Source organism: Elgaria multicarinata, chromosome 6 (assembly GCF_023053635.1).
Source record: "Elgaria multicarinata webbii isolate HBS135686 ecotype San Diego chromosome 6, rElgMul1.1.pri, whole genome shotgun sequence".
In the NCBI taxonomy this organism is placed as follows: domain Eukaryota; kingdom Metazoa; phylum Chordata; class Lepidosauria; order Squamata; family Anguidae; genus Elgaria; species Elgaria multicarinata.
This window is the reverse complement of record NC_086176.1, coordinates 61,115,331-61,396,049: the sequence shown is the minus strand read 5'-3', so window position 1 is coordinate 61,396,049 and position 280,719 is coordinate 61,115,331. Positions and strand designations below refer to the sequence as shown.

The 280,719-nt window shown below is 40.2% G+C and overlaps 3 protein-coding genes across 4 annotated transcripts; 2 read left to right on the top strand and 1 right to left on the bottom strand.

Annotated features, from left to right (window-relative positions):
- The first annotated feature begins 100,790 nt into the window (after window positions 1–100,790).
- SNX2 (sorting nexin 2) lies at window positions 100,791–131,829 on the top strand. 2 transcript variants are annotated; one of them, XM_063129485.1, is made up of 15 exons: window positions 100,791–100,958; window positions 105,805–105,922; window positions 109,415–109,578; window positions 112,305–112,371; window positions 114,361–114,404; window positions 114,495–114,636; window positions 116,154–116,232; window positions 122,391–122,466; window positions 124,127–124,240; window positions 124,471–124,564; window positions 126,305–126,510; window positions 127,219–127,362; window positions 130,325–130,405; window positions 130,536–130,607; window positions 131,670–131,829. In XM_063129485.1, exons 1-15 carry the CDS (start codon window positions 100,851–100,853, stop codon window positions 131,718–131,720), a joined length of 1,560 nt encoding a protein of 519 aa, XP_062985555.1. In that variant the 5' UTR covers window positions 100,791–100,850; the 3' UTR covers window positions 131,721–131,829. The 2 variants fall into 2 exon arrangements, with proteins under 2 accessions (XP_062985555.1, XP_062985556.1); XM_063129486.1 differs by lacking the exon at window positions 105,805–105,922 and having other exon boundaries at window positions 100,875–100,958.
- A 4,456-nt stretch (window positions 131,830–136,285) lies between these two features.
- SNX24 (sorting nexin 24) lies at window positions 136,286–218,495 on the top strand. Its single transcript, XM_063129484.1, has 7 exons — window positions 136,286–136,640; window positions 176,969–177,052; window positions 179,793–179,897; window positions 210,248–210,342; window positions 211,471–211,503; window positions 213,173–213,237; window positions 217,675–218,495. The coding sequence occupies exons 1-7, from the start codon at window positions 136,581–136,583 to the stop codon at window positions 217,743–217,745; spliced, it is 513 nt and encodes a 170-aa protein (XP_062985554.1). The 5' UTR covers window positions 136,286–136,580; the 3' UTR covers window positions 217,746–218,495.
- Window positions 218,496–219,211: 716 nt separating this feature from the next.
- Window positions 219,212–233,466, bottom strand: PPIC (peptidylprolyl isomerase C). Its single transcript, XM_063128597.1, has 5 exons — window positions 233,340–233,466; window positions 228,231–228,344; window positions 226,883–226,976; window positions 223,787–223,971; window positions 219,212–220,042 (listed from the first exon to the last, which is right to left on the bottom strand). The coding sequence occupies exons 1-5, from the start codon at window positions 233,460–233,462 to the stop codon at window positions 219,908–219,910; spliced, it is 651 nt and encodes a 216-aa protein (XP_062984667.1). The 5' UTR covers window positions 233,463–233,466; the 3' UTR covers window positions 219,212–219,907.
- Between the last annotated feature and the right edge of the window lie 47,253 nt (window positions 233,467–280,719).

Genomic DNA, 280,719 nt, shown 5'->3' with positions numbered 1-280,719 from the left:
TGAATGTTAAAAAATGTTTACCCTTCAACAACTACTCTACTGTAACAACATTCTATAAAGATGACAGCTCTGAAATTCAAAAGCTTTGCCTCTGGATAAGACAGAAGAAATGTGAAAGGCAGACTGAGTATGGAGAATATTTTGTTTATTTTCTTTCCCAGAAAAATAGCTAGAAAATCCAAGTGACAAAAGGAAACACCATCACTGAGGTCAGCCTGTCACCTCCTTCAACTTGGCACCCAAGGTGAGCACCCAGCCCACTCACACAGTCCTGAGGCCAGTCCTATGTGAGAGGCTCAGGGGTCCCTAACAGTTTAGCCTGTTTCAGTCCCTCATCTTTCTTGCGGAGTGTTTCTTGTGAAGCCTGTAGGAGCCAAGGTAGCCCATGCCCTCTGTGAATTTCCAAGAAACTGAACAAACAGAAGTGTTCCTTTTCCTCAGAAACAAGGTAAATATATCCACTTTGACTTTATTTCTCTCTCTTTCACCTGATGTTGTGCTGCCCATCCTGATGCCATTGAAACCTGAAATTTCCCCGTTGTGCTTAGGCCTCAAAAGGACGGCTTTGCTATTTCTGTAGCATTGTCCTTGCTCCTTGTTTGGCAACTCATAACTCCTGGCCTCAGTCTTTTCTTGTATTCTCACTCACTGCTTTGAGAAATTGTCTGTCAGTCCATCCCTTCCGGTTTGTGCAGAGCCACACACAAGCATGAACTTTGTGCACAGGAGGGGATCTCCAGAGGAACGCTGTGACAGCTTCCCTCCCTGCTGTCCCTTTGCAAGCACACACAGGTGGTCGCAATGTACAGGTTATTCTTGCTTCATGTGGGAGAAGTCTGGGTATATGCAAGAAGGCTAGGGAGGAGCAAGCCCATGGATACCATACATGAGGTGTAGAGGGCTTCCTGTTATTGATAACTAACAAACAGACCTGGCTTTGCACAGGTTGGAATAGCCCTTAGCTTGATACAGAGAAGTCATTGAGAAAACTCACACACTTGTTAGAGTTGGGCACATTGTGCCTGCCACGTTTGAGTGAAGTTGTGCCCACTGGCCTCCCTAGCATCCCTATTGGCCTGCTAATTAAACCTGCCTTGAAAGTGTGTGAACTGCACAGCTATGTGGTGGTTAGGAAAATCTGCCCCTAGTGGTGAAGATGTTACTACCAGCTTCAACCCCATGAGCATATTAAATTTAATTAAAAGTAAGGAATGCATTATAATAATAATAATAATAATAATAATTATAATAATAATAATAATAATAAATAAATACCCTCAAGATCCCCTTTCAGGTGTCTAGGTTTCACAGTCCTGGCACCATGGCATTGATGGATGGATGTGCAGACACACCTCCTTTTTTATTAGTATAGATGGCAGCTTTGCACATGTAGAAGGGAAAGATTCATGTTGAATATTTCCTCTCACCCACCCAGGAAATACTGATCCAAGAAGGAGACCAAACGTGCGTTGTCACCTTTCCTGTGTGATGTGATGTAAGGAAAGCGAGCTTCAACTCTATCTAGAAGACTGTGGCAGGGAGAGACACATCCTGCTTTGGTCAAAAGATTTGCATCAGACAAAAGCGGTATGCTTTGTCAAGCGCAGGTAGAGTGGAATTGCATATTCTATATGCTGTGTCTTTAGAGAACATCTGTTGTCAGTTTGGTTCCAATTCATAGCAAAATGTATTTGCATTTCATCCCTAAGAGAAAACGAACTCCAGCATATGGTAAATCCAAATACTACAGCTTGGGAAGTTCTACAGCAGAGGAAATTGCTAAACTGGATGTGACACATGTACAATATAATAAGATTGTCAGGCATCATAATTAATGAGATCTTGTAGTCAGTTCCCACAGAATATGAAGCCAAAGGGATCTCCATCATTAGCATGACAGGAAAATGCATTGATATTCTGACTGATCCTCGCTGCCATACATACACTTTTTATGGGCTACTCAGTTGCAACAGGCGTTGTAGGCAGCCATTGATGATTGGCAGAAAGGCCATCCTGCCTTTCTATTGGCAACCTCTCTGTTTCTATGGCAAGGTATTTTATGATCCACTAGAGCAGTAGTAAGCAAACTGGTCTCTGGCTAGGCCTCCTCATTCTGTCAGGAATTGGGATAGGCAAATCTGTCAATGTCAGTTTCTCTCAATTTCTCATTTTTTCAATATTACATTCGGTTTGTCTCAAAATACGAGATTATTTTTTTAAGGTTTGTGTGAAAATCCATAAGCATTTTTGTGGAATTTTCTTCTAATACTTGTTTGTTTGTTTACATAACATAGATGTATTGGGCAAGCACTTTGCCTAATATGCTTTTAATGTTATTTCCCTCACTATCTGAATTTATGTACACATTTGTTGATTAAAAAATTCCCTTGCAAAATTTGGAGTAGTGCAAATTTTGAAGGATTGCTGAGTTTGTTTGCATAGTAGTTTGAAAGAGCAAAATTAGGTAAAATTACGCATTAAAATGGGAAGTGAAGACATATCCACACACACACACACACACACTTCCCTAGTCAGAATACACAGAAAAGACATGCCATTTTGGGGTTTCCTCTTCTCCCTGTTAGTTTCCCCCTCTTGTTTATTGGGGGGGGGTGTATTTTAATTAATCTCTGGGTTTTCCAAAGCCTGCTGATACCCTCCTCTGCCTAGCTAGAGTTAGTGAGAAACTGGGATACAGCCATATGGTGGTAGAATCCTTAGCCTGTTTGTGGGAGTCTACGTCCACCATGTTCTACTTGTATATTTTTAAGTAAAACAAATATTTAAATGATTCCAAGAGTCTCCAGGCCTCTTTTTTCCAATGGAAACTAAGCCTATAAGCAGCACTGGCCCCAGAGCTTCTCACTTCTTGGAGAGCTGGAGCACGTGTCCTTCATAATACGTTGATACCTTCCATTGATGATTCAGGGTGCTTCAGACAGAGCGCTCCTAGCACTACCACTCAGAAAGCAGTGTGCAGCTCTTCCATCTCTTTTGCCTTAACAGATTCTCTACAGTAAGAAAAAAGATGAAAGAAGCAGTGGGAAAACATGGGAGGGTTATGAGTGGAAAATGCTGCTGTCTAGACTCCCATAAAACTCTGTGAATCAGGCAGGATGATGCCATGATAAAAGCCTCATCTGGAAGCACCCTCAGTCTGAGCTAGAACTCAATGTCAAACTATATGATATATTAAAGAGGAAGAATGACACTCCAAAGGTATCTTGTTATTGTTATTACTTGAAAGTAAGCATGGGGCCTCCCATTCTGGATTGGGACTGCAGCACATGGAAATTAGAAGTTTAATCCTTCCCTTTCCCACCATGACCCCAGAAGGAATCCCCATCCCCCCTGCCCAGCAATTAGCTTTGGGGGGGCACTCCCACTGGCGTCCATAGGAGTCTTTCCTACAGCTAATTGACATATGGTGAGTGATTTTGAGGAGATTGCGGTGGGCAATACAAGGATTAAACATTCCCTGTGCTGCAGTCCAAATCTAGATCAGAAGGGGCCCATATTTGCTTTTAAGGTGTTTAAAAAAAAACAACTATGGAGCTGCACATTGTGTATGAATGGATTGCATACTTTAATCTTGAGTCTCACACATTGAAACTGCAAAGTTCTGATTCTCCAGAAATACATACAATGCAGAGCCCTTGTCTCAGGGCTTCTTCACACGAGCAAAATAAGGCACACTCGTGACTGGGCACTCACACAAGTTGGTGGGTCCTTTTGACAATGTCAGCAACTTCCTGCACATCTCCCTCGCCTTCCCCTGGTAATTCCATTAAAAACAACAACACTGTGATAGCCCAGTACTGCTGAGATATCTAGGGATTTCCAACTGTGTTCAGGGGAATTTGCACTATAAAGCAACCACTAGAGAGCGGTGTCCCATTCAATACTATGAGAATGGAGAGAAGGGGAAGTTTTTGATTACAGACCACGTGGTCTGTCCCTCTCCAACTGTGTAATGCAGCCCCATTACGATTGTGCAAGAGAAGCAGGAAGCAAAGCCCCAGTAAGGAAACAAGATTTCCACTTGTTTCCACTGAGAAGCCCTCAGTTTCCAGCCTTGCAGCTGAATTGCCCATACAGGAGGCCATTCACACTTCCAGTTGGAGATGACAGCATAATCGGATCTCTGCTGCAACTCTCCCGAGTTTCAGAAACTTTAACACTTTTTTGTCAATGGTTCTGACCACTCATGCACACTTTTCAGGGTGACATGAACCCACCTCCCATTCCCTTCTGACACTCCAACCAAACTGGGGATAGGTAGGCTTTCAAAGGACCTGGCATCAGGTTGCCCACTGTATGGCACAAGAAAGCAGAGATGACTTCTCTTAAAATGAGTATCTAATTGTTTCCAAGCTATATATCTATTCCATCGCAGAGATGTGTGTCTACAAAGAGGCTTCGTTGTTGTTTTTTTCAGTTCCAGCCTTTTCTCTCTTTTTTAATAATGAGAGGTTTAGAAAACCTCTACTCTGGCAGAATATTTATAGGCCCAAACTTAGGTATGCTTAACATATGTGGTCTCTGTTTTGAACAGTTTTACGAACTATTATCAGGCTACATCTGATATGAGAAAAGCAGAAGGACGAGTGCAGCTGATCAAACCCAGAGGCTATCTCTTGGGCCTCGCCAATTATTGTTTTATTGGGCAAAAAAATGTGCAGTTTTTTATGCTGTGTGAGATCCAAATGCCTTTCAACCAGCTAGCATATCTGTTGCATGGAAATCACATTTTCTGAACTAAACTATATTGCCACAGGGAAAATGTTGTTAAATTCTGTGAATCAATCACACCAGTTGACAACATTTCTTCAAGGAAACACAATCCTACTTCTATCACCAGTGATGCACATTCTGCCCTTCCCCAAGTGTCTGGGGGAAAATGCTGAATGGTATGACATGTTTGTTAATTAAATGGCAGATAAAAATATGCCAATTTCAGCACTTGCTAGTAATTTATTATTTGTGTGTTTGTTTTTGTATTTCGGGTGATATATTTTCTCTTTCTTTATTGATGCATAAGTGGCCACTCAGTGGCTGCATTCGGACAATACGATAGTCAACTCCACGGTTGATCATTGAGGGGTTATTCCCCACACAAAATGTTATAATCAACCATGGTGCAGATTAAGGCCAGTGTCGAGTTGACTATTAGTCAATGGTGTGTTTGATTGACACATCTGCCACCCTTTCTCCCCCCTCAGTCCTCCCACTAGTATCCCATCAACCATTGCCGAGTTTTGCCAGCTGGACTAGAGCGGCAGCTATAGCTTTGGTCACTTGCCAGGGAACTCTGTAATCACCGAAAACAACTGTCTGTGATGAAATAGTCAACGGTGTCCAACACATGACAAATAAGCAATTCTGTACAGTGTTGGTTATTTGCATTGGTTATTTTGCCCGAATAACCAACCATGGTGTGAAAAAGTCCCGACAGACAACACAATAACCAGCCATTGATTGATCATTTAACCCACCATTGGTTATCCTGTCGTCCGAACCCAGTCAGTGTCTAGGCATGGTTGTTATGAAAAGCTGCAGCTGGAGGTACCATTCCAAGACAAACCTGAATTGATGAAACAAGTGTTTCTTGAAGAAGTTACTACAGTTGTGCTCAGATTGTGTATATATGAACTAGATAAAGAGATTGGTGTTTGTTGTGACTACAGTACTTAGTAGTAAAAGGGATTCTTCAAATAACTTGGTAAGAAGAGGAAATTGTGTATGGATAAGAGCACCTTTGGGTTGTGGTGTTTCATGAGGATGTGGGAAAAGGCACTCCACTGTTAACAGAATATAATTCCATGACACAAAATAGGCCCTGCCCCTATTTTATGGCATCATAGTTTGGTTGTAGACCAGTAAAAATGCTCATCACTCACTCTCCACACAGCAAAGGTTTATGAACCATTTGTTTTACATGACTCTCTATAAATTCTTTCCCTCTACAGTAATACTTATTTCCTTGCCAACAACATGATATATCAAGGCTTTCTTTTCTTTTCTGACAACAACCTGAGGCTGTACAGAAAGGCTTTGTGTTACAGAATCAGTTTAAACCTAAAAGCAAATTAAATAAATGTTATTACGTTTGAGAAATTTGGTAGGTGCCACAGCTTCATAAATGAATTGTCAGTAATATACAGCAAAACCAAAACAGATGCTTTCTTGGCTAATAAACAGTAGCAGCTGCGACTGCAGGGAAGAGATGAGGAGAATGTACTTCCTCTTTCCTCTGCGATTTTCCCTCATTCCCTCTCCTTTCCTTCACAATTATGTCCTGTGCTGCCCCTGGACTGATATATATCATCAAAGACTTCATGTGGCTCCACTGGGAAGGAATGAGAAGTGTGTTATATAAAAACTTCTTTAAGCTACCTTCTCAGAAGGAAAAAGATACAAGGCATGTGTAAATTCCTATACATAACCTGGGAGTACATTATGGTTTATACCAGTGTTGAATGTTCTAGATTAGTTTGTTTGTTTATAAAGTACCTTACATACAAATTTAAAATACCTCCTTGCCAAAACATGTTATCGATCACATCTAACAGTGAGAGGACCAATTGTTGTGTTGCGTTAGATCCACTGAAATAAACAGCAAATAGCCTTTTCTTTTAATCATATTATCACCCTCTCTAATAGCTAACTCAGGTAGTGAGTGTCAATGAAATGGAGCCAAAATGGGACCACTGAGAAACAAGAGGAAAGTAGTGTGGTATAGTGGCTAAAATGTTTGACTGGGAGTCAGGAGATCCAGGTTCTAGTCCTCACTCGGCCATGGAAACCCACTGGGTGACTTCGGGCCAGTCACAGACTCTCAACCCAGCCTACCTCACAGGGTTGTTGTTGTTGTGAGGCTAAAATGGAGAGGAGGAGGAGGATTATGTACACCACCTTGGGTTCCTTGGAGGAAAAAAGGTGCGATATAAATGCAATAATAAATAAAATAAAGGTAAGGGAAAGTACAAAACTTTTTTTAGTTCCCAAAAGGGTGTAAAACTACCCCACAAACAGCCCAATGAGGACAGAGCATGCTTAGCAGGAATCACAGGACGTTATTTGCTTTATTAATTTATCAAGAAGGCTTCTATCCTGCCATTCATATTAAAACAGAACACAAAGCATTAAAAACACAATAAACAATAAGAATAATTAAAACAAAAACAAAAAAGACAGCTCAGCAGATAATAAAAAACATCCGAGTTTACCTTTAAGAAAAACAAGGCTACTTAAAAAACCCACCTAAACAGAATTATTTTCACCAAATGGCGTAAACCACTCCCATGCTTGTTAGGGCCTACTGGGAGCTGTAGGATCTTTCTCCTTTTTAAATATGCATTGGATTGCACCCAGAATTATTTAATTATTTATATCCCACCTTTTCTACTATAAATAGGGCACAAGGCAACTAACAATGCTAAAATACTTTGGGCACTATGCAAGTGGGCACGACGCTCCTGCCGATTCTGTTCCAGAAGTGGTACCCACCACTTGCGCAACGGAAATTTAGACCTTTCGGGAGCAATCAGAAATTAGTGGAAATGCTTGTTTCTAACGGGGCAGGTTGGCGAAGCTTGCATAAAGGAGCTCTGACAACCTGTCCCGATCCAGAAACAAGCATCTTCTAGGAAGCATTAAATCTCTCTTGTGCAAGCAGTGTGTCCCGCTTGAGCAATGGAATCAATGGGAGGGTACCATTTGCAGAACTGAATCAGAGGGGGCATAGCGCTCTGTTGGATACTGCCCAATATAAAATACAAAAATACAATTAAAAGGTAAAAGCAAATACATTAAAACATGTCCAGAAAAACAAATAAACAGCACCCACCAATTAAAATGAACTTCAGCAACAAATCAGCTTAAAAGCCAAAAACCTGTCTGAATAAAAATGTCTTTGCCTCCTGCTGGAAGGACAACAAAGATGGCATTAATGTGGTTTCTCTTGGCAGAGTGTTCTAGAGTGAGTCAAGAGAGACATGATGGAAGTGTACAAAACTATCCATAGTGTGGAGAAATTTGATAGGGAGATATTTCTCTCTCTCTCTCTCTCTCTCTCTCTCTCTCTCTCTCTCTCTCTCTCTCTCTCTCTCTCATATAGTACGAGAACCCGGGGTCATCCCATAAAACTGGCTGGTGGGAGATTCAAGACACATAAAAGGAAATATTTCTTCACACAACACATAGTTAAACTACTGAATTTACTTCCACAGGATGTAGTGATGGCCACCAATTTGGGTGTCTTTAAAAGGGGATTAGACAAATTCATGGAGGATTAGGCTATCAGTGAGTCCGAGTTCTGATGCTACCTCCACTGTCAGAGGCAGTAAGTCTATGTGTACCAGTTACTGAGGAACACAGTCAAGGGGGTGCTATGCCACTGATGTCCTACTTGTAGATTTCCCAGTGACAGCTGGTTGGCCACGGTGTGAACAGAATGCTGGATTAGATGGACCCTGGTCTAATCCAGCATGGCTCTTCTTATGTTCTTATGCTCCTTGCTGACCTCCATGGGGTTGCAGGCTGGGCTGAAAGACAAAAAGCACAAGGAAAATATTTAATTGTACACATTTTACTGAACAATTGGGCTTGGAGAAAGACATGACTTCACCCTCTCACCCGCATGCATTACAGGTCCAGAGAACCCTGGTGGGTTGGGTCCATTTTACTCATTGTTCTCAGGAGATTACTTTAATGATTAGGGAAGGTAACTTTAAAATCTCCATACAGAATCAAGCATATGGTATATTTATTGGCAAATGCAAAGCCCCTCAGGAGTGAGCTCTGTCGTAACAAATGATGAATTATGTGGCTTCATAAGCACACATGTCATCAAATGCACCATTGACCTTTTTACATTTTCAGGGGGATTTTCTGCTTTGTGCAGTTTCTCTGGCTTGGAAGTGAAGCAGTTTAACAACGTTGCCCTGGAGGAAACAGGTAATCAATAATTTCAGTTTTTGTTTCTGTAAAAGGTAAATGAGGCCCTTATATTTCTCAAGCAAGTAAGCAAGCTGGTGTTTAGTGAGGCTTTAATAAGAGGCTAATAAAGCACACAAATACTTCCTCACTACTGGGAGGGGGGAGAATAAGGATCACTAGGGCATGATGCCAAAGAAGAAATTGTTTGTAATTAAAACGTGTGCTTGTCTTGCGAGTATCAAAAATTCAGGGAAATGCCAGACTCCCCTGAGCAAATCCCTTGTGAGTTGTAACAAAAAAGACATGCCCACAATGTGTCTCTGAGGTTTGTATCTAGTTTAATAAGCCATTGAGAGGGATGGGAATAAGAGCCTGCATCAAGATTTCCCTACAGACTAAAATGGTTTCCATGGCAATCGTACTGCCTGATCATACTTTAATTGTAGTGGGGTAGATACAAATTCACTTTGCACCAATGGGGCTCCTTCAGTGGTCACTAAATAATGGCAGACCTGGGAAAGAGCCACCAAGCTCTTCTCCGTGAGCCCCTGCCAAAGGAAGTGAGGCAGGTGGCTACCAGGAGAAGGGCCTTCTCTGCTGTGGCACCCTGGCTGTAGAATGAGTTCCCTAAGGAGGTTTGTCTGGCACCTACACTATAGCCTTTCAGACACCAGGTGAAGACCTTTTTATTCTGTCAGCATTTTAACAGTCTATAAATTTAATTTTAACTTTGCTGTTTAAATTTTTTATTTTAAATTTGTATTTCTGCACTGCTGCTGATTTTATCCTGGTTGTGCTTTTATACTGTATTTTATATCAAGTTTTTATACTGTTTGTTTTATACTTTGAATGGTTTTCATTTTTGTGAACCGCCCAGGGAGCTTTGGCTATTGGACGTTATAAAAATGCAATAAATAAATAAATAGATGTTCACCATAAATGTTCACCATTCTTTGTAATTGCCAACATTTCCTTGGCCTGGACCAGTCTTCTCTAGCCTGGTGCCTTCCAGATGTGTTGGGTTTCAAGTCCTGTCACTTTGGCCAATGGCCACACTGGCTAAGTATGGTGAGAGTTGTAATTGAACAACACTGGAGGGCACCAGAAGGCAGGTATGGACAATCACGATGTAGCATTTCATTCATACAACAACCTAATAGCCCCTCAGTATATACTAAGGGGCTGTCAGTAGCCCTACCTAAGAAACATAGGGGGACTCCCAGTACAGTGATTATAGTGACCATATGGAACCGAGGACAGGGCTCCTGTATCTTTAACAGTTGTATAGAAAAGAGAACTTCAGCAGGTGTCATTTGTATGCATGCAGCACCTGGTGAAATTCCCTCTTCATCACAACAGTTAAAGCTGCAGGAGCCCTGCCCTCTTTTGTATCAGGTCAAGAGCAGGTCCCTGCAGCTTTAACTGTTGTGATGAAGAGGGAATTTCACCAGGTGCTGAAGGCATACAAATGACCCCTGCTAAAATTCCATTTTCAGTACAACTGTTAAAGATACAGGAGCCCTGTTGTCCTTTTCATATGGTCACCCTAGTTTGGACGGAACCATGGCATATAACTTTTGTATGTAGATAGATGGGGAAAGACATGCTGATTATTCTCTGTTAGCAAACACTGGAGGAGAATATCCTCAGATTGTAATGAAACAAGATCAGCTAACCTTTAATATCAGCAATATTAGGACCTGCTTCATAAACTCTTGAGTTACATTAATGAATCAATGGGGACATTTCTACATGCAGTGACAAGTACGCACACCCCAGGAAATAATGTGTATTAAGCACACACACACATACACACACACATCAATACGTTCAATAACCCAAATTTCCACAATCCTTCAAAGAAAAAAATCATTGAAGGTATGGATCTCCCTCCCTTTCTGTTGTCGTTCTACCAGCAGGTTTTTATTCAGACAGGACTTTGGCATGTAAACTGATTGGTTATTGAAAGGAGGTTTATTCGGCTGAGTTCTGTTGATTTCTTTTATTGTTGTGTATTTGCATTTTAATTTATATGTTTTTATGTTATGTTTTAATTAAAGGTTTTGTTTTTTAATCTGGATTTTATTATTAGCTACCTGGAGGGCCATTTTTAAGAGGAAAGCCAGGATATTTAATAAATAAATAAATGTTGACGTCCAATGCAAACACACCTATATATTTGCAGTGCCACATGCCGCAATCGGTGAGAGAGAACTGTCCTCCTGTTTTTACTTCAGACGCCACCAAGTCTGTCGAGTGTAGCTCCACCTATTTCTCCTCAGAACTCCTTTACCCACAGCCACGGATGCCCTTTCTGGAACAGAATGCCAGTCAGCCCAGTCTTAGCAGGAGGGATTACTTTTAAATTAGCAGGTGCTGTTTACCACAGTGGCAGCAGCCAATATATTCAAAAACCTCTTAACAGAAGGTACCACCCCTGGTGGGAAAGAAGAGGTGGGGGAGCACCATTTCTCTCTAAACAGATGGTTGTCACTTTCAAAATTGGTGTTATGTCCTCTGCCAGTCATCCTCAAATTCATTTGTGTGGAGAGCCCTCTGCATGCCAAAACAGAGATAACCTGGCCTGCCTGTGCCAGAATACATGCCTGTCCCCACCACCCGTTCAATTTGGTGTTCAGAATTGGCTTCATTTGACTCAACAGTGGGGGGTGGGGGCACTCTGACCAAAGTGTCTTTAAATCAAGAGAGCAAATCTTATTGCTACAGACGTCTGGGTGTGGTTCAGAAATTGCAACCTGTGTCTGAAAGGCATTCTCTTAATTTTCTATTTCTTTTGATTTCCCCAGGGATATGATAAATGATTCCACTGTTGTTTGCATTTTAGTTAACTAAATCATAGCAGATTTTCTTTACTATAGTAATCCTCCATTTGGAAGACCTTTTGAGTTCTGCAGCTGAGCACTAGACGAGGCAGCCCACTTGCTGAATAGAGAAGGCTGAACAAAAATTTACAACCATGGTCCACAAACTGTGTTTTCCCATCTCTCCTTAGATGCAATCAAGGTGTTGGCTCTAATGCATGTTATTTAACACCTGGCTACCTTAGGGACTGTTTTCTTGGTCTCCAACCTTTGACTGGAATCAGCTAATTGGCTGGAGTGTTGCAATCAGTCTATGCAATACCACAGCAATGAGCAACTATAACATTAGCTTAATAATACTAGGAGAGTGTAACATCCTGTTTTCACTGCAAAGGAAATTCAAGAATAATAGCTCTGACTGGAATTTAGCCATTAAATTACCGGGGGGGGGGGGGGCAGGGACGGAATCAGTATTGTAAAAAAAGCCAAATGTTTCTTCACACCAAACAGTTTTATGTTGCTTTATGGCATCTAAAATTTGGTAACTCCCACATCACAATAAATCACAAAATTTATTTGGAAATAAAAGGCATTCACAAAAACAAACATTCAATATGGATTAGTTATTTCTTCATACAAACTAAGCACTCTGCTGTCCTTGTAAGCGGATAATCTCTATAATTCTGAAGAATAATTAAAAGGTGGAATCATAATTACAACAATTAATTGTTTTATTTAAAATAAAAGATATTATAATAGAATACTCACAAACATATACATCTGAAGGTGGATAAAATCCATCCCCTCAGAATGGTGTTACTAGCCTGTTGTGTGGACCAGAGTAGCATATTTTTGAATTTGAAGCTATGTTAAAATCCCTTCTCAGCAATGTTATTGTAAGGCAGCCTTCATTGCGCTACTCACGTTCATTTCTCCATCGGTTGCAGCCTTCCTCAACCTGGGGCGCTCCAGATGTGTTGGACTACAACTCCCAGAATGCCCCAGCCAGCTGGCTGGGGCATTCTGGGAGATGCAGTCCAACACATCTGGAGCGCCCCAGGTTGAGGAAGGCTGTGTTAAAGGGAAACCCAAAAAGTCTTCTCACTCAGAGTTAACTATGAACAAGATAAAGTTTGCAAAGCACTGTTTATAGTTTAAAAGAAATGCATAAATAGCAAATTATGATTAGCAAAAGTGCCTCAATGATTAATTAATCTTGCAAATGTTATCAAAAATAAATCTTGAATAAAACTTATCTATGCAGCATGAACAAAAGATAATTTGTTGTGAAGTATATGATGAACCATTATTTGTTATGTAACTTTTATCATATACCTGTTAAGAGGCCATTTGTATTCATTTGTTACCAATTCTTATTACCATATCTAAGCAACAGTTTTGGTTACCAGTTTTGGATCACCTTCCATTATTATTTTTCATAAAAGGTTTACACAACTATTTTTTTAAAAAAAAGCGAGGTGTAATGCAGCATGCCTAAATTAAAATATATTAGGGTGCAATCCTATGCACGCTGGCTGGGGAATGCTAGCAATTGTAGGACTTTTTTCTGTCTAAGCATGGATTGCGCCCTTAATCTAGTGAAACTAGTTACAAGAACCAAACAAAACAGAAGAGCATCAGCATAAATAAATCAGCAGTCACAAGCCCTTTGAACAAAAGCATCTTGAACAAAAAATACAACAAGAAGTTCAGGATAATTACCACTCCAACCTGCCCTTCTGCCAGTGTGGGTCATCCACCAGGGTAATCAAGGCAGCTGCAGTCCAAAATCTGGGTTTAAAACCAAATTAAAATGGTTTTATATAATCCACTCTAGGCCTTTAGAGCACATCAAAAAACTATACAGAAAACCTTCAGAAACTGGGCCTACCAAAATACATCCACACCAACATCCAGAAAGCAATCATACTTAAAACATGCTCAACTGTCAGGAAATTCCTGAATCTGTAAAAGACAGCATGACTTGGCAATGCCCGTCATGTCCATCTAGAAAAATAACCATGAGCGAAAAAGAGATGATGATGATGATAATAATCCTGAATTACATCCTCTGCAGCTGCTACTGACAGACATTGTTCCACTTACCAATAAGGAAAGGAAAGGGTGGGGATGGGAGCTGGGCGGGACATATGTGGCATTTTCCAAGCACCTCTGATTAAATTGTGAAGGGAACCAATTTGAACCTGACTTTCTTTTTAAAGCAAGGTTCACTTCCAGGTTAGTCTACAAAGAAGCATGGTTCATTTGTTACCCATTTCTAATGTATATAGCAACCTTCCTTTGACCCTCTAGGTCAGCGGTTCTCAACCTGTGGGTCGGGACCCCTTTGGGGGTCGAATGACCCTTTCACAGGGGTTGCCTAAGACCATCGGAAAACACATATTTCCAATGGTCTTAGGAAACTGTATTGACTGAACTATGTCATGTATCATCTTTTGTATTATTAAAGCTATTGTTATGTATTATTTTCATTAGCAAACCATCCCATGACAATGGATCGTGTGGAGAAGAACGAAAATAATTTTATGGTTGGGGGTCACCACAACATGAGGAACTGTATTAAAGGGTCGCGGCATTAGGAAGGTTGAGAACCACTGCTCTAGGTCTTTTGACTACAACTTCCAGCATTCCTGACCGTTGGCCATGCTGGCTGAGGCTGATGGGAGTTGAAGTCCAAAACATCTGGAGGGTGCCAGGTTGGGGAAGACTGATTTGTAGTATTGACACCATTCTACAGCAGCCATTTTTATGGAAGTACATATATCTTAAGATGAAAACTACAGGATAACAGTGGCAAGCAAATAAAAGAAACAGTGGTTGCAGCTGGTTTGGAGAAACTTAGCAGGCAGGAGCAGAAGGAAGCTCCAAAATGTAACATCTTTGGAACCAGGATTTGGACTCAGGGCTCAAAAATGGCCAAACCTGGGCTCTTTAAGGCCTTTCTTAGAGCGCCCAGCACAGCTGGAATCTCAGTTCTACAGCCCCCTTTTTAATGAAAACCAGAGTTGACTGCTGATAATGGGAACTCTGCATTGTAGAAATCATTCACACAGTCCCTTCCCACATAAGCAATCCATGAAGCAAAGTACGCCTTGTTGACTCATGCAGACATTTTTGAAAACCAGAATAATGTAAGTTGAGAAAAAGAAGAAAAAGAAGGAAAAGAAAAGTCTTACAGCTCAGTCTGCCAAGAGAATTTTTGGACCCTGAGGACATTCGTAAGCCCCAGACTCCGTTCTCTTTACTCTGTGCAGTCATGACTAATATTTCTAATTGTTTGGAACTGCCAAGGGTTGGTTGCCAAAGAGAATATATAATTTATATAGAAAAGCTGCTCATATTTATATGCTGGCAAAAATAACACTCATTGTCTGAAAAAGAGGAATCAAAATGCCAAAAAAAGCAAAATTTAGCAAACAAGGTTTTCTGTATTTGATACAACTTCAGCATTCCCATACATGAATATTAAATACATAAATGACAAATATTATTACAGAGATAATTGCTCCTTCATGCTCCTGGAAAAACCGGACACAATCTCCCATAAGATTTTCTGACACAAATTCCATTGAAACGAATGGGAATCTGTATTCCTACAGGGAATTGTGCCCATTCAAATATTTAGTTTTATTTTTGGTGCCAGACTGACTGGTCTGTAGTTCCCAGGTTCCTCCTTTTTGCCCTTTTTGAAGATAGGGACAACGTTAACCATCCTCCAGTCGTCGGGCACCTCACCCATCTTCCATGATTTTGCAAAGATAATAGACAAAGATTCTGAGAGTCTATTATCTTTACAAAATCATGGAAGACAGGTAAGGTGCCGGACGACTGGAGGAGGGCTAACGTTGTCCCTGTAACGGAAACCACACTCAGCCAAACCGGCTGTCCACTGGATTTTGCACAGATCTTGGAATAAAGCACACAGCTCTCAAACAAAGGGTTAGGCCCAATCCTTTATTGAAATTGGAAAGGTAAGAGGCAAGCATTACATCAGATTAGCTACTAAAATTGATACAGAAATAATACCCTGAACCCCAATACCAGCAATACTAATACAATGTTACAGAATATACTTCCCCAGCCAGGTGTCCTTCAGCTCAGGCGCCAGGCCCCATATTTGGTAGACTTTTTATGGCCACTCAGCTGTTCTATTCCCCCCTCCCTCCGGATGGGCCATTTTTCCCTTCACAGATGCAAATTGCCCCAAGGCCACTTCTCTCGCCTTGACGGAACCAGGAGATGGCCTCACGCCCACGGCCAGGTGGAGAGATAAGCGGTACTTCTGCAATTCTATAACAGACAATAGACAATGAATAAAAATTCTTAAAAACAGCCATTCTTTGTACACTTAACCCTTTCCTTACAGTCCCTATCTTCAAAAGGGCAAAAAGGAGGAACCTGGGAACTACAGACCAGTCAGTCTGACATCCATCCCTGGGAAAATTCTGGAGCAGATTATAAAGAAGTCAATCTGTAAACACCTTGAAATCAATGTGGTGATCATTAGAAGCCAACATGGATTTGTCAAGAACAAGTCCTGTCAAACTAATTTGATCTCATTTTTTGATAGGGTAACCTATCAAAAAAAATTCTACATAAGGAATTTATTGCGCACTCATCATTCCCTACTCACAAATGCTGTATTTAGTTGTAAAAGCAAAAGAAACAACTTTTTCACTTGTGTATTTGTGCTATTCTGGTGTACCACATTGCCACCTAGGGGTTATGTAGCAGAAAAACAGGAAAGGAAACGGTCTTTGTATGGTGCTTGGATCTCAATTCTGTGATAAAACCAGAAGTAGATATAGTCAATTAACAGCCTTGTGCAGAAAATCTCTTTGAGTATCCTATTATTCTTTTTAAAATGCTATATACATTGTTGTTGTTGTTGTTGTTGTTGTTGTTAGTAACAACAACTGCAGCAACATGTAGATCCAACTTTCATGCCTCTCCAGAGCCACACATGCAGGTGAGAAATTCAGTCCCATCCCCCCATCCCAAAAATGCACATGTAAAAGATATGGGGGTTAAAGCCAATGTTGCAGGACTCAGGAGCAGACTTCTGGTCACTCAGTGGGTCATCCACTTGCTCTCATCCCTCATGCAGTCTCCAGTACACCCATCAAATCTGCTCCAGGGATCCCCCAACAGGAGCAGATTTGGATGGTTTGCAGGGGAGGGGGAGGCCTGTTCCGCCACTGGTTCCCTTTCTGCTGACATCCAGCTACTGTTGAAATCCAGACACAGACACTACATAAATGCAGGAATCTTTCCAAATTGTGTTTATATCCTGTGGGAACGTGCTGGTTTCCTAACATACACTGTCCTCTTTGAGTGGGGGCCACAGTCCAAAGGCCGCACCAAGGCCACAGTCCAGGGGACCCCCAAATCATCACCTAGAGAACAGCAGGTGATAGAAATAACGGCAAACAGACCCAGCTGCCACACCGAGGCCGGCATGGGTATGCTAGGGCCCAGCAAATCTGGCCCGATTTGCCATATCATCCTTTCTTGCTTGTTTTTAAAAATGTTTTAGAGCAAGAGGGCAGCCGGCCGGGCACATATGTCGTTAGAGATGCTCATTTTATTATTTTCACTTGAAACATATATTATCCTCTTCTACCACAAAATAGTTATTTTTATTCCTAAGTAAATGACAAGGCAGCAGAAGGCAAGTTCCAAGCTGTACCTGTAGTCATGATGGCGCTATGATTTAAGTGTTAAAGTATGAAACTCCACATGCAAAGCATTTTTGTTTTATATCAGGGTTGGCAAACAATTTTTCTGTCTCTCTAACATATTAGGAATGGTGAAGCAGTTATAAACATGAAATGGTGGTGGGGATGACAGGGAGAGAAGAAATGTTAATTGTTTGCTTCAAAGCTCAAGTAATACACATGATCACTTAAAGCCCCCCCCCCCCCCCGAGACCATTAAGTAAGTCTTGGGTTGGAAATGACCAAGCAGCAGCACTGGTCTTATCTCAGATGATGGGGCACCTTGCAGAAGACCCTTAAAAAAGATCTTGCTGTACAGGCAGGCTTGTGTTGGAGGAGGCAACCTTCAGGGCAAATTAGATTCTTCCCCTAGCTAGTGAGGGAATTGCAATTTGGAGTACTCTGTAGAAAATCGTTGCATGAGTATTACAGGGATCTTTTGGTTCCCGGTATCACTGATTATGAGAGATACAGCTCCTCTCCTATGCCTGCAACATGTTGTGACCCTAACAACAGCACTCTACCCATAAAGACAGAACAACATAAGTATGTGAGTGACAGGTGGGCTAAAACAGTCATTGAAGGGGGGTCTTCAGACTTCAGACTTCAGTCAGCCTTGATGCCAAGTTAAAACTGACATGGGGCTTCCCCAGACTTTATTTATTTATTTAAAATATTTCTTGGCCGCCTTTCTGGGCAGGAGCCCTCCCAAAGTGACATACAGCAATAAAATACATTAAAAAAACTGATGCAATGTTAAAAATGATAAAAAGAAAAACCAGTAAATACAGGATAAAAACAGTAGCAATAGCAGCAAACATTCTAAGCTCAACAAACACCAGTGAAAAAAAAAGAAAACGCTAGACCACTGCAGCCACAACGCAGTCCAACTGAACTCAAGACCAGAATAAAATAGTACGTTTTCAGGGCCTTCTTAAAAGCTTGGAGCGATGGGCCCCAGGCAGACTTTGTCTGAATTCTAATTGGTTTCTATCTTCTAACGTTCTGCTTTTACAGGCAGAACAGTTCCTGTCTCGTATACCAGAGTGCATATCAACTAGTCGTCTGTGCAAATGGCCGCTCAAAAATCTCCACCATTTCACCGAATTCCTCCAAGGGGGAAGAGAAATTCTGCAACAGTTTCTGAGGGATGACGCTAGCCATTAGCCCTGGCTCTTTCTTTTTTCCTAAAGGTTTCCTAAGGGTTTTCCCTGCCAGTGCAAGTTGTAGCAGTAACAACTGTGGGTGCCTCCGGATGAGGCTTTTCTTTTGAATTCACCCTGCCTCAGACACAGAATTTTACAGGGAGAGTGGTCCACAGGGTATTGTCTTCCTTTGTTACCTTCCCATGTTTTCTCACCACTTCTTCATACCAGGAAAAAAAAACTGTTAAGGAGTAAAAGTTGGAAAAAGTGCACAGTGCCTTTTGACAGAAAGCACTAGGAACTCTATGGCTGGGTTCGGACAACACGATAAGCAACGGTTGATTAATTATGCAACTGTCAGTTGCGTTGCTTATCGTGCCGTGTGGCGGGCAACACACAATGTGCACACAACCGAGAGTACACTATTCTGCCATGTTAAGCAACGAAGCAAAACAATGGGCTGCTCAGTTGTTTATCCGAATGCCCATTGATTAACGTGTCGAGTGGCAGGCTCCGTTGACTGATTTCACGCATCAAGTGCACTATTTCGGAAGCCCATGGAGTGCACTATTTCGGAAGCCCCTCTGGCAAGAGTGGCCGAAACCGCAGCGGCTGCTCTGCTGCAGACACCGAAACTCCATTCCGAAGTCTGCCTAGCAACTCATGACACTTGCCTTCCCGTCTCCGCTCTTAGCACGCTCCCGCAAAGAGCCGCATCCTGAAAGAAGCATTGCTCTATGGCTTCACCTGCATGGACACCGGTGAGCCCAACCACTCCAAAACAGAAACATTCACCTCACAAATGCCTCACAGCAACACCAGTCACTATGTGCGTAGGCTGGCAGCAGAGCGGGTGGAGATGAGGAGGGCCAGTGGGCCAGGCAGGCTTGCAGGATGGTGCCAGGGCAAGCGGGTGAGCGGGTATGCAGAGATGAAGGGCCATGGGAGGTCCGGGGGTGCTGGGTACCTGGGGACTACTGGGCGAAGTGGCTGGGGGAGGCATGAACAGGGCAAGGGACATATTTCATCTCTATAGGCAGTTCATAACTTTGGGCACTTGGCTGAAGTTTGCTGCTGTAATGGAAGATGGCGAGGATGGCCTACAGCTACCAAGGAGCCAATGGGGCATGAGAGGCGTGGTTTGCTGTTCTGCCGATGCCAGCAGCCATGGATTTTGGGCCGTGGTGGCTACTGGGATACTACTGGAAGGCCTGAGGGAGGAAGTAGGGCAGAGGTGTGGGAGGGTGGCCTGTCAGTCAATAGCATTGACTATTAACGTATTTGACAGGACACTGAGCCATGCAACGAGGGCGGGGCAACATGTCATGTGGGGAGTACCCCGCCATTAACGCACGGTGAGTGCGCTATTTTACCCCACATTGACTATTATGCCGTCCGAACCCAGCCTCTGTCTGGAAGAACCCCACATTGGCAGCCCAGCCACCATTTTAAGTCCTCCATAGTGCCCCAGACCTATCGTTGTTCTGGTGTATTTTGTGTCTCTGTGTTAGTCTTACAACTCTAGTTTACCGCTACCAAAAAAAAAAGAAGAAGAAGGGTGGATAATAACCAGAGAAATTTCTGCAAAGGGGCCTCTTTTCCTAAAGGTATGTGAGTGAGAAAAAGAAAAATCTCAGGAATTTTCTGAAAATGTCTTCTGAGAAAAAATCAAAATATCTTTGAATAAATTTCAGCTATAATAGCAGCAGGAAGCAGGAAGCTAAAAGTGGTTAATACAGCTATATGCCTATGCTGCTCCCTGAAAACAGGAAGTTTACCACGCCATCCTATTCATTGTGGTCAGTAACAGTGTACCATAACTTGCTGGACTAGCTTGCAGAGGTTAACATACAGTAGAGGTGTGCTTGGGCCTGACTAGATAAACCCCAGGATGCAAATCCTATGCATGTTTCGAGGGGGGGGGGGGAACAGTCTTACAACTGGCTGGGGGATGCTGAGAGTTGTTGGTCTTTTTTCTGTCTAAGCATGCATAGGACTGCGTCTTAAATAAATCAAGTTAATCCAAGTTTTCGTTAATTAATTCATGCAGCTAGTTGAAGTTTCAGGTGAAGGATTACAAAACAAGGATCCTCCAAATTCCTCGATATTGGAAACAATGAAAAGTCGTTGTATGAATTTCCCCTAGCAACACCAGTAGAGGGAGCTGTTGTCATGCTTTCAGAAGACATTTTGGTTATTTTGTTTCCCTGCTTGAAGTAGAATTAGGACATGAGAATCTATATATTTTTTCAGTGACAAACACTGCTTAATAATGCTTTAAGCCCAACAATTTAAGCCATCATAAAAGTATGATGACAATTTAGAGTTCTATTTATCTATCTCGGTTGTCCGTAATTTTAGATTGAGACTTACCATTCTGTATGAGAAATAATATGCAAAAAGGGAGAGTGCATAAACATGGCATTATAGCAGAGGAAATAGAGGAAAAAACACAAACGAACAGATTCAAAATATTTCTACTGGCCTCAGTGGGCCATCATGATTTATGAGAACCATTTGAATGAAATATTTGGGGGGGGGGAATATTTTGGAAAGTTTCAGTCTGTATCTATTTAATAACAAAAACATTAATATTATATTTAAAAAATGTACCTGATAAGAAACACTTGGAACGCTGTGGTAAAGTTTCTGATATTAAACATTTTGAGGATGTGGTTCAACCTGTGAGAATAAAGCATATATATATATATATATATATATATATATATATATATATAACATAGATGTTTTATTTTCTGATTCAGATGAATTAGAAGCAATAACAAACACAAGAGTTATTTATACCTATAATTACCTTGGGTTAAAACTAGTTGTAAGAACGTTTTGAGATGCAAAAAAACCTGTGTGGTTCAGAGCTTCGTGGAATGTTCTCCGCAGTCAATACTTAAACAAAAGTTGGAATTCTAGCTGGATGTGGTGGAATCATCATGTTTGGCTTATTATCTTTCAAAAGAGTTTGATTTAAGAAAAATCACTGGTGCAGTGGAATTCATAGTAAATGTAAACCGAAAGCTTCACTCTAATCCTTTAGTAATCCTTACTTATCTATGGTTGAGAAACAAAGATACTAGTAGGGTAGAACAGAGCTGTTCTAATTAAGCATAATTCCTTCATGTATAAAAACAAATATATTTCAAAGGGTGATCATGGTGAAAATACATTTTAATCTTCAACTTCCTTTGTCAATAGTTAAGCAATAGAATAAAAATATACATCTTCCTACTTTACATACAGTGTTCTTTGCTGTTTGAATTTAACGGATATTTTGAGATCACGGAACTGGTAAACTTTTCTAGTTCAAATAATTTTATTTTATATTTTGTATCAAAAGTCCCCAAAGCAGCAAAAGTTTCTGTACAGCTCTCCACAGGATCAATTTCCTTGGAATACTTTTTCTGCTTTTGTAATAAGCTACTTATTACCAATGTACACAATGAGCAGGCATTATAAAGTTACAGATTTGAGAACACCCAAGCAGGCAGAGTTAGATAACAGCAGTACTTCCAAAACAACAGGAATATTCCTGAAACTCCAAAAATGTTTTACAACCAGTAACCTTCTAGGCCCGAGACCAAACTGTTCTTTTCAGCTCTGTTCCCCCCTACCGCCCCAGGTGACTCAGCAAAAACTGGCCTATGTGGGTGGGAAAAGTCTGTGTCTTCCCCGCCTTCATTTTTACTGTAGAGTAGGCACAGGACCCGAATCTGGATTGGGACCTTAGTGTGCAGGAGGGTTCAGTGTCTTTTGCGGCTCCCTCCCTCCCTCCCTGTAGACAGTGTGGGTTCACCAGTTGCCCCTAGGGGGGGCCAAGTAGAATTTTTTTGCTCTCAATCATTTGTTTTGGGAGTTTTTTTGCCTACTTCTCACTGTAAAACAGCAGGGGAGTATTAACTAGGCTAATTGGTTGAATTTGGTCAGATTTTGACTGGGGACAGGCGTGCGGGCATCGGGAGCAAGGATAAGGTTGGTGAACATTCTTAGGCACCATTGTGGTGATTGGTAAATACCTGAGGCCCTCAGCTGGGAGTCCTGTGGCACCAGATGACGGGATAAGTGTTACCTCTTAAACCAACCTTACTCACTCACTCAAAGTTTTGCAACGTGAGGGGGAGTGACATCGGAAGGCCTACGTACCCCAAAAGGGGAATCCTGACAGGTGGCGATAGGGATATGAATGGATAACTTGATCCCAATTATGGCCAAGACGTTGGCCAAGATAGGATGCCCACCTAGGCCTCCATCTTCATTTGCAGGTATTCATAAATAAATGTGGCCCTATTTTAAATCCAATTTCTTGTCTCGTCTCGTTATTTCACCTTCCATCCGCAAAAAGGTTGGGGTAAGGAGGCATAGCTGGTAGATAAGAATTTAAAGTAATGTCTGTTTTGTCCTTCAGTGCAGGGTTTGAGTATGTTCAATTAGTTCAAGCACACATTCCCCTAATGCTGGAATTAAGTAGATTACTTTTTTAAAAAAATCTCATTGTAGATGAGCACAAGCTGCAACAGAGATGTTTGGGTAAAATACTATTGAGCTTTTATCTGAAAAACAGCAACTCCCCTCTAGTAAATGTCATGCTAGCTCTGAAAGGCATGGCTATTTGAACATGTCTCACACATACAGAGGCAAGTGAACACATGTGCATGTGAATATGCATGCTCTCTGCAAACCTTCTTTCTTTGCAAAATTGTCAGCTTTTTTACCACCACTGCCATGGTGGCAAATTCTGAGGGAATTGTGTCAGTAGAATTTTTGATGGGCATGGGGTGCTGTATCCAGGGGAATTTATTTATTTATTTATTTATTTATTACATTTATATACCGCCCCATAGCCAAAGCTCTCTGGGCATGGGGGGGGGCACTGCAGCCCCTGAAACCTGGACGTTGCTTACCCCCTTCTTATATCAAGTCAGAATATTGTTCCGTTTTGCTCAGTATTGTCTCTACCCTGATTAGCAGTGCCAATCCAGGATTTCAGATGGGATTGAATCTGGGACCTTTTGTGTACAAAATATACAAAGTATAACTCTGCCGCAGAGCAATGATTTTCTCCAACGATAATCAAGAAAAAAATAGTGTCATCTTAAGCTTTTGTTGCACAACATAATAATGAAACTGTAATTTCTAGTTTAGCTTATGCAAATTATATATTAATTTAACTTGCTGATTGCCAAATTACAACATTTTATCCAAATACTCTCAGAGAAGTGGAAGAATTTTCAAAATATTTGTGTTACTGGAGGTTTAATTGAATGCTATTAGCATGAGATCATGGCTCTTTTTTTAAATATTCAACTAATCAAGATCTGATAATGAAAGTTATGTTCATGGAGCTGTTTGCATAATCTGTTAATTTACATTTTTTAAAAAGTTCTAAAGCTAAGTGGATTCATTTCAATCTATAACCTCATTGTTCTCTTGTCTTGTGGTTGAAATATAGTATTGCTGGAGATGTAATGCACAGTTGTTCTACTTTTTTGCATAAAATTCCTCTTCTCTACTGCTATCAATAGCCTTAGAAGATTTCTGGTTTCAGTACAACAGCTGCTTGTCCTTTGAGTACAGCTCCAAGCACTACTTCTCAGTGGGTGAAATCCAACAGTGTCTGTCCACCAGCAGAATGGACACCATTGGCTGAATGGATTCCCCTCCATCTAAGCCCCCTGCTCCGGAGAGTGGAGTTCCTTCTGCAGCAGATTTGGGGACATGAAGGGGAAAGCCAACTAGGCGAGCAGAAGTCCTCTTACACAACATCGGAGGTTGTCTAAAACCTGGACTTCCCAAATTTACTTTATGTCTGCTCTAACCAGTAGACCACTAAACCAATCGTGAAACAATTCTGAAAGTTTCTGCTGCTCTGAACAGTGAAAAAAAGGAAGCTTTAGAGCTGAGCTTGAAAGAGCTGGTATAAGTGCACAAGGCCTTAAGAAATGTTTACTTTTTCTTTTAGATGGCAATGGTGTAGGTCATACCACAAACTGCTTTTAAAACCCAACCACTTAGTTTTGTGCCATATGGCTGGGAGGCTGCTGTTGGAGAAACACAAATCCAAAGATCCCTTGAGGTGCACAGAACTGGTTACTTGTTTCTTTCAATCCAGGCCATCTTAGTTATCCCGTAATGATAAAAGGCATCATATGAAATATTTCCATATTTTATTTATTTATTTATTTATTTATTTATTTATTTATTTATTTTATTACATTTTATTATATATAAATTATTCTAGAGGAAACTTTTTCCCAAAACACCTGGATTGATTACACTTGGTTTGCATCTGGGATACACAACCTTTTCAGCCCTGAAGGCCACATGTGATACTGGGTCAGGGGGTCTTAGGCACACATGCGCACACATATTCATGCATGCATGAACACACTCATCCCAGTGATGCTCTTTCCTCTCTGCTAGTGGCAGTGGGAAACAAGCGATCTATATGAGGTTCTCTTAGAAGAGAGTGGAGTGTACAGGTGAGGGGGGGGATTTGCTAGTGTCAGAGGCACCTGTGTGTGGCTGCAGTAAAGGACTTTAATTGTGCACCCTGAATTTACATGTGTTATGGTATAATCCAAAGACTGTCCACTTTTGCCGGTGCCATGTCATACAGAATTTACGATGAATATACCAAGGCATATTTGAATGGCTAAATCAGAAGGATTACCATGTCATCAACTAAGGCAGCGCTTGTGAAGATATTGTGCTATATTCATGAGAACTCTAACTGACTGTGATTCTGGTTACTGGACACTGTGGAAGTGGTTCAGAGAAAAGTTAAGGGTCAAAGTAAAAACAACAACAACCCTGCTTAAAGCTGGACTTAACAGTAAGAAGCATGTTTAATATAACTAATTTATAGATGAATGTGGTGCCAAGCTCAAATACGTTAACAAGGTAAGGCTGTAGGGTCTATAGGTACAATAATGTATTGCTTTCATTAAAAAGCAATCTGCATGGACCATATCCACTAACACTGGGAACTCTGCAGCTGTCACCTTTATCAGGGGAACAAGAGCATGCCACTACATTTTAATCACTGGAGTTTGTCAGGAACGAAAAACAGCCAGCTTCCCACAAATCAACAGACATGTATCCTGATAAGGAGAGTGAATTGGAAAAGGACAGCTATACCCCTTGCAGTACACCACCTATTCTGGCGTGATCAAAGCACTGTAATTGTAGCCGATAAATCTACTGAATTAGGCCCCAGGACAAAACCACTCATCTTTCTAGAGACAGACACATGCTTAAGAGAGTCATCCGTCACATGATAATCACCTTATATACATTTTTTTTATTTATTTCCCCAATAGTTTCTTAAAACAAACAAGGGAGGAAGGAGGATGTGTATGTGGAACCTACCGTTCCATTTGATTTTCTGATACCAGAAGAGATTTCATTGCCTATCAGGGTTTTGTGAAACACAAATGGATCTAGGGATGGAAGCATGTTTAACTCAGGTATTTACTGTTGTATTTCCCTTCACCATTTCAGTTCTAAAAGTCCAGAAATCAATGAATTTGTTGAGCTGTGATCCTACAGGCCATCAGCTGGCCTCTGATGAGCTGGAGGACATTGTAGAAGTGCTCCTCCACCAGTTTAGAGAAGCTTTGCTGCTGGGGCAGCACTTATGTCCTCGACAGAGCCCTCAGAATGCCAGTGGAAAGCTCTGCCGGTATAGATGGCTGGTCAATGGAAGGGGGAAAGGGTTGTTCCAAGGGGGCGGATGCACGGGTGGATTGGGGGTCTTGGATTCCCAGGATTCAAAGCCTCCCTCATTCTCCTGACAAATCTCTGAGAGAGAAAAGCTATGCCCACCCTGGAACTGCCATAGTGATTTAACCTCCCATTGGGGTCAAAGGGAAGGGGGGAAATTAAACATGAAATGGGGGGGGGGTGAGATGGGAAGGAAAAACATATCTACCCAATAGGATTGCTCTGCTTATTAGATTCCTCATCCACCACGTCACATGACACATCTAAAAAAAGGGGAGGGGGCTCAATAAAAGCAACAAAATAAAACAAACACTAAAATGTAAAATACGCTACATGAAAATAAAGGGACACCCAATATGTTTTAAGTCTGGCTTTTAAAAGGCTGGTAAAATGAAAAGGAATTGCAATGCTTTTAGAAAGGAGACGTTTCACAAATTTCCCAAGAAAGTAAGACACTAAGAATGTCTTTGAGCTTCTCTACATGGAGGCTATTAATCCACTGAACCTACTTTTCATTTCATCACAGAATTAAGATCTGAGCACTATGGGAAGAGTGTTCTGTAAACCGCTCAGAGAGCCCTGGCTATGGGGGCGGTATATAAGTGTAATAAATAAATAAATAAATTTCCTTTCCTGCTTTTCCACTACATAATTTCTAGGACTTTCCCCCCTACATTTAATGTACGCTCAGCATTCCCTACTAACATTTGTTTGGGTGTCTTTAATTACTTATTTCCTCTTCTTAATTTATTTCTTTTCTCTTTTTTATTGTACAGTTATGCTATTTCACAATAAAGCTCCCAGGAAACAAAAGACTTAATAACTCATCAGTAATACTATCCTTTGCTGAACAGGAACAGTCAGAGGCAGTAGGTACAAGAAAGAAGTTTCCGTTTAATTTGCATAAGACCTTTACTAATAAAACAGGACTTTGCCTATTAAAATGGGGGCTGTTAGAGAATAAAGTACTATATTATGTGCCAATAACATTTCAATTCTTCTTCCAACTAATTGCACAGGCTGACACGGGCTATTGGGGTTGTGTTGTTGTTGTTTTTCTTTCACTGAAATTCTATATATGTCATTATACAGCCACTAGATGGTGCTGTGGTATAGAGAAATTATGGAAGTTCATGCAGCCATTAAAGTGGATGATAGTGCTCCTAGAGAAAATGCTGCACTTTCCCCAATCTTCAGAAAGATGGAGATAAAGGTCATAAAGCACGGGAGAGGCCCTAGAGCTTGAGAACGTCATGTAAAAGAACTGCAAACCTCTGTAAGTAACCAATCATGAGTGCACAATAAAAGTCCCATGTAGAGAAGCCTTAGCATATCAACAGCAAGTAAATCAATCTGTTCCTTTTTCTTACACTAGTGGTAAACCTATCTCTAAATGGCAAGAAAATTAAGAGGCTTGTTGTAGATACTGTGAGACATGTGTGGAAAGGTCATCAAATGAAAAAGATGGGGACAGAACTGAAACACTTGCACAGGATATTGTGAGATTTCAGAAGTAAATCAAAGCAGCATGAATAACAGTGAGACATTCCCAAATTTGGAAGGCAACTTGCTAATACGTGATGGATGTCCTTTTTCTTCACTCCCTGCACCCCTTGCTAATTTTCATTACATCATTCTCATTTGAATTAATCTTTATTCACCAACGAGTATTCAAAGACATCTATTGCTGCTCCATAAGTACTCACACTGGATTCCTTCCTTCCCTGGCTAACTAAAATTCAGTGGGTAGGTTTGATCTTGGCTCCACATGGACTATGGGCCCTGAGATATGAAGGGAGAAGCCAAACAATGATTTGCAGCTATTCAGTTCTCATATTGATAACGTCCCCTCACAAACTGTAGAACGCTATGAAATATTTTGGGGAATGCCACCCATGGTTCACAAAATACAAATTGCCCCAAGGATCCTTAAGAGACACTCGACACCGTATCGAACATGTGCACAGCTTTATCCAACGTGAGGAAAATGTTTCAGCTGCTAGCTGTTATACAGGTTTGAACACTAAACATTTTGTTTAAATAAGCTCAGTATCATTGTTTGCATATGAACACCCTGCCAGGAGAAAATTTTAAGAAAACAGCATATTTGTATTCATTGTTGTTTTTCAGTTTAACAAATACTATGGGAATAAGAAACTAACCATTCTGTCACAAAAATGAAAGAACATCAGTATAAGAGACTGTAAACCAATTAAATAATACTGTCACCAGGCAGCCATAAGTAGATAACATCTGGGTGAAATGATATTTATATTGATGCTTCCAAAATCTAGTAATCAAATGAAAAATTAATTTAAATGTTAGTTAAACTTATAGTAATGGAAATTTCACAGCAGTTCAAAGGCACACATTACCCATGATATTTTCGAAGTGCAATTTGCCACTAGAGTAAGTATGCTACAGAGCATGACTGCGGAGAAATTGGGGACCCTCCTGCGTAATTGTCTGAGAGCACCTTTGTCAGTATCCAATTTATGTGTTTCAGAGCGCGTTCTGACATTACTCAGATGATGTGGATGCTGCTGTAATGTAGCACCTTACCACACTACAAGGGCAATGGTCAGGAGCCCCAGAGCGAGTGGGAGAAACACACAACGTAGCTCACACTGACATTCCAAAAACTGGAACAATGCTATTGTGGAAAGGAAGACTCCACCTATGTGGTCCAGGAGTTGCGTCATTATCCCGGCAGCATGGGGAGGGACTGCTCTGAAATGGCTTTCATGTTCCATCACAATGTGCCTTCAGGCTCCTTATTAACAGAACTCGGAACACAATCATTGCTCCCCTTATCACACCATGGAACATCAGTGGCTAACAGACAGCATACCTCTGTAAAGGGATTGGGAAGGTGTCCTGGGGCTGCCTTGACAACGGCGCATTGGCGCTGTGAGCCCCCCAAACCCCGTGGTTTCGCTCCTGCGGGGTTGTGCCATATAAACCCCATGCCAAGGAGCAAGCACTCGGCTTATATGGATCATAGTGGGGGAACCGCCACCGCTGCCCATCCCTCGCTGTCTTTCCCCCCTTACCTCGTGGAGATTGAGGCCAAGGCAAGGGAGAACTTTCCACCCAGTAAAAGGGAGACTCTTCTCCCCACCTGGAGGCATTGCAGGGGCGTTCCACTGGGCATTCAGCTCGCTGGCCCACCCCTCCCTCCTGCGCAGGCAGATGGTGACCAATCTGGGGACACCATCCGCCCAGCCGCAACCCCAACTTTTTTGCTATGGAGCTTCAGAGGGAAGCCCCAGGATGGCTGTGTGGTGGCTTCTGCATCATATAATTGACACAGTGCAGCCACCTCGGGGTTTTCGGTGCATATAGACAGCCCCTTAATGTCATTTCAGGCTTCTTTGGCATTCCTTACAGCCAAGACATGGCAATTGTTCCCTTAGATGGGTGGTTGTGGTCCTATTCCTGCTTGCGATGAAATTGTAATTGAAAAGAAAGAGACTGATACTGAGTTACAACTTTTATTTTCATTATTATTACGGGCATAATAAATAAAGAAGGATGGTGAAGGCCACTAAAGCTATTCCTCCAGCATGTCTGGGCTGGGCTGGCCATTTAGGTTGCATTTAGCCATCCAGATGGTCAACTTAAACGTAAGCCTCCTCTTTTGGTGTAGCCCTTTACTAGGTCATATTTTGTTGCAGCATGGTTCCCATTCCCCAGCAGTTGCACCAAAATCTGCTGAATGGTCCACAGCAAACCATGATGATTCTAGTTATGGCGTTTTGACTGTCTATGGGCCTCAATTCCTCCTCTCCCCCTTTTGTTCCTTACCCACAAAAGTTGTGACAATTATATACATCATACATATTATACATACATCTCTTCGGTAATACCCCATGGAAGGCAAAACATGCTAAGCCCCTGCCCATCTAGGGATAAGGGAAAAAGCCTACCCAGTCCTCCAACTGGGCAACCAGCACATGATGCCTGAATGAGGGTGGTCTGGGTCGTGCCGCCTGCTTAGCCAGTGTAAGGGCAGTTCATATGGGCAGGTCATATGGGCGAGACCCTATATAGGCAAAGGCTGTTCGTGAGTGAGGATAGAAAGGAAAAGAAGCATTCCTTTTTTGTTTTTAAATAATTCCAAGGCTGCTACATGCTTTTCTACATGAGGCTGTTAATCGCTGTATCTGTTTTTGGTTTCATTGCAGAATTGAGATCTGAGCTCTACAGCAAGAGCTTTTCTTTTCCCGCTTTAGGTGGCACTGTGCTGTAGCAGAATAGCGCAAATGCACAAATAGTCCTTTCACTTTCAGAAATAATGCCCCATTGTCACTATTCTAAAAATAGGAAAGTACTCTTAAAAAGCAGAACAAAACTGAGGAGGATGACAACAACATCTAAAGAGCCCACAAACAACTGTGAGTGCACAATAAATGCCTCATGTTGAAAAGCTTTATATCTCAAGAAGTACTAGAAAATCTTGCAAAATCTTTGGCTCCATAACTACCAGACTTCAAGAGCTACATTAAAACCATTTTTCCTCTAATCAGTACCTGTTCATTCTCTTTCTTACCTTCTAACCTGAGATGTTTTATTCCTCTTTGTTTTACCTTATATATTCCTGCCCCACATCATGTTCTCAAGATACATTAATCCCATGTCTTGTGAGAATCGGCTGCCAAAACTCACGATGGCCAGGATTACTCGCCTTGGAGTGCCCTGCCCTGCCATACCACCAGCTAGGACCACAGCACATAAAGCCAATACCACTCTTCCTGCCACAACCCCCCTCCCACAGGTATGTGTGGTCGAGGGGGAGGGTTTCAGCCTACTTGCCACATGCAATCAAATTAAAATGATTGACAGTGCAATCCTAGGTTTGTCTGCTCAGAAGTAAGTGCCATTATTATAGTATAGAATTGCTGCCTTAATGTTGAACATTCAGTGAATGTTTTCAAAGCCCTTTTAATGGATTTGGTAAGCTTAAAAACACCCAAAAAAACCTAAAGGCCAAATATTTTCTCTCTCTTTTTGAACATACTCTGAAATGATGCTCGTTGCACAGAAAATTATCCCAATGTTAGGGTTAATTTATTTTTATGTATTCTAGAGTCAATTACATTCATCTCCTCTGCATTTCAACAGCTATTGTGAGGCTATTATAGTATCATTTATGAAAAGCTCATGGAACATTTCCACTTGGCTATCATTCTCTCTTGAAATAAAAATCCTTGTAATCCATCTTCCGGAAAACTACTTAAACAAAATCACCAATAGTTTGTCAGCACAGCTAAGGAAGCCACATTGTTGTTTGGTTTTCTTCTGCTTTCCAAGAAAGGATCTGAGTATTTCATGTTGATTGCTTGATTGGCTGCAGTGGGACTCTTTAAAAATACTAAAAAAAAATCAGGAATCCAGTAGAAATCAAACATAAGCTGCTATCAATCATGCGCTTGGGGTATTAGCTGAGGTTTTTACTCAGGAAGATGTCATTAAAAGTTGCAGAAATTAATTGGTGCCATTGAACATAATGGCCTTTCCTGACACTGTTCTTCAAATGTAAAGAAAAATTATGGATAAAGCAAATTCCTCGTGGGATTTTTATGGATGTCTGCTTTGTTCTCTTATTGTTTATTGTAAATGTTATTACTGTGATCTATTGCTCCATCATGCTTTGTCTATACCGGTTATGCCGTTTTGCTCCTCCTAACAACTGAGGGTTTCCGTCACCGGCCAAAATAGCATTTATTTTTAATTTCCTTGTCCTATATATTCCTGAAGCAATCTCCAGGCATGAATTTGATGTGGTTAAAATTTCATACCCTAAGACAATATTCTTTTGATGGATTAAACACCTTGCACATTTTTAAGCAATTCTGAACACAAGCCACTGAGACCCGCTGTGGTCCCAACTTCTGTTGCTTTGAGTGGCGCTTGAGCATCAAACCCACACGCCCCACGGGAAGGGTGGCACAGTAACCATGCTCAAATAATAGCACCATCGGTCTCTTTTTAAAGTTTATGTTCAGATTGATTTTACTCAGAAAAGTCACACCTTTCAATAAGACTAACAGTAGCTATAGATGCCTACTCACAGTTCATCCCATTGCATTCAATAGGACTTACTCTCGTATAAGTGTGACTTAGGCCTCAGATAGACCTAGTGGTCTAGCAGGACGGAGGGGTGAAGGTCCTGCAATATTTTAATCATGAGATCTTCCTCTCTGTCCACATCAGCGCATAACAACCTCAGAGGGAGAGGATGTTGCGCCCACCATTTTTTAAAAAAAGAGACAGGTGTGCAGGAGCATCATGCGCAAAATGTAAGTCCATTTTTTTTAAAAAAAAATCCCCGCTCCTCCCACCCCACCCCTGAGGGGTGCAGAGCTCCTGAGGAGCTCTGTGCCCTGTGCACGGGTCCCAGCTCCTCACGAGGAACTGCAAGGAGCCGGGACAAACCGCGATGCCCGGCCACATTTTCCGTAGTCTCTGGCTCAGCCTGAGACTGTGTAAAAACTGGGCCTAAAGTGAAGGGTGAGATCCCGGAGCAAAGGAAGGATCATCCTTCCCTGATCCCGGGGATCGCCCCGGGATAAAGCCCCATCTAGCTAAGGCGAGGATTGCACTCTAAGGGTGCAACCTGTACCTTTTTACCTGAGAGTAAGCCCTATTGAATGCAATGGAACTTACTTCTTAGACTCATAAAGGAATATACCATTAGACTGTAATCATATGTATACATATTTATGAGCATGTCCTATTGACATTGACGGGTCTTCTGAGTTGACATGTATAGAAGTGTGATGTTAGTGACTAACTATTTGTTACATGCAAGTCAGTGTAGCAGGGATCCAGCGCTATTTGTTTTTTGAAAATCATCTTCAGGGATGGGGATTTTAGAGCTGGGAAGTAACTATGAGGAAGCACATAACCTTTTCCCTACCCTCTATTTCTCTTCTTAAAAAATCTCTTCCCGTGGCTTTCCCCCTCCTTCCCACCTTCTGTAAATATAAATTTGCAATCTTGTGTATTGTGGGGATGGAGTAAGTGGGGGAGTAAATTGGAGCAGAGAAATGGTATGTAGGTAAAGGGTTAGGCATGCCCTCCTGAAGCTGCTTCTCCACTCTAAGAGTATTTCTACACCAGGGAAAATCCCGCAACTTTACCACAGCTTTCTGCTTGTGTTTTTGTCCACGATCGTGGTGTGCTGTTTACACACATTTCCCTTTCCCCCCTTTAATCAGGAGTTCTATATTTTTCATTTATACAGCCACAATGTAGCGCTGTATTCCGCCTCTTATAGCGTGATTCCTTGGCGAAACAGAAAGGGGGGGTGTCTTTTTGTTACTAGTTTTTCCCTCCGTTTCAAATTAAGCCACGTAAATCATTCCAAAGTATCGGAGAGGCACTGAAGGTTTGCAGCATCATGTAATTGATCTAGAAACTTCTGTGAATGGCCAGTCACAAGTGTGCTATAAATAGCTCATTTAGAGAAGCTCTCGATTCCTTTCTCCTGAAGCTGCTTTTCTTTTTAAAACATACAAACCAAAACCAGCACCAGGCCCTGTTTTTACATGCATTTGTGTATAAGATGCAGTTAGCCCCTTTCACCCAGGCCGTGCCCGGTCCTGGTTTTTGAGGGCCTTAGGGCAAAACACCCTCAGTGGGCCCACCTCCTCAGTGAGTCTACTTTCTCACCTCCACTGTCACCACTGTTGGTATTGCTCTTCATCCACTTTCTCATCCTTGCTCGCTTGACATGCCGAAAGCCAGTGAGCAAGCAGACAGTGGAATCTACTGCACCTCCTTCTCACCACCACCATAGTCTGGGCTAGAGAGAGAGAAAGATAAACAAGCAGATCGTAATGGTGTGGGCCTTCAGCAGTTGCCCAACCATATGCCTCTCCTTGATACCAGCCCTGCACCCCGGCAAGTGAGCAGCATTTGTGCAGCTCCCTCGCCTTCAGCCTTGCCGTATATCGCTAAGGAGATTATTAGTCTGAGACGGTGGTGTTCTGTTGTATTCACTCTGTTGATGAATAATAATAAGGTGCACAATATGCAGAAATTAAATTACTTTTTTGAATTAATACCTCTTCTAAAAGAAATGTTTTTAAAATTCCATATACAATGTACGAGCGTCATAACTACACTCATAATGGAATTACAGAAATTAGATTTCCATCTAAAGGATGGTTCTGTTTGCAGTTTTTATTAATGCAGTCTTGTTAGCCTGGTAATCCTTTTACATTTCTTTGCATCCTGCTTACTGGGTCATGAGAAATCCACTTAAAGGCATTTGGGAGCATAAGTCTTTCCTTGAAAAATTGCAGTGAATTAAACTTTAAAGCATACTTTTCTTCATTAAGCCTCTTCTGGCTGGGATGTGTACAATTTATTGGAGCTTTTACATTAAACTGCTCAAGATGTTTTCTGAAAAAAGCAATAAATTGGGAATGATGTTCTCTTTACAGTGAAGGGTTTCTTTAAAAAAAAACACGCCAATTTATTACCATAATATGGTTACTCTGATGTTAGGAGCTTTATTTATTTATTTTGGCCTTATTGTTTCATATGAATATGTGTGTGGGGAGCAATCAGGGCCTTTATGATATAAAACAATGCATAGCACTTCTGTTTTAATTTGCTTCTCCTGTGCCAGACGTTCAATGGATACAAAACTAGAGGTTTGCAATTCTGCATTCCACCACTACATCATTTCAACTTATTAGCATCCAATAAAAAAAAATACCCAACAACACCTAGCTACAAAATGCTGTGGCTGGATAATTTGATTTTATTATTTGCATTGGTTTTCCTTTGGAAAAAAATGTAATCACTTGACTTGACAAGCTTCAGAGGACTGGAAATAAGCACAAAGCTTTCTGCATTATGATTAGACTTTTGTGAAGCTACAGTCTCTAAGGGCTTCTCTACATTTAAGCAAAAATCCTGCACCCTTACTGGGGCTTCGTCCTCCGGAGTCTTTGTGGGATTACGATCAGCAAAATAAATGCACTCTCCCCACCCCATTTCCCCCCATTTCCTTTGTGAGCAAGTTCCATATGTTTCATTCAGTAGATGGCGATTTATATTTATTACTGCATTTTCAGTGATGTATAAAATGATGGAATAAAGCTTTAAAATGTTACGAAAAATGATGGGTGACAATGTCGTGAAAAGGACCTGCGAACTTCCATGAATGGAATCATAAGCACACGATAAATGACTCATGTAGAAACTGCCAAATAATTGTATTTTAATGGACACAGATGTAGTCTTTTTTTAAAAAAATGCTATAGCATTTGTACAGCCCAGTCTTATGTATGTTTATTCAGAAACAAGTCCCACATAGTTGAATTTAGTTCACTCACAGATGTGCGATCAGAATAAGCACCAAAGTCAATTCAATAGTCTGGTCCAGTTTAGCATTCTGTCTCCAATAGTGGTCAGCTAATTGTTGTAGGTAAGTAAGGGGGATGGTGTTATCCATTGATGACCGTGTTCACGCAACATGAGGGTGGATAATAAACCACAGTGGCTTGTTAATCACCTCTGTGCATGTGGGTTTGTGCGGGCTGATTTACCTCATTATGCTCACCAGGCATGGATTGTCATGACATCTGAACCTGGCAAGGGTGAATGGCTGGAGTGGTTAACAAACCACCCAGAAACCCTACAACAGCCATGGGTTCTGGTGGTTTGTTAACCACTGCTGTGGTCTGCCCCCTTCCCTGTCCAGCCCATGGTGACCAATCCAGGGGCGCCATGGCCTGTGACAAGCCTCCGCTGCCAAAGAAGTCAGGGTAAGTGCCCGAGTTCTTTTCAGCACAGTTTCAAAGGTTTGCCCCTGGATGGCTTTGCAATGGCGGCTGCATCATATAGATGACGTGCCACTACTGCAAGGCAACTCTGGGGCAAACCCTTTGTGTAGATGTGCTCCAGGAGTACACACAAGCTGTGGACCTGTGTCTTCAGGGGCAGAGTAACCCCATCCAGCACAAGCTGAATCCCTATTCCCTGATCTGCCTTTTGACTGACCAGGAGCACCTCTGACTTGTCTGGACTAAGCTTCAATTTGTTTGCCCTCATCAAGTCCATTACTGCCGATGACACCAGTTTAGCACCAAAACAGCTTCCTTGAAATCAGGTGAAAAGGAGAAGTAGAGTTGGGTGTCATCAGAGTACTGGTGACACTACACCCCAGAACTCTGGACAACCTCCCCAAATACCTTCATGTATATCATAGAATAGTAGAGTTGGAAGGGGCCTATAAGGCCATAGAATCCAACCCCCTGCTCAATGCAGGAATCCACCTTAAAGCATTCCTGACAAATGGCTGTCCAGCTGCCTCTTAAATGCCTCTAGTGTGGGAGAGCCCACAACCTCCCTAGGCAATTGGTTCAATTGTCGTACTTATCTAACAGTCAGGAAGTTTTTCCTGATGTCTAGCCGGAATCTGGCTTCCTGTAACTTGAGCCCATCATTCCGTGTCCTGCACTCTGGGAGGATCAAGACAAGATCCTGACCCTCCTCTGTGTGACAACCTTTTAAGCATTTGAAGAGTGCTATCATGTCTCCCCTCAGCCTTAACAATGTTTAATATCATAATGAATCTGCCCATATCTTTTATAGAAGAGTTGTAATTTAAATTGTCTGTATTCAGGGACTGGTATAAGAAGGGAGGCAACACAATGGTATTTTTGTTTCCATGTGAATGAATTTACATATAAGCACACTAGATAGATGCATGCATGCACCAGCCCTTCCCCTGAGATTTAGGGCCATGCCCTATTACAATAAACATATTATTGTTGTTGTTAAGGCAGTTGGCCTTTTATCAAACTTGAGTCCTGGCAAAGAAACAGATCATGCCCACGAGAATGTGCAGAGTACATTTCCTTTCCCTTTGGGGCCATATACACCTGTGATTAAAGGGAAAGACTTGAAGGACAGAATATAATTTCCAGATATCTCACTGATCCTTGGCATATCTCTTTCTTAGACCCTAACTGTGCTTCAACTTGATCTCATTTTGCTTATGCGTTAGTGCATGTAAAAATAGAAGTGAGCCAAATTAATGTATGAGAAAGCACAGAGAGAGCTGGCTTGCCATCCATATCCTTAGAGAGACAGCACATAGAATGAGAACTCTAGAGGATACCAGAAGAAAGATGTCTTGTTCCTTCCACATTCTGTTGCTGTCTTTAATTTGTATAATTTTAATCATACACCGAATGATAGAAACAACATGATAAGATTCTGAAACATTTGGAAAGGTCAGGCACAAAGTCATTCCTTCCGAGAGGTCTTGCGGCCGTTTGTGCCTTTTGATGTTTGCGCCATCATGCAGACCTGATAAGTAGATGAATGACCATGATAGATGTGCATAATGAGAAAGTGATAAGAATTCAGGCATCTGGCATGAGTTATGTGTCTGTCGTCCAAGAGCAGGGATGCTTTCACTTTTATCTTCACTCTCTAATTTCTTAATTACAAAGAAAGCATATTTTCTGCCCTTTTGCATATGTATTTCACAAATAGCTCATCCAAGAAATGACCCTATACTACTGTGACAATTTTGTTTGTTGTATATCAAACACGTCTCTCTTTTCCTGTCATCTCATTTTTTTAAAAAGAAAAAAAGCCCCATAGAAATAAAATGGTCATTGGATGGAGAAAGTTTCCAGGAAGCGGGAGGGCAGGAGGAGAGTTTCACCAACAAATCTTCTAGACAAATGAATAAACAAACAAGCTATTTGTTAATGTACCTTCTATTAATGGTGATACTTTTGAATCACAGATTTAATACAGAAAACACCAGGACATAATTTAACAAAACAACGCAAGAGATATTTTGCATGTGGAAGAAAGTGTGCCTGTTTTTCCAATCAATATTGAGCTGAATTTAGTAAAAGTAATGTATGTAAGTTCTCATTTCGCTGATTTGGCTGGGAATAAGATACCCTTTTTCCTTCACTGCAACGTCATGTGCAACTACCTAGTTTTATGCAGTATGAATAGACCAAGGCCGTCACTAGACCTAAGGTTTATCCCAGGATTGTCCTGGGGTCAAACCTGTTCATCTAAGTGCCACACAGGGCATCCAGCGCTCAGGCAGGGACGAACCCGGGATGATCCTGGGATAAACCTTAGGTCTAGCTACGGCCCAAACTCTTCAAAGTCAATATCAGATTTACAGCATCCAAAACTAAGGTGTTATGAGCCTTTGTAGGTTAATGATATACACAAAAGCCAGCAGACCTCAGTGAACAAACTGGCCTGATTCTAGGGCAGAATCTACACTACTGCCTTAAAGCACTTTATAACAGTTTTGACAACTGTTGGGGCTCAGGACCACTCCGTATGCAGTTGTCAAAACTGTTATAAAGCGCTTTAAAGCAATAGTGTAGATCTGGCTTAGGTTTTCTTAGGGATAAGCTTATCATAAATATGTGCATCTAGAAAATGCATGCTTTTCATTGAAATCAATGGACCTTAAATATACAGTTTTTTCGGCTGCCATCCTAAACACCCTTGCTAGGGAGTAAGTCTTATTGAAAGAAATGGGACTTACTTGTGTGTATACCTGCATAGGATTGTGCTTGTGTGGCTTCAGTCCTGTGCACTTTTCTGGGGGTAGTTTCCACTGAACACAGGGCACTTCCATGACCATGAATTTAGAAGTAAGTTCCACTGTGTGCAATGGCTGGAGCTTAATTCCAGAAAAGTGTGCATAGGCTTGCATCCCTACACATGTTTCTCCCTGAAATGTTTTCTCTGTTCTGTTGATTTTAAAGTCCTTTGCCCCATATTGCAGTTGTACTATCTAACCTATATAGATTTTATTGAACTTCTATTAGAATCACATGAAAGTCCCACTGAAGAGGACAGAGGTTGCACACCAGTAGTATCTTGCATACACGACCATCTGATGGATTTAATTTGTTGTATTTAGCTGCCAGAATGTATTTAGCTTTACCAGAATGAACACAGAGTTTGTATTTTGCAAGTGATATGACTGTATATTTCCCCTTGACCAAGAGGCAGTAAGTCACTGAAGCCAACTTTCTTTATGAGACAGGGTTTGCTGCTTTTCTGGAATATAAAATAGTTTTATCATGTTATCAGGATAATTTAGTGAGAAATTCACTAACATAAAATTCTGTACTTAAATAGGAGGAAAAATATTTTGAACCTTTTTTCCATTTAGATTTGCTCGGTCCTTTTCAAGCTCTGATTTGTTTACTAGAGGCATTACAATTTAGTGAGACAAATTAGGCTAAACTTTTTATCTCTGGTGGTTTGCACATGCACTGATTGAACTAGTATTTCTTCTAAAGATTGCCTAGGAAGATAAATGAACAAGAGGAGCAATTAGAGTAAGGAAAAACTAAAGATTGGCTGACATGATTTAAGTTTACTGCAAAGGCAGTTTGTCATTTTGTCTCTATAATCTCTATCAGAATTGACTAAAACCGTAAACATAAATCATTATACTAATTTATTTCTCCACGCTATGGACTGGGAGACAAAGATTTCATTTTTTTCCCCTACAGGCTTTGGGGATTAGAGCATTCACTTTGAACTTTTTTAATACATAAAAACACAAAACCCAATGAGCCATTGATTGGTATTTTCAGCTACTTCAGATCTGACTTTGGTGGAAAGCCAACAAATACTCCTAGTACTCTTTCTGATCTAGATATTAGATACAAAAAAAATGCATAAATTTAATTTTAAAAAATCTGAGTGGTACTGTCCCAGTAATTAAATTAACATCCCGTAGGATGTTAATGGTTATGTAGAACCATTTAGCAATGAGTCTCTCATACAAAAACCTCTGGGACTGCTGAGTTTTTATGGTGAAGAACCCAGCAGAATACATAAGGACATTAAATCATAAATCTCCATATGAACCCAAAGAAGAATTTCTTGCTTGTGCATGAGCCATGCAAGCTGCACCACATTAGTAAAAAGCATTTGCAGAAGCTGCAGCAGGAAAAAGATTGCCAAAAAGCCTCCCTTCACAATTAAAAGAAATCCTGGCATTGCTACAGCTCATTATTTCCTGAACTTTGTACAATGCACACATCATCTGGGCCAGATCTACACTACTGCTTTAAAGCGCTATAAAACTGTTATAAAGTGCTTTAAAGCAATAGTGTAGATCCGGCCCTGGTCACTCTTGCTCAGCCCGTATTTATCACAGTATGCCACAAACAACGTAGGATTCAGGACAAGGAGCACCAAAGTTACATTAGTCTTACTTATATTTAGAGATATTAGTAACAGATATTACTAATTGAGCTTAATTAATTACCATAATACAATAGTAAATGTAGAAGACAATTGTTGCGTTTTCCCCTTGAATAAATAAACCACATTATTATGAAGATTATTCTTAAACTATGCAACTGGTACCAATCATTAAGATTTTACACTGAGAAAAGTAGGTGAAGTTGCATGATGGTGCATTTATTTCTACCATCAATAAAACCTTAGGAAGAAATTTCCAAAGATACAGAGCTTCTCTACAACCAAACCTGTTATCTTAACCAGGGCTTTCTGCTTCCATTTTCATTCTGGGATTGCAATCGGCTCAATTACATGAGCGGCCATGTGGTCGGATTGAATACTTCCTAGCTCTGCATCCTCCATTCAGTTCAATAAAATAGTGGCATCTATTGGTGGAATTATAGCTCAACACCACCTTTACACGGCACAGGACAGTTTGTTTGTTTTTAAAGCTGATGATGTTTTCTGACAGTGGGATAACAGGGGGGATAGTGCAGGAGACGTCATGTAATTGACCCACAAACTTCCGTGGGTGACCAGTGATGTGCGAGCTATAAGTTGCTCATTTAGAGAAGCCCTCAGATGTCCTACTGGTTTCTATGGGCAGTATTCAATGGGGTCAGTGCCCAAGCGGCCCCTCCCACCAATTCCATTCCACAAGTGGGAGTGACTGCTTGCGCAAGGGAGATTTTACGCTTCCTATAAACTGCCCTGGATTGAACGGAAATGTTCATTTCTAGATTGGGACAGGTCAGTGAAGCTCCACTGACCTGCTCCCATTCCAGAAACAAGTTCCTCCCAGAAGCACTAATTAGAATTGGATTGGGGGAAAAGGATGTTCAGTGTTGAACTTCCTCCTTTGCTAGAAAATATACCAAGAAAGAATGAAGCTAGAGTAGAAAAAATCATACAGCTGTAGGGCTATATTTTTCCCCATAATCAACTTCTTAGCACAGGATTTTACCCTCAGCAACTCTAATGTATATTCTGGAGTGCTGGTGAACACTGATGTTCCTGGAGAACTTTATAACACATCTATTGATGAAGCCCAGGACACCAAACTGACTATATTTTCTGATCATCCCCAGAACCTTGCTTTAAGTTGTCTCATTACTGACAGGATGTTACCTGGGACAGCTTTCTAAACAGTGGCACTGAGGCTCTGGAATTCCTTCTTGGGCAGGAGGAGGTTTGTTCCATAGGCTTTCTATATTAATTGTTCAGCAGCAGGAAAGGATGTGTTCTTCCAGAGGGTTTGAGATTCCTTTGTGTTTGAAGTCTCTTAAAAAGGCAGGACTCAAAAATTCTATTTTTAAACAAAATTGCATCCACTGCATTCTGAGGATTGGATGTGAACCTGCTGTTGATCCTATCTTTTTATAGATCCATATAATATGCATTTACATCAGCATGTGCCAGTGGTGTGATTAGGTAATTTTAGACTCTGGACTTAATGGTCTTATGGGGGTCATTAATATGCATAACTTCACTTACTTCGAAATATGGTAGGCTGGCGCTGCTGAGTTTGGGACTCTTGCTGCTCATTCAGTTGAGTGGAGCCCTGAACCTCTGCCCCAAAGTCCTATGCTGGGCTTCTCTAAGTGAGTGGTTTATAGCACGCTCGTGACTGGTCACTCATATAAGTTTGCAGGTTGATTTTATGACATTGTCAACAAACAGGACATCTCCCATGGTTTCCCCCAGTTGTTCCGTTTTTAAAAGATCAGAGATAAGCTGAAATAAATCCTTCATGCCACGAAATTAGCAGTGTGTAAAGCTGGCGCTGCGGTATGAACCTGCCGAGGAAGGACTTTCCTTGCTATCAGAGGGGAAAGAGGGTAAAATGCCTCCCTGCAACAATGGGAGACAAATCTGTTCCCCCACCCCACCAAGAACACCCCTTTAAGTTCAATGGAGCTTATTCCCCAATAAGTGTACTGCAGGGATGAAGAGGCTTCTATAAAACCACAAGAACAACACCCTTCGTTATGCTAGATTATACTTGTGCTAGGTTTAAATCCAGTGTGAAACTTTTTAATTATTATTTTCTTCCTTCTGTTGGTTTATGCTAGTAGTTCCCCATGTGTCTACTCAGAAGTAAGTCCCATTGTGTTCATTCGGACTTACTGCCAAGTAAGTGTGTCAAGGGTTGCAGACTTACAGCAGATGAAAACAAGACTCCTCCCCGGCCTGCTCCTTTGCACACATGCCAGGAAGGGAGGGAGGGAGGCGCTCTCTTGATTCAACTGTGTCTGCCCATTTAAAGAAGTCTCAGCAAACAGCATAAACGTGTTGCCCTTCTCCTCCCATGTAATGCAGCCCATATCAATCGCGACAAAGAACCAGGGGGCACAACATCCCCGGGTAAACAGCACGATTTCCCTTAATGTAGAGACACTCCCTGACAGTGCCACTTGGGATATATTCTATTAGAAAAAAGAAATATCACTACTTGTGCCCTTTCCAAAATAATATAATGGCTTGTGCTATTTTCTAAATCATAGAAGACTGTCAGATTATCCTCATACAAATGCAATTCTGCTATTCTGTATTGCTGGTGTGTGTGTGTGTGTGTGTGTGTGTGTGTTTGCTTACACATTCTGTTCTTGTATTTTGCTTTATTTCTTCTGTTGCGATGTTTTAACCTGACGTGTTTTCCCTCCTCGCACTATGCTAAATGTGTCTTTCAATTGTCTTTCCTCCCCTCCTTTCCTGGTTAAAGCCTGCCGCAGAAATGTTTTGTACCTGCAGTTCCTCACTTGAATTGGAAGAACAATTAATAGAAGAATGTGGGAATAAGAAAGCACTGGTGCCCATAAGTGCTAATGACTTCTAGAGTATTTGAAATAGTCCTAAGGTCAAGATAAGCATTAGCAGGGTAATGGACTGAGATTAGCTCCATTTCTGGCTCAGCCCCAGTGCAGAAATTGCTGCTTTCGACTTAAAGTATTGCACTGTTTGTTCTACAGAGGGCTGGAGAAGGGCAATCTATGTGGAAGGCGAAAAATCCCATCTCATTTATAGGATCAAAGTAGGTGGAGAAAGGGCTGGAAGACAGCCAAGAGCTCTGGTTTTCTCTCCAGGCAGAAAAACACACTGAAATTCAAGGGGAAGGACATGAGCCTTGCTTCTGAACAAGTGAGCTTCTCTCGGGGCTCTAGGGGGCAGTAGCCCACAACAGGACGAAGGTCCCCAAAGGTTTCCGATGATGAAAAATAATCTACTGATTCTTTCCAATAGTGCTTTCCACATAGCCTGTGGTTTAAATTTTAGACTCATGTGTACACATGAAGAGGGACTTTGGAATCCCTGTACACATCCTCCGAGTCCTGGGAAAGGTTCTCTGCAAATAATTAAAAAGAAAGGGTAAGAATCAGAACTAGGCCAAAGTGAAATCTGTCCTGAATGCAGATGGATTGGTAATCCAAAGGTAATTATTATTTAAGGTTATTTTTTTTAATTTGAAGTAGTGGAAGAGAAGGTAAGGGGGAATCAAATCAAAATTAAAAACCCTAAGGAAGAAAGGTTAAAGAGGAGAAACAAATTCATGAGCAGGACAAATATAGGGTTTTAAGAACAAAGAAGATTTCTTTGTGGAGTCCAGAGGGCAGAACCCAAGTCTAAACAAAAATAAGGTGGTCAGGCAGAGGAATCCTGAAGAGGCTCTATGGGGAGATCCATGGCAGAACCACAGACGCATCCCAAGCCATAGTTGAACTCAAGCAGCCAGGCCAAAAAATTGAGGCAGGGGGACAAATTTCAATCTGATGTCTTTCAACCCACTGGTATAGGTTGGGGCCCTGATTCTGGGGCCAAAATGAGGAATGGGGGCTTTGGATCCAGTAGATCCATCCAAAGTTGTCCCCACTCTATCTCCAGAATACCACATTTTGAGGCCTTCTGAGGCTACCACTGGCAGGAACACTATCGCATACATCACTGGGTTTTGAGGCAGATGAAGACTCACACACTCTGCAAGCAGAGTTCCTATCTGCCAGTTTAAGGGATCTCCATAGCATCCTCCCATCAGTGAATTTGGGAATTAGGATTGGACTGGAAGGGGGGAAATAGGTTGAAATCTGAAAAAAGTAAGATGATGCAACCTGTACTTCAGTGAACATCTCATTTTGAATTACGTTTGAATTAGTTGTATGTATTTTATGGTGTTTTTATTTGTGTTGTACCCTGCCTCGATCCAGAGGAAGAGGCGGGTAACAAATAAATAAATATATTATTATTGTTGTTGTTGTTGTTATTATTATTATTATTTTGTCATATCTTTTTCTGAATATTCTTTGTAGTTTTTTTTATTGTGAATATTAACAAAATAGAACAGAAAATACATTGTGTATATAGAATTAGCGTCAATTTCCATCATGTGTGCCGTTCATTAAAAAAAAAAAAAAAAGAGGAGAGAGTTATGCAAAGGTTTCAAGAAAAGCAGACCAGATATCTGTGTATTTATCCACTTGCAAGTTGCGTCTATATAACACCCATTCAAAAGTTGATAATGTTATTAAAGCCTTAGCTAGACCTAAGGTTTATCCCGGGATTGTCCTGGGGTCATCCCTGTTCATGTAAATGACACACAGGGGATCCTGGGAGCAGGCAGGGACAACCCCGGGATGGTCCCAGGATAAATCTTAGGTCTAGCTAAGGCTTCAGTCCTCAATCCATTGCATTATGGGAGGACTGGATTTGTTGAAACATTTGTAGTGTTGAAACTTTAAGCCTAAACAGAGCTCTTGTAAATTTGATTTATCAATGTTGTTGATCATGTGATTCTTTTCATCAGAGAGATAATGTATGTGAAAAATGCTAGTGAAATTAATATGAATCTTTAATCTCTGTCCAGTCTCTCCCCCAACACCCCACGCCATGGTGAAGTATTACAGAACAAACTATCCAGACTTTAAGAGGAAGTAAACAACTTGCATGTGGCCCATTCAGTGGGCCATTTTTGATCACGCTCTTTCTCCCGCACACAGCAGGAGATAGCAGCAACTTCCATCTTTAAAAATAAGTCGGACTTACTGGGGTGTTTTTTTGTGGCACGAAAAAGGCTAGAAGTGGCAGGAGGCACGCAGGAGGCAGACAACATCATGAGAGGGACCCGCAAAATTCTGAAAGTGCCCAGTAACGAGCGTGCAACAAAACGCTCATCTGATAGAGCTCTTTGTCAATGAACCTCCTCCGACCCCATGTAATTCAAGTCAGTAATTATTACAGCGATAATAGTTTCTTCTGTTAATGCAGATATCAATCCATTATTATCATCAAAGTTTTCTAATAACTATTTTCTGTCTAAGGGCTCAAGACAGGGCTTATAATGTGCTTTGATTTCGGTTGTTAATGGTTGTTAACAGCATGACACAGGGGTAGTTCACACAACGTCGCCATGGCCCTGTGTTCCCCTCCCCCATTTCCCCCCATCTTCTCCTGTTTTTGCTATCCATGTGATGATGTGCACTATAATGTTTTCTGTGGATGTGTTTGCCCACCACATCTTTTGGGTTCTGGGGCTACAGATGTCTTCCCACCTGAGGCATTTCTGTTTCCAGTTTGCAATGCAGCAGAATCTCCCTTCATGCAATGATGTCTGATGATCACAGCGGGAATATTTTGTGGACAATCGGCCTTCAGGGGCATCCCATCGGCTGTAAGAAGCTCATCTCCTGGAAGCCATCCATCATCTAAAAAGTAAAGAAGAAATTCAGCATTGAAACATCGGGATATCAGAGTTGCGCATGCGCTATTATTAAAATATATTTATTTATTTATTATATTTTTATACCGCCCAATAGCCAAAGCTCTCAGGGCTGTTCACAAAAATTTAAATCATGAAAAGCATAAAAAAACCAACAATTTAAAAACATGAATACGAAATACAATATAAAAAGCACAACAAGGATTAAAACCACACAGCAAAAATTGATATAGGTTAAAATATAGAATTAAAACAACAAAGTTTAAATTTAAGTTAAATTAAGTGTTAAAATGCTGAGAAAATAAAAAGGTCTTCAGCTGGCGATGAAAGGAGTACACTGTAGGCGCCAAGCATACCTCTCTGGGGAGCTCATTCCACAGCCGGGGTGCCACAGCAGAGAAAGCCCTCCTCCTAGTAGCCACCTGCCTCACTTCCTTTGGCAGGGGCTCACGGAGAAGGACCCCTGTGGATGATCTTAAGCTCCAGGCAGGCACATATGGGAGGAGGCGTTCCTTCAAATAACCTGGCCCCAAGCCATTTAAGGCTTTGAATGTTCGTACCAGCACTTTGAATCGGGCCCGGACCTGGACTGGCAGTCAATGAAGTTGAAGAAGGACTGGCGTGATACGGTCTCGCCGGCCAGTCCCTGTTAATAGGCGGGCTGCCCTGTTTTGTACCAGCTGAAGTTTCCGGACTGTTTTCAAAGGCAGCCCCACATATAACGCATTGCAGTAATCCAAACGAGGGGTTATCAGAGCATGGATAACTGTAGCTAGGCTATCTCTGTCCAGATAAGGGTGCAGCTGGTATATCAGCCTAAGCTGATAAAAGGTGCTCTTTGCCACTGAGTTCACCTGTGCCTCAAGTGACAGTTCTGGATCCAAGAGCACCCCCAAACTACGGACCCAATCCTTTAGGGAGAGTGCAACCCCGTCCAGGACAGGGCAAACATCACCTCGCCAGACAGATGAACCACCCTTATTTACAGCCCTTACTTACAACAGTGCCCTTAAACCAACACAAAAGAAACTGTGCAGCTCTGTACATCACAGGCACAACCATGAAAGCTAGGAAAGTAGGGCACACACACCTGCACCACCCAAAAGGGATGGTGAACAACCACCACCACTTGCTCTTTCTATGAGCAGTAGGAAACATCAGAAGGAAGGATGTGTGCAAGCCCTGCACCGGGAGTAGGAGCAGCCCCCAATCTTGAAATGGCACAATTTCACCAGGAAAGGAACAGGAGAGTGAATCAGTCGCCTCAGACAGCTGATTTGGGGTGACATATAAGGGGAGCAAATTGTTTCATTACTTAATTTTTCCTTTTAGGGAGAAAGAGAGGCACGTCTGGCATTTTCTGCCTCAAATGCCAAATAATTTGACCGGCCTGGCATACTATGCATCTCTACTAGAGCTGAGCCGAGGGTGCGGGCATTTGCTGCTCCACCTCTGGCAACAAATTCTATTGAGTTGGCCCTGCTAGTATGTGTCATAAGTCATGGTCTACATCCATACACTATATTCATACACAGTATATGTATATATTATATAAAGTGTTAATCTTATGTTGTATGTAGCAGTCCTCTGATTGGTTAGCTAGCAGTGAGGAGAAATGTGTGTGTGTGTGCGCGCGCACCTTTTTAGTTTATTAATATTCATTGAAGCAGTAACAGGTTACATAAGTCTAGCCTCTAGCCTCCCACCCATCCTTGCCCATCACAACTCACAAAACTGACACAGACATTTCCCATACATTTGAAAAGGAAAAGAACCCAAGAACCCATCTCAGGAGAATGGCTTTCCCCCCCTCTCGACTCCCACCCCAGACCATAGGTTCCTACCAAGCCATCCAGGCCTGTCCTTCACAATAGGGCTTTATTTTGAAAAATAAGTGTCCTGTCCCCCTCCCACCCATGTGGCTAGACAGAAGAAAAGTTGGCGAAAAAGTGGAGCAGCCATGTGTATGTATGTGTGTTGGGAAATGAAGGATACTGTGGTAATTAAAAACAGGTTTCTGGGCTGAGTAGGGTGGCGTTGTCTCCTCTGTTTCAAAAGCTGCCAGGGGACCACCCCCTAATTGGAAGGCATCCTCTATTTATTCAATTTATTTATTTATTTATTTATTTATTTATTTATTTATTTATTACATCTCTTTTCCGCCCAATAGCCAATGATCTCTGGGCAGATCACAACAATCACAGTCTTGGGGCTATAATGCCGATGGATGGACAGACACACATCCTCTTTTACTATTATATAGTTACAAGAAGCTGCCTGTGAGGAATTACCCTGTGAACAGGAAACTCTTAAGCCCTAAACAGTTTGTATTGAAACTGGTTTTAGCTGCATATATTCTTTTAAATTTTGTATATGTAAATTTTATGCTGTATTTCATGCGGTATTTCTATATTGTATTTCATTACTTTATGAATTATTGTGAACCACCCAGAGAGCTTCGGCTATTAGGCAGTATAGAAATGAAAATCATCATCATCAACTCAGGTTTGTGGTGGTTAGTAGTGAGGCTGTCAGGTTCAAGAGAGGACAACAATTCTTAGCCTTTCATTTGTAAAGAGATGTGTAGAAGATCAGCTTCTCTTACCTGTACACTAGTACAATAGGTATTAGTGAATTTCAACTTCCTACAGAGCTGTTAACAGCACAGGAGCCCTGTCTTCAAATAAATTTGTTCACCCTGTGTAGTGGTGAGGGCAAGGCCTTCTTCTGCATATGGAATGATCTCCCTGATGAGGCTCGCCTGGCACCAACGCTGCTATCTTTCCGGCGCCAGGTTAAGACTTTCCTCTTTGCCCAGGCATATGGCGGCACATCTTAATCACCCACATGTTTAGTTTTTTTGGGGTTTTCACGGTTTTTAATGCTTTACGTGTGTATGTTCTGTGTTTTAGAATTTTAAATTTTGTATACTTATTTTTATCTTAATTTTAGAATTTCTGTAAACCGCCCAGAGAGCCCCGGCTATGGGAGCGGTATATAAGTGCAATAAATAAATAAATAAATACATGTCAGTCTTACTTAGCATGCCCTGAGCATGGACTGATGATGGCATTGATAACAGATTTTAGGCACAGCCCCTGATTCAACTACAGCCACACAGATGCATACCCTGCTCCAGCCCAGTGCCATTAAAATTATCTGCTCCGAACACAACACAAGTCTGCAGTAATTCACATTTGTTTTTTATTTATCTGCTTTCTGCCTGAAAGCTTCAGCAAGACCCAATGATGTATAACTATGAGCTGCATGAGTATATTTTATTCAGATATGTCGTTCAACAAGAGGAGAAAAGACGTGACAGATAACCCAAAAAAACGGGGGGGGGAGTACTATTGCTAACAAGAGCTTCTTCTAACTTTCAAAACGCGCCGTGGCAGGCATCTCTTCACTTTCTGGGCAAATGGCACATGGTACCGTGAGACATTAGGTTTTTAAAACTGAAGTTAAACTGATAAATTAGACCTCATTTATTGAACAGCAGTTACAGCCAATTGCCGAGGGAGTCGTTTGACACCTTTGAAGACCCTGCTAACTTAATTGGTGATAGTTTGGGGGCTGAAGGAAACATTTAAGCCCGTAGCAGCAGGAGACCGTGCAGCATGAAAATGGAGAAGACCAGCGTTCTCGCTGACAAGGGGAGTCATATATAGATTTTTGTGTCCATTGTTTTCGCTTATTTGTGTGTGTGCTTTACTCAGTCAATCAAATATAATTGACACCACTGGGTTCTGTTGTTTTGTGGATGACAGGAGCTAATGCAAGGGGAAAAAGCTGGAACTAAACTTCCCCCTGAAAGGCTGTGAAAAGGTTTTTCCACCGGGCCTGTGACATTTTTTGCTCAATTGTATTAATTGATGTAGTGACAAGGCAGTTGGAAAGATGATGGATACTGATCACTACACTCTCCCTCTCCCCCTCGCACCGTTTTTTGTTAAGGCCCAGAGATGATAGCTCAGCATTAACATAAATTCTAGATATGCACAAGTACAAATAATGCAACCAAGGGAGAACCAAACGCCCAAACAAACAAGCACAGCCAAATCCCCAAGCACACTTACTGGAAGTAAGCCCCATTGAATTCATTGAGACGTATCAGTAAACATGTTCAAGACACTGCTGAAAGAGTATGAGTAACACATCTGTGGTGACTACGACCAAAAAACAATCTCCTCCCCAAGTTTGACTTTGCCCCCAACATTATCCACACATTGTTCTTCTGTAGTATTTGCATCAATATTTAGTCGCGGGAGCGAGGGGGAAGACGAGTCAAAGGATCAGATTCAGTCCAGTTAGACATGTCTGCTTGCTGTTTAAAAAAAACAAAGTGATGAGAATTATTTGTTTTTTCTGCCTCCTGTTAAAAGGGCAGTTTAGCAGAGAAAAGAGGTAGAACAGAATGAGTGTTTACCCGTCCCACATTCACACAAGGCTAAAAAAGGAGACCGCACCCTTCTTTATTGAAGAAATGGCAAAATGGTTTACTTTCAATATTTGTTTGCATATATTGATATGCAAACAGATATGCGTCCCGGCGGCGGCGGCTCCTCCCGCAAAACACTTTTCTCCCTCGGTGTGTTTGCATTTGCGTTTGCGTGCGCGCGGCGGATGAGTTCAGCGCCTGCCTCTCGCTTTCCCCCGCGGTGTCATCTCCCCGAGACTCTCTTCGGTGTGTGCCCGCACACGCGCACGCAAATGCAAATACAAAGACACCGAGGGAGAAAAGTGTTTTGCAGGAGGAGCCGCCGCCACCGGGACGCGCCAGAAGAGCCGCCGGGTGGGAGGGGGGATTATTCGAATGGAAGAACACGCGAGGGGGAAGCGGCCAGAGCAGCGTCTTTGAATGGGGTAGAGATTCTTCTGCAGGCGGCGCTGCATAGCTCACGGTACACACAGTAAAGAAAGGGGCGCTTCTTTTAGGTATGTCTTTAAAAAAGGCACACGGAAGCGCCTTCGCAACGATGTGTAGATCTGGCCCCTGTCTTCCGAAACCATGGGGACTAACTGCCTCTGGAGCAATTCTGTGATTCACATGACAAACTAAAGTGAATTAAACAATTCTGGTCCCTACAGGCATGTGCTGTGCAGGTGATATCATTTACTGAAAAAGCTGGTGAACAGCCATTTTCCTTGGGCAGTGTTTTTAAAAAGAAAGAAAAATTGCGTCCTATTCGGAAAGAATTCCCAGGACAATCCTGAAATGTGTGAATTTAGAGAAAATAGTAAATTCACTGAAAGAAAATGGATGCATACGTGGACATTTTAAAAATATTGTATTCCATTCAAACACACATGAGTGGAGTTCTGCTCATGCAACAGGACGTCCCCTTCCTTTCTTCCCTCCTGCACCAGCCAACATCCCCTTGTCTTCTCCTGAGAGACCACAAATCCTCTGGGGCAGATTTGAGGGGCACAGGGGGAGTTACAGGGGGGAGGGGGAATACATTCCACCAGCACTATTTCTGCTGCTGGATGGACACAGCTGGATACAACCCAGTGCTGTAGTTAAGTTTAAATATTACAATTTTCTATTCAGTTAATTGGCAGTACCCACAGCCTTCTGAGAGATATTGGTGTGTGACTCGCAGCTGACCAGAACCCCAGCTATACTTTTTTAAAAAATGTCATGATCCTTTAACAAGTGAAACAAGTTAAAATTAGTCTCTACACAGTTTAGGGCTTTTAGAATGAACGTTTGTTATGCTTGCCTTTATAAGGGTAACAGAGAGTGTAATATGGAAAATCATGCTTTCATGGTTGATTAGGTTTATATTAAGAATTAGATTAGTATGTCTGTTATTTTATGGGGCCTTTATTAGATAATCCCAGTTATCCCACAGCAGTGCAATAACTTTAAAACATTTCACTCAATGCATTAATAGAACTAATCCTGTGTCATTTATACTCTCCACACACATAGAATTTGCTATCTCATTTGTGGTTGTAGAATTATGATATGTTCTGCAGATGCAGCTCCATTGGAACCTTTTACGAATAATTCAGAGCAAAGTAAAAAAAACAGAAAAAGATAATTACCTAATAAGATCTTATTTGATAATAAGGGTGTGCACAGGAAAAAAACACTTTGGAACTTGGTTTGGTGCTTTGGATATTGGGTTGTTTCATTTTAGTGCCCGGTTGCTTCGCTCCAAATTCAAAGTCTCACTTTGGAAAGTCTGGAAATGTGCATTTTTGGTCTCTCCTTGGGGTGTGTGGCTATGAGGACTGTCATGATGAGCGCCTGCACTTTAATTTTTTCCACTGCTCTACATTCAGATGTACTCTATAAATATCACATGTTCCCTACATACATATCACATGTCTCCATACATACTCATTGCTAAATGGAAACTAACTCAACCTACTGAACAAAGCACCCTTCAAGGCTATGTGGTGCTAGCGGAGCTGGTTTCATATATATTATAGACACCAATGGTCATGTGATCCACTACAACAGCTCTTGACACTTTCTCTGCTCAGATCAAGCTTGATTGTGATTACATCTTAGTGCAAGACTGACAGCACACTCTCTGGTTCTCCTGGGGCCAGTGGTTTTACTTTGCTCAGTAATAGATGGGGAAAACGAGTTCTGAAGCCCAAGCCTGATGCTGTGGTTATCTAGACTTAGGAACACACACGCGCACGCACACACACACACACACACACACACACACACTTTTTTAACCACTGTATTGAACTGAAGGGTTGCTCCATGCCAGGCTTTGGTCACTGTCCTAAGGGAGTGGAATAAATAGGCCCAGGAAAGGCAGCGGCAGCAGCCAGGCGGAGGGTGGTGGTGGTGGGGGGAGCTTTGCAGATTGAGCGGCTTGCGCAGGGCCCCAGCGGATTCCTTCTTACACCAGAGCATCATTTATGTCTATGTTCTTCCATCTACCTTGTTTGCAGTAAATAGCTGCCCATTATGTCAGGTCAGGCAAGCAACTGTGGCGTCACAGCTCAGCAGCCGTGATCAGCTTGCCAAGCGTGGAGGTGAGGGCCTCCGGAGAGCAGCCGTGTGTCAAGCGCTTGTCTGTCAAAGTTCTAAGCGACAGTTTATCTTGAGGGTTTAAAACATCCCTTGCCAAGTTTCCCCTCCCCTCCTCTCCTTGTTGACAATCTACTTGAAGCAAGACAGATGTTGGGCCAGTTTTCTTTACATTTGCTCTAATTCCACAAGGTGCAATACACAAAATACAATTCTGCCCATCTTTAAAGGCTGAAATAAAGACTAAGATATCTTTTTCTTTCTTTTCTTTTTTGTCCTTGACACTACATAGCCTCTCTCTCTCTCCCTTTTCCACTTCCACCCCATCTTGAGTCTGTTGCTGTGAGCTTACCATATTTACATACCATTCTTATTTTCAGCCAGGGCTCAGCCTGACTGGGACTGATTTTCAGAAAAGTGATAATGAAGAAAGATAACCTCTGATCATGTGCAGAGTTACTTTCTCACCACTGAATATTAACAACCAACTTCATACATCTGCAATTAGAAGGAACAGAGATCAATGTTTCATTGAAGCACAATACTGAATTTAGACATGTTTGGGGGTTATATCTCTTCTTTTAGAAATTATACATCACTTCTAATGCAATACTGAAGGCAAAGAGTTATGTCTAATGTAAAGTATTTCAAGTATTTGCTAGAACATTCTGGGTCACTCTAAAACTAGTTTCAGATATTAGCACCTTGTGTTTAAAGTTAAGTGCTGCAGCATACAACCAAGAGTTCAAAAATGTAAAATTATGATGGAAAATGGTAGCCTTTGTGTCAACAATGTCACCTTATTCTCATAACTGTCATGTCCTCGATTCCTTTGGGCTGGATCCAGACTTAGTCATAATTACAGAAGACCTATTGAAATAAATGGGGTTTAAGTTAGTCATAAGTAACTTAAGTCCTATTGATTTCATAGAATCATAGAAGCATAGAATAGCAGAGTTGGAAGGGGCCTACAAGGCCATCGAGTCCAACCCCCTGCTCAATGCAGGAATCCACCCTAAAGCATCCCTGACAGATGGTTGTCCAGTTTCAGTTAGGTTTGCTCTACCTATAACTAAGTTTGGATCCAACCTGTTATCCCTTATCATGATTTTTGTGAAAACATCTCTCTCCCAACCTTCAAATATAAATAAAAGCATCTCAAAGATCCGGCAGAGAGGAGAAAAGGGTAGAGAAGAGGGTAAAAAAAAAATACTACCTTGCTATGCACAATATTATGTGATCTCCATTTTCAAATTCACAGGTTGCAGAACAACTATGATTGCCTTTGGTATTTTGCTGCTGTCCTAGTTGTTATATGCCAGAATGGATACTTATTAGACCTTCCTTCAGGATTCCGATTTTCTCTCCATTTTGGAAACAGAGTTATAACAAGAAGGGAGCACTTCACTCTTTCTCTCTCTCTCTCTCTTTCAAAAAACAGCTCTAAGAAAGAAAAAGAGAATTTATCATAATGAAGTCTTTTCACTACCTTTTTAAGGGACACTAAAAGATGAATGTGAATAAATGACTGAGCTGTCTTAGAGTTATTTAAAGAAATTTTCATTCCAGTGATTAGGAAATGCCATTATATCTAAAATGATTGGCTGTAAAAATCATTCCCCGCTCCAGCAAAATGTGTTGACCTAATGGATATTCTTCAAAGGTAAGTCAAAGTGTTATGTGATGTTCTCTTATTGATTGTTGATTCTAGGTTTACCTCTGGGAACAAAAATAGGAAAGAAATGTTCTGAAAGGGGGGGGGGAAGAGTGACCTTTTCTACAGAGGCATTTTAAACCTGTGTGATGCTTGTGTAGCAAACCAACTAAGAATATAAGAAAGAGGAAAAGATAAGGTAACCTATAACGGGTTTTTGGGTTTTTTTTAAAAGAACAGTACAGAATTAGAGCTATTCTGCTTGATAGTAATATTATATCTATATTTTCCTCATGCAATAGAATCCATAATTTTAAGTTACTTGTATACCCAATTATCATTTTCAGGACCAGCAGCAGTGGGTATATTAATGTGCAGAAAACATCTTGTAATGGCAGGAAGATGAACAAAGAAACATCCTCTACTCTGTCATGTGTGATGACAGGGCTATCTATTGATTTTTCTTTTGTTTTATTTGTTTGGTTTGGTTTAGAAGTCTAAGTTTCAATCAAAATTATGATGGCCATCTGTATTATATGTCCCTTTCTACACCGAAGGATTATCCCAGGAAAATGGAGGGATCGTCCCTGCCTGCTCCTGGGATCCCCTGTGTGTCATTTGCATGCACAGGGATGATCCCGGGATGATCCCTGGAAAAAAGGCAGGTGTAGAAACAGCCTCTGTATGCTGTGCCACTGTTCTTTTCCCATAATTCAACTAGAACTGGGCCAATCTACATGGAAACACATTCAGAAGTGTTTTCTGGTTTTATCCGGATTTCCATGAAATCAGCTCTGGTTCAAAGCAAGAAAAGCAGAGTTATATGCTACCTGAAAACCCACTTTTACAGATCAAACTTCACTTTAATCCACCTTACTTTGGGGTTGGGTGGATGGAGTCCTGCCAGTTGAACTGAACTTCATCAACCACATAGATGCTGCTCAGAGAATGAGAGAGGCTTGTTCCCTGCCCCTGTCCATGTTTCCCTGCTTATGGGCATTTACTGGAAACGCTGAATTAAGCCCCTGTAGCTCTCCCCTCTCATTCACCATTGGGATATTGTGAAAGATTGAAGGAGTGCTACTGCACTATTGTAAATGTGGAAAAGAGGCTAGATATTGTGAATAAGAGAGCATACTTGTGAATGAGAAGCAGTGCTAAGTGGGGAAGGAAGACTGTGTCCAAAAGATAATTGAGAAAAGGCGGGAATAGGGGTAAGGATGGCCCCACCCATTGACCCAGGACCAAGAAATACCCCTAGGCACACCCAGGATTTAATTCAGGAGGATGGAGCACACTACAGCAGAACCACCTGCCTGATTGTGGGATTTTGGTTGCGCCCAATAAAGGTATTCCCCAACTGTAAATTTTACACCTTCCCCCCTCATGGCTATCTTGATTTTTTTATGAATAAAGAAGGTTCTCAAACTTATTCTGCCTCCTTCTGCTTCTTAGTTTTAAGGAAGCAGGTTGGAAAGCCATCTCCCACAGTGTGTGCTCTACACACCACAACATCTAGCTCTATATTCTCATTCCCTGCAAAGAAAGGGATGATGATGCAGGGCTGAAAGGGAAACTCAAATTAATGGCTGTGATCTAAACTAGTTTGCAAGACCAAGAGAAGGTTTCTTTAAAGTTATTTTCTCTCTCTGAATGGTGTACTCCCCGCTCGGCGCTCCATGTATCATATTATTCATTACTTTTCAAACTCCATACATTTTCAGAAGAGGCTTGCCATACCTTCTGTTCAAGAACCTAATCCAACCTAATTGTAAATGGAATTTAGACATTTTCTACACAAAGCATTTATTGTGTGCACATCATTTCCTAGTCATGGTTGTTTATGGGTTCCATAATCTTCCAATTTCACTTCTGTTTTTAAACAGCACTTTCAATTAGTTTTTTTTAAAAAAAAAAAAAACAGGAGAAATGCGGTATTAATTCAAGTAAGCAAAATAAATACTATTTCCACTTATGTATTTGTGCTGTTCCGCTATACCATAGTTCCACCTGGAGGTTGTAGCAGAAAATGAAATGCTTTTCATGCAGTCCTCAGATCTCAATTCTGCAATAAAACTGAGAGTAGATACAGCTTGTATAGCAAAGCTCTTACTATGGACATATGAATCATGTATAGGGAATATATTATGGCCTATTCACCAATAATTATTAAAACAATCTTTATATAACTTAAAATAATTAAAAAGTCTTTAATTAGTCCTTAAAGACTAACACCAGATGTATCTGATGAAGTGGACAATGTCCATGAAAATGTGTCCCAAAATAAATTTGTGACTTTACTGCTTTTGCTGCAATAGGCTAACAAAGCTACTCCTTTGGATTTATCTAGTCCCCTGAATTGAAAAATATCCCCCACTCCAAATCAGAAGTGCTGGACAAAGCAGGGTTTGTTTTTTCACAGAGGAATGAATGGCATCCGTATTCAAAACATGAACAAAATAAACATTGTTATGCAATGCTATCCACCAATCATTCTGGAACTTTAAGGAGGACCCACTGCAGTCTGCAAATGAAACATCAAGGATGACGTCTCACCTAACCACTTCTCATTAGATAATTTGTTCCTTTCCATAAGGCACAACACCATGTACAAACAGGATTTAATTGTAACATCAAGGAGAATTAAACAATTTATTCTTATATGCAGTATATTACGACCACCAAGGGCAATATCAGGGTAAGAATGGATCTATGTAAGGTTGCAACCTTTATAAGAAAATTTCAATTATAGTAATTATATTCTCTTTGGAATGGAACTTCTAAATCCAGCAACTTTATCCTAGGACTTGACATAACTGCATGAGCTACAAAGAGGCAAGGGCAAATTGATGATCAAAACAATTTCTTGGACATCTGAGAGATCTCCATTAGGGTATCTTTTAATGGTGGCCTCTAGGTTGTTCAGTGCAATCACATTACACATTGTGCCTTTGTATGTAAAAAGCATGCCATTTAAAGTTTAAATTACAGTGGTTGGATCCAGATTTATTAATACTTAGAATAGACTTATTGAAATTAATTGCATTTAATTAAACATAACTAATTTAAGCCCAATTGATATCAATGGGACTACTCTACAAAAGGGAGAGGGGCTTTTTGGTGATGGCCCCCCGACTGTGGAATGATCTCCCTGATGAGGCTCGCCTGGCGCCAACGCTGTTACCTTTCAGGCGCCAGGTCAAGACTTTTCTCTTCTCCCAGGCATTTAACAGCATTTAACAACGCTAAGTTTGTTTTCTAACGGACCCCAGAACTGTTTTCGAAATGGATACTGTTGTTTTTGTACTGTTGTTTTTGTTTCTGATGGTTTTTAATTTTTGTATACTTTTTAATGTTTACTGTTTTAACTTTTGTGAACCGCCCAGAGAGCTTCGGCTGTGGGGCGGCATATAAATGTAATAAATAAATAAATAAATAAAATATAAATAAATACTCTAAGTGTGACAAAGTCTAGATCCAAGCCCAGGAATAGCATGCTCATCAAGTTGCAGCTTAGCAAATGTTATAAAAGGAGAACTCAAATCTATAATAAAACAGCAATACTGGGAAAGACAATGAAACATGTAGTCTACTTCTAAAAAGATAAGCACAGTTTAGTGCTGCCTTAAGGGTTTTTTATTTATTTTTTATTTATTTTTTTAAAAAAGATGTAACTAATGTTTTGTATCCATCTCCTGCCTGATAACATCTCTGCTATGTAGGTTCCTGATTGAACAGGATCAGGGCATTTTTCAGAGTCACATTTTACTTTGCCTTACAGCAAAACGTTGATAAAATCACGTTTGGCTAGATTACAAGAGATCACAATTTTTAAAAGTCGGGGTACATATTAATACTATAAATCTAGCACCTGCAATATCAAATTACAGTCTGGATAAAATCTTGTTTTTTTTTTATTTTGTTGCAAAAATTGTGGGATGATTTTTAGAAGTTTGTTCTTCCATACTGTAGACACAGCTACTATACTGAATAAAATAAACAGAAAACAAATGGTCTTTTCTATAAACATTTGTCATGATGGACTGTCTTAACCTCAAAATGACTCATTTTGTTTTATGATGAGCAGTCATCTCTTGTCCTGATATTTTCAGGGAGCTCAAAGAAATGCATATTTAGGAACACTGATGCCTTTTGTCATGAAATTGTGTTGTTGTTGTTGTTTTAAAAAGCTTAGGTTCATAATTAAAACTAATTATTTATACATTTATACCTGCAAAAACAGCTCATTGTTATGGAGCTGGGGCTCAGAGGTAGAGCACGAGCTGCTTTGCATGCAGAAGGACCCAGGTTCAATCCCCGGCATCTTCTGGTAGAGCTGGAAAAATTCCTGCCTGAAACCCACCGAGCCACTGCCAGTCAGGGTCGACAATACTGGGCTGGATGGATCAGTGGTCTGACTCAGTGTAAGGCAGCTTCCTAGAATCCTATTTCCACATCCAAATGCACATCCCATTGATGGTAATCTTTCTGAGTTTCATTATTTCCAATGGAATGTGCGCGTACACGTGCTTTTAAAGTGCCCATTCCCTTGAAAGCAATGCAGTGCCCACAGACTGCCATCAACTGGATGTGCACTCAGGTACTTTTAAACCTAGGCCAATTCCTGAGTCAGGCTTGGTTTCTGAGAACATTTACCTCAAGGAATGCACATGTCAAGGCTTATTCCCCTCTCCCCATGGTGGCCCTTGAAGCTGTCTTGAAGGAAGCACACATACAGAGAGCTTCAAGGTTCGCCTACTCCACAGGACAGACAGGAAAGGAGCCTGCCATGCCTGAGTATTCAGGACACAGGTGCTACCTCTCACAAAGTCACAGGAAACATAGGAAGCTGCCTGTGTTAAGTCAAACCACTGGTTCATCTTGCACTTACTATCAGCAGCTCTCCAGAGTTTCAGGCAGGAGTCTTTCCTGACCTCCCTAGCGATGCCAGGGATTGAATTTGGGAACTCTGACATGCAGAGCAAATGCATTTTAGCTACAGCTCTTCCCTTGCATACAACTTCATAACACAGTCCCCCACAGCTTAAACAATCCTATGGAGAAAGGGGAATTGGGATTAAAGGATGCATGTTTAAGGCTGCAGAACTTCTGTATCTAATTCCCCCTCCCACTTGAAAATTGCTGCTTTCACTTCAATCTAATTCATGGCCCCCACAGGCACTAAGCTTGTATCTGCATTGTTCACTGGTGGCTTGAGGGTAGCACGCATGACATTTTTTTAAAAAAACTATGATTATCGTATAGAACTCAGGCCCAACTACCTTGGATGCAGGAAACCTAAATGCTGGCCTGTCTTTTCTCCTGTTTTCCAATCCAGTGTTGACATGCACAGAGGTGAGGTAGGCCAGCCTACAATAAATAGAGGGCGGGGGGTACTATTAACAGAATTGTTATTATGTGGTTCTTGAAGATGAGAAATAATGTCTTTACTGAGTCACATCTTTCTGACACTAAGTTCTTCACAGCAGAAATTGTGGGTGCTTTCATAGCCTCCACATTGACCCAAAAGTGATCTATGGATCTTCCCAGGGATGTAATCATGTGTGGGAGGCATCATGTGTGAATTTATCCCTGTACAGCTATAGAAGCTGCTTTCTGGAGGTAATTCCCATGATTAAGGGGAGGTTGGACTGCAACTCCCATAATTCCCAGCCAGTAGCTATGATAGTTGGGAAACAGATTTGGGGGGCACCAGGTCAGGGAAGACTGCTTTAGTCAGTGTACAAAAATTCAGGTTTCAAAAATGTAACAATAACTATTAAACTTTCATAAAACATCAAAGAATAAAAATCCCAATAGCAAAAGTGATGAGAAGAGATTTTAAAAAATCAAAACTTCAGACTGCAGCAAATTAAATTGGCTGAAAAATGCCTCACTGGGATCATTGGAATCGCCTCCAGGAAGTTATGACAGTATTTGTAGAGGACTCGGTTTGCACATGAATATACGCACAAGGACAAATGAGACATGTCATATGGTGTCACTTTTGATGCACATGATATGAGTCGGTTGGACTTATACTGTTCTGAATGTTATAGTTTGCACACCAGGTTGCACACCAGATGGTTGTACAACGGGTTGCACAAGCAAAATGCACAACTGCGCTTGCACAAATATAACTTTAGTTGGGTTCTGCTGTGAATAGTACACTGCATAGTTTGAACTAAGAAGATGTGATTCTGAGCTGGCTCATATGCACCAAAATCCTTAGTGTGGAGTGGATATGACCTGGCATTGCAATCCAAAAGGGGATGGACACCAGTTTAAATGGCTTTAAAAGGAGATTAGGTAAATTCTTAGAAGATAAGCCTTAAGAGACAATATACCAGTTACTGCGGAAGAACAGCAGGAGAGGGCTATTGACTTCATGAGCTGCTTGTGTGCTTCCTAAAGGCATCTGGTTAGTCACTGTTTGAAGCTGGGAACTTTGGTGTCATCCCATAAACTCAAATAGTGCTAGCAGAGCTCCACTGAATCTTTCCATTGCACAAGCAGTTGTCTCTTACACTTGCAAGTAGTTGCACAACCGGTTGTACAACTGATTGCACAAGTCAAATGCACAACCAGCTGCACAATGGGTTGCACAAGAGTTATGTGCAAGTTGTTGCGAATCGGATCGCACAAGCATATGTGCTTGCCTAAGTGTAACTTTAGCGGGATCCTTCTCTTGCACACTACTTCCTGCTAATGCAATGTCAATTGCACTAATGGAATGACAGAGTTTGATACTGGCCTTGGTCTAGATGGACCTTTAGCCTTATCCAGTAAGTCTCTTCTTCTGTTCCCAGCAATGATTCACATGACTGTGACACCAAACATTTTACCGGACTCAATCATGTAAATCACCACCAGGAAACATCTCCTGTCAGCACTGTTGCACCAGCTCATGCCCTGCTTTCTTCATCCATAGGACCAAATTCATATGAGACAACCCTCATGAGGAGACCTTCTGCAGCATGAGATGCTCTTCAGGGCACATTGAAAGATGCATTATCTGAGGTAGGAATTAATGCAGGGAGTGATATACTTGTCTGTGTATATGTAAGGATCACATAACCCAAAAATCTATTTGCATACACCCTACAAAGAACTGTTTGACGCTTGTAAGTATATACTATATGTATTACAGCACATTTTATTATGTGATTATTCACAGTGTATATTTAATGTGAAGCTCTTTTGGTTTGGGTTTGAAACTTCCATTTCTTTAAACAAATATTAACAATGATGATGCCACAAAGAGTAAACATCCTGATTATTAAGAGAAAGGAAGTCTTGTCCTCCCAGGACCAGCATACACTCAGTATTGATTCAAGTAAAGGGGCCCTTTGGGGAAATAAGAACATTAAAGCCTCAACTAATTACACAGTTTTGCATATTTTATTATTTGTGGGACTCTCTGGCTTATAAACTGAGGATTATACTGATACACAAATTGTTGTAGAAAGCTGATGTAAAATATACATGTAAAACTTCTAATAGGATATCTGACTTGAAAATATATTTTAAAATATGTCTGGAAATTGCAGTGTAAAAGGGTTCTATCTGGCTAACAACCTAGACCAGTGTAATAGCAAAACACTTGTCAAGTCTGGATGTTAAAGGGGTTCTGTTCTTAAACCTCATCCATGCCTGTATTTCTTTATTTTGGATGTAAAATTCAGCCATTTTTGATACACAAAGCCCAATTCACTTTCTGGCTTCATCTGCTGCCTATCAAGGGTATAAAACAACATGAGTGGAAAGTGAACTTAACTAGCCACCTAGAGACTCCATGGCTTCCCTGAAAGCTGCAGACAATCATGATATAAAACTATTTCTTTTTGATGAGAACAATCCTTCACTTTGCAACACTTCATAACACAAACAATCATAACTGACTGCACAAAGCCACCAAAAAGAAATCAGGCCCAGAGAAAAGCTATCTCAGGAGGACACATGTGATAATAGCTGTTACAATCCCTCCCATATCAATGACTACATGAACCACATGAACCAATATATGGCAATCTTTAAAGTGTTTATGATGCCAACCATAGCATAGCTGACTGTGCCTATTTCCCTATTTCCTCATTCCACAATCCAGGCTAGTATGCAAGAGGATCCAGAATAGTACCTGGATCTGGGCACACAGGTAAACAAGTACTGTCAGCAGTGATTTGCTGGTGATTTATAAGCTTAAAGTTAATTGTATGTTTGTCTTGTGAACTATGCAACCTCTGCGACTGGAAGCCCACATCTTTAAACTGAAAGCAAGTACCACTGAAATCAATGGGATTTGTTTCTATATTAGGGTGACCATATGAAAAGGAGGACAGGGCTCCTGTATCTTTAACAGTTGTATTGAAAACAAAATTTCCTCTTCATCACAACAGTTAAAGCTGCAGGTGCCCTGCCCTCTTTTAAATCTGGTCACTCTAGTATAGCTCCTGCACCTTTAACTGTTGTGATGAAGAGGGAATTTCACCAGGTTCTCCATATATACAAATGACACCTGCTGAAATTTCCTTTTCTGTGCAACTGTTAAAGATACAGGAGCCCTGTCCTCCTTTTCATATGGTCACCCTATTCTATATTTAAAATATTACACTTCAGATGCAGACATGCACCACTAATTTCCAACATGCTCTCCACATTAGGGAAGCCAGGCTGTTTTTACCCATTTCATTTCAATAGAGACAAATATTAGCCAGCTTAAAAATCAAACCCACGTTAGCATTCCTAATGTATGAACATAACTTTTCCCACACCTTTTATTCCTGTGCTGGCAAATGCACTCACTGTACCATGCCAGCTCAGCTCACTTCTCTATAATGCATTTAATTAATAAAACTGATGACTACACATTTTGAAACCAAAATGAATTATTAGAAAACCTTCCCTATTTGTCTCTCAGAAAGATATAACTTCTTCCAGGCTTTAAGGAAAACAATAATTCTTGCACTGTCTTTTTTTTTTTTTTTTTTTTTGGTGACTGTAATTCATGGGCTGCTTGGAAAGATTAACACACTGCATGGATGAAACAGCTTTTTCTTTTTGTCTTGATTCCTGTTCTAAGGCTGTTTTAACTACGAATACAGTTAATGTGTGCAGTGGCAGCCGCTGAGCAGAAAAAGGGTGATCTAGTACTTAGAGAAGGATGCTGTGACAGAAAATGGGCAGTTATGGATCATGCATTGTAAAACATCCTGAATGGAGCGTTTGCCTCCACACGTTTGCCACGGTCTACGTGGCCACAGCAATCACAGACCACCAATCTCTACAAATTTACATTGCTTATTCAGTGCATTAGTAATTCTAGGATTATAGCATGGATGTAGTTAGCATGGTTCAAAATACACAGCTGCAATACTTTGTGGGTTATGCACTTCAGTCCCAAGCTCAGCAGTCTGGTGTCAGCGAACTTGTGATAGGGCGTCTGGACCATGCCAGCCCATTCCATGCACTTGCCATAGTGTCAGTATTGGACATACATAGGATCTATCATCTATCGATCCTGTTCAATTTATTTAATTAAAAAAAATTCTAGGCCGCCTTTCTGGGCAGGAGCCCTCCCAAGCAACATACAATAAAATTCATTTAATAAAAACCAATGTGGTAATAAAATAGCAAACATTCCAAAAACAGAACCAATCAAAGCACCAGCATAAGACAAAACCTACAACACAATTGCAGCTACAACCTAGATTGAAAACATAATCAGGGAAAGGCCAGAATAAACAAGTGAGTCTTCAGGGCCTTCCTTAAAAGCCTGCACTGATGGGGCCTGGCAGATACCCCATGACAACATATTCCAGAGGTGTGAGGCCACCGCAAAAGAGTGCAAGCACCCATTTAACTGCCCTCAAAGGTGGGCAAGTACATATGCTTAGTAAATGCATGTGTTAAGTTCCTATATACAGTATGTCCAATACACCCACACCCACTGCTATTTAAGAGTAAGGATCAGACTTTATTGGAAATACCTGTGTGAGAAGTTAAAGTAGGGTGACCAACTGTCAGGATTTCCCCAGATTTGTCCTGGTTTTTGTCCTTTCCATGGTGTCGGGGGATTTTCTATAATTTTCAATAATGTCCTGGAATGACACACCTTCCCCTTTAAGGCTGCCATAAGCATGGCAGGAGGGAATGACATGCTTTCTTGAGGCACATCATTCCCCCACCCCGAGCTCCAATTGAGGTCTTAAAGGGGAAAGTGGGTCATTCGTGGACATTATAGAAAAGGCCCCAATTAGAGTGGATGGTGGTGGTGCAGAATGAAATCCTTTCCCCTCCTCCACTCCAATCGGGTTCTTTAAGGTGGCAGGGGAATAACGTACTTTCTGCAGGACTCAGAAAGCTGCTTTCACCCTAGTTAAAGGAAACATGTGGAAAGTGTGGGCTGGATCCAGGATCTGCCTTTCATAATAGGAAGTCTCTGTCTGTGGAATGTCCATTCACCTGTTTTTGGAGGGTGCTCCCTCACCACAGATACCACAGCTCCTCCCGTTTGGTAAATTCACCTCACATTTTCAGGGCATCACAGGGGCTGCCATAGGGAAGAGGGGCAGACAAGTCCATTTCCACCAGCACAGATAATCCATCTTAAATCTGAATCCAACCCTGGCTAGATAAAGACAGGTGTGGGGTGTATGCTCCTGATGCCTTACTCTGCATTGACTTTACCCACTTTGTCAAATTCCTACATGGGTGCAATAATGTCTGCTTCTTGGAACTAATTAAAATGGGATGTGGCAATAGCCGAAAGCATAAACATATTCAAAATAGGACTTGCGTGCTACATGCAATGTACTGACACCAAAATGACTCAAATGTGACCATGCCTGAGAACAATTGTTAACTGTGTTTTGCAAAAAGTGGTCTTCAGTAGGAGCTGAAAACAGTCCCTAGGAACCAACATGCTCCATCAGTGTCTTTGGCCAGTATAAACTTTCTCTCAAAGCTGCAGTCCTGCACACTGTCAGATAGATGATACTGTCTGGGCAAAAAGCGCCAATGGTCCTGCTCCTGTGCAGCTGCTCTGACATTCGTATTAATCTCAGCAGAGTAATGAAAAATGTTCAAGGTTCATTCTGTATTCATGGTGGGCAGCTGTACAATTTGTTTCACAACCAAAAGTTGACAGAACAAATCCAAAACAACTCTGTATACATGTTTACATGAGAAGCTATTGGCATCGACAGAGCATTTGAAGGTGTGCTGGAAGTCCCTTATGCTTTTTGTAACATTTTCAAATTCATTGCTGTCTTCAGGATGACAGGAAATTCAGGTCTGCCTCCCTCCTGGGAGATCTTTATTCACAGACAAGTCAAAAACCCTTGACAAAAGGCAACCAAGGGAACTTGTTGACCTTTTAGCTGCCTGTCTAACATCAGTGCAAGTATTGCTCTCTGATAAAATGAGAAATTCAATTTAAGGGGAAATTTAGCAGGCATTTGAGTAGGCTTTCATATTATTTTGCTTCTCGGCCTGTCTTTCAAAACAGAAAATAAATGTAAATAAATAGGACTGTATGTCTTCCATTCCTAGCCTTGAAAAGCCAAGTGAGCAGAGCTACTCTTAGTGGTAATTCCTCTCCTATAATTTCCCACACCATCTACTATTACAGCCTATTGTTGGCTAACATTTTGTCAAAATAAAGGATCAAATGTTGCATGTTCTCATTTGACTAAAGTTATTTATTCAGTTTGTGTTAGTGGCTTCAGCGGGTTATTACAGCATTAGTTGAACATGAAGAAAATGTTCTGGTTAAAGTGTGCTAATTTCAGGGCACTATTTCAGGCATTTTCATTTTCAAACTTTCTAGATACAAGAAACCATTTCTGCATCAACAACTGGATGTCTGCCATGAAAACCCTGTGCACTGCAGATATTTCTGAGGCATATTCTAAGCCACATGCTCAGTTCATGTTGAGTGTTGTTCTCTACATGAGCTGGAAGTGCACCCTAGCTTAGACCATCTACACCAAGCAGGATATTGCAGTATGAAAGCAGTATATAAAAGGCAGGAGCCACACTACTGCTTTATAGTGGTATTGAAGTGCACTGACAACTGTTGGGACCCATTGACACAGACCATATACCACTTTCATACCACTATATTCTGCTTGGTGTGGTTGCTGCCTTTTATATACCACTTTCATACTGCAATATCCTGCTTGGTGTAGATGAGGTCCATGTTCAATACTAAACCCCAGTATTCATTCTTTCTTTCTTTCTTTCTTTCTAATGAAGCTGCAATTCCTTCCTAACAGAGAAGACCCCCAAAAGGCTTAACACATCCAGAAGAGTTAACACATCCGGATAGTGGGTGCGTTAACCATTGCTATGACTTCATTCATTGGCTAAAAACACTGAAAGGTGGGAGTTTCTCACAAAATGAATGGACCATATAATGGCTGCACATTTTGCCTCTTCTCAAGTTCTTCAAGGGCTAGAGACTTCCTTTAAAAGGGTGCGGGACCTGGGAATCTGGAGATAATGGCTGATCTGAGGGGAAGGGAAAACTGACCCCCTTGTCCTTTCTTGCAGACCCCCATCTGCCTACCAAATCTTCCGCAAACATGCATACTTGAGAGATGATATATTTCTACTGTGAAGGTGCAGCTATCCAGCATGAATGCTAATAAATACCTATATTTTAAATGTACAATATTGCCAAGTTTACATTGTAGAGGTTTTATGCCAAATGACATCAGCTACTTACAATCTCCTCCTTCATTTTCCATGTGAAAGGTTAGCATTATTTTCTCTGGGAATTTCCCTGGCAAACTTAAAATAACTTTATCTGTTTGGATAAAAGGGGAAGCTCCTATGGTAAATGGAAATGATTGCAGCTATCAGCATTACATTTGTTGATATATTTCTCTTATAATGGAGAAAGCCAGCTCTCATTAAAACAGGTGCATTTTATAATATTTCTCTGGCTATAGAATGATTCATTGGGTGACTGAGATAGCAAAAGAAAATCAACACAAATACTTTTTAGGGAGGGGAAATGTAGTAAAATAGAGTCAGACTTGGAAAGAAACATTGGATAGAAGCCATATCAGTCAGTTAAGGTAAATCCCTTTCACTGTTTTGTACAAAGGAAATCTTCTGAAGATCTTTTTTCCCATTCATGAAAGTTAGCAATACATTCAAAGATACTAGAAAAAAATTAATTTAAAATATATGGATTAGACTTACTTCACAACCATGTTGTAGCATCTCCATTTCAGAAACCAGAAAGAGCTCTGCAATGTTTTCAAGCGATAAAATTATGCAATACAATAGGATTATAAATATGTTTCCTGAAAATGACAGAGATGAATGTGAATGGCTTGCATGGGTTTATTTTCACTGAACCAAACCCTGAATAAGGAAAAGGTGTTTTTTGTTTGGTTTTAGAGCAAGCTATTCCTAAAACGCGTTAAACTAGTCGCTTGATGTCACATAGTCATACATATGGAATGACTAAAGGAGAATGAGAGAATCAAGGAAAGAGACAGCATAATTCATTGACCCAAATTGAGTCCATATTTATTTAAGTACATAATTATATCTTGTTTTTAAGCCAAGCCTTCACAGAGCAGTTAACAGTGATTTAATGCATACAAATATCACTTAAAACAGTAGCATCATGAAACAACAATTTCATAAAAACAAACTAAATTACAAAAAACTAAAAGTCTTTTTACACAACACTTTTATTGTGTGCTCATGATTGCTCACTCATGGTAGCTTACAGGTCCTTTACATGATGTCATCACCCTCCAGGGTATCTCCCGCTGTCTGCAACTATTATCATGTGTTTTTTTTCCTAAGAAGGAAAGTCTGCTATTATTTAGAAAACACATTCTAAATAATAGTAATTGTGCAATTTTTCTGTACCACATCACCATCTATTGGTTGCATAATGAAACATATAGGGCTTCTCCACACAGGGTTTTTATCCTGTAATCGAGAGTGATTACTAATGAAAATTTGTAACACCTAACACAGCACTGTGATAAATAATGGATTGGAATGGGGAAAGTTTTCAAAACTCATTTAAAATAAAATAAAAGGGGGTACCTGTATTTCCTTAGAAAGGGAATTCCAAAGATGTGGGCCCACAACTGAAAAGGTTCTGTGTCTAGTGTCTGCTAATAGTAACGCTGAAGGGCACTTTCCAGTACATATTTAGCGGTGGTGCATTCCCTTTCTTCCTGCAATTAATACTGAGCTGAACCTCCATTTCTGCCAGTCCCATGGCTTAATGAAGCCATAACAAAGCCTGACACAAGATGTAGTATTGGCTCAGAAATTTTCACTGCCCTATTAAAATTGCCTTACCAGATCAAAGCAATTTAGTCCTGCGTTCTTTTTCCAACAACAGCCAGCCAGATGCCTTGGGAAGTACAGGTAGGGTGCTAATAGCTATCTCTGATTGTCCCCTGGTAATCGGAAGTACTGTTTTACTCTGTACAGCACCATGTACATTGATGGTGCTATATAAATAAATATTAATAATAATAACATGGAGGTTCACTCCATAATTTACAGCAGCCTTCCCCAACCTGACGCCCTCTACGTGTTTTGGACACTTCAACGCCCATAAGCCCTAGCTAGCATGGCCATTGGCCAGGAATTATGGGGTTTGTAGCCCCAAACATCTGGAAGGCTTACGGCCATTCTTCCTGAATTTGTTTTAGCCCCTTTAAAGTAAAGTGTACATGGCCATCACAACACCTTGAGCTGATAGATTCTATAAATTCTATATAACGTGGCAGTGAATTCTATCTATTTATTATGTAAGTGTTCCGAGAGTGGTAGAAATTCCTGTGAACAAATGCCTTAGGAACCTTAAGCGCTGTGAAAGTAAAATCAAAATTATGCAGCCAGAATATAATGTATAATCATGCAAAAATATATATCTTAATTTACATGACTATAGTTGCTTATATTCCATTATTTTTTGTGGGTGGAATGGTGGAGTATTCTTGAGCTGCCATACATGTGAAGCTGTGTTCAAGATTTGTAATCTGCCTCTACCATGGTAGGTAATTGTGCTAAGACAAAGGTTAAGTCCCTTACAGCTTATCCTTTTGCTATCTACATGGCTCAGTAATTACATTTGTTGCAGTGAATGTCCAAAATGTAGTGACGTTTGACAATCTTCCCAGATGAATTTCACAAATGCTTGAAAATTCAGAGATACTCTACTGAATGTTGACAGTTATCTAAACGAGATTGTCAGAATTCACTAGTGTAAGTCCAAAAATGTGTGTGTGTGTTCCTGAATTTATCTGTGTTTTCAGGGCTGAAGCTCAGTGGTAGAGCATATGCTTTGTATGCAGAAGATTCCAGGTTCAATCAATGGCATCTCCAAGAAGGAATGGAAAAGACTCGTGAGGTGTCTGAAAACATGAAGATGTGCTACCAGTCATTGTAGACAATGCTGAGCTAGATGAGTAGACAACACTGATTCAATATAAGGTAGCTTCCTATGTTTTGACATACACACAACATTGGATTTGAAAGATTAACCATAGAATTTAATGTACCAGAAATGTGACTGCAGAGAAGATTGCTTTGTTTAAGTGAACTGCAGAGAGCTTGAAAGTAGCTAGGGGTGTGTGTGTGTGTGTGTGTGTGTGTGTGTGTGTGATGCAACACACATATTATCTCTCTCTCTTTTTTTTTCTCCTTTGCATGAAAACCTCTCTCTTTGAGATGAAATCATTGGAAAGTTCCCTGAGCTGAAGTGAGCATCCTCAGGAGACCATGCCAGAGACCTAGACTGCAGCACGCTATTGATCAGAGAGATGAACAAGCTCTGGTAACAAATCCTACAGAAAGCTCACCACTTTTTCTGAAGACCTTTTCAAACCCCACTCTAATCACTGGGTAGAAAGCAGTAAATTAAAGCAGCAGGTTCAAGCTTTGGAAGGCTTTAACAGGCAGGGTGCAGCAGGAAAACACACAGGAGGTTGAGTTATTGTATTTTGTAACCTTCCACGTTTGCCTGCAAGCCATAAATTATGGAGGTGAACGTAAATAAGAATTAAATATCAGAAGTGTCTTTCTTCTTCTGTCCTTTTGATTATACCACTATTTTATTTATGACTCCCTTAAGAAAACCGAACTTCCATTATGTGCTATTTTCTTCTGTAAATTGTTAAAAGAATCACAAAAATGAAATACTTCACAGCAGGTTTTTCCTCTATTGCTGCTTGCTGGTGAAACTGGCTCTCCCTCCCCTTTTGGGAAGCTTGTAGATTTTGTTTTCCTATGATAGAGAGGACAATATTTTATTCTAGTTTACTGTACTGTCAAAAGCATGTTACATCCTCTTAAACATCAAAAGTCAAAGCAAAGAACTCTAAGCAGCTGAGGCATTTGACCATTGCCAGGACATAATACAATGTTCTTGTTCATCTAGGAAGTAAAAAAGAATGTATTCAGTATCTTGGTACATAGAATGTTACATATTATACTAGATTCTGGGGTGAAACTGGCTGCTTTCAAGTGATAGAAGGAACTGGAACATTAAAGTTCACAGTGTGCATAATGTTGATATGCCTGGATTTTATTGTGTTGAGACTGGTATAAGGGTTCACCAAGACAAACCCTTAAGATGGAGTGTGCTGTTTCAGTGCTTTGATTGCCACTCTCCTCTGAACCCCTTCCCAATGTAGGGGAGTAAAGTCCAAGCCTTTCAGACCCCTACAACAGCTCCTAAGGAACTAAAAAGACTATGTACCAGACACACCACAGGGGGTTACATAATGCAGAAGGTTATATAAATGCTAAATGATGCTGATGATGACATAGGCAAAGAAAACTATCTCTTGGAATCGTGAAAATTCTTCCACTGATTCTGTCCATTTTTAGAGCTTATGGAGTGTAGATTTTTAGTTTTTACCACTGTTCTGGCCTTTTGTTTTTGTCTACCAAGCCTTTTCTACTGGCTGGTTCTCAACACAAAGGCCAGGGATGCCCCACCCCTCTACCCCATTTTAAAAGAACCATCAGTACTGAGTATCATCCTGTAACTTGCCCATCACATCCATACAAATTACCCATTGCAATGCTTTACAAGGAAAAAAACTGATACATTTTTCTACCTGCAGTGAAGAGTGAAGAGCAGTGAAGAGACTATTTCTGACATCAGCACATTCTATTAAAGAATACACATACAGTGGTGAGAAAGATTTTGTGAACCCTAATGATAATTACAGAAATTCCATAGTTTTACCATGATAGCCTTCATGAATCAAAACCAGTCCTTTCTAAATATCCAAAGCGTTTATGTTTACCAATTCTGTGTCTTGTGAAATAAAACAATGTGTAAATTAAGCAGGATATGTGCAAAAGTAAGTGAACCCTTGGTTTCATCAGCCCAATAGGAGAATAATTAGAATTAGATGTTTAAGTAATTAAATAGATCTTCAGGGGTGAGTTTGGGAGGCTGCACCCCATAAAAGAATCAGAAACTTTGTGAGTTTGGTCTTCACCATATGATTGGGTGGAAGCACATCATGCCATGCCTCCAAGGCCCTCAGAAAAGCAGTTATTGCTGCTCATCAGTCTAGAAAGGGTTACAAAACCTTTTCTAATGGTCATCCTATCTAAATCTCTCCAAGAACAAACTGGTGCATCATCCAGGAAATCAAAAAGAACCCCAAAGTAATATCCAAGGATCTGCAGGCCACTCTTGCTTTGGCTAATGTGAGTGTTCATGACTCAATGATCAGAAAAAGACTGAACAAAATTGGTGATCATGGGAGGATAGCCTGGAGGAAACCACTGCTCTCTAAAAAGAACATCGCTGCCCAGCTGAAGTTTGGTAAAGATCACACAAATGATCCCAAAGATTTCTGGAACGGTGTTTTCTGGACAAATAAAAGGTAGAACTTTTTGGCCTCAATGAGAAACACTATATTTGGAGAAAAACAAACACTGAGTTCGAACAGAAGAATCTCATCCCAGATGTCAAGCTTGGTGGTGGGAATGTGATGGTTTAGGTCTGCTTTGCTTTTTCAGGATCTGGACAGCTTGCCATAATTGAAACAACTATGAACTTTGCAATATATCAGAAGATTCTAGAAGAGAATGCCAGGTCATCCATCCATGAGCTGAAGTGGATGGGTCATGCAACAAGACAATGATCCTAAACATACAAGGAGATCTACAAAAGAATGGCTGTGACAGAAGAAATTCTGTGTTTTAGAATGGCCTAGTCAAAGTCTAGACCTATACCCCATCGAAATGCTGTGGCAGGACTTGAAGTAAGCTGTTCATGCAAGGAAGCCCTCAAAAGTCAATGAGTTGAAGCAGTTCTGTAAGGACAAATGGGCCAAATCCCTCAAAACTGATGTGAGAGACTGACCAACAGTTACTGGAAATGCCTGCTTGTAGTCATTGCTGCTCACAGGAGTGCCACCAGGTACTGAATCTAAAGGTTCACATACATTTTCACACATGGATATCAAAAGTTGAATCAATTGTGGATAAATAAATGTTGGGAAAAAACATAATGTTTGTGTGTCATTTGTTTAATCAGGAAATCTGTTGTTCTTTATCTAGAATTATAGAGTTAGACTAAGATCTAATAACATGTTAGGTTGGAAATACGTGACAGTCCTAAGGAGTCCACAAACTATAACAGGTGCTTTGGAAAAAGAAGGAGGAGGAGGAGGAGGAGGACAGACCTGTAGAGGTCTAGTATTTATTTGCGGTTTTGTAGTAAGCTGTTGACATTTGTTTTTCCACTGCAAAATGATTTGCATTTTTATGCATTTGTACAAGCAACTGCTTTTGTTGTCAAAGCTGTAAGTACAGAGCAAGTGGAGATCAGAGCAAAATTTCTGTTTTCTGGGCATACTATTGAAATAATATTTTATCTTGGCTTCTAAATCAAACAGGGCAGGTTGATGTACTTTTTCAAGAGTGAATTGTGATCAGAGAGTGAGTGTTAAGTAATTCCCATGTTTTCATTTTTGCCATCACTTTCAGTTCGGTATTAAATATGACTTGTTCAGATGTCACATATTGATACAGAGTATATGTGTCAGCATTTGGACAGAAACTAATTGGATTCATATCTCTGATATGTTTTCAAATTGCTGGGTCACATCTGGGTCTCCTGCTATAAATTCTTCAACACTGGTCCAAGTAAAAGGAATGTGACAGATTTAATACCTAGAATAAGTTATTAACTGCAAGAATGCATAAAACAGCATACTGTTGAAAACTGAGAAGTCCATGTTGCCTCTTTCTTTAATTTTAGGAGGATTTTTTTTTAAAAGATATTAGTTATTGGATCATCGTATGGTGGGTTTAAAGCCAACTAAAGTATGATGAATTAGATTATCATCATCATGATCTCACAAAAGTTTGTTCTGGACTATTTGAAAATAAAGCTAAAATGGAAGATACTCAAACTGTGTTTAGAGGAAATTAAGTCTAGGGGTAGTCCACCCATATAATTTGTAGGACAAATGAAAGAAAAATTGATTGGAGATTTAAAGTTCTAGAAATATTTGGACTTAATTGCAGAAAAGGGCAATTAAGATGATCAAGGGGCTGGAGCAATTCCCCTATGAGGGAAGGTTACAACAGCTGGGATAGTTTAGCTTGGGGGAAAAGGCACATAAGGGGAGATATGGTAGAGGTGTAGAAAATTATGTGTGGTGTGCAGAATTTGGATGGGGAGGCATTCTCTCTCTCTCTCTCTCTCTCTCTCTCTCTCTCTCTCTCTCTCTCAATACTAGAACCTGGGATCATTCCATGAAGCTGATTGGTCAGAATTATACGGTGTATAAGAGGACAGACAAAAGGAAGTGCTTCTTCACACAGCACATCGTCAAACTATGAAATTTGCTTCCACAAGATGGTCACCAGTGTGGACTGCTTTAAAAGGGTAGTAGACAAATTTCTGGGGAGAAGGCTATCAATGGCTGCTAGTCCTGATGGCTCTATGCTTCCTCCAGTATCAGAGGCAATAAGCCTATGTGCACCATGGGTGGGAGGGTGCTGTTGCACTCATGTCCTGTATGTGGGTTTCCGATTGACAGCTGGTTGGCCTTTGTGTGACTAGCATATTGGACTAGATGGACCCTTGGTCTGATGCAGCATGTCTCTTCTTATGATCCGATGTTCTGATGATTTCAGCTTCCACCATCCCGCAGACAGCATGGACTTTACATGTACACCATTGACTTCAACTGAACTAAATCAGCTGAAATTTGTTCTGATTGGCAGAAGTGAGCTGATTTACTATGTTCTATATAGGTCAGGGGTGGGGAGCCTCTGGCTCAGGGGCCAAATCTGTCCCTCCAGGGTTGCTCTGGTGCCCCCTGCCCCCTTTCACCCAACCACTAATTGTTTGGGAATTTACCAGCTTTGGGGCAATCCCCCCCCTTTCTAAAAGGTTGAAATATAAGGCTTAGTTACTTAGCAGTAAGAGCTTTAAGGTAAAGTATGCTGGGGCATGTGTGTATTCTTGGTCCCATCCCTTTTGCCTTTGGGTCCACACATCCCTTTGCCTTCAGTCCAATCCACTACTGGAATGTTGTCCCTGACAGCTTCTCCAAAATGGAATGTGGCCATCTGGCTGAAAGAGGTTTGGTGCTAACTGCATTGGTTGTCTTGGTTTATGTTCTATGCATAAAATACGCCACGTTATTAACCAATACAATCTATGGTGCTGGATGATCTCCATAAAGCCTTCAGTGATCCAGGCTCCAGAGGTGCCATTTACAGACACCAGGAGAACATCACCCACCTAGTGTTTCAGATATGGTTATTCTTCATATGAACTTAAATGTCTGGCCATCTCAGTATGTTAGGCAACCGAGAGACTATTGTTTAAAAAACAATGAACTATGCACACTTACATGGGAGCAAGTTCCTCAGTTGGACTTGCCATTAAACTCAATGGGGCTTACTTCAGTTTAGACATGCACAGATTTCACTATAAGTAGGCCATTGTACTAAGTAGGTATGTCATAAGCACAAATCTGGTTACTCCAGAAACAGGTGATTCTGTGACCTATGGTATCATTTACAATGTTAAGAGCTGTCTGGACACAATTAGTCAGCTAAACCTTATTTAAGAGGGCTTTTAATCTGATATGCTGTGTGCTGAATTTTCCTTTTAGGAAGTTTGTTTCTAAATCTGTATTCTCTACTTGATTGATAGAAGCCTTTGGGAATGTTGTTTTACTCCCAGCATTGCTGAAGATAAAGCAAAGTGAAACTTTTTGAAATAAATACGTTGTGCTGCCTTTACCCCATATCTCTGGACTACTGGTAGCACATGCTAACATTCAGGCTGCAAGCTTTGTAGCCCTGGACTCGTATTTCCATCTCTGTACTCATAAACCTTTGTAATAATGATATTTTTTCATTATTTCATCTTTTTTTTAAGACAGGAAACTATTTAAGTCATTAAAATGAGAGGAAACCAGTAATTAATGCTCCCCTCCATGGAAAGATGAACCGGCACTGGAGCAATTAAGAAAGGCTATGCAAGGGGTAAATCAGAGGCCATTCAGCACTAATTCCTGCCCCCCGCCAACTCTTAGGAAGAAATACAAGGGGTTGAATTTGCAAAGAAATGTCCATTAAAAGCACTGTGAAAAGCTTTTGCCTGTCCAGCCTGAAGAAGCTGGTGCTGCAATTGCGTTTTGTCACTCAAATCAGGAAGATGTCTTCACAGCACTGGGTTGGCACCATGTCCCTCGAAAGCCCCATGCTTTCCCTTCCCTGGGGTGGCAATGGGTAATCCTGATGCTGAGGAGGGAACGCAGGGTTTCTGGTGGCCATCCAGAGACCAGAGTGAACATGCGAGCCATTCACAGTTTCCATTGCCATGTTTCTGAAGGGGAAGTCAAGCATTTCAAATGTGTCCAAATTCATATTTTTAGCCAGATTGGTAAGTAGGAAGGTGCCACCTGATGTCCTGTTTCACATGAGACCAGGAGAGTGCAAAGAAAATGTATTTTCTTTGCACTCCTGCATACCTGTATACCTCCTGTATTTTGCATTCTTTGTCACCACATGAAAACATGCCTGAGCCACACAAAGTAATTAAACCACAGCTGGCTTCAAACAAGAGGATAAAAGTTAGATAGGATGGGATCACTTAAACACTTTACACTTTGGCTAGATCATGCTGACTGGGTTTGGTCCATATTTAGCCATACTAAGTGTAAACCTATTGAAAACAGAGGGAGATTAACTTTATTGATTTCAGTGGGCCTACTCTAATTATGACAATCTGGATCCAACCTATTCTCTTTTATACAGAATACTTAGTTTAGAATTTGCAGATTGTCTTTATTTTTTTTTAAAAAAAATGTAGGAAATGAAGTATTATTAATTAAAAACAACAACACAGAAAGAAATGGTCCACTTATTTTCTGATTATATGGTAAATATAAATTAAATTCACTAGGCACAAAAAGCCTAAATTTTAATCGACACAATAACAGTGCTCTGAAACAGATTGAATCTTGGCTTCTTTTCATATCCATTTGATGTATTGGGGGTGATTTTCATGATGTCATTCTGAAAGCTAAATAAACTGTTTGTGTAGAAGGTTAACAAGCTGTGGTGGCAAGCAGTCTGTGTGGGATTACAGCAGAGCTAATTTGATCAATTACTTTTCTTACCAGAAGTCTCTAGATGAGACAGAAGCCAGGGTATAAGCTCTGGCAGATGAAGAATCAGCAGAGTCAACACATACCATGAAGGTAATGAACGTTCTTTCAAACTTCATTTTTCACCCAAAGAGGAGAAGACAAGCTATCCAAGTCACTGTTGCTCCGAAGAGCCAAAATGATAACTATAAAAAAGGAAATAAAAGAAGAGCTTATCGTTGAAAAGCAGGAGAAAATCATCAAGCCCTTTCCCCATCTTCATACTATTCTGAAGTTTCATTATGGTTTGGCCTGGAGCACAAGCATTTTTTTTCTGGTATCAAATCTAAAAGTTCCAGATTTCTTTCTTTGTAATTTATAAGGAAAAACTGCAATTTCACACACACACACACACACTGTCTCTAAACACAAATAATGCTTCCTTTGAGCTCTCTTTGATACCCTTTTTATATCCAAACATTTGACGGATTCATTCAGAAAATTAAGTCAGTCAGAAAGGATCCAAAATCTGCCTTCCATAGTTAAAAGAGCTCCCACTCATGGAAGATGCCTCTGTCCACTTTTCAGGGATTCCTTCCCCTTGCACTACAGCTCTTCCCATTCAGTAACTTTACACATGGTCCAGCAGGGCCCCCACTCCTCTGTGCAGCATTTTCAGGGGGCTGGATGAGCTGCCATGAGGAGGACGTGGCAGGCAAATACACTTCAGCCAGCCCCCGGGGCACGTGCCTACACCTGGATCTAACACATTATGTATCTTTGGCTTGATATGACTGCTGCATAAAAGGTTTTAATAGGCTGGAAATCAGACTGGGGCCAGATCTACACGTCGTTGCGAAGGCGCTTCCGTGCGCCTTTTTTAAAGACGTAACCTAAAAGAAGCGCCTCTTTCTTTCCTGTGTGTATTGTGAGCTAAGCAGCGCCGCCTGCAGAAGAATCTCTACCCCATTCAAAGACGCTGCTCTGGCCGCTTCCCCCTCGCGTGTTCTTCCATTCGAATAATCCCCCCTCCCACCCGGCGGCTCTTCTGGCGCATCCCGGCGGCGGCGGCTCCTCCTGCAAAACACTTTTCTCCCTCGGTGTCTTTGTATTTGCGTTTGCGTGCGCATGTGCGAGCACACACCGAGGGAGAAAAGTGTTTTGCAGGAGGAGCCGCTGCCGCCGGGATGCGCCAGAAGAGCCGCCGGGTGGGAGGGGGGATTATTCGAATGGAAGAACACCCGAGGGGGAAGCGGCCAGAGCAGCGTCTTTGAATGGGATAGAGATTCTTCCGCAAGCGGTGCTGCCTAGCTCACAGTACACACAGTAAAGAAAGAGGCGCTTCTTTTAGGCTACGTCTTTAAAAAAGGCGCACGGAAGCGCCTTCACCACGACGTGTAGAACTGGCCTCAGAGTAACAATTTTCATTAAAATGCCCTATCTGTATTGATTAAGATGCCTTAATGGTTGGGAGAGCCTGGTTCATAACATATGAAATTAATATGACAAACTATACCATTTAAAATGACTTCACCTTTGTTTTTCTTCTTCTACATGCAGTTCATAAAACCTAGATTGATGAGCCCAGAGGACAGTTTCTGAGCCTTTGCACCTACCTGGCGCACCTACCTATGTCTGTCTCGTACAATGTCTTCATCAACCAGGTGCTCCCACCACTTATTACCCTCTCCATTTCTTGCTCTTTATTCTGCAACAGAGCTGTTATCAATACGCTATCTTATATATACAACTAGCTGATATACCTGGTGTTGCTCGGGTCTCCTAAGACATGTGTCTGCAAGGTAATCATCTTAAAGTGGTAGGCAAGTGGTCGGGCAGTGCTAGCCCTGTGAGTTAACTTTTAAATGAATTAACTTGCCCAAGGCATGCTGGGAGTTCTAGGCATAAGCTGAGGCTAGAATGGAGTGGTGGGTGGGGTTAGTGGCAGTTGGAGAAAGTCAGGTAGAAGACTGTGAGAGGTCAGGAAAAGGGGAGTGGAGTTGGGATTGAGAGGTAGTGACCTGGAGGACATCTACACAGCGTTCTGAAGGCGCCCCGAAGCCCCTTGAGGGTGCCCCAAAAACGCTCATGTAGTACGTACCTTAATCGTCCCCAGAAGAGGAGGAGGCGGAGGCATGCTTCGGCAGCGCAGACTGTGGGCGGGCTACTCCAGGCTCCGTTTCCCTTTAGCCAGCAGGCCCTGCGAGAGCTCCCAGCAGCGGGGCTGGGTCGTGGGAGGGAAAAGAGCGGACGGGCGAGGAAAGGGGCGGCGGCGGCCCCTGCGCGGTCCCGGGGGCGTTGGAGGCGTCCTCCCCTTTCCTCGCCCGTCCGCCACTCTACATGCCAGTACTATACTTTCCAACATGCCTTCGTGGCCTGCAGGTGCCCACATCCTCTAAGAGGTGCTTCCCTTCTCTAGTTGACAATGCTGCTCCTTGATAAAGGGTCGAAGAGGAGGCACTGCAAATGGACGCAGCCCATTTATGTGGGTTGTTTCCTTTTATGTGGAATTGGATTGACTACTTGAGACCAACATTAGGAGTCTGTGTAGTGAAAGGCACACGGTGGCCACCCATCTGTGCACTCACAATGGCTTCCAAAGGCTGGTAAGTCTGGCCTCCCACCCAAAGCATGCTGGCAGTTATAGGCGTTCACCTATGTTTTTTTTTTTAATTAAATTCTTTTAAAATACTTAAAACCCAAAATTTTGTATTTTGCAATATATATTTTTGGTACATTGTACAGCCAGACCTATCAGCATGTCAAATTTCAAGTTTCTAACTCATCTGGAAATGGGTGAACATTTCCAGACATACGTCCCACACAAATACTTTTAGCTTTATAGGTAGAGAAGATTCAAAGTTGGGAGTTAGTTCGTCATCCCTTTTTGACTTCCTTTCCATTGACTGATTCTCATGAAACACACTTTACTAGAAAGATCTTGACATGCAGATTCCACAAATAACTGGTTTTCATTATAATTCAAAGTCAGGAAATTATTTATATCCATAAAGCTTTTTTAAAAAAAAAAGAAAAGAAAAGAAAAGAAAGAGGCTATCTTCTATATCAATGTGCTATAAAGTTTTACCTTGAATATCAAAAAAAGACAAGTATAATTAAACAAACAAAATTAATTGCAAATGGGAACCAAATGAAATATGTACACACAAAAAAGTCTCTGTACGACTTTATAAACACAGGTGCAGGCGAAAGTACAATGATACGCTAGTAACATATGGCCTGTAAGCAAATCATGAAGCGTTTAAGAGACACCTACAGTTAAAAATAACCTAGTCAAGCTTTAGTTATTGCTCCAAATGGAAGTCTCCAGTTGCTGAACAAAATAACATTTAAAAGTCTCTGTACACCTTCATTGGATTTGATTTTTCTCCAAAAACTGTGTTTATGGGGAACCAACTGATTCCTTATATTCTTTACTTGGTCTTACTTTTCAACCACTGGTTATCTTACTGTCTATGCCAACAGTGTTTCTGCCCTTACCTACTTAGTCATTTTGTAGGGCTAGGAGTAGGAATGTTATATGGTTGCTAAGCAACCTGACCTAGAACAAGCACATTTTCCATGCTCCACAGCTCATATAATGTCTATATTTGTCCCAAGCCTTCACTCTCAAGAGGGCATGGGCAAAACACCAGGTATTCCATGAGCTGTGGGGCACAGAAGATGTGCAGTGTAGAATGGTACAATGGTAGGAAAGAGATAGATGGTGTTTGTCATGGTCCTTGAAGATAAGAGAGGCATGGATAGCAACTCATCTCTCATAGTTTCTCTGGATCCCTTTCTGTCCAGGACTTCACGTTGGCAATAAAGAACTGAAGAGTTTCAGCACCTGAAACTGAAAGAGTTTCATGGGCCCTGCATTTTGACCTCTCTCACACAAGCACATATACTCACTCACCTTTGTGTGCCTCAAGAATGCAGCAGGCTTGCGGTTTGGCCAGTACATGAACCTTAGCCTGCTTCCTGACTCTGAGGGCAGGGAGCAGCAATTCACACAGAGTTCCAAAGCAAACACCTAGACTGTTAAGCAAAGTGAGGTAGAACCTTACCTGCTGAGCCTTATGCTGTGCTCCCAGGTTCTCTTTTAATCAAGTATGTGGTCAACAAGATGATGTTAGTTCCCCTAAGAAAGGCACTCTAACCACAGCACTTGCTACTTACTACTTCTTCTGGATGATACATTTCCTTGGATTTGGACTGTCTGGGATGCACTAGGAGCTTGGAGCAGGTAGTGATACCATCACCTCACCCTGGATCCAGCAAAATGGTAGTCTTCCCTTGACATCTGAGATAATAGTTCTAATTCTCGAAGTTCAGGTCAATCCCATGCCCAAAATCTTCAGCTAGAGATTTATGCTGCCATTCGTATGTCAAAGCAATACAAAAGTGATCTTGTGGTAGAAGAATTTAAACTTCTGCAAAAGCAGGCTTTAGTTGTGTGCAGTTTTAGCATTTTGCCAATACAGCTGCCATTACAGCAAACCATTTTTGAAGGGAGAGTTTTGTTCTAGGCAGTAAAATCCTTCAGTTCACCAACCACATTGATTGGTGTTGTGTAGGTTCTAACCTGCATCTCAGCAGGAGAGGTGGTCTGGTTAGCCACCGTATTACTCTTGTCTGCTTCGTTCACATCACTTTCTGCTTGGGCAATGCAAAATCTGGCTCAAGTAAATGTCTTTTCATCCCCTTCAGCTTTCAACTGCTCAGATCCTAGCAAGTATGCTACCATGTGCTCTAGCATATCTCACAGTAGGTGGCCATCAGGTATGCAGCAGAGCTTATTAAGTTACTGCTGAGTGTATCTCCGATTGCCAGAACAAGGAACAGCTCAGCATGGGCATCAGTCCCTCAGTAACGAGCCATATCAAGGTTGTCTTAGGCTTTTATGCACTGAATTCTAACCTAAAGCTACTCACCATATTCAGGCAGGAAAAATCCTTCTGCTAATGCTCTCCCATGGTCCATAATTTGGATCCTACAGCTTTCATCAAGTGTTTTAATCGTATCAGCACCATCCAGTTGCATGGAAGAAGGGTGATAATGGTGTCAGCTTTTCCTTGACAGAAAAGAGAAAATTCAATAAATACAGATACCATTCTTAGAATTCGCCAGGTGGTGCTACTGGAGATTGTTTCCTGGTGGGTTTTTTCTGAATATATAAGAACTGAAGAAATGCTTACTGTCAGTGGTAGTTCATGAATTAACCCCCTGAGAAAGTATCACAGTGGTGGATTCCCTACCATTGCAGGTAGTTCCATGCCCACAACAGAAATTGAGCTACCTGCTTAGAGCTCTTTCAGATGGGGAGTGGCGGGGGCGATCACATTTCCTTACTGGTGCTTTTGCTTCTGCTTCTCTTCCATGATAGGGAAGAGAAGAATCACACAGGGGAGAAAGGGGAAGAAAGCAGCGACCACATGACCCATTCAGTGTAGTGGCACAGCACCCTCTAGTGGGTGTTTTATAGCGAAACTTCTCCTGCACACGGCAGGAAATAGTGACAAATGTAGCTCAAAAGAGTCGCATTTTCGAAGAATATTTTACAACAAAAATGGTGGAAGGAGTGGGATGTGCGGGAGGAACATGACATAGTCAAAATGACCCATGAAGATCCGTGAGTGGCCAGTCGCGAGTGTGCAATAAAACACTTGTTTGAAGAAACTCTTAGATAATTCTCATAGAACAGATTCATTCTTGCTTGTGCCATTTATGTGTGCACTTGGGGAGTGTACAACGTCATCATAGACCCACGTTTGAACATGGACCCGTACTTCTGAGATACTCCTGTGGGAACTACCAGCAAGTTTTAATTGATCCGCTGTTCAGAGGGTCCTAACAATGGCAACCCAACTATGCAATGCTTAAGTAGCAGCTGTTGCTTGGGGATGTTGCACGATCAGGGAAGACAACAAATCAAAGTGAGGAACCCAGCTATGGGGATTGTAATCCTGGATTGAAGGAAGCACTAGAGAGTGTAGCATGGGTCTCCTGAACCCTGATACTTTTTGAGGGGTGAGAGAATCAGCAGTAGCAAAGAGCAGGTTGATCTATTCCTCCCTGGAAGGAGTACACCTCTCAAATTCCATGACTACTTGTATGTAATTTAACTAGCATGTCGCAACAACTACTTTCATGCAATTGGTACCTGGGTCATAAACTTAAGTTGGAGAATGATGGCCATGGTCCACTTCTATAGAGAATGGTCCTCTATTTGAAGGGCTCCCAGAGGTCCTCTATTTGAAGACCTCCTCTATTTAAAGGGCAGTCCCGGTCAAGTCCAGTGTAAAGTTAAAGAAGGATAACAAGGGAAGGACCAGGGGACTTGAAGTTGCCCATCATCAACTGTTAATACCTGGACAGCAACCTGAGCAGGCAGGCATGCAGGTCACCTGGTCATAGTCCTCCCTGTGATGGTGGGATACACTGTATTTCTTTTTAAATTATAAGAATTATTTCTACATTTGAACACATGAATATAAAATTAGCATATGCTAATCTGTGGGGGGTTTGGGGGTTTTTTTGGGATGCGTTTCCTCTTTCTGAGCAATTTATAAGTGGTCATCCTAGGTTGGAGTAACATTTTAATGAGCAGAAACGTCTTTAGAACTTAATACACTTGCTACCGAAACACTAAGAGCTTCTCTACATTAAGGGAAATCCTGTTTTTAACCCGCCGCTGCTGTGCTTCCTGTTTCCTTGGCGTGATTGATATTAATTGGATTACGTGGGAGGAGAAGGTTTGTTGGGGGATTGTATTGTAGGATATGACATGTTCTGGTGGCTCCAGAATACTTCAGCAATGTTTTGGGGGCTACTGTGCCTCATTGGTGTAGGTCACTTCTCTGCACATGTGGCATCTACACCTCCCATCAGTGTAAGGAGAGCTTATTTCTTTTCTATTGTCTTGCTACAAAATTTGGGATGTGAGATCTATTCAGGGAATATAGTCTAGGTAGTAAGCCAGCATCAGTCATTTTTAATGAGATAAGCTCAGTAAGAAGTGAACAAATATAAAATCTGTCTTCTATGCCTGCCATCCATAAAAGAAAAAAGTCAACGTGGAGTTTCCAAGGGGACTAGAATAAATTAAAAAAAGGATACCTTTAGAGATAATGAGAACAGAAAGCTCTTGACACTGCCTTTCGAAAGAAAAAGCAAAGGGCTTTTCAACACAAGGCTGGTAATCTGCTGTATCTACATTGTTTCATCACAGAATGGAGATACACACACTACACAGACAGCCTTTCCTTTCCTGCTTTTCCACTACATAGCCTCTATGTGGCACTGTGCTATAGCACACTACCACAATTACACAAGTAGAAAATATGATTCCTTCCACTTTCAGAAGTGCTCTAAAAAACAACGACAGGGAAAGTGGTCTTAAACAATAGAAGCAAAACTGGAGGGTCATGACATTGTCTAAAGAACCCATAAACAACCATAAGGAATGACGAGTGCACAATAAATGCCTCATGCAGGGCCGGCGCTGCCATAGAAACCAGTCAGGCGGCCGCCTAGAGTGCCAAGGTAAGAGGGCACTGAACACCGCACCCGGAAGTCACCCCCCCCCCACTCCCAGAGTTGGTCTGGCCAAGCAAGGGCAGCTTCCGGGTGTGCCGTTCCGAAGCCGCCCTTCCACCCCCCCAGCATCCCAGGCTTGGCTTCGGCTGGGAGCCTGCCCAGCCGAAGCTAAGCCGGGACGCGGGGTGAGGGGGGGGGCGGGCGGACAGATCCACATTCTGACTTCCAGCGCACGCCGGAAGTCAGAACGTGGAGTAGTCTGTTCCCCCCCCCCCGCGTCCCAGCTTGGCTTCGGCTGGGCCCGCCCAGCCAAAGCCAAGCCGGGATGCAGGGGGGGGTGAACGTGGAGCCGTCCATTCGCGCCCCCCCCCCAGCAGCTCAGCTTGGCTTTGGCTGGGTGGTCCCAGCAGAAGCCAAGCTGGGACGCTGGGGGAGGGGTGCAAATGGACGGCTCCACGTTCTGACTTCCGGCATGCGCCGGACATCAGAACGTGGAGCCGTCTGACCATCCCCTCCCCCAACTTCCTGGCTTGGCTTTGGCTGGGCCCGTCCAGCCAAGCCGGGATGCTGGGGGGGGGGGGGGCGCGAATGGACGGCTCCACGTTCTGGCATCCGGTCACGCCAGACATCAGAACGTGGAGCCACCCACCTGACCTACCGCAGTGTCCCGCCCAGCTGAAGCCAAGCCGGGAGGACTTAGGGCGAAGAAAGGTAACACAGCCTCCATCCCCGCCTGTCTCCGCCTACCTGTGGTGGTGGTGGTACGCTGGGGGGTGGGAGGGTGAAAGCAGCTCACCTTGCCTAGGGCACAAAAAAGCCTGGCACTGGCACTGGCCTCATGTAGAAAAGCTCACAGTCGTCATCATGTTATAAAATCCGAATCAAAGCAAGGATGTGATTTTCCCGTGTTGTTGTACATCCTCCAGTATTCTCAGCAGGCCTTCTTGAAATAAACGGATACTGCTCAGTGCTTGCTAGTTTGCATTCAGTATGGCTCATTAATTTTTCGGCCTGTTTTTCCTTCCCAGAAAGGAGGGCAATGTGAATTCCTCACACAAATTAAATGTTGGAAATAGCTGCTGCTCACTTAATTACTTTGCTGTCACAAGATACATTCCAGACGTGGACACTTTCAACCAGGTTTATGCTGTTCTCAGTAGGGACCAGGGCATGTAAAATGACTCTTCTGACAGGACGATGCCTTACCATGGCTCAAAGCCATTGCACCAACGTTAAGGAGAGAAAGGGTGTGTGGGTGGAAGCAGCAAACCTGCATGTCAAAATGTACTCCCTAAATGCTAACTGCTTACAATAATCGCACATCATTTATTGCATATGAAAGCAAACTGATACGGGCAGGGTGCAATGACCTGGCAATTTATTTCACTTTGCCATGACTCTGAGCAGCTAGGTCAGAGAGTTAAACTCCCATTCACTTTCAGACTCAAATCGACTTATTTTCCTTCTTACCCTAAGGATCTTATAAATACTAATTAGGGGAAATTCCTCTATTGAAGAAAGGGCTCTATACTGTATAGGTAGAGAATTACCAGTAGCTAAATCCTGTCGTTTCTTCCTGTATAATATTGCCAGGATTCGACCATTTTTGTCTGTCTCTTCTGCCAAGACTCTCGTTCACGCACTGGTTATCTCTCGGTTGGACTACTGCAACCTTCTTCTCTCTGGCCTTCCTTCGTCTCACATCAGTCCGCTGGTCTCTGTCCACCACTCTGCCGCTAAGATCATCTTCTTGGCCCGCCGCTCTGACCATGTCACTCCACTTCTGAAATCTCTTCATTGGCTTCCAATTCACTCCAGAATCCAATATAAACTTCTCCTGCTGACCTTCAAAGCTCTTCACAGTCTAGCTCCTGCCTATCTCTCCTCTCTCATCTCACACTATCGCCCCGCTCGTACTCTCCGCTCCTCTGATGCCATGCTTCTCGCCTGCCCAAGGGCCTCCACTTCCCTTACTCGGCTTCGTCCTTTTTCTTCTGCTGCCCCTTACGCCTGGAACGCTCTTCCAGAACACTTGAGAACTACAAACTCAATCACAGCTTTTAAAACTCAGCTAAAAACTTTTCTTTTCCCTATAGCCTTCAAATATTGAGTTTGTTCTGACTCTATACTGTTAGCTTCTCCCTACCCGGTGCCTGTTTACACTTCCCTGTGCCTGTTTGCATTCTCCTTCCCTCTTTATTGTTTACTACAACTTATTAGATTGTAAGCCTATGCGGCAGGGTCTTGCTATTTACTGTGTTATCTGTACAGCACCATGTACATTGATGGTGCTATATAAATAAATAAATAAATAAATAAATAATAATAATAATAATAATAATAATAATAATAAGTCATTGTTTGAATCTGGACTGGACCAAAGAAGTCTTTATTACTCTGTTTTATTATATGCTGATCAAATCATACATAGGGTTGGCAATCTGGTCACTTAGTGCTTGGTGGACCACACTCAGAAGTCCAAACAATCTCCTTTGGGAATGCTCAAAGCCTACAGCAGGGCAGGCAACCTGGTGCCTTCCAGATGTTTTGGATTACAAATCCTAAAATCCCTGCTGGTTGGGGCTTATGGGAGTTGCAATACAAAGCATTTGGAAGGCACCTGGTTGCTTACCTCTTGCGTACAGACATGAGTGAAATAACTGTTAACTTTTGGCTCTTGCAAAATGCTTACTAATAAGTTATAACCAATACAGCAAAACCTAGTTGAAACAGCAAATATGAACTACAGATTCTCTGGTGTTCCCCTACTTGGTTTTTAAAGCCTGTGTAGTGAGATGCAATCAGCAAAGACCTTCAAGATAGAGCTATAACCTGGCCAAATATTTTCATATTTACAATGCCAATTGGATCAGATTTAAGAATTTGATGTTAAATCTTGCAAACTGCTGATCGTGATTTAAAACCTCCCAGATGTAATAGATGTATTTTCTTATCTCACTTCTTTCCCACCCAATAGGTAAAATTGAAAAATGGTCCTATCCCCACCACTTGTTAACATGTAATCAAATACTTGAATAATGTTGTTGAGAACATGGAGGAAAGTAAAGCAGTGTTGCTGATTCTAATAATCCCTCCTAGCTTTTTCTATAAGATATAGATGAAAGCTCCTAAAGAGCTCCTTGTGGATTAAGAAGAATTGGGAGACCCATCTGCTTTAAGACATAACCAGATAAGAAATATAAGCACAAGAAAACACAGATACGCTAGTGCCATGTCTTTCTATATTTTCTACACAATATCTGTGCAGACCCCTTCTACAAAAAGGTTCCAGGCCCCTTTTCTTTTGAATGTTGGATGTGTGGTCATCAGTGGTCAGACATCATTAAAGATAATGTCTGACTACAGTTCTGAATGTAGTGATATATAGCTAGGGTTACTGTGACCTGCTTTGCATGTAACGCTAAACTATGGTTTATTTAATACATGGATTGTTGAATTCTGCCTTGGTGTGATGTGCAAACCAAGCCGCGCTAACAAATCATTGTTTGTTAACCACGAACAAGTCAGAAAGGGAACTTATGGTTTCTTTTTGGGTTGTGAACTTTCATTGGCTGTTGTTAAGTGTGAACCCAGAACTGTGGGCTGTTCATGGATTGTTTTGCCAGGCTGCAGAGGCAGCAGGCAAGAGCAATTAATAAACCCTAGCTGCTCTACATGCCAGTACTGTATCACCACAAACACATTTGAAATACAGGAAGGGAGCAGGTAAAGAAGGGAGGAAACAAACAACCCCAGGGATTGAGAAAACAAATCATGGTTTGTTCAATCACCTGCCAAATAAAGCCTGAGTAGGGCAATGAACTACAGGTTAACCATGGGTCAAATAAATTATGGGTTAGCGTTATGCACAAACCATGTCAGTATCTACAGATGTCCATATTGTGTCCATATTGTGAGTACTGTGAGAGCAGACTCGCAACATAGATGGTTCCTCCCCCCCCACCCGCCCGGATTGAACTCAGTGGCATATGCACTTGCACAGTATTACTTGGCAAATCCTTGTGTTAGTCATAGAGCAATGCCCCACCCCACGCCAGGCTGTGCATAGGGTTGATGTAATAGGCCTTGTGTGACTCATGAAGCTACTTACAAAACAAACTTTTAAGCAGAAAAACACAGGAAGGGGGCTTGGTGGGGAAATTAAAGCTGGCAGCCTTGTTGAATTGAAGTGGAGTGAGGGTGGGATGGAGTGGCAGCATTGGATCCAGAAACTGTACATGTGTCATTACAAGAGAGAAGGCATTAGAGGTCACCCTCTAAATCTACACTGTCTCTTATCTGCTCACAGCACAAATGCATTTAAGCATGTGCAACTGAATGCAGGATTGCAGCCCTAGTGCCTAAGTAGAAGTCATACTGTAAATAGGCATTGAAAAAGACTTTTCCACTAGGGCTGTGAACCGCTTCTCTTCAATTCGGAGAAGCAATAGTGAATCGGGGGGCTTCGCCTCTATTATAGGCGGAGGAGAAGCGAGTCGGGGGCTAGTGAAGCATAGCAAAGAGAAGCGACCACAAGTGAGTCAATCTGCTTTCGCGAAGCGCTCCGCCCGCCATTTTGGATATTTTCCCCCATAGGATTGCATTGCGGAAAAGATTAGTGTATAACTTTTTTGTTTTGAAACCCACATCCCTGAAACTTGCTGTGCTTAGAGAGTGGTGGTTGGGGGTCATTTGTGGAGATGTTCAGACTTTGTCGTCCTGCTGTTTGCTTGCTATTAATTTGTTTAGAATCGCTTAAAGCAGGAGGGGGTAAGGTGTTTTTTAAGCGATGACAGACAGATTCAACTCCCAAATGTGATCACCTGATGAAGCATCCTCCAATCCCAATGTTGGGGGGAGGGGAATAAGCAAACTGGGATACTTAGTAACTTGGGATACTGGGTAACTTTTCATTCTTTGTCTGAACGGACTTTTTCCAGTGTTTTTGAAGCAGTAGCCCCACCAAACGCACAAACACAGCCTTAAATCATATACTAAGTAAATAAATAACAGATAGGAAACACAGCACTGCTACCCACCCTAACCTTGGTGAACAACTGGATAGATGTGGTGCAAGGGGATGATGTCCATAGGGCATGTGGATGTGCCTAGTGCACACTCCTGCCCTGGAGGGTCATCAGAACCCTCCAAAGGTTAGCCAGTGAAGCTACTACTGCCTCTCATGAGTTGAAGTCTGCGGTAGCTTCTGAAAGACTGGTACCTAGACAGGAGCAGTCAAATTGACACAGTTCACCCTCCCCCTGGGCACGTCCACTTTCCTCTTACTGGTAAAAGACAGACATAGCCTTTTTTTTAAAAAAAATCTTCTTGTTGTTGTGATTCAGCAACACTGCTGCAGTGCTTAATAATCACTGCTGCTGTTATGTATTTATTTATTAAATTTATATACCACCCCATAGCCAAAGCTCTCCTGGCTTTCCCTCTTCAGTGAAGTCAGGCAGGCTTTCATTGTAGATCAACTTCTTATTGATTATTATTATTATTATTATTATTATTATTATTATTATTGGTAGTACTGCTATTATTAACATTATTATTGTTGTTGTTTACTAATGGCTGTGTGATCACAGTGCCGTCAATCAACACTGAAGCAAGGAAGACAAAGCTTACTCTATCCTCCTAGCCTCCTATTAGTCATGGGATGCAAAAGGCATCTCTCTGTGCTGTTCCCACCTGACAGGGCTGGTTTGCATACTGGCTTTGATGGCCTGGAAAGTGGAAACAATCCTTGGCTCACTTACTTGTGCCCCCAGAAATGTGTGCTGCATGCCCGCCTTCCCGCCTCTGCCTGGGTGTTGTCGTTGTGGGGTATTGGATCTGCTGCCTGGGACTTACTTTCCCATAGATCTATGGCACAGTGTGTGTGTGTGTGTGTGTGTGTGTGTGTGTGTAGCACCTCTCTGCCCGCCTCTCTGTCCTCCTGGTGTCAGGGAGATTTAAATGGGCTGTGTGGGTCAACTCCACAAGCCGCTTGCATGCTTGCTCCCACAGCTTCAGGCCAGAGCATAGCCACTGCCTGCTGCTGCCTCTCCTCTTCTGTGCCCACCTCACAGGGATGGTTTGTGTGTGTTTTGCTTTGACTCAGGGCATTAGTCCTTTCTGCGCTCACCCTGTTTAGACTTCTTGAAGTTCCAAGTAAACTTTTGAAGTTTGGAAGAAGATTCATAAGGTTTATCTACTCCCCAATTCATGGCATGTTGGGATTTCCTTTGAAATGGCCATCAATAAGAAAAGCACATTTAGCTGTCTGCAGCTTTAAAAATCCCTGAGATATTTGGATTTCTGAAAATGGGGTGGGGGATTTTCAAAATTTTCCCCAAAATCAGTGGAGGCTCAGATTGACTTCCAACTGAGCATGAAGGTGGATACATGGATAAGCTCTCGTGGTGCTGATTTTGAGGTTTCTAACATGAAAACTGACAGAGTTCTAGCATGGGACTTTATTTGGGGAGAATTAAAAGGGGGGGAAATCGCCAAAAATCAGGGCATGCTCAGATTTGCTTGAAACTTGCCATGAATGTGGATCTAGATGGCATCTGTGAGGGTGCCCACTTTCAAGTTTGTACCTGTAAAAATGTCAGAGTAAATCCCATGTCTGAAAATGGGGTGTAGGATTTTCAAAAATTCCCCAAAAATCAGTGGAGACTCGGATTTCCTTCCAACTGAGCATGAATGTGGATACATGGATAAGCTCTCATGGTGCTGATTTTGAGGTTTCTAACATTAACAGAAAAAAAGTTATAGGCATTTGGATTTCAATGCAAATCCATGGGGGGAAAACAGAGCTCCGATTCGGATCTGGAGCTCCACAGCGAAGCAGACCGGACCACTGGCATCTCGTTGCGGAGCAGACCCGATCCAAAAGTTGTGAATCTGGAAGAAAAGCGGATCGGGGGGTCCGTGCACAGCCCTATTTTTCACCATTAAAAGGATAAGCAAATAATCTTGAAATGTGCAAATGTACTGTAAAAGTTGGTAAAAATCGCTGTTTGTAAATCCTGAAAAAAACTACTGTTTCTGATCTTTGCAAGAAAACTGTGTTCACAGCTTGACAAGAAAAAAAACCCAGAATTTTAGTTTACATTTTAAGACTGACATAACTGTTCAAATAAGGACTGCAGTATTGCTTTTATTGGAAGCTTCTTTTTTATTGTTCCCCATGGCCCCATAGCTATTTTCTTCAGATATAAATAATGTTAAAGACATGAAGGAAAAACAGATTCAGATTCCATGGTTCCATTCAGTAGCAACATATGCCAAGCACAACAAATACATTTCACAGCAAGTTTTTAATACTAATCCCCAACCTCAGGAAAATATGAAGTAAGAAAACAAACAGCAAATAGACGATTATGCCTTTCTGATACATATTTTACATAAGTCTGTGAAAAACGGTTCAATTTGTTCTGAGTAGCCCTGGTATTTATGCTTGCCCTGGGTTTAAATGGACTCACCTCTTACATTTGCAGCAGCTGAAAAAACAGTTTCCTAACTTGCAACTAAAGGGACAGTTCAAAGTTGAAGACAAATGTCATCAAAGTAACAACTGCTAATAAAAGATTGTCATGAATAACATTAGAATATAGCCAATTTTGATGAAATTTCAATTTAAGGACAGTCTTTCATTTGGAGAATTGATAGCAACGATCTCAGAAATAGTAGTGATCAGTTTCTGCATCCCTGAACTTTTTCATACATTTGTCAGAGCCAAAGCATACATTAACCAGTTTATGCCTTATTTTCACATTTACTGTAAAGTAGATGCAGGCCCCCCTGGCCTGGATCTTACCCCCACACACACAAATCCTGTGCTAGAGTCCTGATCCAGACCAGAGTCCCTGTGTCCAGTGGTGTAGTGATAAATGCAGGTACTCCACAGCCTAACATTCTCCACAGCCAAGCCCCAAGACCAAGGCTGCAGGCAGCTGTGTTGATCTATATATCAACAAACTGATTCTTGCAGTTTCCATCTCCACTAGGAGGAGTGTCTTTCGTGAAGCTCAGGGGCCTTAATTGTCCATTCAAGTCCAAGCCATCGCAAATTACTTTGCATTACAACAGGGAACAATATATTGTACTCTATGGCCTGCAGCGACTTCAAAGGAAAAATGAAGGGGTGGGAGAAGATGTAGCTACTAGGCACATTTGAAACAATGTCTGTTTTAGCCCTTACTTCAATGTTTTGCTCTGCAACGAAAACGTTTTTAAAGACCCAATACTTTAAAAAACACAAAAACAACGCCACTTGCCTACCCATGTTTTGGTGTTATTCAAAGACAGGAATGGGTACTGCTAGCACAAAAAGCCTCCACTTTAAACCATGAGCAGCTGCAGGTTTTCATTAGGTTCAGTCTTGCTACACTATTCAGACACCAATTCCTACCTTCATCAATCCTTCAGGCCTGGTTGTGGCAGGTCACTTCACCCTGCTGCATAGTAGGACTGTCTTTGGATTGAAGGGATGAGGAACTACATTTCTCTCTCCCTCCCTCCTTCACCTTACCCTTGATGCAACAGAGTATGACTACTCATGTGGTAACAACTTTAGAAGTAATAGAAGGACACCATTCTTGAAGGTAGAATAATGAAATGAGAAGGGAGGCCTGTACATCAATTCTATTCTATAATCCAGATGTCAGCAGAAGGGAAATCTTCAGAAGATTTGGACTTCAACTCCCAGAAGCCCCTGCCAGCATGGCTAATGAGCAGTAATGCTGAGAGTTGAAATTGAAAATACCTGTCAATTTACTTTCTACCCATCCCTCTCTAATCCTCATTAGAGAAGTACAAATACAGAGGCCACCAGTCTGGGGGCCTTATTTATGTACTTCAATACCTCTACAGGCCAGAATCGGCAAGTGACTTTTCCCCATCATTGAACCTTCATGCAGTGAAAAGTTTCACCCGATGGTTTTGGCTTGATACATAATGGTTAAAGAAGTAGGGCCTGTTCCATAAAACAGTGAAATATCCCTGTTTTTGAGGCAATTTGAGCCATAGCAGCTTTGACTGCTAGAGGAATACCAATGCTATAAAACACACCAATTCCACTGTTTCGGAGGAGTTTTTCCCATGAAAAAGGCTGAACTTGTGACCAATAAATGTCATCTTTATTAGTTGGACTGCTGCACATGTATCGCTAAGGGGCATAAGGACTGCAGCCACTGCAGATTCTGCCTTCTTGAAGCAATACAGGAGCGCTTCTTCCACATATATTTACTTTGGCATTCCACCCTTTAAGGCAACCTAAAAATAATGTAAACTAAATAATAAATAGTTTGTAGATGGAGGAATGCCATTAGTGATAAACCAGAACTCTCTCTTCACCCACTCTGAAGGAACAAATGCAATGGCTAGGCTACCCAGTATTTGAGAATTCTTTTATGCTTTTTCACATCCTGGCTAGAACATTGTTCACAAAGCTAGTCTAGGTAGCAAAACACCAGTTACCACTGTAGCCACTAGATGCCACTACAGAGCCTATTGTCAAGTGATCCAGACGTGTATAATCACTCATTTTGGAAGACATAAGATCAAGATGTCTCTGAACAGGATTCTTTAGGGCTCTCAGAGAGTTCTGGTACTTACACACATGTTTACTTAGAACAAAACTTCATGAATTAATACATCTGGGCAAGCTGGAGTAAATTCGATGATGTTATTGATGAGCCATGATTTCCCGATTGGATTCTCAAACTTTTTTTTAACCCTTCAGTATCCCTTGCTGAGAGTTGGCCTGCTGGTTCTCTCCTCCTTTCCTTATCCTAGGTCTCTTCTTTTGCTTACTCTGTCTTCCTTAGCCTCTTTACGTGTTGCCCCATACAAATTTGGTGTTCAGAGACGAGATTTGTGGAGACCTGTAAGTTTGGACCAGCCCTTTGGTTGTTGTGTGTCTTGCTGATCATTCTCTGTATATCTTGTCTGCTCTTACATTCTGTTCCTGAAGTTGGTGTCTTATCTGCCTTTGTATCCTGGCAGGAAGTCTAGAGTAAGGAAATGTTTCCTTTCTGGTCCTGCCTTCCTGCTCCTGCATATCTTGTTCCAGACTTGCCTGGCTTCATTAACAGCCTTGAGAAAAGTGCCATAGCTCAGTGGAAGAGCATAATGCTTTGTAGCCAGACGGTCCCAGAATCTATCCTTTATACCTCCACAGGCATAAGGCACCAACATTAGGAGAAATCTCTGCCCCATACTCTACAGAGCTGCTGCCATTCAGTTTGAACTTATATGGACCAATGATGTGAGACACATAAGGGAGCTTCATGTGTTACAACTGTATCTGCATATTTGGTATTACCGTATTTCTTCGATTCTAAGACGTCATCGATTGTAAGACGTACACTAATTTCAGTACCACCAACAGAAAAAAAAGCTTTGATTCTAAGAAATAATAAACACACCCACGATTTTAAGATGCACACCATTTTCAGAGATGTTTATATGGGGGAAAAGTGCATCTTAGAATCAAAGAAAAACGGTATTGATCTTAGTCCTCAGAAACTCTTGAGGTACAGTTTACGTAGCTTTTATAGAATTCAGATTTTGCTCCTGAGAAAACTCCTATGATTTTAAGACTCCTATAATTTTATTTTTTCATTTCACCATGTTTTTTTTTATCTCATTTTCTTGGATCACCACTGGAAGTTAACAATGGGTTGGATCTTATTGGCTACTCTCTGGCAGGAATAAACAAAGCAAAAAGAGTGGTAATTAGATCAGTGTGCTGGATACTACAGAAGTGAAGTAGATAACAGTGAAATTACTCCTGGAACAGAAATATTAATTTTTAAAAGTGTGTCTACAAACACATCCTTAAGGCATCTTCCCTATGGTTGTATGAAGCTGCTAGAAGTCACCAGGAGGTTTAGGCTGTGATACTATCGGTATGCTGACGGCAGAACTCTCTACCTCTCAACTTTAATCTAATTCTGGATGGGGTTGCACTCCCATGAAGTAACAGGAATGCAGCTTGGGAGGTGCTCTTGAACTCATTACAGCCTGGAGGACCAGAGATAGCAGTGATCAGGAGCACCTTCTATCAAGTCAGGCTTGCACACTAGCTGTGGCTCTATCTGTAACAGCTGGATCTGACCATGGTTACCAATGCTCATTATCTCCAAGCTGGACTAGTGCAATGAGCTTGGTGTGCATCTGAAGACAGCTAAGGAACTTCAACTAGTGCAAATGTAGCCACCCACATGCTAATTGGGGCCAGCAAGTCTGAACATGTGACACCACTTTGCACCAGTGCATTTCCACGGTTAATTCAAAGTGCTGGTATAAACCCTTAAGGCCCTAAATAGTTTGGGGCCAGATTACCTTAAAGACTGGCTGCACCCATATAAGCATGCCCATAATCTAATATCCATATCAGATTTCCTGCCTGCATACCCATTGATGAAATTGATTAGATTTGCACACACAAAAGACTGCAACTGGGTTTGGACAATACGATAACCAATGGTAGGTTAAATAGTTAATGGCGGGTTATTGTGTCATCTGTTGGGACTTTTTCACACCATGGTTGCTTATTTGGCCAAAACAACCAACACTGCAAAGAGTTGATTATTTGAACAACTGTTGGTTATCATGTTGCGTGTTGGGCACCATTGACTATTTTAGGGCAAACAGTTGGCGACTACAGTCCCCTGGCAAGAGCGACCAAAAAGGTGGCTGTCTCTCTTGTCAAAAATTTGCAATGGCTGATGGGATGCCAGCAGAAGGACTGAGGGCAGGGATGTGTCAGTCAAACCCAACATTGACTAATAGTCAACTTGACGCTCGCCTTAATCCACATCACAATTGATTGTAATCATGTCATGTGGGGAGTACCCCCTCGATAATCAACCATGGAGTTGACTATTAACCCACCATTGTGGGTTAATGCAGCCAAGGCCTTCTTGGAGCTAGAACAGAAAAAATCCCAAGAAACATCAGAAGTACATTCTGGAAGTCTTCCCTTGTTATCCCACTGTATCAGTAAAGAACTGACACACATTAGAAAATTAAGGCCCAGTTGCCATCAGAAACAAGGTAACGCCCTCAGAAAGTACCTGAATTATGCTTTATTGTCCTTTTGGCACTAGGAACATATTTTTCTGAGCTTTTAAGATAAGAATGTTAATCCTATTTATTGGTACTTTTGTGACATCATGGATTTTAGTTTATTATATTCTTTGTATTTACATTTTAGTTGCTTTATTATTTTAGCCTGGGAATATCACTGAAGAACAGAATATATATATAAAAATCACATAACAGACAGATCTTTTGTATCTCCATGGTCTTCACATCATGACAAATACAACGCTTTCCAATGGAGTCAGTTCATACATTCAGGTGCCAATCTTTCAATGTACATCAATCAAGTGATGAACGTGCATATGTGAATGATGCCTGTCTTCTAGAATTTCCCCAAAGGTTGCCCGTCCATTCTCAGCAGTTAACAGCTTCACCATCTTTTCAACTGAAGGTCTCGGTCTATGTACAATCTGACGCAATACATTTAAAAACCACAGAATTGTGAAGGGACAAATATCATCAATTTAGAAACCAGCACACAACTGGTAAGTCCCTACTTAGGTGGACCGTTTTTATTATCTGTAGTAATTTAATTCAGCATTTTAACAAGCAAAGGAGTAGTAAAAACAAATGTGTGATTCATTGACATACTGTCAAAAGATAGCTTCTAACAATTCACCTCTCTCTCATAAAGCATGTGCTACAATTGATTAAGAAATTACTATAGCCCTTCACACCCCCAGTGGGACCAACGTGAGGCCTGGTATGCTTTCTCTGAAATGAGCAAGCTCGGAAAGTTGAAATATTAGCAGGAAAAGAAACACTTCACCAGTCCTAAAAGTGCCACACTAGTTCTGCACCAATGCTAGCTAGAGTTTCTACTGTCAGTCAGAATCCTATGGACTATTTCAGCAAGAGACCGTGGTACTAGGCAGTCATTTTTTTTTTAAAAAAAAAATGTAATTCCCAACTTTTCTGGTCAACATGTTGTATCAGTGTGGGGAGTAGTAGTGCTTGTTGTGCTTAATGTTCCCTGTCCAGACCTCATCACGTCCCCTCTTTATTGGCATCTTCCTCATGCATAGCTTTGCACAGGACAGTTGTACATTGTCCAGAGGAGTAACATCATGAGTGTTCTGCAATATCACTGCAAAGACTCTTGCTCCAGATCATGTCCACTACTTGCCTTTTATGCTCAGGCCGTTAGCTGTAGCTATGCATCCACAAGAAAATTGAACCTAATTATTCACTGCAAAACAATTATTTCTGTGTTACTGACCACAGATTGTGCCACATCCACTGAGGCTAAATCTATTTCTGTGAGAGAAGACAGAAGATTTCAATCAGAGAAGTAGTGATTACATAAAGCTACAATCCTAAACTTACTTGCAGCTAAACCATGTTGAAACCAATGGGATGAACAAAGTAATCCTATACTCCTATATCCCAGGAAGAGATATTCCTGGCCAATGCAATGTCCAGAAACCAAACAATCCTATGATGATGTCTGGGGGACATAGTATTGCTCCCGTAATGACATAACTACACATGATGGGGGGGGGGGAAATATGCTTAAAATGGCCACTTTTATATTGAAGGAACAGCAATCAATCAGCAGCTGTTGCTTGTAGTACAAAGCAATCAAAAAAATAAAAAGCAGTTGGTCTTTCCTTCTCTCAATCCTGTAGTAAAGGTTGGGAAAGAAGGCATCTCCGGCCAGAATACTGTTCGGAAGTAGATGTTCCTAGTTCCAGTCAATTGCTCACTTTCTCTGGGCACCACACAGGGAACATTGACCTGGGTAGTCATGGAAGGAGTAGCTACTTCTCACCTGCAGTTTTCCTTTTGGTGGAACTGTTGTAGGGATTGGGCCTAGCGAGCCCACCCCATCCCATCATGCTACCCAGTGAGAGAGGGGGAGTGAGTAGGCAGAGTTACTGGCTGTTCCTCCAAGCAGCAGCTAGAACTAGGAAAAGCCACTACCTCAGGAGTAGGCAACCTTTTGGGCCCATACGAACATTTGAAAATTTGAGAAATTGTCCTGGGCCCAACCATAAAGTAGCTGCCATGTGTGAGCATGGGTAGTCACAAAGAACAAGTAACCTGCCCAGAGGCATTCAGGAGAAATTAAGATGGCAGTAGCTAGAGGCTTCTTCTTTGTTCTGAAAATATAAAATATTTTAAAATAACAATTGGGAGAAGTAGTGTCTCATTGGCACCAAGGAGCATGTGTGCAGGCTAGTGCCTGTGGGCAGCACATGGCCTACTGGTGCTACCTTATCTTGCTTGCATGTTTCTGGATTTTCCTCTGTGGAAGCAGCACAAGCTAGAAGAGGCAGTACAGAGAAGAAGGTTCCAGGGCAGGGAAGACCCCCTGCCTCTGCACAAGATCGCCTTTCCTTCTCCTGACAGCAAAGACTGAGCAAGTGATGACTGGCTGCTTCTGTCGCTCATTGTTTGGGCATCCTCTCTCTTTGGGCAGTACAGCAGGAACTACAGGCCCCAACAGAGCCATCCAGAGAAAGAAAGCAAGTCAGAAGGCAGAAGACGGTCTTTCTTGCTCATGGATCCCAATCCAAACAGCGCTGCCCAGAGGGAGAGCTCAGGTCAAGGAGTGGGAAGTGGCTACTCCTTTTATGTCTACCACCTATTCTGCGCCACTCAGATCAGAGCTAGGCAACTTGTGGCCCTTGAGATGTTTTGGCTTACAGTTTTTATCAGCCCCAACCAGCATCACTAATGGCGAAGGATCGTGTGAGTTGTGGTCCTCTAGATGTTTTGGCTAACAAGAGACAGCAAAAGAGTGGGCAGAGGTGGCTGCCTGGGATTTCTTGCTAGGCAGCTTCCCCAACTAACCCCCACGAAGGGAGGGTAGAGGGGGCTTTTGGCAGGGATCCCTCTCCCTCGCCACTTTTCCAGCCTCTGCTACAGGATGGAGGAAAAGGGGGAAGTATTGCCAGCCCTATTGCTGTTTGACAGGCTCTCCCCACCAGCAACTGCTGCTGGTTGGCTACTCTTCCTTCAAAATAAGAGGGCCTCGCTTTTTTTCAAAAGGTTTCACCAGCGTCCTTGACCTTATTTATTTATTCTTGCTGCGACCCTATGTTCACTTACCTGGGAGAAAGCCCCATTTAACTCAATGGGACTTAACCTCTCAGCAGGCGCGCATAGAGTTACACAGTGCTTGTAACTTCTGTACCGCCTTTCCGAAGCCGACAAGGCGGTTTACAAAAAGCTTACAAGGGAAAAAACCGCAATCGAATAAATAAAACAAAATAACATAGCAAAATTTGCAATCAACAGGATGTCGTGAAGCTCCAAGGTGATTTCTTTCCTCGCTCGCTTGCAAACAGGGAGGCGGGAGGCAAAAAGCTGCCTCCGACGGCTCGCCGCCCTGTGCTCGCTGAACCACCAATCCCAACCCCGTTCCCTCCACCCACCTGTCAATAACCCCTCGCCGGCTCCACCCACCTAGCCTCGTGGAGGAGGAGGGTCCCGCACATAGGGCTACGGTTGCCGTCACGTGAGAGGAAAAGGGGGCGGGGCCGAGAACGAGTCACCTGACTTGCAGCAGCTGCCGGAAATCTCGCGCCTCAAAGAAGAGGGGGGGAAAAGATGGCGGCGGAAAGGGAACCCCCTCCTCTTGGGGACGGCAGGCAGACCGATTTCGAGGAGCTGGAGGACGGCGAGGACCTTTTCACCAGCACCGTCTCTACCCTGGAGGTAAGGAAGCGCCTGCAGCCGCTTCCCCAGCTTCTTCCCTGACTGTCATGGGCGCCCCATCCTTTCATTCCCTCCTCGCCCGGCAGACCGACTGAGGTTGGCATTGCTGTCACTCTCCGGTCCATGGTCTGTTTTCTTAATTCGCCCGTCTTCCTCGCGCGCGCACGCCTCCTCCTCCTGCGGGGTGACACCTCCGTGCTCTTTGCATAGGTGTTTTCCTCCCGCCCCGCCGCTCCCCTGGGCTTCAGCCCGCTCCCCTAGCGAAATAACCCAGCCTGACAGTTCCACCAACCCGCCCCCTACCTGTCGCTCCTTGCCCCTTACCCTAAAGCGCCAGGAGGCTTCATCACTGCCCCATTGGGCTAGGCTAGTTCCTTCTCCACTGCCCCTTATGTTTTTGTATTTCATTTATGGATGCTTCCTGTTTTTTGTTGAGTGGACACGTCAGCTCTTTGGGGGCAAGCATTCTCTGCTCCAATAGCCACTCAAATGTGCCTGTTCCCCCAGACCCACTCTCAATATTTCCTCAATTCTTTCTCCCTTAAACTTTATCTTTCACTGGTTCCTAATTTAGCAATACAGTATCTTAGGGGGGTATTTGAGGGCTTTGCAGAGTATGGCAGTGAGAAAGTCCCATGGAACTCAATGGGGCTTAACTTCATAATAGATATGTATCGCATTCTGTTGCAAGATTATGTTGGAAAAGATACCTGAGGGCAGGTAGGGTGCAGTATATACTTGTTGGTCAGTGGCCTTGTTTGTTTAGTTTATATGCATCTGTCTGTCCTAAAAGCAAATATTGCATTTGATTTGATAAGTAGTTTATTAAATCTGTAGGCAATTATTCTTGAGAAATAAGAGTTGGTTGAAACCTTTATGCAAAACTTCATAGGTACAATGCAGTTCTCTAATGTATGTAAAATACTCGTAAAACAAAGTGCTTGTTTCAATTTGTTAACAGTTTAAATGGTGGCCTTTCCATCCCTGTTGACTGTCCTGGCTCTGTTTACAGTGTGTGATGGGTAAAAATCATTGTACAGGGAGCCATCTGTCACAAAAATGAAGAATTGCTGTTTTCTTGGAGGATGCTTCCTGCTCCTGAACTTTGAACTAAGGAGGCCAGAGTGTTGAGTTTATTTCCAGTTTATTGTGTTGTGTCAGTGATGATATATACCATGTTTTTGTAAACAGCCAATAGAATGCCTTCAGAGAGCTACTGAAGCTTTTGAGAATATTATGAAGGAAATATTCTTCAAGAAGCATTTATTTATTTGAACTGTTTCCCCTGTCCCGTCAATTGCTCAAGGATTCCTACAATACCCTAATATAAAACAAAATAACATCATAAACATTAATATAAACATTAATGTAAACAGAAGCTAAACTAGAAACCTTTTTGATAGTGTGTTAGAGCTAATTATCCGGGTGTTTGAATTTCCTCATCAGTGAAAGTTTAGACTTGGGAACCTACTCTTGAGCTGTGTGAAACCGAAGTAGATTTTTATTGGAACAAAACTACAAATTGAGAGTGAAACAACAGTAGAAATTGTGACTAATGCTTATCTCTGCACTGGAATGAAATCAATGCATTCACAGTGCTTATAAAAGGGTCTGACTTGGAGGCTGTTAAGGTTAAAGTACCATTGATATATAGGAGATTCAATATCTGGCAGTCTTTGATTTTGTAACTAAATTGTGCCCTAAATAATCGTTGGTGGGAGAGTTGAAGCTTTAGCTGGTAAGGTATGTCACTGGCTAGTGAGTACAGTGATTCAGAGCATGAGAGATGAGCATGGGTCTCCCAGTTCAAATCTTAGCTATGTTGTGAACTCACTGCCATCATCTCTCAGCCTCACATCTCTAGGCCTCAGAGCTGCTGCCTGCCAGAGTAAACAGTGTTCTGCTGTGGTCTAATTTGTGGGCCTGCTTTACTGGGCTTTGATAAAGGATTAATGAGATAATGGATGTGAAATGTTTGAATAACTACAAGATTATAAGTAGTGTACTTTTTTTAAATAAAGCTACCTTGGTAAGATTGAGCAGGTCCTTTGAGTTGCTATAGGGAGTTGATCAGGAGTGGCTATAATCTGCACTGCTTACACAATGCTGTGAAAAATCATGGTTTGAAGTAACATGGGATATCGTAGAGGGCTTTTTCATATTTAGAAGTACCCTAGAATTGCACTGAGAGTGCCTTATCTCCAGACATGTTTTTTGATCTGCCTACTATAATGACTAAGCAGCATGCAAACTTTTTCTACCAAAAGTCTCTCATAGGGGCAATTCATTCATTACCCTAATCGTGTGATTTCCTCCAGGAGACTGAATTGCATGGATGCCCAAATGCATGTTTAGCTGCTTATCTGAAGAGCGTCCCATGTACTTGGACCAACAGTAGCCACCCCAGGGAAGCTACCTGATGTGTGGTTTTCATGACGTGGTTCCTTTTATCTTATGTAATTTGGCAGGTCTTTCATGCAAATAGCTAATTGACAGAGTTTGGCTTCCCACTATAAACATCTTCTTAACTCATCTTTTGCCTTGGTGTCTTCAGTACAGAAAAGTACATGCACCTTCCCTGTATATACGCTTCTTTTTCTGATTATGTGTGCCAACATTTGGGTGCTCTAGAGGCTGCTGCTTATGGGATGGCAATGTGCCTTATTTGCTCCTTGTGCAGCTGGATAGGGTTCTTACATGGAGGTGAGGAATGGGGACTCCTTTTAACTTGCCAAGTGTGCAAAAATGTCCTCTATTCACTAGGTAAACAAGCATACTGCTTCACCCAATAGCGAAGGTCTGATGTGTGGGCTCTGTATTGTTCATTCACTGTGCTGGGTTTCTTGAAGTCTGAGGTAGGAATGGCACCTCTTACACATTGTGAATGGAGAGATTGTTTCCTTCTCAGTAGCCAAACGTGGTGTTAACCAAATAAAATTGATGGGCAGTAGATTCTGGACAGACAAGAATATGTAAGACAGTACATACTGTTGGAGTTCATACCCACAAAATATAGTTCATGTTCATTTGGATATATGACTCTGAAAGAGGATTAGCCATTGATAGACCTTGATGTATTTGTCTACTTCCACCAGCTTACGTAGCCTAACTGCCATCTTAGGCTCCATCAGCAGCTAGACACTCCACATGGAACTGAATAAAGATCCTTCCCCTGTCCTCCCTTGACCTATTTATAGTGAATATTATTGGCTAGCTGCGTTGATGTTTTTGTGTGAAAAGAAATATGAATTTACAAGTGATAACTATAAATGGAGCCTCTGTTCAGAAGCGGTAGGCCAGTTGCTGTGCCCTGCTTGTTGTGAGCTTCCTGGAGGCCTTTGGTCTTATCTTGTAGGACTTTATTATCATGTTCATAAAATATATTCATCAAATTTAAAATGATAGAACACAAAATAGTTAAGCTGTCCTTAAGCCAGCCTAGTGGCATCTGTAAATGTACCAGCTGCTCTAGAGAAACAATTAGGTGAACGGCCCATAAGGGTTTACCTATTGGCAACCCAATGCTAAAAGTATTCCGCTGAGTTCAGCTGAGTTTTCTTCTATGGCATGTTTAGGTATTTTGCCTTTGTGAAATGTGTGAATGACATAAAACGTGGATTGGTTGCAGTGTCAAAACTTTGGGTTGGAAGATTGGAAACTTGCAAGGGTTTTGTAATTGATAATAGTGAAACAATTTACAACCAGATCAGACCAGATGTACTCAGAAGTTCCACTGGGTTCAATGGCACTTACTCCAACTGATCTTACCACCACAGTCCAAGCCCTGGTTCTTTCCAGACTGGACTATTGCAACCTGTTGTATACAGGGCTTCCCTTGAAGCAAATCCAACACCTACAGGTTGTACAAAATGCAGCAGCATTGGTGCTTCAAGAGCTCCATTGGCTGCTGGTGGCTGCTAGGGTGCGCTACAAAGTCTTGTTGACCATGTATAAAGCCCTGCATTGCTTGGGTCCTGGATACCTGAGCACTCACCTTTCTCCTGTGTCTCACCATTGGCAAACTCGCCCTCAGGAGCAGGGTGCCCTGATGGTCCCCTGCTACAAATTGGAATGTGGGGGGGCCAGGGCTTTTTCAGTGGCTGGCCTCTGGTTATGGAATAATGTGCCACTGGAGATTAGACAGGCTCCCACTCTCAATTGCTTCAAACGCCTTTGTAAGGCGTTTTTATTTTCACAACAGTTTGGGGAGGGGGGTGGTTTAAATTGGGGTTGAGGGGTTTTAATGGTTTGAGGGTGAGGGTTTTAATGGAATTGTCTTAATGTGGGTTGAGGGTTTTAATGGAATTGTTTTATATGTTATTGTAAAGCACCTCGATGCCAGAAATGGTGAGGCGGCACTATAAAAATGCTTTAAATAAATAAAATAAATAAATAAGATTATAATTTTTAAAAACTTTGATACTAGTATATGCGTATTCCAAAGTTAGGGCATTTTGCCACCCAGCAGTCATGGCTGCCTTGCATTATAGTAGCTTTAAAAATAATTATAATTTCAGTAACGTTTGAATTCAATTTAAATTTATTAAATGTTTCTTAAAATTAATATTAGATTAAGTTCTAGTCTCTTATTTAACTGGGTACACATAAATGAAGAAGATTGGGATATCATGCAGTGAAAACAGTTGCTCAACCCCAAACAAAGGTTGATGATTAATGTTTCCTTAGTATGTTGTTATCTTACAACTGCTAGGAAATGGAAATTGCTGACATGGCTGCTTATATATGCTGTTTTTCGTGTTTTATGCTTGCGAATGATAATATGAAACAATCACAGTAAATTTAAGTAATGATACTCTGCTTCCCAACTGTTTGCTCTTTTCAACAGTCAAGCCCTTCCTCTCCAGAACCAGCCAGTCTTCCTGCTGAAGACATCAGTACACATTCTAATGGTCCTAAGCCTGCAGAAATTATACTAGATGATGACAGGGAAGACCTTTTCGCTGGTAACTTTCTTCCCCCTACTTTTCAGTTAGCTTTTACTGGAACTATTTTAATGTGGATGCTTGTTCTAATGTACAATTTCTAGAGAATTGAGTTGCTTTGTCATAGGAAAAGAGAAATAATTGAATGATTATTATTTTTTAAAGAAAATGGTTTTAAAATAAGACATGGGCTTGTGAATGTTGCCTTCAAGAAAAGGGTAGTATTGTAATGCTTAAAATCAGATTGATCTTGAGAGATACTATAGTGTTATGATTGACAGCTAATAAGCACATCAAAGCTTTATAACTCTTCTCCTCAATAGTAAATGTAAATTTATGTAGATCCCTAGTTAAGACACAACAAGAAGTTATGGTTTATTAGAAGAAAGGACCTGCATGAGCCTTAGGCTTGTGCATATGCACTGTCCCAGTACTCCTTCTCCAGATTGAACATTTCGGCTTTTACTTTTGAACTAACCACAGTTGCCTGTTATGTTTAAAGTTGGGGAAACCGTGGTTTGATCCTGGTCTTACCACAGTTCCCTGCGTTCAGATGTAAAAGTTCAAAAGTAGCAGCTGAAGCTTTTGATCTCCTCTTGTGGGCAAAGGAGAAGTGTGGGGAGTGCTGGAGCCAGATGTTCATGAAGGCTGTTCTATAATAACATATGACTTGTTAAAAATGTCTGAACTAGACCATAATCTTAGTGTAAAAATAATTTATGCTTTTCTTATACTTTATACTTACACTTTAATCTGAAGTTTTTGAACCTATTTTATAATGTAAAACAGGATTAAGTAAACTGTACAGTAATTAAAATTATGTAGCATGAAAAATATGGCTAAATAAATTGACTTCATTTCTACCTACGTACAGCATAAATGACATTTCAGGGGAAGGTTGCCCACTTGAGTGGCATTCCTTTAGCCCTCCTTAAAGCCAGAAGGCATGGAAAGAGACCAGCCCTGCTGCTTCACTCCTATATTTTAGCCTCCGTTCTGTGTATTAGACTGATAGAGGGAGAAAATGCAGCCAAATCTCTAAGAGCCCTGCAGTATGAGTACTCTAGCAACTATGCCAGTATTAAATGTTATGCTGTGTTCCTGCCTCTTTGGATTTACTTCTGTCTTACGGGTAGTTGCTATTAAGGCAGAAGACATTTAGGGCTATATACAATCTGTTGTAAATGTGCATAGCCACACATACAACTTGAGTATATTTTATTCAGTTGCTTGCTGTGGAAATTTGTCACTTATTCCTGGCAGGGTGAACTGCAACCCTGACATAATGGATTCACAGTGAGCATTTGGTAAGTCTAAATTAGTCTTTACTGACAAACTAATTAATTATTTCAAAAAAAAACTTGCATATCTTTTGGAAAAACCCACATATTTAGATGCAAGGAAAGTTGATGTTTGTGTTTAAGAATTTCAAATAGGGTTTTTCCAGCCCTCCTTATTTGACTGCTATACTATACTAAACTAATTTAATTAAATTTTAGTAATTCCACTTTGTACAGGATTGGTAATTCTGGTACATTAAAAGGCCAAAGAACTGAAATAACATGAATTCTGAGTAACAATTGGAATTATGTTTCATTTAAATGATGTGTAAACCTGTTAAATGTCCATTTGCTTTACAATTTAGTTTTAATTTTTTCTCTTCCAACTTCCCGTATCAGTTGCTTAAGGTATTTATTTCAAAACTTAAACAAGATTATAATCAAAACCAACCTAACAGCACAGTGTTGTTCTTAATGGGGAAAAGTAAAATGTTAAATATAGCTTTAATGTATTGGTTCAAAAGATACTTTATAATGCACTGATTCTAGCAACATGTAGTATATATCCACTCTAAATCCTTTGTAGCTTTGAGGTTTCCTCTTTAAGATACTATTGTATATTCTGTTGACAACTATATGTGTCAGATTGGTTATTTTTGTCTAGCTCGTAGGATATATGTGTAGTCTAAATGAAGTGACAGAACATAAGTGGCTGGGATACAGGTTGGGAATAGTATGGTTTTAGAACCGATTACCAAGTATTCTTTTCCCCCACTTCCTCCTTTTTCTTGCCAAATTGGAAGGACAGGTCCAGGAAAGCAGGGGATATTCTGTTCTAATACTAGTAAGGTTTGAAATTGTGTCTGAATCAACTGGAGTTGTTAAGAGAGATTTTTTTAAAGAATAAATGCAGCTTTTAAACTGCCTAACTGGGTTTGGACAATAATGGCAGGGAAGAAGCCATTGTGGCTTCTCCACCCTACTGTATGCATGCAACCGCCATTTGCATTATTCACCATGATGCTGGGTGGCATGTCATCCAAACCCAGTGTGGGGAATAGTGGCTTTCTACTCCCCCTACAACTTATGATGTGCAGTAGAGGTTGCAGGTGGGTATGAAGCCACTGCCCAAGTACCAAGTTCAGATGACGTGTGTTTGCTTGTTCTCTTCATCCCATATTTATTGTTTTCCTCCATAAGGCACATGAGATATAGTAACCCTGTTCACGTTTATTGTTTTACTCTGTACAGCACCATGTACATTGATGGTGCTATATAAATAATAATAATAATGATTAAACAACCTACTAGTTGATAATCATGGATTGCTTAGAAATGGTTTGGCTCCCAACTGCTCGCTCACTTCCAGCATGCTAAACAATCCAGGGACCATCCCATTCCTCGATTGTTCTCCATGACATCTGAACCCAGAAGTCTAGGATGTTGAGAGAGAACCCAGTTTTAACCCAAGAACAAACCATGGACTAAAGCACTGGGTTGTTTCACTCTCAACAATCCAAAGTTCCAGGTTTGGATGTCACAGAGAACAATCCAGGAACGGGCTGTCCCTGGGTTGTTTGGTGTGCTGGAAGCTGGCAAGGAGTCAGTGGACAGCTCACTTGTTCACTCCTAAACAACACATGGTTTATTAACCATGGGTCGTTTAATCATGTGAACCTGGTCAGTGTGGAATCACTTGGCTTAACATTGGGCACAGCCTGAACTTTCTGCATGGTATAGGAAATTATTTAGTATGTCATTTGCTGACTTCTCCTTGTTTCAGAAACTGCTAGCTAATAGATTACAATAAGTATTGAAAACAACAACTTTGCTATGGTTAGTATAATTCCTTGATATTAGTGATATCCAAATTTAACAGTAGTGGAAAGTCCATGAAAGTTTATGGCATAATATGGCATAATATTTAACCAGAAGATTTTGTTTTTGCTGCAGCAGACTAAGATGGCTACCTTTCTGAAATTGTAACCTTTTCTTGTTACTAATGGGGGGGAAAACACTGTCATATTTGATATTATCAGAATCTGACTTGATTTGAATTCTAGGCTCTATAGATTAGTATATCTATTGTTGTCATAGAGCATATAAGAAAGGGAGACAAACAATTAATAGGACATTTGAGTCTCTCTTAGCTTCTGCAATAGTAGCAAAATTTTCGGGGGAGTGTTCTTGCAAATTGCATGACTACTTCTCATTCTTCTTTTTTTCTGTTCAGAAGCCACAGAGGAAGTTTCTCTGGACAGTCCAGAAAGGGAGCCAATACTTTCTTCAGAATCTACTCCGGCTGTCACTCCTGTTACACCAACTACACTAATAGCACCCAGAATGGAGTCAAAAATTGTAGTTGCCCCTGTGGATTTTGATAGATCCACAGAAGAGGTATTGAATAACTTAACAAGACACATTTTATTAAGCTATGATGTTATAATTTATAATTGAACTAAATTATTACCTTTAAATAAAGTAAAAAATATACAGTTATGGATTATTAAGTTTACTGTAGTTTAACAATAAGATAAATGTTCTGGGAATTATGCAGATATGTAATTAGCTTGCTATTGCTTTGGAAACAGCTATTTTCTCCTTATAACAAATTAAGTTTATCCATGATGGGTCTGTATGCACAACTCCCATAACTGAAACTGACTGAAATTGTTAACTTCTGTAACAACAACTCTCTTTTTTAAAAAATTGATCATATGTAATCAGCTCTGGGAGCCTTTTCAAGCTAAAGAGTGGGATAAAATAAACTATTTTTTTTTGTCGATTAAAGAAAACTTCAGAAAATGTCAAAGTGATTCTCTTACATCTAGCCACTTAACATGCTACTTAACAGGCTCACTTAATAAGCATGAGCCTTGTGTCTGCATGCTCCATCCTTATGGTGCACTTTCCATCTTAGTGCACGTCAATTAACTCAGAAAGATTTAAGTAATCAAGTGTCCCCTTACATCTGAATTGGGAAACTATTGTTACCATGATGCTAGTAACCATAACTTCCTGATTCAGATGAAACAGGAATCTGTAGTTACTTGGAGTTAATTGGAGTATTCTAAAAAGGGAAGGTGTGATGTGAAGATTTCAGCTCTTTAAGTCAGAAAATGAACATCTGAACCAGTTTTTTTGTACAAATATATTTTTGTTCTACCAAAGAAAGGTTATGAAAACTGCAAACTCATCTGCTTGAGCTGGCCAGATTTTGACTGAACTACAGTGATGAAATCCCTTTCAACTTAAATGCTTCTCCTTCCCCATATATCTTACAACCATGATGTGGCTGGTTTTCTTCCCAAAACATGAACTGACATAACAAATATTGGATAGAATAATTTCAGTTTTCAATTTAATGAACTAGCCCAGGGTCTCCAGCATGGTGCACACAGGTGTCATGGCAGTTAAAATACCAGGCTGATTCCTCCATTCACCTGCACAAGGTGGGGGGAAGGGTTCATTGCTGAAAAACTGCTCGAAAGGACGGCAAGAGGGAAAGAAAGATGGATGGGGTGTGAAGTAGATGGAAAGAGAGAGGTGTCACAGAAACTGAAAGACAAAAACAAAGAGGTGTCAGAAAGAGAGAAGGAAAGAAGGTACATACAGAGAGAGGGGGGAGCAGAGAGAAGGAAGGAAGGAAAGAAAGAAAGGCCAGAGAGAGAGGAAAAGAAAAAGGAGAGAGAGAAGAGAGGACCTAGGAACAGAGGGTGGGAAGGAAGGAAAGAAAGGAGACAAAGAGAAAGGAGAGATTGAAAGAAGGTAAGAAAGAAGAATCAGAGTCAGAAGGAAGGAAGAGGAGAGAAAGAAAAGAAAGAGGAAGTGTGGGTAATAGAGAAAAGACCCAGAGAGAGAGAAGCCAGAGTGAGTAACAAAAACTGGGTGCACGTTCAGGATACATACAAACACCGAAAAGGAGTGTGTTCCCACTCCCCTACAGCAATTAATTTGTGGTAGTGCACTTTTTCAAAATGCCAAATGTGTCCATGGACTGAAAAGGTTTGGAAAACCTTGAGCTAGCCTCATCCAAGGGGAGTATCCTCACCATTATGAAACTGCTCTGCAACACCAATCTGCTTTATGTAGCTGAACTATGGGGTGATTGGAGCAAGAAAGTAGTTCCCTATGCAGTACTCTGCATAATGTGTGTTGGGCCCTGGGCCCCTATGTGACTTCTACAGAGATTCATATCAAAATTACTAGAAAAAATTGTTTTAGCATGCGTTAGTCCTGATGGTTGTAACTCATTTTCAAGCGAGAACCTTCCCATCGTGGTTGAGCAATAGTTGGATCTGTGTTCAGATGCCGTTTCAAATCTCCTGACTTCTTGTAGAAATAACGTATGGTGTGCTTTATATTCTACAATGTTCATTATCTTTATCATTTCTTTTTGGGATTCTAGCTAGCTATGGTTGGGCTGCTGGCTAGCATTTGGATGGTTATTGGCTTAACCATGCAAACCAAACCTTGAAAGTGCTGATTTTAACATAAAAAGCTCTACATGTCTCAGGACTTCAATATCTCAATGACCACCTCTCCCTGTGTGAACCTACTTAGTCCATGAAGTCAGCTTCAGTGGCCCTTCTCTGTGTGCCCCATCTGAGTGAAGCTTTGCAGGTGTCAGTACAGGAACAGGATTTTTTTTTTTTTTTTTTTTTGTAATAGCCCTATGTTTATGGAACACTTTCTCCAAGGAAGTTCATCTGATGTCAACATGCCAGGCAAATTATTTGTGGTGCCAGGCAAAGAGGTGCTTATTTTCACAGGCATTTGGACATTAGTTATGGTTCAATACTTGTGGGTTGCTTTTGTGATGTTCATTCTAAGCTGCGAGTGGAGAGAGATTTTGTATATTTGTAGATGGAACGCTTTCATATTACATTGTTTTTATATTATGTTTTATGGTTATTTCTTTTTTATTTGTATTGTTATGCTGGTTATATTGATATTGGGTTTGCGTCTTTTTCTTCCTGCTATATTAAACCTGGATTTCTGTATTGTGTGTATAAGTTGCTTCAAGTCTGCTTATTGCAGGGGAAAATGACATATAACTTTAATAATAATTTCATAATAACAATAGTAACTTGCTAATTATATTGTACATTTCTTCTTTCAAGACTGAAGAAGAAGCAAATGGGGACCTTTTTGATATTGATATTAATGTGTCAGATCCAGAGAAAGTTGGTGAGTCTGAAAACAAAACCTTAGAAATACTAAATCAAGTTTTATGGATCCACTTTTTATATAGCCATCTTAATACTAGAATAGATGTGTTAAAATACTTATTATTATTATTATTATTATTATTTATTTATTTATTTATTTATATAGCACCATCAATGTACATGGTGCTGTACAGAGTAATCATATGAATACTGTATCATATGAATACTAAGTACCATATCACATCTTGAAGAATTGACATGTGTCTGTTTCTAAGCCATGCCATTGTTGCCATTGTTATAGCAAAGCATGTGGATTTTCAGGCAGATAAGATAAAAAGGGACCCAGCAAGATGAAATTTATTTTTGGCGGGAAAATTAGAAGGCCAACCCATTACAATAGCTTTAATATATGCACCTAATGCACACCAATATTCTTTTTTGGTCAAGGTCTTTAAGAAATTATCTGAGTTTGCAGTGGGGGATTGAGTTATAGCAGGCAATTTGAATGCTGTATGTGATTTAGGCCTCATCTACACAAAGTAGGATATTGCACTATGAAAGCAGTATATAAAAGTCAAGAGCCATACTGAGCAGGATGTAGCAGTATGAAAGCGATATATAGTATGTGTCAATGGGCCTCAGCAGTTGTCAGTGCACTTCAATACCACTACAAAGCAGTGGTGTGGCTCCTGCATTTTATATACCGCTTTCATACCACTTCCATAGTGGAATATCCTGCTTGGTGTAGATGAGGCCTAAGATTTGGATATGAAGTCCAGCTCCCAATCAGACAAATGTTGGGGAGGGAAGGCCCTGGTTCTACTGCTGAAACATTTCCATTTGATAAGTTCCTGGAGATGCTTAAGTCCTGGGACTTAGGGATTTCTCTTATTTTCCCCAGAGATTCCATGCTAGATTATATCCTGGTCCCTCTATTGTGGATTCCTAACCTCATTTTATCCAATATTCTCCCAAAAATATTGTCAGACATGCTGCAATTGAAACAGACCTGTCATTAAATTCTCAAAGGCCATATCACCCAATAGGGAGTTTGGATGCAAGCCTCCTATCCAAATAACTATTAAGGAGGCCATTGAAGAATATTTTAATCTAAATGACATAACAAGCATGGTTCCTAAAACAATCTGGGATGCCATGAAGGCTACAATCCGGGGGACCTGCATTGCCAAAAGTGCAAAATTAGGGAAACTTATAGACCCGCTTAAGTGAGACTTAACAAATGACATAGCAGCCCTGGAATCAAAGCATAAACATACTGGCTCTGCAAAAGTACTTAGGCATTTAGAAGCTAAAAGAAAAGAACTGGAAAGTATAGACACCACAGGTATTGCTAAACCTCTTATATCTAAAAGAAAAATGTTACTCCTCTGAAAACAAGCATTCTAAAATGTTGGCCAGATCTCTTAAAAAGAAACAAACAAAATCCAAAATTCATTCAATAAGTAGAAATGATGGCACCTTAACGTTTGATCATATGCAAATTAACTCTCTTTTATTCTCAGCTTTATCACACAACATTTCCAGGGGTAGATCTTAATTTATTTATTTATTTATTTATTTATTTATTTATTTATTTACCAAAATATATGGTCTGTGGCAATATCAGAAAAAAATTATTTGCTTCTGAACCAAGGAAAAACAGAACCACTAGTGTTTTATGCTACATGATGGAGATTCATTCAGCATACTTCAGAACCGGACTTACAACAATATATGCCTGCTTCCACTCTGAGCATTTGGCATTGTAACAACAAATGAAGATCACACAGCACACTTATTAATTAGTTTATTTCTTTATTCATTTATTTCTTTTCCCTTTTCTTTTCTTTTTCTTTCTTTTTTTTTTTTCCCGCCCCTAAAATTGTATTAACCAAGTTTTTTGTAACAGCTGATTAAACCCCAATTGTTAGGGGACTGTTCCTTTTTCTGTTATATCTAAAATAAAATATTTTAAAAATATAAAAAAGAAAAATGTCTGTTTCTACAGGTGATGGCATGAATGCTTACATGGCATACAGAGTAACAACAAAGGTAAGTGTTACGATAGAACAATGCAGATTATTGGCTGTTATGCCAGATAAATGGTAAATACTTTAAAATTATCTCTTTGTGTATTTTTAGACTTCACTGTCCATGTTTCACAAAAATGAATTCTCTGTTAAAAGAAGATTCAGTGACTTTCTTGGCTTGCATGGCAAATTAGCATCTAAATATCTGCATGTTGGGTACATTGTGCCTCCAGCTCCAGAAAAAAGTATTGTAGGTAAGTTCCATGTTGACCAAAAAATGCATTTCTCTTGAAAAATATATCTTTTTTAATCTATTCATTAAGCGTGTTACTTTAGAGACTGGGAAACAGAAGAAGAAAATGTAAAAATATTTTACTTAAGGTATTCAGGAATTGATTCAGGAAATTGTCTTTGAACCACAAGTACAGTTAACTTGGCAGTTAAACAATCTCTTCTATTATCTATTTAGACAATTTCTTCTATTAACTATCTCAGTTAATAGGCATCTCAGTCTTGGTGCATTTATCTTTTAATCTTCATGATAAATCTTCTCTCTTGGAAGAATTTTCACAATTCTTGTATTGGTTACTATATTTGAACTTCTCTGGGATGATCTTTTCCCTTTGTGCCCATTGGGTATTACTGTCTGATTAGTTATTTGTGCCTGGAGAAAATATAATCTATCCCATTTTAAGTAGGTGAATTGTGAGCCTACTGTGCCCAATAATTGAGCACACTCAATACTCACCAGGAATGTTATGTGTCAGTTGGAAAAAAGAAATTGAGGAGGGAGAGTGAATTCGTTTGCTTGAGACTCTTTATCCCAGAGGAAGGCATGGTTGATACCCTGAACAGGAGGACTTACATGGCATACAGAGTAACAATCTCGCATTTTGTTAGATTCCATTTATTGCCTACACAATAAGCACACCTTTTGGTGATGGTATGAGAGCCTATAGACTTTCCCTTGACTTAATAAAATACTATTTACTACATTTAAAATCTTGGTAATGGTCCTTTCCTGTAATAAAGCTTAATCTAAAAGTGATCCTAAGAATTGTTGATATAATTAAATCTATAAGCCACAATCCTTAGGCAATATAACATTGTATATATTCAATAATAGATCTAGCATTGATATACTTATTTAGTAAATTCTAGAGCTTGAAATGTTGATAGTAGAAGCCTCAGTAATAATAACATTCTAGAGTCTAATTATTCATTAAAATGCCTAGAGCTGAATTAATTTAGGCTAAGGCTAACCTCTTGGCCAAACTACAACTTACTGCTGCTGCTCACCCAGCTGTGTGCAAGCGCTATTGTTGCTTTACTTCTGCACAGTGTCTCTTTGATCGTCTTACTATATTAGACTGACACTTCCCCCCCTGGGATCTGTATGTGAATGGAGGAGGGCAGGGGTAACTGTCTTCCTTGTAGCATGCTCCCAAACCCTCCTCTAAACTTCAAAACAGCAGCCAGGATTCTGAGGAGTAAAAGGAAGGCATTCCTTATTTGATGCGTCTTTCAAACTTTAAAGTGACAAAGTGTAGTAAGTTTCTGTTAATCCCTACAAGTTATTCACAAGACTGAAAAATGGTAAATGTGAGTCTGGGTTTTACCAGTGGGTGAAATGTGATGCATAGCAGCAACTATTAAAATGTCTTTCTATAACTTTAATGATACATTATGTACGTTTTGAAGTGATCTTGACAAATTCTGTTAATTACCTTCATCAAATTATAAGGTCAATATAATGTTACTTTCTTCAAAGGTATGACTAAGGTCAAAGTAGGCAAGGAAGACTCGTCGTCTACAGAATTTGTAGAGAAAAGAAGAGCAGCATTAGAAAGGTAATCATTTATTCTTACCATAGTTAAATGAACATGTACTAGTATGCATTCAGTTCTATATGTTTTTGAGCTTGGGAGTAACTAACTTCTACAGGCCAAATTGCATAACAGAAACAGTCATAAATAAAAGCTACCAGAGCTAGTCTTTCATAGATCACTTTGCAAAACTAAACTGTCCATATAACAAATAGGGCATACTTAAATGTGAATCTATTGTGGTGTGTCTGTAGAACAACATCTGTCAGCAGAGCAGATTTTCCTCTCCCCTGGCAGCTCCCTATATCCTCCAAGGTACTTATAGTTTGAGCACTTTATCATCTGCTCTAGAATCTTCCCAGGTATTGATGTCAGACAGACAAGTCTATAATTCTCCAGATCTTCCTTTTTATTCTTTTTGAAGATAGGGACTACATTTGCCCTCTTCTGGTACTTCTCCAATTCTCCAGGATTTCTCAAAGATAATAGTGGTTCTGAGAGTGCATCCTCTAGCTGTTTCAACATCTTAGGATGCAGTTCATCTGAACCTGGGAATGTGAACTTATTTAAAATGCCTACATGTTACCTGATCACCTCTGTTGACCTAAGATGCACTACTACCCCTTTCAGCCTGTTTGTCATGTATACCAGATGGGCCTCAGAACCACTTTGTCATCTTCACTGAGCAGCTGGTCTATCTTTATTTTTATTCTCCTTTTACTTTTAATATATCTGAAGAATCAGTTTTTGTTATTCTCTGCATCCTTTGCCAACCTCTGCTCTTTCTGAGCTTTGGCCTTCCTGATACCATCTCTGCAATTCTGGGCTATCTGCCCATACGCTTCTTTAGTGATCTGTCCCTCTTTCCACTTCTAAATGGGTTCTTTTTTATTGTCAGTTTCTAACAGTATACAGTGTAACTTGATTTTTTTCCAGATATTGATAATATAATGAACCAATTCTGATAAAATGTAAATAATAGCAAACATACCTAATTTAAACTATATTACATCAGAAACCAAAATAAACAACAAAGTAAAATTTAAATGAATCAAGTAATCACTGGATTCAGAACATAGAAAAAACAAATTTTGAGGGGTGCAGCAGTATATATTTTTTATAATAAATGGAATCCAATTTATTATAAAATTGTCCTTTCTCTCTTCTCTATAATGCATTAATTTAACCATATGAACAAATTTACACATTTTTTCCTATCCATATGCTCATAATCCATTTGATTGTTGATTTCCAGTTTTTTGACACATATGATAATTGGTTCTGTGACTAAATAAGAATTTTTGTTATGTTCCTGATAAACAAAACTGTTCATATAATTTTACAAAACAAATACTAGATCAACTGGGTTTCATATCCTAAATTTCCTAAAATTTTCATTATTCAATTTTCATTAAACACAAATTGCAGGAACGCGTGCTGTGCACGACCTGCTTCCAGTTTCCAGCAACAACCAATGAATGCAGCATTTGTAGGTTGTTACCGTGACATCTGAACCCGGGTTATTCATGGGTTAAACAATGCAAAGTGCCAGTGTTCCGTCATCATGTTAACATCCTATGAATGTGGCATTTGTTGGTTGTTGCTGGAAATCAGAAGCTGGTTGTATGTAGTGCACATTCCCAAAATGTGTGGGTTAATACAAGATTTGCTGCCAAATGCCGCCATTATGTGCAAACAACCCCATTACCATTGTATATAATGGAAGTGGCAGGAAAAGAAGAGATTTCTAACAGGTGGATATTTATTTAATTTTTTACTACCCATGTCGTATACTGTCTTGTAATTTTTTTGTATCAGTTATCTCTGTTCAAAGAGAATTTATGAACTCTTCTCTGCAGATTTCCCCAGATTTCCGTAGGAATATTTTCCCTGTATTTTGTGCCCATTTAATCATAAAATCTCAGTATTGGCTCAGTATTGTATGCTAAGGATAAAGTATGATTTTTTATAATAGTTCCTTATTTTTAATATTTTTTCTAAATCCATTAACTTTCAATTATTTAACTTTAAAATACTCATTTAATAAGTATCTGACTCCAAAATATTTAAACCATGGAGGCTTTTCCCCCATTCAGTCCTCCCTTTATCTTGGAATAAGCAGTCATTATATCTAAAGAAATTATCTTTACAGATTTCATAACCATTCATATTGATTTCTAAATCATATTACACAGATTTTGCTGGAGATAATTGAAGGCTTAATGTTTTATAAGAATCTCAATAACTAATTTGATATTTTAACATTGCATTTACCTGATTCTGTCCTATTTATACTATTTTCCCATAATGTTGTGAGCAACTGGGCTTTTTTTATCTTTCTCAAAACATGATATGGAGGAATCAGGATCTACTAATCAATCTGTAATAAAATTAGCATGATTATACGAATACAAGTTTGTTACCAACAAACCCCCTCAATCTTCTTGATCATCCAAAATTTTTGCTATAATTGTTGGAAGTTAACTCTTGGAGATTGTGGAGGGAAGCCTCCCATCTCAGAGGCTTCCATGTATCCAGTCCTCTGCCGGGCAGCTACCATCAAGGTGGGAGGAGCACTGGATGTGATTTTTACCTCTGTCCTCCTTTTAAATGCTTTTCCTCTAGATGAGCCGGTCTAAAGTGCGGGTGCTGGCCGGGGTTGGAGAGGCCATAGGTTTTATCATATCCTGGTCTCTCATCTCCCTTCCCCACGTACTGGAATATCCCTCTTTCCCTCCCTCCGACACAGCATTTTTGACCTTGGGAAGCAGCTGGCGTAGAAGAGGGATCAGAACTCAGTGCCTCACCCAAGGTCATAGCAGTTTTTACAAATTTGGGTGGGGGATCCTTGACAACTTTATTATCCCTGATATGCTCTCCTAGAGACCATAGGATTGTTCTCCTATTGTTCCAAATATATTTTAAAATAAACTGCTGGTATTTTAGATTCATCAGTTGATATCTTAAATGGTAAGAACTGAAATACTATTTTATATTTTGTAGTAGTATCCTTTTCACTGTGGAAACTATATCTGAAAATGATAAATTTAATTTTTCCTATTGTTTTATTAAGAGTAACACATTCATTATATAATGGTTCATAGTTTTTTTATATATAAATCACTCAACTTGTTATTTTTATCTCAGGACAACTGATTGTTTCTTGCCATCTATAATTAAACTTATTCTTTATTAAATTCACATCCCCGTATTTAATTTATACCCAACTAAGGAGAAGTGAATATTCTTCTATATCGCCTAGCCTTGTTTTAGAGTAAAGATAATCAGATTTGATGTCACTCCTCTTCCTTCCTGGCACAGAGCAACTTCCCTACTATTATTTAGATATCCCTGTAGGGCTGCTTTTTAGTTAATCTCCTCTTGGCCTGACAACTGTGGCAAAACTAAAAAGCAGCACTACAGGGATATCCAAATAATAGTAGGCAAGAGTGCAGGCAAGGCCAATGTGAGGCTTGAACTGCTGCCACAGCCCTTCAAGACCTTGCACTCATTTCCCAACCAGTAGTCGAATGCCTGGAGTCTTCTTGCATATGTATTCTTCTAACTGAGGAATTGTAATGTTTATCCATTGACCCTTTGCTTTCTCTACTTTGGTCTTTTCATTACCATTTTGAAATCCTCCCAATCTCACTAATCCAATGCAAGGAAACTTCAAATCTATTCTAGAGCCAGATTAAAATAATCATGAAAACTAAGCGTGTCTTGTATATTTGTTTTCGTGGTAGACAATGTAGAAATTAGGTTTTTGTCATGTTTTGGGTAGGTTCCAACGATGTGCTACTGCTGGTGGATAGCACTGCCAGTTCCAGGTGTGTCTATGCCTCTAACTGGTAGCGGAGATGTATCACTTCTGGGGCCAAGCCCCCAATCCAAATTTCTGGAAAGGGCAGGTCGCGCTTTCCAGAAACATGTGTTTCTGGTCATTTGGGGGCTTGCTCCTGGACACGATACATCGCTGCCAGCGGTTGTAGGGGCTGCACACATCGCTGCTGGCAGGGCCGGGCATGTGCACACTGGGAACCAGCAATGCTGGCCACCAGCAGTGGGGCATTGTTGGATCCCACCCTTCGACTTTTGTGGTGGGCCTCATTTGCTTAGCATTAAGCCTAACATAAGGTACCAGTGCTCCAGTTAAAGCTATTATTAATGCTGGGGAATTATACTGAATGTTCTAACCTTACACTCCTGTAAATTGGTTATATCAATCTACTTCAGCTATTGGAATGTTCTGCCACAGGTAGCATCCCTTGTGCTGGTTAAGTGAAACGTTCTAGTCTACCACAAGGGTGGTGAAACAACATCTTGAAGTCCAGTAATTCAAGAATAGAGCACATTAAAGGCTATTGCAGCAAAATGGCAGGTAGAATTCTAAATGAAGTACATGTTGATACATTTTTTGGGGGGGGAATCATCACCACTCTCATTTTAAATGTGCAGAGTGGGATGTTTTTGTAGATGCTCCCCTTTACCCTGTGATCAGGAATAGCTTTCATAGGGATGGGGTGGCAGGGGGGCAAATATGCACATTTTCCACTTTCCTTTTGTAGGGGAGAGAGATTCTTCTGTGTTGAATCCAGGGTATTTACAGCTCAGTCTGGATCTAACCATCTGTGTCCTACTTGAAATGGGGACCATTCTCCAAAGATGCATATAAAGCTGCTAAGGAAATTATTAAAGCCAAACTAAGTATAGATTTAGCCAAAATTATTAAAGACTATTAAATATAAAAGCACTAATGACAGTAGTTTTGTATCTTATTGTGCAGTTCTGATTGCTGTGTCATAAAAAGGATTTAATGACTGACTCAAAATTGGAGGCCAGTGCAGGACATGTCTTTTTGGCTGGAGTGCAGCAACTAATTTCTCATATTTTATGAACACACTGAAAGTTAAATTGGATATACTGCATTTAAATCCAAGCTTGTGTGGTAAAATACTAACAAATGTGGAAACAATTAGAGATAGAGAAACCTGGGCACTTTTTTTAGCATCATACATTCAAATTGACTTCTGCAAAGTGACTAAAATATCTCTTTAAATATAAGCTGCAATTCTCAAAATTGTAACGAGTTGATTTTCCTTTGTAAAACTTAATCAGTTAAGCCTTTAGACATATGTATACATAAAGAACCAGAAAACTTAGCTGTATGGAATGCAGCTAAGAATGTATATCTCCATTACTTAGTTATTATTGGGCGCATGTGAAATTTGAAGTGGTTTGGAGTAAGTGAGTCAGTGCTCATATTATGAACGGGAGGCAGTAGTGGGGTCTGATTCCCTTTTGTTGTAATCCCTGTAGTTGCTTTTTTGTTTGTTTTTAGAAGACCACCATGGCAGGGCATAATTTGTCTAAAATGAAAGATCACGAGTGGTAGTTTCATTCATAATTATGGGGGAAAGGTTCCCCCCATAATTAGAGCACTGAACTGAGTTTGCATCTGACACTATTTCATGGAATTTGCTAAAATTAAATGGCACACTTAACTGTTAATGAAACTCCCCCTCCCGCTCGGCTAAAACGCTCAAGAATGCGTTATCTAGTACTAGAAAGAATGTGGTCATTGATATAATGGAGTTCCATAAGGGCCAGATGGATTCTTGGAAATGAGAGTATCATTAATGGGTAGAACAAGCACAAACTTAGGAAAATTTGAGATGGAGAGGGGTTGGGGGATTCTTTTTGGGTCTTGCTCCTTATTGCAGAGCTCATGTAGTGCTGGAAGAAGCTTGTATTATATTTCTCCAGGTGTACAGAAGAGGATAGGATTGGGCTTCTTAGAGAGAATAGAATAGACTGACACCCCCCCTTGCTAGCTTATCCTCATGCAACGACAGCAGGGAGAATGTGGCTTTGGTTTGAGCTGATGGGAAGGTTTAGTTTGGCTGGTAGAGATGTGTGGCCTCACATTTCCTCACCCTTGGCTAAATTGCCACTGAGCTCATAAGAGGTGTGCTGTCTGAGCAGTAAAGCATGGAACAGGAGGGTGTGCTCAACTTTCCTAACCTATCATTCCACTAAAAGTCCCCACTGCTCATTTTAGTGTCAGGCTTTGAAGTGAAGCCTAAGGACAGTGTTGCAGCCTACATATGCATTCTGTAGATGGCAAATATTTTTCAGTATTGTGAGGAGCAGTAAATGTTATCTAATTTTTAAAACCATAGGTATCTACAACGAACAGTAAAACACCCAACCTTGTTACAGGATCCTGATTTAAGGCAGTTCTTGGAAAGTTCTGAGGTATTTAAATTATATTTCTCTTTTAACCTACAGTGATATTTTACACACACACACACACACACACACACACACACACAGAGTCATATTTGTAGAACTCTGGTCCTTCTGTGCATAAATTTCAGTTGCACCCTTATTGAATTATTTCACGCTAAGGAAAATAAGTTCCTGGATGGTTGTCTAATGCAAGACATGTGAAAGCATGTTTTCTCATTTGGTTAGGAGAAGAAACTTGATTTAACTCTTTACATAAATAATATGCATATCTCAAAACTGGAGTGGAAACTTCCTAAACAGACTTGATCCTTGCCCTGCAATGACATAAACATTTGTGATCAGCTGTGTAGTAATTGGTCCAAGGATAGATGATTTTAGTCATCAGTGCTGGCGATCAGGCAACCTTCCATCTGAAACTGGAAAACTTGTTTTTAAAATCTATCCAACTCGGAGAATGTATAGCAGCTACTTCAATAGCTGTTGTTTTTTTACATCCTAGTTTGTTTACTAGTATTAAAATTAAAAATCTAGAGGAAACTTGTAACTACTTTAAGAAAAAATAATGTGAGTGAATCTTATAGGGGTACTGTGTCTAAGGGCTAAAAAATAATAGTTTGACGCATTTAAAAAGTGGACTATTAATTGCCTGGAATGATTAACTCATGTAGCCCTGATCAATAAATCACTTGTAGCTTTCCAAACCTTCCCACCCACTTCACATAACACCATTTTCACATAAAACAGATGATCAGCAAGAAGGAGGAAGGGCATACTTAAACTGTCCAATCTCAACACATAGATTTTGGACAAGCTTCTACAAGAGCCTATGTGGCAGGGCCTTGCTATTTACTGTTTTACTCTGTACAGCACCATGTACATTGATGGTGCTATATAAAATAATAATAATAATAATAATAATAATAATAATAATAATAATAATAATAATAATAATACAAGGGTGGCATCTATAGGCATAAAACCTTGGACTGGTGCTCCATTAATACAGGGACTATGCAGAGGACTGTTGTGTTCCGGCAGGCAGATCTAGCATACGTGGGGCTGAGGAGAAGTGAACCAGCCACTGAAATCTTCCTCTGCGTATCTCTTTATATAGCACATTGCTGGTGCTATATAAATAAATAATAATAATCTCTGGGCTGTAACTGTTAGTAAAACATTGCTATGTCTTATATTGATGTGTTTTTCGATGGTACTTCATAACGTTTGTGAAACCTTTTACCTTAACATAACAAGGTATGTTAGACCTGGTGTATTATATGCCTGAAGTGGCTTTAACACATATTTTCTTGTGTCACTGCACCTGAAACATGGAAACACTAAGAGAGTATCACCTTTTAAAAGCCACATCTGCTGCGGGTATACAGGTAGCCAGTTAAGGCACTCGGTGGTATTGTAACAACTTTTGACAAATGGTCTCTGTGTTCCATCTAAATGTAAAGGTGCAGAAGAAAAGCAAATTGAAAGTCTATTTTTTTAAGTTTTCCTCTGAGAATGTAAAAGTAGTAAATTTAAGAAATTAGGTTCCACTATATTGAAATGTATGAGGGAGAAGAAAACACTACATCCTTTTCAGTCCCTTTGGTGCCCAGTTAAACCTCCAGCCTTTTAACCGGTTTGTTTGCCCTTATTTGTCATTCAATTCCAGCTGCCGAGAGCAGTTAACACCCAGGCTCTGAGTGGAGCAGGAATATTGAGGATGGTAAACAAGGCTGCCGACGCTGTCAACAAAATGACGATCAAGATGAATGAATCGGATGCAGTAAGAGCTGATTTTTCGACTTGAATAATGAGATGAATTAATGAGGCTCAACAGTTGCATTTTAAGACTGTAGGAGTAGAAAATGGGATATTAATTTACTTATTGGCTTGGATTTTCAACTGTATCAGTTGACCACCATGTTTATGCCCAGTTAATTTGTTTCCGTAAGATGGGGGATGTAGTTGCAATGGTAAAATAATTTGTAATTGTTGATTTTCCTTTCTTGCCAGTGGTTTGAGGAAAAACAACAACAGTTTGAAAATCTTGATCAGCAACTTCGGAAACTTCATGGTAGTGTAGAAGCCTTGGTCTGTCACAGAAAAGGTAGATACTTTATCTAGTTTTACTATTTCAAAACTGATTTCTTTGCGAATTTGGTGTCTGTCAAACCTTACTGATAAAAATGTTTAAATAAGTTCAATACAGAAAGCTAGCTTTAAACTGAGTCTTGCACAGTGTACAATATTTCTCATCCAAAAAGCTCTGTTTCAAGCTTTTTAGCAGTTAAACCCTTTATGTATTATCAATGTAGATTTAATAAAAAATAGTTTTAATTTATGATTCAATACATGGGACTCTTCAGCAATGTTATGCTTATAGTGCAAATATATTGATTATGCTTTATTTCAGTTCACTAGTTGAGCTAGCTGTCCTTTTTCAACTGTAACCCGATCGCAAAAGTGTTGTTGTTTTTTTAAGTAGGGAGCTAAGCAGGTTAAGTCTTCCACTGGAATCAGTGGGATGTGTGTAAGATGGAGAGAGTGCGTCCTGCATTTGTTGGCTTTGCATTTGATCAATAGTGTAGGTATTCAGGTTTTCTCCTACCCTAGACTGGGTGTTCAAAACCGTCATGTATTCTATGGCGAATTTAAAAATAACTTCAGAATGGAAAATACAGTCTTTCCCCAGGACGTAGTTAATCATTCTTGCAACTTAGTCTTGTATATTTTGCACCAGAACACATAAAATGAACTTCATTTAAAATTTGCTCCCATTTTATTGTGTCTAGGAAGCTGCTCACTTAACTTCTCCTGACCAGTATCAGGTTAGAGGAGGTTTATAAACTTGTTCTGTACACTAAAGTGGAACCAGTTGTTTTTTAAAAAATCTAAAATACTAAGTACTAATATATTTTAAAGGAGTAAGATGTAACTTGCCACATGTTCTTGTGCTTCAAATCAGCACAACCTATTTTTCTGAATAGAATTCGTAGTCTCTTGTAATGACTGAGGCAGTAGATGGAATATATATATATGACTAGCGATATATAAGATTAGTTGTAGGGTCTTAATGCAACTCATTGGGACAATCCGGTCATTCTTCAATTTTTTTAATTTTTCTTTTTTTACAAAAGACAATTATATTAAGTCATACTTTTATAGATCAAATTCTTTTAACAACAACATATCAACTACTAGGAAAATTGCAGCTCCCATATCAAAGAACTATCTTGTCATTTCTGGGCAATCCATTTACACAAGACTGTGGCTTTCATATATTCACGTAGTCATAACCAAGGGTTTTTGTCCAAGCATAATATAAGTAAAAGCCCCAAGAATATAAGGATGAATGAAATTAATGGCCACATACTCATTGTCCTTGTAATGTTAACCTGTTTGTTCTAAGTATAACAGTGATGATATATGTATGAATTGAACAGCTGCCATGCTATTTACAAGTTTCCTTTAATATTTTAAGAGATTTTTCAGAGTGTACAGTTTTATGCCAGTAGACTTAAATACAGCTCAGTATTTGTTCTCAGGTTAGAGATTTACAAATGCTCTGGTCCTATGGACATCTAATGTATTGCAAGGCATAGGAAGTACCTTGCATTTTGAGTCTTTCTGCAAATCTGAAGTGCGTGAGTAGAAGGGTTTATGTGAAATGTAGAAAATCTTTATGAATATTTATTTAAATTGAGCTGTATTTCAAACTTTTTTTTGCCCTTTGAAAGAATATTTTCTGGTAACAACATATCTGTGTGCAAAATGGCATTTAAGACTACTATTTTTGTGACTCACTTTGAGTGAATGCCAGCTTTCACTAGATTTATTTCTGTTTCAGAACTTTCAGTCAACACAGCTGCCTTTGCTAAAAGTGCTGCCATGTTAGGGAACTCAGAAGACCACACTGCTTTATCAAGAGCTTTGTCTCAACTTGCTGAAGTTGAGGAAAAGATAGATCAGTTGCATCAAGAACAAGCTTTTGCTGACTTCTATGTGTTCTCTGAGCTGCTCAGCGACTATATTCGCCTTATTGGTTCAGTAAAAGTAAGACCTGTTTTTAAAATGCCTGAAGTTTAATGAGACAGAATTTATCTTGATGGGCATATTATTTGCACAGTATAAATATGTTCAAGTTTATAGTGCTGACATAGAAACCAATGCCTGTAATTATAAAAATAAAGTCGTTTTGTGGATTTATCTAGTTTATGCTCCATCTAACCTTAGAAGTGTTTAGGGACAACTTGCCCCTAAAGATAATTTATATCTTCTCACATAAATTATAAAATGTTTCAAGTGCTCAACCTAACTTAAGTATAAGTGAAGCTCTCATTATGTATGAATAAATCCTCTGTTTGCCATTATATTGGAACAGCATTAGGGGCTTTTGCATCATTCTGTTGTACACAACAAGACAGAACAAAGTAATGAAATATCACATTTTAGTCTTGTTTCTCACTTATAGATATTGGCCAATATTGAAGGCTCTTTATCATACTATTTCAAAATCAATGTAATATGGCATGTGTCTAGCTGTTCGAGTCAAATTTACTGGGTGAGCACAAGCCCTTAAGATAAAACTAGATAGCTCTTTAAATTCTAGCCATATCATAGATGGGTACCCGTAAGCTTTAATATGAGACCTAAGTCATAAACAAAGCACAGTTTAATGTTAACAGGATGCTAAACTTGTTTCTTTTAAAGTCTGAGATTTTGAATAAACTTACCACCTTTTTATCGATATATTGCTTACAGGGTGTGTTTGATCACCGAATGAAATGCTGGCAGAAGTGGCAAGATGCTCAGGTGATGTTACAGAAAAAACGAGAGGCTGAAGCTAAACTTCAACTTGCCAACAAACCTGACAAATTACAACAAGCTAAGGATGAAATCAAAGAGGTAAATTTTGGAATGCATTGCCTGTTCTATGTAACGCTATATATTTTTCTCTTTCCATTCATTGGCTTTAATGCATTCCTTCTTAATCTGATTTTAATCATTGCTTGTGTGTTCCATTATTACCAGAATAACAAGTGGTTCAGTATTTTCATGCTTGTATGAATTCTGAAACGTGTGTTCATTCTGATGTTTTACAAAGTAAGTGGGTGACTTCCTTCCCCCCACCCCCCAAAGTATAAAACATTGAGACTGAGGTCAGTCTGTTTTCTGCTATGCATGAATCCAAAATACACGGATCTGTAAATGCTAAACAATTGGTGTTTTACTTACTGATGGAACGCTTCCATCCATATATATATTTAGTTATTTGATATATGTATGGCATAACTTCAGTAAAACTGTCAAAACATCTTGAAGTTATCATAATCTCTGCACTTTTTCTATCATGCTTCACTAAGGAAATCGAAGAGGTAGGATAACATCCATGCTGCTTTTTCCTGTTCTGGCTGCTTCATAATCACAATATAAGGCTATGCAACTCTTCATTCATGAAATAGTAGACTATTTCTTAAGCAAAATAATTCATTCTTTCCAGCTGAGAGCCCTGTGGATCACTCTGATAGCTGCAGAACTATGCAGGAATGCTCTTTGAACAGGTGTACATACAATATTCCTATTTCCATACCTATGGTTAAGATGAAAGTGAATTATGGGATTGTGCCTATTTCCTGTGGCTGCTAACCACAATTAAGGATGACATCAGCCCAGATTTTGAACATGTTTAAAGTTAGAGTTCATGCTGAACCAGAGTTTGAAACAATCTTCCAGTTTTGGTTTAGCAGGCCCAGAGGGTAGCTTAATAGTCACTAATTGTTAATGTTGATGAAATATTTACTGTTGCTAAAGGTGGGCATGAAGAGGAAGCATACAATCTATTCTACTCCTGATTGCTTAATGGGAGCATTATGTGTGTACTGACCCTGTGTAGATTTAGATAGTTGCCAAAAAAAGAAGTGTTGTACCTGGGTCAAAATCAAATCTGAGTGGGCAGTGATCTGAGCTCATGTTTAGCACAGTAAACACTTATATATAAATGGCTGTTTAGTATTACCATATTGTTGTATGCCACTGCAAATCTACATAAACATAGCAAATCTAAACATAAACATAGTTGCTGCTTCCCATAAATGGTTTGCCGTAAGTTTGGAGCTGCTGTGGGCTTAAACTTGAAACGACCACTATATGTGTGTGACTTGTGCATTGGTGTCTAAGTCTTTAAGACTGAATAATAACTCTACATGTCTGACATCAGAATACTGAGAGGTTGAATTATCTTCTAAATTCAGTCATGATTCCAGCTGCGTTCATCTTGCGAGCCCCTTGTGCGTAAGCATGTCCCCACTTCCTGCTGCAGCCTGCATGTATTTGAAAAGCCTTCCATGATGGCTTTTGTGATGGAAGCTTTGCATGGACCATCTGACATGCTCAGTGACCACATGGCTTAATCCATTGTTATTCTTTTAGTAGAATTCGAAGGTCTTCTTGTAGAACAGACATTCTCAAACATCTTATGTTTAATACTTCAATCATTAGTTGTTAAAGGTTTGATTAATATGTTGAAGGCAGCTTTGAGGAACCACTAATACATCATAAGACTTAAAGTATAAGATGATTACCACTAGTCTACTAGAATATTTCTGTTAAGTCTCCTATACAGCTATGCTTAAAGTAATATACATCTGAAAGTTAAATGTTAAAATGCTCCAATATTCCTAAATTTGGGGACAAATTATTTATGTCCATCTTAGTATTGCTTGCTTTACCATTAATCATTTTACCCATTGTCAGTGAAATAGTACTTAGCGTATTGTGAGCTTAGTATTGTTCATTGGTGCCTTTTCTAGATGTCTTTGAAGAAGGATACTGTTTTGTTTTCTCCCTATAGAAATGTAATAGGTATTTTTGGAGTTTTGCTATGTACTTTTTGGGTTTATATGGAAGCAATTGGAGTTTATTCCTGAGCTTCAGTTAGTGCCTTAAAAAAACCAAAACCCTGTGACACTTCATTTCTAACTGTCTCCTAAACACACATCCTCTGCCTGTAACCAAGTGCATTAAGAAAAAAAGCATTATAAACTGCAAACGTCTTCCAGCTTGTACAAATGCAATAGAAGTGACAGTTCTGGGCGTATACACACCAATTTCAGTTATGTGTTAACTTTGTACATCTCATCCTGATCTTCAAGGATTAAGACCAAATGGTATTATTAATCCTGAATGGGAATATGTAATGAACAGTAATGGGAGGGGTCCTAGGTCAGTGGAAGAGCCTGCTTTGCATGCAGAAGGTCCATGGTTCAATCACTGGCATCTCCAGGTAGGGCTAGGAAAGAATCCTGTGTGAAACCCTGGAGAACTGCTGACAATCAGTATCGACAACACTGGGCTTGATGGACCAACAGTCCGACTCAGTATAAGACAGCTTCCTATGTTCCTAGTACTGCATTTGAAAATCCTCAAACTTGACTGAATTGCAAAGGAGCCTTAGGAGTGTGTATATGTTCGCATTGTAAAATGTTTTAACATTAATAACTATATTCAACTTCTTCAAAATGTTCATGCATATCAGAAGTCCTTAAATCTTGTAAAGGTAGATCAGCATTATTATCCCTGGTGCGGGGGTGTGACTGAGAGATAGCAGCTAAGGTGACCTAGCGAGATCATGGCAGAAGTGGTGCTTTGAATTGATGGCTCCCTTAATTCACTTATAGTCCCGGTTACTATACTACACTTGCTCTTATTTCTAGAAAAGTAGGAAAATATGTATTCAAATAACAATCTTCTCTGATCAAATCTCAAACGTGTCTCTGATCTAAAGCCCAGCAAACTGAACTAAATGTATACCATTGAAGACTTTAGAATGTTTCATATTTAAATTGTCTTCATGTTTTTTCTCTTTTAGTGGGAAACAAAAGTTCAACAGGGAGAAAGGGATTTTGAGCAAATCTCCAAAACAATACGCAAAGAAGTAGGGAGATTTGAGGCATGTATATGAGTTTTTAATAAACAATTTAAAAAATCAGAAAATGACACTTGATAAATTTTTTGGCCAACTTGTTCCAGTGTGTGAATACTTATACTTGTTCTTTTTTTATACATATATATACTAACAGAAGGAACGTGTGAGAGACTTCAAAACTGTAATAATCAAGTATTTGGAATCATTAGTGCAAACACAACAGCAGGTAAGTTTAATTTCAGGTGTTCATTAGTAATATGCGAGTTTCATTCCTAAAGCAAGAAACATGTTAAATGCCTAATTTAAAATAACTTGGGATAGTTTCTATGTTTGTGTGCACAGTGTGTACAGCTCTGCCCAAAAGCAATCCACTTCTATTACTGCTCAGTAGCTTCTCTTTAGCTCTATCACTACTAGTCTTTCTTACTTCATCGATAAAAACTACTATTTCAATAGGGAACTTGCAAAAAAACCTTCAGAGGTAGGCTCTATATCTATGAAAGTTACTTTGGGGAAACGTAGAGAACATTGTACTTGATTCGTTTTTATAACTTTTCGCAAACATTTTCTCTTTCTCTGGGGAAAAATAATAATAAAGATGCTTATATGATGTTTTAGGGGAGTATCATTATTTTTCAAAGCATGTTTCATGTACGTTTCCATTATTTATGCCAGAAAATATATTGGGGGGCCTCTTCAGTGGTGGCCTCCCAATTATGGAACAATCTCCCCAATGAGGCTCGCCTGGTGCCAACATTATTATCTTTTCAGCGCCAGGTCAAGACTTTTCTCCCAGGCATTTAACAGCATATGTTGAGTTTTTAATTGACCCACAATAAATGGATATTGTATGTAATCTGTTTTTATGGTTTTAAATTTTGTATGTTTGTTTTTAATGTTTTGTGTTTTAATCTTAGTAAACCACCTAGAGAGCTTTGGCTATGGGGCAGTATATAAAGGCTAATAATAATAATAATAATAATAATAATAATAATAATAATAATATCAAAGTAGCACAAGTAACAGTTAGGCCCGGGTCACTTTCCAGCTTATTTATACAATAGTCCTTCCTTAACTTGGTTTCCTCAAGATACAGGAAGGAAGTGACCTAGGCCAGACGTTCATTAATGTGTTCTCTGTAAATTAGAAGTGCAAGCTTTCAAAAATTACTGTAAATTCTAAATATTTTCCAGCTGTTGGAAGATGCAGAGAAGTATCTCTTAATGATAGGTATTTACATGCCATGTAAATGAAATTTTACTTACTACTTTCTCTTTTCCCCCCCAAGCTGATAAAATACTGGGAGGCATTCCTACCTGAAGCCAAAGCCATTGCCTAGAAAGAAGACACTTTCAAATATGAAGACCCCTTGGATGTTTGTCCCAATTGAGCTCAGTTCCACAGTGAAATCACTTTAAAATCATCCAAATAAACCACTATATATTTTATGAATTTAACATGTGGCTTTTTATATACTACAGCATTTTATTAACAGCTGCATGTCCTGACCCTCTTTGAAGTGGACTGTGGCATGACATTCTGCAATACTTGCTGAATTGAACACTATTGTGTCTTAATACTTGCACTAAAATGTGCGATGGAAGGCCAGAAAGTTATTTTTGTTCTTTACAATATGTTCTGTCTACTTGATCTTTATGAAACAGATTGCATTTATTAATGTTCACATACACATTCCTGTACATAATCAAGATTTTGTGATTACAGTAATAAAGGGATGTACCTTGTGAAACATTAATCGTTAGCTTTGCTCTTCATTTCTTAGATCATTTTAAGCAGGGTTTGCAGTACTCGGTAGTTCTGTCAGTTGTATAGATAAAGGCCAGGCAAATTTTATGCAGTTTTCCTAATAGTGCATGCTGGTTAACATGTTTCAACGTTTTAAAAATAAATTTTGTAGTTCCAAAATTAAACCACTGCACATTTAGGAATGTGGCCATAATGAAGAAACTTTAACACTGAACAATGGAACCGTTACAAATTCCAAATTATTCAAAACAATTGAGTATTGAATCCAATTGACAGAATACTCTTGGAGCCAGCAGAAGCTTCCATTAGCCGAAAAGGGAGGGAAGAGATTTTTAACAATAATCCCTGTTCCTGCAGGTCCTCAGATTGGGGGTAGGCGGCAGATGGAAGGAAGTGGCCAAAAATGACCCTTCTTGTTCAGCATACACAAGTATATTCAAGTATTCCTAAACAGTGGATAGTAAACATGCAAGAAGAGGGAGCATGCTAACCCCACCCACTCCATCGTTGCTATCATTATTATTTACACACGGATTTTCCAGAATTCTGCATCATCTGGAAAGCCTCCATAAATAGAGGAGGCTGTTTACAAAGTCTCCTTCCATGTTTAGGGTGGCAGGGCTAGCATGCTCTGTCCTTACGTGATTACTATCCACAGTTAGGTATGTTTAAATAGGGGGGAAATACTGTGCTGGATTAAAAAGCATTGTTTATTTCTTCCATTCTTCAAAGATATCAAAATTCCACTCATGGGATACTCTCACTGGCTGAAAAGGGAGAAACCATTTTTGCCAATTCCCCTTTTCCTATACCTTCCAAAAAAACCTTCCTGGGTAGATGTTCCAAGCAAGCATGGAATATGGCCCTGAGGGCTGCAGGGGCAATCAGTGAAAATCACCTCTCCTCTTCCTTCTGCCATTAGGAGCCTCTTTTGGGTCAGTCTCTTCTATTCACAGAAGGGAATGTGGAAGACAAAACATTGGTCTTGAGGGCACTTTCCAACCTATTCTCAGTCAGAGTTCCCTGCACAAATTTCCCTGCAGCGCTGTGACTACATAAGGAAATGTAGTGCGATTTGAGCTGTGCACAGAGTTCTGCAACTTCAGCTGGGTTATTTCCCTGTGTTGCAATTGTATGAGCAAATGTTTCTGCCTTGATGTTCATACTAATTCTTCCCTGTTTGGACAGGAAACTTGAGTATCTGAATGATGCCTTAGTGGGATTCCCGGAACAAGATTGTAGGGTGTCCTAGTGATATGTCATTTGGGTTACTTTGCTTGCTTTTCCTGTAAAAGGTAGAATATATCCAAGCTTGTGCATTGAAAACTGCTAAAATAACTGTCTGGTGTTCCAATTTCACAGCTATTTTTTTCTAGATTTACCATCCAATAGCAATAAGTCTGCATGATTTAATATTGCAATAGCATTTACTTCTACTATCTGCATTATAAAACACACTTTTAGAAGCTAGGAATGTATTGCACTTAAAGCTCACAACTTCTCTGGTAGAAAAGGTATCTAAAGGCATGCTGAGAGCAATGTTGGAAAACATTTTGGATTTGAGTGTTTGGCAGCTATGCCATTTGTGTGGACATGGATGCATTTGATCACTAAAAGTTAGGTTTGTTAGATTTCTTGCCTGGAAATATCCATTTCTTTGGTGCCAATATGATCCACACCAACCTTGTCCAATCAGGTACCTGTCAGATGTTTTGGATTTCAACTCCCATCAGTCCCAACCAGCATGGATAATTTTCAGGGATGCTGAGAGTTGTAGTCTAAAATATCTGGAGGGCAACAGGAGGGGAAAGGCTGCTATGCTAGGGAGCTGTTTAGTTGGTATCTCAATACTTACTCCTATTGGGAAGATGAAATGTATTACAGCACGATGCTCCTGAGACTTTCCTAGCTTCATTTTTGGCAATGTTTATGGATAATCCATACCAAGATGTGTGTTTGCTTTTTAAATAAGATTTGTCATGGGGCATGTCTACGTCAGCCCTATATCCCGGGGTAGTCCTTGGATCTTCCCTGTGCATCCAAATGATGCACAGGGGATCTTGGGGCCAACCAGGGACTTTCCCTGGGATGTTTACTCAGGCTGTTTGACTTCAGTGGAGTTTTACTCCCAAGTGATTCTGCTGAATGTCTTATGTCTACTCAGAAGTAAGTCCCATTGCCCCCTCCCATCCTTTGCACACATGCCAGGGAAGGAGAGAGGCATTTAGGGACAAACAACATCTTTTGAAATGGGTAGGACTTGCTGTAGAGAATAGATTAGCTTTCCCTTTGCCTTCAGCAGGGGTGGGGGGAGGGAATCTTACTTTTTTAAATTAGTTATTACATCATTGGTCGGTACCAATCCCAACTGTTAATACCCTCCTCTGGTACTCAGTGCATGAATCAGAGCTAGCAAGCTTCTCAGAAGTCGGTGCTGCTGAGTTCACTAGGGCTTCCTCCCAAGAGATACAGTATTGCAAACTAATCTCATCTGAAAGGAGTTCAAGACAGCCAAACTAATTCTTTTCTGTTCCTCTGTCACTCTGATGAGATGATGTATTGTGGGGAGTGAACAGTATATTTTGTATAAACACATTTAAGAAAAAAAAACATTGGTTCTTTGGAGGGAAGGATATTGACCAAAAGTTGAAAGTGCCAGCAGATGCTCTGGTTCTACATCTGCAACAAATAGTGCCTCTTTTGTTATCAATCGTGCTACTACATGCGAGATGTGTGTGAGAAAAATATTGGGCAGTCTCTGAATTTAAGGATATAGAACAACGTTCCCCATCTTGCTGCCCTCTAGATGTTTGAGATTACAAGTCCCAGCATTCCTGACCATTGCAGGATATAATGACCTGCAATGATGGGAGTTGTAGTCCAATACCTTTAGAGGGCACCAGGTTGGGGAAGGACTGCTCTAAACAAAAAAAGTAGGGGGCCCTCGTTTATCTGCTTTGGGTGAATGAGAATTTCACTTGCACTTTCTGCCTCCTTAGGCTTGTGAGCCTTAACTCCCAATTTCCCTGCTTTTGTGTACTTTGTTGAAAATTGTAAACAGTAGGTTTTTTGTTTAATGAATACAATTGAGGATGTTGAGATTTCTCCGCCCAGTAAAAAAACAGTTTCTTTAAAAAAAAAAAAGAATTCTTCCAATCCTGAGAGAAGTTTTAAATAATAATATATTACCTGCCTCTCCCTCTCAATTGAGGTGGGGAACAACATAGAATACAAAATAATATAAAATACATAAAACTGATTAAAACATATAAAAACTAATACATTATTAAAATAACTCTTCTATTATTAAAAGACTCTTCTATGGTGGTGCAAGCATCCTAGGCTTCAGGGAGATAGGTGGGATGGTGGAACAAAGCAACAAGTAATTGGCTCCCAAAACACTATTCTAGGAGTATCCAATTGTAAATAGTAATGTTGGTTTATGAGCAAAACTCCGAAACGCACAGTAGGATCAACTAAAGTGTCAAGGCAGTGAACAATCTTTTGAGTCCTCCAGAAATGTTCTTCAATCAAGCTGGATGTTGAGCAACGCAAATTGGAAGGCGGAAGTGAAAAATCTGGGCAGGATGGAAAAGCCCTGCGGTCGGCTATAAATAGCTAGGAGTGGAAGCTAAGATATGTTTCTAGCTGTCTCGGTATCACACCAACTGCACCTCTTGTTATATCCTGCAAATCAATGGGCTTTTCCATCGTGTCCAGCTTTCTCCCCCTCTTCTCACCACTTCCCAATATTTACTACTAAACATCCGCCGTAAGAACTCGGCCTCACGGACTAGTCCGTGACATTTTGAAGGCGTTACCCTCCTGTGCAAGCCTGGGAGTTACAAATAAAGTGGACTAGCGACAGCAGCTTCGTAACCTAACTAAAAAGCACCATGGCTGTCCCTGAGAGAGGCGTTAGGCTGCCGTAGCTTTGGGCTCGACGCCGCAGCTTGCAAATTGTGTGGCTGGCGGCGACGGCGCTCCTCCTCCTCGCAGCAGCGATAACAGATTCGCGCGAGGCGTTCCCACCGGCGCCTCCAGAAAGGGGACGGTCCCCTTCGCCGGCATTATCGCTCCGGGACAGGAGGAGGAAGGAGCGCTTCCCTCCCCTTCTCCGCGGCCACTGCTGGGCCTGCTCCCTTTCCCAAGCCATCTTGCACCAGGAATCACGTGAAGAGCGGTGGGAGCGAGGCGCTCGTTCCCATAGAGATAGGAAAAGGTTGTCCCTGCCAGTCACGTGAATTGCACTTGCCGATGGCTCCTTCCGCCGGGCTGGGCGCCACTCGGGGGCCGTAGAGTATCTCTCCCTCTCTCCCCCCCTCCCCCTTCTCCACTCCCGGCCCGAGCACGTACGCCGCCTCTCCTTCCCCCGCACCGTCCCACCCCGCTTCGCCGTGGCGCTTGTGAGCAGAATCTGCGCTCGCGCACCATGGAGGTTTTCATTCCATCGTTCCGCTATGAGGAGAGCGAGTTGGAGAGAGGCTATACGGTGAGTGGTGGGCAAGAGAAGGCGATATGAACTCCCCGCCCCCCACCCCTTAAGTACAGCTCGGGATCTACGGCGCTGCCTGCCTGCGCCAGGTGCTCTAGGGAAAGCTTACTCGGCGCTGCTCGAACTGCAAGCCCCTTCCTACAGTCCTGTGCTGGTTTACGGTAGTTGTATACCCATAGTAGGGGACGAGAGATCGTACTAACAAGCTGGTAGAATGTGAGAGTGGAGTCGGTGGATTGGATGACATTTTAATGAGTTGGTTCTCTAGGAAGCGGGACATTTAGGGAGCTGGCGATGGGCCGATCCTGGGAACTGTATATTTATATGAAGCCTTGCGGGCAGCCAGGTCTCATCGCAGGGTATAGGCAGTAGGCTTCAATCCGTCCGAGTTCCTTACCTTGCTGAGTTGCTACTTCTTGTTTACAAAAATGCTGAACGGGATGCACTCAAGAGAAAAGGTCTTCAAAACAAAACGCCCAAGGACAGCATGCTCCTGAGCACCTGGGAAATGCTTTTGTGAGTTGAATGTTTCTTCTCCTGTCTGGCGACTTCCCAGGTGTGCTCATGGGCTTTGTTGACATCGCTCCATGCTTGGGAAGAAAAGCATGTCTTCTTTTGAAAGTTGCTTTTCACCTGTGTGAAGAAGTGAGGGCTGGCTTCTACAGAAATGGTGATTGGGGTTCTGTTGTGCTTTTTAAGCATAGCGGGGTGACTGGAAAGGAAGCCTGTTGTGATACAACAACTTCTGATTGCCAAATTCTCAACCTACAAAAGTGTCAGTGAGTTCTGCTGATTGGTTGCACTCTGGGAGCTTCAAAGATCGCTGACATATACTGAGTTGCACACCCACACATAATCATGCACTCAATGTAAGGGAAGCTGTTTAGTAATTGTGTACTAATTAAAGAAAGCTGGAGTTCGCTTCTGACCAGCTGTTACTTTATCGAGGAAACATAAACCCAAATACAAAATTAGGAAAGGACTGAAATAGTAGAGACAAATACTATTTTTATCTGTTGATTTCGAATAACATTATAAAGTGATGTTGGCTGCTGCAGTGTACATGGAAGAAACTACCCTAAAGATTAGAGGGTGTTTCCCCACAAAGTCCTGCATAAGGTATAACAACAACAACAAATGTGCCTCTGCCTTGTAAGGCCACATTATACATATTTTACCCACAGTAGGATCCCTAAGCTCGAAATGATAGCTGGCACTCGCCATTGGTGAGGTGTCAAAGTCCCACTTAACTAAATGAGTTGCTTTGCCACAATGACTAAACTGAACTTCCTCAGGCTGTAAGTGAGGGTTGTCATATGACTGAATGTTACTGCAGGGCGTGGGAGTGGGAAAGGATAAATCCTTCCACATGCTAAACTAACAAGGCAGAAAGAAGAGTAGGGATTATATTCAATACTGATCTAACTTAAGTTCCATTAAGGACATAAGAACAAAGCCATGCAGAACCAGACCAAGAGTCCATCTAGGCCAGCAATATGGCTCTAGATATCAGTTGCTAAGATCACAAATAGGGTGGTGCTATTGCACTTCTACTTGAGGGAAAGCCACAAGTAGGGTACAAGTGCAAGAGCACCATCCTATTTGTGTTTTCAACATCTGATATCTAGAGCCATATTGCCTCTGATACTAGAGGTAGTATATAGGCAACATCATTAGTAATAATAATAATAATAATAATAATATATTTATTTCTTACCCGCCTCTCCCTTTGGATCGAGGTGGGGAACAACATTAGAACAGGAATCAATACATCTTAAAAATGCATGGTTTTACATTGATCTGGATAGGCCTGCTGGAAAAGCTGTCTTAAAATCACACAGAGTTAATTTTACGAATCTCCTCCGGCAGGCCATTCCACAATCTGGGGGCGACAGAAGGAAAGGTCCTCTGGGAAACTGATGTCAGCCTAGTTTTAGCTGACCGAAGTAAGTTCACCCCAGAGGACCTGAGTTTGCGGGGCGGACTATATGGGAGAAGGCGATCCTGCAGGTAACCTGGACCCAAACCATTTAGGGCTTTAAAGGTAATGACCAACACTTTGTACTTTGCCCGGAAACTAATTGGCAGCCAGTGGAGTGATTTTAATGTTGGGGTAATATGCTCACCCCTAGATGTACTGGTGACCAACCTGGCTGCCATATTTTGAACTAGTTGAAGTTTCTGAACTAGGCACAATGGTAGCCCTATGTAGAGCACATTGCAGAAGTCAAGCCTTGAGGTTACCAGCGCGTGCACTACTGTCTTTAGGTCTTCCAACTCTAGAAAAGGTTGCAACTGGTGCAACAGCCGAAGCTGATAGTAGGCGCTCCTGGCTGTCGCATCTATCTGGGCTGTCATTTGGAGTGACGGATCCAGGAGCACCCCCAAACAGCGAACACAGTCTTTCAGGGGGAGTGTAGCCCCATCCAGAACTGGATGACACACCTCCAAACCTAGGTCAGAGCCCTTGACAGCATTAGTAGCCATTGATAGCCTTATTCTCTATGAATTTGTTCAATTTGTCCACTACATCTTGCAGTAGTGAATTCCATAGTTTAACTATGTGCTGTGTGAGGAAGTACTAGTCTCCCACTAATCGCCTGCATTGGATGACCCTGGGTTCTAGTATTATGAATTATCCACTTTCTCCACACAATGCATAATTTTGTACACCTTTGTCGTGTCTCCCCATACTCACCTTTTCTCTAAACTAAGCAGTCCCAGACATTGTAACTTTTCCTTGTAGGGGAGTTGCTCCAGCCTCTTGATCATTTTGGTTGCCCTTTTCTCAACTATGCAATATCCTTTTTGAGGTGTGGTGAATAGAACTGTACACAGTGTTCCAAGTATAGTCACACCATAGGTTTCAATGAGTCTGTTCTAATTACGACTAATATTGGATATAACCCTAGGCTATGCTGCAACCCTTCTCCCTGACATATAATGCACAGAGGATTTTTAGCATAAAGAAGCTTTCAGTCATATGAGTACACCACCTGTAGCCCAGACACAGGTTTACTTCCACAGAAAGTAGGCATGAGTAAGAACAGGAGTTGCGAAATGGGAGTATTGGTTTGGCTGGTGACTGGGGCCATAGCTAGACCTAAGGTTTATCCCTGGATCGTCCAGGGGTCAAACCTGTTCATCTAGGTGACACACAGGGGATCCAGTGCTCAGGCAGGGGCGAACCCTGGATGATCCCAGGATAAACCTCAGGTCTAGCTGTGGCCTAAGTCTCTAAAAAGAAAATAGTTTTGCAAGATCAGCACACCATTCAATAACTATAGAAGCCTGTATCTTTCCTCAGACACTCTCTTATGCACAGTTCCTTCTACTCAGAGTTGGTTTTAGTAGGGATACAAACTATCTTTAAAAGGCTTGATTCCAGTTTGTTTCCACTTAGAAATCGCTTCCCACATTTGGCCTAGTGTATGTGTGGGATTAAGTGCAATCCTTCCTCCAACTTGTGGATAGTATCCAACGGTGTTTTAGCGCTAGTGCTAATGAAGTTGTGCTAGTATAAACCAACAGTTGTACATTTAACTAGTGCTAGGAGGGAAATTCAACGGTAAATCATTGCTTTTTCACATTGTGCTAGTTACATTGCATAAGCAGTGGTTTACACTAGTGCAACATCATTAGCACTGGTGTTTAATAAAGCACAAACTTTCTGATACTGACATTCTCTCTATCATTGTTAGAAACCAGCAACTTGACTTCTTAGAGAGAAGATTAGCTTCCCCAGCATTCACTATTGGCATTGTGCTAGAGGTTGCTTACGCGATTGCTTTGTTAATGGCGTAAAAGGACTGTCAGGGTTGGATACTGCCTGTAGTTTTATGTCTTCCCATTTGACAGTGGGATCGTCATTACACTTCCCTTTTTAAAGCGAATTAAATTGACACTGTTGAGGCAAGATGGTTCATGGACATATTTTCCCCAACTAATACTAGTCAACAGTTAAACTTTTTCTTGCCACTTTAAATTGATGACTGAAACTCCAAACTATTGAACCTCTACTTATAAATGCAACAGTTGTTCATAGTTTGGCAGTGAGTGACCTTTAAATGTAGACGTTTTGTGAACATATCCTTGGGGAACAATTTAACTTCAAAATGACACCCATGAGCACTTGTTATCATTTAAATATGCTTCCTTTGTCAATACCAGAATAGCAAGGACTAGTTAGATTTCTAATGTTGATTCAGATACTTGGAAATTGGCTGAATAAATTAGTGTGCACTTGATTTATATTGACCAAAAGGCATTGCTTTGGTATGTTACAGGTCAAGGTGACATACATTTAAGTGGTCTGAGGTGCAAAGGCCATACTTCACTGACATGCTTACTGTGTTGTTAATTAACTTTTTTTTTTTTAATGCTGGCCCTTAATTGCTTTTTGTAGTAATAGAATTATGGCAACGAGACATGATGTCAAACCTTTTTGTTTTAACTTATGCAACAAATAAAATAATTAAGAATTTATTATTTATATTGCTATAGTTCCACAACATCTAAACGAGCATCTTATAGTAGTGGTCTCTATGTGTGTGGGAGGGAGGAATTACAACTCCTCAGTGTTAATATTCCAATCCTGTCCTACCCTACATTTTGCAAATGGAGTGAAGCTGCCCAATTCTGTCTGCTTTGATAAATACAGGTGAGGGATATTAGATTGTACCTTTCCAATGGTTGACATTCCTGTGCAGTCTTGAAGTAGACGGTAGTGCAGGCACACATATGCAACTTCTACTCTGTTCCAGTTCCTATGCTCTCATACTTTAAGCTGCTCTGTGAGTTCAGTAATCTGTAGGACTATAAAAATTACTGATCTGATGCTGCTTAGGAAAGATATAGTGCAATTTCAAATTCTTTACAAATTTGAACATCTTTAAATGTTTACATGCTTATGTCTAAATTACTTCACTTAAATCTTGCTCTTGAAGTCTTGGAATGTTACTGTTGTTGGCTTGTATCCATACTTAATCATACTTGGAGTGGACCCACTGAAATGAATGGGACTTAAGTTAGTTGACTAACTTAAGTCCCATTGGGTTTTATCCCATTTTAGTCTAAATTGTCCCATTCATTTCATTGTACTAACACTGTATACAACCCAATGATTTCAGAGGTTCCATTCTACGTATGACTAAGTCTAGATCCAACCCAATTTTAATACTGCTAGTCTTTTATTGTTCATTGTTAAGCGTGTCTGTTGTCCTTTGGAAGGATGTTTGTTACAAATGCACTCATGTAACCTCCTAGCCAGGATTGCTTCTGTGTAAGCATTTGGCCTGTACAAAAAATAACACTCTTTTCCTTCTCCAACTAATAGGACTGGTTATATGAAGCTGTCTTTGTAGAAGGGCCTTGAGAGACTAGGTCAGCATAATTCTGTAATTATTTAAAAGATTGTCTCCTACTTTCAGCAGAGGTCCTAAGTTAGACAGCTAACTAAAACTGTTAGACAGTTAGTTAGACAGTTAACTAAAACATTTAAAACATCAGGAGTTAACATTAATTTTTTTAAAAAATTAAATACTAAAGATTGCAAAACAGCAGTGAAAATAAAGGAACAGCAATAAATAAATTCAGGAGCTATGGATTTTAAACTTCGTTATTTCTGGTACCAAATCTTGGACCATGAACAGCTCCTTGACAACATGATTTTTATCAGCACATTGAGTTTGGAGGTATCTGTCCCACAGACACCAAATCCAGCATTAGGTTGGAATTCTAGAATGGATATGCATGCTGTAGGGATGTTTCTTGAAATACACTGCTGCTGTGTATATTTTTGTCTCCTTTACCATTAGCACACAATAAAATATATTTATTAATGTCCCGTTCCACTCATTGTGAATACAGTATAGTTAGATTTGTCTAACATGCTTTGATTTTATTTTGGTTAATAAAGTGTTGTAGTACAAAATCGTATGCTTTTTAATGTTGAAAGTCCCCTGTCTCGTTAATGTACCATGAAAATTCAAATACAAAAAGTTAATGAAATTCATTTTTCTTCCCCCCCATTTCTCTTGTTCTGTAAATAAATCAGTGTTTAAAAATAAGTTCAGTTTTTAAATCAGTACAGAAAAATGTTCATATACTGTAGTGCCTTCAGATTGGAATAATGAAATCCAGCATCTCCTCATCATTTCTTACATAAACACAAATTAAGCATCTTGATTATGTGGTGAAACAATCAATAGGGTAGCAGTGACTATGTATTGATTAGGAGAATTGCTTTTATAAAAAGTAATCAAATTTATTTCAGCTGACTTGCCTTCTTCCTCTTACAGCCTGAGTCTATGAACTGCTGCACTGAGACAACAGTTCATAGGATCAAGTATAGCACACATCGTGAGAAGTACATCCCACTAGGGTCAGTGACACTTACTTTTTAATGGCCTTTTAGGATCAAGGTGTGAGGATCCCACTGCTGTTACATTAACCAAGCACTTTCAATAACATTTAGTTGCTGTCATTTCTTAGTTGTGACATCATCTCTATGTCAGCTGTTTGTATCATAATATGTCCCAGAACATACCTCAAACAATTATTGATTTGATTTATATCCCATTCTTTCCCATGGGCTCCGTATGGCTTACATCAGTTTTTATAAGTGTTAATAATTCAATCCCCAATCTAAGGCATTTTACTTTCTTTATAAGAGAGTTAAAACTGCTTTAAGATTTGGTTAATGTGGTGGGTGTCAGGGCTAATATACGGAAAGGTGGTCTCTAAGGTATGTGGATCACAGGGCATGAAGGGTTTTAAAGATTAATACATGCGCCTTGATTTGGGCTCAGAAGCACACCAGTGGCCAGTGAAGCTTCTAGATCATATTCAAGGAGAGGCTCATATAGAACAGTTTACAGTAATCAAGCCAGAGGTTAGAAAAGCATGGATCAACATAACAAGATCCCCCTCTGTACAAGAAAGGGCAGAAGCTAACCAACAAATTCAGCTTGGAAATATCACATCTGGCCACCTTAGACAGGGAGCTTTGGCTATTGGGCGGTATAAAAATGCAATAAATAATAATATTCATTCAAGGCATCTTCAGCCGACTTCATAATATTCAGCTAGGCTTCTACAAGGTTGTGGGTGGGAAGAGAATTGTTAACGTTCTGGTAATGCAACAGCAGGTACAAGTGTTGATCTGCCCCAAAGATGTGTTAGTGGCAGATGAAACAAAGACAGACTTCTGTCCCATTTGCTAATTATAAGATGATGATGCAGTTGCCATAGTGAAGCAATTACTTAGCAAAATACCTTTTAAATTATTAGGGTTTAAGACACTGGGCCAGTTTGCACGATCAAGACACAAGGCCAGTTTGCATGATCAAACAAGCCACCGTAGTTTACATAAGCCATGGTGGCTTGTTTTAATCATCGGTATGTGCTAGGCACCATTTCTCTAATTACCTATCTGGGCACAGCTTGTCATATCATCCGAACAAGGGTGGAATGGCATGTTTGAAGGGAAAACAAGCCCTCAAATAACTACAAAATGCCATGGGCTATTTGAGGGTTGTTTCCTCCTCAAGCCATGCTACTCAGGTTTGGATTACTCAACAAGTTATGGCTGGGCAAGTAATATGGGAAATTGCCAGCATTCACTGGGGATTAAAACACAATGGCTTGTTTTGATTGTACAAAATGGATCATTTTTATTTTTTACTCTTCCATAATGTTATACTCAAACTGCCAAATGTCAAAATACTAGCAAATGAAAATTAAAGTAACAAATTAAATTACCTTACTCCAGTTTTTGCTTTCCATTGTATTGGTTTTGATATCTTTAAAGAAGAAAAGAGTGTCTAAAGCAGGAATGTAGTGTACAAAAGGTGATATATTAGTGAGTTATGGCAAAGAAAGGCTGAGAGCTAGAAAAATGTCCTGAATTCTCAGATGTATAGGCATCTGTGAGATTCTTTTAGCTCTGGAAAAAATTAAGCATCATCTAACAGTGAGAAAGAGAAGTATTATTTAATGCAGTGGTCTTCAACTGATCTAACCTGAGACCCACCTCGGGCTCCCAACCTGCAACATGGGACCCACTTTCACAATTGCCCAACATAGCAGCAGCAGCTTTTCTGAGACCCATCTTGGCTGATCTCGTGACCCATTTTTGGGTTGCGACCCACCAGTCGAAGAGCACTGATTTAATGAACAGTGGTTAGAATTATATTTGTAGTATAAAAATCCAAACACAATATTTGGTGAAATTTTCATTAAAGTTGTATAAAACGACATTCATTTGGAAACCTTTAATTGTTGAGGTGGGGCAAAGTTAACACACTAATCAATTACTGGTGAAGCATGAGCTGCTTCACCAGTAGAAAATAAGTCCTATTTTAATTAAAGATCTAATCTTCTCTGTGGACATGGAATTCTATAACAACTACTTATGTAAAAAAAAATATTTGTACAAGTGTAATTCACCTACAACAAGTCTTAGGCTGCAATCCTACACCCTGTTACCTGAGAGTAAATCCCATTGGACTTATATGATTGCATGCTTAAACTGGCAGTTGTTGTACTAAAAGTGCCCAGGCTCACTTTCACAAGAGCCAAGACTAATTTACTGACTAGTTTGATAATAGAGAAGATGTATGCATTTATATGATCTCTTCTGTGTTGTTTAAGTTGCTTGGACTTCCTTTGTGAAAAACCATTTTCATACAGACTTTTTTTTTGCTGACATTGGGTAACAAAAAGTTGCAAAACAGGAGAATTTAAAAGTTTTTTTTTTTTTAAAAAAAAAAAAGCCTTTAAAAGGGCATTTTCCTTCATTCTCTAATGCAGGTACCCTATTTCTTTGATTCTAAGATGCACTTTTTCCCCATATAAACATCTCTAAAAATGAGGTGCGCCTTAGAATCGCGGGTGTGGCTTAGTTGGGGTTTTTTTTTCTGTTGGTGGTACTGAAATTAGTGTGCGTTTTACAATCGATGGCATCTTACAATCGAAGAAATACAGTATTTACCCTTGTCCCATACACTTAAATGGAGTGGTGAAATTGACTAGACTGGATCAGAGGTAGCTTCTTGTCAAGGATGTTTGAAGGGAAAGAAAGATTCTTTGAAGCAGGAGCCCTGACGTCATATGACACACTGATTTCAGCACTCTTCAGTTTTGGAAGTAGTTTGCCAGGAGAGCTGCATTTTGAAAAACACAAGTCCAAAGTCCCTTTACCTCAGCCTGTATTTGCCTTAAACCTAATCTGTGATTAATCTTGCAGTCTAAACACTAATCTCATCTTTAAATTGACACAATGGAGAAAATGCATCATTGTTTGTCATTATTGTTAGATCCCTGGACTAATGCTTAAATTGGTTTTATTCATGCAGTAAATAAATAATGATCGAATCATGATATGTTAATACCAATCTTTAGTCTTCTATAGATGTATGTACTGTTGCATATTAGTAACATTTGCCGTTATTTGAATAAAGACTTGAATTTAATAATAATATTCATCTTTAAAAATATTTTTTGCTTAAAAAGTGTACAAAAACAAACCTCTTCATGCAGAGCCAACAAATTTTAAATAAACGGCAGATATAAGATAGGTCAAAATACATCAAGTGGCACCAAAATAAACCGTTTCAAAAAAATGTATAAGGAAACAAGATATAAGGTTGAGAAGATACTTTATATAAGTTTATTTTATTTTATATAATATGTTTTATTTACGTTTTGCCCTGAAATACTTCATTTAAACATTTTACACAATTTATACAATTTTGTCAAAGTCAAAAGGAAGACAATAGAGCAAAAGAGCAAATTTAGTAAGCTGATTTCTTGTGTGAGAAAATACAGGTGGCATAAGTTTTCATCACACTTGTCTACACCTTTACTAATTATATGAGCTTGAATAGTAATTTGAATTTTATTTTAATGCCTCTTCTTATTAATTTCAGCATGTTATACATGAACTGAGTTGCTTTACCATAATGTGTTAATTTGCAATTTCCTCCTATAGAGTACTCCGGGAAAACAATAAAAACCTTGATTCAGAACCACAGTTTAACCTGCAGGTTCTTCATAGTTCCATTATTATTATTATTATCATTATTATTATTATTATTATTTGCCTTTGCATACAAGTGACTCTTTTCAATCTATATAAATATACACAACACATATTCTCTATTAATTACAGGAAATGTATGTTTCACAATGCCGAATGAATAGATCCCTGATTTTTTTCTTTTTAAAACAAAAAACTGGCAATAAGAAGTAGACTTCAACCTATTTTCTTCAACTTGTAGACTAAATTGTCAAAACTCACTCATCTGAAAGGGGAAAGAGCTCTTCTAAAATAATCTGTAGATAACTTTATCTGTTAGGGGCTACGAACTCAGTGCCCTGTTTCTAAAATCTCTCTTTTTTGCAGTTAACTAGATAACTACTTAACCCTCTCAAGGGAAGAGCTCATGAACCTGCTTCCACAGGCGTTTCTAGCCTCCATTCTTCTAACGAGCTCTACAAGGAAAGTTGCTTTTGCTTATAAAAGTAGAAAATAGATTTGATAAAAATGGTTAGTCCCTTGGCCCTTGTTTTATTTATCATATCAGAAAAGAACAATGTTTTGCTGTGCTGTGGTCAAAATAAAAGGCGACCTTGCTTGTTCACAAGTGCTCAAAGTCTAGAGATAAGAGGGGCAAAATAATAGAGTACAATGGAAAGAGTGTAGTGTAATTATTTGTGACTTGTCAAGTGACGCCCTTTCCGGCCCCAAGTGATTCAAATCTGGGAACTCTGCACAATTCTCTAAGCTAAGCATGGCCGGCATCAGAGAAATCTCGCCCAGCTTTGCCGACAGTGCTGAAATTGCATCAGTTTGTCATGCACTGAGCATGCCAGCTCTACACAATATCATTTGCTTGCAAATCGGCCTGGCCCCAAAGCCCTGATACACATTCCTTGGTATCTGACTCTTGGCCTGTGATTTGTCATGTCTCTGGTGCTATCAGTTTAAGGTAATTTTAATAGATTCTGATGGTTTGCTCAGTGGGAGTAAAGAATGCACCATAGCCTGTGTTGCTTCATGCCTCTTTCTGTGGTGGGTAACATGGTAGACAAAGTCATGTGGTGATAGCCAGACAAAAAAGATTGCAGAGGAAATGAGAAGGCCGTCTGGTGTGTTTTTTGCTAAAAGTTAGTATTGACAGCTATGATAAATCTTCTATGGAAATTTCAAAACTAGCTTAATCATTATTCCTATTTCTGAAATAGAAAGTTTCTTTCTTTAGAAATTGTTTTGTCATCTTCCATTAAAATGTGGGTATGAATCTGTGGGATGGCTTGCGCTTCCCAAAGAGTAAAACTATTGTCAAGTCAAATGAGGTTGATCCTATGTTTCATACTTTTTCTGATGAAGCCACATATGGTGAAGCTTAAAAATTATTTTAAAGTACAATCCTAAACAGACTTATCTAGGAATAAGTTCCATTGAGCTCAGTGGGGCTTATTTCTGGATATATATATATATATATATATATATATATATATATATAGGATTGTACTGTTAGTATTATTGAGTGTATATATGCTAAGTGTATATACAGAAGATGGAATTAGGTACACTTTAATATATGAGTTCTTCTTAGCATTGTAACAGAAATGGTGTACCAATGTGATTTTATGCAACTTCTGATCTGCACTGCATAAAACAGTCCTTTCTAAAATGCTGGAGTCCTGAGAGAACATAAAATCAATAATTTAATAGTTGGGAAATAGACAGTAAAATTTGTGTTTAGTTGTCTTAGAGAACTAATTCAGCTGCATTACAAAATAAGTGGCATATTTTACTCTGCTTTTGACATAATGGGATGAGATTATTTTGCCATTGACAACTCTGATCTTTACATCATTTTTTAACTGACTCCCTTAATTGATTACTTCTGTGATATTAGAGCCTGCAGCATAGCTCTCTAGATGTCTACTGACACTAATCGATTACCATAAAGGTGTTAATGTTAGTGATTTCATCCAAGAAACATTCAAAATTCTGTAACTAAAAGCTGCCAGAGCATAGACTTTTGTTAATTTGGACTACTGTGGGCTAACAAGGACTTCTCTAGATATTTGTGAATGAGTTTTTGGGAAATGAGTTTGTTGTTGTATATTAGTGTAGAATATAAACACATTAATGTTTAATTGCAGAGGGTGTTTTTTTTTAAAAAAGTTTCTTTTAATATTCATCATCGTATCTCCATGGAATTCACGCAAGACGTGTTCAGACACAGACCATTTCTTTTGACTCTTCCTTAGGGAATGCCTGACAGCACAGTAACTTGGAGCATCCCTGCAGCTAGTTTGAGCCCTTGTCAGTTCTTTCCCCCACCTTCCCACACACACGTACACATACATACATAGAAGTCTTAACATTTCTCCTTTGGTGAGAAGAGTTGGGAGTTTTCAACCACTATTTGAGCCATTTTCAGAGCTGCTGTCCGGATTGAGCCCAGGCCCTCTGTTTTGGGTTCAGACTTTGATTCAGATTTGGAAATGGAGATAGAAGAAGCCCAGGAGAGAAAGAGGGTGGGGGAAGAAATTCCCCAAGACTCCCCAGGAGCTAGTGAAGAACCTTCCTGGGGCTTATCGAGGAGGACAGCCAGGCTCAGAGACCGTCTTCCCTCCTCCCCATGGGAACCCGGGCTCTGTTGGAGGTGGTGGACTCTGAACTTCCTATCTCATTAAGGTGATGAATGTACACCCTGCTCACCTTAAGTCATGTTGGCCGATCTGATCTCTAGTAGAATTTAGTGACAGCTGATATGATGAAAGCAAGATAAACTCACCTTTAATGCATGCCAGATTTTGATGCCAGATTTTGATTTCTTCTGTGCTCATGCTCATGAGCTGTTCTCAGTATTGGTTAGCCTGTTCCTTACACTAGGAATATACTGCCTCTTGTTGTAGTGTTCATTCATCCCATTCTTAGCTGCATTGTGTGAGTTTATTAGATCCCACCTCTGAGAACACCAGAGAGACTATTGCAGAACAAATACTGGCTCTCTAAGTTAGCAACATAGATATATACAATCCCCGTGGGTTTTTCCACACGTTCTAAATGCCTCTTAGAAAAGCTATCCTTGTTCCTCTACTTGCCATCTCTGTCTCCTAAACCCTTCAGATTCTAGCAAAATCTATTCAGTGTTCATAATTTCCCATTATTCCCACCTCCACATGTACATGCATGTGCCAGTTGAGAATACTTCATACATCTGATGAACTGGACTCCAGCCCGTGAAAGCTTATGCCATAGTTTCTTTCCTCTTCCCTCCCCTTCCTTTTTTCCTTGCGTGCTGTGTCTTTTTAGATTGTAATCCTTCAGGCAGGGGCTTTTTTTCTGATTGCATGTAAGCTGCTCCAGGAGCGTTTTTGGCCAACCAGCAGGCTAATTTTTTTTAATTAAATAAATAATTTAAAAAATGTTAGGCTTTATGGTACCACAAGATTCATTGGGAGTAACATGGCTGCCCCACTGGAAAGTTTTACACAATTCATGTGTTTTGGAGTAGATTAGCGACTCCTGCAGATTATAATCTACTCCAGTGTATTGTAGATAAAGGAAAATTATTGCTTTTGTGTTTGTTTGTGCTAAAGATACTTTTAAAAAGCTTTATATATTGTAATTTTTATATCCTATTTTTCCATGAATCATGGCCAAAGCAGCTAACTACTACTACAATAATAATAATAATAATAATAACAACAATATAAAAACAATTAAACAATTTTAAACAATTAAAATAGGAATACTGAATTGTAAAAAGAAAATTGAAACATGATTTGTTCAGAACTCTAGTTCTCTTAGATCCAGACAACTTTCACATGCATTACTTCGTTCAGGAACAAAGTATATTATAAAAGGGGGTGATTTATGAATGTCTTTGCATCGTCTCACACAGATGGAGATCATAAAATTAAATTTTAAAAATTGGAATTGATAAACATTTATAGTAACCATCTATGTTCTTGGACTTAATTATAATGCTGGTAAAATTATACAGCAATGAAAAATGGGGGAAAATGGGTTAATAGCTGTAATACAAATATTTGCTCGTTTACATGTTCAGTGCTAAATAAAAGGCAATTAGTTTTCCTGCCCCTGTAAAATTTAAGAAACGTTCTTGGAAATTGCCTGTATTCTTTTGCTTTGCACTTCAATGAATCAATTTCCAGTTTGGGTTGTCATTGCTTTTACTTGGAAATACTGGTGTAACAGTAGGGGTCACTGTGTTCATTGAATTTGACATAACATTTAACATTTAAAAATTAGCTTAAAAGGCTTTTCAAACAACGTTTAAGGAAGATTACACTTCAGATTTACTCACCCCATGCACACTTCTCCTTGTGAAAAGAACAAAAGTAGATATGCATACACTATTCGGAAATGAAGGGAATAAAGTTTGCAAGTGTTCTCAATTTTGTTTTTCATATGACATTTGTAACAAATAAGCCACTTGTCTGATTCCATGCATAATGACTGGCTTAATAAAGTGAGCATTTTTAGAGAAATATACATTTGCACTGATTTTTTAAAGTATGGTATGTATACAGAGATATCAGTCTGAGATCATGCACTCAAAACTAGAGAAATAAGAGAATTATATAACACTCACTTAAAGTATTTTCCCCCTTAAACAAATCCCGAAGATAGAATAGAACAGTTGCTGCCTTGTGCAGTACTGAAGATGTCTTTTAACTGTGGGTATGTTTTGTTTTGTGCTTGGTAATATTCACTCTCAATGTGATAATTGCTCCCTTCATGCTTTGCTTCCTAATTTTGTTTGCCTTCAAATGGCAAGTGGTAAATTTTTGACAGGAATGCAATTGTAACTCTGGCATGTCTTACCAGATGTTCTCGTTTTACAAATGATTTTGACATTAGTTAACAAGTTTCTTACAGTATCATACTAGTATCTTTTGACGTGGTGCTTGGTGTGTGCATCTATTGTGGATTCTCAGTAGTTTAGCTGAATCTTAGTTTTTCCCCTTCCCTTTTCCCTCAGGGTCTTCTGGCTTCTTTTGTTATTGTCTGTTGAAAAATTTAAATCTTCCCTTTTCTTGACACTGTTGCATTAATCTCCTTGACAGCATACTTCAAAATGAAAGAAAAAACAAGTGCTCAATTTTTTTTATATCTTGATGCAAAGTCTCTATGAATGCTACAATATATGCAGCAATGTTAGGACAGGAACTACATATAATGACTTGTTCTTGGTGAATGAATGCCTAGTGCTTTACTACAACTAAATTTGCAATCGGTATGTACTCACTTGCCTGAGAGTAAGCCCCATTGAACTCAGTGGAACTTACTTCTGAGTATAGGATTGCACTGTAAATTGCACTTATATTTCCTTTTTGCTGGCTTAGGCAATTTGTATGATACTGGCTTGCCATAAAATATCAAGAGAAAGTTCAAAATAATAATAATAATAATAATAATAATAATAATAATAATAATAATAATAATAGATTTATTTCTTACCCGCCTCTCTCTCTGGATCGAGGCGGGGAACAACTTCAGATATAAAATACTATAAAATATTTAAAACTGATTAAAAACATATAAAACTAATACATTATTAAAATAACAGACAGACATTTTAAAATTCAACTGGGTAGGCCTGCCGGAAGAGATCAGTCTTTATAGCTTTTTTAAAAAATTCAGAAAGCCTGTTAAGTTGGCGAATCTCTCCCAGCAGACCATTCCACAGTCTGGGAGTGGCAGAAGAGAAGGTCCTCTGGGTAATGGTTGTCAGCCATGCTGGATCAGACCAAAGTCCTATCTAGACCAGCAGCCTGTTTCTCATCTGACCAACCAGATGCCTATGGAAAGCCCAAAAGCAGGATGTTAGAGGAATAGCCCTCTCCCTTTTTTTGTTTCCCCCGTATCTGGTATTGAGAGGCATGCTGTCTCTTAACCTGGAGGTAGGCTATATCCATTGTGGGCAGTAGCCATTGATAACCTTATCCTCCAAGAATTTGTCTAATCCCCTTTTAAAGCCATCTAAGTTAGTGGCTGTCACCACATCTTGTGGCAGCAAATTCCTTAAATTAATTATGTGCTGTGTGAAGAAATTCTTCCTTTTGTTTGTCCTGAATCTTCTGCCAATCAGGTTCATTGGACGACCTTGAGTCATTCAGTTTGTTGATTCAACAGTATTCCTAAAATGTTTGTGAATTATTTTGGGCACAATACACCAGGAATATTTCCTGTGCATGCCCAATTGTGGAAATATACTCCCATATAATGGAATTTGTTCAGGCATTCCTGGTGTGTTGTGTGCTATTGAGAGGACACATAGCCCTTATTTGGAAATTACTTCTACTTCTACACGTAGTGAGATTGGGAATGGGTTTAGGCTTGGCTGTTTCTTCCTTTTGTGCAGAAGGTAACACTTTGCCCTGATTTGCACATAAAGTTAACCCATGGTTTATTTAATACATGGGTTGTTGAGTTCTGGATTGTTGTGCTGCGTAAATCCAGGATGTTAACAAGCCAGTTTGTTAACCGAAAACAACCCAAAAAAAGAATCCATGTTTGTTGTTGGGTTTTGAACTCTTGGTTGTTTAAACTATTGGTGGTTGTTACATGTGAACTCAGAACTGTAGGTTGTTCATGGGTTGTTTCTCCAGGCTACAAGATGAGCAGGTAAGAGTGGTAAAAACAAAAACAAACCCTATGCACTACATGCTAGTACTACAGCATGGCAAAGGCATTTGGAATACAGAGAGAGGGAGTGATGAAAGATGAGGGAAATAAAAAACCAAGGGATTGAGAAAACCATGGTTTGTTTGATCACCTGGCAGACAAATCCTGGGTCAAGCAACAAACCATGGGTTAATCTATCTCCAGAAAAAAATACCGGGGAGAGGGAGGGGATCGTTCAATTTGGAAGTTTCAGTTGTGTGTATGATTCAACTTCAAATATTTCTTTCTATGCACATTAAGGAGGAGGTATGAGAGTTCAAAACCTTTTCCCAATCTGACTACACATTGAGGTGAGACAATAGAAGCAATGTCTGAACATGGTCACAACTTCATAAACATCAGCAATGAGTGCCTCTGGTTATAATTAGAAAATCTTTTTGTGACTGGCGTAATTAATGTATTAGTTTATTACCAAAGTCTTTCCCCCCACCAATGTAAAGAGATGAAAACATGCACAATTTTTAGAGCAGATTGCCCTGTATTTGCACTCGTTGCCGTGTTCAGTTCAATTGTATCTTTCAAGACAAAAAAGATTCTGCTCCTTTCAAGCAGAAGTTGCTGTTCACTGCCCCATGATCTTACCAAGAAAATCTCCTTCTGGATCTCTGGAACAGTTTTGCATTTTTAAAGAGTTTATTTATTTTTGCATGAATAAGGTAATAAATGAATGGATAAATACATAAACACCCATAGTTAGTGCAGTTGGTATGCCTGCCATTTAATTCACGAAGCCAGGCTTGCCTCACAACTTGAGAATTCGCTGTGAGCTCTGTTTTCATAATACATCTGTCTTCACCCAAAATCTCCAGGGAGAATCAGTCTCCACTTCTAGCATGGGTAATTTAAAGCAATATCAGGTGCCACTTAAAAATGTAATTGAGCAAATTAGACCCAAGAGTAGATTGTACTGAAAAAAATGTAATACTGCATCTAGTCAGCTGATTGTATTGAGAGTTTGCCTTCCATGAACAGAAGTGGTCCTTCCATTTGCAGATGGGATTGAGATCCAGTAGGGACCCAAATGATTCTCACTGAGAAAAGGGGAGGTAGGTTACTTTTTCTGATTTCCTCCTGCGATACCTCCCACACTAGATGGTCCCTGAACCCTCTAGAGCAGTTTTGGGGAGTATGGGGAGCTTCAAAAGGAAGAGGAATAATTGAAAATTACCTACTTTCCCCCTTCCTTCAGTGAGAATGTCCCATGAGCGGAGTTCTGATCACAGGAACTCTGGATCCAAAGCAATGGAAACATTACCCAAGGTAGCATGTGAAGTACCTCTAATCCAACTCTCCATTAAGTAACTAAGAATTGGCTGTTTGTATGAACAGTATGTGCATACTTGCTTGTATATACAGTAACAGAAATGATGCACCATTTAGAAACAGAATGATTTTAATTAATTTAAAAACAGAAGGATGCACCATTTAGAAAGTGCAGCATTTGTTGACTCTAAAACCATATTGTTCTGGGTGCTTTGAGTTTAAGAAAAGAGTGCGGGGGAATCATTGCTCCAGTTACTGTGCTTTTTTGAAAATAAGTAATGATAGTGCTACAGGCATGCTTAGAGCAGTGACTCAGGTATTTACTGAGTTCACATATCCCTGTCACAAAGAGTCAGTTTCTGCCCATTTGAAGTCTTACACAGTGGTGCGGGCATCCTGCAAATCATACAGCGCACACTATAGAATTATTTCCAAACTAATAAAATACAAATTTGACTTGTTCGTTGCTTCTATAGAACTAGTCAGGAAGGGCCCTAAATACAAGCAAATAATGTGGGTTACCTTTAATTAATGCTTATTTGGGGGGGGGGGGGAATAGGTTTGGATCCTGAGAACTACAAGCTGAAGAAAGCTCTTAGATGGGGAGTTTTCCGTTCCCTCCTTTTCCTCTGCAACCCCAAAATGCTTCTTTGGAGCGTTGGGGACTCTCTCAGAGGAAATAGGCTGGATGCAGGGGGAATCACTCAAAATTGGGAGGCACCTTGCCATAGGATCAAAAGAGCTCCTTGAATGACTGAAAGTTACTTCTGCTCACACAAGGGAGACCAGTTTCTTCCGATTCCTCTCTCCAGCTGCAGCTCCAACACACCACATCATACATACCACATCATATCTCTACCCTCCAGAACAGCTTCTCAGAGGGCACAAGAGACTATGGATGGACAGAGCAAAAGCATCATTGCACAAGCCTATCGCCTCCTATGGTTCTTAGGATCTAAGCCAATTTTGTTTGTTTGCTAGCCAAGTTCATATCTGAGGACCTGTTCAGAGCAAAAATATTGTCAAGCTACCAGTATAAGCTCATACGAAAGAGCATTGATGGATGGTAGCTAGACTATTGTTGTTAGAACCAGTCAAAACTGAACCATTGAAAGTTCAGTCATATTTTCACAAATTACCAAACACTTTAAGTGTGCGCTAAAAAGTTTAAATATCAAAGTTCACAAGCACTAGTTCAAATTCTCTTGTATTAAGAGAACACTTAATACCTGTGGAGAAGCATAGCAAGAAATACATGTAATAAACACCCCGCATTCTAAGGAAATTGTTTATAGAGATTACAGTTAGTGGTTAATTCTACCTTATGAAAGATGGAAACAAAGCCAAGCGCTGCATGTATACCAAACACTGAATCAGAAAAGACCCTCTGCTTCCCCAGAAATAATATAGATACTTCCAGTTAGTCTCCTCATATTTCTGTTCTGCATAGAATCATAGAATCATAGAATAGCAGAGTTGGAAGGGGCCTACAAGGCCATTGAGTCCAACCCCCTGCTCAATGCAGGAATCCACCCTAAAGCATCCCTGACAGATGCTTGTCCAGCTGCCTCTTGAATGCCTCTAGTGTGGGACAGCCCACAACCTCCCTAGGTAACTGATTCCACTGTCGCACGGCTCTAACAGTAGAGTTTGCTTAGGATACAGGAACACTTATTTACTACCTTTATATTCTGAGTTTTGCTGGAGGGCTCAAGAAGGTTTACAATTTAAAATAACACCTGACAATGTAATAATTGCATTTCAAAAGGGACCGGGGTGGGAGGGGGGAGAAGAAGAAATAAGCAAATTCAAGTACCTACTTGTAAAAATGTTTGCATAGAGCTCCATCTAAAGTCATGCAAGCGGACTTCCGCTCACGCCGTGGACCTTGCTGTTCTTCCTTGTGCCCCTCCAGAGCAGATTTATGGTCACGGGACAGGGTGAGGGGCCTGCGCCACAGCAGAGACAATTCTGGGAGTGGAAGAGCCAAAGTTCAGTTTTTGTTCTCCTTACACATCTATGTAGAATAGTCACTAATGATCACATTGTAGAACTTAAAATCATTTTAACAAAAATCTAAATTATTTTCAAAGTTTATAATGCTGCTAAATATGCAGACAGTTGCTGCATTCACCACATCATTCAGATCCAAAACCCTTTCTTCAAATGCCCCGAAAGTATCTTCAGGTTCTTTTAGTATTGTCAAATGTACATATTTTCTCCTGACCTTCTTCTTAAAAGCAGAGCAATTATTTTTATTGAAACCTTGGGTGGGAAATCAGCCTAAGGCAAAGACCTGATATGGAAATTCTCAGTAGATGAAGTCTGGCAAAGTTATAAGTAATTCAAAATAACAGGAAATAACAGCTCTTAATAATAGTTGTTGTATCTTGAGATATAATGGATAGATAAGTATTGGCCAGTGTCAACATTTTAATGGCACCCATATTAAGCAGCTTTAAGTGTGTGTTTACACAGACCTATTTTACAATACACAGACTTGGAAGGGATTGCAAGGGAAAGAAATACAAAAATGTGTTTTAGCTCTTGTGACTTGCCTAACCACAAAAAGTTGAAAAGTTTAAACTAACTTACATGTAAGGAAAAGGGGGAGACTTTGAGACACTAGATAAAAAACAATGGACTGGTTTGCATGATCACAGCCAAGGAAATAAGCCACGGTGACTTGTTTTCCCCACGGTGGCTGGATTTCCCTAAATGCTGTCACTGGTGCAGCTTGCTGTGTCATCTGAACTGGGTGGCATGGCTTGTTGGGTTGCAGGGCACCAACCCTCAAATAAACCAACAACAGCCTGTGGGTTATTCGGGGGTTGCCATCCCCTCAAACAAGCCATAGGATTGCTCCCTAAAGAACCAAAAAACTAGCAACATGTTCGTCTGTAGTAGCAAAGACTCTTGTGACACATTAAAGACAAACACGTTTATTACATTTGCATATATATGAAAGTTCAGATGACACAGCAAGCCACCCCAGCTGCGTCATCCAAACCCGGGCGGCACGGCATGAGTGCGTTGCAGCCCAATGGGTTCCCATACACACTTTTTCAGTGGGGAAAAAATGTGCCAGAATATGAATTAGTTGTTCATGCTTTTTAAAAGAATGAATTCAAAGCATAATGCCCATGTGCTGGTCTGCCCATGTGCTGAACGGAATCTTTGGATTCAAACCCTTATATAAAAGGTGACGGTTTTCTTTATATTGCAAGCAGAAGTGCATTCAACTCTGGCTGCTGAAGACAGATTAAGGCCGCAATCCTATGAGATCTGCCCTTGATACTCATAAACTTCCAAACTCGGAAGCTTGCAAGTATCCAGTGCAGAACAGAGGCACAGCGGAGGCAATCATTGCCGCCGCTACATTTCCCACTCTTCATTTCAACTAGACAGGCTTTTTTGTCTGTCTAGTTGAAGTGTCCTGGATTGGAAGGGAAGGAGACTAGAGAGGCTTCAGGATAACGCCCCTTCACTGCTTCTCCACTTTTGCGACCTTAGAGAGGCAGCCAGCACAGTCCTCTCTGTCCGGGTTGTGAGGAGGAGGGAGCTTGAACTCCTGGACCCAAGGCCAGAGCACTGTCTCCTACTTTGGATCCATGAATCCAAAATATCCTATCGGCCCCAGACTCTGTCTAGGGGCCATAGGATTGCTCCCTAAAGAACCAAAAAACTAGCAACATGTTTGTCTGTAGTAGCAAAGACTCTTGTGACACATTAAAGACAAACACGTTTATTACATTTGTATATATATGAAAATGTGTTTAAATTAATGCGTTAATCTTTAAAATGCTACAGGACTCTGTTGCATTTCTCAGTGCTGCAGGTTGAATTGACACTTCTAAAGCTCTGTGGGCTTTTTGCAACACAGATTCTTTTTGTGCTGTGTTGAACGCAGAGCTGATTCTGTAGTGTGTGTGTGTGTGTATGCATCTGCACAGATTCTGTAGTGGTACGTTATTTTCTCTAGCCATCTCTGCAATATATGGGTGTTGCCATTGCCTGTCATACTGGCTTGTTACCAGTACATAACCACCAAGAGAGAGAGAGAGAACGAATCACGGTATGTGTTCGAACTCCATCCTTTTGGAGGAGGGGGCGCTAAACACTTCACAAAGCAGAAAAGGCTTTTCATTTTTAAGCTTTGGTAACGGCATGGAATTGAATTCAGTCCAGAAATAGATGTATCACATAGTCCTGATAATCATGTGCAGAAGCCCTCAAGATGGAAAGAAAGGGTAGTGGGGGTGGGAGGCGACTGAAGTTAACCTTCATCTCAGTCCAACAAACCAAACTCAGTTGTGGGATAATGGTTTCCAATTGCTAAAAGCTGGCTTTCCCAGAGCAGGCAGCTTTGGAACATAGGAAGCTACTTTATACAGTGTGAGACCATTGGTCTGTCTAACCCAGTATTGGCGACACTGATTGGCTGCGATTCCGCAGAGTTTTCGGCAGGGTTTTTTCCTTCCCTATCTGGAGATGCTGGGGATTGAACCGGGGGCCTTCTACATGCAACGCAGGTGCTCTACCACTGAGCTACAGCTTTGGTTATTGCAGAAGATGACAAACTTTGTTGCCTGCTCCCTGCCTCCCCTGTAAACTCCATCTTCTCCCCTCATCCTTGCCTTAAAGGGAGTGTCTTCCATTCTGCCTTCTCTCCTACCCCATCTGCCCATTTTAACTCCTACTCTGAATAGTGCGAGAATTTTCTCGATGTTATACACAGGCAAACACACCAGATCCAGGCATCAAAATTGCCATTTCAACATGTTTGCTAAGCAGTGAGAAAGTTTCTAAAGGGTTTAAGCCTGAATGGTTTAAGAATTGTAACTCTGGTTTAAGAAACAAAGGAAGGTCAGCTCAATTAGGAGTTTGGCAAGATTGTGACTTCAGTTTCTGTCTGGTATATTCGTCCTGGCACGTTGGCTAGCTGTTTGCAGGTGTTGATGAGCAAATACGGTTAGTAGCACATTGATAACCAGCACAAATGGATTGTCCTCATCACTACGTAGACAAAGCAGTCGTGAAATCTGTGCAATGTTTTAAGCGCTAGTGGCATGATATAATGAAGTTGTATTCCATTAAGCACTTGTATACAGGGGAACAAAATGTCATCACCTGAGTGTTGCTGCAATTCAGTAATACAACCTCATCTGTTCCATCAACTAGTTTTGCTCTGATCAATAAGCAGTTTTCTGTGGCCTTTCACTACTGTCAGGTATCATTGAGTGATGTAAATATACATCAGAAACTAGAAACTTGACAGCTCACCCAGACTAAAGAGGAAAAGAAGGGGGGCAAGACCCGTGGAATTGACAGAGATGACAGCTGACATCTGCTGTGTATAAATTATTTGGTTTTGCTGCACACAAAACTTCTTTCCTATTATCTGTGAACATGCCATTAAATTACCATTGCCCAAGTAAAGCCCAAAAGTTAGGTACTGTTTTTGCGGAATACACCATCTTTAAAAAAAGAAATTAAACTTTTAAAAATAAATACATGTTTATAAAAATATCCAGTAATATGATAAGCTTGTCTCAGTAATTATTTCGAACAAAACAATTGAGGTTTTCATTAGGAGCATCTAGTATAAATTTCATCTGATTATATTCATAGATTATGACTCATGATTTGAACTGAATCTGCTTATACATTATTAAAACAGGTGAATCATAATCCACCAAGAACTGTTGTGCAATCTTCTATATTTTTTAAATGTTTACTTTTTACTTTGTACATGCATTGTACAAACCCTCTTAGAACAACAATTGTGCATCAGTAGTGCTTGATGCATTTAGCCTAGTATGAAAACAATAGGCATAAAGTTCTCTGAAAGACTGTCAAATAATGGCCTTTATATGGAGAAGTATGTTATACTTCTGTAGCAATAAGGTCTACTGCAGGCATAATGTTTCCTTATCACATAATCATGTCTTCTTTCACCTCTTGCACACATTTTGCCCATCCTTCCTTTTTCAGCATTTACCATGGTGTAACATTATGCCTATTATTATTATTACTACTACTACTACTACTACTATTTCTCACCTGTCCCTCCCTCTGGATCGAGGCGGGGAACAACATTAAATACAAAAATACTTAAAATACATAAAACTGATTAGAAACATATAAAACTAATACATTATTAAAATAACAGCCAGACATCTTAAAATTCAACTGGGTAGGCCTGCCGGAAGAGATCAGTCTTTATAGCTTTTTTAAATTCAGAAAGACCGTTAAGTTGGCGAATCTCTCCCTGCAGGCCATTCCACAGTCTGGGAGTGGCAGAAGAGAAGGTCCTCTGGGTAATGGTTGTCAGCCTAGGTTTGGCTGACTGGAGTAAATTCTTCCCAGAGGACTTGAGTGTGTGGGGCGGATTGTACGGGGGAAGGCGATCCCACAGGTAAGCTGGACCTAAACCATGTAGGACTTTAAAGGTAATAACCAACACTGTGTACTTCACCTGGAAACTAATTGGCAGCCAGTGAAGTGATTTTTTAAGTTGGTGTAATATGGTCACATCTAGGTGTACTGCTGCCATATTTTGAACTACTTGAAATTTCCGGACTAGGCACAAAGGTAGCCCTATGTACAGCGCATTGCAGAAGTCAACTCTCAAAGTTACTAGTGCTTGCACTACCATCTTTAGGTCTTCCAACTCTAGGAAGGGGCGCAGCTGGCGTTTCAGCCGAAGCTGATAGTAGGCATTCCTAGCTGTTGCATGTATCTGGGCTGTGATTTGGAGTGAAAGATCCAGAAGCACCCCCAAGCTGTGAACACAGTCTTTCATGGGGAGTGTAACCCCATCCAGAACTGGTTGACACACCTCCAAACCCAGGTTGGGGCCTTTGACAGTATATGCACCTCTGTCTTGTTTGGATTCAGCTTCAGTTTGTTTTCTCTCATATCACAAATGCGAGCCATGGTTAGCTTTAGGCTGAAAGTGTGGTTTGAAGCTGCACTATGACTAATCTGGGACCTGAACGGCTCTCCAAGTTGCTTAATCATGCTTAAGAAATTAAGAAATTTTACATCTGCTCTAGAGCTTAATTCCCAAGCACACATCTCTGTGTAAAACAGAATAAATGTTTAATTTGAAGAACTTTTATGATGATTGTTCTTCTAATATTACAACTTTTGTTTTCATTATAACCCCTGGAGCTGTGATACTGGAATGCCATTTGCTTGCTGATATTTAGAAAAGTAAAATGAATACTTAAAATACTTTCTGCGCAGTTAACCATATGGATCAATACACTGTGCCCACAGGCCATTCTGTCATGCTTTTACAAAGCACTGCAGAATTCGCTATTAAATAATTAACCTTGTTATAAAATGAATGAGTGGAGTTTTTAAACATTTTAAATGATATTTTACATCCAGTTTATGTCATGAACATCCCAAGTGGAGAAAAATATGGCAGAGGATGTGGAGAACTGTGCTTGCTTCCCCGCACCCACCACCTCACCCTTCCCTTGTAAACTAGAGTATGTAATATTTCTCTAGCTAAAACCCAGCTTGGTGAAATGTTTGCTCTTTTCATGAGCTTGTAGCCTTTGGGTACTGCTGGCATTCTTGGTATTTGGGTATGCTCATTTGCAACACAGTCCCCTTCCCTTTGTTCATCTCCTGGTGCAGGTCATCCATTAAGGTGACCAAGGAGATTTCAGGCCTGAAACTTGATTGGAAGGGAACTAAATAAACAGTTTCATCCAAGAAAACCTGGAACTGGTTTGCCACTATTCATACATTAAAGGTGCAATCCTATGGGGTTCCCATCAACCTCTGAACTCAGAAACTGATAGGAATCCTATTGTTAGGGAAATTTCCCCAAACCCAGTAGGGAAGGAACAAACTCCAGACTGGTCCAGATGCAACCTGAAGGCGGAACTCTCTACCCATCATCCACATCAGCATACTTTTATACTCATCAAAGTTGCTCTGATGAAGTCATACTTTCCCCTCCTCCTTCCCATGACTGATCACAAGTCCCATACATGTTCTATAAACAGAAACCCATTCTTACATAAACAATGCCATATTTTGGTAGCCTGTGACTGGTACAAAATGTTGCATTCTGTTCTTTGATAAGGAGAAATGGGAAGTCCAGAGTATACCCTGGCCCTTCCAAAATGCCTAGTCAGGGGGGATTAGATGATAAATAAATGACATGATGTGCCTCCAAGTCTGTGTTACACAGCCAAATGTGTTTAAGGAAAAAGAATCAGAATCATAGAATAGCAGAGTTGGAAGGGGCCTACAAGGGGCCTACATCCCTGACAGATGGTTGTCCAGCTGCCTCTTGAATGCCTCTAGTGTGGGAGAGCCCACAACCTCCCTAGGTAGCTGATTCCACCGTCGCAACATGTGACCATGGCAGATAAGAATCATAGAATAGTAGAGTTGGAAGGGGCCTATAAGGCCATCAAGTCCAACCCTTTGCTCAATGCAGGAATCCACCCTCAGGACAGCCTTGAGGCTTTCTGTGTCCCTAAATTCAAAAGCAAGGAGGGGAGGGGGGAAAGGGATCAGCGAATTTCTGGGTGCTTGGGCACTTTCCACAACTGACAAGAGGTTTTAGGGCAGGGGTGTGGAGGAGATCTTCACTTCAGCACTCCTGCAACTTTAAATTTTGTCTAGATTGGCATTTTTGTCCATTTATTTATTTATTGCATTTCTATACCGCCCAATAGCCGAAGCTCTCTGGGACTGTGCAAAAGGGGAGGGAAGAAGACTGGGGCTTGCGAAGAATTCTTTGGAAGCCAGCTGCCCCAGCCTCCTCCCTTCCCTGGCCACAGAACAGTCCCCTTTTCCCTGCTCTACAAGCTTGCATTTGTGAGCTCATAGAGGCAGCCAGTGCGGTTCTCTCTCTGCTGGCTGTGAGGGGGCAGGGGAGGGAGCAGTGAGCTCCAATTCACAGTCCCGAGGTCATAGTGCTGTCCACCACCTCAACACTGGGAACCCAAACAATCCCGTGCCCCCACCCCTGGACTCTGTTTAGGGGCCATAGGTTTTCTGACCCCAAGTATTGAATGTTATATGCATTCAATATTAGGGAAATAGGTGATGGGACTCAGTTAGATAGGACACATTTGAACAAATCTAGAAACAAATTAGGATATAACAAACATTCAAGGTTGCAGTTTTATAAAGGTCCTTGGTATTGTATACCTTCATTTAGAGGGCTTTCTAAATCGCTCAGCAGGTCGTGTTTCTAATGAGAAGGGAAAGGAAAGTATGCAAGTTTCAAGGGCTTTTGTCAGAATCCTCTAAGAAACAAGAACCTAATGCCAAAGATTGTCTGTTTCTGTGAAACAATGTGGGACTGTCCACACTCCTCAACAGTTTTAGGGCAAAGTAGAAATGCAGACATTGGGTGTTATAGACAGTTACTCTTCCATAGGGTTGTATGAGAATTCCATTTTGGAGTGAAATCTTAACAGATTTTACTGGTTCGGCCCTGGTGGATTTCATTTCATTCCTCCCAGTGGTGGCGACTCAATCTGCAGCGAGCTGATCCCATATGTGGATTTTGGTGGGTTTTTTAATGGCAGCAATTTGCACATATGCGATGGGTTTGGGGGGTGTCTGGTGATTTGCACAAATTAGATTGTAATTTTAAAAAGGGGGGTCTTCATCCTCTCCATATCCTACTTCATTTAGCCCATCAGAGCCATATTGGGCTAAATGAAGTGGTGTGGGGAGAGGCTGAAATTGACAAGGATATTTACAAGAGTGGAATATGTGTCTGCAGGGCTACATAGTGGGCAGGTGGACTTGCACAAGTGCACACTTCCACAAGACACTGAAAACAAATTAAAACCCCATTTGCACATATTTAAAGACCTGGAAAAGATCCCATTTATGCAAGTCACTGGACCCAAAAGGGGGGGCATATTCCAATTTGTGCAAATTCCTGGAGCCTCCCCCCGACCCTGCCAAAGACTTGTGCACAAAAAATACAAATATTTCTGGAATTAGGGAGGAAATCTGCTACTGACTGCCACGATTTATTGGGACAGAAACACTGCAAAATCCCATTGGGCTTAAATGGAACAGAATTCCCAGGGTTGCATGTCCACTTCATTTCAAAAGGAAGAACACTTAAGAACTCTGTTCAGTTCACTTTGAGGCAAACAGTTTAATTTAGCAAAAGAGAGCATTTCGGAGAAAAAAAAATATTAGAAGCTTGTGACTATTAATGCTGAGAGAACATCTGTAAAACTACACTACGTGGAATCCTTCATTTCTTTTAGTCCCACCCCTCATAAGCAATTTTAATGGTGATTTTAAAATAAAATATTTAGAATACATGTACATCTGTATGAATAAGTACAGCTAGTACATTAGTCACTATTCCATAGCATGGTTTCTAAAACTGCTTCCTACAGATACTTGTAGTAGTCATTTGTGGGACATCAAGTCTGATATAAAGAGGGAAGGAACCTCCCTGTTCACAAAGTTTTCTTTCCCAGTTACTTGGAGACCTTTTTTTTCACTGCAGTTTGTGATGCACAGAAATGACTCTTTTCAAGCCTGCATCAAATAGCTTAACCTGTCTTCAAGAACATCTAGTCCAAAACCTGAAGCATTATCCTCTGTATGTTAACATCAATCCACACCACTTGTCCGTTTATGTTTACACAATGAACTCAAGTAATAAAATAAAGCCTTTTAGGAAATAAAGTCACAGTAAAATTAATTGCCTTACAAGGCAGCAGCAAAAACTGTTTAAAACAAACAAGAAGGGAGGGGACATTTTAGAAACAAGAAGTTTCTAACTGTACTACATTCTCTGTCTGCTAAAAATGTACGTTTCCACCTGAAAAAGTCACCTGAATTTTTCCAGCCCATCTTTGAATGTTCAGGAAGCACCTTCTTACACATGCAGCCCAAGAATGAGACTGAAAATTTGGTTGGGCACTTTTTGACCAGCCCTCCTTCTTTTCTTCGATATTTTACTGGTTACTTATGAAAGAACTCTGTGTGGAGAGCTACTTTTTGAGAAACACATACCTGAAGGTCTTTCTGACACGGAACTAGTTATGTGAACTACTGCACAACAGGCTCCAGAGAGCTTTGGCTATTGGGCGCTGTAAAAATGTAATAAATAAATACATATATGCCTTTTTCCACAAGCAGCAAGCCCTATTACCCAACAGACCGCTCCTGAAAAAGGAGGTAAATTCACAACGAGCCCCTGCACACAATACAAACTGCTGAATGAAAAATGTGAAATTTGGCCCTAAAATTATTCTCTGGGCAGATTTCAAAAGGCCTTTGCCTGGTGCTGAAAATATAGTAATGTAGGTTCCAGGGGAACATCTTTGGGCGGGGGGGGGGGGACATTCCATAAGAGGGTGCTACTACTGAGTTGGCCCTCTCTCTTGTAATCACCCGCCTAGCTTTTTCTAACAGGCACCTAGAGGAGGGACTCCAAAGATGACCTAAGGGTCCAAACAGGTACACATGGGAGGAGATATTCCTTTAGACATACTCTGGTCCCAAGCTATTTAGGCCTTTAAAAACCAAGACTTTGAATTCAGTTCAAACTGGAAGGCAGGGCAGCTCACGAAGTACTGGTGTCACATGATCATATTGGCAAATCCCAGTCAGTAACTTAGCAGCTCTGTTTTGAACTAACTGAAGGTAACCCTGTGTACAAAGGCATTACGCTAATCCACCTGGGAAGTTGCCAAACAATCTCTGTCCATCTAGGGATGCAGCTGGTAACAAGTGATCCTGGCCACCTAGGCTGCCTGTGGATCCAGGTGATAATGATGGATCCAGGAGCACCCCCATGCTGTACATATGATCTTTTTAGGAGAAGTGCAACCCTCCCGCCCTACAGAACAGGTTGTTCTGCAGGCAGAAGAACCTAAAGAGACTCTTTGTCTTGTAGCCCGACGCTCATATTCATAATTGTTCTATTAAGTGTCATGTCGTCTCTACCATCACCCACATCATCACCACTGTTATTACTATTACTGTTATTAATCCCCCCCCATCATCATATTTAATTTAACTATACCTGGCACTTCCACTTTGTGCCACTTATTAAGACTTCAGAGATACAAACCAGTAGCTCAGTAATTGCTTTCTTGAATCTGCCTTTAATAATTACATTTAGTAAAGCTGTATTGAAAATTAGAAAGGCAGAGACTAATGGAAAACTAGATTTTTCACTGAATTAGAAAGCAAGACAATCCATATATTGACAACATTTCAAGTTGAAACAGATCAGGAAAACTGTTTTGGACTGTCTGTGCAAAGAGCCAAACACCGGCCTGATGTGCAGTGGCATCTACATTTTATACCGTCAGAGAAACTATAAGAGATTTCATGTAAATGGCTGCCTTGAGAGGATAATACAATTCCAATTTGAATGCAAGTCATTTGAATTTGAACAAGTGCGGGGAGAGCACTGAATTCTCCCTACAGTGTGTAACAAAACAAGAAACTAAACTATTGTGTTAATGGAGTGAAAACATCTTTAAATTAGAATGGAAAAAAAGTTTCAATGAAGAAGGCTGAAAATATCAATACGAGGGTGACCATATGAAAAGGAGGACAGGGTTCCTGTATCTTTAACAGTTGCGTAAAAACAGGAATTTCAGCAGGTGTCAGTTGTATATATGGAGAACCTGGTGAGATTCCCTCTTCATCACAACAGTTAAAGGTGCAGGAGCTATACTAGAGTGACCAGATTTAAAAGAGGGCAGGGCACCTGCAGTTTTAACTGTTGTGATGAAGAAATTTCCTCAGGTTCCCTATATATACAAATGACACCTGCTGAAATTTCCTTTTCAATACAACTGTTAAAATACAGAAGCCCTGTCCTCCTTTTCATATGGTCACCCTAATCAATACTGCAAAGAAGTTTATTTACATACTTATAGCAACATTCAATTTTAAATTTACATTAGCTGTCCTCACTGGCCTCTCAGTTGAGATCATACCTGACTGGCTGTGCTTAGTTACTGCTGTTCCTAACAATACTTGGTAGACCAGCAAAGAGTGGAAATGTAACCAAATCAATTTAGGCTGCAACCCTGTGCCCACTTACCTAGGAGTAAGCCACACTCAACTCAATGGGATTTACTTCTGAGTATACATGTATAGGTGTGCTGTTAGTTCAGGACAAGATTTAGAGTGCCTTCAAAAATACATGTCTTTACGTTCAGAAGTTCAGCTCCTGAGTGCGTATTAGCTGTTTTCTCCAAAATGGCAGCTGTATCTGAAGGCTAGGGAGTTGTAAATATATTTGCCTCTCACATCTGGAGTCAAAAGCTGTGAGAAGCAGCAACAGCAGCAATCCAGGTGAAGAGGCCTTCTTACCCTGTGAGGGACTAACATCTGGATGCTCCAGCAGCCATTTCCAGAAAGGGATTATTTCTTCTGAGATCTGCTGTGTATCAAAGATTCAGACCAGAGAGATAGTCAGAACATCTGAGGGGTGGGAGTATTATATACACGTCTTTGCCCCTGCCTAGTAACTCTTGTCCATTTTATTGTATATTATAATATAGTGAAGCTTCCTCGATAACTTTGATTAGTCAGCAGAGTATAAATACTCCAAATAAATAAATTAGACAGGGGATTTCTTTTTCTTAACACCACCCCTCCTGGGTGGATTTTCACAATGAAAAAGAGGGAAAGCTTAAACCCCCTCTCCTGGAGTGCCATAGTCCCAATCTGAATCAGGGTCACACACACTTACATTTATACACATGTGAGTTAGCTGATCCATATTCCACTCTGGAACTTAACTCTGGGGTTTCTTTCCTACCTTTCCCTCTCTGCTGGAATTGTGTCCTTCCTCTTTGCTAGTACCATCCAGTTTGGGGGTGTGGGGAGATGTGGAAAGCAAACCTGAATGAGGACTGCATTTTCAGTCTGTAGAGATCACGCTTTCATTCTGTATGTGCCCATCCCTCAATGTACACTCTTCTCTCTCTCTCTCGTAATGGATTCAATAGTACCTTGAGATCTGAAATAAGTGTTCTTGAAGTGTAATTTGTAACTCCATGGAAATATAAGAACATAAGAGCCATGCTGGTTCAGACCAAGGGTCCATCTACCGTATTTCTTTGATTGTAAGATGCCATCGATTGTAAGACGCACACTAATTTCAGTACCACCAACAGAAAAAAATCCCTAAGAAACACCCGCGATTCTAAGGCGCACCCCATTTTTAGAGATGTTTATATGGGGAAAAAAGTGTGCCTTAGAATCGAAGAAACAGGTAGTCCAGCATTCTGTTCATACAGTGGCCAACTAGCTGTTGACCAGAGACCCACAATCAGGACATGAGGGCAACAGCATCCTCCCACCCATGTTCCCCAGCAACTGTGTACATAGGCTTACTGCTTCTGAAACTAGAGTTAGCGTAGAACCATCAGAACTCGTAGCAACTGGGAGCCTTCTCCAAGAATTTTTCCAATCCCCATTTAAAGCCATCTAAATTGGTAGTCATCACTACTTGCTCAGTGAAGAAGTACTTCCTTTTATCTGCTCTGAATCTCCCACAATCAGCTTCGTGGGATGACCCTGCATTTTACTATTATAAGAGAGGAAGAAAAATGTCTCCTTATCCACATTCTCCACGCCTCTATCATGCCTCCCCTTGCCCTCCTTTTTCCTGACCTAGGCAATCCCAGCTGTTGTAACCTTCCCTCATTTTCATCGAGCAGTCCACCACAACCCCTTTCTTGGTTGGTCACTGCTAGCTCGAATCCTATCAGGTTATACTTGAAGTTGGGGTTTTTTGCCACAACATGCATCACTTTACACTTGCTTACACTAAACCGCAAATGCTGTTTGAATGCCCCTTCCCCAATTTGGAGAGATCTTTTTGGAGCTCCTCACAATCAGTTTTTGTTTTTGTGTCATTGGCAAACGTGACCACTTCACTGCTCATTCCTAATTCCAGATCATTTCTAAACATGTTGAAAAGCATTGGTCCCTATACAGATCCCTGTGGGACCCCACTATTTGTGTCCATTGGGAGAATTTACCATTTATTCCTAGTCTCTGCTTTCTATCCTTCAGTTACTGATCCATAAGAGGACCTCTCCTTTTATTTCATGAATGCTGAGTTTGCTCAGGAGTCTTTGGTAAGGGACTTTGTCAAAAACCCTTTTGAAAGTCCGAGTAACTTGATCTTCCTGCATGCATGTTTTTGTACCACTGGGGTTTTGTGTTGCCATGTAAGACTTCCAATAGTGACCAATTTTTTTTAAAAAAACACACAAACACAATAAAATTATTCCTCTGATTTCGAGACAAATACTTTAACTGCTCGAATTTGCATCTGGTTCCTTATGGCACAGAACAGCCATTTCCCTTTGTTGTGATGTAGTTAAGCTCAACATATATAGAAGCGCTTGCGTTTCCAGTCTATGAACTTACACTCCACTCTGTTTCATCTGTGTGTTGTGAAATGGGTTGTCTCTTGAAAGCTCTCTAGATTGTCTGTGAGAAATTTTAGCCTGAGGGGAATTAGTTCTGATGATATTCAAGGGATACAGGTGGCCAATAAAAATGCAGATGAGGTTCATCAGTATTCAACCAGGATTTTGTGAAGTTGAGTAAAGTTAGTTTGCAAGCATGTTGCTACATTCTTACACACACACACACACACACACACACATATATGGCTATGTTTTTGGCTGTAGTTTTGGCTATGTTTCTTTTTGTTTTAGTTTGGTGTGTGTTTGACTTAAAACAATATTCTGAACTTGTGTACCTTCAATAAAGATATGCGTTTCATACATTATTATAGCATATCATTATTATTAAAATACTAGTGCTACAGTGAAGCACTCTTGCCCTGCTATATTTTCAAATCTGTCATAGCAAAATTGATTGAAAAATTCAGATGCTTTCAAAAAAGAGCTAAGGACACTTTAAATAGAGTGAGAAGTAACTGATTGACAAATGTCAGAAAACCATTATCATTATTTGAATTATCTTTCTATAAATATGGTCTAGGTTTTCCCCTCAAGAGTCGTTCCTTGATACTTGGGAGTTCCCAAGATTCTTTGTAAGATCGTGGCTTAAATGCAGATACTTGTCCTGACCTGGAAGCTTTAATTCCTAGAACCCCTACCGGCATCCAATAAGGAGAACTGTGGGAGCTATGGATTAGAGCCCAGAATTACGTCTTCTCTGGGCTGACAGTTTCATACTACATCATTTCCAATAGAATCATTTTCTTAGTATAGTTACTTAGAAGAATGCATTAAAATCTTTATGTCATCAGCTTTTCAGATGTTATAAAATATATGGTGTATTTGTTAGGAGAATAATTCTAAAAAGCAGACCATACTTTGAATGGGTTGTTGACTCATTCTAAGTCATTTTTAAGCACTGGAAGTTAGTCATTACTGTAAATAAGCTCTCACTACAATTCTTCAGTATAAAGTATTCATTATGAGCCATTAACAGAAAGCAGGGAAATGATTTCTTTCAAAAAACCTTTATACATGCTGAAGCAGGAGGACGAACTCGTTCCTGGGTCACATTCAATGTTTCTTGGAAGGGGAACAGGAGAGAGAAGTGATTTGATCAGGGTATTTCAAGGAAAAAGCAAGTCTTACTGACTAAAACAAAATCAACAGAGAAAGAACAAAAGAAATAATTAGTATTTGAAACTAGACAAAATCAATTTAGACATTAGACATAATTTTTATGGGGTTTTTACTTCCGAAAAACTGTCCTGTTGAAGATGGCCCCATCAGTATTTGAACCTCTTCCTAGTTCTGACAGCATCAGCTCTCAGTCTGCAGTGTAGTGCACTGAATTTTGCACTTTCTGTCTTCAGAGAACACTCCATTATACATCAAGCTGTCTGCCCAGAAATACTGTGCTTTTCAGAGGAGTTTGAGGCATGTTTGGGAGCAGATGTCCAGGTCGTACAGAGCACAAGTTGCTCCTGTTGGATCGCCTCCAAAGGAAGAGAACAGGCAGGCTAGATCCTGCCTAAAACTCTCCTGTACCTGTATATTGCAGTGGAAGGATGTTGATGGTGGGCAAGCTGCCTTTCAAGGAAAACTTTGTCAGTACTGATCCCACTGAGATACCTCAACAAAGAGCCAAAGAACCTCAGGAACCCTAGAACAGAGTTTGAAAAACACAATTGGAGTGAATTGAGTGTTAGGTTTAGACTAAGAGCTTTGAATCCCTTCCTGGCCATGAAGCTCACTTTAGCAAGTAATTGGTTGTGTGTACGTGCAATACTAAATCTTAGTTTAGCACTATTGGATGCACCTCTGTGAGTTCAACCACTTGCTCCTCCCCTTTCCGCATGACCAGGAGGAGGACTAAACCAGGATTCAGTTTCAAGTTCTATGATTCCTTGCTTGTTGTTACCTAGGAACCAGGAATTGGGATTTAACAAACTAGACTTCTCTTGAACAGGCTACTTTTAAAATCCAGGTTCTGTAACTGGCTTGTTGCAGAAACTGAATCCTGGTTAGAGAGCACTGAGCACACAAGCCTGAGTTTTTGCCCATCTCACAAAGGCTTGTTCACACAGGACTAAGTCCTAGTTTAGTACTATGGGTTGACCAAGCGCTTGTCTCTCTTCCATGGTTTTGCAGTCCAAAGCCATGGAATGCAAACGGAAGAGAATATGGTTTTGGGAAGGGCACACTTTTGTACTGCAGTCTTGGGAGATTGTTTTCCCAATTTAGTATTGTCTTTAATATTTTTATTATAACTTGGTAATCGGATGATGACTTACTGGTCTGTGTTAAAAAATCATTTTAAACAGAGACAGCTGTTATGCAGATTGATCCAAAAACCATGAAAGACTTTGTTATGGCTTCCTACAAAGAGTTCTTAAAACAGGGCTTTGACTTAATAGGCCCCAGTTCTTCCTCTCCAGCCTTTTGATAGTTATGAGATAAAATGTCATCTTTTTGGCATGATGGCCAGAGAAAATTATGACTTTCCACACTCAGTTCAAACCAAAAGCTATTTATTCTGTTCTTCGTTTATATGAGTTAAATTCTAGCGGATGTTTTAAATAGCTAATTATTGTCCCTATTAAGTATTGGCTCCATGTAGAAAAGGATTTGTTAGGGATTGAGTGAAATTGAGAGAAATTAAGATGATTTGATTGCCAAGTTGTTGTAGATCTAATCTGTTGCATCTGATGCATTTACCAATGATGCCATTAAAAGGCAGTACGTAGTACTGCACAGGTTATTTGTTGCTTGCTAAAAGGGCCAAACTAGATAATAGGTTAAATGTGTGTATTTGTTTAATAAAAGTTACAGGTTTTTGCTAAGGGTGTGTGTGTTCAGGATTGGGACCATGACTGGGGAGAGAGGGCTTCATAATGTTTATGCCATGGTTCCAATGAAAATCCCAAGCTCCAAGCTGTGATTTTCTTTAGAAAGAGCACCTCCATTCATGCCCTACCTGGTTTGGGTTCAGGTTCCCAGGGGATCACCTTCTCCTGTACAATCCGGCCTGCACACTCAGGTCCTGTGGGAAGAATTTACTCCAGTTGGCCAAACCTAGGCTGACAACCATGACCCAGAGGACCTTCTCTTCTGCCACTCCCAGACTGTGGAATGGCCTGATGGGAGAGATTCGTCAACTTAATACTCTCTCTGAGTTTAAGAAAGCCATAAAGACTGATCTCTTTTGGCAGGCCTACCCAGATGAATTTTAAGATGTCCAATTGTTATTTTAATATTGTATCAGTTTTATATGTTTTTAATCAGTGTTATGCATTTTATGATATTATTATTATTATTATTGTTATTGTTATTATTATTATGCCAATGGCTACTTCAATCCTTTGCAAAGCAGCTTAGGTGGGGAGGAGCAATTGTCACCTTTTTGTGAACCGCCCAGAGAGCTTTGGCTATTGGATGGTATAAAAATGTAATAAATAAATAAATAAACTATGGCATGGAGGGAAAATGTTTCTTCCTGTCTCCACAAGCTGTGGCCCCAATCTTGATTGAAGACTCCCACAGCTATTAGTTTTAAAGTAAAAAAAAGACATGTTAAATGCATACATGCATTTAACGTATCATTTCATTTTGCCCAAAGATGATTAAATTGTTATGTTCGTTAAGATACAGACACATTTTTAAGCCCTTAAATGGCTAAATCCAGCTGATTACTTCCCTGGTGAATTGGGGGAGGAGGCAAGTGCAATAAACCATTTTATCATTTGGGGAAGTAGTTGATGTAACCAGTAGGTCAACAACAATCCGTATATTTGGCTTTATAGAAACGTTTTCTGTTGTTGACGAATAGAACCCAAAGAATTATTGGATCTTGTAATGTTTCCCAGACCCCTAGAATTCTTGAAACCAATTTGAAAATACCTCAGCAACATGTGACATTGGATGAAAACTCTGTTGGACCCTTCATTTCTGATTGGATTCAAAACAAAGTTTAAACAGTACAGAGAAGCCAAAATGATTGAACAGCTATAGTTTTAGGTCCATATCTGTCATTTGTAAACTATAAGACTGAGGACATTCGGCTTTCCGCATGACTGTCAGCACAAAGCCTTGGAAAGGATTAATGATCATGACCATTGGAATGAATGGGTTAAGCCTGCAGGAAAAGGGAAGAAGAGGTGAAAGCGGCCAGAAGTGTACCGTCTGTTGTAATATAGATTCCCATATGTGATCTGATATGCTGACCCCTATAACTGAGTAGGGAGATAATGTGATGTGAATGGATTATTTTAGAGATATAAAAGGGTCCTTTGACAAGCAGAGGACAGGTTCAGTGGTCTGCAGACATCCTGTGTCAGAGCTCTGGGGCTTTCCTCCTCCCACCCCAATCTTTCTGAACCTTACTTAACTCTCTGTGGTATTGTGCCCAATCTAAGCTTGCTAGGTTGCTATTACCAGTTACTCTGTCTGTGTGTTGCACTTGAACATGACCAAGAAATGGAACCTACGGTGGAGCTATGCAGACACGAGCTGGTTCTGTAATTAGTGCCTCCAACTATGAAAAATGGGCTGCAACTGGAAAAACTGAAGACAGGCGAAACCTTCCTTCCTTCCTTCCTTCCAGGAACTGGGGTCAGCAAAGGGCTGACTTCGCTTCCACTTCAATAGTGTGTTTTAATTACCCCCTCTTATTTATGTATACATGTATTTTAAACATTCCAGCTCTACCTTTCAACTAACTATTTTCAAGGTGGCTTGCAGAATTAATAAGACAACAGTAGAAGCAAACAACCCAATTACAACAGCAAAACGATAAAGCTATGGAGAGCAAAGCGACAACTAATCAGCAGAAATGAAACGCCACTATCTAAAAGGCATGGGCAACTAAAAATGTTTTCATTTGGCACCTAAGCTCATGAACTAGGCCTGGGTGAATATTCCTCAGAGGGCATTCCAAATTTGGGGCACCAACACCAAGAACGCTTGATATTTGGTTGCATCCTGCCCAATCTCACAAGGTGGAGGGGGCAGTGGGAGAAGGACCCTTTCAGATGATCTCGTTGAATGGGCAGGTCCGTGTAGGCAAGCTATCTTTGGTACCAAACCATATACGGCTTTATAAGTCAAGTCCAGCACTTTGAAGAATTGTGCCTGGAAACACATAAAAAAAACCAGTGAAGCTGTCTTAAAATGGGTTAGAAGCTCTGATTGATTGATGCCCATCAGCAGTCTAGCTGCCATATTTTACACTTCTTGAAGTTTCCATGTAGTCTTCAAAGACATTCACATGACAGAAGCCAAATCTAGACGTTACTAGGACAGGGATAATGGTACGCAGGCCATATCTGTTCAGGAGAGACATAGCTGCTTCAGATCACAGATGCCATCTGGGAACCAAAGTAAGTTCTGGTTCCAAAATAACCCACAATCTGTGAACCTGATCCTTAAGGATCCCCATCCTGAAGTACAATCCCATCCAGAAGAGACTGACCTGCCACCCGTCTGGTCAGAAAAACTCAATTCAAACATTTTTCCAGTCTAGGCTGAGCTTCAGTTTATCCAGTCCATTACTAATACCAGAGATCTGTTCAGTACTTCCACTGTCTCACCTGAGTTCAGTGAAAAGGAGAAATAGAGCCAGGTGTCACAAGCATACAGATAACAAAACTTCATCCCAACTTCCTCTATGATCTTGCTTGCCAGTTCAATGTAGATATTCATTGGTTTAGGAGCAAAACAGCCTTGCAGAATTTTGTAGCACAACTGCAAAGATGTAGATTTGTATATAAGCAAATTGTACTGTTGTTCACTCCTATGGGAAAAACTAAAACACTAATGAGATGCATTTTCTCAAGAATCCTTGCAATTTGCATACCCTTCTTGTGCTGCCTATCACAATGATAGATATTTTGCTAGAAATATTGACATTTCTTAGTATTACATTACTTACTATTTGAAGGGTTCAAAAGGGTTTCCCATCAAAACCCTTCTGCAAAATTCAGTTTTCAAAGCACTAGTTTCTGGCCCAGAATTAGATCCCTCCTGTGTCTTATATGGGCCATCTCTTTCTGGATCTAATTCAATTGCTTCCTAATATAATGAATTTGAAGATAGGAACATGTGGTTACAGTGAGTGGATGGTCTCTCATTACTGTGCTAGTGATCTTGGTTTTACTAGGTTATGTTTTCATGAGCATTTTGAGGTATTTCTTGTCACCTGCCCTGAGATTTGACCCAGTGACCTGAAAATCAAGAAAATGTCATGTTAGTGGCTACTAATTAGTGGGTCTAGAGAGCTTCTTCATGTGGCCTTTCAACCTTCTACAGGCAGCAGCAGAAGCTGTCATACACATCATGCAAAGAAAATGAGCCTGCACCACCTTTTTTTAATGGTGTAAACACTAGAGCAGCCCCAGCTGAGACTAGAGATGAATATGTAGGTTAGGTGGAAATTAACCTGCAACGTAGTCTTTGCATTTATATCTCAAGTGTTCTGCAAGATATTCTGTCACTAAAGTGTACACATGTATGCTTGTTGATGTAGGGCATGACTGCAAGAGACAGATATTCTTAATTTGTTTTGCTTTTTAAAAAACTAATTATGTTGTTTGCCATATTAAAAACTTTCTGGAAATTATGACAATGGATTCTAAGTTTTTTTAGGCACCACAAATGTTAATCCTTATATGTATTTACAGAACCAACTGGTTAGTATAGCATTTAGTCATTAATCAATGTTGTACTTCAGAATTTCTGGAGTATCTGGTGTTTTATGAGAGGGAAATCAGTTACAGTTATTAAAGGAAAGGGGGGGCAGTAACATATGAGGAAATAGTGTTTTGAGCAGGAATCAGTAATCTTTTAAATTGTTTTTACAGGTCTTTAAGATAGAGGTACTAACAAATGGAAGAAAGCACTTTGTTGAAAAGAGGTATAGTGAATTTCATGCTCTCCATAAAAAGGTAAATACTATATGTAAGTTGTTAAAACAATGTTGCCTATACTTTTCTTCCACTCTGTTCCAAAGTGATGACTCCATTTCATTCCTGAAACATTTGTGTTTTCTTACTTCATACTTTGGGGAAGGGAAAATGTGGAACTGTGAAAAAGTAGACAGTCTTACAGAACCAGGAAAATGTTGGATTCAGTTCCCATAGGATCAGGGGGTGGGGGTGGGGGGATGGGGAGCTCTGCTTATATGAAGGGCTATTGACCTAGACAAAAAGTCAGTGGAGGTCCTCAGCTGTCTGTGGACAAAGCCAAAGCCAAAAGTGGGCTGAGACACACCTTATTTCTTTCCTTCTTTCCTTTCTTTCTGTCTCTTTCTCACTTCCTGCTATCCCACTTTTCCACTACCCCTCTGTTTCTCCTTCTGCCACTGCTGTTGGATGGGTGGAAGTCCAACCAGCAGGCAGGCACATAGGTAGAGAAAGCGCCTTTGAGAAGTAGCATCCTCTCCTTAATTCCACACAGATTTCCCAAGGGAAAGGCCAAGTGGAGGGAAATACACACGATTGAATGCCACTTCCTGAGCATGATCTGAGTAGTGCCTCTGTGATGTGACTGCTCTAAATGGCAGGTACTTTAATACCTGAAATCAGTGTGCTAAATCAAAAGTTCTAAAATCCAATGATGAAATGCCAGGAAAAATTCTGGGTTTTCCTTTTCTGTCTTACTGGCTGTACTGAATTGTGGCCTAGGCTTTAATAGTTCCAGTTTGGTGACTTTTGTCAAAAAATGTGGGCCATAATAAGAAATCCTCCCTAATGTGGTGTCATCCTGATGTGTTGCATTACAATTTCCATCATCCCCAGCCAGCATTAGCCATGCTGCGTTGGGATGATGTGAGTTGTAGTCAAACACTTTTGGATGACACAGGTTGGAGACTGAATGACAGAGATGTTCGAACCTTATGAACAGAGAGACTTTTGTCGACACAGCTTTTGAGAGTGACATTTTCTGAGACTCAGAGATGAAATGTAAATCCCCCAACCCCAGTAGGCATGCATATTAAAGTCAATTTTGAATTTCTGTCCTTGTGTTTTCCCCCCACTTCACATTTATTTAGAGGTGATACAATGCTTAGAGCATGTGCGTGTCATCTTGCTTGCATCAAATATAGGAAATCCACTCTAGGTGGTGTCTTTCTTTTCTTTTGCATAGCACACCAGCTTACGTTGTCTGATATGAGCAAAACGTACACTCATTTATGCAGTCTGATTTATATGCAAAGTGCTTTACAAATATTTATCCTTATAACAAACCTGAGTGGGAGGTGGTGGTTCTTTTTGCTATTATTACTACAGATGAGAGACCTTTGAGAATAAAAGAGAGCTACATACTAAAGCCACACAGGGTGTTCCTAATTATCCAGGTCTCCCAGGTCCACTACTACAGTTTCTGTTCTTGTGTGTTGGGATGTGTGTGTGTGTGTGTGTGTTGTTTAAAATACTTATATCCTGCCCTTCCATATTAAAACAATGCTTGCGGTGTGTTCTGTTCTGCCTCTGCCTGGTGAGGGTTTAGCATCATTTGGTCTGGATTATAGGGTTCCACCATGGAACAGGTCTTTACTGAAGTTTTGGTCAGGTCAGGATTTTTAGGGAGGCAGAAAGAAACCAGAATAGAATAGCAGCAGAGAGAGCTCCAAGTAGTGCTTGAAGCCAGACAAGTCCATCTGTATGTTGCTCCCAACAAGCAGCAGATGACAACTGAACTTTAAGTAGGACTTTGGCTTCCTTCAGGCTGGTTAATTCTACTTCCATGCTGACTGGGCCTTTTTTCTTTAAAGGGGATACTGTTTTAGCAGCCTCAGGCTGTGATAAGCTGGGGAAGGCTGTGATGTGCTGATGTCTTCATGGCTAGAGTCCACAGAGTTTGAGGATAACAATGCAACATCCTCTGAATGCAGGGCGGCAACTCTCTGGGGTCTTCCTGGAGAACTCCATCCTGAGAAAATGGAAGCCTCATGATGCTTTCATTGGGACTACTTTCCAGGGCCTGGAATATAGCAAAACGTACACTCAGCTTACCATTACAGAATGTGGAGTTTCCTTTTTATGTTACTGTTTTCATTGCAATCACTCATAAATGAGTTTACTCAGTTCCTTGTTTTCTGTTTCTCCAAATACCTTATCTGTGAATCCTAAAATCTTTTCCAGGATTCATAGATTGGCATCTCCTATCGGGAACTAAACTACTGTAACTTCATATGTTTTTCAGTTCAGTCTTGCACAACTTATTTGTTGTTTTCTAAGTGCTTAATCCTGCAGAGGGACTAAACTCAATTGCATTTTGAGCATTTGCTACAGTTTTTAAGGTTTGTTTCTAAACATAATACACAAGAGTACAGGCTAAAATCTCTGTTAAACTACATTCTTGGGTTTTTATTAGGGCTGTAGATTGGCCAGTCCATGTAGCATTATTTAGCTGACATACCAGAACGTCTCATTCCGGACTTAAGAAATTGCCTCGCATGTTGCCTGTTAAGTGTATTTATTTCAAATTCTCTTCACCAACTTGTATACAACAATGTTTATAATTTGTCAGTTTATTTGTCGGGTTTTTAAAAAAACTTTTATATCTATTTCTATCTATATTATCATATAGTTTCACAACTTCTCTTTGAATGCTTTAACAAAAATGGTAAAGGCGAAGTTAACTTTATTGGGGAGAAATTTATTTGTCCGTTCATATTTGTAGCTTAAGAAATTCATAAGAACACCAGAAATCCCTTCAAAGCATGTGAGGAACTGGGTGCCCAAAGTTCTAGAACAACGTCGGCATGGCTTGGAAGTTTATTTACAGGTAAGCTGCACTTAACAATGCATAGAAAAGATTGTGTTTCCAAGAAAGACATTAATAACGGAGGGTGAACATCACTTGTTTTTGGTTGTGCTTAAGGGTGGTTAATGCAGTGACATTGCTTCAAACTTGAGCATTCTAGCAAGCCGTTTTTGTTTTATAAATATTTTTTCAAGACATATCGCACCTTTTTAGTAAAATATCAGACTGTTTCTATAGATTCTAGGATATAGTGATAATGTCATTGTCACATTATAGTCAAACTTGGGAAAGTTCTGCAATGTAAATTAAGTTGATGCTAAGATAGACAATATTTGTTTTATATGGGAACAATTAATTTTGTGAAGTAGCATGATGTAGCGACTAGGGGGTTGGACTGGGGAGACTCTGGTTGTGTCCTTAATCAGCCATGAAGCTCATTGGCTGCCTTGGGCCAGATACTGGGCCAGTGGGCCAGTCACTGGGCCAATTCGTATGTCACGGTAAGTCACTTGTTGGGAATTCCGATTTTTCATGAATAATCCCTGCCATTTGTCTCTTCTTGCCAGCAGGAGCAACAAAACAAATCAGGAAATCTCTGTCTATAGTTTGTTTAGTGTTACATCTGAATAGGGACTTCTGGCGTGTTGCTCTCCTAATATTCCAGAATTATAAGCCAAGAGCTAACTCAACAAGCAAAAAACACACCCAGTTTAGATATAATGCTTAACAAACCATGGACAGAGGCTTCCTGGTTTGTTTCACCATTCTCCCTGGTAGAGGTTGGGCACCATAAACCAGCAGATTTGCTTGTTCACAATAAACCCAACAATTCTGGCTTACTTTGAAGGACAAACCTGTCCACTGTCTCTCAACCTAGTTCATCTCACTGGCTGCTGTGAAGATAAAGGGCGAGTTCAGAAGATTGTGGTGGAGGAAGAAGCCATCATGGCTCCCCCCACCCCAGTGCATGCTGTGCGCACGATCACCATTTGCATTATTCCCTGCACTGCAGCGCAGGTTGGCAGGCTGTTTGAACCCTTTGTCCCCACTCTACAACCTCTACTTGCACATGCTGCAGTGCGAGGAATAATGTAAACAGCAGTCACACAGGCGGGGGTGGGGGGAGAAGCCATGATGGTTTCTACCCCCACGACTGCCTGAACCCAGTCAGTATGTGTGCCTGAGAGAAGCATATATGCCACTTTAAGCTCCTTGGAGAAAAGGTGGGATGTTGAGGAGGAGGAGGATGTGTAGATGGTGATGTTAGAATAAAACCCTCAATATTTGGCTCATAGATATATTGTTTTAGACTGAATTTACCCCAGTCCTTTGTGTCACTCTTATAACAGTCAATTAACACTATAAGTTATTTTACTTTGCTTTCTTCTGCATATTTAACCTTTTCCATTTTTATAATAAGGGAACCAAGATCAATAAACGGCCATTCTTTCAGTGACAAGGAACAATATCCTTTAAAGATAGTCACCAGACAGTAAAAATATTTAAGCCATCTTTTTCAGTAATACAGCATGTCAGAACCAAAGTGGACTCCAGCTTCATTGAATTTGTACAAAAAGTTGATCTCAGCAATGTTGGTGCAGAATATAAAAATATAAAATTAAATGTCTTTAAATTGTGCTTTAGCCTCTGAACTTTATGTTGAATTCTAAAATGTAGTCTACTGTCTAACACAGTGATGTTGTGGAAATAGAAACTCAGTGGCCAATTTCTTCTGTTCTGATTCTTCTAGATCTGTAGGCTTTGTAAAAATCACAATATTCTGATTAAAATGGTGAAGAATTAATAAGCTCTCTGCCTTGTGATAAAATTTCAGTATGTTTTCTAGTGATGAAAAGTGGGACTTACCAGAAGGGGGAAGTAGAGGGTGAAAGCATCAGATGAGGGAAGCAACGAGTAACATTAAGCACCCCTTCTGATTGATGACTTGGACCTGGCAGAACCAGAACCCAGATCTAAGACATGTGACAACAGAGTTATAGAACCCCCAATCCAGACTATCAACTTCTGTTCCAGTAGAAAATGCTAAGAACAAATGTGTTGGATCATTGTGAAAGATTTATCCCTCCCCCGCCCCCACTACCTCCTCCAGCTATCAGAATTCATTTTTAATTTTAAACTCTTTATAGCCACCATTTCCCTGGCTCAAGAAGGCTACTACAATAATTAAAATATCATAAAATGCATTAAAATACCATAAAAATATAGAATAAGACAACAGACCAGAAGATTCAGCAGATTAACAAGTCAAACAAAAAGCCAGGCAGAAGAAGTGCACCTTGCCACCACTTCCTAAAGGGAAGTCAGTCTTGGAGCAGCCTTGGAGCAATTGATGTAAAAGTTCTGCTTCTTAATGGAATGTTCTCAGTTCACATGTAGAAGGGATTGATTGGACAGCCCGAGCTAGTGTGATGGATGTTGCAAGGAGAGGATATATGTGGGCCCCAAACCAGGAAAGGATTTAAGATGGGCACCAACACCTTTATGGGCACCAACGCTCTTTTACATTTGTGTCTTTTAATATTTAAAGATGCGCAGCAGCATTTCGTTTGAGCTGAAGGTTCCAAGTTGCCTTCAAGGGCAGCCCCACATTGGATGCATTACAGTAGTGAGCCTAAAAGTTGCAAAAGCATGTATCAGCATTGCAAGATCTTCCCTATCTAAGAAAGGGGAAAGCCTGAGTGACAAATGGAATTGACAAAAAGGACTAGTCAAAGCTTCCTCCCTCAAGAAACTGAGGAGATCCGATAAACATTTCTCTCATTTCTACAGATTCCGTTAAAATCCATTGACCTGGCTCGCATGACACGACAACCCATGGTGGGTTGTCACCTTTGTTTGGTTCAGAGAGCTTGTTGCGATGTCTGAACCTGGCAATTTCCTCAGCGTGGCTTGTTAACTATGCACAAGCCACCATGAGAACCTATGACTTGTTGTTGGGTTGTTCGGGGTAGTTTGTTTTCAGCATGGCTTGTTAGCCTGGCGAAGTGGCATGTGCATGTTTTCTTGGAAACAGCTGCAGAGCCACCTGGCAAGAGTGACCAAAAAAACCGACCGCTCCTTGCTGTGCCCTCCTCCTCCAGCCCAGGGCTTCATTTGACAGCAAACGGCTTTATACCCTCGTGAGCTGAGTTAGCACAGCTAAGAATGCGTACTTGATTGCCTTACATCTGGGTAAACGCACGTGTCTCCAATTTGGGACCATGGCGATTTGGGAGCTGGGTGATTTAAGCTTTCCCCTCTCCTGTTTTCATGAAGAGTTAAAAGAAGAAAAACAAGTCTCAATGTTTTTACTCTTTTTAAACATCCCCCATCCTGACATGCCACAGTCACAAACTTGGGGGTTCGCATGCTTACCATACGTAAGTTAATCATGCATACAGACATAGCTGTGCTAGGAAGAGGAACAGGCTGCAAAGAGCAGCCAGGGAGGGTTTTTTAAATTGTTAAAAAAGAAAAGAAAAACCCTCATCCTGAAAACTAATGTAAGCTGCCCCCCTTCATTCTGATGATATGGCATATATATGTCAATGTAGGTGCTTCACAAGGGGGCAGGAGAGAATCTCATCACAGATGAATTGTGCTGCAAAGACACCTGGGATACGTGCTGGGAGCGGGCAGGAGGATGAAGGAGGAAACAACCCATAGCAAGCCAGTGAGTGCCTGATCTTCTGTCGGCAGCAGTGTGGCTTAGCAAGCCACCATGGCTTGTGTTCAGCACGGCTTATTGTGATGTGTGAACCAGCCCATTCATTTGAGTAGAAGGAGCTGCTCAAATTGTAGCAGGTCGCTACATTTAGATTTATCTGTTCAAAAGTAGGATCTTGTCATTTTATTTTGGATTATAAAAAATAAATACAGGACCTACTTGTCTCTGTTTGCTTTTTTATTTTGTTTCTGCTAGAATATCCTATTTTAACCACCCAAAGTGGAATCATCACCTTGGTAGATAAATATATGGAATGTGTAACTGGGCTTGTTGATGAGTGTAAATGAATAGAAGTTCATCTTGGGTAGCGTAAATGCAAATTTATTTAACTTCAGTGTTATCTGTTTTTTAAAGGGATGCCACTAAGAACATCTATTAATCACACAGAAAACCTACAAGAAATTATTCAGTGTCCTTCTCCCCCTGAAATCCCGATTAGTTTTGAATAATCACTGTTGTGCTGTGTTTATAAGGGTCTCTGGAAAGGGCAGTATGATAAGTGTAAAGAGACAAAATGTTCTTTATCCTCATTAAAGATTGTGAACAGTGTGTTAAATAATATTAATGGCTAGGATTGTCAGTGTTTAACAGTACTTTCCTAGTACAAGTGATTTTATTGATCAATGCAGACTCTATGTAACGGGGCAGATTATTCTACTGATTTTATCGAAACCTTAACTAAGTTTGTTAGTGCACCACATATCTTTAAATAGATCTAGATGATGATTTAGATTAAGTAAAGCAGGACACCATCCATCTTTTTTTGATCTGTTAATAACTTAAATCCATCATTCTTGCTACCAGCTGTTTTCAGATTCTGTGGAGACCGAGCACATTTCTTTGGTATATTTGATATAGAATGCATCAATGAAGTTTTCACAAGTATTTTTAAGGTATCTGGTAACATTTAACCATAGAGACAGGAAAAGTACCCAAACACTTGTTCTAATAATAGAAAATACCAATAATGGTAACATGTCTAAGTTCATTTCTTTTAAAGCTATGTGCTGCTCTATGCTTGCAGTTCTTTTAATATATCCTTAATTTTCTGTTTTGAATATGGCAAATTATTTCTTTTTATCAGATTGCAGATGTTTCTATGGCCAGTGTGTGGTACAAATTGCTACATATTTTTAGAAGCTATTATTTTTATTCTATAGTGCATTATTTCTTAAGTATTTTGAAATGGACTGGGTCCAGAATTGCCCTTCCATGAAAAGAAGGGTTCCTTGTGTTCATAGAAGGACCCAAGATCCAGTGGGCGTTCCCCACTTCAAGAAGGGGTGGCGGTGATTTTTTTCCAGATCTACAGCCACTATCACCATCTCCCACACTGTTTCAGAGCAACCCCCGGGCTCTCCAGAGCATTTGAGAGGGGGTGGGGGCGCATTTTGTTGGGGTAGAATAGGAAACTATTCAGGAAGGGGAATTGGTTAAAATCGCTTTCCACCAGTGGGGGCATCTTATACACCCATCTGATCTTATACAGATGGCTGTATAAGTTCTAGTGATAATGTATAGCCCCCAAATGTTCTCCTTGTTTCGCTAGGCTATTTGAGTATTTGTATGCTGCCTTTCCACTTTGACTGCAGAACATCTCTCAAGAGATAAAAGTATAAAATGGATAGCATTGAAGATAAAAACAACTCTAAAAGCCTGTTAACACATCAAATAAACAACAAAGGCAATGGAAGCAGCAAACAAGATATATATAGTTTTCTACAAACTAATAAAATTAGCAACCAATATTAATAAACAGCAGGTCACAAGTTAGCCATTAAACCAGGGATATGGGGCATCTTTCAGCCCAAGGACTGAATTCAATTTTGGAGAAGCTCCCAACGGCTGCATCCCACTGGTGGCTAAAACTGGAGGGAAAGGGGGCAGAGCCAAACATTCCAGCACATTTAAGCTTAAAATTTTTGCTGCCATTAACTAAGCCTTAGAAGAGGCATTTTCACCTTTTAGAAAGGGGGACCCAGACAAAAGAGAAACAATAGGTACTTGGAGAAAGAGGGTGTCAAGGCTCCTTCTGAGGAGGAACCTGACTTACCTGAATTTATGGGGTCTTCTACCCCCAAGGATATTCCAGAAGCAGTTTTGCAGGAGGAGAGATGTACAGCTGAATAAGGTGCAGGCCCCTCAGGAGTGCCTGGTGAAGACCATCCTCCTCTATGTTCTCCAGTGGTTCAGACATTGGCCCAGCCCTTGGAAAAGACAATGAATAAAAGGCAGAGAGCAAATCCAGCCATCTAGGAAAAGCCCTAGATTGTAGGCCAGAAATGCAGCTCTGTGAATGCTGCCCTTATATAGCCAGCCTAGAGGGAAAGTTCATTAACGAGCCACAACTGGAGATTGGAGTGTCTAGGCAAAGGACTTGATAAAAAAGCAGCACCATGAACCACACAGCACAGGCAACAAACATATCTGTTGCTGGTACCAGTGACTACCTCATGGATTCTGAATTCTTGGCCTGACTGGATTCTGTGAATTGGACCTCTGACCGGACCCTGGACTTCACCTCAGCCTCTCTGTTGTTAGATTTTTGTGAAATTCTCCTGTATGTTTGCTTATCACTGCTTGTTACTCTGGGCAACCTTGTAGTGTCTCTGCTGGCAGGCTTCCCAGTCAGAGAAAGCTGTATGTGTTGCATGGACTGCTGATAAAGACTCTCCGTAAGCTGAAACATGGCAGGAGGGAGGCGTGGCCTTCTGAGGAACCCCAGAGGCCAGCTCTGACCTCCCCAGGTGGGCCGGATTTCAGCCACAGCCCTGAGGTTCAACAGACCTTCATTAATCACATTGGTATCTAAATGGTTTTTAACCTAATGCCTTAATTGAGGCAAATGTAATGTAGGCATTTCCCTAACTTGTTTAGGGAGTTCATTGTGTTACCAAGGCACTACAATTAAAAAGGCTTGGTCCTTGGTCTCATCTAACTTTTAACGGCTGACGGCTGGGCTACCTGGAAGATTTTTGTTGCAGATCTTAAGTATCAGGCAGCTTCGTGAGGAAGAAGATGGTCTTTCAGATACCCAGGTCCCAAGTTGCCTAGGGCTTTAAAGATTAAGAAATGATACCCCGTAACTGAAATGTTGCATATATCCCTGATATATGATACCCGAGCCCCTGGCTGAAGGGTCAGAAGAACAAACAATATCTGAAATATGGTTATAATGGGTTATTTTTGCATTGGAGTTCATATTAGTGGAAGGCTATTTTTTAAAAAATGTGTCATCCTACACAGAACCTGAGTTAGAAAAAACAGGAGGTCATCATTTTTCTGTTCCCTGTTGGGGTTTTTGAATTGGATATATTAGTGCCCAATGCCAGCTTAATTAATACCTTGGATTTGTCCATTCATTTCTACGGGTAGCTCTCACTTTTTTTTCCCATGGAGGCATTTAAAATTAGATTCTCAATGTGAATCAGGAAATGACGTGACCTATCTCAAGTCTCTGGAGCTAAATTTTCAGCTTGGTTTGAAAGGGGAAGGGAATCAACAACAGCAACAATTAAAAAATACCTCCACCCTTTCCACTAGAGCACTTTCTGTGAGCAGAACTCCTGTCTCAGAACAGAACCCATGGAATATAATGGTGGACTTCCCATTATCATATAAATTCAATTGGCAAACATTACACTAACATTAGCTATCAAGAGTTGTTTTTGTTGATTTTTAAGTTAACACTTCAGTTCAGCACAGTTTGCTAATTTGGATTCAGTATGATTTACTTTATGTATATTTGAACTAAATTTTCTCCAACCCATAGAAAGTACTTTGGTCCTACTGTTGACACAGGATGGCAAAGAACAGTAGGCTGTATCCAATGTTAACATAAGCTCCATTCATTTCCATGGGTCTGTTCTGTGTAGGTCTAACATTGTATGCAACCCAATGAGCGTGAGCCGCAATGGAAGAGGAGCGTTTCTCCCTTTCTATTTCCTCCTGCCCATCACTGTTGCTTCCTTTACCCCTACGCATTGTTCTTAATCTACAGGTGAACCTTTTAAAGTTTGCATAAACTAAAATGAGCATGAAGTTGAGCTGGTGCTTTAATTTCATTAAACACCTTGTAACTGGTGAAGATTAATGTATATATCTCTTGCTAATTCTTTCCAATTACTTAGTTCATATAAATTCCCAAGCCTGGTTAATTATGCCGAAGTCAAGAGGTAATTTTTAACAGTATTTCCACAACAGGGGAATTTTAACTGCATAACCTTGCCCTCCAGTAGAAACTCTCAGCAGATTAGGCTCTCTGACTCGAGTCCATTCATTTTCAGCTCAAGCCTAATTGCTGCCGACGGGCTGCCACAGGTACCTGGCTATTGTACACATAAAGAATGCAGGTCCTTCCGAGAACAAATAAGGAAAGATTAATTGTTCATTTTGTTTCGTCCCAAGAGAAATGTGGGCCCTTAATCAAGAAAAATAATTTCTCCTGTTGATTTGGCTTATTTGGAGGGGCACATAATTGTGGAAAAGCAACGTGGCGGACCTGCATTTTGTAAGAAATGTAGCCGTTTGCTTTGCACGGGAGGCAAAGATAAAATGAAATAAATGTAAGGCAATGCTGGAATTGATGGGGATGGCTCACATTTCTCATGGTAAGTAATTTGGCTGTTGGGCTTTTATTTGAACCAATATTGGTAGGTAGTATTGTCATTTGTTTTGTCTGCTTCTTTGGAAATCTAATCAAGGAGACAATAGTAGGGGGGAAAAACACTCCTCCAAATTGTCCTTAATTGCTAGAACACAAAGTGAGCTAAACACTCTGGTGTTTCCAATTAAAGAATCTGTTTCAAGCAAGCACCATTAAATCTATCTTTCCCTGTCTGATAAATAAGCTATCAAAGACTGGAACAGATTAATTGAGAGCAATTAATTCAAGGCTTAGTATAAAAGTCAGACAAAGCCAATGTTGTCCATGACTACAAATCTGACATAAAATAAATTATTTCGTGGATTAGAAACATTTTAGCCCTTGCCATCTCATTATCCTAGTCAGCAAAACACTCAGGAGAGCTGGGTTCAATTTTCTCCAAGGCCAGGCTACGTTCTGTGTGACTTTGCGCAAATCTCTTTGTAGTAGCCTTTGGTGACAGCGCTCCAGCAGGGCACATTGCAACTTTCATCTGTGTCCTTTGATAATATAAAGGAAGAGTCCTCCTTACCTCATATTACTGAGGTGGCAGAAATTAAGTATGAAGAGAGTCAACTGGAAAGAGTACCTCAGTCTCAAGAAATCACTATGGGTAATTTCTCCCCTTAAAAGACATTTATGTTCCTTAGGGAGCCGTACTTATTTCTGAATATTTTATGTAGCAAAACAGTATATACTTTCATATGGAAATTCAGTTTGGAGCCCATATACTAGATACCATGTTGTAGTGCATTATATGGTTAGACAAACCCATGGAGGGTAGGCCCATCAATTGCTGTTGGCCTTGATAGCCCACTGGGACATCCATTCTCCTGTTACCCAAGTAGCATTTGCAGCTGGGAGGTGAGATAACTGGGATCGTCTTGTCCAGCCTGCCAGCTTTCGGAGACATCAGACAGTTGCTGTTGAAAATAAAATACTGGACAAAAAGGGGCTTCATTCTGGCTCCTTATGAAAACAGACAAAACCCCAGGCTCTTCGGTATGGCATGGCAGCAAAGTATGATTACATTCTTTCCCCTTCCCTCTTATGTTTGCGAGCAAATGGCAGTGTTCATGATGCAGCTAATGGCTAGATTAAGCACAGGGCCATAAGCCCCGGGTGCAACATCTCAGGGCGCCCACTAGCTAACTAGATTCCTATCTTTCAGGTCAAAAGGATAACATCTCGAGCCCTTGTAGATCCCAATTTCCAGGAATGAAGTCGCAGTCACAATCACCCTTTGGCAATAGAGATAAGTATAGAATGAAGACTTGTCTGCAGAAGGACCTTCCTGGTTCATTTTGAACTTCCCTTTCTTTTGGTCTATCCGCTGTTCCTCATGGAATAATGATTACCATCCACAGCAAACAATTAGATAATCCTGAATTTTAGTGCAGCTGTGATTGGGTTATAGCATTTCTAGTCTCAAACAATGAGTAGCTGGAATTGGAGGAGTTCATATTCTTTCTAGCTCTGTTGTTATTATTATTGTTATTATTTATTTATTTATTTATATAGCACCATTAATGTACATGGTGCTGTACAGAGTAAAACAATAAATAGCAAGACCCTGCCGCATAGGCTTACATTCTAATAAAATCATAATAAAGCAATAAGGAGGGTAAGAGAATGCACCAAACAGGTAGTATAAAAGTCAGAACAATTCAAGTTTTAAAAGCTTTAGGAAAAAGAAAAGTTTTTAGCTGAGCTTTAAAAGCTGCGATTGAACTTGTAGTTCTCAAATGTTCTGGAAGAGCGTTCCAGGCGTAAGGGGCAGCCGAAGAAAATGGACGAAGCCGAGCAAGGGAAGTGGAGACCCTTGGGCAGGCGAGAAACATGACATCGGAGGAACAAAGAGCACAAGCGGGGCAATAGTATGAGATGAGAGAGGAAAGATAGGAAGGAGCTAGACAGTGAAAAGCTTTGTAGGTCAACAGGAGAAGTTTATATCGGATTCTGAAGTGAATTGGAAGCCAATGAAGAGATTTCAGAAGTGGAGTAACATGGTCAGAGCGGCAAGCCAAGAAGATGATCTTAGCAGCAGAGTGGTGAACAGAAACCAAGGGACTGATGTGAGAAGAAGGAAGGCCAGTGAGAAGAAGGTTGCAGTAGTCCAACCGAGAAATAACCAATGCATCTTCATTGGCTTCCAATTCACTTCAGAATCCAATATAAACTTCTCCTGTTAACCTTCAAAGCTTTTCACGGTCTAGCTCCTTCCTATCTCTCCTCTCTCATCTCACACTATTGCCCCGCTCGTGCTCTTCGCTCCTCTGATGCCATGTTTCTCGCCTGCCCAAGGGCCTCTACTTCCCTTGCTCGGCTTCGTCCATTTTCGTCTGCTGCCCCTTACGCCTGGAACGCTCTTCCAGAACATTTGAGAACTACAAGTTCAACCACAGCTTTTAAAGCTCAACTAAAAACTTTTCTTTTTCCTAAAGCTTTTAAAACTTGATGTTGTGCAGACTTCTACTGTTACTTTCTACTGTTAGTTTTTCCCTACCCTGTGCCTGCTTACCCTTCCCTGTACCTGTTGGCATTCTCTTCCCCTCCTTATTGTTTTACTATGATTTTATTAGATTGTAAGCCTATGCGGCAGAGTCTTGCTATTTACTGTTTTACTCTGTACAGCACCATGTACATTGATGGTGCTATATAAATAAATAATAATAATAATAATAATAATAAAGAAGAGACAGACAAAAATGATCGAATCCTGGCAATATTATACAGGAAAAAACGACAGGATTTTAGCTACTGCCTCAATATGAGGAATAAAGGAGAGCGAGGAATCAAATATAGAGCCAAGACTACGAGCTTTCTTGACTGGAGTAAGCGTAACATCATTGACAGTAAAAGAGAATGAGAGATGAGGAGAAGGTTTAGGAGGAAAAACAAGCAATTCAGTCTTTGCCGTATTAAGTTTCAAACAACGATGAAGCAGCCAAGCTGAGATATCTGAAAGACATGCCGAGATACGATCATGAATATCTGGAGAAAGATCCGGAGATGAAAGATATAATTGTGTATCATCTGGTCTTATTTCATGCAAAAAATAAATAATCATAGTGTTTTTGCTGCATTTGTAAGATTAAAAAAAAACACCCTGCCAAATGTTAATAAAGTCTGCAATTATGTCCTTATTGAGTGGGTGGGCAGAGGAGCTCTTCAGTTGACTTTACATTATGTCAGCACTGCAAACTAGTCCGTGGTTGTTATACAATACCCCCATATTGAGTAGTGTATGCAGTGCAGTTCAGAGTTGTTATCTAGTGTGTTGGGGCTTTTTTTTAAAAAAAGGAAAATGCAGCTGGGGGAGGGGCAATGAAGAATTTAATTAAAAGAAGGATACATTCCTTTATTAAATACTTTCTGCATTTAATTTCATTCTGACCTCACTGTTTACAAACCCAACCCACCCCCAGCATCTGTGCTGTATCCAAACCTGAAAATCTCCAGAATATTCCATACATCTGCTGAAGTGGGATATAGTCCCCAAAAGCTTAGGCAAGAATAGAATTATTAGTCTCTAAGACTCTTTGTTGTTTTTGCTGTTAATAAAGTTTCATTGAGTTGATCTTCATGCAGAATGGTTGGCACATATTATTTATTTATTTATTACATTTATATACCGCCCCATAGCTGAAGCTTTCTGGGTGGTTTACAAAAGTTAAAAACAGTGAACATTAAAAAGTATACAAAATTTTAAACCATCAAAAACATAAAAACAACAGTATCCATTTAAAAACAACAGAGAAGCATGAGGATGTTTTTCAAATTTTGAATATTTAATATGAGTTATAAGAGTTGGTGTCCTTCTTCAGGCACCCTCCATCTGCTGCCCAAACTGTGTATCCACCAGAGTTCTGTTCTGAAGCAATGAGGTTGGATGGAACTGGACAGCCATGTAGTTATATCTGTGGTAGCAAACTACAGCTGGAATGATGGGTTGGATCCAACATTGGTCATCCGTCAGTGGAACAGAAGCCATTATTATTATTGTTGTTGTTGTTGTTGTTGTTATTGTTATTGTATCCCGCCTTTTGCCCAATGCTGGGCCTCAAGGCAGCATTACAAAATTTAAAACATATACATTTATACCTATAAATAGAAATAAACAAAAGTTAAAAATATATTAAATATGTTCCAATGTTAAAACATTTAAAATGACAATTTTAAAAGTTCTTGGCACAGACAGAGGTTCAGGCCTTCCGGAACAAAAAAGTTTTTTACCTGCCTCTGAAAGCACATCACAGAGGGAGCCAGTCTAGCTTCCCTGGGGAGTGAGTTCCGGAGCACTGGAGCAGCTACCAAGAAGGCCCACTTTATGTTTGGACACATAAACAAGAAATCATAATTATTAAACAAGAAATTATAATTACTGAACCAAAAAAGCATAATTACTGAACAAAAACTATCTTGTTGGCTTATAATAGCAACTCTAATGGAATGGGAGGAGAGAGTATAGTAAGATCATATGTATGTTTATCATATTCCAACCATAGCTTCCTTGGGAGCTATTTCGAATTACAGTTGATGAAGAAGCTGGAGCAATATCTACAGTATCTATATATCTACACACTAATTTACAGCCCATGTCACCATGGGCGCTAGTAGTCTGAGAATGATTGGATTAAAATATGTGTGGGCATTTCCCTTGCAACTAGAACAACTTTACACGAGATCCACTGATGTTGCTAAGAATTTCCAAGAAAATATCTGTCAGTATAACAGTTCATTGGCTTTTGCATCTTAGAAAGTCACCCTTTTATATCTTATATCTCGAGATATCTTATATCTCGTTAATCTTTTATATTTCTCCAATTTCTCTAATACCTCCTTCTTTAACCTCGTTAAATTTTCCCTTTCTAAATTCTCTAGATTTTTTGTAATTTTAATTCCCAAGTATTTAATCTCATTCTTAACTTTCAATTCCATCCCCTTAAATTCCCAATCCTTTTCTTCCTTCTTAGTATAGTTAAACAACATCATCTCTGATTTAGACCAATTTATTTTTAACCCTGTAATTTCCTCAAATTCCCTCAACTGATATTTAATTCTTTCTAATTTTCTTAATGGATTCTTAATGGTCAATAAAGTATCATCCGCAAACATGTTTAGCTTTATCTCCCTTACCTCTCCAATTCCTTCTAATTCTTTATCCTCCCTTAGTGCCTTCACCAAAACTTCCATAACCATTACAAAAAGGACCGGCGAGAGCGGACATCCTTGTCTTGTTCCTCTGGCTAGTCGTATCTTTTCAGTAAGTCCGTCATTTACCACCACTACCGCCGTATTTTGGGAATATAACTGTTCTATTACATTTTTAAATTTATTTCCAAATCCCAATTTATCTATAATACTCTTTAGTGCCTGCCAGCTCACACAATCAAAAGCTTTAAAAATATCTAATGCCATAATACCTGCCTTAATATTTGCTTTTTTTATTACATTTATTACATTTAAAACTCTACCCACTAAATTATGCATATGTCTTCCTACCACAAACCCACATTGATCTGCTCCTATATATTCTGCCAAAAATTTATTTAATCGTTTGGCCATAATAGATGTAAAAATTTTAGCATCCTGATTTATTAAAGAAATAGGTCTATAAGAATCAGGATTAGTCAAATCTTTATCTGGTTTTGGGATCAGAATTATCACTGAATGTTCCCATGATTCAGGTATCTTCTCTCCTGATAATATCCTATTATAAAGTTCCATTAATTTTGGAACTAAACAATCTTTGAAGACCTTATAATATTCTGGACCCAAACCATCTGCTCCTGGTGATTTACCCACTTTTAACTTATCAATAACTTCTTCAACTTCTCTTTGAGTTATTACTGACTCCATTAACTCCTTATATTCTGATTTTATTTCCTTCTTTATAAACCTTCCAATATACTCCTCCACCTTTTCTTGTTGAATTTCTTTACCCTTGTACAATTCCTGATAAAATTCCTGAAAAATTTTTATTTTAGCTTTCATTGCATGACAATAATTCCCTCGACTATCTTTCAACGTTTCTATCCCATTCCTCCCTTTTTCTTTTTGTGTGAGCTTGGCAAGCAACCTCGAGTTCTTATCACTGTTTTCAAAATATTCCCTTTTCATATACATTAAATTCTTTTGAATCTCTTCTATATTTAAGTTTTCTAATTGTTTCTTCTTAGCTTGTATTTCCACTAATTTATATTTATCTTTACTTCGCCAATATCTTTCCTCCAAGTTTTTAATTTCTATCTCTAACTTTTCCTGTTCTGCACGTTGTTGTCTTTTTAAACTACATGTTTCTCTAATACAGATTCCTCTTGCTACAGCCTTCATGGTGTCCCAAATGACTGACCCAGCTGTTCCTCCTTTTTCATTAATTTCCCATGCCTCCGACAGTTCCTTCCGAATTTTATCTACTATTTTATTGTATTTCAATATCTTTGTGTTCAACTTCCATCTATATGCCTCTTTATAATCTTTCTTAACTGTAAATTCTAAACTTAACAAGGCATGATCAGTTACTTTTATTACCCCCATTTCCATTTTACAAATCCTCGTTGCAAAGTCTTTTGAAACAAATATATAATCTATCCTGGAGTATGTATGATGAACTGGGGAAAAGTATGAAAATCCAGGCCTATTCCCGTAAAGTAAGCGCCACGAATCTAAATAATCATTTTCTTTTACTAATTTATTCAATATAGTCATATTGTTCCTCTTTTCAGCATTAGTGGGATTTGACCTGTCCCTTTTATTATCCATAACCATATTAAAATCCCCAGCTAATAATGCACACCCCTCCTTAAATTCTTCTATTTCTTTGAACAGCTTTATAAAAAATTCTCTATGCCTCTCATTTGGGGCATAAACATTAATCAAAGTATAAACCTTTCCCTCAATTTTACCTTTTAACATAAGATATCTACCCTTATCATCCTTTTTTACCTCTTCTAATATAAACCCACTTTTTTTTGAAATCAAAGTGGCCACTCCATTTTTTTTTGATGTCCCTAATGATTTTTCATAATAGGCTAACCACTTTAATTTTATCATATTCGAATTCTCGGAGCCTTGGTGTGTCTCTTGGATCATTATAATATCTGATCCCTCTTTATTTAGCATTTGTTCTATTCTCTTCCTTTTCACGACTGCCCCTAAACCTTTAACATTGAGTGTTGATACCTTTATCTTTTTATCCATAATCACCCTTTTGAAATCTCTTCCGATCCCTTGTGCTCAGCAATTCAAACTTGCTTACATAAAAACACAAACTCCATACATAAAACCCACACCCTCCTACCCCGATCCCTCCTCCCCTACCTTCCCCCCCTCCCCACCCCCCCACTCTAATCCCCCCCCCCCATATCCCCGTGAGTCTAATACTCCAGCCATCTACTTTAAAGGGGGAGGGGGGAGGCAGTGCTGTGCCTGGCCGGCAGGTCTCTATATTAGCATTTTTATTTGCAATTATCTCCAACATAATTAACAATTCTCTTACTCTCCAGATGTCCCAGCCTCATTCCCTCCCCCACCCACTCCAGCCCCATCTGCTTCCCCATCCAGACCCAGCCTCTTCAGCAAATCTTTACCTTGATCCAATGAGGTTACTCTGTATTCCCTCCTCCCATATGTAAATCTTAAGAAAACCGGGTAACCCCATGCATAAGGAATTTTATTCTTCATTAATGTTTCCGTTATTGGTTTAAGACTACGTCTCCAATTTAATGTGCGTTGAGAAAGATCATTGTAAATTTGCACTGGTTTGCCTTTACACTGTATCTGAACCTTAGATCTCAATTCTTTCATAATTTGCTCTTTTTTGTAATAGTTGCCAAATTTCACCAATATGTCTCTAGTCCCTTTGTAGTTTTTCCCCCCCACACGGTGGACTCGGTCCAGATCCGATCCGTCTATTGGAATGTCAGGCGTCAGCTCCTTGAACCAGTTCACGATAATTTCTCTAAGATCTTCTCCTTGCGTCTCCTTCAGCTGCTTTATTCGAAGCGAAGATCTACGAGATTGATCTTCCAAGGCGATCAAACGCAATTCCCATTCTTTAAATTGTATATTAGATGATTTTTCGAAAGCCTCTTGTTTCTTCTGGTCCAGATCCACTTTAGCCTCTATCTTTTTGATCTTATCCGAATTTTCCATCGTTTTATCCATAATAGTACGCATTTGTTTTCTGAATTCACTCATTTGCTGATCCATTTTTTTAAAAATAATCATATTATTTTCTGCTATAATAGCCTTGATTTCCATCTTGGTTTGGGAGAATAGCTTTGATAAAAATGAAGATATTAGCTAAAATTAATTTTGTATTTAGGATGCTACCTATAAAAATATCAGAAACCGAGATAAAAAGTTGGCAAAATATTATTAATAAATATTGTAATGGAGAAAAGAGAGCAAGAGTGAATAAAAATAATTGGTACCTAAGCCAAAAAAAGGGGGGAATGGGTCTCCCAAACATAAAATTATACTACGTAGCAAATAGATTAAGACATGTTGTAGAAGCAATTATGGGAGTAGGAGATTTATACTGGATGGAAGAAAAAATCATAAGTAAGGTAGAGATGAATCTGGAGAATGTTTTTTTTAAAGATGGAGGAAGAAAATGGGTTGGAAGTATAGATAATCCACTCCTGAGGACTCAATGGGAAATTTGGAGCAAATTTAAAGGGAAGCTGCTTCCGAGCAACTCTCCCTTAGCACCGATAATAATGTTAAAGAATTTCCCAGAGGATCTAAAGGGTAGATTATGTAAAATATTAAAAGAGAAAAATAAAATAAAATTAAAGGATTGGGTAAGAGATATTAAAACAAGAGAAGATATGGAAAATTTGTTAAAGGAGAAGAAACTATCTTGGCTAGAATATGGTCAATTAGAACAATGGAATAAAAAGTGGATTAAAGATAATAGAATGTGCAGAAAGATGACGAGGTTTGAAGAATTAGTAGTAAGTAAGGAGAAAGGAAAAGGAGGTAGTATAGTTTCAAAAGGATTAATGAGTGAAATATATAAAATATTGTTAGAGAAGGAGTTTAGAGAGAATACAGAGAAAGTGATTTGGGAATCAGATTTGAAGATACAAATAGGGCGACAGAGCTGGGAGGGACTATGGAAACAAAGAGTGTTGAGAAGTTTATCAGTAAGAATAAAGGAGAATTATTTTAAAATTTTATGGAGGTGGTACCTAACCCCGGTTAGATTGAACAAGATAAGTGATCAACATTCAGCAAATTGTTGGAGAGGATGTGGGGAAAAAGGAACGTATTTACATATGTGGTGGCAATGCAAATATGTACAAAGATTATGGAAGATGGTGTTCTCAGAAATTGAAGAAATAGTGGGAATGAAAATAGAACAAACACCAAAAATAGCATTGCTGTCACTATTTGAAGATATAAAGTGTGGAAAAGGAATTATAGAGCTGATATCGAGTTTGTTGGTTGCAGCACGATTGATGATAGCTAGGAACTGGAAGATCCAAGGGGAATATTCTATTGAGGAGTGGTATAAAGTAGTATGGGACATAGCCATTAATGATAAACTGACATGTAATATTAAGTGGAGAAAAGGCGTAACTAAAATAAATGAGTTCGAAGGAATTTGGAAACAGTTCCTAGTGTTCGTGTTTACTAAGGGAAATGGGAAACCACCATCAGAAGAAACGATTAGATTTTGGACTCAAGAATGATCCCGAGGTGGGGGGTGCACTTTTATGTTAAGAATGAAAATGTTGTAGTGTGATAAGGCATATGTAATAGTTTTTGATATTTGTACTCAACAATTATTCAATATGTATGAAGCAGATATTTGATGTATTTCTTTTTCTTATTGTGTTTGTTTCAATTATATTTTGGAAATGTTCATTTATGTTTATATAGTGTTGAAAATGAATAAAAATTATTAAAAAAAAAAAAAAAAAAGAAAGTCACCCTGAGAGACCCTCTTCCTGGGGGTGGACTTAAAACCTTCAGCTTCCAATGGGTCCGACTACAGTCGTATCAGACCACTGATACCAGAGCTGGGACCCATTCCACAGTACTGTTAACTTCATGTAATTTACAGCAAAAAGGCAGTTGGTTAAAGAATGAACCACCCAACATACTAGATCTGATGGCTGAGCTAGACATAGTCATCGGTATGTATAATCCATACTCTCAAGCTTTTTACAAAGATCATTCAAAAACAAATGATGTCAGATCAGGCGTTATTTGGTGTGTTCTTTTTAAAAAGATAATTTAGCATTTCTTTAAGTTTCAGGTTGAAAGCACGTGATGTCAGATCAGGCGCTGTTTGGAGCAGAGGAAATAAACCAGCACTGAACAATATAGCAATAGGAATCTGTTAGGCACACATCAAATAAACTTACTATTTTGCCATTGAAGCTCGAGCTTTGAACTTTCTCAAAGTTCCAACATTACTGCACATCTGCAATGCTCAAGCTTCAGTTTTAAAAAGATAGAGCAAAATAGGGCTTGTAGATCTCTAGTGATAAACATTAAACTAACATATCCTTCTATATATGTATGTGTGAGAGTTGTTTCAGCAATATCCAATGCAACATGAACACTAAGGGATTTTCTAGGGAATCCTGTCATGCCAGCCAATGCTATTGGCATTGTGCTAGAGGAACCTTATGTTAGTGCAGTGTAATTTATGTTAGTGCTTGAGTCACATTGGAAACTAACCAAGTTTTCCACATTTAATCTGTTATCTGTTTTTAGACAGAAACAGGTTAATTCAATTTAAAATAAATTATTGCATCAATTTTATGGAACAAGTAGATACATAGTTTACTTTAGGTTTTCTTGGCTGTGTAATAAAGACTGGAGTGATGTCAGAACAAATCTGCCGTACTAGACGGTTGTCAGGCCAATTCTATTTGTCATCGGCACAGAAAGGGTTAGTAAGTGTTGAATAGCTGCCTGACGTTGGCCTTTTAAATTGGCAATTTCATTTTCCCAGCCTTTATTAAGAAATCGCTCACACGTGAGTTTGGGAGGGACAAGTGTCAGAGAACAGGAGCTACAATGAAGTACCTTTGATTGAGCAAGGATTACATTGCTCAGTTCATTCTATAAAAACGTGTCAGCTTGCCACCCAAATAAATGCCTAGAGCGCATAAAACATGGAGCCAAGTGACCCCTGGAAGAAAAATCAATTGCAATTCATATTTCATATGCCTATAATTGCTGGCGAAAGCAGAGCAGCCGTTCTTTCTAGAGAAGCCTTCTCTATTGTTAGTTGCTTCCTGTTTTTTTTGGGGGGGGGAGTTTTTTGTGTGTTTGTTCTTTGTGGGCTTTTAAGTGGCCATTCCTTTCATATGAACTAAATTACTCCGGAACTGTAACAACAGAAGTCAAGTTTTCTTATTATTGTGCAGTGTTCTGTGTTTGAGCTGGTGCACTGAACTATAGAGAAAAATTCTTCATACACAGCTGTTCTGCTTGAGATTCTTGCAGCTTTTGTACACAAACAAAAAAGTCCCTTGTACTCAAGGTTCTATCATCTGTGAAGTTATCAATTTGCTAGCATTTTAACCCTCAGACAGAGTGGTTTTTTTTGTGTTTCTTTTCTTCAAGCAGGAAAAGAATCCTGCATCTTTAAAAGCAGAATTCTGGAAGTCTCCTCTTTATCCTCCCAACCCCCTTACACACATACTTCTTCTTTATTTCAGTCGGATTTTCTTTTTTCAAAGCTGCTGTAGGATTCCTATCCCACTGTGGACTGAGATGTCATATGGATAGAGAAAATGCCGCTCACTTTATGGATTACTGTTAGGTCAACAAAACTTTGGCAGCATTGATTAACTTGACAGTGAGTACAGCAGTACATTTATCACTTATGGCTGTGCTGTAGAAAATCTAATAAGAGGCAAACAATTCCCTTTAGAGTAGTAACAGGTTCACTGTGGCTAACGGTGCATGCACTGGAAATTTCTGCCTTTAAATTATACTCTTGCTGCTAGTTGGGTCATTGACTCAAAGCTACTGCACTTCCCATGACCATGTTCTATATTATTTATTTGATCAAAACTGTGGTTTATAGAGCTATGGTTAAACGGAAGCTTGCACCTGAGTCCATTTAAAAAGAGATGGTCTATAGCTAAAAAGCATTAGATTAAGGTTTGTGCCTTGTGCAATTAAATCAAAGCTGGCTGCCGTAATTTGTGAAGCTTGAGCTGTTTCCAAATGATTACAAAAGACATTTACAGAAGATGATTAATCAACATTTGCTGCAAAAATGTAGTATAGATTTCAAGAAGTATAGGTTTCCTAGGTTTCATCAGTAGATGATGAAAGGCCAAGCTGTGGTGTGTGGGTGAAAGCAACATTTAGGGGGTAAACAAAATTGTGGAATGTGCACTGCATCATAAAGGGAACAGAAGTACACTTGACTCTGTATGCCTAGATGGTAAAGCAAGTTAACTTACCCTCTTGAGTTAACCTTTATAACGCTGCAGCCATAGAATGCAATTCCCAAACAACCCGTACAAGTTCCATTAATTTTAGTAGGATTTCTATTGGAGCATCACTTGTACTTTACCATTTTAAATAAGAATTAATTTCATTACGTTTCCTTTGAAAAGTTTGGTTTAACTAGAATTGGACATATTTACACATTATGCTAGTAAGTGCTTTCATTGTAAAGGTCTCAGTCTGATAAACCCTTTAAAAAACATTTTTAACTAGCTATTTTTAAATCAATAAATAATTACTAGTAAAAGGCTAAGGAGTATTTTATTTATTGTCCCTACATATTTAAGTTGAAAACGTTTTCCGGTATTCTTTTCTAAATATTTAAACATGTTACAAGGCAAAGAAAGAAGTATTGGAAGTATGATAAATTTAATATTTATCTTGCAGTACCTTGTTAATCTCTGGATGAAGCCCTAAACTCACTTTGCTGTAATTAAATGGTGTTGAAATCAATGGGCTCTACTTCTCAAGCGTCCATGCTTGGGTGTTCATGCTTAACTGAATTTAGTTTATCATAATGTATCATCGACGGGCTGGGATGCGGCCGAAGGGATTGTTTTGAAAATAGAAGTTCTGACATGTTTTCTTCCAAAATATCTAGGAAGTGATATAGTTTGTGTTGTCGGGCAAGAATTATTTTACTTGAATCAATTGTCAGGAGGCCTAATGTAATAAGGCAGGCTTGTGGTCTTGCTAAAATAACACTTTATAGAAGAAAACCCCACCACAGTCTGGTTTTAGCAGAAAAACTGAGTTCACTGGGGGGGAAACAATGCAGTGAAAGCCAACACAGAGTAGCACTGGAGCCTTGAAGAAAGATGCAATGGAACAGGGTTGGGTTTCCGAATTCTTATTCCTCTATTTAGCATAAATAAAAGCTGCGGCTCTCAAAGCTATCTTTATTTTAGAAACAGTTGCACACTTCCTTAAATTCATGGATTTGTGTAAAGGAAGTACTCCCACCACTTGCCTTCTTAAGAGTGGAGACCTGAATATTGATTAGCTATCACACTGGCATCAGAACTACTCTTAGGATTCAATTTTTTTGTTGTTTTGCATATTTTATTGATCAAAAGTGGTAAATGAGCATCAAGCGTGCAAGAAGACGATGAATTGTTTACTTGCATAAAATAACCTTTCAATAAGGGAAGATGCATTGCTCACACTTTTGGTGCGGTTCTGCTGCCCGAAGCAGATGGCATTCAGCTGCTATTGATTTGCTCCTATAGTTACAGAGCAGCACGTAACTAGGCATGCTCATTTCAGGTGGTTTTTGGTGTGTTGTTGTTCCCTTCCCCCTCCCTGCCCTTATTTTCCTCCACCACCACCCCCATTTTTGGCAAAAGGGGACAAAGACAGTGACCTTGTTTCACAAAAGGAAATTTAAAAAACCTCACGAACTAATATGGTAGAATTAGCAGGGGGAAATGTATTAAGTGTATAAACAAAGCAAAAGAAATGTCAGTTCTCTTGGAGTAGGAAACCCACACTAATTGCTAAATGGTCAGCTGAGAGTGCTACATCTATAATATTACCAGTAAAGCAAATACAGCAAGATTTTAAAGAAGGAAGAACTGCTTTGCAATGTATACTTTTTTCTCCTCTTTTGACATGCGTATGTGAGTATGATTATAATCCTCGCAGATTTGCCAGCTCCCTATAGCTCTTGAGAAATGTATGGTAGGGTAGCGTCAGGACATGACAGACCTTAGACCTATAGCAGCGTGCTTGTGGACTGTCATTTGATTGATTGGTTCTCTTAAGATACGCCTGTGTAGCATGCAGCATCCTAGTTTTACACAGCCTTCAGCTATGTATTTCAGACACCAGGTTCTTAGTAAACACCTCATTTTTGCAGCTGTTGTTTAGACCTATCTAAATGTTTTTCTGTTAACTACCTTTGTCTTACTTTAAAGAGCAATGTACTGAAAGCAGTAAAATGGGTAATTCCTCTTAATTACTTCCCACCCCCCACAAATGTTGGTAATACAGATCCTGTTCAGATGACACGCTAAGCCACAGTTTGAGCTAAACGTTATGGCTTAATGTGTTGTCTGAACAAGCCCACAGTTATCTTGCTAACACAGGGTTGGGGACCTGTAGCTCTCTGGGTTTTGGACTACAGCTCCCATTATCCCTGATCTTTGGCACTGATGGCTGGGGCAGATGAGAGTTGGAGTCTACCAACATCTGAAGGGCCAGAGGTTCTCCAGCTCTGTACTAGCAATTAGCTTGGCAAGCTTTGAACCAGGAAGGAGAGCTTGCAAGCCAGAGCCAAAGTCCTGGTAGCCAGGTTTGGGTGTTACATGTGAGTCAAGTCATAGAGAATGACTTAGTTCACACATAACATCCCAGAGTATGGGTTGAATATGGGCTGTTGCTGAATCATGAGTTGTTGAATCATGGGTTGTTAAATCGTGGGTTGCCATTACATGCAAACCCTGCATTGTGGTTTAACTATGGGTTGTTAACCATGAACACCCCAGGTTTGTTGTTGGATTGTGATATCTGGATGTTCCTGGCTAACAACTCATAGTAAAACCATAGTGCAGGTTTCACACAGAATGACAACCCTTATTCAACCTATACGTTAGATTTTCATTACACGCAAACCAAGGTGTTTCCTAGTTCTAGATAATTAAACTGATTAATTTATCAAGTATTCTAATCTGAAACCTGTTAGCTGTACTAATAAGGTACAAATGACCATTATTTTGTAAAGTTAACATTTACAAATTACTTGAATTTATCATTAGCCTTCTTCAAATCATATTTGAAAATTGTCTTATACTATTTCTTGCCGTCCTTCACCCTCTGACGATGGGTTCTTTTTGAGCATTCCCTGGTGATAAATATAGAATACGATTCTGAACCATGTCACGAGGGTTTTTTTTATGGTAGACAGACGAAAATCCTGTTTGCTGAAGTTTTAATAGCATGCAAAATCCTTGTTTTGTGTTTCCAGCAAATAATTCTCCCACCTCCAATCTAAAGTGATACATGGTTGCAGGCCAAGTGGTTCTCTGATTACTAAAGAACTGAACTCGGACCACAACAGATAACTAAGTAATCCAGTCTGAAATGGGGGCCTGTTGGTTGCTAGGCAACATTTTGAATCATCAGTATTGGAATGCACAGCACCCATTTCCAGTTAGAGCTGTCATGCAGATAGGTGTGGGATCTACTGCTGTCACAAAACTACCTAAACCTGCAAACTTTAACAGTTTTGCTGTGGATTTCCTTTCTCCAAGGAGAGAGGGAGGGTCCTCCCCCCCACCGCCAAATAATGCATTTTCCCCCTTCTCACCCAACCTTCTGATGATACAGAATGGTTCAGGGTGATAAGGCAACCATGCAGACCAATTGGTTTAAGAATTTGGAACATTATATAGAGACTAGAGACATAAAGGGATGCATATGGAAGCGTGTCCAAAAAGGTAAATGGTAGCTGAGTAGATAGGTAAGAGCCAGCTACAATTTCTCTCCCCTGTTCCCAGTCAACTTTGCTCCACTTTTCTTCCCTGCTTACACCTGTATTTTTGTCTTAAGGTTCCTATTCCCTTGACTCTCCTTCCATGACTTCTGCTGCTGCCCCTGAATCTCTGCTTTTCTTTTAAGAGCTGAAAGGTGGGATATAATTTTATAAATAAAAGCTTCTCCTGTTATCTCCTGGTTCCTCCTCCTGTGTCTAACCCCCTCTGACCTGGCCCTGTAGCAGCTTCCCATTCCTTGGCCTCTACCTGCATTTCTTTTAAATCTCCCTCATCATATCAGTGTTGCACAATACATAGTTTCCTTCGGTGCTACAGAACTGGTTCTGGTTCTGTAGTGGTAGAACTGGAAGTTTAGGCCATTGGTTTGTTGGCAAGTTGTTCACTGACCTGATTTGTCAGGGTTGGGAGTTGGACTCATGCTACTCAGTGTGAGATCAAGAATGTGATTGGTGTGTTGGCTGGTCACGTCACAAAGAATTGAAGCCTGAATATCCATCCTTTCTTTCTGAAGCGTCTTCTTTGTAGTTACTTGAGCAGCTACATTTTGAGCATTTTGGAGGATTTCTGTAAAGAAGCTATTGCTCATAGAGAGATTAAAAGCAGCATATTAACTTTCTTTCCTTATGAACTTTCTGATGGTACCTCTCCCACCCAAGCCACTGAGCCTGTTCATAAGGCGGAGAAATATGTGCAATTGCTTATGTTTACACATGGAACATTTTATAAGATTTGTGAGAAATGGGATATTTAACTTATTTTTTTTTTAACACCTTATTTGTTTCATGTAATATTTTTCCATACTTCCCTCATTTATTCCTTAAAATCCACTTTTGATTGTGAAGAATTTCACCAATGTTTTCAGACTGTTCTTAAATGGCGAAGTATGCTGGGATAGAGTATACAGTAGTTCCTATTGACCAGCAACTTATAATGTTCGTTTTGAAGGAACAAGAATAAGGTATCTTGTATACTGTGCTATGTTGAGGGGGGCGGGGCGGGCTATGATACAAATTAGCAAGACATGTCTGCTATTCCTTTAAACACACACACACACTGAAGGCTCATTCTTGGGTGAGGAAAAAAAATACTCCGGACTTCTTCAAGATTTTTAGTGTATACTGTTCTTTTGCTAACTTTTTTTAAATATATCATTGTTAGAGCCCTTTAAGCGACTGCTGGAGACAAGGCAAACCAAGGAATATATACTACAAAGTGTTCTATAAAGACTCTGGGTTTAAGTCCCAGTGGAGGCTGACGCTCCAGCCTACTTACTGTAGCTAGAATGTATTGATTTTTTTTCTCCCCCATTTTTAGCTGCACCACTGAATTAGATATTGTGAAGCATCTTTCCTTGTGAAGAGAGGAAAAACTGTCATGAACTTTTTCACCCTAACAATAGGGCATTTCAGACTAAAAGATTGCAAAAAGGATTTAAGCCTTCAAAAACACAGCCTCTTAGTGCGTATCACACTGATTGTTCTGGCCAGAAGATAGTTGCAGATGCTGAAGTACTTAGGTTGGATGATTGGAGGAGGGGAGGGGATGAATTTTTAGAGCTGTTTTGTGTGTTAAAAAGAAAATCAATCCGTGAAAACAATGCAATCCTCCAGTGCGCTCTCGGAAGGTTAGCAAAATGGTCTTGTCCAAGTTTTCAGCGAGCTGTTCAGTTACTGTTATAATTGGCTGATGAGTAGGTTTGCACCTAACTAGAATGCCAGGGTTCGATTTCATAGTGTCCTCTGTGAAGATGTGTCACCATTTATGCTGGCTTTAGTGACAATTTTTTAAAAAGGAAACTCGTGGGAAATCATTATGCTGTTTATATGTCTCCCATCCTGGAAAGCATTATCCTGTGATATTTTAGCACTGTTTTCCACTGCATGATGGCATCTAGCTAAGGTTAAGGCAGAACAAATCCCTCTGCAATTTTGTGACTATATTTTACTTACTGAAACAGAAAAGATAACTGACAATTAAGAATCTTGGATGTCACCGAGAGAACATGTACAACTAACCAAGGGCATTCTCTGGGGACATGTTTTTATGAAGCTGAGAAAGTAGAAAAATTGGGATTTTAGGAGGGTTATTCTTACATAATAACTTACCATTGTAAAACAACAACATTTCTGGCAAACCATTCTAGAAGAGATTTTTCAAAACAATTAGTGAAAGCACCAATAATTAGTACATTCCTGTAAAATGGGGAATGAAACCATATTACTTAAGTATTTAACTCAATTACAATTTGATCACATGAGACCACTTTATATATTCAGTTGAATGAAGAGGTTTATCACTTCAAGCTGCAAGTTTGCCTTCACAGCCCTGGGAAAAAACTTCTTATATATAGGGGGGAAACAACCTTTTATTATTGTGTGTGCACATAAATAGATAACATGTATATATTAAATATGTATATAAAAGTAAAATAGATCTCCAACCAGAAAAAAATAATAGCTATGTCTACCATTTTGCAGGTGGTATGTGAATTGTGAGTTAAATGTCTGTGTTAAAGTTAACTAATTCCTCTTGTTCGTGCCAAGTAAGTTGCCTAAAACAGCCATAAAAAGACCTAATTCAATCCTGTACCAAACTAGTCTGAGTTGTACACATATTTGATGGATCTTTCGTGAAAAATCTTGAATGCAAATCTAATGAAGTATGTTCCTTGGAACTAACAGCAGCAACAGCTAATGTTTAAACAGCTAGCACGTTCCTTGCTTTAGCCAGCATCTGACATAAAAAAATAGACTGCTTGTTGGGATTCAGCAGCTAAAAGCAGCCTCAGTTGATAGGATAAGGACAAAGTGACCTAGAAATATTAGCAGCCACCTTCAGACTCCATAACAAAATGACCAAACCACTGCATACATTGGGTTGGTTCCAGAGTGTTATTCTATTGGTGGTAGTGTTCCCTGAACAGAGCTTCAATTCAGAATAATCACACCAGTGATCTTTGCCATTCTTCCTGCATTTCCTAGTGTCGTCTGCTCGACTGTTCCTGAGAATCTTCCAGCCCTCTATATCGTATTTTCAGGGAGCTGCTGGATGAAAAGAATATTAGAAGTGCCATGCTGGATCAGACTGGGGGTACATCTAGTCCAGCACTCTGTTCACACAGTAGCCAACCAACTGTCGACCAGGGACCAACAAAGCAGGACATGGTGCAACAGCACCCTCCCACCCATGTTCCCTAGCAACTAGTGTACATAGGCTTACTGCCTCAGATACTGGAGGTAGCACATAACCATCAGGACTAGTAGCCCTTGATAGCTTTCTCCTCTAGGAGTTTATCCACACACACACCCGAATTGGTGGCCATCACTACATCTTGTGGTAGTGAATTCCATAGTTTAATTCTGCACTGTGTGAAGAAGTACTTCCTGAATCTTCCACTAATCAGCTTCATGGGATGACCCCGGGTTCTAGTATTTTGACAGAGGGAGATGGAAGGAGATTTTCCTTCTATGGGATACTTATTCTGGTGTCTTTAGAGAAAACTAATGGCAGTGTAAAAATGATGGTTAAGCATTACATAAACAAGCCCCAAGCTTGCAAGCTCTCCCCTCCCCTTCAGCATGCAGCTGTGAGAAAATCACTTCCATTTTCAATTAGCCATAGTTTGTCCTTCAATCCAAACACACATAAACTTTGGCTAGTCATACTATGGTTTACCCCCCCACACACAATGTTTTGGCCTACAACTCCCATCAACCCTAGCTAGCATAGCCAATAGTGAGGGATCATTGGGGTTCTAGGCCAAAACATCTGGCTTAGCAAAATGAGACAATGTGAGCACAATACCCACCTCTGGTTTAGCAAAATGAGCCAACATCAAACTGGTAGTTTTAGAATCCAGCTTGTTTCTCTAAATCTTGATTAAAATTAGCCAGGTTTGGGTATAACAAACTGCAGAAAATTGAAAACAGAAGCTAAAGCTTCCAATCTTGCAGCCATGATTGAGTATTGGGGAGAGGAAATGCATGAGCCTGAGGCTCACTCACGTAATACATAGTTTAGTGTTATGTTTGAACTATGTCAATAGGAAGGTACAAAGAGTGACTCTGGAGCTCAGTCACACTCCAGTAGACCTAAATGGCCTTCAGACAAATATTTTCTCCACCTGTATTAAAAAGTATGCTTAACTGCCTGCACAGCTTTCTCGATATTTTCCCTCAGTATCTAGATTAGGGACTATTAAGTGTTTTGTTTGGGTTAATAGCATGTATTGTTATGCAGTCCACATACCCTTTGACTTGCATCACCCTTCACCCCTCCTCTCCTGGGTAAGTGGAATGCAAAGCAAGATGAATAAGTAGCAGAGTGCTGATTTTACAGAATGCAAATGGCAGAGACATTTAATGCAGAATTCTCATTTAAAGGTGAACTGAAAGGCTTTGCACCTGTCAGAATCCCAAGGTTTTTTGTCTTGGCTGTAAGAATTGATAAAATCACAGATCTACATCAAAATTGCCTGCTTCCTTTTTTAAGTGGGTTGGCTGGTGACAAACTTTCACATGATTCAAATCAGACCCAGATTGAACCAATAATGTTTCAATGGTGGTGGCTCAACTTCATGGCAAGTATCTTCATTGACCAGTTGGCAGTCAAGAGGGAAACCATTGTAGAGATTCTGCAGAATGATCCACTGTACCCCCATCCATTTCCCTTACTGCCATCTTAATCTAATAAATGCTCAAGGTTATCTGGAGAAATAGAAATATCTTGATTAAAGTTCAGAAAAGAGATGGCTAAGGAGCAAAACTTGTGTGGGTTTTACCTTTTTTCTTCATCCTTTCAAATACATTGAACTGCCATTTTCCTAAGATATGCCTCTCTCACGCCTGCTCTTTCCTGTAGCACACTGTAATCTGAATACTACCAAGCAACACTGTCATGAATATTTGGTTATTGTAGAAGCTAGCTTGCTATGGGGGTTGGAAAAAACAATCTTCGAGTTTCATTAGGCTATATTGGACAAGACTGACTACCACTGCTTTTGTTTCCCCATCTAAAATCAATGTGAGGTTGGTCATCACATCAGCATTTTAACAATTATATAGGTTCCTTTCCCTGCGCCTGCATAAAATGGGATTAACTGGGGGTGGGGTGGAGTGGGGAGATTGTTGAGGATCTTTTCTTCTTGGGAAGGATTATGTACTTTTGACTTGGTGGGAATGCTTTGTGGTTTTGATTACCCTAATCTGGAATACACATGGACCTCATGATCCTAGATGATAAGATGTTTTGCACTATATTTATCATCATCATCAATATTATTATGGATATTAATAACATTTAGAACCCACCTTTCTTCCAAAGAGCTCATGGAGTTTTCCCATTTTATCTTCACTGACCTATGTGTTAGATTAGTCCAAGAGTGAATTTATTGGCAGGATTTGAACCCAGGTCTATCTAATCAAAGTCCACTACTCTGACTAGAACAATATACTTTCTCACTCTTGAATTTTTGTGTGTGTTAAAATGAGAAGCTAACTTTTGAATGCATCACAGGAATTCCTGAATTTGTTCTCAAAATCGAACAATTTGGTGAAATATGCTCAGAAAACTATATCCTATTTTGTATTAAAGCTATTGCTAGTTAACAGTTTTCTAATAAAATGATTATAGGTAATTCCTTCAGTAGATAGTTATACAGAGAACCCGTGGTTCTGCTTTACAGAACTTTGGCGAGGTCACTATCAGTTTGTAGATGAAGCAGTGCATTGTAAGCTGATCTGTCAAACCAAACACTTGCTTCGCCTTGTTAACATGCACTAAATCTTTCATTAGTGAAACCAGCTAGACCCCCAGACACTCAGGAGAGACTTCCTCTTCCATGCTGCCGTGATGGATGAGAGTATTTCAGATGCTGCAAATGAAGTGGCTGCAGTTATTGGATATGTAGTTTAAGGAGAGACTAAAGCAACCACGAACTTTATTTTTATAATGGTAATAGCATAAAGCATTTTATTATGTACATTGTCTTGATCCATTTTTTCCTTTATTATAGAATATTATTTTAGAAAATGAAGAGCTTCCCAAAATATTTCTTGATTTCCTCAGCGTTCGTCACTTTCCTTCTCTCCCAAAAGCAGAAAGTTGTGGGTAAGACTTTTACCTAAAACATCTCAGAATGCAACATTTAAATCACTTCGCTCAAGTCCCACATAGTTGAACTAGTTCTAGTTCTAACTTCACTGTCCCAAAATAGTGACTACTCATTCACAAGATTAATTCCGTATTGTAGTTTCACTTGTGTTGGAAAATGATCAGGAAAAACTTGGGACAATCCAGTGACTTTATTTTGCACTTGAAGCTTGCACATGCTCCACAGTTGTATTTCGATACTGCCGTGCCTGTAGCAGAGCACTTGACTTCATAGAAGAGAACAAAGAACACTTCACGTAGGACAATGGATTGCTCCAAATTGCCCTGATTCAACATTTTGACCCTGGCATGAGAGCTTGGCTGATTGCACAGCTCTGCTCCTTAGCATGTCTCTCATATCTGTGTGTTCTCCTTTGAAAGCACATGCCAGAGATCTTTAGGTACATTTGAGAAAGAAAGAGAGAGAAGTGGAAAGGGGGAGGATTAAACACATTATGAAAGAAAATGAAGAAACAATTTAGACGCCATTGAAATATTGGACCTTTAAGATTGTTGTTTTTTAGAAACAAACTCTTATATTTAATGCCATTAGACTAATTTCTAAAATTGTTTGGACAAGAAACCATTATTGTTAAGATAATACTATGATAAAATGGCGTCTGATCTTCTATATAAAAATACTGATCAGCTTCATTTGTTTTGTTGTTGCTGAGTTTCATCACAGGGCTGGGCAAACTTTAGGCTTGCAGCATATGTTTGCTTTTTACTAGAACTCATGAGATCTACCAACCAGAGCCAGGTGCAAAATACTTTCTCAAGCAGGTAGACATGTGGTAAAAAAAATAAGGAAAAGTGTGCCTCTCAGCACATTCTCAGCCCAGGATTTTGTGATCAGTATCAGAACCAAGCACACAAGTTATTTCACCTAAAAACCCATTACTAACCACCACCACCACCCAGCATTTTTTCCAGCAGCCTAATGTAGGAGGGGAAATGGCTTCTTGTAGGTGTTGCACAATGGGGGAGTCAGAAACCCTTGCCTAACTAACCCCCAGAGATTTACAAGTAGATTTAATAGTTATCTGTTCATCTGATATAACCGATTTTGTATGCATTATATTTCAGTTCTTTTGAAGAAATAGAATCTGAAGAATCAAGGTAAGCCATTCACAATTATGTAAATAGTATATCATGTGAGATCAGAAGAGCAATTGAGAGGGTTTAAAAACTATATTATCAACCTTTCTAGTAAAATACAGTGTGTGAATGTGTATATCATAATACCTTTGATATTTTCTATGTCAAGATATATAGTAGCATAATCTTGATTATTGTGCAGTGGAACAGTGCATCAGTGTATTTTACTTTTAAACAATAGGCACAGTCCAGCCAAAGTCAAGCATTTTAATAACCATTGAATTGATTGAAATCAATGGGTTGGATCCACACTTACTCATGCTTAGAGCAGGCCCATAGAAATCAATGGGACAAGCTAGTCAAGATTAAAGTTCCATAGATTTCAGTGGGTCAACTCTATGAATGTTTAAATCTGGATCCAATTCTTGGGACATAAGTTTCTAACGTGGGCTGGATCACATCCAAGTTTCTTTTAAAGCTATAGGATAAACATGTCCTATATGATATAGTGGTGAGACCTGAGACAAAATATGGCAGTGTATTTTCATCTCGAAATAGGAGTTTAATGTTCAGGGTTACAGCCAGGCCTTCCCTTCTCCAACCAGCCATTTCCTCCTCTGTTGACCTGCTTTCCATTTTTGGCTTCATTACTAAAGACACTCACCAGTATTAGAGGAAGCAATTTGTAAAGTTTTAAACTTTTCATTTTAATTTCTTTATTTATTACACAAATTACAGTTTTGCATTACATTTAACTTGAACTTCAGTTTTGCTTCCTTCTCTGGAGATCCAACTTGAAAACTACATGATGAAAATCTACTGTGCTTACATTTGGAAAACTTGAAAGCTCATTGAATTTTAAAAAAAATCTGTTTTCAGAGACTTAGGGTACAATCATATGTATGTTTAGACAAAAAAAAGCCCTATAACTGGCTGGGGAATTCTGGGGAGTTGCAGCCTTAGTCTCAATGAGGTCGATCCTATACCCAATAGGGAGTAAGCCTCAGCGGGGCTTACTTCTCAGTGGATACATAAGACTGAACTATTAATTAACAGAATTGATTGTTTAAGGCTACAGTCCTATGGGAATAAGTCCCATAGAACTCAATAGGACTTCTCAGTAAACATGAGGATAACTTTAATGTATTTTGTATCCCTATAAATAGACAAGTGACTTTCCTGCTGCTTATATACATATTTTGTGCAACAATTGGAGGAAAAAAGATTAAAAATAAAATTACGCAACCTTAAATTGAGCAAAACACCCAAAGGCAGTCTAGCCACTGAAACAAATTAATGTTGAAGTCTTAAGGAAAAAAAAGGCATTGCGAGTTGCTGACAGCTGCAGTCTTGAACTACTTGCCTTTATAATGGGATTATTCCAGAACAAGCTATATAAAAGCTATGTTAGTTTTAGGGCTGTAATCTTAGGTTCACTTACTAGGGAATAAGTCCCATTGAACTCAGCTTCTGAGTAAATATACTTGCTATCATGTTACGTGTGACCTTTTTACATGTGAGCTTCATTCCTTTCAGATGGATTTTTCCCCTTTTCTATAAAAAATGTTTTATACCTAAACTAAAACATTATCCCCAACCAGCTACATTATCTCACTTTATCAAAGCTAGTTTGTAGTGTATTCAGTTTACTGTCCCTTGATGCTGACATTCCTGTTCTTGACCTTTCTAGCAAACTGTCCCACCAGCCTGTGCTGCTGTTCCTAAGGGATCCATATGTCTTGCCTGGAGCCAATGGTAATCAAACCTGTCATCTATTAACAGCTCTTTACTGATCTGAACCTACACCACAAAAACCACGTTCTTACTAATACATGCTGAGCCCAAATTCTAATAATCTGGCAATATATCAGGACTTGCTATTTTAAATCTCTTTAAAATAATAGCTGGGAAATTAGGATTTCATGAAGAGAAAGCCAACACTCTTACAAGTAAAAACTGCAGAGACTAATTTTAAAATACTGATGTTCTAATCCTATGTTATGGGTATCCAGCATCAATTTTAAAGCTTTGGAAGAAATCTGAGTTCCTAATATGATATTCTTTGCAATGATGGTAGTATTGTAATATGTTTTACCAAAAATAATTGAATAAAACGTAATTGTATTTACGTATACATCCTTTTAAATATAACTCAGGGGTATAAGTATTTCAGATGGCCTATGTAACTGTTTTTAACTTTTGTAAACTGCCCAGAGAGCTTCGGCTATGGGGCGGTATGTAAATGCAATAAATAAATAAATAAATAAACTGCTATTTTTTAAACTTAGCAATTTTAACATTCCCAGACTTTTCAAAATATTTTATTTTTTCTAGTTATTCTTCCTAAATCAACATGAATATGTTAGATGTACACTTTGGCTGTAAAGTTTCCTATGCAAAACTAGGCGTCCCTGCCTGATTTTATTAGAGATATGGTCAAACTCCATGATTAGAATTCCCAACAGGCTTTTATTTTACAAAAAGCACCTGCAGCAGAGTCTGATCTAGATCAGGGATGAAGTGTAAAAGAACGAGAGTCTGACTCTTTACCCCCATGCCAATTCCTTAACTAAAATTCCCTTCTCAAGCTGCTACTAACAATGGAGGGTTAGGCCTGTTAAGTTTTCCCCTCTGTGGCTGATAACAGCTTTGAACAGAGAGGGGGGATTTGGATCAGTGCTGTGGCATGGAAATAAAGGGGTTAGACTCCTCCATCTTTCCTTGCTGCTGCCCCATTCCAAGTCAAGTTCTCCCCTGGGTGCTTTAAAAAAAATAGAAGGAATCAGGGGGCAGTATCTAGTAGGCTCTTCCGCATGCAGCAAGTCCTGCCAGTTCCATTCTGCATAGGTTGGCCATATGAAAAAGACAGGGCTCCTGCATCTTTAACAGTTGTGTAGAAAAGGAAATTTCAGCAGGTGTCATTTGTATGCATGCAGCACTTGGTGAAATGCCCTCTACATCACAACCGTTAAAGCTGTAGGAGCCCTGCCCTCTTTTGTATCTCGTCAAGAGAGCAGGGCTACTGCAGCTTTAACTGTTGTGATAAAGAGGGAATTTCACCAGGTGTTACATGCATACAAATGACACCTGCTGAAATTCCCTTTTCAATACAACTATTAAAGATACAGGAGCCCAGTTCTCCTTTTCATATGGTCACACCGCCTGCAGTGGTGATGTAGCACTTCTGGGGTCGTGACTTGCACCTTCCAGAAATGAGCGCTGCCACTCATTTCAGAGCTTGCCCCTGTAAGTGCTACATTGCCACTTCAAGCTGTAGGGGCCCCTTGTGGATCAGGACTGGTGGGGTTGGCCGTGTACAGACTGGAACCAGTGGAACTAGCTATGTGCAGAAAAAAAACTATTGGATACTGCCCCATTGTTCTAATCACTTAACTCCTGCATTATTTAGTGAGGCCCTTAGGCACACCTAACTGATAGAAATCAGATTGTCACCAGTGCTTAGAGGTTTTGTAAAGCAAGTAAAAATATTAGTGAGACAAGTCTTTAACTGGATTATTTTCTCAAGACTTTTTAGAACCTTGTAGATTCTTATTGTAACAAGACTAAATTTTGCACACATTGTGGGCTTGCATAAAGTAAATATAATTCCTTGAAAATAACAGAATATAACATCTATTATCTTCCTCAACCTGGTTTTCTCCATATGTGTTGGAGTACAATTCCTACAAGTCATGCTGAGTGGCATGATGAGAGTTGTAGTCCAACACATCTGGAAGGCTCCAGGTTGGGGAAGACTGATCTCTTCAGTATTCAAAAAGGTCTGTCGTATGTCGAATCCTTCACAGAACTATTTTGTAACTAATTGGTTCTGTTTTTACTTTTCTATTTAGACACAGCCAAATCTTTAAAGTGTTTTGCTCACTCTTATGAGGTTTCCGTTGTTTATGACCACTAGTGGACCACTCTGTGTTTCTGTTGTTAGATCAAGGATAGATGGTCAATGCTATTAAGTTTGATCATGCAAATCACCAACCAGTTTAGTTTGGGTGCCTGAATGTACCTCCATATCCACCCACCAATCCCAAAGTCAGTGAAAATGGGCATTTGTGTTCCTTGAGCCGTGCTTCATATCTCTTACAAGCAGCAGGGTGAGTGTGCAAAGCAATACACAAGTAACCCTCTGCACTTGAGAGATCTCGATTCAAACTTTGACCCGGTCCGCACGTTGAATTGTTGGGGCTGCAAGCAAGTGCACTGCCCTCCCATCTGCTTGCCACTTCGAACCGAACAACAAACCATGGATTAAAACTCTGGGTTGTTTAACTCTTAAACAGGTTTGGCCATCATGACTAAGAACCGAGGAATAGGGTTTTTCTAGGATGTTTCCAAAGCGAATGCAAAAGGAGGGGATGAACAGGCAGGAGGCAGCACACTTGCTCTCATCCCCAGCAATTCATGGATAAAGCAACGCATGAATTATTGTTGTGTGCAAACTGGGACATTGTCTTTAGCTAACATGTTTTTAGATAGTGAGGTAAAAGGGACAATGGTTTAGTTATTTACTACATTTCTATACCACCAAATAGCCAAAGTTCTTGGATATAATTACAGAAACACAGCCATTATCTGGGTTTCTCTAAGTAGTGTGCGCATCCATTGCCACTGTGCATGAATGTGACTATCCACTACAATATTGGGAATACTTCTACTCACATAACAAGGATGATTGCATGGCGCATTCCCAACATGATGGTGAACAAGGGAAGCCCTTGCACAATATAGGAACTTGTGCATGCATTGCAGAGACACCTGTTTATTGTCTTCTCATAGTCCTAAGACATTTGTGTGTACTGGTTAAATAACTTAGGAAAAAATAAGTGCTTTGTGGTTCTTACACTTCTTGTGCTGACTTTAATTTCTTCATATAATAGGAAAAAGACCATACTATCTATCTATCTATCTATCTATCTATCTATCTATCTATCTATCTATCTACCTATCTATTACTGTTTTTTCATTCACTCTGCTCACCTTAGTTTGGAACTGACAGCTTTAATAAGAGTAGCCAACTGCCCACAATTAGAATCACATCAAAACGAAAGCTTCTTGAACAAAGTGATGGATGTTATGAGGGCAAAGATACTGGATTCCCCTTTTAAGCAGCTCCACATACCTCTTCCTTTTTCCTTTACATTGTTCTCAACTTCAACCATTCTTAAGAGATGCCAAGCTCAAATAGAGTGGGAAAGGAGGTGGTGGAAGTTCTGATCAGAAGAATAAGAGAAGCCCACTGTTGCATCTTGTTCCCATCTACTCCAAGCTGGCAATATCGCAACAAACTTGACCCAAGGATAGACAGTTATATGTCAGTAGGATAGTGTTTTTCATATTACATCATGGTTTGTTAAATTCAAGGGCTGATTTTCAAAACTGCTCAACAGAATCTTTGTTTTAAATCATGACTTTGGTTGAATATATGCAGGGTCTCTGATCCGCTGAATATGTTAAATAAGTTACTCTTTTGGTCCTAATATAGTTAGGTTATTTTTAATGGATGGATGTCTAGAATTAACACAAAACATGAGATACACACACAAACTTTTTTTTCCTCCTCTGGGAGCCTCCTTTTTTCCTATTAGTATTTAATTTTCAGCGGTGTATTTATTATGGTGATCAGCCTACCTTGATCATCCCTTTAGATGCGACTTCTTGGTAAGAATCCTGTCCCTTTCTGTTGACTTGATGCTCTGTAGGGTTGCTGCTCTAGGGATGCTTGTGTGATGGTATAAGCCTCTTCCAGTCAACTTGGACTAAACAGTGCTGTAAACTACAATGGAAAAACTGCTGTGAAGTATTCCCAGTAGAAATCTTGGAATTCCTTCAAGTGTATTGAGATTTTGTTAGAAATTGAATTGCCAGTGTAATCCATCTTCCTTGTGAGAAAAGATTCAGATAAAGAGCTGGAGCCTAGCAGCATTAACTATTAGAACATCCCTTTAAATCAATACGCTACAAATCTGGCAGTGCATTCAAGCAATGCCCAATGCTACACTAAAGTGGGTTTAGTGCTGAAACAGCATTACTAATAGCACAATCCTAAGCATAGATAAACATGGTGGTGATGCAATATCCTAAATTATACTGGGCCTTGCCTTGTTAAGTTCTACAAAAACATTTATATTGTATTGACATATGTAAGAAAGCAGTTTTTCTTCTCTCCTTTTTTTCCAGATGACTTTCCAAACGTAGTTATTGAAGGTGTTCTTCGTGGATTGTTTTATCCTCACCTACAGCCCAGGTAGAAAATGGATTTGAAAGGATAGTAACGAAAGTAAATCCCTCTTTCTTGATCCAGGCTCTTAATAAAACTCCAAACCATGAGACGTGACAAGTCGGAGGATGGAACCTTTCCCCTTTTTAAATTAATTCAGTGTATCACTAACATTGCTGCTTAAAAAATTATGAATGGAGGAAAATGCTATTCTGTTGAATGTTTACTGAACTCTAAATATTTAAACCTTAAAATAGCTGACATTCATATGCTAAATTACACTAACATCATGTACTTGATTTTTTTTTTAATAAATGACTACATTAAGCCTTTCATTTCAATGTAGTATCTACTGCTGGCAGTGGATACACAGGATCTTCTAGCACATGTGAGACTGAAAAATGCAAATGTTAAGAAAATCATTGCCAAAACTGGAAATGCAATATAAGCTTATTGTATCAATATTTCTGAGATGATGTCATATCATGTTCACATTATCTTAAGAAGGGAGAAAAATGTTCATATGCTTGAAATTCGGCTCAAATGTAGCTTTAATTTACTTCAGGACCCTGGCCACAATCCTTGTGCTTCCAGACAACACAATGCTTGTTTAGCATAACTTTCCCATGTTAATTAACCTATATCACTCTGTAACAGAAACAAACAGGAACATGATTAGTAACAATAATCAGCTAATCAATGTTCAAAGGTCAATTAGCAACATGAACATATGCATATGTTTTGCAAGATGTTGGAATCCAAAATAAAAGCATTAACATTACTCAGCATTTGTTAGTGTTTTACTTGTACTAATTTCCAGTCAAATAGGAGCCTTCGCGGTTGAACTCTTTTGCCCATCCACGCTGTTCTATTCATCTTAACCTTTACATTGTCCACTCATCATTGCTTGGATTATATGAGGCTTCGGATAAGATTTTGTTGTGGCTAGTCTTTTTTTCATATTAAAGTTGCAAACCAAAATCAGGCCTTTAGGAGGCTGCAATGTAAATTATATTAAACAGTAAGGCAAGTCCCCATGTCAGAATAATCTGTTTCTTTACAGAGGGTAAATGAACTCACTCTATCCTATTGTAATGAGTTATGGTTGAGTGTATGGGTTTAAATGAGAACACATTTCAATTTTTCATCTATGTCCGGAATCCAGAACCTCAGGCCCAGGTCCTCCTGTGGTCCCAATCCAGCCTTCTGGTGTTCCCCAGATGGCCATGAGCCCTTCCCCCAACTACCCATTCATTAGTGGTTTGCTGGCTCTTGTGCAGTTTTTTCCCATCATTCTAAAAAGTTGAAATGCCTCTCTTATAAGATTTAGTAATTGGCAGTAAGAGGTTTAAGCTAAAATACATTGGATTGTTTTTGTTTGTTTTGCCCAGAGAATGAATACACTTTTACTTTTTAAAAGCTAGTTGACTAAGAATATTTGTTACTGATGCCTGGCAAAACAGGGTAATAATTTTTAGAAACAAATAATTTCTCTCAGAAAAAGTTTAATGTCTATATAATATATCAATACATGTTAGTGAGTAAACAAGTTATTTGCATTGGTAACATAATATAGTTGTAACAGTAACATGTTAACAGCTTCCATTTGAAACTCTTATATGCCATAGGAAATGAATATGTTTATATTTTGTGCAAGAAATACAATTTGATTGGAAAGAAGATTCAAGTATTCTTTATGTTGGGAAAGTTGCTGTGTAGATACATAATTTCTTCTTTCTTCACCTGCATATTCCAAAAATTAAGAAAGCAGCACCATAAGTAGCTTTAGAAGAGCTGGCTGAATAAGAATCCATTTCCTATTCAGAGCGAACTTCTCTGCATATTCAGTGTTTTTAGTAGGAGCCGTTAATGTGTTAACTGGAGTTTTATCATTAGAAACACTGTGTGTGTGTGTGACCAAAATGTGAGAGGGAGCTGTTAATGATTTTGGTAAAAAAGTAGTGTATAACTAATAAAAAGAACAGGAAAAACCCCTATTTTTCAACTACTTAAAGCAATAGATATACAATGGGGTTCCCCCCATTAAACTATCCCTCCTGGGAGAAGGGCATCAGCATAGTCTTTAGTGTTCCACGATTTAGTATCCAGGTATTTCAGTGCTTCCTGGGAGCTTGCCACATTTCCTTTCAAAAGTATTGCAAAACCATTGCAGTTCTTCTGCTCACATTGCTGTCAACTTGTCCAGTCATCTACTTCAACCACAAATGGTTCTTTTACAACTATTTTTCCACTGTTAACAATCACACAGTCTTGAAGAGGCCGATCATGGTCATCTGTTGGTTGAAGTTCTATACCATGCACTACTGACTAGAGAGAGAAAGAGAGAGAGAAAGAGAGACTTTGTATGAAAAGGATAACTAGATAGCTGATCTCAAGCATACAACAGAAAAAACAAGTACTGAACAGTCGATATTGGGGTGTATAAATGGGGATCCCTTTTAGCTCTCCAGTGCAACTTTCCTGCACATCTCCACAGCACCCCACCACAAAACAACAACAACAACTAAGGACACAACTAAGAATCTGTTTCTGTGCTTCTGAATGGGAATTCCAGCAAAAACGGGGTACAGGAAGAGTTGGTAAGAAGAGACATTGTGTCTTTACTGGAACATTCCTTGATTTGAAGCGGTCTATTTGGACTGGCTATCTGAAGTCAAACCATCAGCTCTGTGTGCTAACATTGGATCCGATATAAGAACATTATATGAATGAAGGTGCCTTACATCAACTCAGGTTATTAGTCCATCTAGCTCAGCAGTGTCTATGCCAGCCTTCCCCAATCTGGTGCATCCAGAAGTTTGGAACTTCAACTCCTTATCAGCCCCAGCCAGCATGGCCAATTGCCCGGAATGCTGGGGATTGTAGTCCAAAATATCTGGATGGTACCAGGTTGCCGAAGGTTGGTCTGCACTGATTGGCAGCAGTTCTCTACTGTTTCAGACAGGAACGTTTCCCAACACTACATGGTGAGGTCAGGGATTGAACCTGGGACCGTCCCGATGCAAAACACGTGCTCTACCACTGAAAGCTACAGCCCTTCGTCATAAGCTCAAGCACTAGACCGAGAAGAAGCAAGTTGCACTGAAGCAGTACCCCAAGCCCTAGAATTAGAACATCTGAAGTGCTCCAAGTTGTGCAACACAAAAGCCAGATCTACACCAAGCAGGATATTGCACTATGAAAGCGGTATGAAAGCAGTTTATAAGAGGCAGGAGCCACACTGCTGCTTTATAGCGGTATTGAAGTGCACTGACAAGTGTTGGGGCCCATTGACACATATCATATACCACTTTCATACCCCATTCATACTGCTTTATCCTGCTTGGTGTGGCTCCTGCCTTTTATACACTACTTTCATACCACTTTCATAGTGCAATATCCTGCTTGGTATAGATCTGGCCAAAGTCTGCACTAAGTATACACGTCACTGTCAATCGTTTAAGAAATCCCCTATAACTTCTATCTCAGGAAAACACAAGAATACTTCATCTTGGCTAGTAAGAATGGCCATGCTGTCTTTGGAAGGAGGTTGCATTGCAGCGACTAAATGAAACTGCCAGAAAAACCTGGGAGTGGATTTTTGGGAGGAGTTTCCCTTATTCAGCCAATAAACTTGGCTGCCAAAACCAGCTTCTGCTATCGTCACTAAACTTGCCGTGCCCCTTCCAGTCCTCTGACTGAGTTGGGAGTCAGCTGCATGTGTGCCTCTTTCTGTTGCTCCTCACCCCACTTTTTCCCTTGGACTTGCCTTCTACAGCAGGTGCATTATTGGCTGAGAACCAGTTGTCTCTGTTTCCACCCCACCCCAACAGAGGCTTTACCACAGGGGTGGACAACATGGCCCCATTGCCCCGCCTCCGCATCCCCCCCCCAATTAAATTGTTTATATTTTTAAGGGCGAAAAGGTGTCCATAGCAAAAAAAACCTAAATTTGAACTTTCTGGCGCTCTGTAATGCCAGAATGCCAATTTTTGCTTTAAACATTTTTTAAAAAAAAATATTTTCTCAGGTTGCCTGGCAGATTGCACATAATGGATTCTGAGGGGCAAAAATGCCCCCCGGATCTCCCAAAGTGGCCCACTCCTGTTTTACAGCAATTCAGTCTTGCTCAGGGGCCAATTGAAAACCAAACTCATACAGAATTGCTGCAAGGAAGCAGGGAACCCTGGAGTGGACATCTGCAGAGGAAATGAATGTGTTTATTGGTCTTCGGTCCAGAAAGTGGATTCCTGCTTGGCTGTGCTCAAGAGCAAGTGATGTGGTGGCTGTGCTCAAGAGCAGATGTGGGGGCAAGAACCAGAGCCTGCCAAAAGCAAGGAAGTTTAGAGAGTTATGGGGGGAAATATTTTATCACAAGATGCTGGACAAGACTGGAAAAAACAAGTGATTTATTTGGAGGAGGGGGAGAAATTGGTTATTGTGTACAAGATCGGGGCTGGCGACAAGGGTAGGCATACTTGGGTGCTTGCCAAGGGCCCACATCCCAGCAGGGACCCCACTAACAAAAGCTCCTTGGACGTGCTCCTCTTCATCATCTCTTGTTCTGGTGGTGGTGAGAAGGAGGAGTAATAGATGCCACTGCCTACTTGCTCATGGGCTTTCTATCTGTCAATCAAGCAAGTGGTAAGGAAAAAAGGGAAGAGGAGCAAGAGACAAAGGCAGTGAGAAAGTAGGGAGCAGATCAATTAGGACTGCCTTGCCCAAGGCAAACGCCTGGAGCTGGCACATACAGAATACTTCCAAGGGAGGTGGGAGCAGTGTTTATAATTTCTAAAAGGGGATTTGCTGGGACTCAGGCTTGTGGAAAAGCCATGCCACTTGTCTTGTAAGTTCTTCTCTTTCATTCAGGAAGGAAATGCCAGGCTGCACATGGTTAGAGGAAAGAGAAAATAATTCAGAAACACCTTTTGCATATTCCAGCTGGCTAGTAAAAATGGGCTACCAAGGCTAGTCACAACTTGTACACTCCTGCTCAAGTTAGAAGTAGCAGCAAATTAAATTCCTGTCATTCTGCTGCCCCAAACTACTTATCATTGAAATGGTTTTTAGCCACTGCCTAAAAGTTAGGGTATGGGTCATCGTAGGACTTTCACACTATCTTAACTACATGTAGGCAGAGGAGGGGAAGAATTCCGAGGACTGAAGCAAAGACTTAAGAGGTCATATTTATAGAAAAAGGTAAAAACATGTTGTCCAATATTAAACACTCTGAACTTAACACCATATTTTCCATCTTTGGATGGACAGCCTGTAGAAGTCTCCTGAAAGCAAACAAGTCCCTAGAAGCTATTTAAGAATGTATCCACCATACTGTAACCACGCTTTCAGGGCAGGTTACATTAAAAAAAAACACAATAAAATACAAAATAGTGATCCAGAATTATATTAAAATATACCAGCAACTAAAGACTTTAGGAGCACCTCAAAGCATTGAAATCCTGAAAGAAAGAAATCTTCTTTGAAAATAAAACTATGTGTGCTCTAGGCACGTCTGCCTGGGAAAGGAGTCAAGGTGCCACCATCAAGAAGCCCTTTCTCTAGTCACCATGCATGAAAATGACTTTAATGCACAGACAGGCTTTTGGAGGAGCAAGCATTCCTTAAGGTACCCAGGTCCCAAGCCACGTATGGCTTTAAAAACAAGCACCAGCACTTTAAATCGTGCTCAGCAATGAACCAGGAAAGTTGTCTAAGTACCAGTGAGATGTTCCCAGCAATTGGCTCCAGGCAATAACCTGTCAGCTGTATTTTGCACCAGATGCAGTCTGAGCAGTCTTCAAAAGCCACCTCATGAACATCACATTACAGTAGTTGATTCTGGAGGGTACCAGAGCATGGATAACAGTGGCTAGCTGTGTGGATTAATGTTTCTTTTCCCCTCCTGCAATCAGTATGCATACATCTTAATTAAGAATACGTTAAGATAAAAAATTATAAAGAAACTATACACCAGAACTGAAGTAGAAAATTGGTATGCTTTTAAAATGACAGTAGCCTATAGTCAAAGTAATTTCCAACCAATGAACAAAACCAATTAATTTTTTAACCTACCATTCCATCAATGACTTTTCCAAATACTACATGCTTTCCATCCAACCAGCCAGGCCTCGTCACAGCAATGAAGAATTGGGAACCATTCGTATGTGGACCAGAATTAGCCATGCTGACCCAGCCAATACCATAGTGGTTCAATTTAAAGTTTTCATCAGGAAACCTATCTCCATAGATGCTCATTCCTGGGAAGCAAGGCATTAGGTTTAGATAAAGCTACCAGAAAATACAAGATTGTAAATTTGTTTATGAAGTTTAACATTGCAAGGCAACACCTGGACCTGCAGAGTCCCCTAAACAGCCTCCTCCATCAAGGCAGCTAAAGAAAACTTTCTAGGAAGACGGTTGCATTAGCTCCCAGGATTTACACCAGGGGTGCTGAACCTCAGCCCCGTGGCCCAAGTATGGCCCTCTGGGGTTCTCCTATTGGCCCCACCCCTTTCCCTTGGCCTCACCCCTTTCTCCCAACTACTGATCATTAGGTGGTTTACTGGCTTTTACGTGTGTGTGTGTGTGTGTGTGTGTATTTTACCATTCTACAAAGTAGAAAAGCCTCTCCTAAAGCTTATTTACTGGTGACAAGAACTTTAAGCTAAAATATGCTGGGATTTAGAAAATATATTTTTCAAGGACCATAATTCAAAGTGGAGGAGGGGAATAGAGAACCCTCTTTTAAAGAATGTGTTAGAAATATGGTGAATATATAAAAGGAAATTGGCTCCAGTCATTTCCCCAATAACACCGGTGGTGGTAATGAGGGAGTTTCCTGAAAATTTAAAAGAAGAGTTGGTAAAGAAATTAAAAGATGAGAAAGTATTTAAAATAAGAGATTGGATGGAGAAGGTGGGAACTAAGGAAGAAATAAAAGAAAAATTAAAAGGGGGAAATATATCATGGTTCAATTGTATCCAAATGGACCAAAAAATGGCTAAAGGATAATACTGCAGAAAGCACACTAAATGTGAGGATTTGATCTTACAAAAAGAGAAAGAAAAAGAAGAAAATAAATCGATAAAAGGATTAAAGAGTGAAATATATAAGATATTATTGGAAATGGAAACTCAAGAAGATTCTGTTAGGATGGTATGGGAAACAGATTTGAAGGAGAAAATAGAGCAGCAGGACTGGGGAAGGATATGGAAACAAAGAGTGTTGAAAAATACGTCTGTAAGGATAAAAGAAAATTATTATAATTTGGAGGTGGTATCTAACTCCAATAAAATTAAACTGAAAAAATAAAGAGAACTCGATACTTTGTTGGAGAGGATGTCAGGAGAAAGGAACGTATATACATATGTGGTGGAATTGTGAACATGTACGAAAATTATGGAAAATGGTGTATAAAGAGATAAATGAAATAACTGGAATGGATTTAGAAGAAACACCAAGTGTAGCATTGTTATCAATGTATGGAAATCTTAAATGTAACCAGATGGAAAAAGAATTAATAACGAACCTGTTAACAGCTGCAAGGTTAATGATATCCAGAAATTGGAAGGTTCAAGGAGATTATGATATAAATTGGTATAAAGAAATGTGGGATATTGCTATAAATGATAAATTAACATGTAATATTAGATTTAGAAGGGGAACAACAAAAAACGATTTTGAAGAGATATGGAAATTGTTCCTAGAACATGTATTGTCAAAAGGGAGAGGAAGAACACCTCCAGAAGACTCAGTGCAAGTTTGGAAACTAGAATAAGATCCCGAGGGTGGGGGGCACTTATTAATGTGAGTTAGTTCAAGAAGTAGAATGTATAGCTAAGAAACGAAGAGGAATGTTATTATGTATGTATATGATTTATGTATATGTATATGATGTATGTATATATATGAAATAATAAAAAATAATTAAAAAAATATGCTGGGATTTTTGTTATGTTTACCTTCAGCTCCAGGGGAATGCAGCCCGTGAGCTTCTCTGTAATTGAATTCCTCCCTTGGGCTGAAAGAGGTTCAACAACCCTAGTTTATGCTGTGTGGCAATGGGAGGAATCCCAGCATGCCGTGCAAACTACGCACTAACCCACAAAAGTACACATTTTCCTAAACTGATTTAAAACATCTCTGGCCATTCAGGTTTATTAACACAGGAGCACATACAAGCTGCCATGTATAGCTGACCAATAGATAGATAGGAAGGGAAAGAAGAATACATTCAGGCCTCACCATGCTTCCTAAACAGGGCAACAACATATGCTTCCCTGAGTACTGGATTCAAGAATGCTGTACTGAAAACCACAAGAACAGAGTGGCGGGGAATTCCCTGCCTCTGGAGGTCAGGCAGGCACCAACTTTGCATTCCTTTCGGCGACATCATTGTTCCAGGAGGCCTTCCTCTAATGACCAGCCAGGATTTCATTGCACTTTTGTTTCTTTTAAAACGTATTTTTAATTGTGTTTTTATTTTTTCATTCCTTTATTCGATTTATCCACCCCTTTGAATTCCTGAATGGGGAGCGGTATATAAATATTGTAAATAATAAATAAATAAAAGAGCAGCACCCAACTAGATGTTCATTTCCAGATCTGAGCAAGGGATATGTATGCAGAAGACTGCTTCTACAGTAGATTCACCTCCGTTAGATCAGGACAAATGAAATATATTCTTTCTTACTGTAATAAATTAGCCTTTAAAGGTGCCTATAGAATGCCTTATCAAATTTGCTGAATCAGAACATGGGTACTTCTCTGCCTCACTTAGCATTTTTAACTCGATTCAACATCTCGATCATGATGATTGCGGATCTGCAGTAAGTGGCGAGAAATAGGCAGGGAAAGAGTCAATTGGGCTCATTCCCAGGTACGTGTAGATAGGACTGAATGCAAGGGGATGTAATGGGACCTAGTAAACATACACAGAATAAGCTGGACTTGGTTTGGGGAAGAAAGGGAGAACTGCTTCTCTAAAGTTGCTTTGAGGGTTTTGGGTTTTTTTTAAACACAGTGCCACTGCTAAATCTCTTGTATCTAAAACCAGAGCCCACTATGTAAATAGCTGAATTGCAATTTAGCCAAAGGCTTATCAGCTTGACTGCAGTTATGTATGTTTTTATATTTTATGTATAACATTCATAAAGAAACCAGAATTACCTCCAGTGCCATCTCCAGCTGTGAAGTCACCTCCTTGAATCATGAAATCTTTGATTACACGATGAAATTTGCTTCCTTTATAGCCAAAACCTTTCTAACAGAAAAAGTTCAGAATGACACAATTGCAATTTAGTAAGACATACTATAGTAAAAAGACAAGATCAAATGTTTCACAGAATAAATGAGCCTGATCCTATGCATGGTCACTTAATCTCAATGGGCCTTATTTAAGTGTGTATATGATTAAGAATTATACAACTTCATATAACATTTTATATATTCTTGCAGCATGGCAGAACAAAAGAAGCTTGTAAAGCAAAATTACTTTTGACAATACTGAGTCCTGGCTTTGTCATATTGCTGCAACCATGAATTATAAGATGCATAGCATTTAGATTATACTTCATCCTGCCAAGTCCACATGCTTTGCAAAATGATCTCCTAAATTTCTTAATATGTTCGTTTTAATTTTGCCATTTGAATGTCAAAATTAATCTAGAACTGTGGTGGTAATCTCCAGCCACCCTTTCAGCTCCAAACTTGGAGGAGAGGGTACATGATTGTCCCTGACCTCATATAAAGACACATGTGAGGCTGCCTCTATTTTCTGCCTCCACTCAGGACTCCGCCACTCCTTTTAGCCCCGGCCTCACATGTGTCTCTGCATGAGGTCAGGGGCAATCACATTCCCACTCCTCCAAGTTTGGAGCTGGAAGGGTGGGTTGGAGATTACCGCTACAGTTCTAGACTTTTAGCTCAGTACAATTGTGGGGATGATACCTGTCTGATTTTCCATCTCCAAAACTCAGAGGTGAGGAATGTTCGACAAACGCCTGCTAAAGCACTGACTTCACCAGCATCCCAGTGCCCAAATACTCAGACTCAACTTCTCTGGAACTGAAAGGGAAGGCCTGAGCTTGTTTTGGTGCTGGGCCTCAAAGCAATATGAGCACTTCTGCCATCTAGTGCCAAAACAGCCAGCTTCTGCCTTCATGTCCAATAGGCTGAGGTGCTGGAAAGACAGGCGCTCCAAGAGCCTCCAACACCCTTAACCGAAGCAGCCTGTCCTAAGGGTGGGGCCTTCACATAGAGGAGCTGTATTTCTGGGCACAGGACAACTGAGGAAGATCCCCAGCCTAGCTGCAAATTGAAGACAAAGGCTGGAACACCTTCAATGGAGGGCAATGGATCAGTGCTGGCTGTGGAGAGGGTGGCAACCGGAATTGCTGAAAGCTGCACCAGATGAGTATAAACAGGTGATAATTGTTTAAATACTTTTACAAAAAGAACTGCAAATACTTGTCTTTTCACTAAAATGTGTGCACACAACTTTTAAAAATGCCCTTACTTCTCCAGTTGCAAGTTTAACGAAGTTTTCTACAGTCTTTGGAACTACTTTTCCAAACAAGCCAATTACAATTCTGCCAGCATCTTTGCCACCGATCTGTATATCAAAGAATACCTGGAAATTTTCAGAAATAAAAGTGAATCATTGCAAATATGGTAAAACATTATTGAACTAAAGCAAATTTAAAAATTAATCAGTTGGAATCCAAAGGTGCTCTTCCATACATGGAAGGAGACTTCCTTTGATCTGATGGGGAGGGAGGGCATTTTTGCCAATCCACTTCCCCCTCTACAACCTGTGTTACCTGCCATGCTATTCTCCCAATCTTCTGGAGCAGGTTTACAAGAGAGCATTGGCAAAAATCATCTTCCTTCTTCCAATCATGGCTACCGCCGCTTAACTTTCAAAGGGTATAATACACAATGAAACTACGTTTGATCAGGAATATAGCTGTACATGTGAGACCTATAACACAATGTTGCATTGTCTCTGCTTCCTGATGATAATTTTAAGGGATCAAATAGATATGTCTTTTCACTGGATACAAGGACCATACGAATCACGTTTTAGAGAGTGGTACAAGTTTAAGCCCTCAATAACCATGAGAGTTTTTTTTTATCATTATTAAAAATTGAAATCAGAATATATAAGTAAAGTTGCACTGATAGACTGCTATAGGCCTTCACGTTTCTGGATCTTACACGGAAGTTTATTTTTTGTTGGGACCCACCTACTCAAATGCAGACACACATACCATGGCCCTAGAAAAGATCAGAGTATCCACACCTGCTACTAGCAATTAAAACACAATAGTAAGTGACATGTTTAACTTCACATCTAGTTTGGCCCTAATGAGAAGCTCTTTCTCCAACCACATAACAGTTAAAGTAGACATACACTTCTTCTTATTTTACCCTATTCAGGTCTCCAAGTTCAACCAATCTCCTTTCTCCTTCTATTCCACGTTTATCTGACCCAGCTGTTTTATCTATTCCATCATTAAAGAAATTTTAATGAGGCACCAGTTTATTATGTAATAAAGCAATGTCCAAACTGTGTGAGTGTCCTGTGATAGCAATGAAATATTCCACCTTGCTGTCAAATTTTTCCCTTTTACCTAATGCATTTTACATATTTCTGAGATTTTAAAAATTATTTATAAAAGGATGCACAGATCTGAATTCAAGCGTTAGCGATTGCCTTGAAAACAAAACACAGAGGAATATTAAATTGAGATTAATGTTCTGTGTTAATTGATACCAGAACGTCAATCTTTTATTGCATGTAAGGCCACGATTTATACCAGGCTGATCTCATAGTACCTGCTCTCCAAAGCACTTCGTCAAGAACAGAAGATGTCAGGAGAACAGAACACGAAAGAGAGGTGGCAAAGCAGTGAGATGATCCAGCTCTCAGGACAAAAAACATCCCACTTCCAGAACAGGGGGTCAGAGGTAGGGGCCCTTGAGCTCACAAGCACAGATGGTTAAATACTGCCAAATTGATTACATATGCTACAAAACAGACATAAACATTAAGTTATATTAGAAAGAAGCATAAATTTATCCATTAATCTTTTCATGCTTTTTCTCTTAAATGGTAATTTAAAAGGAAAAAATATGGGTTACTCATCAATTGGTACTGATCCGATGCCTGTTGAAACTCCCTTTTTATTATAAAGGCTACTTCTATAAGGGAATTAAAATCCCTCCTAAGGTCTGTAGATTGTCAAATGCTAGAACACACCTGGATTTTGCTCTCTTTCACTCAAACTAAACTAACCGAGGAATAGCTATATACAGGATTTCTATATGAAATCCAAAATATATTCCAGTTGTGTAGCGTAAACATCCATAAATCTGAAGAATATGTGCACATCTACAGAATCAACACACATACACACATTTGATATTTAGATGAATAAATAATGCTTTGATGCAAAAAAAAAAATAAGGCCAGAACTAGACATTCCAATAAATAAGAAACTACTGCTGGTCTTTTTGTCCTCCTCTTTTCCTAGAAATCTCAAGTATGTATATTTTTATTTAGAATACTAATATCTCTTAATATAATGAAATCTCTAAGTGGTTTATGCTAAAATACATACATAATACAATATAAAAACATAAAAATAAATCATGAATAATGTACATCAGAAACAATAAACAGTAAGACAGAGCAGTGTCATAACCCATTACAAGGCAGAGAAAGTTTGTGTAAATAAATAGGCTTTCAAAATGGGTTTTAAATGTGCAATCGTTTCTTTCTGTCAAACCACACATGGAAGAGTGCTCTAAGGTGAAGTGCCACCACTAAGAAGGCCCACTTTCATATTATTATATGGTGACATTCTGTTAGCCTGGGAATGACCTGTAAGATTTCCTTTGAACATCTCAAGGGTCCACTGCACATATTGGAGAAAGCAGTCAAATGTATAATATGTTGGTTTTATTGACATCATATTTTTATTATAGTGTAGTTTTATTTTTATTGTAAGGAAGTTTGAATAGTTTATAGAAATGAGATGTCATATTTTATTTATTCTTTGGGATTCACTACCTTGCGTTACATCAGGTATGGAGAAATGTTCAGCAGTTACATCATGTTACACGTTGTGTTATACAATAGTACAAGGAAAAGAAGAAATAAGAAGACATAAGGAGGCAGTAGCTCTGTCTCTCTTGTAATATTTAGTTCTACCTTAAGAGTTGTACAAACCATGGGTCTCATATCAGAGGGCGAGGATGTTAAGCTCCAGATGTTTTGAACTATAACTCCCAGCATGCCTGATCATTGCTGGCAAGGCTGATGGTAGCTGAAGCCCTAAACATCTGGAAGGTATCAGGTTGGGAAAGTCATTTTATGTCGGCCAAAATTCTCAGTTGACCGACATAAAATGCAAGAACAAAATCCATGTAAGCAATACATAGCCATAAGTTCAGATTTTCTAAAATAGCAGGTACTTTTTCTCAACACTTATTATCAGTTAAAGGTCACACACGGCTAATCTGAAGTGTCTAAAAAGGTGTGGATTAGTCACTTGAGTGTGGCCTTGAAAAATAATATGGCACTGGCCTACCAGCAGTGTGGAGAGCTGAGTCTAGGGTTCCTCATCTTCCCTAAACAGAACCCTAACGCAACTATATATTGGGGGAGGGGGCAAGAAATCACTTTCTTGGTTACTTTCAGGAAGAAAAGCAGTCTATCTGCCCCTGTATATGCCTACTGCAAAGGGCGAGAGCTTTATCAGGAGCTTGCATTCATCTATTTCTTTCTTAGAAGTATTTTTATACTATCTGTCAATATTTCTAGGGTGATTTACAAAGGGAATCAAAAAGTCTATACAAGCCAGGAGTTGCTTCTCTTGTGTCCGGTAAGCTTCAAGCGTTCCCGTCTTCATCACTGATATCAGCAGGTTGACAGAGGAGAACTCAAAGGGGTCCTAATTCCCCAGGGCAAACTTTTCAAGATTTAGCAAAGGTAGAAGATAACCATCTCCTAACCCCCAACTTTATCACTTTAAAGTGGAAACCCTTCATCTATCTAGAAGCATGTACACCTGCACAAGATTTCCCCACACTTCCTGTTTTTAAACCTTTCTGTGAAAACATTCTTGGAAGCAAATCAATACCAGATTACAGGGTATGTGCATCTTCCCCCTTGAGACAGGATCCGGAAGTGCGGGGACCAAAAGCTTGTCACTCTGTCTTTCTCTCTTACTGGTTCTCTTTAAGTTTCTGAAGCGGCTCTTATTGAAAAGTGTCTTCCAGCAGCTACAACATATTGGTAGGATCTTGGTATAGGTTCCTATGAAGTCCTACATGTGCACCCAAGAAGAAGTCAAGAGCTGATGCTTAAAACTGTCAGGGGATGTTTTAGGGGAGGAGGAGCCGTGGTTCAGTGGTAGAGCCGATGCTTTGCAATGCAGAAGGTCCCTAGTTCAATCCCCAGCATCTTCAGGTAGGGAGGGGGAGGGAATCCTGCCTGGAACTGTGGAGAGTCATTGCCAATCAGTGTTGGCAATACTGGATAAGGCTAGATGGACTAGTCTGTCTCAGTATAAAGCAGCTTCCTATGTTCCAATTTTACAATTACCTTTGCTCTTCCCCTCTACTTTCATCCATTCCAATAATTCTCCATTTGTTAAAATGTTAAGCGATATTAAATGTTAAGGTATAATCCATGCATCTAACAATCTCCCATTCCAATTGGTGCTGACTAGAAAGAGCCTTTGCACCTTATTCCACAGGTCCTCCTGAATACAATTGTAGGTTCACGTCCAGCCTGTTGTTCTCCTTTAATATCAGATGCTATCACCCATGTGGAGGCCCTATGTAATCAAGATCCCTGCCCAAAAAGGGAGGACAGTTCCTTTTATAAATTTCCAGAGGGTATCTGCGTTAAGCTTATTGTAGCAAAAACAGCGATTAACAAATTTATTAGGGCATAAACTTTCATGGACTATAACCCACTTATGATGAATGTTTATGCCAGAATAAATGTGTTAGGGTGCAATCCTATGCATGTTTTGAGAGGAAAAAGTCCTACAACTTTCATGCTGAGTCTAGCCATGCTGGCTGGAGTATACTGGGAGTTTATGGCTTTTTCCTTTCTAAACATCCCCAGGACTGCATCCTTAGTCTTTAAGGTGAAACAAGATTCTTTGTTGTTTTTGTCCCTTTTATAAAGCTACTATTATTAAAAGTGTTAGTAGCACACTCCTAGTTTCCACACACTCGCACACAACACACACAAGGCAGCCAACGTTTTTCCTGGCAGGGTTCCTCTGCAACAACAGCAAGGAGGATTCCAACATTCCCACAGCTTCCTGGGTTGAATTTTTCGTCTGCCCTGCAAATGTTGAAGCCACGAGAGCCCAGCCAGGAAAAAAAAGTAGAGGGGAACCCTACCCGTGCCCCCAACCATCAGCTTTGGGGCACGAAGGGCCCAGGAGGAAGGCCCTGCGGAGTTCTTCCCTGCCTCAACGTGACAGCGATGAGAATGTTTTACTCCAAACAACTGGGCGGGGAAGGGGGTAGGCGGGTCTGAAGCTCTCCAAAGCGGAGCGGGGCTCCTCCAGCGCCCCGGCGGCGGGGCGATTATAGTCACCTTGACGGTCACGGTGGGTCCTCTCTTCCTGAAGCCCTCGGCCCCGGGGAGGCGCCCGCAGACGCACAAGAGGAGGCACAGGACCGCTAGCGGCCCTTGCCAGCAGGCTGCGAGGCGACCCATCCTCTGCTCCGTCGGCTTTGCGAGGGAACGTGGCCAGCGCCTGCGCGGCTCCCTCGGCCCGGCAGCCCCTCCCGGCTGACACTGTGGCAGGAGGCGGAGCAGCGCGGAGGGGATTCAGGGTGCGCTCCGAGGACGGGCAAAACCCCATTGCGCGCGCGCCTCGGCCCGCTTGCAGGCTGCGCTGCTGACGAAAGCAGGGCCCACGTTCGCAGCTGAAGCGGACCCGGGGCTTTCTGCCAGGGAGGGGTCCATTTCTCAATGGGGCGGGACTCGGGAGGCGAGGTTCACTTCAGTCCCAGCAAGCCGCACTGTTTGCATCAAAGGTCCGTCTCCTGGTCGACATTTGTTCTCATCCAAGCTGGAATAAGGAAAGTATGAAGCATTCGGAGGCACTGCCTCGCGTTCCAGAGCCCTAAAGTTAAAAAGGACTGCTCCTTATTATTATTATTTATTTATTTATTTATTTATTTATTTATATAGCACCATCAATGTACATGGTGCTGTACAGATTACACAGTAAATAGCAAGACCCTGCCGCATAGGCTTACAATCTAATAAAGTTGTAGTAAACAATAAGGAGGGAAAGAGAATGCAAACAGGCACAGGGAAGTGTAAACAGGCACCGGGTAGGGTGAAGCTAACAGTATAGAGTCAGAACAAACTCAATATTTAAAAGCTATAGGGAAAAGAAAAGTTTTTAGCTGAGTTTTAAAAGCTGTGATTGAGTTTGTAGTTCTCAAGTGTTCTGGAAGAGCGTTCCAGGCGTAAGGGGCAGCAGAAGAAAAAGGACGAAGCCGAGTAAGGGAAGTGGAGGTCCTTGGGCAGGCGAGAAGCATGGCATCAGAGGAGTGGAGAGCACGAGCGGGGCAATAGTGTGAGAGGAGAGAGGAGAGATAGGCAGGAGCTAGACCGTGAAAAGCTTTGAAGGTCAACAGGAGAAGTTTATATTGAATTCTGGAGTGAATTGGAAGCCAATGAAGAGATTTCAGAAGTGGAGTGACATGGTCAGAGCGGCGGGCCAAGTGGATTGACATGGTCAGAGCGGCGGGCCAAGAAGATGATCTTAGCGGCAGAGTGGTGGACAGAGACCAGCGGACTGATGTGAGACGAAGGAAGGCCAGAGAGAAGAAGGTTGCAGTAGTCCAACCGAGAGATAATCAGTGCGTGAACGAGAGTCTTGGCAGAAGAGACAGACAAAAATGGTCGAATCCTGGCAATATTATACAGGAAGAAACGACAGGATTTAGCTACTGCCTCGATATGAGGAATAAAGGAGAGCGAGCTTTTCACACGAAACCCTTTTTCCTAAGGCAGTTGAAAGTCTTGTTCCTTCCAGCCTTACGCTTATGCCTGTAAAGCAAAAGTGATATATTAAGAAATAGTGAAGAAATAAAAGCCCTGCTGGATCAGACCAGGGGTTTATTTAATCCAACATTCTGTTCCCACAGTGGGCAGTCAAATACCCTTCGGAAGCCCACAAGTTGTCAGCTTCCTAGCAACTGATATAAAGAGATAAAGGGCCGGTTCTCACATTCACCACAGCCCAGCCATGGTGGATGTTAGCACATGTTCAATCCCCGGCATCTGCAGATGGGGCTGGAAAAACTCATGCCTGAAAACTTGGAGAGCCACTGCCAGCCTGTGTAAACAATACTGGATTAGATGTACCAACGGTCTGACTTGTGTAAGGCAGCTTCCTGTGTTCCTGTTTATTGTTCCTATCATAAATCCCCCATGTGTGGCCCTCAGATCCAGATTTGCTAGTGATAGTTCTCCCCCCCACCCCCTGGTGAATTCATTAGCTTTATGCTCCCGAGATTCTAATTTCTTTTGGGTAATGTGTAAAGACTCAATTTCCTTGAGTATATGTGTCTAAGAAATTGCAAGGTCCTTAGACATCTAATATTTGAGGTTTTAATGTGCAGCGGAGCTATAGTAAATTAATGGTGACTTGTTTAGGGCTTTTTTAGACATGATTACAAAGTAGCATCAAAGCATAGGTATAATCACTGAAAATGCATGGTCAATGCTGTATGATAATCAGAAAATGATTCCTATGGGTTGCTTATTTGAAATTTAGATGGACAGAGGAATCAAACACATGCTGTATAGCTGAGAAGTGCTGAATATGCTGGAAAAAATTGTTTCAAGTTAGAAAATGTAAAGTAGTTTGGCTAATTAAATGGAAACAATTGAGCAAAACTAGTAATATGGCAGGACAAAGAGTTTCCAAGTTCTTTTAAACATCCAGTCTTAAATATCCTTTTAACAGATTTTGAACAGATGCTTTTTAAAAACTGCCTGGATGCAGTTATGGCTTGGAGGAGGGCCAGTAAACTGAAACTAATTCCTGATAAGATAGACACCCTATGGATATTCGCAGGTCTGGGAATTCGGGTATTGGCCTGTTCTAGAATGGGTTGTACTCCCTCTGAAGGAGCAGGTCCCTAGTTTAGGGGTGTTCCTGGATCTGTCTTTGTCACTGGGCATGTCTATACAAGACTTTTATCCCAGGATTGTCCCTAGGTCACACCTGTGCATCCATATAATGCACAGGAGATACCAGGGGCAACCCCTCCATTTTTGCAGGATAACTGGTTGCTCAGTTATCCCAATTTGCCCGTGGTCCCAGGACCATCCTGAGACCGCAGGAGGTGTGAGTGCCCATCCCGCCTGGTGCCCACTTACTCCATGCCCATCAGGGGAGGCGGTGGCAGCAATTTTGCCACCCCTGGGATGGCAGGGAGGGAGTTTGGGGGCTGATTTCAGGGGGAAAGTTTTTTCTCCCCTTACTCTTTTTTGGAGTGGGGACTTGCTCTTACACAACCGCCCCCACTGCTTCAAAAAAAAAAGTGGTGGCTGCAATGTCCCTGCTTCCTCCGCAGACATTGTGTGCGACTTGTGAATCCAGGGGGAGGATTTAAAGACCAGCATATCACAAGATCCTCCCCACTCCCTCCCTCTACACCCTTAGGTGTAGACATGCCCCCGGAGCGCTCATTGCCAGCTTAGGTTGGTATGCCAACTATGCCTAATCCCGGATAGTGATAGTCTAGCCATGGTGATCCATGCACTGGTAAACTCACGATTAGACTACTGCAATGTGCTCTATGTGGGGCTACCCATGTGCATGGTTCAGAAGCTGCAGAATAGTGCAGCTAGTTTTCACTGGGACACCTAGCTATGATCACATAACATCTGTGTTAAACTGCACTAGCTGCCTATTAGCTGTCAAGCCACAAACAAGGTTATGTTATTATCCTATAAAGCCCTAAATTATTTGGGACCAGGATACCTAGCAGACCACCCTTATATAAGCCCAGGACATTTAAGATCTTCAGAGGTCTTGCTGGTCATACCAAAACAAATGGAATGTTGTGCTGAAGAACCTCGATGGTGGGGCTTTCTTTGTAGTGGCACCTACCATCTGGAAACCCTCCCTCATGTTCAGGAAGCAGAAAATGTAACATCCTTTGAACGCCTCCTGAAAACACACCTTTTCACACAAGCTTCCCCTGGGCTGTAACAGCTGCTAGGTTTATTCTCATTTTACATGGTATTTTTAAACTTTTAAGTTTAATATGTCTTTTTATGTTGTATTTTGTGGTTTTAGTTGTTAACTGCCCAGAGAGCCTTGGCTACCGAGCAGTATAAAAATGTAATAAATAAATAGCCAATCTACTTTAAAAGAAACTGCATTTGAAAATAATAATAATAATAATAATAATAATAATAATAGAATCTGTTTTTAATTTAGGAAGTGTGTAACCCCGATAGTTAAATTATCTTTGGAATAAGATAAATTTAAATGTCATATAAATGGGGAGCTGTAAAGATGGCAGAAAACTATGATGTTACTCTTCTCTCTTTCTCTCTCACACACACACATACAAACACACATTTTTAAATGAGTAAAAAAAATTGTAAGATTATTTTTAAGTTACTAAGAGGCAATTATGTACGCATTCCCAAGAATGTTCAGATTGTCAGCAGAAAGAGGAAATAATGTTTATTGTTAGTAAATTCTTTCTTTGAAAGCACAGGCAGGTTAAACTTTGCTATAATTGAAACTTTTCGAGCAGTAAAAAAACATGTTTCAAAATATGGATGTACAAACAGGACCTACAATGAAAACTTTTGCAGTGTGGAATGCTCCTGTTCCACCAGCTAATTGTGCCTTCTTTCTGAATGTTCCATTCCATTCTACCCACATGCTTAGTCTTTGTTGAGCTGCTTTGGGGTAGGAAGGTGGGGGTTGGACCCTTGGGTGGGTGGGTGATTCCCCTAACATTTTTTTAGGGGTTTCTTTTGTTTCTCAGTAACTCTGAATCTGATCTCGCTGTTAATATATTCATGGTGGTACTTTTCAAGGCTAAAGTGTTGCCTATAGGATTTTGACAGATCTGAGCACACTGGGGAGGTTTTATATCAGTTTGAATGTGATTGGAAAAGGACAAATTGTGGAATGACATCTTAGAAGATTTTGAAAAAGAGATCAAATGTCAGTCAGAGAGGATAACACTTAACTCAGTGAAAGAGGTATGCATCTGTATTTTTAGTGCCATTATTTTAAGCCTAATTTTGGCTTCTTGAATGCTAAAGGTTTCTTGTCAAGACTAGTCCACGAGTCAGGGATGACTGACAACGTTGCGCATGTTTACTTCATCCCAAGTAAATTTGTATGGGATTGCAACCCAGGATTGCAGTCCTCTGTTACTTACTGGAGAGTAAGCCCCAACAAGTTCAATGTACGGCAGAAGTAGCAACAACAACAATTGGAATAAATAAGTATTTGCTGGACCACAACTCTGTTATGACCAGAAAGTGACCAGGATTGACAAGAAGCAGGCAAGGACTGTTAGTTCAAGCTTTAGGATCACAACCTATTTTTGGGCTGCAGGCTCAATCAGTATTAAGTGTCATTTTCAACAGCTAGTGTTGTAAGTGATCATTTTAAAATCTAAGAGTAATTTTGAAAAATGACATATAAACTATATAACAAATTGCATATTCTGATTTCTATGAAATAAACAATATTTCCTTTCAGCCAAAAAACATGTCTGTGAGCTATGATTTATTGTACAGATAAAGAAATATTTCACACCCAAACTATAGTAATATATCATATGCTTCAGGTTAAAACACCCTGACCCTGACACAGTGGTCCTAGTTTGGGCTTTCATAGCTCCTTTAGTCAACAGTTAACTGCTGCCAGAATAGTGCTTATCTGTAAATATTCTTAGCAAAAATATTTATTTGCCCTTATTTAGCCCTTTAAAAAGAAGTGCATAAAGCTAACAGTGTTACAAGTAAAGGAAGCCACTAGTTTTCAGGCTAGCCAGACGTAACGCTGGCCTGGCTATACGCCCTCCTTCCCACCCCATTTCCAAAGGAAGTGATCATCACATGATGTTGGAAAAGCTTTACGTAAAGAGAAGATGATGCTACATTTTTATGCACCCCTTCCCATTTTCAGTAGTATTATCTGTCCATGTGGGGGAGGGGGGTAACATTAATGTTATAGAGCAGTGCAGAGAAAATATCTTCCTAAAGCACAGAGTGGGAAGGAGGCAATTCTGCCCACATCCACCAAGAGTTGCACTTATTTTACCCAGAGGACTTCCTCTTCTGCTGTTCCCAGACTGTGGAATAGCCTGCTGGAGGAGATTCATCAGCTTCACAATCTTTTGGCATTCAAGAAAGCTATCAAGACTGATCTCTTCCAGCAGGCCTATCCAGTAGAATTTTAGGATGCTTTTAGGATGTTTTTTAACCATGTATACTATGTTTTTAATTAGCAGTTTATGTATTTTAGGCTTGCTGTTGTTCCCCGCCTCGATCCAATCGGAGAGGCGGGTAAGAAATATATTATTATTATTATTATTATTATTATTATTATTATTATTATTAAAGCCACTCATGTTTAGCAGAGTGCTTAATTGGAATTCTTAAAAATATGATAGTTAAATTCACAGGTTTTTGTTTGTTTGTTTTTAAAAAATGGTTTCAACCTTCCCTAACTGCAATCTGGGACATTAAACATAAGAGCCATGTTGGATCAGAACAAAGCTGATCTATCTAGGCCAGCATTCTTTTCATACAGTGGCCAGCCCACAAGCAGGACATGAGTGCCACAGCACCTTCCCACCCATGTACCTCAGCAACTGGTGTACATAGGCATACGGCCTCTGATACTGGAGATGGCATATAGCCACCAGGACTAGTAGCCATCGATAGCTTTATCCTTCATGAATTTGTCCATTCACCTTTTCAAGCCATCCAAATTAGTGGCCATCACTACAATTGTGGAAGTAAATTCCATAATTTGACTATATGCTGTGTGAAAAATTACATCCTTTTATCTGTTCTGAATGTCCCACCAATCATCTTCACGGGATGACCTCGGGTTCTAGTATTATGAGAGAGGGAGAAAAAGTTCTCCACACTATGCATAATTTTGTACACCTCTGCCATGTCTCCCTTTACTTATCTTTTTTCTAATCTAAACCATCCCAGATGTTGTAGCTTTTCCTCATAGAGGAATTGCTCCAGCCCCTTGATCATTTAGTTTAGTTTTCTGCACTATTTCCAACCCTACAATATCCTTTTTTAAGATGCAGTGACCAGAACTATGCACAGTATTCTGTGCATGGTCATACCATAGCTTTGTATAAGGCAAGTATTATCATAGCAGGTTTATTTTCAGTTCTTTTCCTAATTATGCCTAACATGGAATTTGCCTTTTTCAGGGCAGCCAAAAAATGGATTAACATTTTCATAGAGATGTTCACCACAACCCCAAAATCTCTTTCTAGGTCAGTCGCAGCTAGCTCAAATCCCTTTAGGTTATACTTGAAGTTGGGGTGGGGGGGGGTTGCTCCAATGTGCATCACTTTACACTTTATAGAAGTGATTTCAGACTAAGCAATGCAAATGAAAGTACTACAGGAATTTCCAACTTTTTTAGGTCAGTCAGGCATATTTGGAATTTGAGTGAGTGCTGCGGCTGCCATGGGGGTGGGGCTTTCCCATTCATAAAATGGGTGCCTTGGTGGACATGGTCAGTCTCCAAACATTCATTTCCCAAAAGGGAAACTGGTGAGACTAAAAGATGAGTAACTTGCCAAGAACTTAAGTACAAGGCAGAGCTGGACAATGAGCTTAAAAACAAAACTACTCTTTTGAACCCAAATAAGGTTCAAAAGCACTTTACTTTTCAGCATGCCAGCCTCCAATAATAATAATAATAATAATAATAATAATAATAATAATAATAACAACAACAACATCATCTTAGGAAATAAAATTAAGATATGGAGGGGCAGGATGTTTGTTGAGTGTCAAGAGCCTGGTGCCCATGTCAACTACATGGAAGTACCAGACATAGGCCTCTGGCATCCATGAGTTCAAGGAAAGAATGGGGGAGGGCGGACTATTAAAACTACAAGTTTCCCTTTGAACTCCAGGGATCAGATTTCACACGGGAAATCTCCAGGGATCAGATTTCACCTCGCTACTGCTTTTCTTCTCAAGTCTAATGGCTTTAATACGAAACAAGTGCAATATGGGGGCGGGGGATTCCCTCTTCCTTCCCACTCTTTGATTGAGGGAGAAACCAAAAATAAAATAAAATGATTTCTAGGTAGATAGCCATTCTACCTCAGTGCACCAAAGATTACTCTCAGGAGATAACAAAGGTTAGTGGATATTCTTCCAAATATGGCCCACCCACTCTTCTATAACCTTACTTCCAGAATCACTCTGTTACATTCGCATAATGTTATGGGTTTTTTTCATACCACAGAAAATCTGTTAAGGAGGGAAAGATGGAATAGCTCCACAATGACTGGTAGTGCTTTGAGCCATCCATGTGGAAGCAGCATGAGTCTTTCCCACCAAATTGCCGGCTTCATCACAGACACACAGGGAAAATAAAACACATGTATTTATTTATTGTATTTATACCTTGCCTTTCCATTAAATATGCTGACTGTGTCTAAGAGAGCACATAATTAAACCATAGTGCAGGGTTTGCACATAATAACCCACAATTCAACAACACATCCAAACCGGTAGTCATGTGACCCATGATGGGAAGTTAACTGTGGCTTCCTGGATTCTTTACCCAGTTATACAAAGGGAGAAGCAAAGCAGAAGCAGAGGGGCTGTGTATGGACACAAGAAACGTGTGCATATTCTGGTTTACAAAGCCAAGATTTGATCACCCAAATGCAGCTATTATTCACATTTGTATTGAATATTTGAACACTGTATAGTATATTAGTTGATGGTGCATGTGTAAACAATCAGAGAACTACTTTTGACATTTTTATTTATTTATTTATTTATTGCATTTTTATACCGCCCAATAGCCGAAGCTCTCTGGGCGGTTCACAAAAGTTAAAACCATAATAAAACAACCAACAGGTTAAAAGCACAATTACAAAATACAGTATAAAAAGCACAACCAGGTTAAAATCATGCAACAAAATTGATATAAGATTAAAATACAGAGTTAAAACAGTAAAATTTAAATTTAAGTTAAAATTAAGTGTTAAAATACTGAGAGAATAAAAAGGTCTTCAGCTGGCAACAAAAGCAGTACAGTGTAGGCGCCAGGCGGACCTCTCTGGGGAGCTCGTTCCACAACCGGGGTGCCACAGCGGAGAAAGCCCTCCTTCTAGTAGCCACCTGCCTCACTTCCTTTGGCAGGGGCTCACGGAGAAGGGCCCCTGTAGATGATCTAAAGGTCCACGCAGGTACATATGGGAGGAGGCGTTCCTTCAAATAACCTGGCCCCAAACCATTTAGGGCTTTAAATGTCAATACCAGCACTTTGAATTGGGCCCGGACCTGGACTGGCAGCCAATGAAGTTGTAAAAGGACTGGCGTAATGTGATCTCGTCGGCCAGTCCCTGTTAGTAAACGGGCTGCCCTGTTTTGTACCAGCTGAAGCTTCCGGACCGTTTTCAAAGGCAGCCCCACGTATAACGCATTGCAGTAATCCAAGCGAGAGGTTATCAGAGCATGGATAACTGTAGCTAGGCTATCTCCATCCAGATAAGGGCGTAGTTGGTATATCAACCTAAGCTGATAAAAGGTGTTCTTTGCCACTGAGTTCACCTGTGCCTCAAGTGACAGTTTTGGATCCAAGAGCACCCCCAAACTACGGACCCGATCCTTTAGGGAGAGTGCAACCCCGTCCAGGACAGGGCAAACATCACCTCGCCGGACAGATGAACCACCCGCTAACAGTACCTCCGTCTTGTCTGGATTGAGTCTCAATTTGTTAGCCCTCATCCAGTCCATTACCGTGCCCAGGCACTGGTTCAGAACAGTCACTGCCTCACCTGGGTTTGATGAAAAGGAAAGGTAGAGCTGGGTATCATCCGCATATTGATGACACCTCAGTCCAAAGCTAGTTCAAAGCTAGTTCAGACAACACATTTTGGGGTTCTTTTTCAAAGCTCAAGTTTGTATATGCAGCTCAACACATGTGGTTACTTGTATCAAATCTGTTTCAGTAAACTAGAGTGCCAGTAGCTTACCAGCATCCCAGCCAACTTGTGTGAAATAAAACATGAAGTTTTGGTCATTGGTTTTTCTCCATTTATAATAGCAATTGGGAATGGCAAGACTCCAACAACGGGCTTTGTATTTATAAGAAACAACAAACTGTGCCTTCCAAAAACGTTTCATAGGAGTCTGATCAAGAACTGAACAAGTGATTTGAATGTTTTCCTTTGAAGTTACTTCAGAAAATCACACTACGTATCAGATAGTAAATTTCTCAAAATTGCCAGCTGGTAGAGTAACCACAAAATAAATCTGACAAAAATATTCATGCTTTTCTTTTGAAATATACAATAAACACTGCAGCTCAAGTCATACCCAATTGCTTATGATCTCATGCTAGCAATGGATGAACTTTTTAAAAGAAATGATTTGATGCAAGCACTGCATTTTCAGAAGTATTACTGGCAAATGGAAAGTGACTTGCAATTAAAAAATCTCAAAGGAATAATATTGCTAGGGATGCATTAGTGTGAAGGAGGCAGAGTCTCTTCTATGCCGGGCAGTTTGCGACATAGGCTAGGTCTATGCTACTGCTTTATAGTGGTATCGAAGTGCACTGATAACATTCCATATACCGCTTTCTTTCTGATGGTGAAGGAAAGCATGATCCAACAGAGGCTTTTCACTGGAGGATAGGGCCAGGACAGCAATTTCCTCCAATTCTCTCTGCAGTTTCCAACACCATCTTCCACCTGTGGAGCACAAGTCTCAATGCTTCTAAATATGGAGGTTCATTTTAACGATAATGGTAAAAAGCAGTTGAAGGGTTTATGTTTCTTAATAGGGTGCCCTGTATCTGAACAAAAATAAATACCACCCCCCACTTTAAAGATAAAATTTGTTTGACACATTGTTCAAATAAGCCTTAGGGCATGTCTACTATACACCTCCCAGCATTCCGGGAGGGAGGGGGAAGAACTTGTGATATGCTGATCGTGAGATCCTCCCTCTGTGTTCACATGAGACGTGCGACATCCAGGAAGAAGGAGGTCTCGCCCGCCATTAAAAAAAGAAGAAGAAGACAGGACCTGGAGTGCACCTATGCTCCAGCGCAAAAGTAAGTTCTTTTTATATATAAAAAAAGGCCTGATCCCATTCCCCTCCCCACCCCCGATGGGCACGGAGCTCTTGAAGATCTCCATGCCCTGTGCCTGGTTCCTGGCTCATCTCATTTACTCGTGAGGTGCCGGGACAAAACTGGGATGGCCGCCCATACCTCCCACGGTTTCAGGACGATCCCGAGACTGCAGGGAAAACTGAGCAAACAGTGTATGGCAATATCCTGGGGAAATGGAGAGATCATCCCTCCCTGCTCCCAGGATCCCCTGTGCGTCATGTGGACACACAGGGACGATCCCGGGATGGTCCCCAGGATATCGCCTGGTGTAGACATGCTCTTTGTGTCCAAACATTGTTTTTGTTTTAATTTTTATTCTTCTTTAGTTCTGGTTACATAAGCCAAGTATTACATCATACATATACATTTCATTTTGATACAAATTCCCGCCTGGATTTAGTAATGTTGATAGTTAACTTACTTAAGACACTTGTTTCCTTACTCCCCCTCTTAAACCCTAAATCTCACTTTTGCAGACCATATTTTCTTTCATTTTTGTATAAAATGGGGCTTCTATTCTTTAAACCTATATTTGCCATAACTCTCTTTATGCTGATGGAGGCATTCTCCCATCTTCTTCTTTATTCATGAAATCAATAAATTTCCTCCATATCCCTTGAAGTTTGCCTTCACTTAGTTGTCCTCGCACTGTCCTTAATTTTTGAGTCAGTTTTTCTAAAAGGGCAGTCTGCCATACCTTCTGGTACTAGGTATCAATATAGACCCCCTTGCCATCTTTCCAACGCTTGGCTATCAGCTATCTAGTCGCTAACAATAGATGAGTTACTAATTCCTTACTTAGCAGGTTATTATCTGATCCTGTATATAAGTTTAACAAGGCTAGCTGTGAGGATGGGTGAACCCATTGTATCTAGCTAATCTCTTGGAACACTGATATCCAGAAAATATTTACCTTAGGGCAACACCACTGCATATGTATATATGTTCCTGTGTGTATATATGTTCCTGTGCCCAAGCATCCCCTCCAACATTCTGGGGATGTCCCTGGGCTCATCATTGATATTTTCCTAGGTGTGAGATACCACCTGAGGGTCAGTTTTAACATTAATTCCTTATTTTTAATTGATATTGTTTTAAATGGACATCTGTCCCACAATACATTCCAGTCTTTTCCCTCATTTGAATTCCTAAATCTGCTTCCCACACCATCCAAAGTGAATCATTTATGCCGACTTCCTGAGCCACTATCCACTTATATAAATTAGAGGCCAGGACTTTTGTTGCTCCTGTATATCCCATCACCTCCCGTTCAAACGCCGTTAAATTCATCGTAGCTGCAGTTTTTATTTCTGGCTGAGAGAGAAAGGCACGTGCTCATGCAATTTTTATCCACTGTCCCCTCTGCTGGCCTAATTTTTCTATCAATCGCCCATTTTTAAAGAAATCCATAAGATGGTAGAATCCTTTGAATTTCCACTTAGCTACTTCCATTCCTGTTAATCTACCTACAAACGCTGAGTGGTGAGCTATCGGGATTAACGATGAGAACCCTGGGGTTAGTGTTTCCATCTTTGATTTCCATACTTTCAATGTAGTTAATGTGAATGGATTCTGCACCTGCTCTACTCGTCTGAACTTAAGTTTCCGGTATTGCCTAGTACTGATAGAAACTCCCTCACACCTTATTCCTTCTATCTTCACCCACTGTTTGGAAATATCTCCCTCCATCAAAGGAATTATTTGTTTAAACTGATTAGCCTCATAGTAACAAGTCAAATTTGGGACTCCCCATCCGCCTTTCTCATGCTATTTATATAGGAGTGATTTACGTATTTGGGGGGGGGGGTTGTGCCAAATATGAACAAATTTAGTTGTTTCTACGATTGTTGTAATTGGCTTTTTTGGGATCCAGACTGGCAATGTTTGAAATAAAAATAAAAGTTTTGGAACTGATATCATTTTAATGGCAATTAAGCAATCTGAAATGCCTAACTGCTGCTTCTTCCACTTCCTTAACTCAGAACTAATGTTCCATACTCTCACTTCAAATAATTTATTTAAATTCTTAGTAATTTGGACCCTTAAATACCTAAAACTTATGTGGCAGAACAGTATCTCCATCCTTTCAGAGAGTTGTTTTTGTGCAGGTGGGGAATAGTTTAAACACATTATCTCCGATTTGTTGTCATTTACCTTCAGATCGGCCACTAAACAAAAATTTTCTAATCTTTTTTTCAGATATGGTGCTGAACTAAGTGGTTGATTTGTGGTCAGAACGATGTCGCCTGCATAGAGCCCTAAGAGATGAACCTCATTTTCTATTTTAACTCGCTTAATATTTGGATTATCTCAAAGGTTTTGTGCCAGAGGTTCCAGTGCCAAAGTAAATATTAATGGTGAAAGTGGGCAAACTTGCATTGTACCTTGCTTCAAATCTATTTTATTTACCTGGATTATTGCTGTTGTATTACTACATATTTTACCTATTATGTTCAAAATTTCTGTTCAGATTTCATCTTATTTAAAACTCGTAACAAAAATGGCCATTCCATACGATCAAAGGCCTTGAATATATCTAAGGACATTACCTCTAAAGGTGATTTATGAGACTTGATATAATATATTTAATAATTTCCGGATAGGGTCTGAGATTTGACATCGGGGGACAAAGCCTGTTTGGTCTAGGACTCTAGGTGGATAAACTTTTTGATAATCTTTTCCAGGCAGTTACCCTATTTCTTCGAGTCTAAGACGCACTTTTTTCCCCATACAAACATCTCTAAAAATGGGGTGTGTCTTAGAATCGCGGGTGAGTCTTAGGGTTTTTTTTCTGTTGGTGGTACTGAAATTGGTGCGCGTCTTACAATCTATGGGGTCTTACAATCGAAGAAATACGGTAGCCAAGACAGAAGTGAAAATTTTATAGTCCAGGTTTAGCAAGGTTATTGGACTATATGACTCAACACATGATGGATCTTTGAAGGGTTTAGGTATCACCACCATTTTTGAGTGTATCCAAGTCCCTGGAAGAGGCATTCCTTTCATTATGTCATTGAATAACCTGACTAGGTATGGATTTAATATTTCTTGAAAATATTTGTCGAATGTTGCTGTATATCCATCTAGCCCTGTCTAAACATTGTGAATCCTCTGTATTTACTGTACAACATTCCATCCAACATTTACTTCACTGTAGATGTTTGCTCTTTACACATTGTTACAAACCGTGTTTTATACTACTGTTGTTTGGTCCTGTGTTGCCGTAAATTGTACTACTGAAACATAATAGTAAGGGACTGAGGATCTTTACAACTGGTTAAAATCTTCTGTTGCAACGAAGAACTCAAGAGGCAGAGCTGCCGTTATAGTTTCCATTTTGCTATACAAAAAATCACAAAGGAATAAAACTACATTTAATACAGCTTGGTCTTGAAGTTCTACGTACACACTACGTTCAGTTCCAATCCACAAAGTCTAGCATGCTTGCTTTACTAGATGAAGAAAATTTACAGACAATGGAGGTATACAGAATCTAATAAAGCATGCTAGAACTCAAGTGATTGCAATCCTCACCTTTCTTCATCTCTAGAAATCAATGAAGTATTACTAATCATACCTGAAGAATGTCATTTTTTTCTTTACTGCAATTTGTTAAATTTGTTATAATGTTAGGAAATCATGCTCATATTATCAATTCTGTTCCGAGGTATTAATAGTAACATTCTCTGATGTCTTAGGTTTCTTTTTTCTTCAAACATATAGCTTTGGGGATTCAAACACAGGTTTTAAATGTCTATCTGTGGATGATTTACTCAAGTCCACTTTTGCATATGTCTGAATATGTCCCTGGTTTCTAGCAGCAGCAAAAGCAGCCTGAAAGCAGTGCAGATGTTTCTTTGATTGTATCTAGGGACATGTCAATGGTATTCTTAGAAGCAGAAAGATTTGGCTTGGCAAGACAACTGGTGGCATTTTTCTCCTCATTAAAACATCAGCTTGATACAGTCCATATTCCACCGCGTTCCAAATGTTCGAGCTTTTTAAAACATTAGCATTCTAATCGTTACATCGGACCCATTACATACACAGGCGTCTAGCAAATTAGCTTTTTACAGAGTTCTTCTTTTAAGGTCTTTCCTTCCATCAAGTTGACAAGTGAGAAAAAAGTCATTCTTAAAATTGCCAGTCCTGGGCGCTTGTTGAGACAGGGAGGTTATGGCGAACGGTTAAGTAAACTCACCAATAACTCCCCACCCCACCCCACCCCCACCTTGGGCCTGTCTCACTCTCTGCTGGAAGAAAATCCAGTGCTTTCTCAGTCTTAGCAATGTTCTTTGTCAACATCCACTAACCTCAGACAGCGTAAGCAGCCAAATGACAGCTTTATATGTGTCTCCTGGTAGGAGAGCTTAGTAGAATTGTAAATCCAGTCTATATTCACAACTGTTGTGAGAAGAAAGAGCCATAAAATCAGATTGAAGCAAGAGATGAAGCCCACACTACTATTTCCCCCCATAGTTTTCATCCAATCTGGATCTATAGATTCAAACCGGTAAATCTTTTTGAAATCAGAGATCTAATTGGCAGTCACTTCATAAACATCCTAGTGATGTGTTTATGTCTTAAGTAACCAGTGTTCCCAGAGAAGGTAAACATTGTCATCTTCTTCAAAAGTGTTGTCTTTTAATAACATGAGGAATAAATTACACTGTCATTAATTAGGAAATGAGACTCAAAACAATGGTGAGAACAAAATGAAGTGTTTAAAATTTTAAAAGAACAGTTGCTTCACATTTGCCAGCTCCTTATAAGACCATTTTAAATATGGTCATTGGAAAAGAACTGTAGTATTGCCACTGTTGAATGTGGAGCATTCAGAACTGCACACCAAACAAAACATTCTCACATAATGCTAACCCATGGTTTACTTAACCCATGGTTTGCTGCTTTACCCAGAATTTGCTTGGCAGGCGATCAAACAAATTGTGGTTTGTTTTCTCAATCCCTCAGTTGTTTGTTTCCCTCCTCCACCTGTTCCCTGCCTCTGTTCCAAATGCCTTTCCAGCACTGGCATGTGGAGCAGCTGATTTTTTTTACCACTTTTGCCAACCACCTCCGTAGCCTGGTGAAACAACCCATGCTTCACAACCCAATAACAAACCAAGGGTTCTCTTCCTGAGTTGTTCATACTTAACAAGCCATGGGTTGTTAATGTGGCTGGGTTTACATATCACAACAACCCAGAATTCAGCATCCCATGTATTAGCATTATGTTGATGTTAACAAGAAATGATTGAGACTGATGACACACAAAGCCATGGTTAGTCCACCAACCCTTTTGCAGCAAATGGTTAGTGAGCGTATTTAAACCGTGGTTATGTAGCCACTGTGGTTAGGAATGTATCACATGTCACACTATGTCATAATGTTTAGCTCAAAATGCTTAACCACTATGGCTTAGTGTGTCGTCTGAACAGGGTCACTGGTTAAACTCAATAGTTTCTTCTTGGAGAAAACAGTACAGTGCCCACTTTATTAGCATTTCTATGCCTTCAGCTTGGAATACTTTTATTTTTCTTTCTGCTATCCTGCTTTCATATTGGTTATTTTGTGCTGCATGATTTTGGATTTTTGCTACTCAGTTTTTGTATATTATTAATATTGTTAATGAATGTTATGCTTTAGCATTTTATTTTTTAAAAAAAATTGATTATTTTTGTTTCACTTTTATTATTATGTTTTTTATTATGCTATACTAACAGAACTGCCTTTGAGGTCCCTTTTGGCACAAAAGTGGCTTATAAATATAAATAGAATAAAGTGTTATTTATTTAACATTACAATATGTTATGTAAATCATGTAACCACTTTAAACTTATGAGGCTATTGGTGCAATGTTATGCATGTTTAAATAGAAAAAAAGTCTGGATTTTTTTCCTGTCTAAACATGCATAGAATTGTGCCCTTTTGTAATTAAATTCTTTTGCAATTTTCTAAAGAGTTATGATCTCTACTTCTCCATAATCCCCTAGTACAAAACTTCTTCAAAGTCTGGCCTTCAATGCATGTTGTTATTATACTATTAGATAGAATTGTTTCTCTATTAATCATAATGTTCTTTTGAATTGGCTTGTTAGAATTTAGTTTCAAAGGTGTGTTCCAAGAAAATCAAATTCTGCACCTAGAAAGTTTACATTCTAGACTCACAGTTTGCCTTAACTGGCTTGCAAGAGACATACTGGGAAAATGGGGGATGTCCCGGTAAAATTTTGGCACACCATCTTAAACATCAAAAACATCAGAATGCTATTTCCGCCATTAAAAAATGAGAATAGCACAATACATACTTCTTCTACAGATATAAATTTACAATTTTTAAGATTTGATATGGAGCTATATAGTAAGGGTAGCGAGATATTGGAGTAGGATATGAATACTTTTTTTTTTCTTAGATTAAGCTCCCTTGCTTAAATTCCTTGCAAAGGCAACAACTTATGGCTCCTGTAAGACTTGAAGAGATTACAAAAGCAATTCTGAATATAAACAGACAGGGGGCTGATAACTTGAGATCAGTTGTGGATTTGATAGCTTTAAATAGAGAAAGAACGATGATTTGTTTGTCATTTTCTGATTTACGTGCTAAATATAATTTATCTACTATGGCTGAATGGCAATACTTGCAATTGCAACACTTGCTGGAATCTAGGTTTGGTTCGGACACTTTCACAGCTTCAGAGCCTTGATTACTGTTAGAAATACTTGTAGCAGCTGAATAGACATGCTGACCCACCCATGGTTTAAGACAGGATTGGAACAGAGAATTGGAGTGTCCTAATTGCCTAATCAATGATCACCTTCCGTAATGCAATGGGTTGAGGACTTCACAACACTATCCACATTTGAATGGGTGTTATATAGGTGCAACCTGCGAGTGGATAAATACACAGATATCTGGTCTGCTTTTCTTGAAACCTATATGTGACTCCCCCCCTTTTTTTTTTTTAAATGAATTGTGTACCTGATGGGAAAATGATGATATTCCTATACATGTAATGTTTCTTTGTTTCTGTTTTTCACGATTTATTTTTTGTTCTGTTTTATTAATATTTACAATAAGAGAGAGAGAGAAAGAGAGAGAGAATAATTTGTTTATTTCTCTAAGTTCCATCATTTATTCTGATTTCAATAGGGGAGGTGGGGGCAATAGAATTGCAGAATATTATAGTAATGAAGATAGTGAAAGGCAAAGAAAAAAAGAGACAGAGATAGAAAACATGGATAGGACAACGTGAATCATGTAACCACTTTAAACTTATGAGGCTATTGATGCAATGTTATGCATGTTTAAATAGAAAAAAAGTCTGGATTTTTTGGGGGAAGGGGACTTGCAACATGCCTTGGTGGGTCCCCTGTCCTTTGATGGGTCCCAGATTCAATCCCTGGTATCTCCAAGCAAGGCTGAGAAATACTCCTTTCTGAAACCTTGGAGAGCACCACCAATGAGTGTAGACAATACTGAACTAGGTGAACCAATGGTCTGACAGCTTCCTATGTTCTTCCCCTTCAGTGGGCCTAATCCTCTCTGCTTCACCTCTGATAGATGCCTATGCTGTCTCTCTGGGTGGCATGGTGGTGGTGGTGAGGTTGGACCCTGTGATGACTTGCTTATACATTCTCCCTGAGTGCCTCTTCTGGGCCAAGTCTTCTTCAGAGGCAAAAGTTCAGAGGCTCCTTGCAACCGCCACTAACTTGCCTGTTTTTGTACACAACTGAGTAGCAGGTCGCCCTTTGCCTTCTTCCCCCTGTAAGTGGGAGTGAGGAGGGGGTGTTGCAGATGCCACCATTGCTGACAACACAGTACAGAGGAGGGTGACTAAACCTCCCACTGAATCTTTCTCCAGTATTGATGGCTTGTTCACCTTATCAGCAATTGGCCAGGTGTTCGTGTCAAGGCATCATGGCTTTAAAAATTGATGAATGGTGTGGACCCCCTGATACTGGTCCTGGGAAAGTGCATCAAACCTTCACCTATGCCAACTGAAAGGTCTACTTGGAGCCTCATTGTAACCCTTTACTTTTTCACACATGGTTTCTCCATTTTGGCTTTATTTCTGTTAAATAAATCATGACACGGTGTAATATGTCATGTGTTGTTGTTCATCTGAGGTTGTATTTACCTAATTTTTAGACCTGCTAAAGGAACAGATGATTGTTATTATGTCCTGATATGTAAAATCATACAATTCCAAGAGGGTGTACTTTCTTTTTCACACGACTGTATGTTGCCCCCCCTCAAAAAAAGCTGTATCATCATCATCATCATCATCATCATCATCATCATCATCATCATCATGGATAGTTTCTAATGGAGACTGCCCTTGAGCAGCCAGACCTGCTTAGTGGAAATGCTCATTTCTGGAATGGGGCAGGCCGGCAGAGCTCACATAAGGGATTGTTTTAACATTCATTTTGTGACTTGCTCTCAGAACCACTAAATCTCCATTCCACAAGCAGTGGGCACCACTTGCAGAAGAGAATAAGCATGGCTGACTACTAGCAGAATGGGAGCAGCCATGGAACCAGCTGGTAGACGGACAGCATTGGATGCTGCCCAATAACAACTGTGGCATAGAAGCCTCACATAAAATGTTTTAACGTTTGTCACTTGAAGGTAATCTAGTAGAATATTTGATGCCATCTGATTATTTCATTTAACTAAAGCCTTATTGAAAAGCAAGTGAATGGAAAAGTAAGCTTGTTGTATATTGTAAGCTTTGCCATGGTGTTGCTCAAAAGGGAAAGCATTATTCTGGAGTTATGGACTGGTTTGTATTAAAAAGACCAATAAAAGTAGGAGTTAAGCATCTCTCCCGTGAACTATTATTCCCACAAATTAACAAAAGACATAAACTAATTTTATAACCATTACTCATAGAACCCATTTGATTCAAGAGGGATTGCTCATGTGAGTGACTGGGTCCTGTAATACTACTTTATTTTTCTATTCCTTTGAAATACCAATACCAAAATGCCATGTTAATTTGTTGTAGAGAAAAACACAGAGGCCCCTAGCACTTTAAAGGCTAACATGTTTATTGTGAGGATGCGCTTTCTTCTGACATAGGTGCCTCAGAGTATTTGTTGCTTTTGAAATACAAAGCTTTGTACTGCTGTAATAGTTCCCTAGAATACAGTAACAGTTTTAAGGTCATATTTTAGTGTGCCGGAAGAAAGTCTCTGTAAGTATGCAGATTACCGTTGAACGGATTCTTAATTTATGAAGCCTTAATTTCTTTTCCCATTTACTTCCCCTAGCTACATTCAAATTATTCTGTTCCAGGACACATTGCCATAAATATGGCTTACTACAACCTGGTGTAAGCTCTTTAGCCATTTGGTGTTCTGCTATATGTAATACTCCAGGATGCCAAAGGAGATATAGACGCTTTCAATTCACCTGACCTTGTACACTTGGCTTCCACAAAGCCTATGAGCTCAATAAGCTAGTAAGTTGCAGCCAAAAGCCTCTTCTTTCTCATGGATACAGTTATTTTTTAGGCCACTTATTAGAAGGAACATTTAGGATCCATGGAAAGAAGACCCCTTAAGCAAGTGGTTTTAACTTGGGGGGGGGGGGTTTCCTGGCTGTCAGAATGCTTTTTGACATGGACATGAAAAATATTAGGAAGTAAATCTCAGAAGCTGCTCTAGTTCTCATATAAAATTTTTGGCAATACAACAGAGAATTTGGAGATATTGAATATTTGGCTTGTAAAATGAAATAGAAACCCAGGAGATTAAAATGGGAAATGCATCTGCTGCAACAAAGAAAAGTGAAGCCAAAGGCATGAAGTGGAGAGAGATATCAAGAGACCCTCAGCTGATGTCTACAGAACCAAGGGAAACATTTCTCATTGGCATTAGTGAACTTGGGAGCAGAAAGGGAGATGGGGAAGGTTTGGGTTTTTTTTTTTAATCACTACAAGTTCAAGCTAGAAAGGGGCCACCTTAATTCCATAGAAACTACGAAAAAGCACATTGCAAGAATTTTCAGTGCTTACTTGTCTTTGGATGAAGTGCTCATATTTCTTCATTTAAATCAACTGTGTAGAACAGCCAGTATTAAACTATCTCACAACATTAGCAACCAGCCAACCAACCAAGATACACAGAAAATATTTCTCCGGGGTTGAAGTTTCAAACGTATGTTCATAGTGACACATAAATCCAGCTACTATTTTTCCAGAGGGTCTTCCTGTATAGTAAAGAAACGAGTAAGAAATGTGTGCATCTCAACTCCACTGGTGAAAAAAGAACCAATCAAATAATACCTCATCTTTCAGATTTATTCATAAATTGCTGGAGATTTTTTTGTGGGGTGCTTCCACTGTGGCACTGACATAGGCTTCCCATTTAATTCATGCTTACCAAGTAGCACTGGATTCTATGCAGAATCTACACTACTGCTTAATAACAGTTTATAACAGTTTACAACCTTTGGGGCTCATAACACATTCAATATACTGTTTCCAAACTGCTTTCAAAGTCTTATATCCTGTTTAGTGTAGATCTGGCCCTAAGCCACAGAGAAGAAGCAATCACTCCATTCCTTATTTTTCCCTGTTGGGGAGTGTTGGGAATATTGTAACCTCATCGGCAAGTTACAGGAAGGGGGCAGTGTCAAAGTTAGTTTGGACCAGAGCTAGCCTTAAGATCTCTATAGCCTACAGTATGACTTCCTGCTCCTCCCCTTCCTTTCTCTGCCTTCTTCTATTGCTGGGAGGGCATGTGCTTGCTCTCTTTCACTCCTGTCTGTGTAATAGAACCCAAAATGGACTGAACAAACTCCTTTTGAAATCCTACATTGTACCTGCATTTGTATGTGCAAGAATATTTGTGAATAAAGCTGTTTTTCTTTTCATTAAAGAAAGATGTGGTCTCTTTTTTAGCCTTTTGTATGCATGTGAGACTGGTAAACACTCATTTGGTTCTTCCTTTTGGTTTTCCCCGCTAGCTGTCTTTCTAACAGGAGGCAGGAATACCAAATTATCCCGTCAGGGAAGATGTGGAATAGGCATAGCCAAGCCAGCTCGCCTTCACTCCAGACAGGAAAGCCCAGATGAAGCAAAGAAATCCTCTTCTTTGCACTGTGTTTTGCTGTGTGTGGCCTTTCCCTGCCCAAGGAAGGCCCTCAGGCTGCAAACTTGCCCTGGCCAAGGCACTAGCTGGATCATCCACCTAGCTTCTTGGCCAGGTCAGCTTTGCCTACTCTGCAGCTTTCCCCAACCCAGACTTAAATTGACTTCCATGCTGGTGTTCAGTAGCCATGATATGATGTTAATAACTCTATTTATGCATGGTGTTGTGAGTATTGAGTTTTAATGTTTTATATAAATATTTTATATAAATGTTTTTGTAATTATTACATGCATTTTAATTTATTTTAGTATCTCTGCAAGCCATGTAGAGGTATTTTTTAAACATGGTAAGCTATTTATAAATCTATTAAATGATGATGAGAAATATGGGGGTGGGGAGAGAGAAAACATGAGTCATTCATGCCTTGGCTGTCATGGCTTCCATAGAACCCATGAAGCCATCTCAGGACAATAACATGGTGTATCTGCTTTTTAAGACCAGGTGCCTCTGCCTGATTTTCAGGGATCTCTCCTTCCCCTACATCATGGCCTACCTTATTCAGCAGGTACCTTGACTCTCTGGCTGCATTCGGACAACATGATAGTCAACAGTGGGGTAATAATCAACTCGACAGTTGTTTATCTAGGAGGTACTCCCCACATAATGTGGTATGGATTAGGATCAGCATCAACTTGACTAATAGTCCACCCTGAGTTATCTCACTCTTCCCCTGCCTTCTCTCTCCCCTCAGACCTCCCACTAGTATCCTATCAGCCATTGCTGCTGAAAATCTATCCTGCTGGCTAGACTCCACTGCTTTGACAGCTCTTGCCTGGTGACTTTGTGGCTGACGAAATAACCAACAGTGCCCTCCATACAACATGATAAACAACAGTTGTTCAAATAGCCAACTTTGCCCAGCTTTTGTTATTTGCGTTGATTATTTCAGCCAAATAACCAACCATTGGTTTAAAAACTTCTGCAACACAACATAACCCACAGTGGGTTAAATAAACAACCATTGACTATTTAAACCAAATGTTGACTATTTATACATTGGTTGTGTTGTCTGAACCCAGTCTCTGTGTAGTATTTGAAGGGCTGGAGATGATAAAAGGGGCAGGGGGAGGAAGCTTGCTTCTGCAGCCCAGTTACATTGGACCAATGCTTGCCACACTAATGAAACAGAGGTCAAATTGTGGGTGCATACCAGGAAAAAAAGTAGATGTGATGGAGCTATAAATCTGGATCTAACCCAATTCATCTCACCCTGATGGAGAAGGCTGTGACAGGTGACCTATGTGCCTGCTCAGCCTGTTGTCTTTAACTTTGCTTTGATTTTTGTTCTTTTACCTACATTTGTTGTTACTTTAAGATTGCAATCCTATACACACTGACCTAAGAATAAGGCTCACTGAACTCAACGGGTCTTACTTCTGAGTAGACAAGCATAGGATTGTGCAGATGTAATAATAATATTAATACAAATGTAATTAATTTTTTTAAAAAAATGGGAATTTGCAGATGTTGTTGCCTTTGAAAAAAGGAGAAATTGTTATCTGGCAATATTGCTTCCATGTCACCCACTTTCATCTACCAACAACACTTATTTTCATACCAACTGCTCTTTCCTATTCATGGCTTTTTCCTATTAAAGACCCTCCATGAAGAGGGAGCAGTTTTTATTGGCGCCATGGCATGAGGGGAAAAGGCTTATACCTATGCATCTTGCCCCAATCCTGATCAGACAGGCCTTGGTTGATATTTATTTTTTTTAACTCTAGAAACATTAATTGAACTCTTGCAGTGAAGACCAGACACCAAGGCTTGATACTTAAGACACTTAACAAGTTGGCTCATTGATAGTTCTCTTTTGGACAGTGAAGTTTGGAGAACAGATAAGAAGACAGTCATCATTTTTTCTCTTTCTCACACAGACTAGTCTGCAACTACTCTGGGTATCCTGGAACGCTGGCTAGGATCATGGAATCAGCACCCAAAAACGTGTTTGCTGAATGCAAAACTACTTTAAAATGTGACCTCAACCAGTGGGATCCTCCATGATACAAACATTGATTGGACTTTCCACTACTAATCAAAGTTCCAACATTACTCCAGTTATTGGCAGCTACTCCTGTATTCTCATCTTGATATGCTGGATGCCATTAAATATGAAGGTTATACACCATAAGTTAAATGCTGTTTGAGGGCTGCTTGACTTCGTGTACATTTAGTGTTTTGAGACATATAAATGTGTACAGGCACATTTGAAACAAGCCAGATCTGCTTACTCTTCCAACTTAATTGCAGAACGGGCAGACTGCCCTGGTCTCTTGCAACTTTTTTACTGTGGGGAAACCATCTAATCTGACTTTTCCTTTTTCAACAGAGATTTGTGGGCTGCTTATAACCCACTTTTAGGACAAAGTTATTATTGATGTGGAGAAATCTGGTATGTAATTAGTAGATTAAAATTATCCACAATATTAAAAACAGGGGCTGGTCAAGTGATTTCCATATTTATTTATTTTTTAATCACACTTGGAAAACTTTATTGGCTTAGAACCATAGATGCTCTTCCACTCATGGAAGTGATGTTTCCAACTTAGTGAAAGAGCGCTTGGGGGGGGAGGGAGGGAAGTGACCATAATTCCTGAGAAATTCTTTTATTTGGGCAAGATTTTGCTCAAGCTCCTTCACAATACCTTTTCATAGACTAATAAAGTATATGTACCACAGTCTGTATTTTTTTTCTTTATACTGTACTTTTCATACTGTGATGTTACACAATCCCTAACACATTTTGGAACTGCGTTGTGAAAAGTTTTCCACTAGCTTGTACAAGAGTTCACGGAGGACCACTAATACATTTTCTCCTTCCACTCATTTGGATCCGAGTCAACATGTTTCGGAACTGTAATAGCACTTACTCCTTGGTAAGTGAGTATAGGTTTGCACTCAAAAACGAGTATAGGTTTGCACCAAAAAACATGTTTGCTGAATGCAAAATTGCTTTAAAATGTGACCTCAACCAGTATGTTTCTCCATGATACAAACATTGATTGGACTTTCCACTACTAATCAATATCCTAAAGAGAATGTCCAGATGAATTCTTGTCAATGCAATAAGTTGATTGGTTTTTGAAATCTTTAGTTTTTATATGCTTGCTATGGTTTACTGCATTCTTTTCCTTTTTTAAAAAAAGATTATTGGAAGTCTGGCAACTAAAAAAACAAGTTGGCTGAAATTAATAATGTTCAAATCCTAAGTTCAGGGCTGGTAACAATTTTCAAAGTAAAAATGTTCCTAGGATTTTAGAGCCCAAAAGTTCAAATCACAATAGTTCTTGGCATAGTCCAGTTTAAGTATCTATGGTCAGTTTTGATGGTAAGAATATTGTTATGATCATAGGTAGTTAATTTAAGTCTGCAAGAAGGGAACATATTAATAATGGCTTAACTCTTAACAAAACACTGTTGCTGTGAGAGACATTTCTTCAGATATTTAAACATCAGTTAAAGATAATATATGTTTAAATAGCCCTGCTCTCTTTTGTATCTGGTCACTCTAGTATAGCTTCTGAAGCTTTAACTGTTGTGATGAAGAGGGAATTTCACCAGGTGCTGCATGCATACAAATGACACCTGCTGAAATTCCCTTTTCTGTACAACTTTTAAAGATACAGGAGCCCTATATGAAACTTGGTAGTATATGGTATGAAACAACACTTTAATGAATTTATCTGACTTCCAAAAGTAACTATAATGTCCTAATAGATATTAAATATTTATATTTCTGTTAATCCACTTTTGATTATAATACTCTGCTTGGGCTGTGTCCCACAAACCAGTTAAAATGAATAAATTTGGATTTAAGAAAAGTTCCTCTTCTTTACTTTAATAGGACAAAGTTAGTTTAAAACTTATGAACTGGTATTTAGGCTACAAGAGATGGGAAGCAGGGCCACTCCATCAGTTCTGCTGAGAGACCATTTCCCACAGGTTCCTCCCTCCTTCACCCGGCAGCAGACAGCAGCCATTCCATCAGCCTTCACCAGAGGGAGAAATGGAAAACAGGGTCATTCCATCAGCTCTGGTAAAACAGGCTCCTTCTCTCCCTGAACTGTTTCCATTCAAGCTGGTCATTATATGAACTTTGTAACTTTCAGAACTGGATTTTCTTGTTGTCCTCTACCATATCATCCTCTTTTCTATTTGTGTCATAACTTTTAGATTATAAACCTGAGTGCAGGTACTGTCTTTGTTTTCTTGATTTTATGTACCCAATCTGGGAGTCTCTTTGATAGATTAACAGGCTAAAAATGCTTCAAACAAATAAATAACTTGTTTGTGAATCAAGCTAGCTAAAACATATATGAATGATATATTGCATCTACACCCACAGATGCAATATTTGTAAAGCAAAATGTAAAGTTATAATAAATCACTTATTACAGAATTGCTTTTAAAACCAAAATATTTGAAGATTAATAATTCTGCTTAAACTCTCCAAATCCCATTGGTTCATGTACCATACCATTAATAAAACAAGTTATTACCATAAGTAATAACTCCCACTTAGAGTATTTTTATCCACCAACATTTGGACACTTCAAAAAATTATAGCCTTAGAAGCCAAAATTAAAAACAGCAGAAAATCAGACATTTTATAAATGTTGCAGCACCCACTCTCTGGAATACTTTACCAATTGGCATTGGACAGGGCTCCCACAGTACTGATGTTTAGACAACTTCATAAAACTTATCAGTTCACACAGGCTTTCCCCTAAGTATGACCTAGCCAGCTAAGGTTTGTAATGCACAGCGGAGGGTGCAGTTTTATCACTATTTCATTTGTATTGTGTTGTTCTTATTTTTACATTTATTATTGTTTTGATGTCATTGCATTTTATGTTCACTGCTTTGATACTTTTGTGGAAGTGGAATATAAATTTGAAAAATAAATAAATAAAATAGGATGTGATGAGTCATAATCTGAAACTGAAGAAGTTACATTTTGACTTTCATAAGTAAAAAATTGTCGTGGATGGATGGATGACTCGTTCCAGTTGTGCTGGAAACATATTGACGCATTTATTCGGCTTTAACACCCATTTCATTTGCATAGTAGATATTTATTTATTTATTTATTACATTTATATACCACCCCATAGCCGAAGCTCTCTGGGTGGTTTACAACAGTTAAAAATAGTGAGCATTAAAAAGTATACAACATTTAAAGCCATCAAAAACATAAAAACAACAGTATAAAGACAGCAAGCTCTCCTCATAGTAACTTTATGGCCATGTTCAGACATCATGTTAAGCCATGGTGGGTTAATAAATTACTCAAAGTAGCTTTTTTTGAAAATAAACTACTGTTACCCCACACACAATCAGACAAATAAGCTCCTGTGCGTATTTTATTAAGCTATTGTGTGTAATCTGGGTTATCACCACCACCACCACCATGACTCCTGTCCTGATGCAGTCCTCCTGCCCCAGCAGTGGAACTTTTTCACCCATTGACAATATTGCAGCAACCTGTTTTAACCTTCCACAATATTCCAGTGAGAGGGGAGGGGTGTGGGTTAAAGTACAGGGGCTTAATTCAGAGCTTCCAGCATCATCCTGACAAGTGGGTGGTATCTGCAAAGAGCTGGAAGTTTCCAGGATCAGGACCAAACTTCATACACCACCTCCCCTAGTCAGGAGGCACCCAACACATTATCAAAACCCTGTACAATGACACATAAAGAAGCTAAAACCCTGGATACCAAAAAGGGAGTGGTGCAAATAAACTTTTGGAAGTTTGCAGGATTGGGACCAAGCGTCATACACAGCTTCCCCTAGCAGGGATGCACACAGGGCCCATTGAAAAACCTGCATGCTGACAAAGCTACATGAGGGGGTGGCAGCTATAACTTCATGGAGGTTTTCAGGAGCAGAACAAAGCTTCATACACAGCATCCCCTGGCAAGGAAGCACACAAGGCAAGGACAACCCTATGCAGCTGCCGCCACCTGACCAAGATGATGGTTGACACTTGGGGAGGTTGCAAGAGTTAGAGTGGGGTCGTGCTGCAATCACAATCAGTTACTAGGCAGATCATAGAAATAGAGATCTGCCAGCTGGAGGAGAGTGGCGACAGCAGTTTTGACCACTTTTGCCAAGCGACTCGGTAGGTGACTAAAATGACCTAGTGTGACTGCCATGTGACGTGATAAACTCGTGATGGGTTAAATAACCCACTCTGCAGACCCATCTCAGGGCTCATCTACACCAAGCAGGATATTCCATTATGAAAGCAGTATATCAAAGGCAGGAGCCACACTACTGCTTTATAGCAGTATTGAAGTGCACTGACAACTGTTGGGGCCCATTGACACATAGCATATACCACTTTCATAGTGTTATATCCTGCCTGGTGTAGATGTGTCATGGGCCCCAACAGTTGTCAGTGCACTTCAGTATCGCTATAAAGCAGTAGTGTGGCTCCTGCCTTTTATATACCACTTTCATACCACTTTCATAGTGGAATATCCTGCTTGGTGTAGATGAGCACTTAGTCATTCCAATCCTTTGTAGTATATACTCAATAGTAAGTCTCTCTAGGTTCAATGGAACTTCTCTAGTGCATGTGTTTAGGATAGCATCCATGAAAAGTTAAATTGTCAGTCATTGGTTCCAGATACATTTTAGCCAATTTCCTTAATTGCATTCTTGCCAGATGATTTTAGACCGACCCTGTAAAGAGAGTGTAATTTTGTAAAAGGCATTGCACTATGGGCTTTGAATAGGTAAGTGATTTAGATTCCCTTTCTCCAAAATCCAACCTCAAACTTTTGGAATTAGTTTGTTCTGTTTGTGTGTTTTAAACAGCTGCCAAAATGCTGATTCATTCCACTTTGTAGATTAGATTATTTTAAATGTCTTATAGACTCAAGCCCTCTTTATGTCATCATCAATTTGCCACAATATTTTGAAATTGTCCGGGACATTCAACTAAGTGATCTGAGTTTCATCAAGCTGAAAATGAAGTCACCAGAGCAGAGCCATTTCAGTGTTCTTTGGGGGTTTTTAAAAGTCAAATCACAGTTCCAGTCAGGTTGATTCATTGTTTCCCATGCATACCAGGCATCTAGACTGAATACACAAAGTTAATCAAGTGTGGCCAAATGAAAAGCTGCTTATGCTGTGTGTAGCAACTGACATCAAATATGATTTCTGTGACATCAAGAGAGATTTTTAGAATTGGCAATTAAATGAGAAAACGTGATTCCAAACTATTTTGGATAAATAACATCTGATATCAATGGTTTGTTTTCCTTGTTGGTGATTCTAGGTCAAATTTGCACAGCCTGAAATGGCACAAACTCCCCACCCCTAAACTTGAAATCTGAAATCTAAGCCCTGCCTTTTTTAGTCATTGCACACAATTCAGAGAAAGCTAAATGAGTAGGTTTTTCACAGGTGTTTTGACTTGGCAAGCTGGGTTGGCTAGCCCAGCATTCACTATTCCCATGAATCCACCAGTCCCCAGGAGAAGATGTTTGGAGGATACAGGAGGCTGCAGTGGAATAGGGGAACGCTCTGCTCCACAAACATGAAAATCTATTCTGTTCATTGAAGGGACATTAAGACCCAAGTCATTTAACTTTCTCAATCATACTAAGCTTTCTCTGCATTGCAACCGAAGAAATATTTAACTTCATTTTAAAATGTGTCATGAGTGCATTCTGTTCACTCATTTTTATGTGCATGAAAATTCTTGCAGAGCTATAATCCTTGGGCCACATTTAACCCTTCCCCATCATTTTATAGTTAGGACAGGCATTCTGCAGAAGATAAAAAGGATGCATCCTACACAATAACATCAGAGGCAGAGATTCTCCAAAAGTACAGTGAGTTCTGAATTTGTATATACACATATACATATTAGGAACTTTCCATTTTCTTTGAGGGTGCCATTGTAGAAAGTGGTATCTCAAATGAAACTGACTAGTAAATATAGCATGACTGCATATAGTTATTGCCTTCAATAACTGCTAACTACAATAATTACTAGAGAGAAGTTCCATTGGCTGATATGGAACCATGCCTTCCTCCCTCCCTCCCCCCTCCCCTCTTTTTCACACACTCATGCTACAGTGAATGTCTAACATCTGTTATACAATAATATCCACAGGCTGACAATCCCAAACACAATTGTGAAACTGAAAATTCAAAAATGTACTACATGTGCATCGGTCACGCGATTGTCAGCATTCACTCATTTATAATAAAATTGTGACCATATTCACAACATTTATCTGAAATTGGGAGCATTCACATGTGAATGCCAACATCAATCAAATTTTGGATATCCACTATAACTCTGTGTGTGTGTGTGTGTGTGTGTGCGTGTGTGTGTGTGCGTGCATATGTTTGTTTAGGTGCCAACTGATGCAAGAATGGGTTATTTTTTGCATGACTCCATTAGTTTAACATAAACATCTGCTTTAATTCATACCATATTATTTTCCATTGAGAATTACGTTAAGGAGTTTTAAAGAGAATGGCCACAATCCAGAGAATTAGTTCCACACACAGAAACAGGTGCTTGCCAGCAAGTTCACAGGATGTAAAGAAGGAAATCTACAGCACTTCAGTCACCCAATAATGCTTGTGACCTTCACATATTCTCAAAGAATTTTCTACCTTATGTTCCTTTTGGACCTCCTAGACCATTTATTCTGGAGCAGCAATCTTTGAACTTGTGACACCAACTCATAAGTACTTCAGACAGATGTGTAGGCCAACCTAAAGGTTTCATTATGTTAGCATTGTTGACACAGATACCAAGGCAAACACAGTTTTCCAGTCTGAATCCGATAGGATTGCTATTTAGAGCTAATTGACCTGGTAGAGTGATTAAAAAGCCAAGCATAATGGTTTTCGATTATGAAACTTAATCTAAAACACTGGTTTTAAAATCTACTCTTTAAAATGTACCCAAAATAATTCAAAACATCAACAAAACAGGTACGTGAGAGATGGCAAATATAGTCTGTTATACTCAGAAAGCGGAGCTGCTGCAAGCTGATCTTTTAACATAACAATTTCCCTAAACATTAACCACATTTTAGTAATAGATAATATTAAACAGACACAATTGTGCAGAAAAACTACAAAGTAATGGATTTTAATGGATTCCCCCAACCCTAAGCAAATTGATAGTGGACCTAATTTAAAATCATGATGCTCGCAGGATTTCTAGAATGTTTCAACGTGGCTACATTTCTCAGACCAATCAACACCACTCAGCCACTGACTCATCAGGATGCAGTATTGGAGCATCAAAATTATATTATGTAATTACAGAAGTGGGAGGTGAGGTATAGAGGTGGAGGCTGGTTCTTATAGAATGGGTACTATTTACCCAATGTGGTAGACTACCAGTGCAATCCTATTCATGTTTGCTAGGAAGTAATATGGGGATATATTAAATGGCACTGGGAGAAAGCTCCACTGAAACAACTCCCAACACACATGCATAGGATTGGTCTGCTCAGGTCTTTTCGCTTCCTCCCCCTTCCTTGCAGGTCAGTTATGTCAGTGAAGCATTTCACACCTGATATATTGTAAAAACTTTTTTAAAAAAGGGGGGGGTTATGGCAGGACAGCTGCATAACAAGATGTGCTTGTCTGAAGCTGGAGACACTCCATCTTCCAGAAAATTAAGATGGTCTCATAGAGCCTACATTGCTGGTGGAGTACACACCAATTTGCTTTTACCCTGCTATCATTTCTGGTCAAACAGGTTTTGTCTCTTTTTTAAGCATCACATCCACCTGAAAAAAATGGTTTGATCAAAGATTATGAAGGGGCGGGGGGGGGGGGAGAAATGAGTGTCTCTGCCAAAATAAGCAGAATACCTTTAGGGCCGGTCCTCCCGTGAACCAGTGGCACAGCTCAGGTGGCATGTTGGGAGGGGCAATCGATCATGCACACATCCCTGCCCATCTCTACCACCACTGTGAATGCTTCTGGTTGGCCAGCCACTGCTTTCTGCCTACCTGCTGTGGAGTGCTGCTGCAGAAAAACTCCCTATAGGGCTCTCCAGAGATCCCAGCCTGTTCCTCACTCTGAGCAAGGCATTGTAGGCAGGATGGCCCCAGACAGTGTTTAATATCAAAGTCTGTTTAAACAGTATTAAAGGCACCACTTGTGCCCTCTCACCCATAATGCCTCACTCTAAGGAAGGACCCTTTCCTCAGAAGGCAGCATTGGGGGGAGTGGGGAGTTGGCCCTTCAAATCCCAACACTGCCTGTGCTTCTGCCCCTAATGCAGAAGCTAAATAAATAAATAAAAATGCACATGGTAGAGGGTGGGGGTGAGAGGAGTCGGGTCTGCCCAACCATCTCAGATGGTACAATGTCTTGTGCTGCCCCAGAATACTATCTTCAGTACTCTGAAAACCTATCATCTGTCTCCAGCTTCACTTTCCTTACATAGGATGCTACTGAAGTAAGCAAACCAGATGCCTTGTCTCAGTTACACGTAGAAAAAAGAAAATGAAGTACCCAAAAAGCTAGTTGTCAGTTCCCGATAGAATTAATTCTAGTGAAGCCCACTAAGTTTAGAGAGCTTCAGCTATTGGGCAGTATAAAAATGCAATAAATAGATAAATAAATAAATAAAATAGAGGAATAACTCCAGAGCATGCAGCGTACCTGCTTAAAATCTGTGCTCATTTTCTGAGATCCTCCTCATTGTCCCTTCACCAGCAGAAGTGCATCTGGTTGGAGCTAAAGACAGGGCCTTTTCAGTTGTGGCACTCTGGAATAGTCTCCCAAAAGGGTTCAATGACCCCTTAAGACTCTTCTATCCCAGCAGGCATTTCTAAGGTAGAGATTCTGACTGTCTGCTGTTGCTGATATGTTTTTACGATGCTATTTTTGCTGCTGTTTGTATGTTTTAAATTTTAATGTGTTTGCAAATGTGTGAAGTAACCACCACAGAAACCACAGAACACTTTTTTTTTGGCACAGAAAAGCAAAAACAGAGTTTTCATGTCACCTTTCTATACTAATGCTTTGCAACAAAAACAATTCACACATTCAACTGTGAGTCACTGAGCAGTGAGTTACCAAGTAACGGACATGCATGGTACATATCAGCCCTTAGAAATGTCTCTTCTCTACTTGACTCTTGAATGATTTCTTTAGGAACATCAGCTTCACACTTATTTATAAATTCAGTTACTGTCTCTGGTGATATTCACAGAAACTGATCACACTACCAAATTCGCCATATAATCATCCACCCAGTAAACCTATAGAAAGTGGAAATACTGTTTTCCCTCCTGTGACTCAAAATAAAACAAAATGCTTTATCAGACTGTGGTTGTTATTCCTCTTTTGTGGGCAATTATACTATGGGGATAAGCTGTAAAAAAAAAGTAATGATGATTCTGTCATTTCTTTAGGCCGTTTTGTTTGAGCTGAGGAGCCATTTCCTCTCTATTAAATTGCTATTTTAGGGAATTACTTTAGTCCCAAGGCATGACTTAAGGCTCTATTAAAATGATTTCACAGTGCTTGTGCTTAACTGGCTGATATGTGTTTTTCAAGTCTGCAATTCTCCTGTGATTCCCAGTTATGACAAAGAGAGAGGGGGGCAGGGGGGCGGGGGGATATGCTTCATTAACCTATTAAGAAGGCAGGAATTTTTTTTATCCCTCAATACTAGGCAGGATCAGCAGTAAGCTACTCAGGCAGTAGTGATATGGGATCAAAACTAGACAGGAATAAAGTGCCTTTAGTCAACAGAAAACCTGAAGATGTGTCTTGGTTCACACATAATGAGAAGCCACTATGGGTGAATTTCTCTCGGGGGTTCCTTGTTGCGGCAGCAGCTGCCATTTTGAATATTCATGGCGTGACAGGGGCATGCTGTAGCTTCTCATTATGTGCAAACCTGAGAGGGTGGGTGTATCAATAGGTAGAACTAAGTGAGACACACAGGAAGTCAGATGGAAGAGGAAGTCAGGGACACTGAGACTTTGATTGAAGGAATGCTCGCCCAATCACAGCAGTCAGTGACTCAGCACTCTCAGGAGTCAGTCAGGGCTGGAGAGAAGTTAGTTAGAAGCTATGTTTGTTTGAGGCAATAAAAGTTTTATTTTTATATAATACTGCATTCTTCATTTGCAACAAACCCATCTTTGAAACAGTGGTTGTTAGATGCTTGAGAGGCCACTCAGAATCCATGGGATGTTTTAAGTTTGCAGGTGGCTTGCCCCTACATCCATCCTCTCCGGGTTCATACATAATGAGAAGCTACAGCACACTCTCACTGTGCCTGAATACTGAGGCCGCCCCCACAACAAGAAGACCCACGGGGAAATTCACCCACAGTGGCTTCTCCTTGCATTGGAACCGGCCTGGTGTATCATCATGCTGGGAGAAAGAGATAGAAGTACAATCTAATATACTGATTGATTTTGGTACTGTAATGTTTCCTCACTCCTGTAGCACACAATGCAGGCTGCAAAACCTATTTCTACCTCAATATAACACACACACACACCCCTACTTCCATGATGTTTTTAGTATCTGCAGTTTTCATGTGCTACCAAGTCTTGCATGTTCCAATCTAGCAGTATTTAAACTCTATCAGTGAGAGGTTTTAAAGTTGTAGAACCTGTTTTGCAAGATTTCCCCCTATGCACATCTTTCTGCACCTTTGCAAATCTGTGTGGTGGGGTGTTAAACATATTTTTTCACTGTCTACCTACACAGCTGTACAGCTGTGAATAACCATACAATTTATTTTAAAACTGACATTCCTGCACAGCTCTGAAGGTGTGTATGCAGATGCTGGAATAGCTAATGCTAATGGTAGTTGCTGTCCAACAACACCTGAAGGTTTCCAAGTTTCCTACCCCTAATGTACAGTCATACTACAGTCTCTAATTCTTAAAGTGATACTAGCATTCTTTTTGACGTGTGCACTGCACACAGAACCTCAGCACAGCCTGCCACGATCAATTCTTATATTAAAGTGTAGCATAGAGGACATCCAGCACAGGGTTAAAATATGTTCTAGATAACACTATGCTGCACTTACGCTGTCCAAGGCATTCTTGTATATTTGGCAACCTGAAAAAGGAATCTACGCACCTGCACACTGCCCAGGGTATTCATAATTAGCCCTGACCAATTTTAAGTGTAAACCTGTGAGATGTAGCCTTCTGGGGGATAACTGTAGGTCAACTCCTTTTGAGTTGAATTAGCTACTGTGAAGGTTGTTGTCAGGAGATTCCTGGAGAGGGAGAAGATTTGTGGAGAAAGTGTAGGTGAGGAGATTCAGAGAGGGAGAAGGGAAGACTGGAGAGATGAAAAGAGACTGAGGAGAAAACAAAGATAGTGAATAAGAAGAACCATCTAGAGAAGACCATGGAGGAGAGGAGAGAAGTCCTCTGCCCCCTCACAGTCCTCATTCAGCAGCAGCTCCAAGGTCAGGAAGAGACGGAGGCCGTAGCTAGACCTAAGGTTTATCCCAGGATTGTCCTGGGGTCAAACCTGTTCATCTAAGTGCCACACAGGGCATCCAGTGCTCAGGCAGGGATGAACCCAGGATGATCCTGGGATAAACCTTAGGTCTAGCTACGGCCAGAGACTGAAGCCTATAGCTGCATTCCAAACCAAGATTGCATAAAAGTTCTGAGGGGCTCTAATTGTTCACCTGTGGATAACTCTTGAATTCCATCCTCTTCTATTTTTTTGTTCTGTTTAGAGACTTTTAATCTAAGGCATATTTCTCTAATTTGTGCCTCTTGCATCTTCCTTCTTTTCCCACTCCTTGTTAAATAAATCCTAGTTGTTTTCTTTTCAGGAAATGAGGGAGCTGGTGGACTAGAAGGACCGTGCACTATTTGGTAGGGAAGGTGGTAATATCACCACCCTTATTTATCTTGCTACAATTTGCAGGATAAATGTAAATTGCCCCATAATAAAGGATTGGTGGGAGAGGAAGTGTGGGTACATAAGCATTTAGAATATCTATATGATTAAATATCACACAATTCAATTACTTATATACTCATTGATAATATTGTAAATAAGTAATTAAAAACTCAATAAAGATAATATTTTTAAATGCATATTTTTCAATAAGGATGGTAACAGAATCACAACCAGACATTACTTTGAAGCAATTAAGCAAAAGCCAAGTATGCTGAAAATAACCATAATTATCACTCAGCAGAATTTTTTACACTTTAATTTGTAATCTCAAGTAGATAAGCAAAGACTGAACAAATAATAGTTTGTCCTCATCAAATGTGTTTGTTTTCTAACCTTAACTTGCAGGACACCCCCCCCCCATAATAGATACTATTCTGCTGATGTGAATTACAAATTTCAAAGATGGCTGCTTTAATAATATATCAGAAGAGGGTCTGACTACAATTTAATGTGGATGTAGTTTATCATAATTTCTGACTTTTACCATATTGCTTGCTGAACTAATTCTTCAAGGGTGAAATCCTATGCATGTTTAGACAGGAAAAAGTCCTACAACTCCCTAGCTGGCTGAGGAAGATTGAGGTTGTAGGAGGTTTTTTTTCTGTGTAAAGATGCACAGGAGTACACCTTATTTCAGTTAAAACAACTGTTTATTGGAATACCACATTGCCTTTTCAGGGACAGAGAAGTTAGCTTCAAAACAAAAAGTATGTTCTACTGTAATCTGTTCATCCAACATATCTAATATTGTCCCAATCCTGGCTTCAATGATTGCAATTAATTTATTTCTTCTGATTCTTCAGGAACATTGCATGATGTCAAATTGCTCATTTTAGGCTTCTTATGTGACTGTTCTATGTGATCTGTTAATGTAGAAATAGAATCCTCCCTTTTTTCAAGAATAAATTGTTTTTCCAACAAATCCTTTCATATCCACTCAACAACCTGTTTTGTTTTCTAAAGTTCACATACTTTCTACTGTAGCCTAGTTTGCTATTATTCTCTCTCCCTTCCTTCGTCTTTTCATGAAAGCTAAATATTCAAAAAACTGAATATCATGGAGTAGTTCAGGTCTCCCTTTGGCCTTGGATTGGAATGTGCTTGTTTGTGCAGCTTGTGGGCACCTTTCTCTTTTAGCTATAGATGCAATGAAAATAACAGGGACATTGTGAAATATCTTAAAGCCTTAAATAGGGTGTCATATAGACTTGGACATAAATTCCATCAAGACCATCCATCTTATCCATGATGTTCATTTCTTCTTCTTTGATGCCTCAATATCTGAGCATATCCTCCCCTCATGTAATGGATTTTTTTAAAAAAATTATTTATTACATTTATATCTCATTGCTTTAGCTATAGATGCAATGAAAATAACAGGGACGTGAAATATCTTAAAGCCTTAAATAGGGTGTCATATAGACTTGGACATAAATTCCATCTTATCCATGATGTTCATTTCTTCTTCTTTGATGCCTCAATATCTGAGCATATCCTCCCCTCATATTATGGATTTTTTAAAATTATTTATTACATTTATATCTCACTGCTTTTCCTCTTGCAAGGAACTCAAGGTCACATGTTCCTCCTCCTCCTCTCCAAGTTATCCTCACATCAACCCTAGGAGGTAGGTTGATGACTGGCCCAAAGTCACCCAGTGAGCTTCATGGCCAAGTGGGGACTAGAACCTAGGTCTTCTAAGTCCCAGTCCAACACTCTAACCACTATACCACCCTGGATACCTTTTCAAAACTTTGAAAAGAATCCGGTTTTGCATAATTTTTAACAACCAACATTTCTGTTATAGATACAGTCAAAACATGTGATTTATGACCAAAGTCACTCATCACTTCTACGTTGTTGTTTATCACATGCCATAAGTAGCAACTGTCATCTGTCTTTTCTCGCCAAAAAGTCCAAAACCTGTCTGCATCAACAAGGTATCATTTGAAAGCCCTTGTCACTAGGCCTCAGAATTTTAATTCTATGGTCCCATCAGAATTCTGCTTCCTGACCCCATATTGCCCAGGCCATACTATGACATCATAGCAGTTAATCCAATGGCAATCAGAGGAGCCATTGCATCTCTGCCTACAAAGGGTATACTGTGTGAAATGCAGGACCTATCAGTCTCTCGCAGGTGAATGACAAACATAGTATTGAATGTGTTCATTATCAAATAATTGACAGAACTGAATTCTTCACAAAGAAATTAAAATTAAAATTGCATTTGATTTGCACAGCACTTTAACCTTTCATGTCACTTTCAGAGATGGGTTCAATTGCATCTCTGTTTATAAGAATGTACCTTCTTTTAAATATTGTTTTGCATGAAGGACTAATTAGAGAAAGATAGACTGAACTTTTGGAAATCAGTGCTTCAAATCTGAAATCATTCTAATTGCCACCAACCCATTGAACTGAGAGTGTCCTTAAACAACCACCAATACCTTAAACATCTTGGTTTAAGCATAGTTACAACTCCTGGGGGATTAGATGGCTTAACATTTACTGTAAATTAATGGTTTTCATCATTTAGTTTTACAGTTGTTATTTTTTCTTGTTGGGATACCTTAGTCATAGTATTATATTATAATGACAGACACCAATATTTGAATCTGATAAGGGGGGGGTGGCCAAGGGAATTAGTAATAAGATACATGACCTTTCACCTCTAAGGTCACAGGATCACATCCGTATTAGGTCAATAGTGGCAGAAAGTCATTACTTGTCTGGCATCTGTTTGGAGGCCTTTGTGGAATCAGCTGACAGATTCAGACTGGTACCAAATGGACAGGTGCTTTTCACATAGAAGATGCACAGGATGTTGCCACACTTTACAAACATTTCAGAGTCCTCACTTTGTAAACCCCATTAAAATCCATTTTAAAAACAATAGTTTAAGGAGTAATGCATTTATGTTGAGAACATGCAGAACACCATAATTGGTGTGTATCTATGAGAGGTTGGATTGTCCCTTCTCTTTAATACAGGCAAAGAGAATGGAGAGAGCTACTCCCTCGTACAGCACACTCCAAATGCTAGAAGGGCAGGAGGCGCGCGGGAGGCAGACGATGCGAAAATCCGTGAGTGCCCAGCAACGAGCATGCAATAAAACACTCTTCTGATGGAGCCCAGAATACTCCTCCATATAAATAAATAAAGCTGCACATAGAAAATTATATCAGCATAAAGAGTTTTAGCTTCGTCTTCTGCCTGACATGTCAGTTTTCTATGCACAGGGATTTTCATAAGAGCCCCCTGCAACCTGAAATGGTACAGTTTGGACGGAAGCTTACCTCTTCATGTCGTATTTGTGAAAACTAAGTCTGAGACATGAGAGATAAACTATGGTCCAATATAAAATCCTCCCTTTTACTCTGAGTGAGGGCAAGGAACTCTGGAATAAGATGCATAGTGGACAGAACTCATTTTCTGTGGAACTTATTGACTCTGGAAGTCAGGCAAGCACTGACAACTGGGTTGTTTTTGGTGCCTGTGGGAGACACCTTTATTTCAAGTAGCCTTCCTGGATTGACCCACTACAGTTTTTATTGAAATTCTTTATTTAAAAACTTTTAATATGTTGCTTTATTCTTTGTATATTTTAATATGGTATTTTATTCCTTTTATCTTTTATAGTTTACTGCTTTGGGATCTGTTTAGATGTGGAGTGGTACATCAATGGCTACTATTCCTGATACCTATGTGCTACCTCCAGTAGCAGAGACAATAAGCCTATGTATACCAGTTGCTGGTGAACATGAAGGGAGGGGTGCTATTGCACTTGTGTCCTGCTTGTGGGTTCCTGGTCAACAGCTGGTTGGCCACTGTGTGAACAGAATGCTGGATCAGATGGACCATTGGTCTGATCCAGCATGGCTCTTCTCATATTCTTATATACATAAATATTATAAATAAACAAATATAAACAAATAAACAATTATAAATAAACAAATATAACCAAACCTGAATTCTTTGATCTCTGCTCTCCATGCAGATATTTAAGAAATGTTTCATCATTAAGGACTTAAGGACATTTATCAGCCACCAGACTCCCAAGTGTTGGACAGTTGTCCGTAAAACATCAGGCAATCTAGTGAGAGTCAAATGTGATCACCCAGCCATGCATGCTTAGCAAGGACAAGGAAGAAAAACAGCAGAGTTCTTCTAAAACAGAAGCTAAATGCATGGTATTAGGAAGAGCAGTTCCATAAGGCTCGTTCCTGACACTGTTGTTAGGAATATTACCACCTTCCTTATATCCCAAAATGTGACAAGGAATTCTAATGTATTATTTCCCTTCCCAAGTTAGGTGTGTACCTGACCTAGAAACAAGATGCTGGATCCATAATGTGTCTGGAAATGCATTTTCCAGATCATTTAACACACTTCTCAGCTAGCAAACAGTAACCAGATTTTCATTAGTGCGGTGATTAAAGACTGCTTAAAAAGGAGTTGTGTTTCTGCTCTCCTCATAAGGTATGTGTAGACTGATTACCCTAACCCTGCCTTCCCCAAGCTGGTGTCCTCCAGAAGTTTTGGACTCCAATTCCTATCAGCTCCAGCCAGTATGTCAAATGGTCAGGAATGCTTGGATTTGTAGTCCAAAACATCTGGAGGGCATCAGTTTGGGGAATACTGCTGTAATCTGTATTAATGTTCATGTATATTCCCCCTGAATGTTTCTATTTCAGCCCAATCCTAATCATGTTTACTCAGAAGTACGTCCCATTGGTTTCAGAGGGATGTACTTCCTAGTAAGCAGTGAAGCCTAATGGCTCCAATATCAGTGGGACAGTGAATCCACTCCTGGTTTCAATCGGAACCAGACAGAATTCCAAAGGAGCTATCCAAGCACTATGAACAGTACCATGAACAGCTCCTTTAGAGTTCTGACTGAACCCCTGAGTGGATTTATCACCCCACTGACATCGGAGCCACCAGCCTCCATGGCTAGTAAGAGAGCATAGAACTGCAGTTCAATAGTACAACCCTATTTGTGTCTATTCAGAAATAAGTCTCACTGACTTCAATGAGACTTCACTTGCTCAGGCCACATGTCTCTATAGATATCTGTGAACTACTACTCCATTTTCAGAGAACAAGCCCTTCCAGAACATGAATGACTGTGTGAAATTTAGTTCAAATCTGCTAGGGGAACTATTTCTCTCCATGAAGTTCTATAATGTCTTTTGGATCCAGACCAGCCCTTAATTCCAACCTACAACATAAAAGAAGAATGAATGGAAGAATGATTGACAGCAGCGCCCAGAATGGAATGATAGGTGAAGTTAGTGTCCATCTGGAAAGCCAGTTAGAGACCTGGTTCACACAATCACCATTGCCCAGCATGGCTTTTTTTAAGTTGCCATGTGTGCGAAGTGGTTTTTGAACATTCAAGATGTGCCTTGTCATGTAGTCTGAAACTAAGGCCACAGCTAGACCTAAGGTTTATCCTGGGATCATCCAGGGTTCGCCCCTGCCTGAGCACTGGACCCCCTGTGTGTCACCTAGATGAATAGGTTTGACCCCTGGCGATCCAGTGATAAACCTTAGGTCCAGCTATGGCCTAAGTAGTTGGAGTTGTGTGAGGGTTAAAGAACCCCTGCATAACTCTGGAAAAGTCCAACGCACTCTGTTGCCCGGGTTTGGATGACAAAATAAGTTTGAATATTCAAAATGGCCACACACATGCACCGCAGCCCACCATGGCTGGCTGTCTACCATGCGAATTGGACCAGTGAATAGGGTTAGAGATAGATGGTTGGTAAGAAGACAGAAGGAGTTGACTGAGTTAGAAATGGGACCTGACATTTTTAATTGGTTAGAAGACAGAGAGAGGAGTTAGTGAGACTAGCAATGTTAGATTAGAACTGTTATTTGTATCATCATTAGTATCAGCATCAGAAGACTACTTGTTATGGATGTTGTTATGTTCGATAAATAAATACCTGTTTAATTTTTAATTACTTGTATTCTGGTCTGGGTGGATTCGGCATTTAGTATATCTCACCCCACCACCTGGAGTTGAAGCTAACTGCCAAGTATTATAAAGAAGAGAGTTATACTGTTCTGTGTAAATCAGTAAGTAGTGACAGCAGATTAATTTGGGGAGTATTATGGGAAGTCTGGACTCAGTGGACCAGCTGAGTGACTTACCCAGTAATTTCTAGGGGCCAGGGCTCATAGGGAACCTCAATATACAGTATGTCACAATGATTAATATTTCTCCTCATTTCCTGTCTCTCTTTTCTTTCTTAAAAAAGAAAAGGAAAAGGAAAGGGCCATAGAAAGGCGGATAGGGTTCTTGTGCCTTAATAGTCATGTTCACAAGAGATTTGGCATGTTCAACTTGTCAGCATAGTGGTGACAATGGTGAGAGATTGAAGAATTTCCCTCTTCTTCACAACTGTTAACAGTAAGGGAGCTCTGGCTTTTCTTTGAATTCCATTCCCCCCCACCCCCCACCAACCAAATAACCTCTTTTTAACCCCTCCCCTCTCTGGCCTCTTTCTCTATTACAATATTTTTCAAAAATGATGGTGGCTCCATTATTGCCAGCTATCTTATGCTAGGGCGCAACACTCTGGGTCTGGCCCTACCTTTCCACTTGAACTTCCAGTGGACACATCGGACAATCCCCCTCCCCAGCCGGCCCAACCCAACCCCACCATTTTAGCTTGATGGCCCTGACTCAATGAATCACAGAGACACAGGAGGTGGGACAAGATTTGGAGGGAGAGAGGAAGCTCCATCCCAAGAGCGTTTTATTGCACGTGTTCCTGGGCACTCACAGAGTTTGCTCAGGTCCCTCACATGACGTTGTCTGCCTCCTGCTGGCCTTCTGCCCTTCATCCTGTGTCAGAAAACCCTCTTTAAGTCCGATGATTTTTTAAACTCGGAATTGCTGCTCTCTCCTGCTGTGTGCAGGAGAAGCAGCGCCATTAGAACAGCGGACTCAATGGGCCTCGTGCTCCTTGTTGTACTTCCTCTTTTGAAAAGAGGAAGTAACTGAGGAAGAAAACTCGGGCGGAGAAGCGAGGTAGGGAGCGTGTTAACCCCTGGTGTGATGGAGAAGTTGCCCGTTCTTAATCATGGCTGTGGAGCCCTGCGAAGGGAGGGAGGGAGGGAGGAAGCGTCCTCTGCTGTTGGCTTTGGTTTAGAAGCTTCGTCTTTCCGAACCTGTTTGTTCTTCTTAACACCAGGCACTAGAGAACAAGAACAGTTATCTGCGTTTAAAACACTTTTTCTACCCCCCCCCCCCACGTTGGCAGAACACCAAATCTCGGCCCTGATCGGGTGGGGAGTGGGGCATGAATCGCTTCTGAATAAATGTCTCTATTAATGAATTATTAACTCCGCTCTCCTGACCTTAGAAGTGGGATGAAGAGGCGCCCAGGGCAAGAAAGGAAGCTGCCGAAGCCTTTATCGGTCTCCTGTCAGAGGCACCCGACCATTTGTCTTCCCCCTCAGATCGGGAGAATTAATTAATATGAAAGGAAACTTTTTTAATTGTGTGTCAAACGAAATCAGATAGGGTCTCCCCGATTCAATATATTCTTTAGGGTCTTCGCTTCGCCCAGCGCGCGTTTCCTTCCGCTTTCTCAAGGAGAAAGGATCGGGGCAAAGGGATGGAGGAGTGGGGAGATCTATGAAATATTCCCAGGGAAAAAAATGATGGATTTGGGGTAGTTAATTTATCGATCCTGGCTCCTCTTCCCGCTTGTTTTATTTTAGAGGTCATTAATCAATGAAGAAAAACACCTCGGCGTCTCACCTTTTTGCATGTAATACACTTTGCCCTTCCTTATTTATTTCTCTGGGAATGGATTCCTAACAAATATTCGCCAATCGATTTGGGGTGGGCGGTGGATTTTTATCAAAGTTTGATCGCTTTCGAAACGGTCGATGTGATTTGTTTCAATGCTCGTCCTATAAATAATAATCATTAAAAAACACACACGATTAGAACGAACGAGGGTTGGGTGGGTGACTGCGTGCGTAGCACAAACTGGGTCTTGTCGCTTCTTTAAACACAGAAGTCACATTCTGGAAACTAGCAAGAAATAATAACATTGAAATCCTCCAGAGAGGCATATTAAGGGAAAACAAGAAAAGAAAAGCGAGACATAACACAGGCGGGGACAGACCAAACTGTCTGAGGAAAAGGACGCAAAGTAAAAGGGTCACTCGCTGGTCACACTTCGGTTCTCAAATCTCTACTCCCGCGTCTGACACACTGATCATCCGGATGTCTACTACTCCCACCTCCCCTCCACGTACACGCATCTCTCTCTCTCTCTCTCTCTCTCTCTCTCTCTCTCTCTCTCTCTCTCTCTCACACACACACACACACACACACACACACACACACTCACACACAGAGAGAATACCAGTTTCCTCAGCTCCGACCAAGACCAGCAGGCAGCATCGTTGGCGGGGGGAGGGGACAGGTTGCGCCCCTTGCCCAGTTATTGGGGAGGGGGCTTCCGCTGCTTTGGATCTTCCTGATCAGTTCATAGCCATTGCTTACCCACGTCTGAATTCTATTCCGTCCCGTAAACAAACAAAGAAACACACAAGATGCCCGCGACCACGCTCGCCCCAGATCGCTTGTTAGACTACAACTCCAGCAGCTCCAGCCACCAGCACGGCCAATGGCTACCTGGACAAAGCTGAGTGGATCGCCTTGGCTCTGGCTGGACTCTGAATAAATGTCAGGAAAAAGCAAGGGAGGTTTGCCCCACCTTTACAGGCTTAGTCAGAAACGCGAGGGCTAAGAGGCTGAGGAGCAATTGTCCGGCAAGACCGCTCTAAAGGTACCCTAAAGTTCTGGAAAAGCGATCTGAGGGAGAGGATAACCTTGCGTCGCTGCCCCATCGCACCTCTACAGGCCTTAATGCTGTGTGTGTGTGTGTGTGTGTGTGTGTGTGTGTGTGTGTGTAACAAAACTTTGGTACTAATCTTGTATAAGCCCTTTTTCAGCTTTAATCACGCAGGGATTCCCAGGGCTCGCCAAGTGAAGCCGGTTCTCCGGTGAACAGGACTAGCTGGTTGCATCCGAAAGGATTCCGTTTGATTCGTTCTGGCAAATCGCCCCTCGTCGATCCGTCCACATCGAACCGTCTGTCCTTCTGCAACAGCCTAGAAGACAAATGCAGCTATTGACAATGCATTTAAGCGCATCGGCTACCAGCATCCCCTTCGTTGCTGGGTGGTGATGGTTGTTTCTGGAGTCTGAAAGATTATTCGCATATAAAAATAAAAATAAAAACTTTTTACTTAAAAAAACCCTCGGTAATCGGAACCACAATACTGGACCTGGATCCCACCTAATCTGACTGACAGCATTCTCAAAACATTAATTTATAGTGACTAGAATGTTACAGTTTAAAAATTAAACCGACTGTCAGTTCAAGCCTATACATGTTTACTCGGAAGTAAGTCCCATTCTGCTACTTGACAGTAATTATGCATAACACCGCAGTAAAGGACAGGGCAGAGATCAACCTAGGAACTTTACGAAAACTCTTCGAATTATTTATTATTTTGTAGCTCTTCCGACATTTTACCTTCGTAGTTTTATAAAACTTCTTTGCGTGAACCTCATCTCCTTTCCTCCACCTCAGTGCTTTAGAGGCCAATACGTCAGGACTTCTAAAAGGAGATGACTGGAGGGGAAGAAATGGAAATTCGTAATCCTTGACACAATGAAATTGATCAAAGGCAGTGAAAGGGCTGGACGATCGGTGTTCTGTCCCAGAAAATTGCAGGAGCTGGTTCTCTCCCCCCCCCCCCCCGTCTCCCATCCGCCTCTTTGGCCGTGTGTTTGCCTTTAACTTAGGTGTTATCAATCTGTCCCGAAAAATGACGAATGACCTTGTCACAATGACGCCAGTCAAAACATTTTTTTTTCCTTTTCGCCCTCGCATTTTTGTTCAGATTTGTGTGAAAATGTCCTGCCTTGGACACAGACAAAAACTAAACAGCAACAGCGTTCCCAGGCTCTGAATAAAGCAATGAGTAGTGGTGGTGGTGGTGGTGGTGGGAGGAGAGTGTGTGTATGTGTGTGTGTATGTGTGTAAAACCTGGCATATGAAGAGTATTCATTGCTGAACTAGTGCGAGATACGCGTCTTCCTATATGCATGCTGCAGGGAAGGAGACAGAACTGTATAGATTCATTTATTCACTTTTTGATAGGCTACAGCGTAATAACGCCAATCCATCACCTCCCTACCTGCAATGGGAGCTCCTCTGATGTTATTGGCAGCTCTTCACATATTTTGGTGGGTTAGATTTACACTTCGTCCGCACACTCCGAATTATGTACAAGCAGAGATAACAGTACCAACTGATTATGTACTGACACTTTAACACAAAGGAAACGTGTATTTACTTCGACTTAAGTCAGAGAGAATTAAGAAGGCGTCTTCGTGATCTTTGGGGTTGTATCCTGTGAGCTGTTGGAATGTTAGTCTAATTTGAGTCTCATTCATTTCGATGGGAATAGTCTAAGTAGGTCTAACATTAGCTACAACCCTTTCTTTCTTTCCGAAATGTTTTACGGCTATACATAACGGAAAGATCTGAATGTTGAAGATCTGGTTTTATTTATTTATTGAGTAAAGAAATAGTAAACACATCTTACAGCGCGATTCTCTACATGTCTACTCAGAACATAAGCCGCATCCAGCCAAGTGGGTATAGGATGGCAGCTTTAAGCGCATGGCAAGCTAACGCTCTCCTGCATAGGTAAATTGCTCTGTAAAAACTGTTGCACGGTAAATAGATGACTGGGCGGGACGTCCGAGAGAGTATTAATAGATTACGGAGGAAACCCATTTTGGTTTCGAGCTTCTGGTGAAATCATAACGACGGTCTACAAAGGGATTATGTCTGGTTTATCAAGCCACACTTGAAACGTCTTGGCCGGGTGTGCAGGTCAAGTCCTCCTTGGACCGATGCAAGTGGCTTGCGGATCGCGCCGATCTAAAAAAGTAAAATAATAAAAAGTGTGGCGGGGGAATAGGGAGCTTGACCTTATTCGATGCCTCTTCTCCAACCCAGGGGAAGTTAAGAGCTCGCCGTTTTACACGTTACCAAAGGCTTAAAGAACACAAAGAAAAAGTAAAAGGCCAAACACTCGAACACCTCTGGGCTGACTGGACTTCCAGAGGAGAGGACTGCTCCGCACACGCGGCCGATTCGCCCGCAGCTGAAAGGCGCGACCCCCGCCTGCGGTGCGGAGTTTGGGCTCTGGGCAAGTTCTCATCTTGGCAGCCCGGCTGCTGGATCGCCACGCGGGACCCTTTGGCCATCCTCTCGAACTCAGGAACCCACCCACCCCCGTGGCGGCCGGCGCCCACCCCGCTCCCTTCGCTCAAGCTGAGACGTGTGAGGAGCGAAGGCAGCAACCTCGCCGTTTCCCTCCTGCTCGGAACTTAAA

Coding starts and splice junctions, on each gene's coding strand:
- SNX2 (XM_063129485.1), top strand. CDS start 100,851: ATGGCGGCGGAAAGGGAACCCCCTCCTCTTGGGGACGGCAGGCAGACC. Junction 116,233..122,390: donor AGAAGAGCAGCATTAGAAAG/GTAATCATTTAT, acceptor TTAAAACCATAG/GTATCTACAACGAACAGTAA. Junction 130,608..131,669: donor TAGTGCAAACACAACAGCAG/GTAAGTTTAATT, acceptor TTCCCCCCCAAG/CTGATAAAATACTGGGAGGC.
- SNX24 (XM_063129484.1), top strand. CDS start 136,581: ATGGAGGTTTTCATTCCATCGTTCCGCTATGAGGAGAGCGAGTTGGAG. Junction 179,898..210,247: donor GCTTGGAAGTTTATTTACAG/GTAAGCTGCACT, acceptor CCTTTATTATAG/AATATTATTTTAGAAAATGA. Junction 210,343..211,470: donor CCAAAAGCAGAAAGTTGTGG/GTAAGACTTTTA, acceptor ATTATATTTCAG/TTCTTTTGAAGAAATAGAAT.
- PPIC (XM_063128597.1), bottom strand. CDS start 233,462: ATGGGTCGCCTCGCAGCCTGCTGGCAAGGGCCGCTAGCGGTCCTGTGC. Junction 228,345..233,339: donor GACCCACCGTGACCGTCAAG/GTGACTATAATC, acceptor GAAAATTTCCAG/GTATTCTTTGATATACAGAT. Junction 220,043..223,786: donor GAAAAGTCATTGATGGAATG/GTAGGTTAAAAA, acceptor TTCTCTCTCTAG/TCAGTAGTGCATGGTATAGA.